Source organism: Aulonocara stuartgranti (assembly GCF_965226115.1).
Source record: "Aulonocara stuartgranti genome assembly, chromosome: 20".
Taxonomy (NCBI): domain Eukaryota; kingdom Metazoa; phylum Chordata; class Actinopteri; order Cichliformes; family Cichlidae; genus Aulonocara; species Aulonocara stuartgranti.
Genome location: NC_138956.1, coordinates 26,140,204 through 26,395,087, shown reverse-complemented (window position 1 = coordinate 26,395,087; position 254,884 = coordinate 26,140,204). Strand labels below are relative to the sequence as shown.

The 254,884-nt window shown below is 41.9% G+C and overlaps 6 protein-coding genes across 16 annotated transcripts; 3 read left to right on the top strand and 3 right to left on the bottom strand.

Moving 5' to 3' along the window:
* Positions 1–12,999: 12,999 nt before the first annotated feature.
* zbtb46 (zinc finger and BTB domain containing 46) lies at positions 13,000–76,385 on the top strand. Of its 4 annotated transcripts, XM_082518888.1 has the most exons (9): positions 13,007–13,541; positions 35,887–36,110; positions 36,228–37,167; positions 60,258–60,539; positions 65,192–65,529; positions 66,981–67,023; positions 67,142–67,267; positions 70,717–70,892; positions 71,942–76,385. In XM_082518888.1, exons 2-9 carry the CDS (start codon positions 35,925–35,927, stop codon positions 72,380–72,382), a joined length of 2,532 nt encoding a protein of 843 aa, XP_082375014.1. In that variant the 5' UTR covers positions 13,007–13,541; positions 35,887–35,924; the 3' UTR covers positions 72,383–76,385. The 4 variants fall into 4 exon arrangements, with proteins under 4 accessions (XP_082375012.1, XP_082375011.1, XP_082375014.1 ...); XM_082518886.1 differs by lacking the exons at positions 70,717–70,892; positions 71,942–76,385 and having other exon boundaries at positions 13,000–13,541; positions 35,890–36,110; positions 67,142–70,710; XM_082518885.1 differs by lacking the exons at positions 70,717–70,892; positions 71,942–76,385 and having other exon boundaries at positions 13,002–13,541; positions 67,142–70,710.
* A 218-nt stretch (positions 76,386–76,603) lies between these two features.
* On the bottom strand, positions 76,604–117,787 carry slc2a4rg (SLC2A4 regulator). Of its 2 annotated transcripts, XM_082518889.1 has the most exons (9): positions 117,285–117,787; positions 115,386–115,621; positions 94,737–94,837; positions 92,425–92,663; positions 89,814–89,914; positions 88,090–88,363; positions 86,890–87,030; positions 84,942–85,069; positions 76,604–83,631 (listed from the first exon to the last, which is right to left on the bottom strand). In XM_082518889.1, exons 1-9 carry the CDS (start codon positions 117,552–117,554, stop codon positions 83,520–83,522), a joined length of 1,602 nt encoding a protein of 533 aa, XP_082375015.1. In that variant the 5' UTR covers positions 117,555–117,787; the 3' UTR covers positions 76,604–83,519. The 2 variants fall into 2 exon arrangements, with proteins under 2 accessions (XP_082375015.1, XP_082375016.1); XM_082518890.1 differs by lacking the exon at positions 86,890–87,030 and having other exon boundaries at positions 117,285–117,786.
* Positions 117,788–118,677: 890 nt separating this feature from the next.
* LOC309697968 (uncharacterized protein) lies at positions 118,678–167,915 on the bottom strand. Of its 5 annotated transcripts, none has more exons than XM_082520234.1 (9): positions 167,718–167,915; positions 130,332–130,533; positions 128,875–128,929; positions 128,622–128,712; positions 128,095–128,498; positions 127,585–127,737; positions 126,824–126,985; positions 125,346–125,486; positions 118,678–122,301 (listed from the first exon to the last, which is right to left on the bottom strand). In XM_082520234.1, exons 2-9 carry the CDS (start codon positions 130,457–130,459, stop codon positions 121,792–121,794), a joined length of 1,644 nt encoding a protein of 547 aa, XP_082376360.1. In that variant the 5' UTR covers positions 130,460–130,533; positions 167,718–167,915; the 3' UTR covers positions 118,678–121,791. The 5 variants fall into 5 exon arrangements, with proteins under 5 accessions (XP_082376360.1, XP_082376361.1, XP_082376357.1 ...); XM_082520235.1 differs by lacking the exon at positions 167,718–167,915 and adding an exon at positions 164,562–164,981 and having other exon boundaries at positions 128,622–128,709; XM_082520231.1 differs by lacking the exon at positions 167,718–167,915 and adding an exon at positions 164,562–164,980.
* A 167-nt stretch (positions 167,916–168,082) lies between these two features.
* On the top strand, positions 168,083–222,160 carry nkain4 (sodium/potassium transporting ATPase interacting 4). Of its 3 annotated transcripts, none has more exons than XM_082520241.1 (8): positions 168,083–168,181; positions 169,291–169,371; positions 187,714–187,851; positions 188,967–189,047; positions 197,055–197,255; positions 209,607–209,667; positions 219,046–219,130; positions 219,845–222,160. In XM_082520241.1, the coding sequence occupies exons 2-8, from the start codon at positions 169,318–169,320 to the stop codon at positions 219,852–219,854; spliced, it is 630 nt and encodes a 209-aa protein (XP_082376367.1). In that variant the 5' UTR covers positions 168,083–168,181; positions 169,291–169,317; the 3' UTR covers positions 219,855–222,160. The 3 variants fall into 3 exon arrangements, with proteins under 3 accessions (XP_082376367.1, XP_082376368.1, XP_082376369.1); XM_082520242.1 differs by lacking the exon at positions 168,083–168,181 and adding an exon at positions 168,203–168,250; XM_082520243.1 differs by lacking the exons at positions 168,083–168,181; positions 219,046–219,130 and having other exon boundaries at positions 168,710–169,371.
* A 99-nt stretch (positions 222,161–222,259) lies between these two features.
* Positions 222,260–226,835, bottom strand: birc7 (baculoviral IAP repeat containing 7). The gene is made up of 7 exons (XM_082520236.1): positions 225,285–226,835; positions 224,701–224,800; positions 224,234–224,315; positions 224,063–224,108; positions 223,115–223,324; positions 222,775–222,840; positions 222,260–222,593 (listed from the first exon to the last, which is right to left on the bottom strand). Exons 1-7 carry the CDS (start codon positions 225,823–225,825, stop codon positions 222,394–222,396), a joined length of 1,245 nt encoding a protein of 414 aa, XP_082376362.1. The 5' UTR covers positions 225,826–226,835; the 3' UTR covers positions 222,260–222,393.
* Positions 226,836–227,074: 239 nt separating this feature from the next.
* Positions 227,075–235,503, top strand: LOC309697966 (YTH domain-containing family protein 1-like). Its single transcript, XM_082520229.1, has 6 exons — positions 227,075–227,457; positions 228,270–228,294; positions 231,090–231,169; positions 231,441–233,087; positions 233,235–233,279; positions 233,453–235,503. Exons 1-6 carry the CDS (start codon positions 227,431–227,433, stop codon positions 233,477–233,479), a joined length of 1,851 nt encoding a protein of 616 aa, XP_082376355.1. The 5' UTR covers positions 227,075–227,430; the 3' UTR covers positions 233,480–235,503.
* The last annotated feature ends 19,381 nt before the right edge of the window (positions 235,504–254,884 follow it).

The following is a 254,884-nucleotide window of genomic DNA, read 5'->3' as shown; positions in this document are numbered from 1 at the left end:
ATCGCTAGATGGTTTCCATATTTTTCTGTGCGTTCATTGTGCTTAATTGTGTGCATCGTGTAGGAGGTAGTCAATCTAGTAACCTGTAGTAGGCTTTGGAAAATGGCTGGCAATACTTTGATGATCATCGGCTCTGCAGCTGCAGAGCCAAATGTCATACATCACCATTGTGATCCTACTTACAGCAATTTTCTCCAGCAACGTGGATGTAAAACACAATTATGAATATAATTATTTATAAAAATGCTGGCTAAGTGTTTTGCCACATTGTAAAAAAAAAAAACCCAAACAACAACCATAGAACGTAGAACGCACAGTCACAACACTGGCATGTAGTTCAACAATCAATCATTATGTATAAAAGTACGCGACCGTGCATCATCTACCAATCTTGCGGGCATCTCTGCGTGTGAGTGTGTGTGAGTGTATGTGTGTTAAAGAGTTTAAAGGTGTGGTGGGAGTTGTAAGCTGAGGTCAGTTAGTTCCGACCTCGAGGAGAGCACGGCCACAACCTTGGAACAGTGTGGGGGTGGTTCACTTCCCCTTTCCCTGCCTCACGGCTTCCTGTGAGTGCTAGAACCGTTAACCACACCCTCCTCCTCTGGCCTACACCCCCACACACCACCATAGCAGGCCCTAGAAAACATCCACAACTCTCCCCTCTTTATCCTTCATTCCCTGGCCAATGAACACACACGCACGCACACTCTCCAACAATAGCCCTCTTCCCTTATACCTCTCCCTGCTCTTGAACTCGACTCTACCCTGGCAACCATCTCTGCGCTTCCCTGGCCTGGGCCGCCTCTGACCCTGGACCAGTTAATTGTCATGAAGATGATTTAGGATGAACGTACGTAGGCACGCTTCTGTTTGAGCCACTGTGGTTCTGCAGGTAGGTCTGCGCTCGTGATCTAACCACACAAACAAGACGCACAACCAGCTCGTTGAAAGGCATTCTAAAGATCCCGTCTGTGCTTAGCAACAGCTGAGTCACCGATGAAAGATGTCGGTGAGCTGATTCTCCAACACTCGCCATTATCAAAAGAGATGAAATGATCTGTTTTATGGGATTTATGACACCAATAAAACAACCACAACAAAGCACAGTCATGTTCTGATCTATTTCACTTTATGCCACCTTATCACACCTACAGCAGCAGCATTCCTACTATGCTCCCATCAGTCATTATGCTGCAGAAGAGGAGAATTGTGAACGAGATCTTCTGTGTCAGTGTGTGTGTATGTGTGTCTGTGTGGGCGTATATAAGCCTGTGGTCTGTGGAGGGACAGTGTGGAAGAGTATGTGTGTGGGGAGAGAGAGGTGTGTGTATATATTATGAACAATGGTAGTGGTGTTGTTTTTTCTTTGGGGGGGGGGGGGGGGGGGGTCTATTCCTCGAAAGGGAGTGCTGTTCCCGTAGGGGGAGAGGAGGAGTGGGGTGGAGCGCATGGTGGACTGAGTGTATGTGGGGGAGTGAGTGTGGGGGCAGTTAGGCCATCTGGACTGTGAGGAGGCTGAAGAAAGGGAGAGAGTGTGTGTGTGTGTGTGCGTGTGTGTTTGTGGGTGTGTGTGCGTGCATGTGTGTGAGAAAGCAAGAAGGAGGCAGTAGGGATGAGAAGAGAGGAGGGAGGGATGGAGAGCCAGAACTGAGGCTGTAGGAGACAGGATGGAGGTACACAAAGAGCAACAGAAGGAGGAATGTTGCTCATGGACATAAACATTTCTACAGCATGGTAGTACTCAGCGTCGGCAATATGTATCGATTTCACTTGATAGAGAGACAATAAATGTAAAAGCTTATGTGAGCATAAAGAAAAGACGTGCATCTCAAAGCCTCCACATTCACTTACTGTGTTTTTTTTTTATATATATGAAAGAACTGTGCTAAAGAAAAAATTCTATATACATAATGATAGGCTGCCAAAGCCATCCCACAGCTATTCTTGTGCTCACTTTGCTTTACTAGCATATATTAAAATGCAATGAAGGGCATGTAGACTCAGATTCACAAGATATGAGTACAATCTAACTGAAATCATCTGAATTCATTATTTACATGCAGTGACAGCAGAGTCTGTAGTGTTCATACGTGCCTGGAGGAGAACTCGCTATTTAGTCATTTTACATAAGTGGTTCCAGAATTTTACTTGATTTTACTGTTTAAGTTACAATAAATATCTTTACAGACAATTTCGAAGCAGTTTGTTCTTCACTCGGAGACCAAAATGAATCTTTCCCGATCCATTGCAATCCACAGCAAGCACTCTGAGGTATTAGAAAGCCTTCTGGAAAAAAAAAAATCAAGATGGCATATTCCATGTTTGACTACTGCTGCGTGCACGTTCAGATCAAGATGCAATTTTCACAAAAAGTTCCAAAATTCAAGGTTCTTTCTGCCACTGCAGACACTTTGATTCTGTCTTTCACAGCTGAACAAACATGGCTGGTGCTCTGCAACCCCTGTCAATTCTGACAACCAAATTTGTTCTAATTTCATCCTATATTTATTTTATAGTTACAGCAGAATAACATGCAACACTGGTCCTAAGCCTATATCAAACGGTTACACAGAATGAAATCTTACGGGGTGGAATGCTTCGATTTGCACACCGAGGTGTGTTTACAGATCTTGGGAGGTTATTTCTGTAGATTGCATGCCTACGTGCAGTGTGGACAAGAAGAAAGAAAACATGCTATGGACAGCCTAAAGTGATGCTCCTTGACTCAGTATCAGTTGTGGCCAGTTGTGGAAAGAGGTGAGCTGGCTCTTCATCTCTACTTGAGGCTAGTGGCTGGAGGCCCAACCAAAGATCACACCCAAATCTCTGAGCAAACTGCCAAGAAATGAGTTGCATAGTAGCTAATGTAGATGCCAAGATTTGACAAGGAAAAAACAGTATGGAATAGAAATATATAGATATTCTAATTCTTAGTCTGCTGCAAGGTTTTTGATCCTGTTTGCAAACCCATACATCATGACTGAACAATATTACAGGAGTGCAGTGCTAAATAAGGTCAAATCATCACGATGCACAACGTTGATGTCTGAAGAGCCACGTATCACAGAAACATTCATTTACTGGTTGCATACATGGACTACCAACCCGACCACGCTGACTGCATTATTATCTTTCAAGAATTTAAATTCAGTGTATGTGCAGCACCAAAAAAAAGAAAGAAAGAAAGAAAAAAGAATTGCTTTGGGTCCATTATTCATTTCCTTTACAACAAATACCACCACTGGGCAACTTCTCTGTCTGCAAAAGCACAAGAGGCCTTTTCAGAGCAGCCGTTTTAACTCATTATAAAGAAAAGTACAGCTGATCCTTGTACAGCAGTGAAACTGAAACAGAAATCCACCATCTTTGATTTGTGTGAAAACATGTGAAAATGCTTCTCATGAGAAAACCTACAGTAGGGGCACTGGGAGACAAACCTGCCTAGCAATCCCTTTTCAGCACAGAATATTTCTCAGTGTCTGTGCAGCAGTAGTAGTAAAGATTTTCATTGTTGAGCCCTGTGTTTCCTCTTTCAAAGGACTAAACTGGATTTTGAACAGGGAATCATCCTCAAGACAGGGTCGCGTGGATTAGCCAATGATCCTAGGGTACAAACAAAATGTGTGCCAGTTATCCTGGCACACATTTGGAGCTTTTAGGAATGTGAAGTTGTTTATTTTGCTACATGTTAGTGATAAGAAAATAAATGTTCCTGTTATCCAGGTAGATGTGTGACATGCGCAAATGTGAGTGCGCTACCAGAACGGCCTATGAAGGAGACACACAGCTGATGTGAGTATTGAGGTGAACTCAATTTCGGAGTTGTGTACAGTATTCGTGAGAGCAAAAAGAGGAATCCCTACTGTTCCTGGATTGCCAGCTGACCCCCATCCCTTTTGACTATCAACCTCATTCCTCCTCCCATCATTTCCCTCCCCTGATGTTTTGGCCACATCAATATCACCTCCTCCTTTTCCAAACCTCCCACAAGACCTCACCTCATCCCCTCCCCTGCCCTGAGCTCTTCAGGTCCTCCAGGCTGAGAGGTCAGTATGGGTCAGGAGCTCGTGACTCCCTCATTCACGGTCTCTCCTCTCTGTCCTGACCCCCAGTGTTGTTCTATCACAGCTCTGTTCCCTTTTTCTGTCCTCCACACAAACACTCACCCTCTCCACTCATTATCTGACCTACTTTTTTCTCTCTCTTCGCTTTCTCCCGCTTTCTGCGCTCCTTCGTTAGCTCAAGCTGTTCTTGGATGCCATATTGATTGGGGTTTCTATTCACCTTCACTCACATCCTCTTCTCTCCCTCTCTCTATTCCTTTTGTTCCCCAGTGTACTGTAATGCTCAAACCTCTTTGATCCGCGTGTTTGTGTCTGTGTACTGCTTTCCTAAATGTCTCCATTTACTGTAAGCTCTACTACCACGCTATGCACAATTTCTCTCTGTCCAGCAAACGCACACATACACACAAACACACATATTACAGATATATACTGACTTTACTTTGATTTCTCTCTAACTTTAACGATAGCAGGTACTTGGTTAACCCTCACCTTAAACTGACCTTATGCTAAACTTAAAATACGGTGAATGTCTTCACTGTACAGTTTAATAATTTACATCATTGGGACTCCCTAACCAAGACATACCCCCATTATGTGTCTGCTTAAACAGATCCACAACATGAGTAACATCTGGACAACCCACACACACAGAAAAAAACATCATACACATAGTCAGGCTCACATTTTATTTATTGGTCTGTTCAGTCTGACTTTTTTCTTCATTTTTGTGTTTGCGTGCACTTTTGGATGTGTGGGTTTTTTGCACATGATATAAACCAACATGTTTCTCCCAGCGTGTTAACCAGGAGTCTTATGTGGAGCGTGTTTTCCCAAAGGCCACCAGTGTTAAATCTTCATTTTGAAGAAGGACCGCACAGCTAAAAACCTCAGGTACTTTAGGGGATTCACTCACAAACCCGCATGGGCACAGTGCGCATACACATTATATTAACAGAGAAAACACAAACACCGCTGAGGGGAGGGGCTGCACTTTACCCCCACATAGACGAAAGGGGAGGAGATGAGGTGCAGAACAAAAATTAGAAACCAAATTAGAGGAACTGGTCAGGCGAGGAGAGGAAGAGAGGAGATGGAGGGGTGGGAGGGAAAAGGGTAGAAGGAAAGGTGGACTAGGACAAACAGAGCCGGTGACCTGAGGAGGGAGTGTCTGAGAACCTTACCAGCATGGATCAACAAGAAGGCTGCTGAGAGGACAGAAATACAAGTTAAAACAGTGAGCGCAACACACTGAGAGAAAAAGAGCACGAGTACAAATGTCAAACATGTTTGTTGGTGTGAGGCGTCTTTGCCCAAACTATCACCTTTTGACCCTTGTGTAGCACCTCTAAAATGATCCCAACAGAAGCCTCTCTTGTGCCCATCACTCTTTGACCTCACGCTAAACCCCCTCCCACCCTCCACCCCCAACACATGTCATCATCACCCCCTCACATCCCAGTGAGATAAACACAGGTTTGAACACAACGAAGCCTCACAGCAAAATAGGATTTTTTAAAAACTCACACGGCACACTGCGACCCCCCTGGCTCCCGCTCGTGATGAAACCATCTCCTGACTGGTGCATCCCACGCCTTCCCATTCAGCCTCTCCTTATCGAAGAGCGTAAAAAAAAAAAAAAAGAAAGACAGAGAGTCAGCAGGGTGGGGCTGGAGAAAAAACACTTATCATATTGTCATTCTGATGACTTTGCCTCTTCCCACTTACAATGCAGCGTTCTAGTCATCACACCTAGATACGTGCAATTTGCACCGGCGTAACGCTTGATGAGTATCCCCCTCACATAAAATAAACCCGTCCTTGATGTGAAGACAGTCTAACTGGGATACTTATACATTACAACCTCCTACAACCGTGACCTCCGCCCCCAACCTCTTCCAATTCTTCCCCATTCTCCCTCTCTCATCCTTTCTGTAGCTTCCTCTCCCTTTCTGTCTCCCTGTCTTCTATTGCCTCATCTCTTTCTCTTGTTGGTGTAAGTAAGCAGCTTAAACACCTACAGGGTGTGACATTGGGGCCCCACGCGCCTCGGAATGCAGTCAGTGCGGGCGGGAGAAGGCAGCGCTGAAAAGGAAAGCGTTTCATCCGTCTATTCTCTCCTCCCCGCTCTGCCTGGCATCGACGGCGCGAGTGTGGTTAAGGCATAGCCAAGGCTGTCCCCTCACATTAGCCGGGGCTGAGCCAGACAAGCCGTCATCCCCCCCCCTGCAAGACTGTCCTCCACTGCTCATCTTAACACCCCCCCCAATCAAAATGTTTTTTCTCTCATCCTCTCATCCTCTCATCCTCTATCCTCCTCTCCTCCACTCAGCTCAGCTCTGCCATGGGCACCAGTCCCCAATCTCCAAGGTGATTATGACAAAAACGAACGACCCCCAAGAGACGGGGCCAGCAGAGATAAGAGAGAAAGAAGAGGATGGTGGAGGGAGAGAATGAGGAGGAGGAGGAAGGGATTGGAGATGGATGATGTAACAGAGAATTTTGGCTGTGCATTATGATTTGGGTTGAAAATTTCAGAACCAGCAGCTCATAGCAGTTCATATCTATCTATATCTGTATCTCTCTATCATACTGAAATTAGTTTTGTGCAGGAAGAAAGAAGCCAGTGGTGGTAGGTTGATAGCTGTGGGGGGAATTAAACAAGTACTCTTGTACTGCAATGCATATGGATACCTTTACTTTATGTATTTCTTCCAGCTTCCAGCTTGCTACTTTCTACTTGTACTTTGCTTCATTTAAGAGGGAAATACTTTTTTGGTTTCGAACAACATATGGTCCATTGGTGTAAATTAAAATAAATTAAACTACCCGGCAGTGCATTAAAATCTGATTCAAACCAATCCAATAATATGATCCAATAACAAAGACTATTAAAGGCCATTATGTATAAGGAATGCTTCTTAATTTGAATGCCTACAAGGGACTGAGGTACCAGATAGATAGATAGATAGATAGATAGATAGATAGATAGATAGATAGATAGATAGATAGATAGATAGATAGATAGATAGATAGATAGATAGATAGATAGATAGATAGATAGTCATTACATGCTGTATATAATTAGCTAGATACAACAAATAAGATCCTATTTCTTCTGCAAGGGTCAAAGATCATTGCTGTGGTGTGGAATGGGGTCATGACCCCACATGGTCAGCAGAGTCAAATCAAGTAGCAGTGCTGAACTCGAGGAGGTCATTAAAGAGGCAGAGTGTCCTGATGGGGACAAGCAGCATGGGGGGAGGCTGTTAACCCCTTCCTTCGCCTTTCCCTGCTGAAACGAGAGAAAGCAACGAGAAAGGAAATGTAGTGGAGGAGAAGAGATGAGAGGTCATATTATTGTAGCATAGCAACCCAGGTTTCAGTGTGGGTTGAGGCGAGCAATAATATATAATATTGCTGAGAGGTTAGACAGCTTAGAAGAACCTTTCAAGATGGATGTGGAAAGAGAGGTGCACTTTCTGCACAGAAGAGGGGGAGGGAAGGTAGGAGAGGGGGTGGGGGTGAGCCGCGTCGGTAGAAAAAAAATAGCCCAATCCTCCCATCTCCATCCACTCCCGACACTCGTCTCTTTCTCACTGTCTCTCACTCTCTAATACTATGTTAGTTTCCCTCTCTCTATCTTACTTTCCCTCCCTCTTCTTCCGCTCTGTGCATCATTAAAACAAGCAGAGTAGTGTTCAGAGCGTGGGGCTGAACTGAGACGGTGACCTCCACAATAAGAAGATGTTCTTGCTTCGGGGAAGAGAAGGTCGTTTTGTACTCCTCTCTGTCTCTCTCTCTTTTTCTTCTACTTACTTCCATTGGAGTAAATGAGATTTGGAGGGGTAGTATAGTGGAGGAAGGGATCAAGAGGGTAGACATGCAGACGGTGAAAGACGAAGAAAGAAAGATGCAGAGGGAGAGAGGGCTGTTTAATGTAGGATTCATAACACAGAGAAGAAGAATATGATAAACAGGAAAGATCGGAATTCCCCTAAAGTAAAGTGGATAGTAGGGTTAGAGCAAGGCAGCCAGGGGCTGATGCCACAGAAATGGGCATGAAAAGCCTGAATATGAGTCTGCCTGCAGTTTCATTTGGGAAGAAGATCCTCCTTGCTCGGAAATGAGTAAAATACATCTTCCTTGTCCACACATGCCGATAGACAGCATGAGGTCAGCCAGGAGCAATTGTTATCAAAGAAAGCCACGATGTTGGATGTGGTGATGCGCAGCTTGTCCAGGGGCATCTTTTCATCTTATACATACAATAGTCACCAAGGCCTGAGGCCTTAGGGAGGACAGAAATTCCTACGGGTGACACAAGGACAGGCAGTGGTGAACAGCTCCACTGCCCCCCCCCCCCCCCAACTCCACGTGGTGCCTTCACGCTGGCACAAAATGTGTGGGCAGCGAGCACAAACACATTCTCTGAATCCTCCAGATGATTATGCATCCCTTAAATCCAATAACCTCAATTCATTCTGCTTTTCCTGGTGTCATTCTACATTGTAATTCATTCATTTACACTTTCTTTGACAAATCAGCTCATTCTCTGGATTCTTCTCCTCCATTATTAATGCTACCCTTCCTTACTTTCCTCTTACCCCTCATTCCTTTCCTTCCTCCCATCCTCTCATCAGTGGACTTGGGTCCCATACTCTTAATTTGGCCTTTCTCTCCGAGGGAGGACTCTCTTTATAAAAGGCTTGTCGTTTCCCAATTCTGATTTGAGTATCACTAAGCTGCACCTTCACACATATTGTTGTCTCACACCTTGTGCCAAATATTCCTTTGTAAAGCCTTCCCCCATCCCCTGCCTGCACCTGGTAGAGATAGTGTTCTTTCAGCCGCAGGCTCTGCCTTCTATACAAGCAGGGCTAGGATAGCACAAGCAGCACACAGCTGTTCCCCTTGGTAAATTGATAGTGAAGGGTAGTGGATGGGGCTTTGAAAGCGCCTTGTGCTATTTTTGTGACAGTTGTAGATTTTTTTTGCTGTTTAATTCAATGTGACCAATTATGCTCCTCAGCAGGGGAGCTTGGAGAGCAAATTAATACTTGACTTCAAAAAGTTTTCCTAAAGTGCGTTTACATTCTTCATCCTGTTTTTTTGTCTTTTGTTTTTTCTCTGATTCAAATACAAGTCATTAGAAAGGGACCTGGTCTCACTTCCTGCGCTGAGATCATGTGTGTTCTTTGTGTCTGGCTTTAAACTTCTTCTCTGCCTCAGCAACAAACTGTTAAAGTCTAAACAACAAGCTTACTTTCATTATTTAATAGCAAAACTTAGGTGGGAAAAGCAGAATACAGAAGAACAGTGACTGCCCCTTTGGGTAAACAGCAGCCCACAACACACCCATCACCTTGTGCTTCAAGGACTCTTTGTAAACATAAGTACCACACACACTCACACGCTAAACCCACTGTAATACCGAAATCCCGCTTTTCCCTCACACCACTCGCTCTCTCCTGGGTGGATTGCCTTGATGAGTGCTCCTAGGAGTGAATACATGTGTAAGTGGCCTAATGACGCCTAAACCCATCTATGAGCAGACAGAGGGGGAGAGAAAAGAGCGGGCGAGAGACAGGAGGAGTGGGGTTGAGGAGGGGATGCCAGGGTCATGCTTGTCGTGAGAGGCGGATTGGAAGGCCACGCTGGCGTGAGGGAGCACAGCTTTGAGTAAAGCAGCTTGTTTCAGAGAGGGATTGTGTTTGCAGACCCTACTCACAGAGAGAGCGTGTGTGTGTGTGTGTGTGTGTGTGTGTGTGTGTGTGTGTGTGTGTGTGTGTGTGTGTGTGTGTGTGTGTGTGTGTGAGAGAGAGCGAGAGGGATCTGTGCCTGGGCATTACAGACCTACAGCCTTAATCCACATGGCCTGACATCCTCTGTTATCCAGCCCTCTGCAGCCAACTACCAGACTGATGGAGATACAGCTCTACCCCCTGCTGCGCCACGCCACACATCACTCTCCACAGACACACACACACGTGCATGCACGCACAGTGCATGTTTTGCTGTACTACTCGCTCTCTTCCCCATATTTTGTCCCCACTTCCTCAAACCTAAAATGATTCCTGGTCATAGCCCATATATTCTATTTCCTAAGAAATAGGCTCATACCCAGTTCCTCATTACTATATACATCCACACACAAAGTTCACTATAATCAGTGACACACACAAACTTTAGTCTGTTGACACTGTAAAAGTTCCGAATAAAGAGACAAGTTCTATATTTAAAATATTAATAATAATTAAAGTTTCCTTATGAGTTAATATGCATTTCCCCTCAGTTTTCTTTGTTTACTTTTATACTTGTACTTATTTTAGGTACATCTATTTTATGCTACTCCTTCATCTGCTGGATTTCTGTACATCAAGGAAGGGACCAGTCATAGCAAATGCTTATACACTCACTGGAAACTTTATACACCTGTTTGACTGTTCATTAATGCAAATGTTTAATCAATCAGTCACATGGCAACTGCTCTGTGCATTTAAGCTTTTATGGTGAAATTCTAAGTGAGCATTAGAATGAGGTAAGTGATTTAAGTGACTCTGGACGTGGCGTAGTAGTTGGGTCAAATGGGCTGCTTTCATAAACTGCTGATCTACTGAGATTTTCCTGCACAACCTTCTCTATGGTTTACAGAGAATGGTCCAAAAAATTTCAAAATATCCAGTGAGCAGCAGTTTTCTGGGGATAAAAATGCCTTGTTGGTGCCAGAGGTCAGAGGCGAATGGGCAGACTGCTTCAAGCTGACAGGGAGGCAATGCTAATTCAAATAACCATCCATCCATCAACCTGGAGTGGGAGGGTGGGGTGGGGATGGAGGTGGCTATTCAAATAACTACAAATATGAAGAAGAGCATCTCTGATTGCACAACACATGGAAGATGGGCTACAGCTACAGAAAACCACACAGGCTGCTCCTGTTAGCTAAGAACAGGAAGCTTAAGCTCCATCGGCTCAATCAATTTGAACAATAGAGGGCTGGCAAAAGGTTGCCTGGTTTGAGTCATGATTTTTTTCTGTGGCATTCAGATGGTAGTTTCAGAATGTAGGTAAGTAATATGGCATAAACAACATGAAAGCGTGGATGGATCCTGCTTGGATCAGGCTGATGGTGGTGTACTGGTGTGGTTGCTATGTTCTTGGTACGCTTTGGAATCCTTACTACCAACTGAGTGTCATTTAAACACAGCAGTCTACCTGAGTGTTATTCACCAGCTGGGCCCACGTCCTCATTTTAGGTTTGACAGCATTTTAATAGATAAAGGTGAATGGCTTGGACATGAATTGAGCTGCGGTTTGGGGAAGGCCTCGAAGGGGACTGGTGGCTGCTCCCGGGCCTGACAGATCCCCATGTACTAAACAGAAGTGCAGAAGTTAAAGAATTGAAAAGGGGAGGTGGGTGGGGCATGTAAACAAGAATGAACAGCTTGTAGAACTGGAGGAACATATATAGATAAGAACCGGAAGGAGTGTGTTTGGAAACATTGGTCCCACTCCTGAAATTCAGACTTTATCTCCAATTGCTGACCATGACGAACCCTATATGACCAAAGTGTAGCCATGTTTTGATGGCTGGTCCCAGAAGGATAGCACGCCGCGTCACAACGTTCAGATTATCTAACTAAACATGACAATGATTTCACTGTACTTGACTGGCCTCCATAATCACCAGATCTCAATCCAACAGAGAACCTTTGGGAGGAGGTGGAACAGGAGATTCACATCATGGATGCACAGATGACAAATCTGCTGCTCTTGGGCTAAAACTCTCTGAGCAACCTTCCCTCCTTGTTCAAGCTACTTAAGACTCAACTAGGTGCTGGAAAGAATTTATGCAGTTCTGATGGTAAAACGGCGTCCAACCCAGTACTTAATAAAGCGATTAGTGAGTCTATAGTAAAATGCGATGTAAACAGTTCTTGTATTTGTTGTAGCTCTACAGCATAGAATACCACATGAAAAGGATGTTTGAATAGTGGAAGATGTTGGGATGAATCTTATAACTGAAGCAGAAATACACAGTGTCAGGTTTCAGAGTTTGTATTGTACCAAATGCTATCTACACACCTATGAATGTGAAAGTCAGTGTAATACATGTCAGCCAGTCGGCCAGCACAAGTTGGACTGCGATGCCCTGCCTGATCTTATGACACCTGCAGTTTATCTCAACACCCTTTGGAAGCATCTGACTCCAGGTCCAGCTGGACTAAACAAGAGTTTTCAGATAAATAAATAAATAGACAAACAAGCCCCACCTCCTAAGAGTATGTTCCTCAGAATAGCAACATCTGTGCTTTTGCATTTTGAATGAATTTGTTTTAGTAGTAACAGAGTATTTTTACATTGTTGTATTGACGTTTTTACGCCAATAACAACAGCAAAAAAAGTCCTTCTTCCGTGTCTGAGAATTTTCATCTGTTCAGTCAGTCCATCTGTTGACTCTAAACCCACCGATACAGACCTGTACTTTAACGGGAAGTACACTACATTCCAATAAATGCACTGTTTGTTTTGGACTAGCACAGAACTTCTCACATATGTCCCCCCTACCTTTTGTGTTAAATGTTTGCCACCTCATAATTTTCCCCAGAACTTAAAGGCATGCAATGAGAAGAAGAAGAAAAAATCCATCATGTGTGAAAAGGAGAGCTCAGGCCGAAAGTGGAATTACCCCTGACTTTTTGCCAAAAAAGAGACACTTGCAGGCCTGAGCATCACATGTCTGTCATAGGTGTTTTCCAGTCAAACTGTGTCAAACTGCAAAAGCCACTCTTGTTTTTGTTTTGTTTTGTTTTTGACTGATCGGTGTTTTCTTGTTGTTGCCACAAGAGGGGGTAAGTTACAATAATCCCCCGGTCACTACTGAGCCCTATGGCAACAGACGCACAAGCTAGAAGACCCACGGGGGCTCATCACAGCCCCACTGCTTACATCATAACGCATATTATTATTACTATTATTACTACTATTATTATTATCATCATTTCGGAATCCGTTTCGGAATCATTTCACATTAAATGGATATAGGCTACACACAGTGCATTCACGCTGTCTCATTTCCTGACTGTCCAGAGAGACAGCGAGAGGAGATACGGGGACACGGAGAGAGAGAGAGAGAGAGAGTGTGTGTGTAGGGTTAGAACTGAGAGAAGGGGAGAGAGAGCGAGAGAGAGGGAGAGAGATAGACATGCACAGAAGAGGAGGAGGAGGGGGAGGCTCCTGATACCAAGACACGGAAAAGCAGGGGAGGGAAAGAGAGAAAGAAAAAGGGGCTGGTGGAGGAAGAGGAGCGGGGAGTTGGAGAAAACGGGGAATAAGACTTACAGAGAGCATACAGAGGAGAGGAAGGAGAGTACCTAGTGCTTTGGACATCCCCTCCTTTCTTCTCTTAGGCTGTCACACCAGATTGGACTCCGAAGGACCGACACCACGTCCACCCCAGACCCCATGGGGTAACAGGTATGTCTGACTTCCTTATATTACTAGTAGCCCTTTAAAAAAAATACAGCGTTCAGCCTCTCTCCCTTTGGTAACAGGTTTAAGATTTCATTGAGACGCGGCGGATATCGCAATATTTCCATGGCTTCAGGCTCTATCTTACCAACAATTAGTTTTCTGCCTCACGGAGCCATCGCGTCTACAGCTGATAGTTGGTGGGCGCACAGGTTGGAGACATGACACAATGCAACTCTTCACAAATCGTGGCGCTATAGTAGTTGGCCATCGGAAAAGCTACTGTATGAAGGCCTGTCTGTCTGTTTTTTATTTCTTTCTGTTTTTTTCTCTCTCTCAGTGCTTTTTAGTCTAGTCCGTCGGCATCATGTTAGCCACGCAGAGTGCATTTTGACAGCGATATACCCGACCGAGTGAGCAGGCAACAGTCTGAAAGTACGCCTACCTGTTCCATACGTGACAGCCAGCTGTCTATTGCGCTTGTTGATATTTGGAGAAGCTGTAATTTGTTGAATGGATACGCATATTAAAGCCATATTCCACACATTAGGCGGCGAATTATTAAACAGATAGACCAAAAAAATCTATTCCTGTCCACTTTGCTGTGTTTTTCCACATGTGTTTGAATATACTACCAAACTGCTTCAAATCCAAATGAATATTACTAGTATAAATGGGTAGTAAAATATACTTTTTTCATTGTTAGCGCGCAGGAAGAAAATGCAGTTTCCAGTTTGCGTAATTTACGACTGGTTTTGAATAAAAACCATGCACCACTTAGTCAAACGTGTCCTTTTGACTTTTCGGAAAAGCCCATCTTTTAGGTTAGGCAGGTGTATGTGACACTTGCCGACACATACGTAATTTTTCTCTTGGGGTTCGTGTCAGCTCCTCGAGTTTGACGAAACCACCGGATCCTGCTGAAATTTTTTACAAAGTTTTGAAAAGCATGACACGATATCGCCACACTGATTGGGGTGTGGGAGGATTGTGAAGCGCACACGCCGTACCAGAAAATACGAGTGATGCTCCGTACAGCCGTCTGGAGGGGATTCAAAATGAAAGCGCTCTGAGTCTGGAAGACAAGGGCTTAAACCCTCCTCCTTCTCCCCTCGATTAACCTCCGTTTGGGGGATTTCTCCAGCTGGAAATTTCTGCTGCGTCAACACCCAACCCTAGAGTACCAGACAAGACAGAGGGGGGATTTTGTTTGCAGATGGTGCTCTTGGGTATTTTTTTTCTTCTTCTTTTCTTTTTTGTAATTGTTGAGGTACAGCTGATCATCATCTGATCCGCGTTGAGAGTTGAAAAGAGAGTGGCGTCAAGTGTTTTCTGTTTATTAAAGCTGAAGCGTCTCTCCCGCTCGGTCTGTCTCCAGCGCTGTGGGTACAGTGTATGTCTGCTGTCTGTGTCTGCCCTCTCAAACCGGTCAGTTCCGTCTTCCTCCATTTTCTACCATGCTTACCATGTGAGAGGGGAACAACCCCACTTCATTCACGCTCTGTAAAGAAAACGGCGGTGGGCCCCTAGCTGTTGTGCATCCCCTGCACAGCCAGGTGAGCGCTCAGCAAAGAGATCTGTGCATTGCTCTAATCACTGTCCATTATCACAGGGGATTTCAAACTTTAATATAACATAGGACAAACTTAGACTGACGCTGGGATTTATTCCTCATGAGATTATTTTAATTGTTTCATCTTGTTATGTATAACCTACATCAGTTAAAGCCTGTTTTTCAGAATAGGCAGAAGCAAAGTTACAAGTTACAAAAGTCAGCGAGAGAAGGCTGAGAAGACATACTTGGGCTTTTTTGTGCTAACACAAATCAAACAAAAACACTGCAGATTTAAATCGTGCCCTTTTGGCTTATAGCTTTGTAATGCCAGTTAGATCTAGGTCTTTTCCTCTGTTTGACATCATCTAACTGGATCTCTGGGATTAAGAGACCATCAAGCCATTTTTCCAAATTGTCTTAGGCCTCTCTCTGGATTTGTCTGGTTACTTTGTCCTTCCTACTACTCAGTTAAGAGTTGGCGCTTAATATGATAAATCCTCCAAAGTCTTTTATTCAGTAATTCAATTACTGTAGGCTTGTCTGTGTGTGTGTTTGTGTGTTTGCATGCATGCCATGCACATTTTGCAAAGTCCTCATGAGGAGTTGAAAGCCTAATTATCTTCTTTTAATGCCTACAATCCTCAGCTGTTCTGGCATTCAAACACATTTCAATATGCCATCCATACTGTCACCTTAGCTTCTTCCACAATCCTGTCTGTGGGTCCTGACATGACATCCCAGTGGGGCTGCTTCCCTAAAGTGGGGTTGTGTAGTATCATTATTGAGAACAGTGAATGTCAGTGTTTCTGTGTGTGTGTGTGTGTGTGTGTGTGTGTGTGTGTGTGTGTGTGTGTGTGTGTGTGTGTGTGTCTGCACCTCCATCTGTGTGTTCCACGGGGAGAATATAATACAGACCAAGACAACAGTTACAAGGATGAGTGGAGGAGGAGTGTAGGCGAGATCGGCCGAAAGATGGAAAAAATATTAGCTGCGCGTGTTCTTGTGGGACTGCAAAGCAGGATTTGAAGCACTTTACACTTGTGCATTCTCTCATGAATGGACCTTTTGAAGTTGATTAAACAAGATTAAGTGCATCAGCATGACTTTTCTGTCTTTTTCTCGGTTGAAACCAAAGTTTCCCATCGTGTTTGCTGGAGGCTGGCAGAGGTTGTTGCACTGAATAATATCCACACGCCGCAGCAGATTTTGGACATCTGTGGGAAACGGTGAGGGTGTGGCTGTGTGTGAATAGAGGGTGAGAAAATGAGAAGGAGGGCTCTTGGTTTGGGTGGTGGTCAGGTATGAAGCTCAAAACTATGGCCTCTTCATTGTGTGTGTGTGTGTGTGTGTATGAATGCAAGCCTGTAGCTGTGTAGGTGGTGCTCAGGTTGTGGGCTGAACTGTGTGGTAGCGAGTTGGTCGACTTCAGCTACGCAGACCCTGGGGATGTAGTGTACTACACCCTCACAACATCAAGCGTGTGTTCATATAAACAGTGTGGCAATACTCTAAACAGTAAGTTTATCTAATTTACAATACATTTTCCCAAAAGATAGAAGGATCAGTGCTCCACAAAGACACATATATCCCTGTTAACAACCTTGTACTTGATTCATCTCCCTGTCTCTATCTCTCCCTGCCAGTTTTCTCAACCCGATTGCCCCTCAGAGCTTACTTGTTAATGGGAACACCTGTTTGGTTAATTCACTGCAAAATGAACCACTTACTCTGGCATGTACATGTCTTACATGACACAACACATCTCTCTGGAGTTTTGTGACAACTCTGTTTCCTACCTGTTACATCGTGGATATTATAATTCTCACATCTATTTCATTTTTAGACAGTTTGGCACATATTAACCCCCCACCTGCCCCTACCCATATCTCTACCAGTTCCATCCCCCCATTTCGTAATAGCTCCCGAGGCCCTTTAGCTTAACTGGTTCTATAGCTCATTGTGCAGGGATGAATACAGGTGTTCCTAATCCCCATAGGGTTACACGGATGCTGTGGGGGATGTGTGTGCGTCCATGTATTTGTGTGTAACAGCTGGCTTCCCTTTCTACTCATTTGACATACTCTATCTGCCCCCAGCAGAGAGAACAGGTGAGTTTAATCCATCCCCACCCCAGACCCGCACACATGTGCAGAATTACTCCCTACCTCTCACATATATCTTAATATTTCATAGCGTTGTTTGCGCTCACAGGACGTCAATGAAAATAACAATCTGTTAAGTTCCTTTCTTTCGTTACTTTGTCCCTGAATTTTAAATTAAAAGGTCGTTTCCAGTTTTTAATCTTTTTTTTTGTCTTTTACACTTCAGAAGAAAGATTGAAGTCCTGAAGGAAAATTTTAATTTGATTGCTGCTAAAAATAAATGCAAGGGAATTTTGAAAATTTTTGCTTGGGAGCTGTTGATATTGCAAAACACCTTTTTGGATCACACATTCCTGAGAAAACAGATGACGGATTTCACTTTGCGTGCTCTCACCAGGGTGTGTTTTTCTTTTATTTAGGAATGTGGAGCAGAACGGCTTTTTTTCCAGGGAGCCATCATCACACAATGCTTATCAGCTTCATGAGCAATTTTCTGGAATTGGCAACATTATCTAACAGCAGTTATGAATTGCATCAATGCGTACATTCGGGCCAGCTTGTGAAAACCGATCAGATCCTCTCCATTATTTCGTCACCGCACTTCTAATTGTTGCTTTAATATTCTGTGCGTTTTCACTTGCTCGGAAGCTGTCAAAACAAAATTGCAACAAGTGAAGTGAAGATGGCAGTTTTGCACGTCAGGTAATGCAGGCCGGTTAGATAACAAACACATATTATCTTCCAGTTAGCATTCTGTCTGTTGGTAATAAACAAACAAGAGACAAAACAGAAATTATATCTGTTTTCTTATCCCTTTAAGCTTGCTTATTTACACTACATATTTCTCCGTCTCAGGCAGTTAGCAACTGTGCCCTTCATGTTTTTTTCCATTAACGCCTTTGGTGTTAAGCTACAGATTACCCCATGTTTTAGGATATTCTGACTCAAACTTTTATATCTCTGTGGGAAGTATGAAAAAAATCAGCTTTTTAGAGTTAATCTGTCTTTTTGCATCCAAGTTATTTAAAAAAAAGGACTGATCACAGTAATTTGCAAAAGAATGACACACAAGAACAACGTCTGCGTTATGAACCTGTGATACTGTTTCACCACTCTCTAGTAATGAGCTGACATGGGACTGATTAGCGTTGTTGTTCGCATGATTTGCTTTTGTTGACAAAAAACATATTTTATCTTACCCAGACTTTCTTACCTCTTTCTAGATGATTAAATGATTTCTGCCTCTTTTGCAAATTGTTTTACTCGTCCTTGAATATTTCCAATTGTCACTGTTTTTGGCTCAGTGTCATATGTATATATGCTGGGTAGGCCGTCCTTAATGCATAATCATTACCTGGCGTGGATGAACTGGTAAACCAGTGAGAAAATACAGTCTGCACGAGCGCGCTCGCTCAGTTGAATTATTTTATCAACAAGATAGTTGGCGTCCTCGTCTCTCCACTTTGCAGAAAGGTCACCATCTCCTTAGTCAAATTTATATAAGCCATTAGAAACTTGAAGGTTTTTGGGCTTAGAAAAACCTCTTTGTTGAGGTCTGGAGTTTGCAGACTGTTGAAAGCTTCATATAAGTACATGGTTGTTAGTTGTTATTTTCCCAGTGAAAGAGTTTGTCTTTTATACACATAGTGTGAGCATTTGATGAGAAATTGAGCGGCTTTGAGCAAATACATCTTTAGAAACAGTCAACTAGCCTCGGGCTCTGGCTGGTGAGAGATTTCCATATCAAAGCTCAGGTGAGAGAACGAGACAGGGGAGGCAGAGCGAGGAAGGAAAAGAGGGAACGTGAAGGAGAGAGAATGGAGAGGGGGGTGACTGTCTTGGAGGAGGGGTGGTGGTGGTGATGAAACAGACATTCATTCCAAAAGCGCTCTAGCCCTTGTTATTCTGTCGCTTTTTTTTTGTGCAGCACAGTTTAGTCTGTGTGTGTCAGTGCTGTCTGTCTCAATCTAAACTCCTGCATAAAAAAACACACACACGCAGAAAGGAAGGTTGGCAGGACTCAAATACAAACCAGCACCTTTCTGTACTCAAATAGCACACAAAAACTGTCTCTACAACCTTATGTTGACTGGCTCTGACCGCAGAAACAGTGTGTGGAGCAGAGAATGGTTTTCTCCCACTAATACTGAATAACATCTGACCTGTAAGCTTCTGCCAATATTTGGATCTCAGTTTAATATTAGTACTGTAGCATAGAGCCATCATTTTCCCTGGAACTATTTCTCTTCTTTAGCTATAAGTATCAGACCTGACCCCATGGAATTGATGGCGACACTCTAATTAATGGATAGAGTTTTCGTTTGACGCTTTCAAAGATGTGTGTGTGCCTCCGTATGTGTGTGCGTGTTTCTGACGAACATTATTCAGCTTTGTAGAGTTTTGTAATCCAGCCATGGACTCAGGCTAGAGTGCTAAAGTGCTGCTAACAAGGCCTGTTTAACATTCTCTCCCCTGCTCAACATACAATTATTCCACTTCGCTGCCATTAACATGTACAGTAGGACTGGGCTTTTAATTGGCCTGATATGACTAATGCCAGATCAACTTGGATTTGCTAATTAGTTTTTGCTTTAAAAGTGCCATCAGGACATGAAATATTCATTGATGTGAGGTGGAGCGAGGACTGTGGGTGGTATTAGTGGGATATTAGTGGTATAGGCAGGCTGCTCGAATGTGCTGGGAGAAGAGATTGAACCTACGTTGGCCTGTTGTGGTCGGTTATTCATACTTTGGGTGAGGTGTTAGTTTTTTCGTCATAATTTCAGACACCCACACACACACACACACAAAGAGAGACACGCACACAGATTCGTTGCGCACACCACCTCCTTTCTCAACATCACAAGGCCACCTCGTCGTCTCCAGCCTCCACCTCTTCTCTCTTTCTCTCCCGCTCTCACTTCCCCCTGTGCCCTTCTCCCCCTTCCCATTATTTCATCTCCTATTTTTTTCTTCTTGCCTTCTCATCTCACATCCTCTTCTCTCCTAACCTTTCTGCGTTCCTTCACTTTGCCCTAGCCCCCCGTCGTCCCCGCGCCCACCTCCCCTTGCTCCGTCCCAGCTGTATCAACCTGACTTTTTTCTCTCCAGGCCTCTTCTTCCTCATCCTCTCCCTCCACTTCCTCCTCCTTCTCCAAATTCTCCTTTTCTTTTTTTCCCCTCCCACTCCTTAATCTTCCACCTCTCCTCCTCCGTCTCTCCTCCACCACCCCCTCCTCTGCTGTAAGTGGGCCAGGTGCCTCATGTGGCCTCCCCTACTCCATTTCTCATTTTTACCCTCCCTCTACTCCTTTTCTCATTTTTACCCTTTCTCTGTTCCCTTTCTCATTTTTATCCTTCCCCTTGACCCTAGCGCATATTTATACATTCTGTTAATATGAAAAGTTGCAGGGTCCAGTTTTCTGCCAAATACACCAACAGACTTAGCTCAGATGCGGTATTACCTGTGAAGATAAGCCGTTCAACTTGCAGTAAGTTTTCTGTTAGGACTGGAGGAAGTTATTTCACTTCAGAAAGGTTTTAACAAAGCTTTTTTTTGTTGTTCCAAAACCACATCCTTTGTGTGTTTACATGTGAAATTCATAAATCAACGAAACAAGTGGACCTTTGTCATAGTGGCCGTACATTTTATGGGCTCTTCGGTGTCAGTGTAGTTCCCTTTATGAACAAAAGAGGTGAAGCCAATCCACATGGGAACAGAAGTGAGTAGGTTCACATCCCTTTTTCGGTGGCAAGGGGCAAATTTCCCCAACGGCCCTGTCACCACTCTTTCCAACACCGCATTTTCAAACATGTACGGGCACACACACTAACTGAAACATGCATATGTAAGCGTCATTGTTGCTGTCTTTTTGTTCTCTTCTAGCACAGTGAGATGGCATTGAGCTTTTCACCTCTCTCTATTTTTTTTCCTCACTCTTCCTCTTTTCACTCATTGCCATTCTGTCTGCCTTTGTCTGTAGCTGGCTCTATCCCCGTGCCCTCATCTTTTTTACTCTATCTTTTTCACCCCCGCATCCCTCCCTCCCTCCTGTCTTGTATCTCACCTCCCCCCTCCTGGTTGTTTTGGTGTGTGTGCTGGTGTGTCATGAAGGGGGTGGCAGTTGATTGGTGGTTGGTGGTTTGGACAGACACCTGATACTGGCACTGGCTCACAATGTGGGAATGTGTGACTTCTTCAAAATTAGGTTTCCGTGGTGGGTGTTGTCCTTAGCGATGGTGAGCACCATGGTGAGAGTTTACACAGTGGTCCTTTTGTCCTTCCCTCGCTCATTGTGTTTCTTATGCCTTCTTCTCTTTATGAATTTACAGTTCTTTCCATTGCTGTCTGGGGGTCGGGGAGGTGGGCGGGCAAGCAGTAGTTCCAAAAGCCTGCAAGCCATGGCAGCAGTCAACAGGTGACAGTCAGCGTCACGTTCAACTTAACGCTGGCTGAGTGAAGAGACAGACAGATAAGGAGGGAGGGGGTGACAGAAAATGAGGTATCAGGACCGAAGTGAGGATTGAAGTGAAGCGTTTGTCTGATCAAGCCTCACTTTTCGTCAGTCACAGTGGACATAATGGCCTTGAGCCACTCTTCCGTCAATGCAAATGTCCTTTAAAATGTCCCTTTTTTATAAAAAACAACAACAACAACAACAAAAAAAAACAATTACATTCCAACAAAAGAAACTTTACTTGAAACTTTACCTTAAATCCACTTCTTTTTTTTGCCAGAAGCTTTCGGAGGTATGCCATTAAAATGGAGCAGTTACTCCATGCACAGCACAGCAGCGAAACAAGGAAGACAACGAGTGTAATTGATTTTGTATCTTTGCTGATTACTCTAAGAATTTAGTCAGAAGAGGAGCTGCAGCCTTTTTGTTGAAGAGGTAGAGCCTCCATATCGATGCTATGCATTGACTAATGCCTGTGGTGATACCCTGTGTCATGTACTAAACTCTTAAGTCTTGTGGACTTAACACTAAGTGTTTAGTTCTCCAGAAGTCCACTAAGCAGTGCAGTAGATGAGAAACCTAATGAGTCTATACTGACGGTTTTCCATACTCCCTCCTTCTTCTTTTGCAGCTTGAAGGCTACTTTTTTCCACCTCCTTCCATTTCTGTTGCTTTTGTATTAGTTCCCTGTCTCTCCTCCTCTCTTTCCGTTCTCTTACATCTCCTGTCTCCCTGCCTCTTTCTTACCCTTCACTGTCTCTTTTCTGACTCCAAAATGCGAGTCTCTCTATATTTAGATACTCTTCTCCTCTCCCCTTGATTTCTCTCCCTTTATCTCACCTCCTTTTTTTTTCTGCCGTTGAAGGACAGATTTGCAAAAGCACTCCAAGATTCATCAGTGTTGTATAGCAGCTGCTTTTTGATCAGCTTGATGAGTGACAACACAGCCCCGGGCTATTATATACAAATGTGTTTTTATAAACGCTTCGCTCACTATATGTAAATCCCAGAGCTGCTCAGTAGTACAGTTAGTTTTGGGAGTGTTAGTCACGAGTGAATATTGTATGTGGAGTGCTAAGCTAATACAGTACAATGATGTGTTTTGTTTTTTTTTAATGTTTAGTTTTATGTGCGCTCCAGAGTGTTTGTGAATAAGATTAGCAGGGAGTAAAGTCTCGTAATATTTGCTCAGGGTGATGCAGGGTATGCCTGTTGAACCTGTGAGTACACACTTAAGCTGTCGTGGGTTTTTTTTTTTTTTTGCTCCCCTCTTTGCGTGAGCTCATTGTAAGCTGTGGCCCAGTGTGGATTTGAGAAAGATGCCTCTGTTTGCTGTCTGACAGAGCGACAGTCTCACCAAGTTACCCTAACACACACAGACACACTTTCTGGACGCCCGCCTCGGCACCAGATAGCGACTGGCCACCAGCAGTGAGTCACCATCATTCAGTCATTCAGCTGTACATCGAAAAACCACACACTCCAACAAACAACAATTAGCTTTCAGCTGTCAGACATTTCAGACATGTAGTCCTTGAGGCCTACTATACAACGTGATTTTTTTTTCTTTTCTTTTTTTTTTTTACGTTGTCTTCCTCCTCTCCTGGTAACCCTTTGTCTCATTTCCTCCTCACTGTTCACTTGCTTTATGTGTGTATATGTGTGTGCTTGTGTCCTAGTGTGTGTTCTTGCCTGAGACCTTTGGAGCTGGTGGCTGCAGTGACTGTTTTAACAGCTCGGGAACAGCCTGCTTGTGTTCTTTGTGGTGCAGTCATGTACAGTCGTGTCTAGCTGAGTCGTGACAGGTTGCTTTTTTGCTGTGACAGGTTTTGTGTTAAGACCTATGAGAGGGTCTGGACAACCACACACACACACACAGCGAGTGGCTCGCTGGCATGGAGAGGAAGAGAGAGAGAGAGATCAGAGTAAGTGTTAAATGTGAGTTCTGAGCCAGTCCGTAGCCTTATATTGTCATCATCGCTCTGGCCACAAAGCCATTTGGTGCTTTTGAAAACAGAACTGAGATTTGCCAAAATAAGAGAAACTAGAGGAGACGAGATGAGGGGATATAAAAACAAGCCCAGGGGAGAAGAGTACAATAAATGAAAATTATGCCTTTTAAACAACTTGAGTCATCAATTTTGTAATTTTATTTCGTTTGGGCTTTATTGTGACAGGGTGGTTTGAGAGTGGACGAGAAAGTTTAAGCGGGGTGAAGATACGCAGCAAATGGCTCGGGGTAGAATCAAATCTTGGCCTCTGCAGCACATATTTTACCTGCTCAACCCAGTGAGCACCCTACTGTAGTTTTGTTTTTTAGTAGCTGCTGTAGTCCAACTCATTAATGGGTAGAAGTCAAACAGCAGAATCTCTTGCTTCTTTTATGTCGAGTTTTGGCCAAGCTTAACCTTTTGTGCAAGGAAACATACAGTGGGGCAAAAAAGTATTTAGTCAGCCACCGATTGTGCAAGTTCCTCCAGCTAAAATGATGACAGAGGTCAGTAATTTGCACCAGAGGTACACTTCAACTGTGAGAGACAGAATGTGAAAAAAAAAATCCATGAATCCACATGGTAGGATTTGTAAAGAATTTATTCGTAAATCAGGGTGGAAAATAAGTATTTGGTCAATAACAAAAATACAACTCAATACTTTGTAACATAACCTTTGTTGGCAATAACAGAGGTCAAACGTTTACTATAGGTCTTTACCAGGTTTGCACACACAGTAGCTGGTATTTTGGCCCATTCCTCCATGCAGATCTTCTCGAGAGCAGTGATGTTTTGGGGCTGTCGCCGAGCAACACGGACTTTCAACTCCCGCCACAGATTTTCTATGGGGTTGAGGTCTGGAGACTGGCTAGGCCACTCCAGGACTTTCAAATGCTTCTTACGGAGCCACTCCTTTGTTGCCCGGGCGGTGTGTTTTGGATCATTGTCATGTTGGAAGACCCAGCCTCGTTTCATCTTCAAAGTTCTCACTGATGGAAGGAGGTTTTGGCTCAAAATCTCACGATACATGGCCCCATTCATTCTGTCCTTAACACGGATCAGTCGTCCTGTCCCCTTGGCAGAAAAACAGCCCCATAGCATGATGTTTCCACCCCCATGCTTCACAGTAGGTATGGTGTTCTTGGGATGCAACTCAGTATTCTTCTTCCTCCAAACACGACGAGTTGAGTTTATACCAAAAAGTTCTACTTTGGTTTCATCTGACCACATGACATTCTCCCAATCCTCTGCTGTATCATCCATGTGCTCTCTGGCAAACTTCAGACGGGCCTGGACATGCACTGGCTTCAGCAGCGGAACACGTCTGGCACTGCGGGATTTGATTCCCTGCCGTTGTAGTGTGTTACTGATGGTGACCTTTGTTACTTTGGTCCCAGCTCTCTGCAGGTCATTCACCAGGTCCCCCCGTGTGGTTCTGGGATCTTTGCTCACCGTTCTCATGATCATTTTGACCCCACGGGATGAGATCTTGTGTGGAGCCCCAGATCGAGGGAGATTATCAGTGGTCTTGTATGTCTTCCATTTTCTGATGATTGCTCCCACAGTTGATTTTTTCACACCAAGCTGCTTGCCTATTGTAGATTCACTCTTCCCAGTCTGGTGCAGGTCTACAATACTTTTCCTGGTGTCCTTCGAAAGCTCTTTGGTCTTGGCCATGGCGGAGTTTGGAGTCTGACTGTTTGAGGCTGTGGACAGGTGTCTTTTATACAGATGTTGAGTTCAAACAGGTGCCATTCATACAGGTAACGAGTGGGGGACAGAAAAGCTTCTTACAGAAGACGTTACAGGTCTGTGAGAGCCAGAGATTTTCCTTGTTTGAGGTGACCAAATACTTATTTTCCACCCTAATTTACGAATAAATTCTTTACAAATCCTACCATGTGGATTCATGGATTTTTTTTTCACATTCTGTCTCTCACAGTTGAAGTGTACCTCTGGTGCAAATTACTGACCTCTGTCATCATTTTAGGTGGGGGAACTTGCACAATCGGTGGCTGACTAAATACTTTTTTGCCCCACTGTATATGGGAACTTGATGCGCAACATATCACTGAAATGAACAAGTCACAAAAGTTAAAGAAAGTCCAATAATAATATCATTCAATAACTCTCTATAGTTGGATTTTTGAAGTTTAAAGTATTTCACCGAGTGCCCTAGAAAGGGTTAACGCTACGGCACCCAGCACCACTTTTGTTATTCTTTTTCTATGTTTGATGTGGAAGTACAGTACTTAACTCCCTGCGCAGAGTCTAGGTTGGATGATATGTTAAATGTTTCCAACTGGGTGGGTGCTGTCAGTTCAAAAACTGGTGACTGCCAATATATTCACAAAGGTGTGAATGTGGTGTGTGTGTGTGTGTGTGTGTGTGTGTGTGTGTGTGTGTGTGTGTGTGTGTGTGTGTGTGTGTGCAGGGAACCCCTACACCCATATGCACTTGCTTGTTGTAATCAAAGCAAAATCTCCTCTCAGATATTTGTTTGGTTTTAAACTGGACAAAACCAGTAAGCTTTGGGGGTCCAAGTGGAAGCTATAAGATGTTAGGAATCTTTGTACACTTTAACTATACAACCTTATATGTTATTCAATGATCAATATCTCCAACCAGTAACGTGCGGCAGTTGTTGCTTCTGTTAGCTCACATGCTTGTCTGACATGAGAACAGAGACTTTCACACCGGTTCTTTGTTCTGCAGTACTTAACATCAACTATACAATGCCAGGTCTCCGCTGCACTAGATTTGCCATTCAGAATCTCGCTTTCAATCTGTCAGCGTCTGTGTACAACTGCAGCTCGACACAACAAAAAGGAGACACTGCGCAGCTATTCAGCAGTTGCATTTTACAAGTTTGGTATGTACCAAGAGGCAGGCGGCTAGATCGGCAGAATAAAGAGACAAAAGCATAAACAACAAATATCAAGTCTCAAAAAAAGCACCCAACACTAACAGAGCCCTAAATTCAAAGTCATAAAGGGTCTTTGGGATGAGCTTAACCTTCAACAGGGAGTGGTAGTGTCGTGATGGTCGCAAATCATTTGTTTGCAGGGAACAAATCTCCAAAAAGAATTATACATTCACTACATTCATCTTACTGCACAAGCAACTCGTTGTTTTTCTTCCACTTCTCTGTCAAACATAAAATCAAATCAGCGTCACTCACCACCTATGGCCAATGACAGCCAATGATGCATGTAAGGGCATGCTGTAAGCTAGCATATGATTGGCTAAGAATTAAACCTGGGACTAAGAGGATAAGCTTACAATGAATAAACAGAGGCTGAGAGCTGGGAAATGCCAGAAGTGTAGGACTGATGGAGTTGGTGAGTTAGTAGGTGAATGAGAGCCTCAGATAGGCTACCTCTTGGTCACGACAGAGTGAGGGACACATGCCGGAAATAACCACTGCAGTATACCGTATACTGACGCAGTGACAGGAGTGAGTTGGTGACTGAACCACAGCAAATATTTAACAATGCCCCCCTCACAAAAAAAGTGAAATTTCTCCCATCACCAGTAACTGACCTTACAAATTCTCTTTTACCAAATGGAAGTAAATCCCTGCAGCTCGTTCCCAAAATCATGTGGAAAGCCATTTCAGTAAAGCGGAGACTGAGGTGTTCACTAAGAACTATTAATGTTACATGTGTTGTGATCTGGCATCCACATATTTATGCAGTTATGCAGTACAGTTGGCCAAAGTTTAACTTGAAAGTCTGTTAGCAAAAGCTGTCTTCAAGTTTTCGTCTGCATAATTTTCTTTTTCTTTTTTTTTTGCTTCAGCTTGTGTTCCTTCCCCTGTATGACACACATGTAGAGATTTTGCAGTGATGGGTGTAAAGTAATTTTTTTCAATAGGACTGAAAATACAGAAATAACCTTGGTGTTTATAAAGAAAGAGGGAGAATTTATCTGTTCCAGCAGTCCAGATAATCTACTACTCTCCCTCATGAGGAAGGTAAAAGACACGATGCATTTGTGATCCATCAGAATGGATCACAAATGGGGCTGTTTTTCTGGAATCTTTTCTTAAATAAAGATTTCAAGAAGCCATGGACTAATCCTGCTATTAGACAATGCCAAACGCTAAAACCTGCACGTCCCATAAATTTCCTCAGACTATCAGGGGTTTGTGAATCAGCAGATGAGTCTCTGAACTATTCCAGTCATGAAACTTGGGTTTCACACCAACAGACCACATAAGGTGATGTGATCATTCTCACAAGTGACCTTCCCCCACCACCCCACCCCCATCTCTAATGCCACACTTACACCACTTGTCTCCACCCACCTAAAAAACCATAAACGAACACTTCCTGTTGGTGATTTCACTTCCACGTACACCGCAAACGTTTTTCACAAACCAGTAGCCTTTTCCCGTCTTTACCTGCACATGCATTGCAGGTGATTGTGGAAGATTCTAGCACTGGCTGTTAGATATTTGAATGAAACCTGCTCATTTGCAGCAATTTATTTATCAGGGTGCTCCCTCTGTCTGGCTAGTCCCGGTCCCCTTTCTGTTGATGACGGCGTGTATGGAAGAAACGACGCACTGTCTGGAGATCTGCTCTCATCCTCTCATGCGCTTCATATCCTCCCTTTCCTTTTTGTCTATCCTTGCTTCCTTTATTTCCAGCTCTCGCTTGTTTCTCCCTGTCCTCTCACCTTTCCTCCCTCCGGTATAGCCCTCTTTCGTTGTATTACAGTCCATGGCTGCTGCCTCCACCCCCCCAACCCCCCAAGCCTTGCGCTTCTCCCTCCCACTCCCCCCCCCCCCCCCCCCCTTTCATTTTGGGTTCTCCGACAGTGGTAATGAGATGTTTCATTATTTGCATTTCACAGCTTTTAATAGAGGGAGAATTTAGGCTAAGCCCCGGGTCGTCAGTCAGGGAGTTACCATGGGAGACATAGCAGGCTTAGGGGCCTAGAGAGAAAGATAGCCCAGAAACTACATTCACTCACACACACACACACACACACACACATCTTGGAGTGTGAAGGAGGAAGACACAGGAAAAAGACAACAGAGAGATGGTCACATGGATCTTCTCACCCTTTTTTTAAAACTCTAAAATAATAAGTAGTGTCACAGGTTGCAAGGCATTTAAGGTGAAGCTGAAACCCAGCCAGGGTATTTAAGGTAAAGGACATCAACACCAGTGTGTTTGAGTCACACCTCTTTCCCAGTCCATCCTTACTATGAGCGGATTTCCATTAGATCACTCTAGGCTTAACACCTGCCTGGCTGAAGGTGAGAATGCATGGTGCCGGAAAACGTCTGGAGCTGCTTAACCGTATAGATCAGTGGGACGGAATGATGGGAGGGTTGTAGAGGCTGATCTTTTTGGATGTGCAAAAAAAAACCCCAAAACAATAAGAAGAAATACAGGTAACTGCATGAAAGTCTTCAGGTGAAAATAAGGGAGGTGCGGGTATTGTTTTTGGTCAGTGTGTGCAAGGTGTGACCAAGGATGGAAAAGCAAGGGATGAAGGGAGTTTTGCTAAGTCTCCCTAAGCCTCCCGGATTCTCTTTGGTCCCTCTCCACATGACATGGCTATCCTTCTTTGAGTCAATCTCTTCCTCCACCTTGGCTCCTTGGATGCCGGCCAGTGAAACAGAGAGTGGGCAGAGAAAGGGAGAGTGAGGTAGAGGTGCAAAATGTGGCATGATTAGAGCTGGTGGGGAAGGTGGAGAAAATAAAGGTGGACAGATGGAGGGCGTGTGATAAAAGAAACAAGGGGAGAAGGGGAGAAAACACAGAAAACCTACAGGGAGATTTAAAGAAGTCAGAAACGGAGATAAAATGACAGACAAGAGATTAGCAATAGTTTTTTTTCAACTGACAATAAAGGAAAAAGCAGCTAAGAACAAGCCAGCTAATAGCTTTGTTGTTTTATTTTTTTTTTTCTAATTGCTTGCATGCCTGCCTGGGCCTGGCTCTGTGTCATATGCATGTGTTTGAGTATGTGTGTGTTATTTTTGTTCGTGCCCGCCTTGTTGATGGACTGCCACCCTGGCTTGTCCCGGAAGGCTGCCAGCTCCGTCGGATTGGGGATTAACCCCGGGATAATGGCCTTGATGCCCAGTTGAGTGGAAGCAAAGCTGTTTAAAAAATATTGGCTGCCTGAGTCACTCTCCCCTCTCTTCCTGTCTCCCCCTCTTTCTATCTTCTCTCTCCATCGTTCTAGCCTTGGCGTTTCTGTGATTCTCTGCTCTAGCTCTTTTTTTTTCTCTGTTTTTCAGTGGTCTTTATCTCTTCCATTCTCATCTCTCCAGCTCTACGTTTTTTTCCCTCTGTCTCCCTTTTGACTCTTCACCTTGCTCCGTTTTCGCGTAACCTCGTCCCGCATTCAACGCGACCTCTTGTAGGACCCTGATTTGTAAAGTGTTCACACATTCAGTTTTACATTGAAAATAATAAACCTTGAAATTCAATAGAACTTTTTTTGTTTTGTTTTTTAAGTAGTGGAAGCAGTAGATTTGAAACTAGAAAGTAACAGCTGCCCTGTGCCACATGTGTATGTAAGAACAGTGCCTCTATTGTTCAGCCGAATATCATTTTAATTCCCTTTATGCATGTTCTAATTTGTTCCAGTACTTTTCTCTCATTACGCAGAAAAAAAGAGTCCACTCACATTCAAATAAACAAATTCTTACTTCCTCTTATTTTTGTCGGTATTAGTGTCAAAAAGCCACGTAATATAAACAACTTAGTTTTATTCTACTTTGTTTGAAAGGTTAACACAGCACATAATCATTCAGTTCAGACCTGCCACCTCGGTTCCTTTTTCCACAGAAACTGCCTGCTCTGATATGATAGGGTGATGGTGCAAGTCAGTACTAGAAAATATGCAAAAAGGAGCGTGTTGCCTTTTTAGCTTAACTGATAAAATTCTGTAGCTCAGGCATGAAGCCGGGGTGGTTGACAGCATAAATGCCAGCTCTTGGCTACCGAGTCCCGCTTTGATATTCCTCTGCCTACCTCCTTATATTCATTCACTTCTTCAATCTCTGGCCAGTTTCTATTGCATCCTCCCCTGCTGATTGTCAAAGACAGCGCCAAGATAATGATAGGGATGTTAAATGGGGGGAATTCAGTGTAATAAGGCCTGCTTTTGTTTATGAATTAAATGAATTGATCTTGTATTAGTAAAGATAAGAGATCTATTGCAGCACTGTGCCCTTTGGCATGTATTCTGTAATCCGTGCTGTGCTATGTTCATTATTTTGAACATAAGTCTAATATTCGATCTCGTTTAGCTGCCGTTGGTCTCCATAGACTCTTGAAAGAAATATCTGAAACAACAATGTAAATGCAAAACACAGAAAAGTGGTGTAAATGAACCAAACGAATTTTATACGCGCAAAAACAAGTTCACGCTGTACTTTAAATGTTTTTAAAATGTTTTCACTCTCATGATTTGATCAGTTTGTGTTTTTTTCTCTTGATTTATTAATGGCTTTATTTATTTATTTATGTGGCCACTCAAAATGGGGGCTGTGTGAACTCTGTGTTCACTCGGTTTGACATGTCGAACTCATTTTATCAAATAATGAGCTGAATTGTTACATTTGTCGAGCAGAAGGCCACAATTTGAATTTGGAGTGATTAGCTGAGGGTGGCGGTTTTGCGAGCAGCACATTGGCCACTTAATGATAATTTGCCCTGACCAACTGGAAATCCTTTAATTCAAAATAAATACAACTGCAAACTGCCCAGATACTGCTAACATGCACATGAAGGAATTTTAAAGCCAGTTAATCTGTGTACCTGCTGACAGGAATGTTAATGACGGCTGAATCAACAAACACCAAAAGTAAAAGTGTGCTTTTGAGCGAGTTGTATTTGCTAAAATATGTCGTGCAATCCCATATTATCACCCTGTGCGAAGATGTTGCACATGTTGTAACTTCTTCATCCAGAGTGATGTGCGAATCCCTCGTGGAATCTCAGCGTTGGCCTGCCGTGAAAGCTCTGTGTTAAACCCTAGTACAAACAAAGTATCGCTCTGCCTTTGATCCACAAGGACCTTGCGCTCCGTCTCCCCTCGGTCCTGTGCGGTCAAGGAGGCAGAGAAGTGGCTCAGAGGGACAGGCTGCATTAAGAGAAACAGAAGAAGGAGGAAGCCCCATTCTCTCACTCCATCACACGTCTCATCTCTTTAGTCGTCTGGCTGGGGCCTAAAGTGACTTTGCCGTGATGTGACCAGGACAAACCGGTGTGATGCCATGACGGCTCTGCTAAGCGTGTGAACGTGGGTGTTTTTAGTTCTTGCATGTGTATTGTGTATTTAGGGGCAGGGACTGAATGTGTGTGCGTGTTTTGAGGGGAACGGTGCTTTTGATTTTGTATGTGCGCGCGCGCGCGTGTGTGTGTGTGAAGAAAGGAGGGGTTAAGGAGGACAGTCACTTTTGATTTGGCCTCAGAAGGGTGACAGGGACTTGGAGCTCCAGTGGCATGCTTTACTGAAACAATCTTCTCTGACCTCAAACAGGCGCACACACAGACTGTCAGCCTGCCTCCTGATGACTTGTTCCTTGCTTCTTTTTCATTATTTATTTTTCACTTTTGCAGTGAAATTTCATAGAAGGATGAAAAGCTTTTTCTTCCTGCTGTGTGACAAACATTAAAGCCTGAAAGCAGGCTTTAGTTTCTGTAGCCTTGGTGAGACTGCTAATGCTTTGGATGAGACGCAAAAGTCTCTGGCTCGCTCTCTGTATGGCTGATTGTTTGACAAGTTCATTTTACCTTGCCTTCCATTCTTGCATCAGATATATACAGTATATTTGAAAAAAGTAATGATTTAATATAACTGCAGGCTGTACTCATATTGTAGAAGGGATGGGTTTTGGTCTTGGTGATTCTGGGGTAAAAAGGCGGAGACCTTTAAGGAAGAGAGAAGCTACTATGAACACGATGTTTATGTGTAGCTCAGGATTGGTTCCTCTGGAAAAGGAGTCTTTGACTGGAGGGATTTGGACATGCTGAAATTAAACAAGCCAATTAGGCAAGCAAAGAGTTTAGAGGTCAAAGCGCTCTCCATTAAAGCTGCTTTTCTCTACCTAACGACTAACTCAGTATGTCTCGAGTCTGTTGAGGCAATAAATCTGATTATACCTCTCCCTTTCTTTCTCTTTTGCTCTCAGTCACTGCTGTTTGGGGTTTTTTCTTGTTTTACACTCCACTGGTTGCTGCTTTTGGTAAATCTAAGGCATCATTTAACATGTTTTGGGGTGCAATTCTAGCTGCGCGCTCACATTACGTTCAACCAAACTCAATGACACCTTTTTTGTACCTGGTCTATTGTATCAGAGCACTACCACAGGGCCATTATCATTAGATCTATGGACACCCATCACAGCAGAATATGAAAAGTCGCAACTATACGCTGATAAGGATTGTAAGCTGTATTTAAAATAAGTCAGATCAAATTACAATCACATTTTTTTCCCCCTCATCTCGTGGTGCGTAGCACTGATGCACGATATCTGTGTCAGACGTTTCTGACTTCTCTCAGTTATAGATGTGCAATGAATTTTGTTACAAACTGATTCCTGCACGGGCTGTAACTAATGGTTGTTTTCATCACCTGCTAATCTGCCGGCTTTTTCAACTTAGACGTTAATCCCTCTCTCTACACACCATTAAATAATAATGAACATTCCTATAGTGCAATTTTAGAAAGTCCAAGGTGATTCTTAAGATGTCCTTTGTCCAACTTTGATTTTAAAACCCAAAGAAATTTTGGTTAGTGTGACAAAGAAACACAATTTTTTTTAATTTCTTTTCCTTTTTTTCATGTTACTCATTCAGTCATCTTTGTAACACAGACGGAAACAGAGAGCTGGCTGATCCTAAATGTGTGAGCGAAGACATTATTGCTCCACCTAATGACTTGCTATAGCTGACTTCCTCTAAACTACCAACAAATCTATGTCTGAAATCGTGCTGACCGCTGCTGAACGGTGTGTGTGTGTGCTGTACAGTGACCCTTTATTTCTCCATCCATGTTGGTTGGGAGAAAAAAACGCCAGGCACAGAAACCACAGGAAGATATCTCAGTGAATAAATGACTCCTTTTGTGTTTTATCTGGCTCTGAGAGCAAGTCTATCTTATAGACTTGTCTATACAATTGGATGTGCCAGTGGCCCTGAGAGAAGAAGAGCAGAGGGATGAGGAGCAGAACAGCTATGTCTTTAAAGCTGCTCGGTTTGTCCTCAGAGGTGAGAGGTGAAGACTCTCAATACCTCTATCAGAGCAATGCAGAAAGGAAAAAATATTTCAAGGTTAAACTGCCAATAGATTTTTTCTGAGAAATGTGTGAGCTGGTGGATAAAAGCATTGCGTCAAAACGTACCTTTTGAGACTTTGAGGGACACTGTTATTCTACCTTCACATCCAACTTTCCTCCTCCTCGCAGTTTTTTTTTCCTCTCTGACGAACACCAATCACAGCGAAAGGTTTTGAGCGTGCTTTGCATTGATTGTTTTTTTTTTCTACTTGTGCAAGGCAGGCTTCACTAGTTGTCACCATCACTCCATCCACTTGTCCACTGCTGTTCATAGGAGGTGTGTTTGTCCAAGTGGACGTGGGAGACACTGTGGATTTATCTGATCTTACAAGCCATCAGGTTGAGCAGAGCTTTGCTAAACATGACCTGAAGTGTGCCGGCCCCCGAGCAAACGCTGCTGTCACCTTGGCCAACCCGAGCTGTCATCTCTTAGAATGGCCCATGAGAGTTGACAGCTGTGGCGTTCCCAAAACAAATCACTGCTGCGTTTGGTAACACTCTGCGTCCCCACGATTTAGCCCTCACCGAGACAAGAGCAGGAGCGGCGGCTGCTAATGCTCTGGCTAATGTACTGCCTGCATGTGTGGGTCTTCTTCTTCCTCTCTCTCCCTCTCTCTCCCTCTCTCTGTGTGCATGTACATGTTTGTATTTGAAAAATCTTAATGTGGTTTCTCTTTGTTTTCCTGCCACCTTATTCCCTGGTTCAACATAACGATGTTCACGTCTCCCTTTGTCTCCTTCTTCACTCCCCTCGCTATGGCCTTTTCCTGCAGCGCTTCTCCAGTGTTTGAGCTCACAGTACATCTTATGTGTCACCTAACCTGTGCACAGCAGGCTATACTGTTTCATCTACATTCAAAGGAAAAAAATGATAAAAAAAAAAAACAAAAAAACAAAAAGACAAATCAGAAATTGTTATTTGTGTGGCTAAAAGTAGAATCTCTCTTATGAGATAAGAGATTGTAAACATTCAAGTCGTGAGCTTTTTTATGGGATTTAATTTGCAAGAATAACAATAAAATATGACAGTCTTCCGGTTGTACCACCATGAAAGTTAGATCTTTGTTCCCTGACAGTCAAGCCACTCCACAATTTGTCATTAAGGGTCCTTTCTTTGTAGTTTAAAAAAAAAAAAAAAAACCCTCAGTGTTCGCAAACCTTGACTGAACCGTGCAAGATCACAAACACTGAGGTGAAGGTTCAAGAGTGGATTTCTGTCTTAACTAGACAGCTGATTGAATATTCATAGTCAAAGGGAAACGAGAAAAAAAATAAAAATAAAACAAATAGGAACCGAGGCTGTGTTTATTGATATATGTAATGGTGAAGTGGTCCGTACTAAATGAGTCTGTTTGCTCCCTCAACAACTGTTTTGTGAAAGTGTTACACTTTTTAACTGACATTTTTAATGAGCTTACACATGCTCTCTCTCTCTCACACACAAACTCACACACACACACACACACACTCACTCACACACACACACACACACACACACACTCGCAGCCACACACACTCCCACACACACATAAATGTACCTGTCAGACACGGTTTAAACACAGAGAATTTTGACTATTTGTTACTGGGCTGTTTTTAGACATCAAACTACGGCATTTGAGATGTGGTTTCCATTGATGTCAGGTTTTTTTGTTTTTTTTATGTCACAGTCATTACTGATATATCCTTACCCTGGCTCATCTATAAAAGAGTGGTTCAGTTAAATTCAATTTTTTTCTCCCCTCGTTACATGAAAATTAAATAAGGTTTGCAAAAGTGGATTAGATTCTATTGCTGCTATATATACATATTTATCTATTTCTCTGCATTGCAGAAACCAGATGTCCGTACTGTACATTTGAAATGGTACACTTAAAATATTTTGATATGTTTTGCAGATTTAGTTGACTGATTGCACGTCGTCTTTAATTTTCCAGCAGATGTTTGGAGGAGAGGCTTTTGTTCAACTACACAGATGAACAACAGGAAGGAGGACATGGAGATCTCGTCTCACTACCGTCAGCTCCTCAGAGAGCTCAATGAGCAGAGGCAGCATGGCATCCTTTGCGATGCCTGTGTCATTGTGGACGGAAAGATCTTCAAAGCTCATAAGAATGTCCTCCTGGGATCGTCACGCTACTTTAAGACTCTTTACTGCCAGGTAAGAGACCTCGTTGGGGCAAAAAAATGATCTTTTACAGATATTTTTCCTTTATAGCATGAGGTAAATATTTTTTTTAAACCACTGCTGTTAATACTCCTTCTTATAACCCTCCAGGTTAAAAAGGGGGCAGAGCCTCACCACCAGACTACTGTCACTCATCTGGATATTGTCACAGCAACAGGCTTCAAAGCCATCCTGGACTTCATGTACTCGGCGCACCTTGCTCTCACCAGTAAGAATGTGATTGAGGTCATGTCAGCTGCCAGCTACCTGCAGATGACAGATATTGTCCAGGCTTGCCACAGCTTCATCAAGGCTGCACTAGACATCAGCATCCGCTCAGAGATGGCTGATGAGCTGGCCGATTTTGAAATGGGCGCTGTGGCTGCTGCTGGCCTAGGTGGAGGCGGGGGCGCTGGAGGTGGTGGAGGAGGAGCTGGTCTACCAGGGGCAGGGGGTGTTGCAGGAGCTGGTTTAGGAGGCGGAGGGGGCATAGTGGGCATGGCGTCTGAAGCCCTTGCTTCCATCATGTCTGGTCGCAGCACCTCTCCTTGGCTGGCTCGCCGGACCAGCCCGGCCAACTCTTCTGGGGACTCAGCCATCGCCAGCTGCCATGAGGGTGGCAGCACGTATGGAAAGGAGGACCAAGAACCACCGAAGAGCCATGAGAGCCAGGAAGAAGCCTGCCATGACTCTCAGCCTGCATGGCCTCACGACTATCGGCCTGGCATCACTGTCAAAGAGGAACAGGTATCCCCTGCCTCCTCCTCTCATCCCCGGGACACTCCCAGGGGGGCAGCCCAAAGCCAGGCGGAGCAAGGGACTGGGGGACCTGGTGGAGGAGGTGGAGAAGGGCCCTGGCAACCTCTGTCAGGATCAGGGCGAAGGAAGAACAGGAAGAACAAGGACACAGTCAGACATATTACCCAGCAGGCTGAGAGGAACTGGGACCGCGAGCGGGACAGAGAGAGAGAAAGAGACAGTAGGCCTGGATCTCCTCTGCCCTCCATGCTGGCTGTAGCTGGATGGAACTACAACGGGCAGGATATCCCAGGTAGGACTGACAAGCTTAGAACACTTTCTCCTATTTGTGGAAAGTTTAAAAGCAGTAATAGTGAAAACAAACCGGGTGTCTTTAGGTCAGAAATGTGGTCTTTAGATTATCAGGTCAACAGAACAGCAGCAGATGGAATTAAATTGGACAGGCTCTCAAAACTGGTAGGATGGAGGGAGGCCAAAGAAAGCCCTTTGTAGTGCTGATTTGATGACTTTGAGGCTTTAGGGTGTCCTGGAGTTGCTAGAGTTTTACAATGCTGGTCCCTACTTAGTTAGTTATCCAGTCATGTAATTAGTGATTACTGGTGAGATAATAAGATCAGGTTATTTAATTGGGTGAGAGTGTCACCTAACACCTAACTGTAGCAAAATCTAATTTATCTTTTAAAAGCCATCTTCTAACCAACAGACCAGTAGATGTGTTGGAGCAATTAAATTGCCTTGTTGACTTTATGTGCATTAGAGTGTGCATGACACTTTACAATACGGTGCATTAGTGCCTAATACTTTCATTCCTGCATGCATATTTCAATGCATGTCAGCTATCCACAGTTTACTAGTATAAAATGACCTCTTTTCCTCCTCCGGGGTTGAGATTAGCGAGCTTATACACTAACGTGTTAGGCCTAAGATGATTATCTCAAATCTTGGAGGTGTGAGGTGAAGCCTGGGTAAATGCAGATGGATAATGAAATCCTCTCCTTACTGCAGTTTATGTAAGCCACACTCCCACATAAACAAGCAAATGCATATGCAAACACACTCATGAACACATATTTATTTTGAGAAAGCCTGTCTTGATCCTCGGCCTTGTGTGTTTAGTGAATTCCTTTAGACTAAAACTTATACATGAAAAACTTACCTGTCTGTGTGTGTGTGTGTGTGTTCGTTCACCTCTGTGTGAGTGTGAGCGTGTGTGTGTGTCTATGTGAAGCCCAAGGCGTCGATAGGTAGATCATTAAAAGTAAGGGAAGCTAATCCTGGGCGCATTAAGGGAGTTGGCTGTGAAATGGGCACACGCGTCGCGCAGCGAAAGAAAACAGGATAATTGAATTGACCTGGGTCACTGCACGGATTACCAGCGCGTCCTCGCCATCCCAAGCTCCTCCCCTCTCTCTGGGGTTTAGGGAAGGACCTTCTGGAAAGGGCGAGAGGAGGGAAAAGGAAGAGAGAGTGGCAGATGAGAGGGGTAATGAGAAGGAAAAACGACAGAGACAAAAAGAAACGCACGTTGGAAAGTGCATCGTACCGGGCTTACGAGAGTTAGGCTGTGCATCTCAAAGTCTTCTAAGCAAGGTTATTGCGGTTACTAAAGCTAAAACCGGGAGTGGATATGAAAAACAAAAAAATGTTTTCACAAACTGAAATGGAAATTAAAAATTATACTTCAGAAAGAAGAAGTTTAAGTTAAAGAAAGATTGAATTTGATCAAAAGCATGAGGAGACAGAATTCTTCTTAATTTCTTGCCCTTGGTAAACAACCGCATGTTATAATAAAAAAAGGCCTTTAAAACTAATTAAACCCACTTTGGAAATCAACAAAAAGTAAACTGATTAAATTAATAAAAATGTCCCAGGTCCCTGATTTTGTGATTGTAGTACGGTGCCAGAACCACATGCACTCACAAGCTGAATGGCTCTATTAAGTCCCTTGGCTATAACCATGGTTCTGAGCTGTGGTGGAAAGAAGAGTTTAAGCCTGCCTGTGGTGAAGCAGCCATTAATAAGAAAGGTGTTGTCTCACCTAAAGGTTAGAGGAAGTCTAGTGTTGCTGCTGGTGTAGACTCGCCTGGTGCTCGCCAAAAGGCAACCATTTATCCTCGCTTTCACCCGGGTTTTGGGACTGGGCTCAGCATGGCGAAGAATGGAAGGATTGGGTCTCCTTCAGTTGGATGCCATTTAGCAGTAAAACATCATGTTACCAGTGGGCTTATTTGAGATTTAACAGCGGCAGTTTATATCAGGATGTGTGACACCATATTGTGTATTGAGTCCGTTTGCAGTGGGTGGTGTCTGTGTGCTCAGTAAAAGTTTAGGGGATTGCTGAACAAGTTTAGTGGCCTGATATTAGTCAGGGAGCCTGTACGGGGAGTGGTGAATTGTTTTGGTTGTGGGAGTGCTCCTCTGCTCGTAATGTGTAATGTCCACAAGTTTGTTTGACAAAGTCAGGGTTAAAAATATACAGGATGTCTGTGAGCTTATGAGAGTTAGTGTTCTTAAGTCCTAAGTCCCCCTTAAGTCCAGGATTTTGTCACCTCCAGGCAAAGATCACAATCAGGAGTGAAGCTGTATGGAAATGCCAAAGAATTAGAAAGTGATGCATGATTCTGTTACAGATTTTTCAAATATAATATTAGAAAGCGTTACAGCGATGGCAAAGAGTTACGTCTGTTTTATGACAGATTCTTTTCTGCTACTTGACAAATAAAGAGCTTATAATAATGGAACACTAAAAGCTCCCGCTGACACATAAATAATATTAATTTAAAGATGAAAACAAACAGACCCAACAAACGTAAAACACGTACATACACAGCCTATTGCTGCGATTGTTATCCCTACAAATAGAAAGCCCACGCTGCATTATTTTGATGATGTGACCATGGCAGGTCTGCTACTGTATTCTTTAGGCAATAAAGTCTGTAATTACTGAGTCATTCATTCTTTACTTCATTAGTTTTACTGACGTGTGGGATCGAACGCAGTTTATCCTACTGCCAATTATATAAATCAGAGCGCATTTAATGTTTGCCTGATAAACGATTTTCAAGTTTTCCAAATAATTGCCTGAGTTCCTGCTGATTGACTTATAGGCTGTTTTTTATTGTTTTTTTGTAGGGATCATTCTGAATGGTCACATCAGTTGAAAAGAAAAAGCATACATGGCAAGTATGCATAATAATGATGATGATTCATTCCATTCACTCTCACAGTAAGCCAAGACACTGCAAGCAGGCGTTAAATCAGTCACGTTGAAATAAAAATGCAGACATAATAAATGTTACTAATACAACAAAGCCTGCTAAATGTGCTTATTGTGAGGTGGTAGGTTAACGGTTTAGAGTTAGTTCGTTAGTGTGGTGAGGGTGTTGTTTCATGAAGTCCAGTTGTTGCTTGTCATAAAGGGTATCCAGGAGAAAGGGCACCTTCAGTCTTAGATTAGCTTAATTGCTTCATTCTTTATTGATGAGAAGTGCCTAGACGCACTCTCTCCCTCACTCCTTCTCTCCCTCTCTCTCTCATTCATTCATCTGTAATCAGTGTCTATGCTTTGCTATTAGAAACGCTTATATGACGCACAACCACGAGGATTTCACTGGATCATTCTCTAATATAAGGATAATGTATAGCTGCGTAAAGGCTCAGTGTATTAGCGTGCATGAAAATGCCATGTGCCCATGTTGACATAAACAGCTGCGGGAATTAGGATTTGTTTTCTTTAGATCCCCTTCCGTTGCAAGCATCTGCTCTGTTCACTTGATGTCATTATTGAGGCCAGTAAGCACTCAGCATCCTTTTCTCTCCCGTGCTAACGCTTGATCTCCGCATTTCTTACGTTCACCTTGTCTGCCGCCACGAATGTTTGAAACATCACACGTGAAGCCAGAAAAGAAACCAGCCGCGCTTACATCTCAGGGAACTGAAACATGTGTATGTTTCTTTTTTACACAACACTATATTAGAGGTGACAATTTTTGAGGAAGAGAGTTTTTAATAGTCTGTACTTCTTTTGCCTGCATACGTCTCAAACCTTTGAATAATTATCCAAGATTATTTTTAGTTTGGCCCCCGCTGCTTCGTCCAGACCTGGATTAGAAAGCTCCAGCAAATCAAAGACATTGTTTTGAATATCAGGAGTCAATTTTTTATTTTTTTTAATCAGTTTAGTATATTCTTCTGTGGGGCCTTGAGTCAGCCTCTCTTTGTGTAATCCACGCAGGGTGTGCAATCAGTTAATCAATTTGATGAATGTGGTAGCTGTGTTTAAAGGAGGTAAAGTTGGTAGTCTGCTAATCTTGGGCCGGTAGCTCAATCCCCGGCTCCTCTAGTCCGCATGTCAAAGTGTCCCTGGGCAAGAAACTCAACCCCAGCCCTGGCTGCCCTCGATGTGTCAGTGTGTTAGTGGATGCGGCTGTGAGTGGTCCACAAGACTGTAGAGCTGCTACTTAAGTGCAGTTCGTTTGATTAAACAATATTAAATATTTTTTTATTAACCATGAAAGTGAACCTCAAATGTGCATATGAGCGATAATATTCTTGGCAACTCATGAAACGTAAGATTGTGCACACTACACACAATCTCATACAGTATTTATAGATATCGCCAGATATCAGGAAGACGGCTAAGTTGTGACTATATGAGTGTCATTTTGAGACATTATGTGCCGTCTGTGCTCATTTTACTTATTTTATTAAAGTAGGAGTCACTTCTTTGGTTGGTGGATATGACATTTTGGAGGCAGACGTCACCCTTTCTTCTGAACCTGCCCCCTCAGACTGAGAAGAAGCCAGAGCTGCTGAAAACACGAGTTAACGATTGATTAAAAAAAAAAATTCTTGCTGCTTTTATACTTGGGGCAAACACAAACTTGATCTTTATCCCACATAATAACGGCACTGGAAATACTTTTTGCGTGTGTTTTTGCTGGTATTAAAACACACACACACACACACACAGTGACCTTTAGTGGCAGCTTGGGGGATTTTGGCAATGGCCGGTGTGATATACACGCTCACATACACACAGCTTAGAGCATCTGATTATGTAGACGTGAACAGTTCAATCACACGTGGGCTGTTCTTTCCATTTCCCTCTAGCTGTTGCACATTGATTACATCGAGAATCTTTTTTGAAATCCAACATCTTTATCTGACTCTCTTCCTCTCTGCTCTGTGGCCTCAGAGTTCCCCTCCTAAACCACTTATTCACATTCGCTCACACATATACCCACAAAGATGCACTAAAAAGAGTGAAATCGTTTTTCCATAGAAACTCATCCTGTTTATTCGCGCGAGCTCTTAAGCGTTGCAGTTGGTGCTGCGTGTTTTGGCGTCCTCGAGTTCACATTTTCATCCTCTCGTGCTCCGGAGCCTCCTGGAGCCACTCGGGGGCCCGCAGACAGGTGCTCTCAAAATTGCCCTCTACTTTGCACTTCCGCATAAACTTTCTCTAATTTTTTTTCCCTCTTCGTCTCCCTGCGCTCCTCTCCCCAAGTCTCGGCAGTCTAAAGGTGAACACTTGAAATAATGAATCGGATCCCCCTTTCGCCCCCTTCCTCTCTGTATTCCAGTTAAGACTCTCCCCATAGTATTTGCACTTCATTAAACTTGAAATAGGTTTAATATTTAAAACACCATGAACAGATTTCAACCCCCACACCCTTCGAACACCTCTCCACTTTTTCCTCTCCCATCTCCTCGCTCATGGTTTAATAATCTACTCTCATATTTCGTCCCTAATTCACTCCTCCTTCATTAAAAACCAAAATAGATTTAATATTTTAGACTGTGTAGACTTAATTTTTAACCCCTTTCTTCATGGCTTAGTGTTTGACACATGACGGGTTAGATAACTACATCATGTTGAGGCCTCTCTTGTCAATCCCCCCGATTCACTTTTTCACTCACTCCAGTTCACTTTTTCTCGTGCCTCCTGGTTCATCTTTCTCATTTTTTCCGCCGTCATTCTATTATCAGTTGTGTCTCTCTGCGCCTTTGTACTGCAGACCTCTCTCTATGCCTCTTTCTGTCTCCTCCACCCTCTGTTTGCTCTGCTGCTTTGTCCTCTCTGACTGCATAGCTGATTTTGGACCTTTCCTCCCATCCTATTGACTTCTACGGCCTGTTCACCCCACCTCCTTCAGTTTCCCCCTTCTCCCCTCCATCCTCTCCTTCCCCTTTTTGTCCTTTGCTACCACACATACACAAACTCATTTGCCCCCGTGTATGGTCTTTTATGTTCTCTGGGGAGTTGTGACAGAACACTGCAATACTCTTTTTTCCCCTTTTGCTCTTTCCATCTCCTTTTCAGTCCCCACTAAATTTAAAAAGAAAAAAAGTTCCATTATCACTGTGGTAACCAATCGTTTCTCACCGCCCACCAGCCCTCTTTGTCATATGACCTCACATCCTGCTGGACATTACGGGCAGTCCACCAGCTAAAAGCCCCTTCTCCTACTCCACCACGGCATCACACCACACACACACACACACACACACACACACACACACACACACACACACACACACACACACACACACACACACACACGCGTTCACACAATTTTTCACACTCTTGCTGTCTGTCTTTTTCTCTCACAGCACTCTCTCTCTCTCTCTCTCTCTGGGTTCTCAATACTGACACCTGCTCTATTTATACTTCTCTGGCTTTAAAAGAACCATTTTGGACAGGAAGCTGCCCCCTCCCCACTCCTGACCGTGGCTTTTTTCCAGAACGTCAGCACCCCCCACCTCTCTACCTCCTGCCCCTGGAACAATCCAGAGAAGGATTGCTGGGTGGAGGAGAAGAAGAAGAAGAAGGGAAGGATATAGTTTGCGTATGTGTGTGTGTGTGTTGTTGGAGATTGGCTGAGGGGGGGTTAAAGATTAGCCATCCCACCTTGAGTGAACTTGGGTCGTGCCAGCGCGTGTGCTTTAGTCAACCACAGCCCACACACAACCTGTAGACTCTCACCCACTAAAGCGCGGGTATGTAAACGCATACACGCAGCAGCTGGAAATGTCTTCTAAAATGTTCTGTAGTATAATCCCAACATCTCACTTCAAAATGTGGCCAAATAGACCCCCCCAACACACACACGCACCACACACAAACATCTTGGCATTGATCACACAGGTCTCAGAATTAAACTACCCAGAATGCATCCTGACAGGATGTCCTGTTGGCACGATGCAGGGGTGGGTGGGTCAAGAGGTTTCTGTGGTTAAACATTCATAGCAGTACCCCCACAGCTAAAACATGGCCCCGGCACATCCACACGCAACTCTTCAAACTTCTTTGGAAGATAAATTTAACGTCTGTGGTTGCGGATCAAAAACACACACCTATGAAGTTAGACATGACGACACATTTGTTATACTCTCAGTTATCAGTTATTTGTTCTAACGCTCAGGTTCATCTTTTAAAAAAGAAGACGATTACTGATTTGTCTTTGCTTTCCTGTTGACTTTTGGAGACGCGTTTTTCCTTTCATATCAATGACCGCATACAGCTTGTTTTACTCTACTTGTTCGGTGCCTAAAAAAATCAATAATACCAAAATCTGTGTCAAACACGATTTTTTAAATAGTATTTGCCTTGCAAGCACACCTCACTATAACCATTCTATTTTTGCTTACCTATCACTTACCTTATCTCATTTTAACTACTCAGACACATTGCTGTGCGCGCCCGTGCGTGTGTGTGTCTGTGAGTGAGTGTGTGCATGTGTGTGTGTCTGAGAGAGAGAGAGACAAAAAATATCAAGATAATGAAAGCACAACATGAAAGAACGTTACTACAACTGGATTTTGACTCTTTGTTATGCTCGATAGAAGGTAGGCAGCACAGAAGGTGGGTATTGTGTAAAGTTAAATGTGGGCTGCATTTATTTACTTATTATTTACTGGGAAATTGATGCAATGTAACGGTTTATTAGCAGTTAGCAGCTACACTTTGAAGTGCACACGTGGATGTCTGTGGTGAAGACACACATAGCCGTGTGGTTTTTAATGCACTTTGGTCCTGTGATTTCTAAGTGGATTTAAAGGCATTTCTTTTTGATGGATTATCAATAATGATGATAGAATGAGTAAGAAGTAAGTTGCCCTGTATCATGCCTGGGTGTGCAGAACATGCCCATCATTCTGCACAGGTTTCAGAATTGCTCAAGGTGTTGCAAGATAACTGACAGGGTCATAGTGTTACAGTTAAAATTAAATTTGGGAACTTCTGATCCTAATTTGCCACAATAGGAACTTATTTACTGTAAATCCATTCTCCTTATACGGTAACATTTTTTCACACATGAAATGCTCCATTTGAATAAGTTCAAGGTGCTGCTGTGCAGAAGGCCAGGCACAGGACAAAACTGCGTAAGAAACATGACAAACTATAATTTCACTTGTAATTAACTTGTTAACTTGCAATTTAATGTTAAAAACAAATTGGTTTTACACATGAGTGATTGCTCCTGCTTCCACTCTTTGATGGAGGATCCATGACAAAGCGCCTGATTTAGACACATGAGATGTGATGTGATGTGCGCTAGGATGCCTCCCTCCTCCAGTGATCTGATATCCAGTAATGGTCCTTGTAGTCAGTGAGCCTGGATAACACTGCTAGCTCATGGTGTGTGACATGGTACCCAAAAATTACCAAGAGTTAGTCAAGCACAAGCAGGGAGGATACTGATACTGAAGTGTGGGGGAGAGCGAAAGAGGGGCAAACACGTACGCCGACATAGTGACGGACATGTAGAAGCAGAAGCTGCAACTTTAGGAAAGAGTTTAACCTTAAAATAAAGTACTTTACAGTAAGTTCATCAAGTCAAATGCATGCGCTCTCTTTCTCTCTCATTTTCAGTCAATGTGAAGTTCCTCTTTCCCAGTCTGTTTATTTTAGAAAGGTGGCTTTGTTCTATTTACTGTACCCACTCCCTCAGCAGCCTCTACCCCTGTCCGACCAGTTAGAAAAGGGGAGCGATGAGGAAGAGGAGGGGGAGGAGGGCATGATGTTTGGACAAACGGACAACCCGAACAGGATATAGAGGTCTACAGCCTGTGGGTGTGTCGGTTTGGCTGTGACACAACTCGCACACAAACACTCAAGCGTGCACACGCACAAACACACACACACACAATCGTGGGAGTGTTCCCGCTGGAGGGCAAAGTCTCCCTTCCTCTTACACATTCATTCTCTCTTTTTCCCTCCTTCCCTTCATTCCCCCTTTCCGCTGTCACACCCCTCTACACCTCCTTCCTTTAGACCTTTCTTTCTCCTTCATCCCTCTTTCCTTCTCTTGTGACACCCCCCACCTCCCACCCCTCTGCCTTTCTTTCAAAAAAAAAAAAAAAAAAAGGAAAAAAGAAAGTGTTAAAGATACAGAAGAGTTGGCCAACAGCAATGAGAAACTAGGAGGGAGAGGCCAAAATCACCACAGGGGACAATTATGGCTTGGGCTGTGTACGTGTGTGTGTTTGTGTGCGGTTCTTTTTGGGTTTGATAGTTACAGTGACGTTGTTGAAAACAGTCCTGGAAGCCACTATCTGTCCTTCACAAATATTCTTCCCCTTCTTCTCTCCTCTATCCCTCCTTCCCTCCGTCTGTTTGGACCTTTTTTAACCATCCTGTCAATTCACGCTGTCACTTCTGTTTTCATTCATCTCGTACACTGGAGCTACAGCCACTTCTTGTGCCGTGCGTTTGTGTGTGTGTGCGCGGCCGTGTGTGTGTGTGTGTGTGTGTGTGTGTGTGTGTGTGTGTGTGTGTGTGTGTGTGTGTGTGTGTGGTTTCAGATTGAGTACATGGGCTTCAAATAAAGGCAGAGCTGTGGGTTAAACTTCCTCCTCATCAGCAGGATCTGTGTCAGTTTGTTTGCTTGTGTAAAACCAGAATTTCCAGGTTAGGTTCCAAAAGTTTAAAAAAGCAAGAAGAAATGCTAGTGCATAGTCACATTTGTAATAATGCAAATAATTCAATGATACCTTTTTGTAATAAAGTTTTTTTTTTATTAAAATCTTGTACTTGCTTGAATTGCTGTAGTGTTTGAAAGGTGCTACAGTGGGGCAAAAAAGTATTTAGTCAGCCACCGATTGTGCAAGTTCCCCCACCTAAAATGATGACAGAGGTCAGTAATTTGCACCAGAGGTACACTTAAACTGTGAGAGACAGAATGTGAAAAAAAAATCCATGAATCCACATGGTAGGATTTGTAAAGAATTTATTCGTAAATCAGGGTGGAAAATAAGTATTTGGTCAATAACAAAAATACAAGTCAATACTTTGTAACATAACCTTTGTTGGCAATAACAGAGGTCAAACGTTTACTATAGGTCTTTACCAGGTTTGCACACACAGTAGCTGGTATTTTGGCCCATTCCTCCATGCAGATCTTCTCGAGAGCAGTGATGTTTTGGGGCTGTCGCCGAGCAACACGGACTTTCAACTCTCGCCACAGATTTTCTATGGGGTTGAGGTCTGGAGACTGGCTAGGCCACTCCAGGACTTTCAAATGCTTCTTACGGAGCCAATCCTTTGTTGCCCGGGCGGTGTGTTTTGGATCATTGTCATGTTGGAAGACCCAGCCTCGTTTCATCTTCAAAGTTCTCACTGATGGAAGGAGGTTTTGGCTCAAAATCTCACGATACATGGCCCCATTCATTCTGTCCTTAACACGGATCAGTTGTCCTGTCCCCTTGGCAGAAAAACAGCCCCATAGCATGATGTTTCCACCCCCATGCTTCACAGTAGGTATGGTGTTCTTGGGATGCAACTCAGTATTCTTCTTCCTCCAAACACGACGAGTTGAGTTTATACCAAAAAGTTCTACTTTGGTTTCATCTGACCACATGACATTCTCCCAATCCTCTGCTGTATCATCCATGTGCTCTCTGGCAAACTTCAGACGGGCCTGGACATGCACTGGCTTCAGCAGCGGAACACGTCTGGCACTGCGGGATTTGATTCCCTGCCGTTGTAGTGTGTTACTGATGGTGACCTTTGTTACTTTGGTCCCAGCTCTCTGCAGGTCATTCACCAGGTCCCCCCGTGTGGTTCTGGGATCTTTGCTCACCGTTCTCATGATCATTTTGACCCCACGGGATGAGATCTTGCGTGGAGCCCCAGATCGAGGGAGATTATCAGTGGTCTTGTATGTCTTCCATTTTCTGATGATTGCTCCCACAGTTGATTTTTTCACACTAAGCTGCTTGCCTATTGTAGATTCACTCTTCCCAGTCTGGTGCAGGTCTACAATACTTTTCCTGGTGTCCTTCGAAAGCTCTTTGGTCTTGGCCATGGCGGAGTTTGGAGTCTGACTGTTTGAGGCTGTGGACAGGTGTCTTTTATACAGATGATGAGTTCAAACAGGTGCCATTCATACAGGTAACGAGTGGGGGGCAGAAAAGCTTCTTACAGAAGACGTTACAGGTCTGTGAGAGCCAGAGATTTTCCTTGTTTGAGGTGACCAAATACTTATTTTCCACCCTAATTTACGAATAAATTCTTTACAAATCCTACCATGTGAATTCATGGATTTTTTTTCACATTCTGTCTCTCACAGTTGAAGTGTACCTCTGGTGCAAATTACTGACCTCTGTCATCATTTTAAGTCGGGGAACTTGCACAATCAGTGGCTGACTAAATACTTTTTTGCCCCACTGCATATAAAAAAAAAACTCCTCTTGCCTTGCCTCACTGCAGTTTGAAAGCAGTTCCTCCTGATTTTACACTCCACTATTCAATACAATTCATATAATCATCCCATGATGATAACACATGTGCTATTACATTTCTAAACACAAATCAGTGCTAGCGCCATAAAAAATACCCAACATGATTCATAATTCATACTAAAATGTTCATTTCTAAATTTTCTCACTCAGTTACAATAAATGCAATATAATATATTGTTATAAAAGAGCAGCAGGACCTATAAATGGCCTGCTTTTAGTTGCTGTGTGACTTCTTTCACATGTAAACACACATCAGGGAAAAGCTGCAGAGAGAAAAAAAACAAGTGATGTCACACTGTTGGTGGTTTGTCAGAGGTTACAAACACAGGCCAGTCTTTCCTTTCCCAAGTGTCTATATTCATTATTTTTGTATTAGCATTGCCTTTCTGTGTAACATCGATGGGTTTTTCTCTGACGAACTTACGGCGACATATTTCTCCTGTTAGAACAGCGGTTAGCCCAGAATTGACGTCAGGACTCCAGGTCTCTGTATCCTCTGTGCCTTGCTGTCCCTTAACATAGTTTGATAAAAGGAGGCCACAGTCTCCTTTTGTTCCCGTTGTCTCCCACTCTTCCCCAACCCCTTTGCCCCAGATCACCTGCCTGCCCACACTCCTCATTGTTTCCACCTTCCTCTGCCTCTCGCCTCGCAACTTTTTCCTCCTCGCTACCCTCATGCTCCAGCAGCAGCATGCAAACAATAACTTCATCTGATCCACTTAATCTCCTCTCTATCTTTTTTTCTGCCCCACCCCCAAAACCTTCTTTCTTATATGTCAGTAAATCTGAATCTGAATTGGGTCACGGGCTTGTTTCAGGTGGGCCCCAGGAACTGTACCCGTATCTTTTTTTTCCCTTCATCAAATCCCCCAGTTGACACTACACCTCGCCTGAGTGACCATAAAAAAAAGGTTAAACCTCTCTGATAAAGTCAGAGTGAATGAGAAATTAGGCAGTGGAACATGGTGGTAAATATGTAAGTGAGCATGTGTTTGAGGAGGGCACAAAGAGATAGAGAAAAGTTTGTATATGGTGGAAATGTAATTGTGACCCTGGCTTTTTTTTTTCTTTTCCCCTCTGTGTGGTTAGACTGTTTGGCCTTCCCGTAGTTTATCTAGCCTCAGAGACATCCAACTTCAAGTTTTAGTTTTGTGTGTCTTTGTAGATGTGTGTGTGTGTGTGTCTGTGTGCTGTACAGGAAAGAAGAAAGCGAGCAACGGGGGTGAGAGGTAGATTTGATAGCGGAGGACACCCAGACCCTTCTTCCCTCTCTCCCCCTTCATACCCCTCTGTTTAGACCTTGATAAGTGGAGCCGAAGTCTGTGGGGGTTAGGGATTCCTGTCTAGCACAAATGCATGCGTACACAAAGACACACACACACATTGGGATCCGCCCGCTCCACATTCCTGTGTCCGACTAAGGAAGCAGCCTAGCCGTCTTCCCCTCCACTCCCAAATTATCCCCTTCTTCTAAAATCACTACATACTTATCACACACACCTCTTTACCTCTCTCTTCCATTCTGACTCATACATACCTCCTCTATCTTTCTCCATCCTTCCACTGAGCCCGGTGCAAACAGCATGTCTAATCATCTCACAGTGAGCGTAAAATGTTTTACTAGAACAAGTGAAAAAGATCTGGTGGTACAGTGACATAATGTCCCTGTTTTGCAATGCAAACACAAGTTCAGATTATGTCTTGCATCACTCTTAGGATTGCTTTAATAGAAGCCGAAAAACACCAAAATCACTATAAAAGCTTACTGTATGGCCAAATATTAAGTCAAATTGACCTCTCACAGATTTTCAGGTATTTCTGCCACTTACCTATCACTCTGTTGCAGTGGGGTTTCTTTGTCTCATCTCTCACTGCTCACCTCTCTTTTTATTCATTCCACTCTTTTGTGTCCTTCTTCTGCTGTCCAACTCTGTTTATATATTTTGCCCCCTTTCTCTCTCCCCCCTCGCTTTATTCCTCCCTCCCTCCCTTTCAAGGGTGGGTTACAGGGGTTAGGAAGAGGTCATGTGGTCTCACGCTGCCCTTTCCTCTAATGGCTTCTTAATGAGAAAGAGAGAGCGAGGGAGAAGCAGGGAGAGAAGCGCTTTTGAGAAGTGGGGTGAGATATCAGCAGTTCTGCTTGGGGTACTGACTCAGTGTGTGCATGTGTGCGCGTGCATGTGTCTCTGTACGAGGCTGTGCGTACAGCTGAACATGTATTTGTGCGCGCACATAGTCTGCGCTACTTGACCGACCCTTGCTCCATTTGAAGGCCTTTCCTTGCTCTCTGTTCCTCTCTGGGGAAAGAGGAAATGACACGTTTGTAGCCTCGAATAAGCTCTGCAGCTCATCACGCGCAGTGTCCACTGGGTCTGGCACGGGGATGGGTGGGAGATGTTTTGGAGGTGAGGGAGGAGGGTAGTGCGGGTGGGGGGCTGGGCTGGGGTGGGGTGGGGGCTCTTTAATTTGCACAGCTTCTGCTGATTTGATCATAAGCAATTAATCTCAATGGCTCAGCTCGGGTGCAGTGGGGGAAGAGAAATGAACACAGTCCTCTTTATGCAGGCGTCCCTTGCTCTGGTTTTCCCCTCCGTCCATGCAGTGTGATTTTTACACTTCTTATCCCTTATATTTGTATCATAGAGGGAACAAGCTGTGGGGATTCTGCTGTTGCGGTCGTTCCCATGTCGTCCCTTGTGATTTCCCCTGCAGAACAACCCCAGCAAATTTTGTCTTTGCAGACAAATATTAGTACTAAATCCCCTTTTTTTTTCCTTTTTTCACAATCTGGTTTGAAAAGCTTTTAATGAGTCTAAGGTTAGCAAACATATGAATCACTTATATGGATTAGCAAAATTTTGAGTCAAGTATAAAAATACAAGTTGATACTTGGAAAGCCAAACTTGGATTTGCACAGTTAGTGTGTAATCAGCTCCACGCTGGTTACAGCACCACAATTCAGAGCTGCATTAGGACAGATAATCGTCGATTTTGGTTTTCAGACTGCTGACAGGCTCGTGGAGTAGTGCGAGGTTCAAGGTCCAGATCTGTCGTGATTGATCTTGAGATCCATCTAGCTTTTATCAGCTCAGGAGTGACACAGATCCCCCCTGATCCACTAGCACCAAGCTTGCAGCTAGCACAGGTGTATATGCTCATATATAGCTCATCTGTTGCGCTTCCTTCTCCTGTTTAACCCTTTGCTCTGTTCCTTCATTTTCATTCGTATGTCTGTATATGAGCCAAACAGTGATTCCCTCACTCTCCCTTTCTCTGCAGTCACCGTGCCAGCTTTCCATCTCCCTCTATCTTCCTCGCCCTTGCTTTTTCCTCTCCATGGCACCATACTCCTCCCATGCTGAGGCCAGAGCTCTCTGCCTCCATTGTTGGAGGCAGGTTGCCAAGGATACAAGCACAGAAGCACAGTCTTAATGTTATGAGATGGGAGAGATGAGCAGAGAGAAGGGAAGAGGGGCAATAGCCTCTCTGGTCACTGGGCAGCTCCACAGCAAGCTAATGCTCTCCAGAGTACATGTAACTCCCTATGCTTCCCACTTTGTGAAGTGTTCCTGTGTGGATGGAGCACAGTGACACTGGTGGGTTGTGGAGTAACTTTTGTTCTGGTCGCCCGCTCCCCGCTCACCTGTTGTGACTGTATTGTATGACTGCAGTGCATGTGTTGTGTTGTGTGTTTGCACATTTGTCAGGCAGTCACTTGGTGGGAGCATTCGAGCTGCCGTTCTTTGGATATAAAACATTAACCAAATGAATTTAAATGCAATTGTCTGCACACAACCGAGTGCTAAATTTGAAGAAATCTAAAAACATTAAATAAGAGTCTCTGTACACTATGTGGTGAGTTTGTGGAAAGGTGAGATATTTTTAAGAAAATATAATATACCATTTTTCCTCACCACTGAACTCTCTTGAATATGTGGACATTAATATGCCATTTATCTCATTTATAGTTCCACAACCTGCTCCAGGATGTCCAGCTGGAAATATTTTTGACATTTGCCAACTTTGTTTGCTTCTTAAACTTGTCTTAAATTTATTTCCACCGAGCAGTAAAAAGATTATACCGGCTGGATAGTTAGACTCGAGCTTTTCTGTTGGTCAGTGTGAGTCAAATATTGTGTTAACCCACACACCAGTAACCCACAGGCTATACCATCCCCACCCTGAGTGTTTGTCATTTTCCTCCTCCACTTTCCATTATCCCTCCTCTCAATATCTCCGTGTCCCAACTCACCCTTCAAAATACAACCCTGACTGGGCTGGACGGGGGCATTGGAGCCGGGTCCTCTCCCATGTATAAATCCAAGACATAACCTCTCACTCTTTCTCAATCTCTCGATCTCGCTCTCTCTTTTTGCTCTTAGCACAAAGCCCTGCGTGTCTGCCTTCCTTCCCCACCCAGCATTCTTTCCCCATGCAGACCTCTCCCCCGCTCTCTTTCGTTCTCTCTCTGTCGACTTCCCTCCTGCCCGCCAACTCACTCAGCCTCACCCTACCTTTCATTAGCCCACTCTTTATCTCACGCACTTACTCGGATCGCTCTCTCTCTTTCCCTATCTCACCAGCTTGTACACTCCCCGCTCTCTCTCTCTCTCTTTTTTGTCTACCCCCTCAGTTGCTTTGGCTTTTTTGTTTCTGATATATCTTCATTTATTTCTCTCTCCCTCTCTTTCCCTGCTGACCCTATTATTTTTATATTCCCTCTCTCTCTCTCTCTCTCTCTCTCTCTGCCATCACTCCCCCTCTCTCCCTCTCTCTACCTCCCTCCCACTCCTCTCAGTCCCTCTAAGCTGCATTAACTCCCCAGATTACCTTGAGCCCTGCAATCCTCCATCCCCCACGCACTCACCCGCTCTTCTTTCCCTCCCTTCCTTCAGTCATTCACTCAGACTACGTCCACAGCTAATTTTGACAGTGTGGATAAACAACTGCTTTGTGGCATTTTGTGAAGATCTCTGTCCACGCTCAAACACTTAAACTGTAGAAAAATAGATCTCTAGTCCACTGGCCTTAACAGAACTGTGCCTCACTGACTTGTGTTAAGGAAAGAGGCATACACAGCCGTCTTTAAGATACAATTTCTTTTTCTAATTTAGATATTTTTCTCTTTCTACTGTCCAAAAATTAGCCAAGTAAAAAAAAGAACAGTGATCACAGACCATCAAAGATGAGTCAGATGTGAATACTTAGTTAGGCCTTCTGTACACACAGAGGTCCTTCAAGCCAGTAGTTTTACAAAAGCAAATTAACGATAAAGGCTCATCAAAATGCTTCAGAATTCAGCCTTTTAGAATTATAAATGAAACGAAACTCCACTATGGTGAGCATTCAAATCAACAGAAAATTGCCTAAACAGCATGGCCTAAATGAGATTTTCTAATTGGATGTGTAGAAGGATATCAGCTGAGCCATAACCCCACGTCAGCTGACAATGATATCCTCCACCAGCTGGGATTGTTTGACTGAACTGACGCTACCTTTTACCTGTATGTCATTAGAAATCTCTGATACTAGTGGTTCACATACTTTCCATTATGCTTTTACTGGTGGATGAAAGTCCTGTGCATACCAGCATTTAAAAGGGCAGGAAAAGGGACATCAGGTCATTACAAAAAAAGTGCTGCTCGTATGCTGTGTTCTGACATTTTTTTTATTGAATCTATTCTGTCAGAATACAGATTGGTCCACAAAAGAGCAGACAGGTGCGAGGCAGAAGTTAAAGGTACAAATATATTTAGTGTGTTTAAAGAAAGTGTATTAAATGACAGACAAGGTCATTTCCATTTTAAAGGGAAGCATGTGACTAAGTAGATATAAAATGCATGCCAGGGTTGTCACTTGTATACGTAGAAAAACGTGGCACCTAAGAAACAGAGCATGGAGCCCTGCCCTATGTGTGTTTGGCATTGCAAAAGTTTGCAATTCAACCATGACATTTTCCTAACACTAACTACATCATTCATCAAGCTCCATTATCAACCTCAAGAAGAAAATCAAACTGCGAGTAAAAGTGACACTTAAGAGGACCTGGCTGAGAGTCATTTGTGTTTGTGCCACTGCCACAACTTACATGGGAGGCTTCAGAAGGTACGAGCTAAACCTCCCATATGGACGCTAACAAGCAACCAATCTGAATATTTAGTCTGAGAACTTCTTGGAACTTAGAGCACTGATCCATTAAGGATCAAGCAAATCCAACTGTTCTCATTTGGACAGCTTATTCTTCTTAAGTCACTCCCTGTTGAATGATGTGATCTACAATGCTCAGCTCAGTGATATTTATATAACACGTAAGCCACAGAAAGGAAACGGTAAGCGAGAATAAGTGCAAAAGAGGCTGGCCGAAGTGTTAGCTGTTAGCTTGACACCTGCGGGTAGGTGGGCCTACGGATGTGTCGATGAATTGTGCTGCACTGCTTTGAAGTGTGACCGCCATTTTAAAAAGGGATAAATCCTACCTAGAAATACACGTATATCCCCCTCGTGAATACAAATGCACTGGAAAAACACTTGAGGAGGTTAACCGTGGCCAGATATTGCACCGTAGCCAGATTACGTGAGATCACATCCTGATTAATTCTGCCCACATGCTTGCATCTTGTGGTTGTTTAGCATTGCCGTCTTCATGTAGACACGGGCAAAAGCACAGAGAAAGGCAAGCGTTTTCAAATTTAGCTGGCTTTCCGTAGCCTACTCTCACACTCGCTCGTTCGCCCCCACCGTCACCACCCAACCCTCCCTCCCGGAGCCTCTGTAACCTCCCCCTCACCTCTCCTCGCTTCCCCTTCACTCACCCACCCACCCACGCTCCATCACCCCACCGTCCACCTCTCACCCCACCACTCTTGCAATCGTTGTGCTCCTCTTCTCTTTTCTCCTCTCCTCCCCTCCACCCACACTCTCTCTTTTTCCTCCGAGCCCCCAGCAGTACCACCATCACTACCAGCACCATCATCTCACTCTCTCTCTCTCTTTCTCTCTCCTGTCCTTTACCACTTTCTTCCCTCTGTCCCTCCCTCCTCTAAAGCCTTCAGGCACTGCTTGATTTATGCTTGCCCTCCCTATCCACCTCCCCACCACCACCCACCCACCCACCCACCCATCCTTCCCTATCTCTCCTGGAGGTTGTGGCCCGGCTAGTCCCTAAAAACAACAGAGAAAGAAAGCAACAGCGAGAGAGAGAGAGAGAGGATAACAACCTCTTTTACTTTCCATCCTCCCTCCTTTTTAACCCAGCATTTTTTTCATTCTCCTCTCCCACACTGCTTTTTAAATTGCCTCTGAATTCTTGAGCTGTTTTAGTGCCTCACTCCCCCTTCTTAGCTGAAATTACTTTTTTACCCTCTCAAACTCTGGCATGCTGAGGAAGCAAGTTCCACCTTCCCTCCCCTCTTTGTCCACTCGAGGACAAACAGGCACTAATCACAGGTTCAGCGTACGAAACTGTTTGTAATAAAAGGTGAAGGAGAGACTTTCATTTTCTCATTTGGAAGCTTGACGCTGTGACGGCGGCGCGCGTGTTGCTCACAGTCTTGTGAGCAACACGGCTCTTGTAATGCCTTGTCCTTTTCAACCTCAGGCTGGTCAAGCCATTAACCGGGCCGACTTGGGGCAAGGCTTCTTTCTGTATCCTCCGCTGTCTCTCACGCACACATGCGCACATATATGCATGGAGAGATACACATTGAGAGAGTCTTTCTCCTTTGTTTGCGCTCTCTCATACTCAAACATGCACACAAGCCCTACTTTCTTCTCTGACAGCTCTCTTGTGGTCGTCAAGCCTCAGTAACTCGTTGCTTAACCACCCTGGACTTTTTCTCTCCATTGTGTTTGGTTACTGTCTCTGTTGATTTGAAGGCGGGGTGAGTTATGTGAGTGTGTGTTTGTGACTCGAGGTGTTGAAGGAGCGTGTCCATCATTAGCCAGGTCATGTGCGCTTGAGTGCGAAACCTGTAGAAATCTTTTTGGGGGGAGTTTTGTGCCTTTTTTTCTTTCTTTCTTTTTTTTTTTTTTTAAATCTATTAGAATCTTTATATTTGGAAAATGGAAACTCCCTCCCAAAACAGTGTCAGGCTTCATTTAGAGAAGAGGGAGGCATTTGTAGCGCGAAACACACACAAACACCCGCCCGCACACACACAATCAGAACAGAAGATCAGAGGTCAAACTGGGTCACCCGACCCTTCCCTCCCTTTTCAGGCCTTCTCTCTCCTCCTTTTTACTGCGTCAAAGCGTGCTCTCTAGTAACACAACTCCCCTTGTGAAACACACACACACATATCACTTAGATACAGTGCAGCCTCCAACCACAGCGCATAAAACTCTATCTTCTATCCATTAGCCGTAACTCGCTCAATGGATGATAAATTCAGGATTCCTCATAACACATTTGAAGTATAGTTCAGCGCACACCTATTTTATTTCCAAGGCAAGTCTTATTCCTCCTTTGCTTTTTCCCACTCAAGCCCCTGCATAGCTTGCAGCATCGCTCATGCGCGCGCACACGCACCCAAAACACACACATGAACAAAGAGAACCCACCATTTCCACATATTTGTCTCTCTTTTTAAAAGGGGGTTTTATTTAGCATAAATGTTGAAGCCAAGGGTGCCCGGCTACCATGGCAACCAAATTAAACGGAAGATCTCTTCAGAGAGCAGAAATCTAAATTATTCGGACTCTTTTATGAAGGGGAAAATGAAAATTCCCTTCACTGTATAGAGACCGCTGCACTGTAAAGGCAGAAGAAAAGAGGAGGGGGAAAAAAAGACGAGGAAAATGCTATTGTTTTTTTTTGTATCTGACCACGCAGTTCAAAGCCATATTCCACGCCATTGAAATTCATAGGTTGCCTCATGACAACCGGTACGTTAACACTCAGCATATGTGCACAAAGGAATGATGTAACCACAGTGTCTCTAAAACTCGGGATAAACCTATTGCCTTTGAAAGATACCACAATATGTGTATCTACAAATCCTCAACCAAACCCGGCACATGTATGATGAAATCCATAAGCTGCGCGCATGGGATTAGGTGCGACTGGTTCTGGTGTGGTAAATGATTTTATCTGTAAGAACAGGATGAGGTTTAAGTAAGACAGCATCTATGCAGGCCCGATAAAGCTTACATAAGTAAGGGCGGATTATACCGTATATTGCGATTATTTAGCGAGGAAGCCTGTTTGCGATCAGCTGAATACTAATTTCTAATATCTCCCGCTTAGTCCCGGATATGTGGGTATATCCTCAGAAAAACAGGATATGGCACTGCATGTTGCAGGCAAGGGAAAGTGGCTCACTAATGCATCAAATACAAAAATTCATTTCACACATTTTTCTGTGCAAGACAGAAGTTAGACCGGCATCTGCAAGGAGACCATGAAGCAATCACTCTTCCATAACCCTTCCATTCAATCTACAATGTGTGACTGAAGGATTGTTACTGTATGACTGTGAGGAGTGCGGATATGTTCCATCTGTAGATGCACGTGTCTAAGGGGATGCTGGGAAACCGTTCTGGGGTCATTCACTCACCCAATGAACAGATGAGTGGAAGGAGATAGGGGTCAGAGATGACCCTCTTTTCCCTCTCTCCTTCCATTTGTCTGCCTCTTCTTTCTCCATATATGTGTGTATTTGTGCAAGTGTGTGTGTGTGTGTGCTGTTGTTGGCCAACAGCAGATCTATGTTATTGATTGACTCCTGTGGCTGCTGGGCTGCCCACTGAAGGAGGGGGCAGAGCTCTAATGAATTCCTGCACCTCATGCCCTGTGCGCCAACCCCTACACCCCCTCCTTAATTAACTTTGTGTGTGTGTGCGGGTGGGACGGGGGTGTGCGTGGATGCACGCATGTGTGTCTTGTGTGTATCATCTGTGCTTCCTCCACAGCTCAACACCCCCGCTTTTACACTCCCTTGCCTTTTTTATTCCTTTATCTCTTTCTACGCTGCCCATGCCTCCTCTTTTTTTCCCTCTTTACTCCCCCTACCCTTATTTTTTTTAATATCTTGTGATACGTTAGCTAGCCGTTTGATGACTACTGATTACTTCGTATGTATATCACTCTCATCTGAGGCGGCCCATCCTCAATATCTCACTCATATCTCTCTACACCTTTCAGATCTATATGTGCAGCCATGCATACAGAACGTGTATCCATCCATCTGATCTGGGATCATTTATCTATCCCGAGCATGAAAAATGACTGACAGTTTCCCTGTGTCTGTGTGTGAGAGAGGGAGAGAGAGAGGGTGGTCAGCATTGACCTAGTAAGCTGAGAAAAAGCTGTATACCCATCGGTATTCCAGACGTGGAGCCAAACTACTGTCTTTGTCACCTTGACTCCCCTGCAGCAGACGGCCACCAGGCTGCACAGGAAACACTTAACACTGCCCAACTGTAGTTAAAATGAACAATAGGGCTATTTTGTTTTCTTGCTTCCATTAAATTTTTTCATGTTTTCTTTCCTCTTTTGCTTCCCCACCCGTTTCTGTTCTCAGTGCCCCCGCATCACCCTAGTTACTGTCCTCACTCTGTTTATTCCCCATTAGCTCTGAGTGTGATTTCAGCTGTCGCTGCATGGGCGCTGTGCAACGGTAAACTTATATATTAGGATGTCAGAAGGTTTCTGTCCAGAACAGTCACACATAATTATGTACACACACCCCTCTCCTTAAGGCAAGACTCAAGTCTGCATTAGCTCTCAGAAGTCTCTGTGTTTGTTTTAGATGTAGACAAGCCATTCTTTCAAAGACTCTAAGCCAGTGATGTGCCTGGTGTGTATTTTTGTCTACTTCTTTGTTGGAGAAAGCAACCTGTCATCAGCTAAATGTCAATTAGGAGGTAATAAAAGTGTGTTTGTGTCTGTATTTGTGTGTGTTTTTGTTTGCGTGTGTGTGTGTGCTGAGCAGAGCTGTCGTCAGCAGTGTGGTCTGACAGTCTTGTAGATCTACAGTGGAACCTCCAGCGACATGTCTACTGCTGACAGCTTCTCTCTGCTTTCAACGAGTCTGATGGCTAAATGCACACACGCGCACACACACACACACACACTCAAGCACACACGCTCACAGGCATAGCGCATAAACACACGCGCACACATGGATCACGTCTGTGTCTGCCATTCGGTCTCACACTGTCTCTTTATGATCTCTCTGTATTTTTGTTGACTGGCGATGATGAGGTATGTTAGGGAGTCGAGGAGAGCGAGGGATGAATCAGAGTGGTGACGTGTTGGTAGTCGCTACCAAAAACACTGGGTGTAAACGATGACTTGGCTGAGAGGGTTGAAAGGATTGGTTTAATATGGTGTTTTTTTGTGCTTTCACTCAGGCTGTTATCACTGTCAGGTGAAACCTAAAAGTGTCAACTTTTTTTCTTGTTTTTTGTAGTTTGGCCATCGCTGTTTATCCCCTTTGGAGATGCTTCACAGTGTCAAAAGTGATGGAATTTTCATCCTATAGAGAAACATATAATCCCTCAAATATATTAAAACAGTGCTTCAGTGATTTAAAACACCAGCTTGAGCTTGAATAGCATTTTAATGTCACTCATTTTTAGTTGTATAAGGACACAAGAACCTCACCCGTCTTCTGTTACTTCATCTCTATTCAGGGGCAGACGTGACTGAACCCAACAGCTCAGACAGCCGTGGCGAACGCCTCGACTTCTTCCTCAAACAGGAAGAGCCTCTTGCCACAGAGCCCAGCTTCCTGGGCACCAACGAATTGGAGGAGGCCGGGGGAGGAGCCGGGGGTGGAACAATCTCATCTGTAGCCAATCTGAAGGCAGCGCTGATGAGTAAGAACAGCCTGCTGTCACTGCGGGCTGAGATGATGGGAGATGATAACCCCTTGTTGTATGAGTACCTGCCCAAAGGAGGACACTCCCTGTCTTGTAAGTCACTATTTACTAACACTGCACTCACCCTGATTGTTATACACATACACACACACACCTCAATATAACTTAGACATACACAAATTTTCTACTACTTTATCTTTGACTACCTGCTTACGTAGTCACCTGCGATACATAAAACATATAGGCGTGACTGCTTCTGGCATGCGCCTCCTCTGTTGTAGTACTTTCCCTCATCAGCCACTGTTATCTGGATAACTCTGAATCCCTGTGTGTGCAATTGTGTGTGCATATTGGTGCACGCGTGTGTGTGTGTGTGTGCGTGTGTGCGTGTGTGGTGCCACTTGAGTGTGTAACCAGTTTGTGTGGTAATGCCAGTGATGACTAGTCAGCAGTGACTCAGTGAGAGAACATTTTGCTGGGATCGCTCGTGCTGTCTCGAGAAAATTTGTTTGGTTTTATGTGACAGTTTCTTTGTGGGTATCAGTGGGTCTACGGCTGTATTTCACCGCAGCAAAATAACACAACAGTGCAGCAGCAACTGTTCAGATATTTACTTACCGAATTGCTCCAACTACAATATATAAATCTCTGCAAGCTGTTAGAAGGTCTTTCAAAATGAACAAATACATCCAAACTCACCAAATGTCATAAACAAAGAACACAATTACAGCAAGCAATAAAAAGGTGATCTTCACCTATTTGTTCGCTACAAATCTTTGCTTCTTGTTATATATCTGTGCACGACCGAGCAACCAATAATTATTCTTCTCTTTAAAATCTGATATGCTCAGCTAAAATTAGTAAAATAAGCTCTTAAATCACAGAATTTTTCCTGTTACACTGTAATAAATCATTTCCTAATCATATCAATAATAGATCAATAAGCGGCCGCATTGGTGCTTAATTTGTCTGTGTTAACAAGAGATTTTTTTTTCTTTGTTCTGTCAGTTTTTTCTGCCTTCAATGAGGGTGTTAAACTGTGTGTGTGTGTGTGTGTGTGTGTGTGTGTGTGTGTGTGTGTGTGTGTGTGTGTGTGTGTCCCAGTGTGAGCATGCATTTGCTTGAGTCCACGTCCGCGTGGGCACATTTGTGTGCGCGCGCATGTGTGTATTCAACTCGTGTGTTTGTTTCTTTAGCTTTTACAGTCTAGTAATTGGATCTTTTGTCCCGAGTTCTGCCTGTTTTTGTGAGCGGAAGAAAAGCAAAGGAAGGGTACAACTCTGAGCCTAGTCATGTCTTTTCAGTTGAGCCCCACTCACCTACAAAATAAAAGACAGGGCCAAGACTTAATAGACCAAAACACACATTCGCAGTTGCACGCGCTCGCACATGCACGCCACATCACATCGTTCCTTTTGTGTCAGTGTTAAGTGTGTGGGATTGAGATGTTTCTGTTGGCTTAAAGAGGAGAATCGGATGCTGTCACAGCACAGATAGACAGCCTCACAAGCCTCAGAAAAGAGAAGAAGAGGCTTTCTGATACACACTCAGACTTTACAGATACACTCAGCCTTGACTATATGAATAGGGGATTTGGAGAATTCAGAGAATGTTAATCATTTGCTCTGTGCATGGAAAAAAAAACACATTGAATGAGCACTATATCTGTATTTTAGTTGTCACCAAAGAAACCTCAGGGAGGGTTTTGGTTAGCCAAACCCTATTTTCTATTCCCTACACAATAGGGGTTGGGGAAATGGGCCTGTCGAGATGGCCAACATCCTCCCCTCCCTCCCCAGGTCTGTCCCTGTGTCTAAATGAGGACAGAAAATAAACAAACACTGTACCTCAGATTACTGGGCGGAGGATAAGTCTGCCTGGTTTGACAGATCACTGCTCCCTGCCTCCCTCCTTCCATTCAGCCCTTTCCCCTCCCCTCCTCTTGTTCTCCTCCCGCTTCTCCTTCAACCCATCTTAACATCCTTCCTGTCCTTTTTCCCTCCTGTACTCCCCCTCACGCTATCCGTCCCTCCTTTCCTCCATCTATTTCTCCTTCACCCCTCCTTAACACTCATCCCTCACACTCTCCCTCACTCCCTCCCCTTTTGGCCAGCTCTTGCAGTTCCTCCATATTTGTCTCACTCTTGTCTCTTCCCCCCCTCTTTTACTTCAGCTGTGGAGCATCAAAGCATGTTGGTCTAAAATAGTGGGAAAGTATTGATCTAGGCGCGGAGGAGGCAGAGCAAGGTCACCTGTCCCAATTCCAGAGAGGCTTGCATATAAGCAAAAGGCCTTGACATAGAGCTACCACCTCCCACACCCTTTCATCTTGTTCCTCTTTCTCTCATTCTTTTTTTTCCCCCGACATAACTGACGATTTAATAAACCGGGTTTCTGCTAAACATCCACGCATCCAAAAATAAGATCATACTGGAAATATCTCTCTCTGTATGTAGCAAGTCAAACTGATTCGACCCCCATCTTGTTGACAGGACATGGAATTAAAATGCACAGCTTCTCTTTTTGCTATCCTTTGCATGGGTCACGGACCACATGCCAAAATACAGTGGAATCAGTGTGTATGTCAATCAACCTCCAAAATCCAATTAAGATCAATGGGATTTGGCCCCACTACCCCTCTGTGCGTCAGAGAGTCAATTCCAGACAATGGATTTTGCAAAACCATCCCTGCACACCTGCCCACACTGCCACCATGTACAGGATGTTAGGAACATCCAATTAACTATAGAGATTATACTGACATTATTGAACTTTTCCCTCCATTGCCAGCTCTCATCAATTCACATCTACTTTTAAAAATTGACTCACCTCTGTGAGCTACCGTTCATTCCACAGCTACTGCCAAGAGATTTTCAAAATTTATTTATGATTGTGACACAAATTTTGTTCCAAATTGAACAAATGGATCCTATATAGCTTGTCTTCTGGCTCTCTCTCTCTTTTTTTTGGTACTGCAACTGTAAAGGAAGAACAGTGAGGGTTAATTCAAAAAGCAGATGGAAATGAATCTAATCCAGATTTGGATTTTCAAATTGAGTCTACTTTATATATCAACTTTTTTGGATTCAACAGTTCTTACCTGCAAGTGGAGGGATCTAATACGCGGATGTGCACAAAGCTGCCATGAACCCGAACCTGCACGGTCTTTTGTTCATATAGTTTTTCAAATAATAAAAAGTAAACAACACTGTCCAAAGGTTATGACTAGCCATGTGTCATTAAGCATTTTTCCGTGAGGTTACAGAGAGGTAAAATCCAATCCAATCTTGCTATTTTCGCCTAACAAACTTACAGAGCTTTTTAGTTAATTAGTAACCTTGGTCAGTCACCTTCCAGTAATTGCTTCCCTAAAGCCTAAACAGATGTAATAAGTACAGACTCCATTGGGATGGCAGGTGAAAGAAAGGGATGACGATTGTATGTTAGTTCCTATTGAGCCATGTTTAAGTAATGCAATTATTTTACTTTTTTCTTGTCTTTCTTTTTTCTTGCCGCTGTGCAGGCAGTCAGCTGACTGCTATTTGCATACTTTAAAGCTTGCCAGACACAACTGAAATATTAAACTCAGTGATACGACACTGTAATATATTCAGTTACATGTTGCATTTCTGCAAGAGGCTTGAACCAAAACTGATTAACTATTCCATGAAAGCCCTTTCCTGAGAACCGTCTACTGCCAGAACACCATTTGTTAATGAGCTACTCCCTTTCACCTGTATCTCATCCGTTTACTCTCGGTCTCTACTTCCTCTTCGCTGTTAATGCTGTTTCCCCTGTCACTGATGGGGTGGGGAAGAAGAGATGGGGAGTTAAGCATTTGTGTGTGTTCTCAGTGAGTGGGAGTGGGGAGTGTCGGGTGCGGTAGTTTAACATTCCAGGAATCCATCCACGGCCGAGCCTCATGGTTGTGTGATTCTGTCCGTTGTGCAGAGGAGGGCAATGAATGGCTAACCCACTGCATAACTCTGGAGACATTCCCCAAAATGCTGCCCACATTTGCACACGCTTGCATGCGTACACGCACTGTCTAGAGAATCTTGCGATACATTATGCTTTGATTAATACACACTATTAATCAAAGCGAAGAAAGAGAGAAAAAAAGAAATGCGCTCTCAGTACCAGCTAATGGTGATATTAATGTAGCAGAAAAAAGGCTCTGTGTGAATAGTTGTGGAAAGCTAAAGGTTCTGTGAAAAAAATTGAAATTTTATCCAGCGTGTCTTAACTTGTTGCTGGTAAACATCTTACATGGTCGATGTAGTCGTCCTTTACCCTGCGTGCACAAAAAAAAAAATCTTCACTTGAGCTGCAAGATGGCTCCTCTCCAAAACAATCTCCTTCCACGCTACAGAGGATCCTCAAGCCCTCTCCTTATATGCATTTTACTCACACAACATGGCACATACACACTCACAAAACACACACCCGCTGCCATCCTCTGCGCACGCATGTGGGTGGAAGGAGAAGGAGAGCAGAGGAGCGAAAGAAAAAAAAAGAGAGAGAAAGAGAGAAGAGAAGCCCTAACCCTTTCCCCTTGGCTGGTGGAAAGTGAAACTTCAGAGTTTTTCTTCCTCCCCCTCTGCATAGTGTTTGATAGTGTAGCACTGGCAGCCTCTGTGTGCCCCCCTGCCCACTCTCTCCCGTTGTGTTCTGGTGGCCAGCTGCTTGCAGAGTTGCAGTTGTACGTGAGTGGGTGGGTGAGACTCGTTTCCTGTGCTCCTCAGGGCTCTACTCCAACAACTACTGCAGCACGCTTCAGCCAGGGGCCACGGGGGCCACTATTCATAACAAACAGGGGGCTGGCTCCTCTCCTCCTCCTCTTCCTCTTCTTCCTCCTCATCTTCCACCATCATCATCACCACTACCGCCATCATCATCATCATCAACAACATCAACATCAGCATACTGCCCACCCACTCCACCCACACCACTGCACCCCTCTGAGCTTCGGCCCCTGGAGGCCCCCGGTCTGAGGGCTGGGGCACCCCTGCTGCACTCAGAGAGATTGGACATGGAAGTTGAAGAGGCCCCTGAGGGCCCAGAGCCCTCCACCTTGCCTGAGGTAAGTGTACCAGAGCCTGGCTCAGCTCCAGGGCACAGGCTGCTCTCTGGGCACTGCTACTCCACTCAGATAAAAGTTCTAACAGTGGAGATAAGTATCCAGGGGGCAGCATCACCCTGTTTCTATACACGCACACACCGAAGGGGTTTGAGAGGTGATGGAGGGTAGGAAGTGGCAAGTGATGTGGTGGGAGCAAGCTAGGAGTTTTTGCAAGAAGGAATTGGGGGTTAATGGGGATATTACCCTTATTTCAGAGAGAGTTCTTTTTAAAATGTTAGCACATCATTGCTCAATTCCTTTCTGTATCTCATTCTCTTTGTGGAATTTGGCATATTTCCTGCTTCGCTGGAGAAGAAATGCTATTTTTTTCCTTTGTTTGCTCTTTCTTTTCTGTATGCTTTGTTTGCTTTTCTCTTCCTTTCAGATTGCCAGTTCTTCGCTCATGTCTCCCTTCTCAAATAATCTTTTAATATAGTTAGACTTGAATTCACCTTCAAGCCAGAAATGTCTTTGCTCAACATTAGTGGTAATGTAGTCCGTAGTAGTTACATTAGTGATGACACGTCTAGTCACAATGGCAGCGTGTGCTTAGAGATGGCAGATAACAGGCAAGGTAGTGTGATGAGAGTGAGTAGAATCAATACAAGTAGACAATGAGAGGTTTGCTCTCGCAGCCCAGGAGATTGTTTGTTCTTCTCAGTGTGTGAGTGAGAGAGTGTGTGTGTGTGTGTGTGTGTGTGTAAGAGAGAGCATGGCAATATGAGCATGTGTAGCAGTGAGTTTTGTGCCAGTCTATGTGTGTGCGCTGTGTGTGCGGGTGAGCATTTAGGAGCAGCATTTGATTTCAGTGGACCTGCCTCCCAACAAGCCTCCCTATCTCTACGGACAAGCCATCTGTTTGCCCAGTGCATGGTGTTCTGTTCTTAGAGAGGAGGAAGGAGGAGGAGGAGGAGGAGGAGTGTAGGGGCTGAGCAAATGGGCGGGGGTGAAGGAATGGCAGGAGCATGGAGTAGAAGAAGAAGAGTGGAGTTTAGTTTAGTTGCCGAAGGAAAGAAAGTGTGGGGACGGGTGTTTAGGTGCACCTTGCTTACACCCAAGAGAGTTTTGAGTTTATGAGTATCTCTCCTGTAATTCATTTATTAACACTGTAGCTCAGCATAACTGTTCATTCTGTGCCCATGAGACAGCTGTAGCATCCAGAAATGATTTACTATTTTTTTCTCTGTTTGCTTTCCAGTTTCAAAGTCGTTGAATAATCATGACCTTGTTTTGCTTTACTTTTTAATTTTCTGCTTCCATGTCTTTGTTTCTCCATTTCTTACAATTATTTTTTAAATAAGCTTGCCTTCACAGCTTGTACCATCTTCCTTCCTCTTGCATGTCCAGACAACATTCCATACAGGCTGTATAAATATGCCTGTGTGACATAACGATATGTTTTGCGCTTACAGGAGGGCACGAAAGACAAAGAAGACACGAAAGAATACAACACAGGTATGGAGTATGCTATAAAAGTTGTCACAATTTAATAGTCGTGATAACTTAAGCTTGTGCTTATTGTACTTCATTATTTCTCTGACTTTCACTCTCACCATCCTTCTCACTATTTCAGCCTTGGAAGGTGACCAGTCTCCTGTCGAGAGGGATCAGATGGGCGAGGGGAGTTGTGCGGGTGGCTTGACTGTGCCTGCGTCAGTGCCCGTGGTTGGCAGAGGGACTAAAGGGCTGCTTGGGCTGGGTGAAGAGGCTGGATTAGGGGAAAGGGTTGTGCCAGAGCACGGTGCCTGGCCCTCACAGGGGTTCGCCTGCTCCCTGTGCAAACGGCTGTTCCGCAGCCTGGAGCATCTCAGGGAGCACGAGTACCGCCACACCCTATCTCTGATGGCCTTGTCCCTTGACTGGCCAAGCATCCAAGGTCCGCACCACCAACCAACCCAGCCCCATCAACATCCGCAAAATCATCCTTTTCCCTTTCAGTCTTTATACCGGCCTGCGGTAGCTGAGCCTGCACCGGCGCGGTACCTGTGCTCGCAGTGCCCCGCCAGCTTCACTCTCAAATCTAATGCGGACCGACACGAGAAGACCATCCACTTCAAGAAGAAGTTGATGCAGTGTGTGTACTGTCTGAAACACTTTAGAGACCGCACAGACCTACACAGGCACCTGTCATCCGTTCACTCCAAAGAGAGAGGGCACACCTGCCCTGCCTGTGCCAAGGCTTTTAGCACCCAGAAAAACCTGGCCACACATGTAAAGGTGTGCTGCCAGGTGGGGTCAGTGCCAGGAGCTATACTGGGAGGCAACATTGGAATGGAAATGTCTCAGGGTGGGACTATAGACCCACTGTGGCGAGTAACGCAACAGATGAAGGTTGACAATCACAATCACAGTATCAATGTGGAAAACTGAGAGTGGAATTACAGGCAGCACGCTACACAATTTCCTACCCATCAGTTAGTCGTGTATCCTCAAATGTGTTTTACGTTCATGCCAAAAAATACTCTGTGGTGTCATCGCAGTAACAAAGTAAGAGTTCCTTTTAAAATCATATGTCTGTTGATTATGGATATAAATATCTAGGGACTTTTTCTATTGCTTGCAAAGTTTTATGTCACTATTTTTTTTTTAATGGTGACTCAAACTGACGACTAATGTGTCAAAACTGCACAACTGCTATGCAAAAAAAAAAGAGAGATACGTTTAAAACAAACCTTTGACTGAAAATATATGTGGTCTTTTTAGACTGAGCGAATAGTTTTAGTGAGCACTGAGTGTACCCATGAACAGGTGAATTACTTTCCACTGCAGTGCCGGGTTGAGAGATTTGGGGGGGGATGGGGGTTTCCACCTCCCCGACCTTAACCACTTGTCTCACTCTCTGTCGCCAGCCACCAGTCTGACTAAACTCTTCTCTCCTTTTTAGGCAGAGAGATCTTTATCTTTCTGTCCACCCCTGCATTAGGGGCACAAAGACATTCAAAGATATCTGCCAGGCATTACTCTGAGTCACAGCCCACACAACCACACCACCTGCAGGAATTTTGTAGCATTGCATCATAAGGACAGAATAAAAACCCAGGCGAGAATATGACTGATGCCAGGGGCAGTACGCCTCAGCTGATAGAAGGAACTGTCATAAAAGAACTGAAACACAGAACAAAAACATTCGATTTGAGAATTTGACCCCAAAATCCACCGCTATTGAGCACAGTATCTTGAACTCAGTGCGACATGACAGCTTTCAGTCAAAGACTGTCATATCGGTACAGATGAGGGGATGTGCTGAACGAGACAAAGCCAGCTAAAACAATAGATCAGTAGCAGCTAGGAAGGGGGGGTTGGGTGGTGTCATTTTCTCTTTCTCTGTCCATCTCTTCTCTCCCAGATCTGTAATTCTTGCAACGGCTGAGTGTGGTTGGAGCTGGACAGTAATTGGTCCTTCACGGCTCCGGCCCCTCTTAACCTCTGACCCCTCATCTGAAGAGGAAGTGGGCAATGAAGGGCAGATTCTGGATGATCTTAGTGATGTCACGGCTGCAGATAGATAATGGTGTGGTTGTGAGCACGGGGTAGAAAATGAGAGATCAAGAGAGACAAGTAGGCAAATGCAGGAGAATAATAAGAGAGGTGGTGGAGGATGTCGATGGGCAGAAGCAGGATTATTGGAATCAGCTTGAACACTGGCTTGAAACCCATTGCTAATGTAAATTTACACCAATTTCTGCCAAAATTTTCGCTCTTTCGTTTACAGCAGGCCTTTAACATGCAACAAGATACTGTCTTGATAAAACCCAATTACAGTAAATAGGTTTATTGTGTATACGCATACTGTGATTACTATGCCCAAAGAGAAGCTATTCACCTGTGTTTACTTCTAATTATCACTTGAGCACACTGAGCTGCAACTTCTTTGTGCTTAGAATAGCAGAACTGGTGTCAATTGGGAATCTGTCCGCTTCCTGTTGTGTGCATATCCTGTGGGGAATTCCTAAATGCCAAATCCTTTCTACCACAGAATCCCACATTTTCAGGTAGCACGCCCTGTCCTAGCCAGCAGCCGGGACAGAGCAGCAGGCTCGCAGAAGTCAGGAAATAGTCAGAGCCAGTCACTGAGTAGAAATGAAAAATACTGAAAGGCTGTTTTTGAGTGCTGTTGCAAAATGTGAAAATACTGAAAGATATTTTGTTCTACATTCTAGATTTTCTCATTGACATCCCTGTGTTGTACAAAAGCTGTACTTTTCAAACAAGATTCTACTTGTAGATTTTATGCTGTAATTAAACTATGATGGAAATTTTTAAACGTTGCTGCCGTTTTTATTCTTCAATGAAGCTATCCGTGTTATGTACACATGTGCACACATACACACACTGCAATATTTCTCTCATTACTTTTGCACTTTAACCAAAAAAACAAAACAAAACTGTTGTGCAGTTCATGTGTATTTGCATGCTTTTTTTGTGATGTGCTTCTTGAATATTTAATCAGAGCAGAAGTCGATTTGCAGATGGAGGTAAATATATTGTAAAAGCTTGTAACCCCTACCGTATGTTTGACTCCCAACTATACGTGATTAGTGTTTGTTGTGTTTTTGTATTCGTAAATCCAATTCCAGTCTCCCCGAGTCATATGCTTTGTGTCAGTGGCTAGAAACAGACAAACACAGAGAAACAGTTTACTTCGATGTCTTTTACCTAAGCTACCACTTAAATCTAGACTTTAAATAAAAGATTCACCAGACCCCGACACAACACTAAGACATGGTATTAATATTTGTTGTATTTTGCCTCCCCTTGTGTGACTCAATATTCCTTCTTTGTGTGGGTGATTTTATTTTCTTGTCATTGTCTGTGTTTGTCTTTCTGTCTGTGTTTTTCGCTGTCCATAGAAGAGACCCTCTAGTGCAACTAAGGCAGACTGGCTGTTGTGTTATGTGTTTATAGTATCTCTTTGCCTTTATTACTTTAGTATAGAGGAAGAGCTGTTGCCAGGGCAACCGTAGCTTTGACGGGGATTGGGGTGACCATGGGAATTGATGGTACATTTCTAGACCATGCCGCTAATTAAATGCAGTAACTAAAAAGTGACATGTTGGTTTATTTAAACAAGCTTCACTCAACCTTCAATTCTTTTTTTCTCTCCCCCTTTTTTCTCTCTATCCTCCCTCCCTTTCTCTCTCCTTTCAGTGAATGACTTCACGGTGATCCGCAAAAAGTTCAAGTGCCCCTACTGCAGTTTCTCTGCTATGCACCAGTGCATCCTAAAGAGGCACATGCGCTCCCATACTGGTGAGAGGCCCTACCCCTGTGAAATCTGTGGCAAGAAGTTCACCAGAAGGGAGCACATGAAGAGGCACACACTGGTGAGTGCAGGCCTTCATTTACATGTAGGAGGTAGCAAATTACACCTTACTCAAAGTGAAGATTTAAAGATGTTATATATAAGAGACAGACAAAACATTATATATACATTACCGACTCGTTTGTTAATTCCTGTGTAGAAGCTTTGATTTAACATCAATGCTATTACCATAAGTGATTTGGACAAAAGGCCAGCTTATTTAGATGCTATAGTGCATTCACAGACACCAGCTACTTAGTTCAAAGCAATCTTAGACAGTATAAAAGATGGACATAGCTACCACTGGGTTCTGAAGTGCCCCTTTTGAAGCCTTGGGATTAACGTTTCTACCATCGCCATCTTGTTGCAAAATACTGGATGTGATGTGAGGTTTACCGCAGACTTTAAAACCACTCTCTTGTTCTTAGCAATTTATTGTGTGTCTTCAGATCACAGAAAATACTCAATTTCGAAACACAGTATGAGCAAGATTTACAAAATAAGCAGAATTTTTTATTCAGTGTGACCCAAAACGAGTGACACAGTGAGTGTATAAACTCTGTGGGAAAGTGTTTACAGAGGTCAAATTAGGAGGCCCTAGATCTCTCTTGAGGTTTTACAGACATTTGACCATCCATCATATGATGTTAGCTTGTCTGCCGGAAATGTTACAATCATGGTCACAACCTAGCTCACAATTTAAGTAAACAAGGCCCCAGTCACAGAGACCTAAAGAGTGGTCCAAAACCATCTCATAATCACCGATCGTGAGTGAAAATATTTGTATTTCCTGACTTGTTATTAGTGGTTGCTGGAGGTTGATGGCAAATGAAAATTGCTAAAGCCCCATGCACACAGGTCTGCAGACTGGTCAATGACCCCCCTGGCAGTCACCTGTTGCCAGCAAATAAATTGTATTCCTCTTCCTCTTTATTTATTCTGTCACTAGCATATTGCTGCAATTGTAATTTGAATGGATTCACATTCAGTTTCAGCTGTGAAGTTGCAGGCTTTTGCTCTTCCACTTGGAATTTAAAAATTTTGCAAAAATGTTGTGTTTCCATCCCACAGGTCCACAGCAAAGACAAGAAGTACGTCTGTAAAGTCTGCAGCCGAGTCTTCATGTCAGCAGCCAGTGTTGGAATCAAGCATGGCTCCCGCCGCCACGGCGTCTGCGCTGATTGCTCTGGCAGAGGCATGGCCGCACTCCTGGACCACAATGGTGAGGTGGGTGGCGATATCTCTCCGGAGGAGGAGTTGTATCCTGGCGACCGTTTCCACGATGACCAAGCAGAGTGTGATGGAGATGGAGAAGGGGAGGAGGAGATGATGGTCGAAGGGGACGGAGAGATGCTGGGAGAAGGGGAGGAAGACAGAGGGAAGTGGAAGGACTCAGGGATGACCGCTGAGACGCACGGAACGCTGGACAATGAGAAAGAGGAGAGTGACTCCTCGGCACAGGAGGGGGAACAGCAGAATGGGAGCGAGAAGGACTTTGCCTGGATCTCATAGAGTCTGTCCGGCTCCTGTTAGTGACCCATCGACCGATCTCTGAAGATCTTTTGTGATCTCTCAGGCAGAATCCTCTGCTCTCTTTACCCATTCGTCCCACTTGGGGCAGGCCTTCCTTTGAGTGGAAATGCTGTAGGGTGATGCGCGACAATGATCTAATACCATTACGAGTAACACTCAAATGCACACATACCGACATGCACACACTTTTACCACACACACACGCACACACACACGCACGCACGCTCTTCTCAACCTTGACTGCCATAGTAGAGGAAGAGATGGCTCAGTGCAAGGCTTTTTCTGCTTACCTCCTTTAATTCTGATGCAGTGTTTTTGTGTTATTTTTCTCGAGGGTTCAGGCCAGAGTCCAGTAGTTTTCTACTCTGTCAAAACAGGAATCAATGGCGGCGCTGCCAAGGACATGGCCAACGCCAGACTGCTATGTATGTTTGCCATCACAATCATCATGGAAATCAAGGATCACTGACAGTGTAGGGAAATAGCCAGGAGGAAGGCTGTCTTGGTCTTATAACTATGACTATAATGCTTCTGGGAAAAGTGTCTCCCTATGAGTGAAGGGGGGGTCTAAATCTATTGCAAAGCTACGTGTGTCAGAGGACCGGGCAGCCCAATGGCACATTGTTGAGTCCTACTGCCACAGACTTGCACTTTAATGACAACTGACTCCTATCAATACCCTGAACCCGTGGTTTACATTTTTGATCTGATCTTTACTTACCTAAACAACTCGGTGACCGCACCTACCTTTAAGGATATACTTTATGTCCTCTTGACTGTTATCACGAAATAGAAATCACTGAATCTTTGTGCAGATTGCTGTTTATATAGCCTATGCCTTTCAGTGGGGTCCTTAATCTTTTCTTCACTTAAGTTTACCGCCTGGTTTCTATTGATCCATTCCAAGAAATACTGGAGTTTTGAGAAATGTACATAAAGTTTTGTTTTGGTTTTGGGGTTGTTTTTTTGGGGGTGGGTGGAAATTTAAAAGGGGCTGTAGGCTGTGCGAGACAGAGAGAGACAGAGAGACCGAAAGATGCTTTTTAGCGTTTCAGCCGTCTTCACCCACAGAGTGGACATCAGTTTCTGCTTCCTGTTTTTAAAATCAATTCAAGCACACAGTGGATGCTCTACACTAATAACTCTTTCCTTCTCTCTCGCTTTCTCTGGTCCAGATTCTCTCACACTGGAGGTTGTGACGATAGGACCTGAGAGCTAAGTCTCTCACACTTAAGGAGGAGCTGCCTTTGTGTAAATTTTTTTTTTGGTTTGTTCGTTTGCCGTGTGCGCGTTTTAAGTGAGTCATGTAATTCCACTTGCTGGAATCAGAATATGCAGACTCTTTCCACGATTCTTTTGCTGATATGCTTTCTCTGGCTTTGCAAGGTTAAAAAAACAAGAAGAATTGCAGAATTGTGCTTGAAATTCAGAGTTTGCTCTTTGCAGAGAGTGTAATTTGACTTTGTTTTGTTTGACAGCTATTTATTGAGAAACCTGTTTGTTTATTTGTGGATTCCTAATTTTCAGAAGTCCTTCCCTTGCTCTCGCCCTCTCTGTACGTGTTGAGTGGAACAGGATGGCTGCTTGTATGCAAGGATGAGTGTCCAGTGGCCAAAAGATATTCTATATTCAGTTCTTAAGATTATTTCCATGTTTTGTTTTGTTTTTTGGTTTGTTTGTTTTCGGCAAAGTTGACAATTCAAGTGAGTCAGATGACATGTCTTATTATTATGAATATCAGAACTATGATTACTTGTCGTTGATGTTACTATTATTAATTATTATTAAGTGCTGGATGCTAAGCTTTATGGTGTGTTCTTTTTTTTTGGATATTTTATATCTTGTATAAGAAAAAAAAAGCTTTTATACTTTGCCTTGTTGTGGACAGCAAGCCATGGGGCTTTTATCAATCTTTTATTGTGCCAGTTTATGCTTTCTCTGTCGTATTTGCTTTTATTTTTATTTCTTCTTTTTTTTTTTTTTACCAGGGGGGAAAACACATTCACTGTCAAACATCTCTGTTAGATATTGATTGAAACATGTATTCAGCACATGCTTTTGCATCACTAATGTACACTAATTGATTAATATCGAACCAAAAACAATCTAGTAATTTGTATACATAAAGTGCTTTTGTTTCACGGTCTGTGTGTGCAGGTGCTTCTGGATTTATTGTTGTGGTAAACAGTTTTGTTGTTGGGTTGTTTTTATTTTTTTGAACCTGTCATTATTCGTCACAGTTTGGAAAAACAAAAAACAAAAAAGTGCACGTTATGGTATTATTGTGAATATGAAGGGCTGTGTGAAAGGACCAGCTAGCTTTTGAAGACCGCATCCTAAAACCAGGCTGATTCTTTTTCCTTTCTTTTTTCTGGCTACTGCTGTGTCTCACGCCTTTGATGACACGCAATCAAGTAGAAATGCAATGTGCAGACGAAACACGTCTATCGGACAGTAGAGCGTTGAGTCCACATGCTGTATTCCTATATGTCAGTGCTTTCCTGGCTTGACCCCAGTTCATTTACATAAAGGGAAAGAGTGCTGCAGTAGTAACTCTGGGAAACATTTTGTTGCCAGTGCTGGTCGCACACATTTGGCCTCTTCTGTAGGTGCCATGGACTGCACTTCCCATCAGCCCCTGCTGAGAGACTCTCAGTACAGTGAGATTTGTGATGCTTTCTTTATGTCTGACAGATATCTTTATTTTATTTGCATTATTTATTGTGCTTTTGTTTGACCCACTTATCAAACAGTTGTACTTTTCTGGGGTGAAAAAAAAAGAAGAAAGACAATGGGGTAGAATATGTTTATGAATGTCAATGGTGGGTGTGGAAGGAGCCCATAATCGGTGGCAAATCTCTGTCCTGTGGTGCTGTTTTGGCCCCTGAGAGGCATCTGGATGTATGTGTGACTCCCCCGGCCCCCGCGCTCTTCTCACGATCTGTACTGTACGTCTTCTTCCTCATTCTGGGTTGTACTTCAGGAAAACGTCTGCCATCAACCCCTCAATATGTGCCTCAATGACATTTCACCTGTGTGCTTGCAAGAGTGTTTGTTTCCAAGAGACGACTGAATATTTGTAACTCAATGGATAGAGATTATCGAGATGCGACCGATCAGATTAGAGGGCCGAAACGTTCGAGGATTTTGAAAACTTCAAAGAGACAAATCATGATGGGCGACCAGATTCTCCTTCCCACTGTGTGTTGATGACCTTTTGTGCCCTGATTCTGTGGTCTTAACTGCATGCCTATGTTCATTTTGTCATACCAAAGCGGCATCTTCGGCATCTGCACACAACTGTCTCATTCCACACGATGCAAAACTGGAATTTTTTGCTCTATTGCAGATGAATATGGGTATTCTTAGACATGTACAAATTGCAATCCTCATTTAGCCTGTATAGCTTGATTCACACGTGCAAATCATGAAGCCATAGATATGGGTATATCTATATTATACTATATTTCAAAATTGGCGCTTTTTACTTTAGATTTTGTTCTTCTACTAAGAGTGATGTGTGTATACCTTCATATATATAAATTTATATTACTATTATATATTATTTATTTTCTCCCTCAAGTTTCAGAGGGTCTCTGATTTGTAAAAGGTCGCACTTGAAGCTTGAGGTTTGTTTATTTTCATTGGGAATATTGTTCAATATGATGCTGACTTTATATTATCATAATCCTGTGTTTGTAACAAAATGTGCTAAATAATCAAAAAAAAAACCTGTCCTGTTTTTACACCTGTTTTGTTTTGGGCAGATTTTAAGTGCTCTTGTGCTGATATTTTTTTGGTTGATAGTACTGATCACAAAACATTTTTACAGTCAACCATGAGCCTCCTGTTTTGATGTTGGGACAGGCCCGCCAGCCGTCCAAGCCTCTTTCTAATTCATGTTTAGTGGAAGAATTAGCTTGACTATTATTTGCAAAAACCAATCAGTCTCAATAAATTTTGAAATTGCTGCTGTAAAGAAGTGACCAGTGTGTGCTGTGCCTTTTGTTTTCATGAACACAGCTAATAGCAATGGTGCTGTCACACCACCTGTTGTCCACAAGGGGGAGGAATACACAAGTCAAAAGACAGCCGAGGTAGCAAAAGCAGAAGGAATGAATCCACTGTTGCCTTTGAAGCTTACACTTCGATAGTCATAGTCATCTTCATATAAACAAATGAACCCGATGACAAGGCTGCTTCCATTTAGGTTTTATTTTCCTTTCTGTCACATTACATCACAGAGATCACATTATCGACATCATACATGTTTCATCCATCTTTCCAAGCTCTCGTCATGAGCTTGACATTCACACAAATACTCCTTGAGTGCACCACTCCTCAGAAAGTGCTTCCTCCATGTGCGTGGGACTGCTGATGAGGACCAGAGGCCAAGCCCACACACAGGAGAAATCTTGCCCTCCAGTGAAGACCCAAGACTGACGTCAAGTTTCCCACAAAATGCTCTTAGCACTGTGTGTTTGTGTGTGTTATGGGTTGCAATGAGCATTTTTACATCTGGTGAAAAACAGACTACATCAGCCTTGGGTTATTGGATACTTGGAGGGGAAATCTAACACATAAAACCCTTCAGTGTTGTATCTCCTAACGAAAAAGAAAAAAAGGGGGGGAAATGAGCGATACTAGACATGCAAAATAACCTCAAACTCAACCAGACAATCAATCAATCAATCGAGAAATAAAAAGCAAAGGTTGGTTTTTATGCCAGCCAGCGTAAGGCTCAGTAAAAACACGAGATGGTACGGGGAAAAAATAGGTCATCGGATGAGAGAAGTGACAGACGGAGTAAACTCCCAGACAAACAACACAGCAAAGTAGTAGAAGAAGCAGAGAACTGTGTAGAGCTGCCATTGCAATGCATTACATTTGATTTGGAAGGAGATCTATTGGCTTTGCTGCTGCTGGTTTACAGACGACATTCACAAAAGCACCACATCAATTTTGACGTAATTGAAAAAAACAAAAAAAAGAACAAAACAACAGCAAAACAAAGGCTTTCTGATGCACATTTCAAGGGTTTAGTTTAGCTTAATATACTGGGTAAAGGCTTGGGTGTGACCACAATAAAGCTGGACAGGACAAGAACAGGAAGTGGAAAAGGTGATCGGGAAAATCGCTGTAGTAAAAAGGAAGTGGAAAGGATATGTTTTTTTGTTTTTTGTTTGTTTTTATGTGAGAAGTTGGAAGACACTAAAAGCATGCCATCTATTGGAATGTGCAAGGCAGGATCAAAAATTTCCATGGTGCCCCATGATGAAGGTTATCCTGCCTAACAAAAAACTTAACATCAAATCCACAAACAACACCTCTGACAATGATAACCAAACAGAAAAACAAAAAAAAATGCCAGGGTAAAAGAACAGCAACAGTGTGAACGTCACCAAAAAGCAAGTTAGTTCTTGTTCCATTGTAAAGCGTTTCATTGCACAAAGTAGGATAGTAAAGCAATACTGCAAGGTCGTGCCATTTTATATGATTTAGCACTGCGGCAACAGCTGTCTGTGGGTGTTAAAGATTTGGATACCAAAAATCAGGACATGTTAAAGGTTCACTACAGGCCAATACCAACTAGCCAGCAACTATTACAACAACAAGAACAAAACAAAAAAAAAAGACTTTATACTTTTTTTTTTTTTATAGGTTTTACATTCAACATGTTTTGTTTTTCTCCCCTTTGCCTCTAAGCTACAATATACATTGAATCTGTTCACTATAACTTCTCAAACAACTTTAAAAATGAAAGAAAAACATTCGGTACTGTAAAAAAAAAAATTCCTTTTCATATGACAGTTACAACAAACAAAAGAAAAGCGATATATGAAAAAAAACCCACAACAACCTCATGGTTCTCTTTATGTTGCATATGTACAAAAAAGCCCTGAAAATGCACAAAACCATCTATATCGTCACTGCTTTCCATCTACTGCTAATGTGCACACCCACAAACAGTCAACTTCTATCTCCATCTCTCATTATGTAGCTGAAAAGGGGTAATGGCTGATCTTGTCACCACAAATGTTCTCTTGTCTAACACAAGAGCAATTTTGTTCCCATGTTTTTACCCAAGATTCACTCAAAGAACAAAACTCCTAATAAAACAAGTCTAGGGACTTACCCTCACACGCCAGTTTAGTGCAACTTAAGAAAAAACAAAAAACCTGCCTCTGTGGCAGGCAGAGGGTCATACTAGCTTAACAGGTGCTAAAAGTCCCATTCTCTGCCTGCTAAAGCGCTGGCCTGTAACCACCGTTGGTGGAATCTGAAAGTGCTTGCACTGCGGATGGGGAGGAGAGAGAGAGAGAAAGAGCTAAAATGGGGTGCATTTGACACTAACCCAAAGCTCAGCGAAGGATACAAAATAAAAAAGTGGTATCCAGCACTAATAACATATGTACATGTTACTTTTTTCAGCAAAATGTAAAGAAGCAGGAACTTGTTTTTAAGTAAAGGAAGCACAAGGCTGAGCTTTGTGGATAAAAATTGTACTGTGAAAAGAAACTCCAGGCAATAAAACACTGTAAAGCATTTGTTATCAAGCTGATAATGTGTAGCTACTGGCTAAAACTGGTGTTTTCCCATCACTGAGACAAGGCTGGTGCTGCGTTCATCCCTTGGCACTCTTCCAAGGAAAGGCAAAGTGACTACCGAGTACCTCACTGTACTTCCAGTACCACGCTCCTAAAGCTGGCAGCACTGCCGTGTTTAGTACAACAACTCTGACACAGAGTGCAAGACACTGACTCTCAGGATCACGTGCTAATAATGGGGAACCGCAGAGGTTCGCAACCCCTGCCCCTGACACCCCATTTATTCCATCAGGCAGTGACGATACGCCTCCCACCCACGACCCCGCCCAAAACAAAATACCCCTTTCACTTAAAAAGTTTCGTATATAAAATTTTCAGTTATAAAAACGCGTCTTTGCACAGTGCAACCTAGTGCAACTTGATTAGTTCAGTATATCTTTTCCTTTTTGTGTTCTCTTCATTGGCACTTGGTGAAATGGTTAATTTTCTGACGTTAGAGGCCTGCTGACCTAGCTTATGTGAGATGCCACTGGAATAATGCTTTTCTTTTAAAAGGTGGGGAAATTAATGTTCAATAACAACAATAAGTGCTCGTGTGTGTTTAATGCTAGAAGGGGGAAGTGCTACCATACACAGTGGGGGAAATTATTATTTCATCCCTTGCTGTATTTACAAGTTTGCTCACTTACAAAGAAATAAACAGTGGCTAATTTTTAAGGGAGAATACCAACCAACCAAAAAACAAAAAAACAAAACAAAAAATCCCCCCCCCCCAAAAACACCAACATTACATAAACATCATAAATTTATTTGCAATCAGTGAGTGAAATAAGCATCTACTACAACCCAGCCAGAGTTCAGGCTCCAACAGATTGGCTATGTGCCCATGTGGCATACAGATTACAGCCAATCAGTTAGAGATAGTCCTTTATCTCCACTGATTGGCTGCACTAGACCTGCACTAGGCTGGAATGAGCTACAAGACCATCAGTAGGAAGGTTGGTGAGAAAGTGACAACTGCTGGTGTGATTTTTGGGAAATGGAAGAAATATAAAATGACTCAATCGCCCTCAGTCTGGAGCTCCTTGCAGGATCCTGCCTCACAGTGTGAGGATGATCATGAAAAAGGTGGTGGATTAGCCCAAAACTACACGTGAAGAGTTTGTTAATGATCTGAAGACAGTTGGGATCACAGTCACCAAAAATACCATTGGTAACACACTAGTACGCTGTAATAGACTGAAATGTTGCAGCACCTACAAGGTCCCCCTGCTCACGTAGACCCATCTTAAGTTTGCCAGTGAACATCTAAGTGATTCACAGCAGGCTTTGGAGAAAGTGCTGCAGTGAGGCATCAACGCAACCTGTCATGTTTGGAGGAACAGAAATGCTGAGTATCACTCAAAGAAAACCATCCCTACAGTCAGAGGTGGAAACATTATGCTTTGGTGCTGTCTTTCTGCTAAGAGCACAGGGCAACTTCACCGCATTAAAGGGGCCAATGGACAAGGATGTGTACTGTAAAATCTTGGAAGAGAGCCTCCATCAGTCAGCCAGAACACTGAAGATGGCTCGTGGATGAGTCTTGCAGCATGACAATGACCCAAAATATACCGGCAAGGCAACAAATGAATGGAGTGGCCTAGCTAGTCTCCAGACCTCAGTCCTAGAGAAAATCTGTGGAGGGAACTGAAGCTGAAATTGAGCTTTAAAGTGCCAAACAGAGGCCAAGAAAACTGAGTGGATTTAGAGTTTCTGTAAAGAGGAGTGAGCCAAAATCTCTCCTGAGATGTGTGCAAACCTGGTGACCAACTACAAGTAACGTCTTACCGCTGTGCTTGTCAGCAAGGGTTTGTCCATCGAGTACTAAGTCATGTTTTACATGCAAACTTTTATGTAATGTGGGTTTTTTGTTGGGTTTTTTTGGTTGATATTCTGTCTGTCTCCATTAAAATGTAACTACCATAAAAATCTGTTCATTTCTTTGTAAGTGAGTGAACTCAGGAGATAAAGTAATTGTTTCTCTCACTCTAATGTGGCATCAACCAACAACAGACAGCACATGCGACTCTGCGATGACAAAGGACAGCACAGGTGTTTCTATGGCGACAAATGTCTGAAGTCATCCTGTACCTCAGTCAAGGAGACAGTTCAAAGATTGCATTCTCATACGGAGGACAGGCACTCTGTTTGTCATACATTTCTACTGAGATCAGGTAAAGGCAGTGTCGCTTAGAGAGTCGAGGGCATGCTGCCGAGCTGCATATAAAATCTGCTAACAATAAACACAGAGTTGAATCTCAAAAAAAAAAAAAAAGAGAAAAGGAAAAATATATATCTGTTTTATGTCTCTGAGAGAAAAAAAAGTTACCAGTTAAAAGTTTTTTCTTCTTAATGGAGTTGGGTTGTATCAGAATTAGCAGTCCAAAGAACAGGAGATATTACAAACTACACAGAAGATCCAGCAACACTTTCAACAGTCACATCCTGACACATGGGTCAACTACAAGAGCTCATGACGCCTTACTCACTTTCAGACTTCACCTTCTTTTCTGTGAAAGTAGGTGAAGTTTTGCCAGAAACCTTTATTTTGTCACTAAGAATGTCGGCACTTTTATTTGGCTCAATGGTTAATGGGAAGTATCTTTAGAAGATTATCTTTCATCTCAGTCATCTAAATCTAAAAAAATACCTCAGCCAGCTCTGAGAAACCTGATGAGAGATGTACACTATGAACGGGGAAGGGGAATATGCATAAATAATAATGCACTCTTAACAATTGTTCCTGATTTTTTTTTTTTAATTAATATCAAAAACAGATCACTACATAGATTACTCATGTCATTTATTTGTCAATTATAAGTGCTTTTTGCCATTGAAGCTCACAATTTAAAGCTAGTTAACCTTTAAACAGGGACAACCTAAAAAATATCTTGTTTTTATTTTGCTCTCTGTTGCTTATTTCAGATAAATGGGATTTTAAGACGTAACCATTTACTTTAAATTTCCAGTAGTGATGTAAAACGTCCTTAAAGGGGCTATGTTGAGCGGGAAAAAAGAACAATAAAGAATTTAACCTTCTAAAAATCTCCCACTTATATTTTATCTAAAGCATGGAAATCTTGGCCTCTCCTTTACTCTTATAGGCCTAATCTGAAAAGTAAGACTTCATTTTGGTAAAATATTGCTACATTAATTGTTTACATAAATCAGTCAATCTACAAAAACCCTGCCCTGCACTGACTTGACTTAATCCTGCTTATTTATTTCCAAATGTTACACCAGAGCAAAAGATAATTTCAGACCTATGAAATTAACTGTGGTGTGCAATGCTGGTTAATGCTAACTATTCCAAATATGGCAGAGTGAGTAACCTGTCCTCTTAAAACTGTAAGAATATGAATTAGAGCGCCTGATTGTCATCATCAGGTGGCAATCAAGTCAGATAATAAATCAGACTGTAAGTTAAAGTTTCAAAGGGCAGTTCTCATTCACGTATCGTCGTGGTAAACAATCTCTTTAAGATCATCAGCTGTTAGAAGAAAAAACTATCAGCCTTTCAGCCTCAACTCAACCACAAAGCAAGACAGATGATAATCAATCCTGCAACTCTGCCAATTGCACAGTGAATCTACTTGTTGCGTCAGCAACTCATTGCTGAAAATAAACTACACAGTATAAGAAACAGATGTCCACTTTTTTTTGTTACCATGACACTTTAAAAGAAGGTGCATATTTCTAAAAGTAGAGAGAAGAACAGAGGGAAATACATATCTTGAAAACATTTTGGTGCATCACAGGAAATATTTTTGTACCACTTAGTGTGAAGGGTTTTTGTGCAGCTTTGCAAAACAAATATAGCTGTTTGGCTACTCTGAATCTGTGTAACAAACTAGTTGTTTGATACTGGACAAAACGCATTTCGACATGCAGTCAGCCAGACTGCTGAAGACAGAGATGGTAGAGCTTACGCCAAATCTGCTGGCTGTAAGTGAACAGGCTTTTTGCACCTGGTAGGTTTGGAGTCCCTTAAACAGTGACACTGAGAAACAGATATGCTACAGAGGTCTTACAAAGCACATCAGGTGTTAACCCATGATCCGACTCAAAAACAGTAGCTTGCATGATGCTCTTCTGATAAACAACAGAGCATGCCCAAAAGCTTATTTGTAGTCTTTAAACAATGCCTTGAGTTGAAGCAATTTGAAAACAAAAACTCAAATCAAAAGGCTTATAATCGAATTTAAATGTTTCTTTTTTTTTCCTTAACTCAACAGAGTGAAAATGTTTCAGTCTTAGAACAAAGTATCCAAACCTGCATAAAGATTTTTTTTCTCTCTCTCTCGAGAAGTTTTTTTAAAATGTTTGTTTTGAAGCATCAGTTTTGTTTTGTCTTTGTGTTTGGAAACGGAAAAGAGTGAAGGCGAAACCCACTGCTGGGCTGGAGGAAGCAGTGCTGAGAACTCCATTGTGAAGAGACTCCCCTTATTTCCTCAGTGGAAGTGTCCACCTCGCTGTCGCTCCTAGAGGGGAAGAGCTCATATCGCAGACCGAGGAAGGGGACTTTATTAGTCGGTGAATCTCTGACAGGCCTTTTTCCAACGACAGGCTGTGCACCACATGTCTCTCTTCTCCATGCCGTACACCTTTCGGCACTTCTTCGCCTCCCCACGGGGTTTCCTTGGTAACAGCAGATGTGACAGCATAAGGACATGCACATAGACATCCAGACACACACATGGGCAAACGGCAAACATGTACGTACAATGTGCTTAAAGGTGAGTAGGTACAGTATCTCTCTTTTAAATAATTCAGTGATTCAGTACAAGAACACCATTTTTGAAGAGGCCGATATTATTATACCTATACACATGTAATATCTGACATGGTTCAGCACCTTGAAGAGTAACACAGGCTTTTGGCAGTGCACAATTATAATTACACATATGATCCAAACGCCATTATAAGAATTTAAAACAGTCAAACTACTTATCAGCAGAATTAAATACCCAGCCCAATAACATCACACAGGTACGAATGTAATCACATTCACGTTTCAGAAAGTATATTAGTGCAAGCAGCAGTTTTATTCATTTAACCTACTGTGACCCACTGAAATGATAATAGCTTTGTAGCTACAATAGCCAAAATTTTTCATTTTAGTTCCCAGCCTGAGGAGTTTGCATGGACTTCCTGCAGACTCCTCTAAGGGAACTAATGGGAAGTGTGTTGAAAGCATAGACAATTAAAAAAAGGTGGACGCAGGTATCATGACGTCACCAACTGGTTTCTGAAGTCCAGTTTTACACCCTCGAAATGAGCGTTTCTTGCCATCTGACAAGGAGGGGCACGTCTGACTGTGAAACCATGTGCTTTGTCGGCTATTGACTTGTGTTTTACAAGTTGTTAGCCAATGACTACGCGGTTTCATACCATTGATAATGCTCCATTTTTTACAGTATGGCCAAGATTTTCAAAATCTTATTTTTTTACTTCAGTATGAGCTAAAACAGGTGAGTGAGCCCATAAACTCACCAGGAAAGTATTTACAAAGGTCAAAACAGAGAGTCATTTCCCCATAGATTTCTATAGAACCATAAGTCTTTTAGCAACCACAGCTTTCGCCATCTGGTGGCCTTTAGATAGAATGCAGGTTTAATTTTTATAACCCAGATGCTACGTAGATGCTTTTTACTGTATATATTTGTAAGCAAAAGTAAGAAAAAAATGCAAAAGAAAGAAAAGATTTCACATTTGATATCAAATGCTGAATCTGCAAACAGAGAGAAAGAGCCAGTCATTCACACTCCCATCCACACCTATAACCAATTTATAACACCTTTAGAACACACATGCACACTTCACACAGAAAAGCACCAGCTGACCAACAGTTTAAAATCCCAAACATTCTTCCTATGAAGCAAAAGTACTTTTAGCACTTTGACTCAAGCAGACTTAATCAGCACTCTAAGTAAATTGTGGATGCATACCTGGCTCCTTGTGTTGATTTAGGCGATGGCATAATCAGTGGGTGGTTCTTGTTAACAATGGCGTGTGAGCTAGGTGCTGGCTGCCGCTTTTCTCCAATGCTAACTGTACGAACATGAGTTGTTGCCCCCTGTAAAAGAGTCATTAAGTCAATACTCAAAATCATACTGACAGAGAGCAGACCAGCTTCATCAAGAGAAATGATCAGATATCAAATACTGATTGAACAGACACATGATGTTTATGCAGTTACAACCACACAATGATGACAGCTGAAAAACAGAAAGACACAACCTGGATTTTTCTGCCCCTGTCTTAATGAACTACAGTACCTTAGTGTAGCACAAGACCACATCGTGTCACTCCTGTTAGTTAATAATAGGACAAAAAAAGAACAATTGGATAACACAAGATTTGAACAATGTCAGCTGGTCTGATGATTGCCAATTTCTGCTGCCTGCAGATCGTAGAGTGTGATTTCAGCTTAAACAGCATGAAAGCATGCCGCCTTCTATCACTGGACTCCTGAGAAACTTTTTAAAATTCATCACTTCAACAAAGCCTTCAACCTCTAGACTTTTTGATTATTTATACTCTTTTGTAAAGTGTCCTTGGGTTTCTTGAAAGGTGCTATACAAATCTAAATTATTAATATTAAATCAACAGTTCAGGCTGCTACTGATGGTGTAATGGTGTGTTGCTATACTTGGGTTCCATAGTATCAAACTAATCATACTAATCATAACTAAAACAGCATGACATGAGTATTGCTGAGTATTGTTTCTGATCACGTCAATCTCTTCAGGATTCTGGTGAACCAATTCTATCATGACTGCTTCCAGTAAGATAATGCAGCATGTCACAAAGGTCAAATCATCTCAAACTGGTTTCTTAAACAGGACAGTGAGTTCTTTGTATTCAAAGGGCCTCCACAGTCATCAGATCTCAATCCAATAGAGGTAGTGGGATATAGTGGAGATTCACATCATGGATGTGCAGCCAACAAATCTGCAGCACCCGTAGGATGCCATCATGCCAATATGCACTAAAATGTCAGAGGGATGTTTCCATCACCTCATTGAATCTATGCCATAAAAAATTAGGCACTTCTACAGACAAAAGAGAGCAACGCAGTACTAGCAAGGCGTACCTAATGAAGTGGCAGGTGAACATACTGTTCAGTGGTCTGAGCACCCTTTGGCAAATTACATATATTTCTGAAGTGAAAAGTAAAAATAGCAGTCTTTTCTTTGCATTTTAATGCAGAATTAATGTTCATTTGATATACCCAAAGAAATTAAAAATACAACAACAAAATACCAATCTAAAAAGTCATTTTTTTATGTCTATGTTTTTCACTGTTTTTGATTACTAAGAGAAACAAGATCACTTTGTGGAGCAGTGTACTGTGCAACACCTATAAAACACACACACACAGGTTTATCACAAATATACAAATGACATTTAAATTTTGCATTTGTTTGGTTCAGACACTGGCACGAGCATGACTTAAAAGTTCTCTGCAACACAACCGTAACAAAACAGGGGAAACTGCCTTTCCATAATTACTCTGCTCCTTCTTCCAGCTCCAATTTTTCCTACCAGTGGGAAAACTACCACCATCTACAGTGGAAGACAAAAGAACTCTGCTTTTCTTTTGCTGGTTGTGCAATCGAGCCTTCATTCAAAGTGGTGGTAAACTCTGTTGGTATCATGTTATAGCCATTGCACTGAGCAAACAAATTGTATTAGATAATGATCATTTGAAACCAACAGAGTCGTCAACTGCTTTAGGTACAGAAACAAAGACTGACACGTCTCTGTATAAAAAGAACATAGCGTAAAGAAGCAAGGACAGGAAAAACTAAAAAGTGAAAAAAGCTTCCATGAAAAGAGCAGTGGAGAAGTTAAGATGAAGTTAAAAGGGTTGTGAGATAAAGCCTCACTCACCGGGATGCCTTTAAAAATGACAGGAGGGGACTGCCACGACACACTGATGCCATTGCCAGTCCCAGTTCCAGGCCCGATCCCATTACCACTGCCTATCCCAGCCAGCTCAGGACCCACTGGGATACTCACTGGAGCGGTGGCCTGGAACATGGACAGCCACCCCACATAGCCAGGAGAAGACACAACAGAAACGAGAAGGGATGGGAAATGAGCAAAGAGAAACAGAAAATAAGAGATCACAGAGGGAATAGGTTGTATAAATTAGAAAGGAAGGCATATCTTCAGCTTTTAATCTGAAAGGTGCCTTAAACTAAATACTGATCACAAATGTACAACAAAACTGCTAATATTTTTAAATTCACACAAATAAAAAGATTTGAGTGAAAACTTTAGTTAACCAAAACTGGCAGGCACTTGCAAAATGTTGCACAAACGGCAGTATAAGGAATAGCAGGAAGAATATGAAGTTAGGATAAATAAAAGAGTACGCATACAGTACAATACAGAGAAAATGAAGTAGTCCTATTCAGTTTCTTTGCATAAAAGAAACATTGCTGTTTCTTTAATATGTGTATTCAGTTGTCATGGCAACTAAAAGTGTGATCCTGCCTGAAGCCAATGAAAAGGACTGAATTCTGTGAATTCCTAAAGTATTTAAACTTTAACCAAACTTCCAGCTGACACCATGTAATTTTACCTTCAAGGACGGGTCAATAGAAACGGCGCATAGACAGGCAAGGAAGGCCAATGAGAAGAGGTTTAAGAAGGCATAGACACCTAAAACAGGACTACACAGGACTTTAACCATGATCTGAAAATCTAATAACTAAAACTTTTCTGATATCAAAATGAGCAAAAACTGGATTCGGACTTCATTCGTCATGTGAACTTCTGTCAATATTTGCCAGAAAGTTTTGCTTCTCTCCTTGTTACATACTCCCACACTGGCGTAGGAGCTAAGTAACTCACCCTGGCCTCTTTATTTATTCATTTATTTATTTGTTTGTGTTTGTTTGTTTGTTTTCACTGATTTGAAAAACTGCCTCTGCACATTCCACATATTAGAATACTGAATCCTGGATTTATCTTTGCTGTACTTGCCAAATGTTTAATGTTTTGTCTTGGTTTATTTATTTATTATTTTTTTAAATGCAGCTTCAGCTATTCTGTGTGTCTTGTCTCGCGCTGAATGTGAATTACCTGGTAGGCATGGTCAGTGCGGATGTGGCAGAGTGTGGAGGGAGCTGACTGACTGAGCAGTGAAGGGGCGTGGCACTGCGAACCATTCATGTTGATGTGCTTGGAGTGAGGGACATCGGTGAGCGGTGGAGGGAAGATGGGCGGCGGACCGGCTGTGGTTGGGGAAGTGGGTGTGAGGTTGGACAAGCCCTCCGTGAGGCTGTCCATGTTGACCTCAATCTCTGAGTAGTAGAAGTCCTCTTCTCCATCACTGTAGTCAGAGTCGCTGCTTCGCCTACAGGGGAAGGTTATATATTCCCGATTTAAAATAAACATTTAAATTGTTTTTTAAGAAAAACTGTAAACATACAAGTGATAATGATAAGAAACCACAAACAGGCTCTCAATACATTACGACGGAATCAAGATAGACACCTATAAATACGGATAGACAAGTTGTTGATTATAACAAAAAAAAAGTGTACTCTCTCCAACAGAAGGGGGCAGTATAACCCAGTGTGCTGCAAAGGTCCTTAAACATACAAGCTGGGAATTAAACTAACAAAAACAAAAACTAAGTACAACGCCCACAAGAGAAAATAATCCTTCGAGTAACAGTGTCTCTTTCTCTTAACTTAGAATTGCATAAAGGTATGAAATCGCTTTCAAGCCTTCTGTTAGTGATTTCTGATTACCCAAGGCGTACCTGCTGCACAGCAAAAACAGCCACAGCATGACTCATCAATGCCAGTTGACCATATATAATATAATGTGATGTCTTGCAAAAGAAACAACATCTCCATGCACTGTAATAAATTATGGGTTAAGCTGAGAAAAATTGGTCTTAACTGGGCAATGCACAGTTGCAGTCATAATTATTCACCTCCATAAACTTGTGATGTGAATACAATGTGAATACATTTTTCCTTTTGTAATATTCACCTAACCTTTTATGTGCCCTTTGCTTAAGAATGTAGAATCTTCCTTCAAGCACTGCCTTTTTTGGTGTAATCAATTTAGTCTTTCTATCTTTTGAGACAGATCATTTATCTTTGCTGTACTTGCTTCTTGGCTTAAACACCTGTATTTTCAGGATTTATATCTGCACAGCAGGTCTAAATCCCCTAAAAAAAAAATCTTATTTTTGAGCAGTTAGAAATTCATGCCAGAAAATGAAAATGTTTTACTTGTAAACCTTTGCATACGTTCCATGGCTGAATGGTTTTTGATAGCAAATGTGCCTGTGAGCACCTGTGCAGAGGCACAGTAATTCAATAGCCCAGTTGGACACCATCCAAACTGTGGCAATGTGTGTCACTTTTCTTGTCTTACCACACTATTTTAAAATCACAAGGTATGGGAGTATTATCTGGAGCTGCAGAAAAGAGATTACTAACACAAACAGAAAACACAGCTTTAAACAATGACAGCTTCACAAAAAAGAATATCCGTGTGATCTCTTGAGATTATAAAACACATGACGGTGGCATGGGTATGTTTAGGTATTTAGCTAAGAAAAGCATGGTGCTAAGTGCATGATACACACAATATAAAAAAAAAAAAAAAAAACTATCTTTGAGAGCCTACAATTTTCTAATCATTTAATCGTTTTTTTAAACATCTGACAGCACAACATGAATATGCAGCTGTAATCTGGTCATATTTTACACAAATACAGTCTGCTGAGCCCCGAAGGCAGTAACTCAACACTGTGTGGGTTTACTTTGTGATGACTACCAACTAACCCCAGGTGGATGGTGCGGATGTGTCGCTGGATCCCTGAGGAGGTGCTGAGGACCTTTTCACAGTTCTTCCACAAGCACTTGAACATGACCTTCATTGAGTTCTGCAAGAGACGTTTACCAAAAACAAAACTAAAGTTAGCTGGCTGTTGCAAAATCTTAGCAGTTGTGCTCTGGTTTCTGAGTGAGAATCAAGCTGCAATTAAAACAATAAATAAATGAACACATTTTCTGCATAACTCAGTTATGCATGGGATGGCCTGTGTGGCCTCCTCAATAAGAACTGCTCTGTTGAGAAAGAGTAAGAGTACAGTGGGAACTCTTTGGGATGGAATGGGGATATATAGCACAGGAAATAATTCGGTGATTACATAAAAGGCTGGTCACACTGTTTAACAAAACATTCAAGACCTCTCACAAAACTAGACGTGTAATTTGGAAATTTTTCTCATAGCTGATCCTCTTGTTTTTTTTGTGATTTTACCAAAAGAAAGAACAACAAAAGAACAAAACATAAGACCTTAGTTCATTTAAATGGGAAGCTGTTAGTTGACGAGAGATAGATTGCCACTTTTTATTTTGACTTATTTTCTTTTTCCACATATCAGGCCCTGGCAGCTGTCCCTTTAGCAGGCAGGGACTTGCATTGCTGCTAATGAAAGACAGTGGGTGAAAGACAGTGGGTGTGTGCTTTTATTACCTTCCAATAGCCTCTGGAGAAAAAAGGGCAAGAAGAAGAGAACTGAGGGAGGGAGCACGAGAGACAGAGGAAGCAGGGCAAGAGAAACGAGTTTAAAGCAGGTTTTTAACAATAGTTACATTAACTTTCTCCTGCACCGCTATTCCTCTGAACTACTTCTCACTGACTTCTACAGCATACACTTACCCCTAAACCCTTCAAAAACACAAGAGGCCAAACTCCTAAACTCTTTGACTGCTGCTAGCTTTATGCACGTACCCCATGAAGCTGTTTGCAACAAAAAGTACACAGCAAAGCTAATCTGTAATCCTACAAACAATCACAAATCACTTAATTCTCAAAGTGTTTTTCTTGCCTCTTACCACAGTAACATTAAGACTAGTGAATGTCATGTTAAATAATCCTCTTAATTCAATGCCCGCACAAAAATCAGACAGCCTAAAATCCAGTGGGGGTAGTTGCTGTTAAGAGTTTGTGACAGCTATGTCACAACACAAAGCTAACCAGCAAATTAGCCAACCTTTAAGCCCACTTCCACACAACTTGTTTTTCTATACTTGCCCCAGCATCATCCTACTTAATTTCCTGTCTGCTTATCTATAGAATGGCATGTCCTTGGAGTCTCTATGGTTTTCATATATTCACTGCTGCCTCACTCCAGGGAGGCTCAATTGCAAACTCCCACATATACAGTATATGAGCTCTCCTTTGTCACCGTATGGCCGGAGGAAATATTGAGATTGATTTCTCCTTCTGCTGCTACCCTGTGCATCAGTTCTCCTTTCCGTCTTTATACCCTCCAACTGCCCTCATTTTTATGCATCCCTTGCATGCTTACTTCCTGCTGTTCATTCCTACACAGTCTGCCGATTTTCTTTCATTGTTATAAAACCCTACCACCTCTTTCCCTGAAAGGACTGAAAAGGCAATTGGAAGCTACTTGACAGCAAAAACATTTTGCTGTTCTGGACTGCTTCTGTAGTACAAAACGGAGGAGGTGAAGTAAAAGCAAGAATATAATCAATCGTCCACACAACCAGAGAGTGGCAGGCCATATGTAAGAGGTTATTTAACCTGCCTAGTGCTTATGTTTGACTGTTTGTGTTGTGGATTTTCTATCTCCTACCTAGTACTTAAAAATTAGAAAGGTACAGAGCTGTTTGTATACAAGCTCAGCTTGATTTACTATCTTCAGGATGTACTCTATATATTTAGCCTAGACATGTGTTAAATGCTCTTACCCTATAACAGCTGGGATAGCCTCCTGGCCCCTGGGACCCTAAGTTGGACAAGTGGTTAAGAAAATAGATGGACAGATGGGTGGATGAACCACTGATTATTTCCTATTCAAAACTAAAATTGAATCTGCTTTTTCCTCTTTTAAACTTCTCTATGAAACTTTATCAAGTTGACAACAGTCACTTCAAGGGGCTTTATATTGTGAGGTAGAGACCCTACAATAATACAGCAAACACTCAGACGACCCACTAAGAGCAAGCGCTTGGCAACAGCAGGAAGGAAAAACTCCCTTTTAATGGGAAGAAACCTCTGGCAGAACCAACCTCAGTGCAGCCATCTGCTGCAATCAGCTGGGGGTGAGAGGAGTGAGACAGGACAAAATACATGCTGTGGAAACACAGTGTGGTGTATAAACACAGAGTGAAAAAAAGGTCAAGAAGAAGAAATGCTCAGTGCACTATTGGAAGCCCCCAGCAGCCTACACCAAATCTAAACACAAACTGTAATCATCAGGTGTACTAAGGTGTAGTGAGGTGAAAAAAAAAAACTGTTGAGACCAAAACAAAGTCCAAGCTGCAGAGGTGTGACACCACTGCCTCAAGCCTCAAGCCGCTTGGATGCCACAAAACTGCCCAAGTTAAGAAAGAAAGTCAGGACGTAAGCGTTTATCTTTACCTTTCGCTTCCGAGGTATGGGGTCTTCAAACATGAAGTGCGGGCTCTCTGTGACATCCTCACTGCCATCATCACCCTGGGACGAGAGCGGGAAGCTCTTGTTTGTATCGTTTAAAAGTGGTGGGGACGGAGTGGAGGGGACTGAATGGTCACTGGCATCCCAGCTCCAGTTGCCGCTGGTCGAACTGCTGTAGCTAGCTGACAGCACCTCTTTCCAAGCTCTGCCGGCCGGCTCGGGGGCTGTAGTTTATACAACACAACAACTTATTGTTATTGGCAAGACGTGACTGAAATGAGGATGTTTTATGTTTGAAGACATACAAATTTGACCATGAACTAAGAGCCAAATGTGAACCAGTGAGGTATGAGAAAAAAATAGAAGTTCTGAGAACAGGTCCATAAAAACAGCAAACTTAGCTCATTTAAATCTGGCCATCTCATGGATGAGAAGACAGCTTTGAGCTTCCAACACAGCTGGTATTTTCAAATCACTTCCCGTCATCTTCTGACCATGCTGCATACCAGAGTGCCAGCTCAGAGCACTTTGAGTTTTTTTGGCCAGACAACATAACAATTTTCATTCACCATATGGGCCCCTCATTAGATTTGCCTCCTGCAACTTTCTCCATTCCCCAAAAATAACAATGAAATTGAAGGGCAGCAGTTTTGGCACACTGGACCAGATTCAGTGGCCATCGCAGACACAAATTAAGTGGACAGCTGCCCTACAAAAAAACAAAAACAACCAACAGTCCAGGGGGTGCACAAGAAGATGGCCTTGAACAGGACAACCAATTTTAACTTGATCTGTTATAAGAACTCTTTGATAATACCTCTCAATTTTAAATTTGTATTACTGGAAACATAATATTGGGGCTCTCTTGCAAAACAATCCCAATTCTAATGTCACAAAATAATTAAAACATATGTCTTAATCTGTAAACCTTAGAAGCTTATTTCCACAAATTATATAATATCTAAAACAATGGATTCTTTACTACACCACATATTTTTTAGCTACTGTATACTGAAACTTCAACCATTGAGTCCAAACTTTCTTTACTTCCTAGAACAAACACTATACGATTTCCAGTGTGTAGGCCCAGAAACCCTTTCAATACATTTGTTAATTTGTTGATTAATTATATAGTGCTTTAAGACTTGATTATCACAATGGCTTTATCTGACTTTTAATCAGGCAAATTATAGTGAAAAACACAGAGCAAGGACTAATATCATACATTTTGGAGAGACCTTCTACAATTCAATAACTGTTTCCCATATAAATATAAAGAGATAAGGGTTATCAAACTATTTTTCAGAATTATCAAGGGGCTTCAGTGGACTGTGTGTTTTCACACAAAAAATATAAAAATAAAAATAGGATATCCAATCCTGTCTCAACTCATAAAAACAAAAACCTGCCACTTTTTTAAACAACCAAATGCACCAGGAGCTAAACAAATAAATAAATAAACAATTTAATTTTTAAGTTATAAAAATATAAGGAAAGGTTTTGGAGGTTGCATTAAATAAAAAAAAAACTATCCAATCTCAACAGGGATCCATACAGCCATGGATACTTTTTATAAAAGCACCACTGTGATTTACCACAGAGTAATCAAGCAACACCCCCTTTCTGAAATATTTTGTCAAATAAGCATTTCATCAAGCATTGCAATCATAAACTCACAGCATCCTCTGATCTGATCTAATGACTGCATCACAGATCATTTCTAAAATGAAAGCTTACAGTTCTTGGTTTATTTCTATTATGTCCGAAATGGTGCAGCAGTGTCAACAGGGTGCTTCTAGCCTTTAGAGATAAAAACTATAGAAGCTCTTCCTGAGAGCAAAAAACCAGCAGCCCGGGTTTAGCGCTGAGCTAAAAAGCTGTCAGGACTTTGACCGTCTGGTGGTTGGCATGGTAATAGCAACCACAGCAACACTGGAAACAGCAAAAGGAGCTGTGGTGAAATGGTCAAGGCTAAACAGTTGGCAGTAAGTGCTGGGCTTGGGTAAACATACATGCATGGAAAGATGATGGAATAAAGTGCTAATAACACTGCGTGACCCTTCTCTGGGATAAATACATGTTAACACATCAACGAGTCAGCAGCTCAGCCTGTGTCAGGGTAAACTAACATCAAGTGATTTGTGATGAGCACCGTCCCCAGCGAGCAACACAAAGTGAATGTCCTTGATTTTGTTAAACACAGTGGATGAGTCAGTGTGTGACAAAGCAGCTTGCACTCAAGGAGCAGTAGGTGCATGGGTGCATGAATGCAACTGATGCCGAGCCAATGGTGTTACCTGTGGGTGCAGACGAAGGGTAATGCACCAAAGGTGATGTGGACAGTGAGGTCAGGACGGTGGCAGCCATCACCTCCTTATCAGCGTGACCTGACGGCTTCCTGAAAAATAAAAATGCACACTGAGCACAAGAAACATATCTGGTGTAGTTTTAAGGGGTACTCTTGTCTAACCAACCCCATGCTCTATTAAACAGAGGTTTGTCTGTTTTTCAGAGTATTGGAAAATATTTAAGGAAAAAAAAAGTTTAACCTTGTCCCCAGAGAAACATACAATTCTCTATATAGCCACAAAATACAAACTGTGATGTTAGAAGAAATTTACATTAGGAGGTAAACAAGTCCAACAAGCAGCCAGAAGACAGAGCGATATGTAATTTCATGTACAGTAAATCTTAGACAACTTACTATTGTGTGTGTTCAAATATGTGCTTGTGTGCATATATACAAACACGGGGACAAAGCCTCTAGAGTGAAAGTGTTTTGTGGTGTGTTTCTGCACAGCTTGTGCAACCTCGCTTAGAGGGGAGAACCATGCTTTTTGCTCAGTTCCTTCTCAGAACGCCCCATGCAAAGCAATCCAACCTCATCTTAAATCTTATTCATACTACCCACTTGAACTGACACCAGAAAACATTCACAAACACAGGCACAGACAGCCTAAACAGTGTGCTTTGGCATAAGGCATTCTTGTTAAAAAAAAAAAAGAAAAGAAAAAAGATCCTGCAAAGACAAATAAGCTTATCTGCTTCAGACACACACTTATTATTCCTGTTGGTTCTATTTAAGACTTCTACTGTCCTTGAAAGCAAAATGTGGGGAAAACTATTTGAGGCCAGGCCAAGCGTTCATCCCCACACAGTTGTTCACATTTGCACACACATAAACAGATTTCAATTCTCATGTAACATCCTGAAAAAGATATACCAGTGTCCGTACCATATGTATGTAAATAAATATAAATCCAAATTTACCGATCTGTGCTATACACAGTAGACACATACTCATATTCTCATAGAGAATAGAGTCTGCAGCTTTAAGAGCTCTAGTCCCGCCCCAGACCTCTTCACTACACAACCAGAGTAAACTGGTTTGAGGCATTTTCTCAGCCAAGCCCTAAGCCCTGGCAGAGATCCACTCTTGAATTTTCGGTGCGCGTACACACACACACACACACACACACACACACACACACACACACACACAAAACACAAACTTCATGCTGGAATCAACAAACAAGAGAAGTACGTTTCAAAATCAGCAAGTCTACGTGTATCTGCGCACATTCACACACATTTTCAAATGAGAAGTCTCTAAAACATTTTACACACGCAGAAAAAAAGTTTAAAAAGTGCCTAAGCTCCCACGCTGATGAGAATGCGTCGGATAGGAAGCAAACAGATCAAAATGGAATGTACCCGATACGGAGGAATCTTTCAGCCAGTCTGAGCACAAATGTGCTCCCACAAAAGTTGTTGGTTTTACTCTCCAGCATCCCAAAACTTGTGTGTTTGTGAATTCAACGCAGACATTTGGAAAAATGGTAGGATATACTCTATAATATTCAAATACTGCCAAGATAGAAGCCATGGTCACACACACACACACACACACACACACACACACACACACACACACACACACACACACAGGACAAGAGATAAAGAGATAACAAGATTAGCTGTGTCCTATTGCAGTCATTAGCCTTGTTTTCAGCAATAACTCGGGCCAACCAGGGACATACTTCTGATTTTCCTCCATCTCTCGTTTAATAAAATCCATCTATAAAATTTGTGTTAGGGCTCTTGGTTACCTTCCATTTGGCCTTCATATAGTGCAGTACTCTGATAGCATACCACTGACAGTCATGCATGTCTGTTTTCTGGTGTGTGGCCTTAGCAAGAGAGATTAGGAAAAACAAACACAAACTGGGAGGACAAAAATCCCTGTAGTTGATGTATGGCCTCATTCAAACTTTGATATTCCCCTCTCGTACACATTGATATAGACACACCCATTCCAGCACACCCCAGCACTCATTAATACCCATCCCTACAACCCACCCTGATTTCCTGACATTGAGTGTTTTCCTTCCTCCTTACCAGAAAAAGCAATGATAACTACACCACAGATTCATTGCATCTGGTTCAAGTTTTTAATGTGTGTGAGTGTGCATTGATTAAACAAAAACAAAACAGTAAAGGCCTCCTTCAGAAACCTTTTTTAAAAAGGGCACTTGTTGATTGACTTCTATTCTTGCTGACAGCAGCAGAGCTAATCTGATATCACACAGACTTTGATATCAATGTTTACATCAACTTAGAAGCAGACAGCTGTCACATTTTACATTTTATAAAAACCAGATTAGAGAGATAACCATCCCTGTCTGTCGCTCACTCTAAAGCAGATATTGCACACTAAATGACACGGCCTGCTACTCTTGTTTTCACTTCTCATCTGCCTGTGAACTAACTAAGGAGCCTTTAAACATGGTGAGAGTGGATGACAGCTGAAAGAGCAACAGCATTGATGTGCCGTAAATCTGTCTGCATCTTCTTATGAGAGGCTTTATTTTGGAGCAAGTTAAACTGGGGATGTCTTTATTTAGTGCCCAGAGTGAGGCAAAGAGAGAACAGCGATTGCTGTCAACAAAGTTGGTCTGTGTGTGGTATATATGGGGTTTTGGTTTCCAGGATGTTTACACGAACCATTGAGGCTATCCGTGGTGCATTTATGGCATGCAGTAAATTTAATAGTGACATGATAAACATAGCAGCCCTCCACCCTCCCACATATGCAGATGAACATGTGTAGGCACATACTATGTGGTAACTCTGGTATTTGTTGAACTATAATGACATAATTTGCAATTGAAGCTCTTAAATTTACAAGCAGTGCCATTGACAACTCTCTTTTATGAGACAGGTAATACATCAGTTGGGAAGTTCTAACTCTATTTTACAGTACTTGCATGTGTGTGTGTTTTGCATCTAGTTTGGTTGAAGCGTTTGGCACACTTAAGTACATGCAGAAACAACACCATTCACTCAATCTCGCTCACACACAACCTCTTACCTTCCTTCCTCCTCAACTTATATTGGCCTTGGCTGGGCCAAAAACACTCCCCTCTGGCAGTAGCACAACACAACCAGCTAAAAATCAACAAGCCAGGCCCAGGCACATACAGGGAGAGGGAGAGAAAGAGACTGCCACTTAAAGCCCAGCCAAGAAGCAGGCAGCAACAACAAGGTGTGATTATGGAAAGGGCGGGGGGGGGGGGGGGGGGGGGGGGGGGGAGAGTTCAAGGATGTGTATATTTGTATATTGTGTGCCAAAAACAGTTACGTTTTAAAGATGACCATTTCACCTAATGTGCACTGCAATAAGCCAGGCAAGAGCGGGCTGTTTCCGTGGGATGATTTTCCAGCTGACTTTTTATTACTTGGATGTGGAAAACATGGGGTTTTTCCAAGTTTCCTAAGGGGACACTTGAGGACTCTGATACTGCCGAGTTACGATTTGGCACCACCAGCCGGTACTATAGTGGGCTCTGTGCTGTTGTTGGGGAGACGACAGGGCCTCCCCACTATATTTAACACATCACCTCTGCTCTAGTTACCATTCCAGTCAAAATCCCTAGGATCTGCCTGGTTTATAGAACGATAGCCCACTTAAGATCCAGGTCAACAGCTACAAAACACATGACTGAAAAAGCGATACACTGTGTATATGGCTGAAGATTTGTCATACTTTATTGGCTTTTCTAAAGTACACCTTTCATCTGAGTTTTTCCCAACCTAATCTGATAATTGCATGTGTATCCAAGGTGCTTCTAGAAGTGTCTCACTACTTGGTAATGCCTTTGGGCAGTTATTTTGAAGCCTCTGTCAAATAATTGGAACAAGGCCAATTATTATATTAGGTTCTCACTTTGACATAAAAACTACGTGTCCCATTAGAGTACTGTACAAATCTATACAAATTCCTGTTGTGGATCAGTAAATATAAATTCATGTCTAAGATAACAACTAGATATGGCTGCTATTACACAGTTAAAACTGCTGTGAACCTCTACTGTCCCTATCTATGATTGGCTCATGTATTTCCCACTTCAACTGTTGATTTGCTCTTTAGAGGGGTAAAACAGATTTCTATTTAGGATTCTCTATCTGCTATTTCTTCTTCATGTAATGCCACTGATGTATCTCACCTGTCTGCCAAAGAATATACTCATTTTATAAAAACTGACTACCAACAATCCCCCTCTTATCTAGGGCTTCTCCTGCATGTCAATGAGACTACATTGATGTATCTATCTTGTTTACCAAGAAAGAAACTGTGCCTCACTTGACTCCAGTTTTAGAAGTTCAAAAAAAAAAAAAAGAGGAAGGCAGTGTAGGGCTGTGCGATATGACCAAAATCTCATATCCCGATATAAGAATTCTATCGTCCGATAACGATATAAATCACAAAAATGTAACATTTTCTGTAAATTCTGTGAATCTCGGGCAGCTCGACTTGCGGGAAGTGTTTCCAGCTGCGCGTCATGTAGCTGGAGTCGAGTGTTTTAACAGATGCATGAAACTATACATTTCTAGACATAAGTTGTAGCGGCCGCCGCTTTCTTTGTGAGTATTTATTACACGGCGTGCTGCGGAGAAAAGCCTGTTTTAACGTTTGAGTCTAAGGTTTATTTTTTAGCACCTGGCGGCTCTTTTTTACTTCTCATCCGTAAATAATCTGCTCTTTCACGTGATTCAGTTTATTTTGAAAAGTCTCAACAGGATCTTGAGCTTTATTGTGAAAGGTTTATGTGGAACATAAACAAGCGGACACGCGGTGGTGTTATCGTCGTTGTTGCTAACCAAAACGCATAAAAACAGGCGCTTGTCCGTCTGTAGTGTGGTTATATTAAATATAAGAGAAAGAGAGAACTTTAAGAAATTAACATAGCCACTACAGTGACCATCAAAACGATGAAAAAAATATTGCCCTAAACAGTTTATTTTGCGACACCACGAAACAAACGATAGCGTAAAATGAAACGTTAGACGTTTTTATATCGTCATCCGATATATATCGTTATATCGAACAGCCCTAAGGCAGAGGGACAGGGACTTGGCAGTATTTGTAATATTTATCGTTTGTTGTATCACTTCAGTATGACAGGTCCAGTTTTTACTGGATCAACACACTGCCAACAATAATCTCTGATCTTCCCCTAAGCCCCGGTGGTGGAGGTTTTAAATAGCACTTATCTGTCCAATGTGATCATGTGTTCAACATGATCCCCAAAACAGGCATCAGATAGCTTTTTTGTGCCTGTATGTGCTGTATGTGTGCTGACTTCCTCATATTCAAAGCAGGTGCACGTTCCTTAAATTGGCAGAGGCTTGCGTGTGATTGGCAGTTAGAAAGACAGCAAACACGGCATCACAATCACACGAGTAAAATAAACTTTGAAGCACCTCTCTGTTTGAGTCATCATGGAACCTAACCCTACACATTCAGCATATGCTGACTGGTGTTTTTCCTGTTTTCTTATGAGGTATCGTTACTGAACACAAACAAATCCAAATGCACATGGGGTAGAGAGATATGCACACCAAAAATAAAGGTAATATCTCCGCCTGCATTAGTCATCCTCATGCACACACTCTGTGAAGGAGGCTGACAGGTAAATAGATGGCAGCCACAAAGTGTGTTGCTAACATATTTTTTTCCTCCCTTGCTGTAATAGGTGTTTTCTTTCTTTTTGATTTCAGTCTATTTCAGACTAAGAGGGTTGTAAATGCTGCCCTCAGAAAATGAGGACTGTTGTCTAAAAATGAAGAACATTCAGCAAAATGTCATCTAACTGGGATATTCTGTCCAATGAGGTAACGTTAAGACAATAGAGGCTATTAGAAAAGACCAGGCTTTTGTTGATGTTCCTCTTGCCTGGGGTGCAGCTCGGACAGCTGCCCCTTCCACACCCACACCCACTACTCTCAATCCCACACTCTCGCTGCCCCTCATCATCTTGCCTTGACTCCACAGTATTACGTAATGCCCTCTGTTCATCTTTTTCTGTCTCACTATTTTTGCTGCAGGCAGATGGTAATGATTAGCACACTCTATCCCTGACCCAACACAAGCTGGTGTTAGTGTCCACTCTGCCTCTTTCTAGGCTTCCTGCTTTACACTTCTATGTAAAGGTACTATGCACTGTATGAACTGAATGAATACAATGTAAAAATATGTGAAGTATATAAATATAGAAGTGTGGGTAGGCATTAAGTATGATTATCATTGTGCATGTAACCACACATGTGTGTGTATATTCCTAAGTCCGCCATTATTGTCCATTCAATACACATGTTGCCGCTTACGTAAGTCTCCGAGCTTTGAACCCCCGGAGAGAGAGAGGCTGTCAGACAGGAGCCGTGTCTCTTTAAAGTGGGTTGTGAGTGTGATGGTTATTCAGTGGTGGGACAAAAAGCCCTCTCTTTCTCTCTCTTGATCCTAGAATGCAATCTGTGCCCTTAGGGAGAAGCACAAACAACAGATAGCTTTATTCTGGCAAAATAATACCGGCTAGATGTTGAGAAAAAGGCATGATTCCCTATGTGGCGGTGGCGATTCACTCAAGATGTCATAAACTACACAACACAGAGGATGATATCTACAAATTTCAGCTGAACTACAAGCTCGCATTGATTCAAACCTCAGTGAATAATGGTTATTTCGTGTCGAGTAACCGCACATCCCATTTCAGGATCACACAGGTGCTTGTGACGAACATGCCTCAGTGAGAAAATGTTGACTCAGCAACAGCACTTAAAAGGATGATGACAAAGTAGATCATGACACACTGCCTGACTTGCATACCATGCTCATAAACTGTGCATGGGGTAATCGTAGGTGATCAGATTTACAGTGCGAGCTTGACACAGTCCAGTGCAACCAGACGCCGAGTGAAGAAGGGTTGAATTTAAACCTCACCTCACCTCGTCAATGAATACAAAAAAAAAAAAAAATCCACAGTCACTTTTCCATAGCCACACTTTAGGGTACTACCACCTCACGTAAGACATTAAATCTGTATTATAGCTGTATATTGCTTATACATGTAATATTATTACAAAGTAATAAATACTACAATTAGTCAGTAGTTTTATTTTTAGACATCTTTATAATAGTGTTAATGTCTCTCATAACTAACTTAGTTCCCTCCAATAACAATGCTGTTGCTAGGGGGAATGTGGGGTATTCACTTCTGGCCTGTGCCCTTATTTTCCTCTAGGAAGTAAACAAGAAAAGACCTTTCTGCCTGAAAACCTCTACTCCTTATCAAAACAAATATGAATCTATATTTGATGTAGTAAGAAGTCATCAGTGCATATCACATGTATGGGTCAAACTAATTTAAACCACCCAGTCACTCAATGTACTCACATTAACTGGCAAAATACTAAGTAAATACTAGAAATGCTACTTAGTGGAAATGGTGAAAAGGCTTTGAATAACGGTCAAGTTCTCTTCCTGAAGAAGTCATGCTTTTATTTTGTTTTAAATTCTTCACTTCTCACTCCTACACTTGCCTACTCCTGAGATTTGTTCGTCTGCCATCACAAGCCAGAGCAGGCCTTTGCCTGGTTTCCTGTGTTTTGCAAAGGCAAACCAAAGCTGTTGCAAAGCCACACTGCTCTACTTACTCCTATAAAGCCAAATATCTGCAGGGCACCGTCAGACAGACAAAGACTCCAGCCAGTAAAATAAACTGACCCCTAAAAAAGATAGGGGTTGTACGAAGCACATCAGTAGAAGCACTCTCGCAAAAAATTTGAAAAAAAAAAATAAAAAAATAACTAAACAAAAATGAATGTGAAGCAAGACGTTAAAAGCAAAAGTATTACCTGGCTTCTAAGTTGAATGTTTGTCTACAGCCTGTTTGCTTACTGTGCAGTAAAAGCAAAGATGTGTTAGGAGTTATGTTTGTCATCTAAGGACGACCTTTGACACAGTTTCGTGGTGGACTGATAAGCATGCACAAAAAAACTAATAATTGTGGATTTAATGTACAACAAAATCCACAATTTCGTGGTAAATGTACAATCACAATAAATGGCTATTCTATTCTATTCTATTCTATTCTATAATGATCATCCTAATTTTTGCGCGACATGTATTTGAACCATTAGCAGAAATACATTTAAAAACTTGCACAGGGATTGGATAACTATCTATAGATTAAATTATAAAAATGGCATGAAAACAGACTCTCATTTTGTTATATATTATTTTGTATTATATGTAACAAAAAATTTTATTTTTTTACTCAACCCAGATCTTCACTGAATATCATCCTACTCTCAGCTCCTCGCTAATCCTGCCAAACTGTACCGGGTAGTGACTAATATAGAGGAAAATGCCATAAACCATATCTTTTGGTAATTTAAGCCTCCCTGTGGAGCTTCTGGCCTTATGACAGTATTGGGAATAAGGTAAGGAAAATGGTCCCTTTATCACTCTGCCACGTCAGGAATGGAATAGTTAATAAGATAAATGGTAGCAATAAGAGCACATCATGGAAACACTAGAGAGATGGTAGTGATGATGATAAAACTGTCACAGATTATTGAAATAATATTAAACCTCACTGCTGGTCCAGCCTCCTAGCTTTTTCTGTTTTGTTTTGTTTTTTAAAACATTTAGCAGCTCACTGAAAAATGAATGTTGGATGTAATATGATGAGGAGTATGACTAGCTGAATGCAAATGCTGGTTCCCCTCTGAGAGTTATGCATTTTCCAATAAGGATAGGCCGAGTGGTTGGTCAGACTAGGACAGACTCGTTCTCTCACACAGACAAACAAACAGATGGGAGAACTTGCCCCGATGGAGCTCTGGCCCAGTGAAAGTCATGCTTTGTGCAAGCAAGATGTCTTTCTGTCAGACATTCAGATCTTTTTCATCCAAGTCTCTGGGGTCTCAGACTCGGACACACATGCACACACATAATTTCTAGAACTACATATGGGAATTGTGCATTAATGACAAACATTAGCAGGCTTCAAGGCATAAAAATTTTAACATCTACAATTCCATGACAACTTTAACTTTTGGCTTTTATTTTTACCTTATAAATGTGTAAAAATCTTTACTTTAATCTTTACTCCTACACATTACAACTTCCTGCACATAGTGCTTTTATTTTTTATTTTTATATTTCCATGCATATTATTTATTTTTTCTTTTTGGTAATTTTACTATACAATTACTTTAGTATCTTCTTGAGGATGTCACTTCCTTGACAGCAAGCAAAAAGCATAAAACACAAATGTTCAGGTTCTATAGAAACCTTGGTGTAAATTTTATATAAAAACTAAGCATATGGTTTCCTCTCTTTTCTCTCTCTCTTGTTTACTCATGGGCCAACTGTGGTGAAAAAATATAGTGTGAAACATATTGATCATTGTTTTGAATCTTGGCCCAAGCCAGGTCACGGCAATTCGGACAGAGCAAAAGGTGTTAGACAAGAGACTTGTGATCAGCCCAGTCTTGTCCTCTAAAGAGGTTGCAAGCAAGATAGATTTGATGAAAAATGCTGAGCTTGGAGAGACTTCACCATTGGATCTATCATATATGAACCAAAAAATAAGAAAAAAAAAAAAGAGTTCAGTTTCAGATAAAAGCCAGAGTTGAAAATCCAGCAAATCTGAAAAGAAAGACTAACAGGAATATGAAAATCTCTCAGTATTTCTGTGCTTCGGAACAGCTATGAAAGTTCTACAGGTTAGTCAGGAAGTGATCGGTGCTGTACTTTACACCTCACTGAACAGCTTCACACACTCACTGCTTTGTGCAGTGGCATGTTGGTGCTGGAAGCCACTAAGATTAAGAGGGGTTACTTTCTGCATCTCCACAGGCCGGAAATCTCCACATTATCTTGGCAGCAGTCAGGAGTCCAGTCACTGTGTTCCTGAGAGTACTCAGCTAAAAAGTAAATAAATAAATAAATGCTTATAACCATCTTCATGTGTTATTAATAGCAACTAAAATTAAATTCAAGTAAAGCAAAATACTATTGTAGTTATAAAACAAACAAACAAAACTTGGAAATATGGGCTGTGTGAAGTGCTTTCTCTTCAATAGGACTGATAAGATTTAGCTAGCACAAAGACAAAAAAAAAGGGTGTGTGGAAAAAAAAATCAATCCAGTCAAGTGGAGAGCACAGATCCCAAGTTAGCAGGTGAAAAAGCAAACAATATGCACATAAAGCACCACTTCTTTTCCCTTCTATTTCTCTGTTACACACAACCCACACACATACATTTATCAAACATTAATATGGAAACATCTGTGTATCATGTGGCTAAATCATGGAGTCATCTATAATTTGACTTTGTGCATATAACTGACTTGTGTGTAAATACTGCTGAATAGCTTAGCAGGGGAGAGCAAACAGTGTGACGCATGAAGCAATAACCAGGAGGTGAGAGGACAACAGCCTTACTGGCAGATCAGTGCTAAATGAAACCTGACTACCTCACTGTGGCTACAGAATGAAAACGATTGTGTGTGTGTGTGTGTGTGTGTGTGTGTGTGTGTGTGTGTGTGTGTGTGTGTGTGTGTGTGTGTGTGTGTGTGTGTGTGTGTGTACATCTGTGCATGAGATAAAGAGAAAAATAGGGGGGTGAAAAAGGAAAACACACATCTGTTCACATGTTGCTTGACTGCTCATCTTGTCCACCAGCATGAGGATAAGTGATTATCAAAGCCTGTATACTGTAGTTCTTTTGTTCAGGATGCACATGTCTACACACACTTAAGGATACACACAAAGCGTAGGGGGTTTCTAGAAGCTTGTGAGGATTTGGGCCCACTGGTTTTTTGGAGTCTGGGCGTGGTAGCTTTTATAATCTGTTTATCTAAGCCCTAATCTTTGAAAATTATTTTGAAGAGAAGACTTACAGTCTATGTAGTGCTTCCAGGTATTTTCTTCCCATTTTGATGTATTGAATTGCAGTTCCTGGCACTTTGCGAAGTCAGTGCCAACACAAAAACGACTGAAATGCCAGTAGCCCAGTACAACTGAATTTTTGACTAAACCAAAAGACGGGGCTGTCAAAGTCGTTTACTACAAGTGAGATCACGTTCACCTGACATTTTTCAGGACACTACCCGAAATAAGCTTTTTCCATGTCCTGCATACTACCAAACTGAGATGCAGATAGCCAGTGTAACAAAGAAGAGACAGGAAAAAAGAAGAGGAAAATTTTCTGACATTATGTGTAGAAATTTCTGCTCTAAGTTCAGTAATGGCCAAAAGCTATCAAGAAAAACCATCATAAGGACACACCATTTTAGTTAAACAGATAAAGAAATGTTAAATAAGCATCCTGCCAAGGAAAAAGGGGGGTGCTAATACAAAAGTACCACAAAGAATATCAGCCAACATATGGATTTTTTACAAATATTTTTATTTCCTAAAAACTGTTATCAGCAGTGACATCACCAAACCCAAAAACCATTATCAGTAATTTAAACAAATATAAGACCCCCCCCCCCTCCCCCCCTCTGCACAGGGCAAAGTACGCAGTAAGAGTCCATCAAACTTTTAAGTTTGCAGTACTGTCTGAATTTCACTCCTTGTTGTCAGCAGAACGAGATGACTTCGATAGAGTTGTGTGTGTATTTATAAGTGTTGTGATTTGAAACAAGGGAAAGGAAAACCCATGAATGTGGCTTGCTGTCAGCCATCCTGGAGCTGGTTTTGGATGCCATTTGCAAATGCACCGAAGCATTACGCAGCATACTCAGAACATTTTCATTTTCCTGCTGTGTTGTGCCAATCTATCTTTCACAGGAAGGAGTAGTAAAATTGGCATATTTAGCTTTGCCATTGGATTTTTACAATTTAAATGTATAATACTGTCAGACTATATGCTTTGGAGGAAAAAAACAAAAAAACTTTTAACCTTGCACACCAGTAAACACATTTTCTACTCAAAATCACTCCTTGGCTTTTGAGTCTGCAAATCTGCAACTGCAATGCCAACAAAAACAATGTGAAAATTCCAGTGATGAGTGTGCCATCGTTTCCACACCTTATGGTTGGTGGTTTGATCCCTGGTCTGCATGCCAAATATCCTTGGGAAAGTTGCTCTCAGACGCATCCATCAGAGAATAAATGTGTGTGAACGTTAGATAGAAACCACTTAAATGGAAAAAGCACCGAAAAAAGTGCTTGTATGAATGGGTAAATGAGGCAGGTTGTGTAAAGAGCTTTGGTAGTGTAGCTCAGGTAGAGTAGAAAACTGCTAAATAAGAACCAGTCCATTTACCAATTACGTTATTAAGGGTGTTTTCACACTTATAGATCATTTCCTCTGGGGGAGAATCAGCTCAGGAGTTGGTAAACTCTTCTTTTCACAGAGAGAAAACTCCAAGCGATCCAAAATGTGGCACTACAAACCATGTGAGAATGTCTGGTACGCTTACTGGCCGGATATGTGAGGGGAGGGAGCAACCAAAGTAAATACGAGAGGAAGGTGCTGTGGTCTGAACAAGTGGATAACATGAAGAATTTACTCTTAACATTCGTATTTACCTGGTAATATTGTGCAGGTTTTGTACTATACACAATCAATAGTGCTCTGCTAGCTCAAAAAACTTGCAGCATATACTGAGTCAGATTGAGGTCGGATCATAAACAAACCTCTCTGGAGCCTGTTTGAAAGCAGGCTGAGACCACCTTGTCCAAAGAATTTTAGTAAAACTGTTTTGGTCCATATCCGACTGTGTATTCACATCTACAAAAGCAAACTGCACAAAGAGAGAAAACAAATGAGCGTTTGACTTGATTTGATCTCTCTGACTGTCTGTGTTTGTTTCTTTATCTGTTAATTCCTCCTACGCCATCAGGAGTTGCGAGACCAAGTGCATCTTAAATCTCTGGGGGTTGTTATCTATGTCAGATATTACGTAATCATCATGTTGCCTAGAAATGGTAAATGGCCTGTATTTGTATAGCGCTTTTCTAGTCCCTAAGGATCCCAAAGTGCTTCACACTACATTCAGTCATTCACCCATTCACACACACACATTTACACACTGGCGATGGCAAGCTACATTGTAGTCACAGCTGCCCTGGGGCGCACTGACAGAGGCGAGGCTGCCGGACACTGGCGCCACCGGGCCCTCTGACCACCACCAGTAGGCAAACATGGGGTTAGTATCTTGCCCAAGGATATTTGGCATGCCGCCAGGAGGCAGCCTGGGATCGAACCACCGACCTTCAAATTAGTGGCTGACCTGCTCTGCCACCTGAGCTACAGCCACCCTATAACATGATAGCAACATGATAAAAAAAACTTTATCAATCTACAGCACATTACAAAAGGATCCAATTGTCCATATAAGCTGATGGATACATTATAATCCCATGATGCTGCCGAATAACAACAAAACAATGGGCTAAAATCATATTTCATTTTATTTTTTTACATTTAGACACTAATAACAACTTAGAAAAGCACTCTTACCATTTTCTTTCACAGCCAACAGCAAATGTAGACCAAACAGTGCTGCAGTATGGTATGCACATACCAGTAATTGTAATCTGGTGCAATTACGGGGGAAACAAGTAAATAAATTAGTTACAAATAAAAATATTGGGTTGCATCCAAATACATTATGTCCCATGCAACGCTTCTGTAAGAATACAGAAGTTATTCTTTTTTTGTTGCATTTTCTATTGGCCCTTTTGCAAATCACGCGGGTGAGCAAAGGCCTGGGACAAACATCAGTGCAAGAAAGCATTCAAGAACCTGTCTCTACATTGATGCAGTGTCCACTTATTCCACAATGGTGATATATCTTTTTGCATTTTGTTTCTGATTCCGCCCGCATGTCAAAATGCATTACTTGAACCAACCCGAGTCTGTCATGCGAGTAACCAGCTGACCATGTCAAGGCAGGTGGCCATGTCTTGGGACAAGAATGTCTTTCAGAGCTTCAAATTCCAACCAAAATAAGGAAAGGCCTCTGACATTACTGTACAGAGTAAAGCGTTTTTTGTTTCTTCCAGCAGAAACTACCTCTCTCCAGCCTGCAGATGATTTGTTTTTGCTTTACACTCCTCTCTGTTGATTTGAACTGGTGGGAGTCTATGTGCAAGTAGTGTGGGCCACATAGACATTAGGATGCAGAGATCTAAATGATCGAAAGTATGGCTGCACCTGACTAAGAGTTGATAGGAACAATAACAGTTGTGACAAACCTTATGCTTGTATGGCAAAAAATTGAAGATGTCTTAATAAAGCTGGAATAAACACTAACATAAAAGGGATTTATTTCTGAAAAAAAAAAATAACAGAATGATAAATAATCTGTAAAACTTCAAAAGTAACCTTCCCAACACTGAAACAGAGAATGTTAATGACTCAAGAGGGAAGGATATCGAGGGAATGATAACAGTTGTTTAGATAAAGCAAAGTTAAGGGAAGGATATAATGACACACAGGAAAGAGAAAGGTGGCAGTTGTTGGTGGGTAGGAGGGGATTGCACAGCTGGTGGTTGGTATAAAGAATTGGGCAGAAGGACAGAGAGACTGACTGAGGAGAAGGAGAGATAGTTGACTTTGGAATCTTTAAACGCTGCTGAGGCAGAACAGGAGGCGTTATGTAAGCATCTATTAGTGTGTGTGAGCAAGCGATAAAGCATTTTTCTGCAGCCTTGCCAGAGCTGCGCAATGAGAGTTTCCTTCCCTCGTGATAAGCATTTCTTTCCCTGTCCTTAAGGCATCTTGCCCGAGGACACTATAAAAACTGACATATACACTAGCGAACACGAAAAAGCAATCCAGGCCTTTTAACTGAACATGTATCCAACACATAATATAGAGAGCAGTGTTTTTACAACAGAGCGCTGTTTGCAGAAAACATTCCTGCATGCCTCCTACGCTCCTCCTCACTTATGAAACTGAAATGAAATTTTGCCTCTCTTCTTCACCGCATATCAGGAGATGATTAATGTCTCATTAGAGCTCTGTACACATACACACACAGTGCAGATTCCCCCCATTAGTCTGCGCTTCTTCCAGAGACCTTTATTAGTATTAAAGAAGGAGTGATTCAGAGACAGCCACAAAGGTGCACCCTGAAAACTTTTTACTTTGATAGTAGATCCTCATTCCTCCGTGCCCCTCCAAATCAGTAGACAGTAAAGCTGCATAGTTAGATGATAAGCTGTCTGCTACAATCCTCTGGGGTTATAAATCACCTATGTAGCTCATAACCCAGATCCTGAGGCTGACCTAGCAGACATTCCAGATGCCTGCTTGCGTCCTGATCTGACCCTCCCCACTTGCATGACTCCATTCATTGAAGATGACCTTTAACCCCTGCCTATCAGTGCAAGAGGTTTAACCTCTTGTACTCTGGAGGGAAGAAAGGAGGCTACAAGCAAGGATGAAAATGTACCTTCTAATTCAGAAGGGATTTTTCAGACATTGATTTTATGAAAAAACAAACATTTTTAACATACAATTACCATTTAAAGTCCTAATTATAAATGAAATCATGTTTGATTGCCATATTTTGAAAAAATAACAACAGTACTATTCACCATTAACCAAATTTAGCAACAGATGCAGCTGAACCAGCACAGCGAGTTTGTTTGGCCCAAAGACAGGGCAGATATCTTTTTTAGCTTTTTAATAGTAGGACTGACTTTTAAGTGTGGTCGTATTTCGTTTTTCAGCATAGTGCTGAGAAAGATGTGATTAAAAATTGTCACCCTGTCTGCAAAAGACAGGAAGGAAATCCCTTCACAAGTACTTCCCACTATTTAAAAAGAATCAAAAATGGGAAATATGACAGTTTGCCAGTCTGACTTGTTAGCACATTGCCAGCGATATAAACTGAAGCCATCTTTGTAACCAACACTACATGTTGTCCTGTTGCTGCATGTGTAATGTGTGTTTTTTATGTGTTTTAACAGCACTGCAATAATACTGATAACGGTCGTCACTTTCCTCACTTTAACACTGACATTACGGTAATTTTTTTTTATCTCAAATCTGGAAACCCTAAAGTGTCATTTCAAGGCAACTATGCAACTATATCTCCCTCAATCAGGACGAAATGTCAGCACCCTGAATGTGGGTTAGACACCTCCACACTACAGTGGGGGTGGGTTAGATGTTCCTCTGACCTTCAACAATCACCAGTAATGTCTCCTTTGGGAGAAGTGTATTGGTAATGAGGTGGATGAAGGGGGATTGAGAGGTGATGAACTACATTCTGCCTGCTCGCCAGACCTAAAACCTGCTGGTGATTCTTATACAGACTGAGTCAGAGGCCGGTCAGTAATTATGTTAAAAACAGACCTGTTTTTCCCTCCTGGTGTCTTGTTTATGCTGATTCTATGTTTTCCATTCATGTTACCCTACTGTGGTAACGGTGTACCTGACCAAGGACCGATAAGAGAAAAGCTTTTCATATCGCAACAAAACAGCCCCGCCCCCTTCACTTCTTAGAGCTCTTTTAATGTTCATTCAAACTGGTCTTTGTTCTGTTATCAGGGTACTAGATCTCACACTGATGACTACTGACAGGTTGACGTGGTATACTTAGGATGTGGGTGAAAGGGAGACTTTGCAGAGCGAACATAAAAAAGAGAGTTAAAAGGAGACACACACACTAAGACCGCAGCTGACAAGACAGGTGGGAATGTTTAAAAATGTGCTGCAGTTTGACTATGTTTAGATGACCATAACCATTTGTGCCCAAGTAAATGTGCTGATTCTTCCTCTTCCTTCCTGCAAGATCTTTGTCCAGGCTTGTCTAAGGAATAGTGACCTACTTTGCGGCATTTGCAAAATAACAAGACAAGGTGTAAAAGTATCAAGTCGTATTGAAGAAACAATATGCAACTGACAAAGCAGTTAATATAAAACACACAGAGGACTGAGTGACATCTTTAAAGTAAGTTCTTTTTAAACACAGTTAATCCTGTCCCACACTGACGGTATTACCCAAGTCGGTGGAGAACCAATGAAAATAAATGGCTTTGTTGACATAATCTAACGCAAGGCAAAGAGTGCTACAAATGCACTGGGGGTTACACCTAGGGCTGAACGATATATCGCATTTGCGATAATATCGCGACATGATCAAGTGCAATTTTCTAACCGCAAAGGCTGCGATTATACTGCGATTATAAGGCTGTCCAAATTACTACCATATCCCAGAATTCATAGCGCGGCCCAGCCAAACTCCAGTTTCCAGCAATGGCGGCCGCTACTAAGTTTTAAAATTACTCATACTAATCTTTCTGGGTCACAAAATAAACTTTTAACATATTTTCAGGCGAGAAAGTAGTTGTGTAAACATCAAATATCTGCTCGGTTTATCAAGATATCCCATATTTGCAAAAGTGCTTCGACGTTTTCAGAGGCGTCTGCTACCCACCAGCTCGACAGCTAGCCGGGAGCTCGAGGATTACTGATGCGGCCGAGAACGGCACAACTCCCGGCACATCATTTTCAGATCACCGCGGAGTTTCGCTGCTCGGGTTAAACGTAATATATAAGTCACTTAGACAACCTAAAAATGTTATTGTTGGGCTTTTTTCAGTGTTTTGTTTGTTCGTGAGTAAATCGGTTTGGCTGAGATTAAAGTTATTAGATTAGATAAAATAAAACTTTATTAATCCCCCGGGTGGGTTCCTCCTTGGTTTTCACACAGCTGACTAAACGTCAAACAGAAAACTTATTAAACAGAAGTATGAGACAGTCGAGAATTTACGCCAGTGTCTGGTTATATTTTAGATAGCAAGAAGCAGACGGCCGAGTTTATTAAACTCCACCGAGACAGCGGTGACGCTAATCAGAACTAGACCGTCCAATTTCACGCCTTTAAACTTTAAAGGCGTGTTTGTGTGTGTGTTTATACAATTGCTATTATGTTTGCACTTTATGTGTAATGTTACTGACTGCAGAGATCAGTAAGATGTGTGTATTTTTTATTTATTAGTTTTATTTATTTAATATTATTTTTTAATTGAATGACTGTCTAGTAGTTCACAGATGTCGAAAAACTGAGTGTGGTAAAGCCATTGATTTTGTTTATGTATATTTCTGCAATCTGCACATTGTACTGACTTTCATTTTAATGTTTACACCAGGGTTCCTTGTCAGCACTTTATGCTCAGATGTTTGTAAGCTAAAAATAAACTATTGTGTATGTTCAAATATACTGTTGTGATTGAAGAAGTTAAATAAAAATGTCAGTCATCAATTCATGCATCACCTCATGTCATCATAACAGAGGTCTGTCTTCCAGGAAAGAACAGTTTAAAATTAATGTAATATAGTATTGGCCATACTATATGATGTATTGCTTGTCTTTGTTTAATAATACAGAAGACAAAGACCTTAAAAAATAATCGCATATCGCATCGCAATCGCAATATTGGGGCAAAAAATCGCAATTAGATTATTTTCCATAATCGTTCAGCCCTAGTTACACCCACATAGACAACTACCACTTTCCAACTGTGGCCAACACTAGCAGAAAAAACAGGTACCTTACACTGCAGCGCAGTGCTGTTACTTTGTGAAGGTCAAAGCCAGATTTGTCAAAACCAAATTACTGTGAGTGGGTTTGTGTGGCAATAAGAGTTCCCTTTTAAAGTGCTCTTATAATTTGTGATGAATACCACATGCATGCACATCTGGGTAACAGAGAGAGCTGAGATGAGCCAAGAAAATCAAACAAGCATTATGAGCTCTCCTACTAGAATCAGTACAAAATTCATTTTACGTAGAGATATATGTATTAGCTACCAAACAATAAAATATTGATAATTTCATATTACCAATATTATCTTGAGAGCTGGAAGTTCAAGTTTCAATACTTTCTTATGTTTTATAGAGCAAACAACTAATGAATCAATCACAGACCTAGTTTAAATCCAAATATGAATAATGACTAGGTAAACAATTTCATGGAGAGAGAGAGAAAGGAGATTCTATCACCAGCAAAACCAGTTGGAGCAGAGTAGAGACTAGAAGTTACTCCGAAAGGTCAATGGAGCAACAAAGAGGCCTCGCTAATATCACTGCGCAGTTATATAATGTTATGCAACCTCTTTTAGCCACTGCATAGTGTCAACCCAGACTATGTTCTTGTGCCTTGTGGAGATAAAAAGAAACATAAATGTTTCTAAACTGAACAGATCAGTAAAAAAAAAAAAAAAAAAAAAAAAAAAAGAAGAAGAAGAAAAGAAAAAAAGAGCCATTTTGTCTTTGTTTAACACTATCACCCTGGTTTTTAACGCACGCTCAGTCTTGCATGTTCCCAGGAGACACTCCCTCACATCATACATGACCAGCAGCACGTGAAATTCATGTGATGATGAGAGAAGGACGGAAAACAGTAAACGTGCGCTGTGCAAACCCCCAGACCCATACAAAAACGATGCCTGCTTACTATTTGTACCGATGAATGTTATTACATTTGCAGAAATTATCATACAGAACCTCTTAAAGAATTGTGACATTTGCATATAAACATATTCAACAAGAAGGTGCTCAGTTTTTATACAGCTAACAGGTATTTCAGCGTGAAAGTGCAGTCTGACAGGCAAACAGTTTTTGGACACGGACAATAACCCCAGCAGTTGTATAAAAAGAAGGAAAATGCTCTTAGGCACCACCTACAGCCTCTCCCAGTCCGCTTTAACTGTTACATAATCACTTTAGTGCAGTAGGCTTGTCTCAGGGTGCACGTTCTGCATGTATGTTTAACGAAGACCAATCACAGAAGGCTCTGGGCAGGAATACTCATGTGTCTCTGTGTGAAAATAGTGTGAAACAACTGGAGGAAAAGCAAACTGCAATGCACATGAAACATCTAATAAAATACACTCACTCGCACACACAGCAAAGGTGCATTTTACTGCCTGACATACAGTGAACACATCACGCTGATATATCCACTAGCCCGTCAAGAGAGGGTCAACAAAGATGGCATTGAGCTTAGGTGCAATCAATACATTTAGACATGCGAGTAGTAAAAAAAAAAACTTTCCGAAATCTAGATAGTGGAGTTATCAGCGAAATGCACTGTCACTATTTCATGCAGTCTCCTTTTCACTTGGTCAAGCGCTTGAGCAATCCTGGCCCTCATAAAGCTTTGGCTCTTTTAAGACGAGTTTCGAAACCATTCTGGATGAAATACCAAACATGCAGTCAGTTAACCAGCACGCCCCCACACCATTCATGCCCAAACCACTGTACAGTTTTAGCCAGATGTCGAAGCATTGGCAAGGAACAGAAGTCCAGAGCTGTGCATGAAAACTGCCTGCAACACTTTTATCACCACATATTCAGTGCCAAACTAGTAGTGGGATGGGGGCTTAATAGAGATAAGAGCACAAAATCTGGTTTGATTGTTTACAATGTGCTGCATAAATCTATAGCTACAATCTATTCACATATGCCCAAGCTTGTGAATGAATGCAAAGATAAAAGTAGGAAACACATCAGATAACTATATTTCTTGAAGTTCTCTTTCATGCAACAAGGAACACTAGAGAAAAGAAAACCAAAGATTCACCAAGTGTCCATGACTATAGATGACATCAGCCTCTCCATACCTGTTTCTGGGGACAGGGATGTGGGATGATGAGAGGGAATATCTCTCTGTCTGTGGTAGGATCTGCCCTTGCGCTACTCTGAAGTTGTTGGTCGGGTCTGGCTGCTTCCCAGGGTTTCTGATGTCCAAATGCATAAAGCCACCTGGCAACTGCCCGTTTACACCCAGGCAGTGAGTGGGGCTTGCCCTTTTCAGGATCCCCGTGGAACCTGTGTCTTTTTGGTCCAACAGGCCATTCTAGAAAATGCAGCAAGAAAAAATTACAGTGAGTTTATCTCTGTTACAATCAGGCCTCGATTAAAAACATTAAGTCTAGCAATACCATTAAGTTCTTATTTAACTGAGCATAAGATTACTGTTTTTCTCTAATTATATATATATATATATATATATATATATATATATATATATATATATATACAAGCCAGGGTATGGTGTTTTTTAGTGTAACCGTTTGCCTTAAATAGCATCTTCTTTAATTTTTCCTTCCTCTCACTTAATAAACCCAAGGTTATTGTCCTCTCCACTGGACATGAACGCTGCTGAACCAACCAGAACAGAAGCAATCCTGGGTTAGAATATGGTTATCATTTCTGTTCCTGCCACCTAAATTACAAAACAACACAAATCTAGAAAAGTAGCTGTGTAAATCTGCTAAATACACATAACTGCCAGGTCCAGTGTCCAGTTTTGTGTATTCTGCGATGCAAATGGAAACTCTATTGAATATTACATGATAATATATGAAAATAACTAGCACGTACAGTGTAAAAGTAACTATATGCCTCATTGTGTTATCTATATAACTGATTAACCACTAACTTTATAAAATGTTACAAATATACTTTGGCAGTCCAGAACTGCTTTCCACATGCTTTTTTCAGATTTAAAAAAGTTTTTAAATCTGAGGTGACAGAAATAAGGGCATGGCCACGCACACCAGACCTCTGGGATTGTCCTATAGTGTCTGCCACTGGGATGCAGAGTATCCATTGGGTTTTGTGGGTTGTGGGGTGGGGCTCCTGTGGCTCTGGCTTGTTCTGCTGGGACAATCAGATTGCGATCTTGGGAATTTGGTAGCAGGGTGCACTATCCTGCTAAAGAGAGGCTGCTGCAACCGGGGAGGGCCCATACTGTTACGGGGTGTGCTTGGTCTGCAAAAATGCTCCAGCCGGCAACAAGTGTCAGAGCCGCATTCATATGAATGGCAGGACCCAGTATTTCCCAGCAGTGTTACATTGTGAGGAGATTATTTTGATAAGTTGATGTCGTGGTTTTAATATCGTGAGTAACTGGCATATTTATTATGAGATTTATTTGCTGTCTGCATAAAGGCTCACAAATTAAATACAGGCACACACAATGCAAGTACAAGGCCGACGCAAACAACAACAACAACAACAACAACAATATATCACGTGTCTTTACTGTTAAGTCCGTGGCGTATGTGTAGTTATAGTCGGGCCTTCCCATGTCGCCAGGAAGCCCAAACTGTAGCTTCACCCTTAAGTTATGGGGGAGGGGGGTTGGGCTTGTAGTTTGACGTCCCTGCCCCCTTTTCTGTAAACTTTGCAAAGAGTGAGCCGCCATTAAAAGCGGTTACAGTACGATGGAGTTAATAATGATAGGAACGGGCAGGAATTGAAATAACGGGCGCTTAAAAGTTATTTAAAAATAACGACACAGTAGTGACGTATAAGCCTCACAGTCGCAACCGTTAAAACGTAATAACAGCACATGAAAATGGCGTAAAATGTCAAAACTTTGAAGTCACACAGCTTGCAGACACGCTAACATTACGTGGGCGATATTATCTTGAGCGGTAACTCGGGTATATGAAGGGACTTTACCGGCTAATGGAGTCGTGCGCACACGCGTAAAACATCTCAACTGCACTTACTTTTTCCACGTCGTGCAACAGCCGACCACCCAGAGACAGCCCGTTCCCTTTTAGAGGGGTCCTCTCGCTTTTAATCTCCGCCGCCAAGCCGCCGTCCATTACGTTTTTGTACGGCACGGCCCCGTTTGTGTACGCCGACATGGAACCGGTTTTTTCCACCGAAGGGACCCGGGTGTCGCGGAGCACCGAGCGGCCGGTCCGACAGTTAAAGTCCGCACCGCCAGCTCCTGTCCCAACCGACGACTTCTCCACAATATATTTGGACTCCATATTCAGACAAGGCGAGCAGGAGAAAGAAAACCAGCTTTCTAGAAATTTTAGTGCAAATTGCTGGAGTCAGATACATTTATTAGGATTGTCGCAAGTTGATGGGAACTGTCTGTGTCTTTACTTATATCCTAGCCTACATGTAAAGTTTTCTACCACTGCCGCCGCCGCTGCCCCAAAAAGCCGCCCGGTCAGGAGGATAAAAGATTGTTTTGCCTCTTTCCTCCAAACGGCTGCCACGCCCCCTCTGCTCCACTCCTATTGGTGCTCTGCATATATAAACATTACATTCTGGCACGCGTCCACCGCAAAGCTGCAGGTGATTGGCTAGTTTCACTCTGTCAATAACATTTTTTTCGAAGCTAAGTACTGTGGGTGGAAGAGAGAGAGGGGCGTGTTCTCAGTTTACCGGCCGGTGTCTGTCGACGCTGAGCCGGTCTGCGAGGGAGGCGAGGTCGAGAGAGTACAGGAAAAACAGCGTGCAGGCCTCAGCGGCTAACTGCGCATTTATAATTTTGCAATTCAAATAGCACTTTAGCGAGTTGCAAACTATTACACCTGAACTTCTCATTGTAGGCGAGTTATTATAGAAAAAATGCATACACTGCTTTCTCCTTATAAGTGACTTGGCCTGCATTAATGGGGAAATGTATGCTAATTCAAAAGTTAGCATTTTGGAAAACTAACACCGTCCGGACACAGTAGCATGAAACACTGCAACTCACTGCAGTAAATAAGGTCATTTGCAGAAGCAAGGTACAGATTTATGGTGATTAATTCAAATCTGCGTAAGCTTGACTTGCACTGCATTGCACGAGAGGTTTCAGGTCATATTCCTCTATTTTTATATGTCGTCCATGTGTCTGCTTCCTTTTTATAAAATGCCTTTTGAGTGTGGTCGGAAAGAAAAAAAAAGATTTCAGCAACCTTTCTTCATTCAGCATAGCTCCTGTTATTGAACGACACAGTACACCTCCCAGCTGTTCCTGCTGTATTGCTTAATTTCTCACACAAAAAAGCATTTTCTTGTAAGCTGCACTTTCAAATGAGAGGCCGCTGCAGAGCAGGAACCAGGTGTAGTTTGAAAGCTGTCACAAAGCAATGAAACTACAGGCAAAACAAACACTTTCTGATGTGCCACTTTATTAGAAAAGTAAAAACTCACTTTAATGTTTTATGAAGGTTAATATAAAACATTACAATCTTCTGCATACAGTATCTGCACTGTCACACTATATTTTAATATATGAATTATTTTGAAACTAAAACCTGTGCTTTAGGAACATACAACATTGGCTACAGCTGTCACAGCAGTATTGGCCCATATTTATATAAGCAGACAATTAAGAAACAGGGTCTGTATCTGCATGGAAAGCATGAAAGATTTTGCATCCACAAAGTACAATGTGTCTGTGACAACCATCTCTTTTTTTTCAACAAATGTATACTGTATGTTACATTGCAACAACATCAGAACAGCAACAGTGTATTTTACACATTTACATCATCATACTGTATTTGTGCAATGAACATCTGTCTCGATGTGTGTATAACAACCAAACATATCCATCAGTGCTTTTTTTTTCCTCTCGGGATAAAGGAAATGTGACACATTAGGTGACAGCCAAAGAAAAAGGATTAAGTGCGATAGCGGCTTCCAGCCGGCATTGTTTAAGGGAAGCTTCAGCGGAGCTTGTTAAGCGTCTCAGCTGTTGGCCATTTCTCACATTAGATAATAGTTGAGCCGAGGGTGCATTGTTGATATCGGACTGGGGTTGGCGTGACCCACAGCCTCTGCCCTCTTCCTCAACTTCCATTTCGCTCCCAGTCCCTCAGAATAGCACATCAAACACCTCACCTGCACAGCGAGGGAGGAAGGTGAAGCTAAGGAAAAAGAGGTCTGTATTATAGAATGAACACAGCTGGAAAAGGGAGCATTATGCAAGAGCTGACCAAATGTAAGCAAAATGTGCTTCCTCCCCTAAACTGGAGAAGCACATGGTTGAATGTTGCTCTCTGTGCACACACTAGAGGAGAAAGAGGAGGAGTGTCCTGTGGGTCTGTGTCCATTTGCAGTGAGCCTCATCCAGCTTTATACTGCGTGTGCACCCTCACCCCCCACCCCCTCAACATGACACTTTCTTGCTCCCCCAGAGCAGAGAATAAACACAGCTCTACCCTAAACTCCCAGTGGCTCCTCCCTGTTAGCTCTCTTGCTCTGCTCCTCCAAGTTGTTGCTTTGGAAAAACTGCTTTGAGTCACATGGCAAAAAAGAAAAACAAAAGTACAACAGAAAAGATTAACAAACAAGATCAGTTATGTACCACAATATTTTTCATCTCGATATATTAAAGCATGCACTTTTTTTTGACCAAGCAGGAAATATTGCACCAACAACATAAACATACTGTTTTTATGGCAGTGGTATGAGCTATTCAACCAATAGAATTGTCAGTAGGTAAGAAAAAATAAACAGTGCATTAAAATACAGAGTGCATTTGTTTTTACATACTTTCTGACATTATTAATTTAATTTACTAACCTTACTAAACCTGTCTTCTCTCTGCATTTGGTCTCACAGTGAGATCAAATACATCTTATTACTCTCAGCCAGCGAGCAAGTTTGTATCCCTCTTCACTTCATATCTTTATGCCCATTTATTAAGCCTCAAATATTTTGTTTTTTTCCCCTCTGTTCCTTTTTTTTCTTCAATGTTTCCCCACAGCTACATGGGAAAGACATTGTTTATAATGGAAGCAAACTCAGGACAGAGGCTGGAGACATGGGTGGGGAGAGGGGCAAACTTCCAAAAGACACTCGCTGGTCATTTTTATGCCCAGCTCTTTATTTTCCTTGGAATCCAAGACTTCTGTTGCTATTTCAACCACAAGACTTAAATCTGGTAAGCTACCGGGAGCTCTGGGTTTAACTTAAGTCCAGAAAACGAATCAGAGCTGTGCTTTTTACGGCACAATAATGCACAAATAAGCCCAGCAGTCCTGCAGCTGTCCAGCGCTAAATTACAATGGTCATAAAATCAGATGTTTACAGTGCCCAAAAGATATGACATTAACTGCGCATGATGAAGCATCCTGTATTATTTTGGACACTCTTTCACTTCCTTTTTTTTTTTGAAAATATTTTTCTCTCTGTATTCACAATAATACTGTAAAAGTCTTGCATTGTGAAATCTATCATCCATATCACTCTTGGGAGATTCTTGCACAAGCCATTCAATACCCCTGACCTGATCACTTTTCCCTGCATCACTGCCAAATATGTGTGCATGTGTGTGTGTGTGTGTGTGTTGGGGTGTGTCAACATGCCTCTAGCTACAGATGTCAAATTTAGGTGGATTTTTAGCTAATCTCTTCATTCAAGTGGAGGTTACACTATCGAGCCAAACATATGCGTCGTGATTATTAAGTGGGCTATTACCAAAAACTGCTAAAAAGCTTGGGTTGGATCATTTCTGAGGACAACATCCTTCACATTTAAACAGGTCTACAAATCATAAGCCAGTATTTGGACACAACACCTCAATCGCGTCTTCCAGGCAGCAGGTCGGCGCACAATGAAAACCTGTTTCGAGTGTTTATTTTAGGGAGAGATAGCACCGCAAATCTCTGTGACATCCATGTGCTTAAGAGGAGGCGTGTACATGTGTGTTTGTGTGTGTATACTGTGGACAATACGTTACAGTGTGCCTCACATTCCTTGTACAATATAGCCAGTTTCACTGCTACTGTTTTTAGTTGCACAATGCATGCACATTTCTTTATATTATATTTTATCATACTCAGGACAGAGTATAATATATATATATAAGTGTGTTCTTCTGAGGTTGTGAGTTACACCACATATGCTTTAAAGAGTTTTCATATAAAAATAAAGATATTATGGAAAATGTTGCACAAACAGGTGACTATGGTGAGTGACACAGCAGATTGAAGATCTCTATCCCAGTTTTATTTGTTTGTTTGTTTGTTTTTTTCAAATGATTTTAGTCCATATTTGGGCTGGACTAGGCTTAGGCTGGTTCTTAAGTACAGACCAATCAAAGGAAGTCTGAACCTGGATAAAGACCCTGTTTGTACCTGATTTCAACACAAAATGGATCCTCATGTTGTTTTACTATAGAGGGCCTTGTGTCTATGTACAGCAACCTGTTGTTCTGTAAACAGGAAAATCTCCAGACTCTATACCAGTGGGTTCTGGGCCCTTTTGCCTGTCAGTCAGCTACAGGCCTGTGACATACATCTCCATGCCATCATTGAAAGTAAAGATGGTGGTAGTGCTGTTGCCCCCTTGTTTCACATCACTGATGGTCTCATAGAAGTTTTCCCCACCAGGCAGGCCTCTAGTAGGAAGGGTGCTTGGTCCTGAGGCCTGAGGTGCTGCTGGTGTTGCCTGCTGCTGCTGCTGCTGCTGCTTCTTTCTCTTCAGAGTGGCACTACCCCCAGCTGTGCTGTTATTGGTTCCCCCTTGCTCACGTTTCCGGTGTGGGTCGATAGTCGCGTATGCAGGGTCTGACTCAGCCACTGGGGAAGACCAGGACCTGTCTCCTACAGGCTCGTAGCAGGGTTCCTCCTGCGAACGTGCTTGGCTCTGGACTCCCCTACCTCGGCCCCGAGAACCCATGTTTCCTCTATCTCCACCAAAGGATCGTGGGAGGGTCTTGGCTCCATTGTGTTCCATAGGAGGTTTCTTTTTCTGGGTTTTACATACGATAGAGTAGGTGTCTGCAATCTGAGAACACACACAGTAGGAGAAGGAAGATGTTGTTAGTTAATAACGCTGCACTACAACTCTATCCTGTAGTCCACTGATGACAGCTCCTTAAATAGAAGCTATGTGTTGGTGAAAGTCCGTAACCACACTTGCACTGGCATTTAAATAGTCACCTCTTTCCCAGTTCCTGAGTTATCTATATGTAGCTCCAATATTTTTGTAATTACCCGTTTTTGTCCACTTCTGTATGCATTCCAGATATAAAGGTATAATTTGTGAATAAGTCGTTTTGTATATACTACAGGCTCAGACAAATAATAATTGTCCGAGCCTGGACTGTGTACATATGCAACAGTTTGTGTATGTGTTGACAGAGCTCTGTGCTGTGACCTGACCTATTTTTTTTCTTTTTTTTTTTACAGGGCAGGATAAGAAAGAGTAAACTATGTTATCAGTCCGTTAAGTTCTAGGCCGAGAGGCAGCATTAACTGTGCAGTGGACGAACCTGTTAAAGTTTCACCACGACTGCTTTGGCAACAGAAGTATAGTGTGAAAGAGCTGGATCACAGCCAACTTGCAAAAAAAAAATGTAAAAAAAATAAAAAAGCTTTGTGCTCATTAATGGACTTTGTTCTCGTCTTATTTGCTTATGTGCATTTTTTTTTTCGTGCTCTGCATGTGCGTGCATATGCAGTATGAGTGAGCTCATACTGCATATGCAGATGTCCGAATGAGAAAATCGGACATCTAGAATTTGCCACTTAAGGCCATGTGTGAGGTCTTATGCAATTTTGACACAGAAATACCAGAGGTCACGACACTGGTTTATCAGAATTCCCCACAATAGAAGCATAAGAGCAGAGGATTGTGGGACATGGTCTTGTTTACCTTCCATGTTCACACCCAGGCCAGCAGCTCTGATCTACTGGCCCTGAGAAACACTGGCTATGCAAACTCTTGTGTCCACCCCCACACACAAACACACACACAAAGACATGTACACGCTTACACGCGGAGCAAGATTAGTCTTGTTTTTGTGCACTCCCAAACAACTGAAACCTGAGAACACAGAGACAGTGCTCTTTGTGCGTGTGCTCACCTTGCATTTATATGTCTTACATATTTACCGTCCCTTTGAAATACACTTTAAGTGTAAATCACTTTCACTGTCTGTAAATCTTTCTCTCTCTCCTCTGTTTGTTGGTTCTATCTCTGAGAGATTTCAAGCGATGCACACTCCCTCCCCCCACAAATCTCTCTTTTGTGACCTTTTTGGATAAACAAAGACCCTAGCGTATGGTGTAAGTGTGTGCAGCCAATGTGGTGTGTGTGTGTGTGTGTGCCTGTGTGTGTGTATGTGCAAGCGTATGCACACGTGTGCACACAGAATTTGCAGCTCTGCTGCAGAGGAAGGAAGTCACAAGATGATGGGGATTTCAAAACTGGGCTTCGTATCTGCAGCTGTTGAGGAAGCCTGCACATTGTATGTTTTCTTTTCTCCTTCCTCACCCAGTACTCCTTTTTGTTATGTTTCTGGCATTGCTTGAACACTCTGCTTAGACCGAGGCTTCGCTAAGTCACAAATTTATTTTCTGCATTTGCTGATTTGCAGTGGAAACAGCCATATGCATGATGCATCTGTGTGTGATCAACTTTATGAATAGCAGATATGGCGCAAGTTTCCAAACAGTCTTCTAGCAGTTGATATTCATCTGGTAAGACATGTTTCATGCAATGCGATTGGTTGGGGAAGGCAGCGCCTCCTAATAGCCACAAATGGAGTGGAGCAGAAGAAGAGAGCGCCAGAAAAGAGGAGGAGATTTAGTCGGGAGTGGAAATCCAACACCTTTCGACGATTGTAACTGACAAACTCTAGAGGATACAAAGTATATCGGCATGTTAGGGCAACTGAAAACAGAAAAACAGCCGCTAAAAAGAGAGAAAAGTCTGTAAAAGACAAAAAAAAGAAAAAGAGATAGCAGGATGCATTCAAGGCCAGCTGCTCTGTGTATCAGTCTGATTTGCAAAAAGAGGAGTTAAAGTGAAGCCAAACAGTTGAGACGTAACCTCTTCGTCTCCACATACAGCATTCAACAGCATTGTGTGGCTCAACACAGGCGTAGACAAGAAACTTAGCAGTAGCTTTAAACTTGTCAGGACTGCTGCTCTACTGTTCTGAACATGCCTACAGATAGACAATATGGATACAACCATACTTTATTTTAGTTCATCCTTTTTTCCTCATCCTTAATGCAAGAAAGTTTTATTTTGTTGTCAAAATTAAGAAACTATTACTGCACAGAAACTATCCCTGGCCTGTTGAAGATGATAGAAAAGATTGGTGAATGGAATGGAAAAAGAGAAGTTGTGTTAAACACAGACTAATTATAGACAGGGGTCTGTCCATCTAGCTGGACTGACTCCCCCAGCCCCTCGGGCATAACAGAATTTCCTACACAACTTGCAATTCTCTCACTTCATTCTGTATCCAGCAGAGAGAAAAGATGAGACAGGGGACCGAGAGTGGAAAAGTGGGGGTGGCGTTGCTCTGCAGAAACGCATGCGGTGGAGTATCTGACATGACTGGCAAAGCGCAGGTTTCCTCCTTCCCCCACCAGACATATGCTGACCCAGTCGAGGTCATGGTCTTGGATTGATGAAGCGAAAAAAACCCAACCAAAATCTAGCATATAACAAGCATCTCCATGAATGTGAAGAGATTATTAATTATTTCAGGGCAAGCAATACTCATGTCTGATCTGTCTGCTCATACTTTCAAGGCAGATAGATGAGTGGGGGGAGGGGCTGGAGATTAGGGTCAGGGTTCACGCAAGCAGGGTGTTGGATCCATGTCACGCAACCTTTGCCTGTAAGCAGAAACCTTGTATGACAGGCAGGTCACAGGGCAGCAGTACTATGACGGCATGCCATATGAGATGGGCGCCCCCTTCGGTAAACACAGCAGTAATCAGAAACCTGTCTATCTATCCATCTTCTTGTAGCCCTTACTTTTTAGTAGTCCCTCCCTCAGCTCCCACCACATACACAGACACAGATACTACCTCCTTTGCAGTTGGAGGCGATGGGTGTCCCTGTTCATTCTCCCCAGGTGGGTGATGTGGAGGTGGGTGCAAGGTGATGATGTCGTTGTCCTCTGGAGGCTTCCAGATGTACTGTTCCCCATTGCCCATGAACACTGCTTCCTGTTAGGAAAATCAAAGTAAGAGCTCAGGCAAATATTGCATTTACAATCTTTAAGCGCTGCAAAAAGTACATATCACAACATGTAACAAATAGCAGGCTTTTGAAAAACAATTCTATTTCAAAATAAGCTGTATAGTTATTTTTGAAAAATGCTTTAGAGGTGTAAACTAGTGCCAAGCAATGGATTCTATCTGGAGTGAGTTAATCAGTTTCTCCTTGTTGTGTGGCCAACTCTTCCACAAGCTTTTATGCAAATCCCTTCAGTCAAAGACATCCTGCTGACAGACAGGCAGACCCACTGACACACAGACAATGCCTCCGAAAACACAACCTCCATTTAACTCTGCCTGTAAGAGTTAAATGGAGGAGGAGGCAATTTTAGCAAGAGTTTAGGGAAAACAGCTAAGAAAAATCTCTGTTTTACAAAATTACAGGACCTTCTTAAACTTCAATTCCTACAACTGAATTCACAGTTGCATAGATTCGATCAAATTATGTGAACAATGCCATTCTATTTGTTTCCATGCTAAGAAACAGAAGACGCGTGGGAAACTAACACTAAAATGGACGCAGTAACTACTGGTGATGAAAAACCAATTAGAAATCATGTAGTGGTGTGTACACATGTGATCAAGGATGATTAAACTTTTATATGTTCCTCCTGTTCCTCAGTCAGAGTGAGTAATAGAGGCCTGGGCAGAGTAAATGGCTTCAATATGTGAACAATATTTATTCCCACTCTGGCTGCTGGCTACCTGTTAGCCGTTTCTAGACAGACTTGCTGATAGATTCAACAGGACATATATATATATTAAATATATATACATACACACACACATACACACAAAGCTGGGTAGCCTGCCAAACTCTTACATAATCTATCTTTCCACCCTTTACTCAATATTACTGCGCTGCACAGCAAAGTGCAAAGGAGGGAAAGAGTCACACATGCACATGCATTTTTTAAACACCCTTAAATAAATCTCCTTAAAAACACAGTAATAGCCATCCCCATGCTCATAGGTGTTTATGAATACATCCCAACTGGCACATGCAACAATTTTAATAAAACAAATACAATTAAGATAGGATACAAAACAATAAAAACAGAACTTATTGAGGTCAGTGATGTGGTGAACGTGACCACTTCTGCTGTTGTTTCAAAATTTTTTAGCAATCCAAGAATACTAATCTTCAATCTGATTTTAGAAAGCTGTTTGTTTGTGGACAGTGCCCCCTGGTGGTAATCAGACAGCCTTACAGTTTGGAAAAGTGGGTGGATAGTTGGGCGTTATGATGGGTCGCATAGAGCATTCTGATTCAATAATTTCTCTACCTTTGGGAAGGAGTGAAGGTGAAATGGCTCCAGTTGTTTCCGTGGAAACTCTTGACTGCGATGTAGTGGAGGAGGACCAGCAGAGGGTGAATCACTCACGCTCGATTGGCTGTCTGACTGGCTGTCGGCGCCGTTGTTTTCCTTCCTGTTCATCTTGTCAGCCTTGAGGTTTTGAATCATCATTGAAAACATTATATGCAGTTTTAATAAAAGTTTTTAATATAATAGACGATTTTAAAAAGCAGTGTAAAAGATTGAAAGCGAACGTCTTTATTCAATGAATTACACCAATTTTTAGTTAGTGTGTTTTCTTACTTGCACAACCTCCACTACTTAACATTACTACGGTGCGATACTTTAACCACCACTGATCATATCACTAACAATCTGCTACCCTTTTTCCTGACTGATTAGTGTCACGCAAACACATACTTCTGTAGAGACAACATCATGTGACATGACAAAAACATCACCTATCATCTAGTACCCACCGTAAATACATAAAAAAAAAAAGTTTCCATTAGTCACAGTAGGTAACAAGATACATGAATGTACAGCTGAATCTGTGTCCTTTTATTACCTCAGGTTGGGCTTGCTGGAAGTTTTAAAGTGAATGCAGGTAAATGATTAAAGATTTACTCCTTATACTAAACTGACTTAGAATAGTTCCCTACTCATAGCTTTAATGAGGGAAACGCCACCTCTTTAATTTTAAAAGATACCAGCTTAAAACACTGATAAAAACAAATCAATGTAATTACCTTTCTAAACTTTCGTATAGATGCATACTCGGCTAAAGATGGATCTTGAACAGCCAGGGAATTCACAGAAGAGAGAGGTGACCTACTGACCCCACTTGCTCCATTACCTCGTCCCGTCATTGGTCCATTAATAGTGTCATTCCCTCTGCCACCCTGGGAGTAAAAAATATAAAATGGGAACAGAGAAAACATGTAAGCATTGCCTAAAATTATTAGCGTCAACCATCCAAAAACACACACAGACACACAAAAATTACATGCAAAGCACCCTAAGCTAATGTTGCATGAACAAGGCAATGATGCAAGCCATCTATATGCAAACAAACAGCGATTTTAGTTGTAATACTGGTTCTTGTGCGGCACATTTTATTTCACGTGACTAATAGCTGCTGTTAAACTGCTTAGTGCATGTACCTCCCCAGATGTTTTTCGGAGAAATGTACATGAATGCATGATTGCTCGTGAGCAAGTTGCTTTATATTTACAGCTATTTAAAATGCATGTACGTACGTTTGCGTGCCCGTTTCCACTCCGAGCTCCGCTGGCATGAGTAGAGGGGCTTTGAGGAGCCCTGGCTATAGCTGGAGCGTTGGCTGATGTGGTTGGTGGGGCAGAGGGTACTTTTGGGCCTTCCCGGACACCTACGCTTTCATATAGGCCATCATCCAGGTAGTGGGTAGGGGTGGGGTTATTGCGTAGGCCCACCTCAGTGTAGGTGTGATCTCTTGCTTCGCCTCCTCCTCCTCCGCCTCCCCCTTCCCCTCCCGTTTCCCCTTCTCCCCCCTGGCCAGATCTCTGTGGACTGGTGGGGATCTGGGGGAGCTGTCGGCCGTGGGAGGGCCTCAGATCCGTCTGGGAGCGGCGACTGTGGAGAAGCAGGAGGTCCATACTAGCTGGACGGCTCTTACTAACAGCTGCGCAAAAGAGAAAGATGAGGGAGAAGCGTAAGGAGATGGTTGTGTCATGGCTGAAACAGTGTAACGGCTTATTGTAGTATATCATTTATTGTCACTTAAGAGCTGTTAGCCACCACTTACAGTTTCCATTGCAGGGAAAGCGATTGATCTCATGGAGCCTGGTGTCAGATTTACTCATGGAGTTGAGTTTTGGGTGGCGAAGGGTACCCTGCTGTCGTGCACACATGGACTTGTTAATACAGACGTAAAACATGCAAACGTATGCATGTGCATCTGTACTTAGCTTGGAGGAAAAAGAGCAGTGGCAGATAGAGAAGTGGAGAGAGGAAACGAAGAAGGGAGGAAAAGATAGAATAATGAAAAGATGTCTCACCATATTTACAGATGTCCCTTTCTCACCGGCCGGAGGGTGCTTGCTTTTGCTTTTCCTGACACAAAATCAAAGTGAAGAAGGTCAACAGAAGCCAGTGGACAGAAAGAGAATATACACACACTCAGAGCAGATAGATACTATCAGCATCCAACTCTGGTTAGGGCATAAAAGTCCTCGGTTGATAACAAGAGCCCAGTAAAACATTGAACGAGCGTGACTCAGGCTTTTTTGCCAAAGTGGAGAATGACCTTCACTGCAATTTGTTTTTCAAGATAAGAGCAGGCAAGCTCACAATTATTAATATGTTGTTTGCTTTGTGCCGATTCTCTTTGCAATTTCATGTTACTTTCCTCTAGCATTAACCTCGTGAAGCAAATGTATGGAGTGCACTGTGGATCCCCGGAGGCTGTATCTATAGGAAACAGTTGATATGGCTGAGAGTGTGACGAGAAGACAAGAGCTCCTAGGTGCAGGTGCAAATGTGACAACAGTTCTACCCCCACCTCTGAGATCTGAGCTCTTACTGCTGTGCTGCAAAACAGAGCGCTGCAAACAGGTGCAGAAACCATACACTGCACCTTCTTATTATGCAAGTCGCTTAAAATAAATCTGAATATAAAAGGTGCCACGGGAAGTTGTGGCAGATCCATGTCACTGGAGCTAGATATTATCTCCTCTAGTAAGCTGGAAATCTTTTGTTCAAACATATGGCCATCATTGCCCAAGGAAACCACGAGAAGAGAGCTCCCCTTGGAGCTTTTCATAATAACATGGCACAGCAGAAGGGTTTAAGGTAAAAATGACGTGAAGGCATAAAGTCAGATCCACTGCAATCTTTGGAATTTAAAAGAACCTTACATCTTAAAAATCAGAAGCTTACATCTTCTTTACAATTTAACACTACTGCAGTTATGTTTTCATAAAACAAACGAGGTTCTCTCCACATGCTTGTCTTTGTATACCATAGCAACAAAACTGCAGTGCCTCTGATTGGTCTCTGAGGGCTCGGCAAAAAAGTCATAGGCTGTTCCATTGCTCCTGCCTGGCTCAGAGTCTAATCCTTTGTAAACCGTGGGGTGTCCCATTGCTTTTGCCTGCTGAGTAGTTTGCTGGAGAGGGATGACGTGATCCTGCTCTGACTCTGGCCTGTCTCGTCAGTGTCCTGTAAACATCATTTCATCTGATCCGACACTCGCAGCCATTAACATTCATTAGCGCCACTCTGCTCAAAGCAGGGGATAAATGAGATGGAGAGGAAGGATGTAGAAGTGAAAAGAAAGGAAGGAGGAGAAGAGTTCAGAAGAAGCGGAGACACATAAAAGAAAGAGGGGATAGTGAGAGTAATTTGGGAAGGCACTAAAGCAAGAAGCTGCAAAGATCATAAAACTGGCCGTTCATCATTTTATTCCACGGCCTACTTATACCACATTTCAATGTCACGTGACCACAAATCATACCTTTGGCAGCCGACGCAGACAAGGACGATCAGGATGGTGACCACGAAAGCAGACGCTGCTGCAATGGCTCCCAGTAGAAGCAGGTTTTGGTAGGTAAGGTTGTCTTGAGAGCCCCCTTGTCTTTCCATGACACCCACTCCGTTTTGCTCACTTCCTTACTCAAGCTTAAACTCTTCCGCTCACACCGTCTGCTAAGGAAAACCTGCAAAGATAGAGGAGAAGGATAAAGCACGCGATACAACATATGAGTGACATGAGAGATAAGAAAGCAAAATGCTGCCTAGAACAAGGTGAAAAAATGTGCGTGTGTGTTTGTGTGTGTGCTCCTGATTTGCCTCTGGCTCTTTGTCACTGTCTCATTCTGACATATCAGTTTCTATTTTTGACTCAGTCGAATAATGCACAGAAAATAGAACACCTTACAAAGCAGCGGCTACGAGCACGCCAAAATTTGTTTCATCACATTCTTTCTTTTTGCTGTTAAAAAAAGATCAAATGATACCGTAACATTCATTTGACTAACCAGAGAGATTCTTGCAGTTAGTTTAACAGGAAAAACCAACTGAGCTCCCAAGAGTGTGGCCTCACTGACGGAAGGACCAGGCTCGCTGCTGCTACACTCCATTTGCCTGCAGAATTCTTTTTCTCATATCACAAGTGGCTCAAACACTGACGAGCAAAATGTTTCAGTTTTAATAATGAAGTGTACGACATACAAGGTAGGATTTTCACTTCAGGTCTTTTTATATAATTTACTTCACAAACACACTCAATTTGATTTACATAAGCCTTAAATGAGATTCGTTTTCCAAAATGTGCTGCCTACTATCAGGTTAAAATGTGTTAATATCAGCATATTATTAAGTATAGTACATCAACAAGGTTGCAGTAATGACCAATTTTTATAATAAATTGAGTATTTTACAAACTAGGCTGAATTTATTTTATACCTGTGCATTTGTGGGAGTATGGTACTTCTATTTGAAAGTGGTATGGAGTACAGTATGTAGTAAAGGAAAAGTTAATTCTTCCTCCAATTGCATTTCTGTGAATATATTTTTATAGATGGACTGCATTCATAAACTTTACTGAACAGTACAGAGAGAGGTGTCGGGGAGACACAAACATCACGGTGAGATGAGTCAGATATTTCAGTGCTTTTACCCTGTCTGTTTCCTAGTGCGGTATATTTAGGTTCAGCCAAAGTGACAATCGAGGAAAATGATCAGTGAAATTGCAGCAAGCTGATATAACCTACTTTCTGTATGCTCTATTAAGGATACTGATATTTAATTAGCTAACTATTTAATTACGCTAATGATCTTTAGCTTTTAGTGCACTAAGCTGCAGTATTGGTTTTATTCCAAGCAGAATATTTTAGTGTTTTGCCCAGTTAAGTTATTTTTAATATAAATGAACCTTACATTTCAGTTACTACAGGACAGCCTAGCTTTCAAAAAGAGACTCACACTTTTGACGAATGTCTTACTTAATGAAAAATGCTAGATGCTTTTTAATGATATTTAGTGCCAACACTAACTTTACCAGTACCATATGATCAGTACAGTTAACATACACATACCAGTATAATGTTTTTATGTTGATATTATTATTATTGCTTTTTGCATTTTTTTTTTTACTAGAGGCTGACTATTAGTAGCTCTTTGCCAATATACTGGTACTGCAAAGAAGACAAAATGAGACAAACACATTTCAACCATGTTATGAGTGTTGTGGTTGCATAGTGTGTCCACAAAGGCAACAGCCAACTGATCCGAGCAGAGCTAGATGGACCAAAGTAAGATTATTTCTATACTACATACACATATACACACATACACACATACATACATCAGCCAATATATGAGATCCAAGTCCAAATATCTGCACTGGTATCAGTTTCAAAACTCGTATATCGATTGGGCTTTATTTTTAAGTATATTGTGTCTTCACTTGAACAGAGTATTTATACCTTGTGTTAATTTACGTCTTTCAGCTTTAACGGGCCACATTGTTGCAAGCTAACCCTAGACGTCAGCTATGGTTATCTAGTTAGTCTGCAGTGTTAAGTTATCAGTGTCAATATTTAACACGAACTAATGTCTACTCATATCTTAAGTTCGTTAAGTGAACATCTAAGCTTAATTTTGCAAAAGGCTGCTTCATCTATCTCTAAAACCTGAACTGAATATAGTCCAAATATACTCGGAATTACTAACTTATCAGCCCAAGTTATTAGGAATAAGGCACACGAACACACTATATGCTTTGCATTCTTCTAGAAACACAGACAATGGCATCCATGCGGTTAAGGATTGCATCCAAGTGACAAAGCGTACAGTGCACAGAAAGAGGTCATGGCAGGCTGTATACAGCTGTACATAATGTGTGTGAGAGAGTGATTCTGGAACATACCACCACAGGATCTGGCTCTGGCTTCCTGTTTCTTGGAGATAAAACTACATCTTTTCCATGTCCTCTTTTTTCTCATCTGTCTCTCTCTCTCTCTCTAGATCTGCTTTCCTCTCTCTCTTTCTCTATCTGTCTGTCTGCATAACCCTGCAGATATGTGAGGCGATGCACAGCGAATGAATTAGCAGAGCAGAGGCCTCAGACAGCCCTTTATGGAATAGACAGACAGGGAGGCAGAGTACATCACAGTGGAGAGGGGGGGGGGGGGGGAATGAGGCAGAAAATGAATGAAGGCAAATGGTAAGAGAGAGGTGGTCAGACACGGGAGCAAATGAGTGGAGATGAAAGGGGAGAATGGTGGAAGATATGCAAGAAAATGGGGGGAAGACTGGGAAAGAGGGGAGCGCACTTCAAACGCGAAGGAGGAACGAGGAGGGAAGGGTGCAATAAACAGTGGGGGAGGGAAGAGAGAAAAGAGAGTGATGAGACTAGGAGGATGAGGACAGCAGAGAAATGCCGTTGCCGTGGAAGCCTTAGAGAATGTGCGATCTACGCGGGAGTATGGAGGGGGGCGCAGAGAGGGAGAAAAAGGAGTCGATGAGAAGGAGGTCATCAGCGGTCTGTTTCTGCCTGCATTTTGTCAGCCCCCTTCTGAAATATTCAGAGGAGAAACACATACGACGGGTGTGTTTCTGAACTGCCAGCGAACACAATGCAAGACGGGAGCACATGTCTAGCAGCATACTTAACAGTACGCGAAGCTCACAAGTGGTGAACAAGCCTCAGAAGGAGGAGGAGAGGCAGTTCCTGCACGACGCGCAACGCCCCTGCAGCATGCTCAACAGTGACACACAGTTAGGGTGCAAGAATGTTTATTCCAGCATCTGTCTTCATTTCAGAAGATTACGTGTAAAATGATGACAGTGATAATAACAGCATATTGAGAAAGATGACAATGGTGGTGATAGCCCTATTGAGGCCCGCTGCTGGTGATTATAATATAGATGTCAGCAATGATGATGAAAGGTGCAGTAGCTAATACTGATGGTAATGGTACTGATGATAATGAGTAAAGAGGTCAAAGGGATTGTTACAAAGACACACTGAGGTGCGGATGCAAGCAGCAGAACTGAGAGAGCAGCAAGCAGGATGCAGCGGTGCAGCACAACCACAGGGTGGAAGGTTTCCTCTGTGTGTCTCTGAGACTCACATACACACACAAACACACACACAGAGAACATAAAACAATTTCTGTGTTACAAATGCCAGTATTTGGATTGCACAATCACTTTGCAAATAAAAAGTCAAATCGTCACACTATTTAACCCTCTAACGTGCAAATGGGGTCTGGCAAGCTTGTGCAGCCTTGTGATTTTGCAATCTCTGCTTAACTAAAGCTAATTATAGATTCCACTTTTAGTTGCTTAAAATAGACTGATGAAAAAAAAAACATCAGCAAGTTTTTCAGGTGCGTGGAAATCTGTTTTAGAGACCAGCAGAGGAAATTTATCAGACTCGTTTCTGCAAATGAATAACTACAAGCATTTTTAGTCATTATCCCTTTAATTAGATATTTAAAAAAATCATTATCAACAAGCTACTTTATGAGCAATGTTTTTTTTACTATGAACCGACCTCTCTTAGATTGCAGCACTACATCAAAAGTGGGCTTTTTTGTAAAGTTTCAAAATAAACATAACCTGGCTCACTTGCATCTCTAAGATGACATTTATATTTCTCTTTAAATTGTGGATTGCATCATGGGTTGTTATACAATTTTAATAACTTTCAGTAGTCAAGATTTGTTGGGTCAGCTTCCTGTGAAGGCTAGCTTTAACCCCTCATTAGGCAGGGAACCATGTATGCTAACATCAAAATTAGCCTCCCCATGCTTCTCTGTGAGGTTGTAGAACCACATGGCTTTCTCCCAGTTAAAAAGCAAAGATCTGAACAAACATGAGCCCGGAGTATTTTAAACTCAAAATGTGTTTTTATTTATTTTTTTTGCCTTTTATTATTCTTACACCCAGTTCATTTTTAGACATACACCAGATGCATTCAGTAAGCCATAACACATAACTCTGGACAGTAGTGCTTAATAGTACACTGGATGTTGCCAAAGGTTGGTATAACAATATACAGTGATACAGTAAGAAGTTTACTTCACCCATAGACATTTTCAAACAGTCAAATATGTGTGCGTTCTTAAGTTTTATGACCTTATAGCAGTTTTTATTATACGTACTTATATTGCATATACTAGTGTATATTTATGCTGTGAGACTTGGTGCAGCTAAAATTGATTTAGTAATCCAATATTGGGATTTATATAGTTTTGATGAAATTTTGTGTAGGAAAAAAATTAAGTGGTACCACTTAATGTTATATATTTACGATTTATATGTCAACGTATTTTGTTTTCAGTGGATCTGCACTTTACTGTTACAGTTTCACTTCAAAGTGGGATATCAATACTGATTTAAAAAAAAATCTTCTTTTGCAACTGTGATCTTCCCTTTTATGGAAAAAAGAGGATGTTGCTGTGCCAGACTATCAACTACCATGCCAGAGAATAGTTCAAGCTGTATTTGGATTTATACACATGCTTAATTCGATGTTTATGAAAGAGCTTAAAGAGCTGCCACATTACAGCAGTTTCACCAAGTGCTATGAAACAGTTCCCTATGACTGGACAGGACTGCACTGTGTGCTATATTTCTGACAAGTGCGAGTATCAGTAAAGATAAATATTCCTAAATAATAATTATTTTGCCTTAAATGTGTGAGAAATCATATAATTGACCTTGATTTGCAGCATAAAAATATTAAAAAAGGGGGGCTGTGCCATATCATATTGTCTGCGATAACATCATGTACATTTTTATGTGATATAAAAGTGTCACATCGCGATATTACATGCCACTAGCTGTGCTCACTAGTTGCAGTCCATATGATATGATTACATGGTGGAAAAGCATAACTGTAGCCAGCTGGTTAAACAGCTCAGCGTAAGTAAGATGGAACATCCAAGGTAGAAAATATATCTCAACTGTATTATCTGACAATCTTCTGCAGCTTCTGAAGTGTTACAAGGTTAAGTTAGTGTTAAACTAATGTGTCGAGCAGCAATTTACAAAGAAAACATGACCTAGGCTACTTTTCTGTTTAAGTTGATTTGTGCTTTATCACTGAATACAATGCTGTGTCACTGTAATACTGCTGCAGACATCTCGTACGTTCACTCTTTGAATTACATAGTGTGTCATCATTGGTGGTAGCACACTTGCTTACACTTGCTGTAGTCTGTAAGCTGCAAGCATTAATAAAATGTTGTTCAGTAATTATTTTTCTATATCGTCAGAAATATTAAAGCAAATTTCATTTAAATATTGTGATTCAATTTTAAGGCTGTATCGCCCAGCTTACAAAAGTAAGAAAAAATAAATAAATAAAAACAATTTTAACTCACATCATATCCTCCAATAACACACGAGGGTCGAAATTTTACATTTCCAAGTATTTCAATGAGTGCCCTATGAAGGGTTCACTGAAAGAGCAGAAGAGCTGAATAGAAATGACTTCAATACCAACAGCGCCAAATGTTGCACAAAGCACAAGCTGGACGGCTTTGGGGAGTCTGAGTATATATTAAGTATATTAAGGTTCGCCTCAGCATTTCAACAGTGATTCCCTGCAGTCATCCAAAATTAAAGAAATCTGTGCAGCTGCTCTTCTTCTTCTTGTATCCTAGAATGGCTCTCTTATAACGACTTACATAAGGTTACTTACATTACTTAGTTTCTGATTTGGCAAGCTTTGCGAAAGAGACATTTTTGGAGCATCACGTGCGTAAACACAATGCAGAACATGGAAGTAAAAATATTATGTAAAAATAAATCTATTTTGTATTTTACTGATTAAATTATTTTGACAATGCAGCACCAACTTCTCTGCCATTGGTCTCCATTAAGCATAAAAAACATACTGTATAATGAAGATGTTAATTAACGCTCACCGTAACACACATTGTCATGTTTATGCATTATCAAACTGGACAGATTACACATCACAACCACAGTATTTCACCAAGGAGAGAAATTAACCTTTTTGTTTCCATCAATCACATCACTATCTTTGATTTGATGCCCGCCACTAACTAAAGTTGATGAATCTATTTGCTAAATGTGGGGAAAAACAGAACACTACAAAACAAAGAGGAAAATCACTCTCTGCCTACATCCCCACTGCATAAACTATTATTCTAAAACTTAAGCATAATAATATCCAATATCACATCAGTACTAAGAATGAGTGTGTAAATGAGAAAAGACATTAATGTTACCATAAATAACCTCATAAATTAAAATACTGTAATATCATAAACATATTCTTTATTTCAGTAAATTATCCAAAAATAGACTATAAGTTAAAAAGGACACTCTTACCATTAGTGGGGTAGAATGAACTATTAATATGGCAATACATTATAATGATTCCTCTTCAGGTACAATTATTGACAGAGTAGTAACAAATATCAGTACTTCAGAAAAACATGCAGTCACTGAACTGCACACCCAACAGTTTCACCAGAGTTATTATTTTATGAGTTCTCATGCAGCTTACTTAATGAAAGTGAGCAAAAGCTGCAGCGAAGAAGAAGAAACTCACTTTGGGTAAACAATATTGAAATTAAATAACACAATCCTGACATTAAAGAACAAACTAACACCACAGTGTAGTGAATGAAGACACAATTTCAGCTTCTTCGGGTGTATTTTCATCTTCGGTTACATAGATATTAAGATTCATTTTAAACTATTGCTGTATTTTCAATTCAATTTTATTGATAGCGTTAAATCACGGCAACAGTCGCCTCAAAGCGCTTTATATTAGATAGATACAGATACAGACTGTACAATGAATGTTATTTTGATGCCATAGCCACTGTGGGCAACACTTTGTGATAGAATGATAGTAATAATTTAGTAATAGCTCAAATAAGAAATAAACAATAATAAAACAACAAAAAACTAAGATATCACTAACAAGACTGCTTGGTTAAATTTACTTATGTAACTATATAGTTACAATCAGGAATAGTATCAGAGTTTTAGCAGGTAATTCGACATTAAAAACTTATCAGTAAAGCTGTAACATCTGGAAAATCTGTCAACATCCCACAAACTATTTTTACACACACACACGTAACAGTAAAAGCCAAACGTAACAACACGTGACAGTATGCAGTGTTTTATTCATAGATGACAATCATTTCCACCTTTTTTCGCTATTTATAGTTTGGCTGGTGTTTTAAAAAAAACATTGTGTTACCTCAACAAAGTTTTTTATCTCATCGTTTTTCTCTTAAAATAAGTTTCAGATTTGGCCATTTTGTTTCCAAAAACTACGCAAAGAGACTTTTTTTGGTTGGCATGACTGTCAACTTCAGTTGAAAATAGTCACGATGAAAACTGACGACGACTCGCTGATTGACAGCTTGCTGTTGAACGCTTTTGTATTTTGGTAACTTTGAGCAGCACCAATAACCTTTTCAGAGATGGATATCTCAAAACCTCAGTATGTAAAACCGAAACTGTCTACAATGCTAGACAGGTGAGTTAAATTTTCTTTTCCCTCCAATTCCCACGTTGGCCACTGTCTCTTCTGTCCCCAAGCTTATTGAATTTATCACATAAAGACTCCCCCAAACCCCACTGTTCCCTCTTCACACTTGATTAATAAAGCCAGCATTCATGCAATTTTTGTAAATGCAGCCAGACAAGGCTGATATGCCCCTTGTATGATCCTGAGCACAGCTTTCAACCTCTGTCATCACATTAGGACAAATTCAACTAAGTGATTATTAATCAACGGCAACAATGGAGTTCTGAGATATGAGGGTTGCTGCGTAAGTGTGTGGGTCTTTGTGAATGAGCGAGTGTGCAGCACTGCTCTTTCCCAATAAATCAACACATCAGTTACAGGCCACCAATGCCCATCGAGTGATATGACATATTTTCACTTAAATCACCTCCACAGCACCGACTTGTAACTAAACAGTCTGTCCTCTTTACTTCCCACCTCCAAATCAATCAATAATGCCATTTGAAGATCAGTCATTGAAGCACGCATTATCTGTGTTTGACAGAAATAGATGGCAATCAGAGAAAGAAAGAGGAGAGTGTAGAGGACAACATGCCTTATGAGGCAAGTTCATCAGAGGCCTGTAGTGCAGCATATTACAGCTAAAAGGAGACGCGGAATCACATCATGTCCGTGGCAATCTCAGGCCCCGCGGGACACCGCTACGCTGCGCATAACAACATGGACTGATGGGGAGATAGCAGTAAAAAGGGAAAGAGACGCACAGGAAGGCAGGTGGGGTGGAGGGATGGGGGTGCGCAGCTTAACCCTCTGACATTTTTGCCATCAGCTAAGCCTCACTAACACACACGGACACACACACACAGGCACAGGACTAAGACCTTGTACAGGAACTTGAAAATTCAGTTTGCAATTTAATGCCTATCCCGAAGTGACCTGTTACAAACGGTCGCATAAAAGATCAAGTGAATTTAACCTGCTGAGCTTTTGTCCTGGACTAACGTTCTAATCTCATAACCAAGAACAAATATGATTTGGACTCTGCTAAAAGCTTACTAAGCATACTTTCCTTAATGAGCAAAAGCATTAAGTGGCAAGTGTAGGGTCAGTTTTTTTGGTTTTGTTTCAGAATAGCCTGTTTATTTATGAGATATAAATAAATATGTTATATATACAGGGCGATTGTGGCTCAAGAGTTGGGAGTTCGCCTTGTAATCGGAAGGTTGCCGGTTCGAGCCCCGGCTTGGACAGTCTCGGTCGTTGTGTCCTTGGGCAAGACACTTCACCCGTTGCCTACTGGTGGTGGTCAGAGGGCCCGGTGGCGCCAGTGTCCGGCAGCCTCGCCTCTGTCAGTGCGCCCCAGGGTGGCTGTGGCTACAATGTAGCTTGCCATCACCAGTGTGTGAATGTGTGTGTGAATGGATATGTAAAGCGCTTTGGGGTCCTTAGGGACTAGTAAAGCGCTATATAAATACAGGCCATTTACCATATATATTAATTTTGGAGGGAAAATTCTACATTTTTTTGACATTTTAAAAATTAAGTAAAAAAAAAAATTAAAGTTTTATCAAAAAAAAATTAAAAAAAATTTTTTTTCCTCAGTTAGGTTCTAACTTCATGAACATCAGTATCCGGCTCTGCAGCTCTGGCACTGCTGCTGACAGTTATCCTTTGCTGAGCTGCTGAATGTGTCTTTCTTGCACAGAATGTATGACTTTTCTCTGTTGACCACAAGATCATCAACTGCCATTTCACCTAAGCCTTACGTTACTTGTGATTTAATATGTTCACTTATTAAACATTCAAATAATTCCAAAATCATGCCACATATTCAAAACCCCTTTGCTGTACACATTTAAAAATTTACAGCCAGGCACGCACTTTGCTGATGCGGTGATCTGTCTATGAGATGAATGGTCTGCTTTGTCTTTCCCTAAATTCAACCACGGGTGTCGTCTTATTTTCAAGGCCCTCTCTCTCTCAGCTATCCATTTTTTATTTACAGACCTACATCCGTCATAAAACTACTGGTAGTCACTGCCTTCGCTCCCAGGCGTTGTTCCTTTTATGTATCTACAAAGCATTTACTGAATTAGGAAAGAGCATATTCAAATTTGCTTGGAATCAGGTGCAAAAATCAACCGATTTAGTATTATGTTAACACTTCACCTGTGCACCTGTGACGACTGTGTGACAATTCAGTTGTGTTTCTGTAGCTTTAAAGTTTATAATATTGTATGTTTTTACATGTCACTGTCCATCTTTTGCATACATACAGTCTTTTTTATGTTTTGCTGTGTGCGCATTATTGTGTAATCCATGGTAACTAAACAGACTGCTGCCCATCCCTGAGCCTGGTTCTGCTAGAGGTTTCTTACAGTTAAAAGGGACTTTTTCCTTCCTGCTCTTGCCAAGTGCTTGCTCAAAGGGGGTCATTTGATTGTGGGGGTTTTCTCTTTATTGTTGTAGGGTGACTACCTTTTAATATAAAGTCCTTGACTTGAAACTGCTGCTGCTGCAATTTGCCACTATATAAATCAAATAACATTGAAGTGAAATTAATTGAGCTGCTTTCCATCTTGGACAAGACATGCTAATTTGAGATTTTTGATCTGTATAATTACTATTACCCTTATTAAATGAAGGTTAAATAACATCCATCCATCCATCCATTGGCTTCCGCTTATCCTTTTCAGGGTCGCGGGGGGCGCTGGAGCCTATCCCAGCTGTCATAGGGCGAGAGGCGGGGTACACCCTGGACAGGTCGCCAGTCTGTCGCAGGGCTAACACACAGGGACAGACAACCAGTCACACTCACATTCACTCACACATTCACACTTAGTGGCAATTTGGATTATCCAATTAACCTATTCCCAGAAGCTGCATGTCTTTGGACGGTGGGAGGAAGCCGGAGTACCCGGAGGGAACCCACGCAAACACGGGGTTAAATAACATAAATAAATGAATAAAAATAAAAGATTTTCATATTTTTCACATTACATTATATTTACATTTTGTCTACTACATCTACTGATACTCTGCATTTATGTTTTTTAACCAATTACATGGATCAAAACCCATCACATTACTAACAGACTTACTAACACCATCCAAGAACTAAACTCGCATATTTGTCCATGCCACAGCCCTGCATACTTGTCCAAAATCAACAGTGTAGTTTATTTTCTCAGCTTGACAAACGTGCCAATTAATGCTGTTTGTGTAGCGTTTGATAAAACCTGCAGAACTAACATTACTCAGAACATGATAGGAAATAGCTAATCTAGAACTGCCTTTTAAAAGATTCGTCAGAAGAGGGACGGACTAATGTTTTGTTAGATTTAGTCTTCTTATAGGATTTGCTTTGAGTACAGAAACTACAGAATAATGTCAGGCTTATCCTTTAGCCTTAAGGCTGTGATGGGACTAACTATGATTTTATTGCATCACACAGCATTTGTATTACATCGTCACAAAGCGTATTATGTAATTCAAATGTAAATAAATGATATTTTGCACATTATGGTGCATTTTGGATACGCTGTGCTGATTAAAGGCCCTTGTTGTTTGTCTGCCATTATAAATCTTAAGGGCACTTGGTTTAAAATGTTAAACAGGTAAACATTTCTAAAATCCGCTCTCTGCTATTCTCACCAGAGGACAGTTGGCAGCTCTACCCCGGTTGCTGTTGGGTATAAAGAACTGTTTGTTTTATCTGTTCCACACCCGATCGAGCGCCTATGATGTCCTCGAACGGCAGCCCTTGTGTTGTTTTATTTTTAGAGTTACACAGGGTTTTGACATTTCACTTGTTTGCCTCATCCTTTGTCGCATGGCGAAATCTTTCCACCATAACACAACAAAGAAAATCCCAGAGGTTGCTCAACAGATTTCTTTGTTTCTCTGAGTTTCGGAGGGGGTGGGATACGTGTTTATTTTAACTGCAGAATGCAGGATGTGCAGAGCAAATAACATTTACCATGAATTGGTGGGAGTTGAATAATAAAGTGTGAGAAATGAAACCATTAGCGTATCTACTGCCTGAAAGCTAATGCTGAATGGGAGCATTTTCTCTTGATGTATATGTAAATTTCAGAGCTGACAGGAAGTGTGTGTGAAATCTTCTGAGTATAAAGAGGCTGTGCAGGTCAAGCTAATAAAAATAGGAGGAATAGACTCAATACAATTTGTTCCGTTCCTGCTTTGTGAGTGCACAGAGGACAGTTCCAGTGAGAGACTACATAAGCTGCAAATACAGTATAGTGCTGATCCTACAGACTCAGGGAAGGCAAGACCCCATTTTCCTCTCACTTGACTCGACTTAATTAACCAGAATGAGTCAGAAGCAACACTCAGGATTTAAGATTTGTCCTTATGGGATTGGGGATCTCTCTCGCTTTCTCTCCCTCACTCCCTGTTTTCCCCTCTCCCTCTCTAACTCTCTGTTTATGGTTGACTTCAGTGCTAACTTCCTGCTCATTACTTTAATGATGGTTCTACTGTGAGCTTATGCTCACGAGTGCAGTTTGCTTTTTAACACTGCAGTTTGGGAATAGCAAGAAACGCACACACACACACATGCAGAGAAACTCATGCATACAGTGACAGAGAATCAAATGAAATCAAACTACTATGTATGCATTATGTATGTGCGTTGTTACTAAAAAGAAAAGCTCCAAAATTCAAGAATCTTTCACACTATGTATCACCATCCGACTTGCATGTTATCCGCAGTGTTCTGCGACCATACATGCTCACGTTTCCCGAGAATAAAAGAGTTAATAACAGACGGGAAAGTAAATGGGAAGAAGGGTAGAGTGCGTCAAACGTCTCTTTTTCTCTTCTGAAGTATCAGCAGAACTCCGTACATAACTGTAATACAGAGAAAGAGTCTGACAGACAGATATATCCAACACCAGCTCTCTGCTTTTGCTTTAGATGCATTATTCATCTGTGTGCCAATTTGGAGGAACCCTCCCAATTCCCCAGCTGGCAGCAAAAAGACGAGAAGCGCGAGAGAGAGAAAGAGAGAGAAAGAGAGACAGGCAGACTAGAGAAAAAGAAGTCGCCGCAAGAATGTCAGAAAAAAAGAAAGACAGAGAAAGAGAGAGAAGAGGGAGAGGAAAACACCAGAACAAAGAATGGGTGAGACAGATGCAGTAAAGCGGGATTGGGAATGGCTCAATCTCTCAGCTGCAATGTAGTGAAACATCCAAACAGGATTTCGAATGATCCAGGGAGACTTCTCCCTACATGTTTTAATATTCCCAGCTCTGTTTGACTCGTCTGCACAGAGCAGATTAATGACGATTTCCACACTAAAGACTCTTAACCCCTTAGAAAACACATAGGAAGCAAAGAGCAGGGGCATGAGGCTCACTTCTTTTTGCCTGAAACCAAACTGCACACTATCGCTAAATCCCAGTTTCACACACGCAGCAGTGTAAATGTCAGTGCAAGCGTGCTGTCAAACATATGCAAACACTTGCTTAACGGCATGATGACACCAGAAACTCACCATTTTTTTCACAGCATGCTCCATCATCATCTCTTACTACCTTGAGTGTCTTGATAATGTCATCCCTGCACTCCCTCCCAGTAAACCCCATCACGCTGACAGCTGTGGAAGCTATCCATCCTGGGACAGCCTGCCCCAGATTTAACCCTATCTCACCCTCGCCCTCTTTTCAGGTTTGTTACCTATTATGGCAAAACACTGCCACATGAACAGAACAGATTACAGCCCAGCAGAAGATAAAATGGTCACTCACAGTAGCACCTCCTCGCCGTGATGAATGTGGGCGTGTATGAGGGGGAGGGGGAGTGGCGGGCTAACTGTGTGGGGCTGGATCAGCGGGATTGCTGTTTAATCTGCTGCTGTCTCCCCATAACGGAACATCGGGTGTTTAGACCCAACAGCTGGTTGAGTCCACCCCCAAGCCTGTGTTACTGCAGCACTAACACTTACTCTTCAAAGGTTTCCTCCTTATTATATAACCTCACTTTTATACTGTACAGCACACAGTACAGTATATGTACCATATCTGATTGGTGATCTGCCACATACGTGATCATTTCCACCGTAGTGTTATGAAACAGCATTAACCAATCGCGCTCCCGTGGAGGGCGTTGGCTTGTGCTTCTCCGCTGAAGGATCTGTCAAAATGTGGAGCTGCTCAGAGGATTCGCCTGTCAGATTTGGCCTTATTTGTCACTTTGCTGTGATTCTGCTCCCTCAGCTTTGTCATGTCACCGTTTCGACTGCTTCAGAGGGCTCCTGGGAGGTGCTCGCTGGGAGAATATATGCCAGGCGTTGTAGCTGATTTACATCAGGTCAGTCCTCTCTGAGACAGATGGAATGCTTAAGCTCCGCACAAAACACTAGTTATGATTATTTAAACAACTACGATAATCTCCAGAGCTGCTGTTACCACAATCAAACTACAGAAACAGGTCGTGTCCTATATTTAGCAACGACAGTTTATGGAAAAATATGTCATGTTGCAGTACTATTGGAAAACTGTAATATATATATATATATATATATATATATATATATATATATATAATAACTGAATACAAAGGATCATTAGTAGTATCGATTTTGATCTGAGCATCTTATTGGTAACGGCTTAATTTTTCAGCGTGATTATGATCCCATACCATAACTGGATTTTTTTTTTTTTTTAAAGGTAAATAAACTGGTTCCTTTATAGCGCTTTTCTACTTTACTTGATCACTCAAAATACATTATACAACAGGCCTCGTTTGCCCATTCTCACCCATTATTCACACAAGTGCTTTTTTCTATGTTTAAGGTATTTCTATCTAATGTTCACACAAATTCACACTCCGATGCATCAGAGAGCATCTTGGGGTTAGTATGCTGCCCAAGGATATTCGGTATGGAGACTGGAGCAGCAAAGGATCAAACCACCTGAACCACCACCACCTGAGCAACAGCCATGCCAGTGGATCATTCATGTGCCGGTCTCCCAGACATCAACATTACTGAAGCAGTGTGAGATCATTTCGACAATACAAAGAAGAGTTTCGGATGTCCTTCAAGAAACCTGGACAACTATTCCTGAAATCTACTTAAAGAAATAGCAAGAAAGCTTGAAAGAGAGTTAGGCTGTATTGAAGAATAAAAGTGGTTACTTGACTTTAAAGCTTGTTAGAAGTGTACAAAGCCTGTTTTTTTGGTTATATATTCCATTTCCATTTATGTTTGTGCATCTCTTTAAATTTTTCTAGCAAAATATTATATTTTTAAGGTTTGAGCTACATGGGCAGGGTGTGTGATCAAAATGCTGCTCTTACGACTGGAGATGGACTCAAAAAGATTCCACATTTTAGTTCTTCTTCAAATCACACAGGCCTGAGTGATCGGAGCATCACGCTGAAGGAGGCATGCTCTCATTTCAACGTCACAATATTTGATACGTTTTCATTTTGTAGCTCAGATACGCAAACGTCACCACCTCAGCATGTAATGAAAGGCATGTTGAGACCGTGACTCCCTCTCTAAAATATTCACAGATTAAAACACAAAAAATGACAAAGGTCCCACATAAGCTAATACAGTCAGAAGCCCACACGCATACACGTGTAGACCCACATGGCAGCACCAGTTCCCAGGTTTCCGGTGGCAAGTGATGTTTTCACACTTATGTGGGGAGATTGCTATTTCTGCGCAGAGCCAGATAACTCAATTATTCATCACGGATGCTGGTGCACTCACTTTACCTCAGTTAGGATGGAGGCGGGTGTGTCTTCCTTTGAGTGTGTGTTCCACTCGCGCTTGTCTATGCTCGATTCGGAGCGTGCGCGCGTGTGTGCGAAGACCTCCAACAGAAGATGAACTGCTGACATGCCACACCACACAGCAGGAGAGGAAAGAGGCAAGAGGAGAAAAGGAAAAGGAGCTGTCATAAACATGGCAATCAAAGAGATATGAAGCGGGAGGTGAGGATCAAAGAGCAGAAAGAGAAGAGGCAAGGAATTAGTTCCCTTATCTTCTCTCTAAGCCAACCGCGCACCTTCCAATCCTCTACAGCTCAATCAACAGTTACAAAGAAAAAAAGATTTTTTGAATTACCAGCAAAACTGAAACTCAGCTACCGTGGCGCTCAACCTTTTCAGCACAAGAGGCTTTTTTTTTTCTTTTTTTTTTATCCACCTCGCGTACTCTTGCTCAGCAGCTGTACTCATGAAATAAAGCATAACATTTCAGCCTTTTATTAACAGTGCACCTAATCTTTTCCAGTTTAAACTTAATGGGACAATTACTCTGTCGCTTAGCATCTGATGTGCTTAGCCGTGGTCTAGAGTGGCTCCAGCTAATCTCGAACCCAGAGGAGTTAAAAGCGCAGCTGCATGCCAAACTAGACCTGATTGCTCTGTCAAAACAAGCACAGGTTCAGCTGAACCAAAGCTAAACTGGAGCTAAAAAGGGGGTGTCTGTTCCGCCCAACGCAGTGAAACCTCAGTATCATGCAGAAAACCGAAGGACGGCTTCTCTGATGACTTATGACTATGCCAAGGGGCGATTAATTGCGTTGTTGCACTGTTTGGTATTGGTATAATTGTGATATGCACTGTATTCTGTTATGTTGGCACTGCTGCTCATGTTTCCATATTAACATGCAATTAATCATTACAAGCATGGGTGTAACATTACATGTATCCGGTCTGAACTGTTCGTTACCGACGTCTGAGACTTCTGTTTGGTACGTCATCTTATCTAAACAGTTACTGTCAGAATACTATAATTATGTCCACAATCCAGTCTTGGCAGTCGGGGATGAGTTCCTGCCCCAAGTGGAGGAGTTCAAGTATCTCGGGGTCTTGTTCGCGAGTGATGGGAGAAGGGAGCCGGAGATCGACAGACGGATTGGGGCTGCAGCTGCAGTAATGCGGACGCTGCACCGGTCCGTCGTGGTGAAGAGAGAGCTGAGTGTAAAAGCGAAGCTCTCAATTTACCGGTCGATCTACGTCCCTACCCTCACCTATGGCCACGAGCTGTGGGTAGTGACCGAAAGAACGAGATCGCGGATACAAGCGGCAGAAATGAGCTTCCTCCGAAGGGTGGCTGGCCTCTCCCTTAGAGATAGGGTGAGAAGTTCGGCCATCCGGGAGGGGCTCAGAGTAGAGCAGCTGCTGCTCCACATCGAAAGGAGCCAGCTGAGGTGGTTCGGGCATCTGACAAGGATGCCCCCTGGGCGCCTCCTGGGTGAGGTGTTCCAGGCATGTCCCACCGGGAGGAGGCCCCGGGGCAGACCCAGGACACGCTGGAGAGATTATATCTCTCGGCTGGCCTGGGAACGCCTTGGTATTCCCCCGGATAAGCTGGAGGAGGTGGCTGGGGAGAGGGAGGTCTGGGCCTCTTTGCTTAGGCTGCTGCCCCCGCGACCCGGCCCCGGACAAAGCGGATGAAAATGGATGGATGGATGGATGGATGTCCACAATCCTGCAACAGCAGAGTAGAAATTCCTGACTGCAAATCCCAGAAATGTTTGGCAGTGCACCAGGTATCATCTATGCTGATAGAGTTAGCCTGGAAACCCAGGCAGACCCTATACAATTATTGATCTCACACAATGTGTTCACGTCACGTTTTAAGCGACCTTTCTGAAAGGTCACAACCTACAAGTTATGTGCACACACGCTGTACAAGTCAACCGATCCTTAAATAGGAAAGAATGATTTTGTCACGACTGAATGTTTTTATGTCATTGAGTTATTTGATGACTGATTCATGGCACTTTAGTTCTTTTTCCACCAATGAACCACATTAAGTGAGAAAACATTTCCTACCTGAAAGTATCTGACCTTGTATTGACAGTATATTTGACAGAGTTGACTCCTTAAATTTTGAAGTCATATCATTTCCTTTGGGATTAATAAAGTATTCTGAATCTGATTTCATCACAAAGTTTCCAGTTAGTTTCCTTTAGGCTGATCAACACTTAACACACTGACCAGTATCGATAATCTATTAAATAACAGCACTTACTAACAGTAAAGCTATAAATGGGATTTGGTCTGATGATGCACACTGTATAGGATTAATTATAGGGCATGCAACATGGCTACAAAAACCCCGGATGACAAAAACAGCGGACGACAGTGCAGCATCTTCAGCTGTGTCGTTAGAAAGGGTGTAATATGCAAATGAGGTGGTCTGGGTGGGTTCAAATCCAGAGCACTCTATACTTTATAATGAGCAGAGAGCCACTTAACCACACGCCCTTACACACTGGAGGGTAAAGGTCATGGTTCAGGGTGACTCTGCAAACAGCTGCCGATTGTTCCCCCTAGAGTCCATTTATTGCCCCTAACGCCATATGGACCTCTTGGAAGACCTGACTAAACCCACTGTACACACGTAGCCTTTGGACACAGACAGTACGTCTACATATGCTCAGACATATTGTTCATGTAAACAAAGACATTTCCAGGCTCATAGATAAAACTTCTATGGGTCTAGCTAGATATGAGATGCATGAACATGCACGCATACAAAATGTAAATGACTGCATCCTGTATCTGCACATTCTGCACATTTGTTGCATCTCCAGGCATCAGTCTTAATGCACAAGAAAAACCTGCAAATATGGGAAAGACACATAACTCTGTATCAGTGGCAGGCTATCTCGCTTGTGCCGGTGCCCTTATTTCCCCGAGGACAACTCCGGCAAGCCAATTGGAGCAGTTACACATGCCAACACTCTCATGCAGCCATTTAGCACACCCACCCAGTGGCTCTTTTCATCACCTTTACAGTCAGTAACTCTCACGAAGACGCAGACTACATGCACATGGCGTAAATTCACAGAAACAAAAGAGACACAAATGCAGACAAACTGTCTTATTTCGAATGATCACACAGAGACACAAACACACTCTTCCCCCACTTTAATCTTCAGGGCAGGCAGAATCTATGAGTGATTTATTTTAAACCTTTCCCTGGGGGTTTTACAGGATTGAGCCAGCACTGAACCTGATCACAGCACTCACTTTCTATGTCAGCAATTTGTGAATCCACCCCCTTAGTCTGAATTTGTCTGGATGCGCATGTGTGTTTGCAAGCAAGCTAATGAGTGATAGAGAGAGGTGGGAAGCAAAGACATGGCGAGTGAGGGAGAGAGAGAGAGAGAGGGGGAGACGCAGGAAGAACGAACTGGCACTGTGATGAGTGTGTACTGTAACTTAGCATACTGTCTGTACCACACACCCCCATGGTTTTGGGTGGTGAGTCACCCTCTGCACTTGCAAGCTTGCATCCAATCGTACATGCCTTTGATATGAAACACAATTTCTTTTTGCGTGTTTTTGGGTGTGTTTATCGAACCTCAAAGACATGAAACGTGAACCTCGAATGTTCTGCACAAACTAAGCTCTGGGACAACAAAGTCAAAGCGTGACACACCCTCAACAGTCGCCCTACCATCTCCCATTCACAGCCCCATAGCTACTCAGTACCATCCAGATAACTGTGTCTAATTTCACTGGATACTACATTTCCATTTGAAAGGTGGTTAGTGCCTATTGAGCAGTGTTATCGTTGCTGTGCAGACAGAGACAGGTTCCCTCGCTCCTCCCAGCCTCGGACGGAGAAGCCATCGATTTGATTCAGTCTTAAAAGCCAGGTCAGCCTCAACAATGGCAGCTTATGGAAAAACCATTACCCCAGGTGAATTCTGAAACGTTAACCTACATGCATGTTTCCCATCACTCTCCTGCTTTCCCTGACTGTCCTACGAAACACCACAGATGGAGAAGAGACAGGAGAGGGAGCTCTGTGGGTTGCTCGTCAATGGAGTATTGCATGCTCCTCACTAGGTGAGTCATCCTGCCTTTCTTTACACTCCTTGTCCAAGGCCACCTACCTTACACCTCCACTGTAGCACAGCTGCTGCCAAGTTACTACGCCTGCTCATCCATTACACTACTCACAGCCTCTGACACTGAAGAAAAGCCACAGATGACTAATTTTACCAGCACAAATCGTGCTGCTACATCTAAAATGATATGTGGGGTTTGAAGCAGAGACCCATACCAGTTAGCTAGAATATCATTATCTTCTGCCTTTCGCCTGTGTGAATAATGTTAAGAACAGCATTTTGACTGTGCTTGGAGTTCCTTTCTATTGAGTCTAATATCTGTTCACTTTGGCTTACAAACAGAGCTGCCAACCAAGGGGAAGATGGGGTTTATGTGTCATTTCAGTTTGGTTAATTTTCCATACATTCATTATCCCAGGTGTTACAGGGCAAATGATAGCGTACACACTTTAGAGGCTCCCATTCAACTACAGCACTTAGTTGAATGCACTTAGTACATATAGTCACCAAACACTTTACTAGGTACCCCTTACTACAGGGAGTGCAGAATTATTAGGCAAATGAGTATTTTGTCCACATCATCCTCTTCATGCATGTTGTCTTACTCCAAGCTGTATAGGCTCGAAAGCCTACTACCAATTAAGCATATTAGGTGATGTGCATCTCTGTAATGAGAAGGGGTGTGGTCTAATGACATCAACACCCTATATCAGGTGTGCATAATTATTAGGCAACTTCCTTTCCTTTGGCAAAATGGGTCAAAAGAAGGACTTGACAGGCTCAGAAACGTCAAAAATAGTGAGATATCTTGCAGAGGGATGCAGCAGTCTCAAAATTGCAAAGCTTCTGAAGCGTGATCATCGAACAATCAAGCGTTTCATTCAAAATAGTCAACAGGGTCGCAAGAAGCGTGTGGAAAAACCAAGGTGCAAAATAACTGCCCATTAACTGAGAAAAGTCAAGCGTGCAGCTGCCAAGATGCCACTTGCCACCAGTTTGGCCATATTTCAGAGCTGCAACATCACTGGAGTGCCCAAAAGCACAAGGTGTGCAATACTCAGAGACATGGCCAAGGTAAGAAAGGCTGAAAGACGACCACCACTGAACAAGACACACAAGCTGTAACGTCAAGACTGGGCCAAGAAATATCTCAAGACTGGTTTTTCTAAGGTTTTATGGACTGATGAAATGAGAGTGAGTCTTGATGGGCCAGATGGATGGGCCCGTGGCTGGATTGGTAAAGGGCAGAGAGCTCCAGTCCGACGCAGACGCCAGCAAGGTGGAGGTGGAGTACTGGTTTGGGCTGGTATCATCAAAGATGAGCTTGTGGGGCCTTTTCGGGTTGAGGATGGAGTCAAGCTCAACTCCCAGTCCTACTGCCAGTTTCTGGAAGACACCTTCTTCAAGCGGTGGTACAGGAAGAAGTCTGCATCCTTCAAGTAAAACATGATTTTCATGCAGGACAATGCTCCATCACACGCGTCCAAGTACTCCACAGCGTGGCTGGCAAGAAAGGGTATAAAAGAAGAAAAACTAATGACATGGCCTCCTTGTTCACCTGATCTGAACCCCATTGAGAACCTGTGGTCCATCATCAAATGTGAGATTTACAAGGAGGGAAAACAGTACACCTCTCTGAACAGTGTCTGGGAGGCTGTGGTTGCTGCTGCACGCAATGTTGATGGTGAACAGATCAAAACACTGACAGAATCCATGGATGGCAGGCTTTTGAGTGTCCTTGCAAAGAAAGGTGGCTATATTGGTCGCTGATTTGTTTTTGTTTTGTTTTTGAATGTCAGAAATGTATATTTGTGAATGTGGAGATGTTATATTGGTTTCACTGGTAAAAATAAATAATTGAAATGGGTATATATTTGTTTTTTGTTAAGTTGCCTAATAATTATGCACAGTAATAGTCACCTGCACACACAGATATCCCCCTAAAATAGCTAAAACTAAAAACAAACTAAAAACTACTTCCAAAAACATTCAGCTTTGATATTAATGAGTTTTTTGGGTTCATTGAGAACATGGTTGTTGTTCAATAATAAAATTATTCCTCAAAAATACAACTTGCCTAATAATTCTGCACTCCCTGTAGTACTAGGTTGGACCCCCTTTTGCCCCCAAACCCTGGAGGCCATTTGAGTACAGTGAACTTCTTGCCATGTTTCCAACCAACCATCAGAAGATGTGCACACTATAGTCATAAAGGAAGTGAAATGGTTATTAACAATGTTTAACACAATGTGTATTTAGAGATACAGTAACATTCTACATCCCTTGGCTGTAATGAACGGTTATTCAGTTCAGCTCCATTTAACAAAAACTGTTTCCACAAGGTGCTGTTGCCTACAATAATACACAGAAAACAGAGAAAACCCCAACAGTTAGATGCCCCCTATGAGCAAGTGCTTTAGTGACATGTGGGAAGGAAAAACTCCCTTTTAACAGGAAGAAACCTCTGGTAGAACCAGGCTCAGGGACTGCTGCGACAAGTTAGGGTGAGGGGAGGATGACAGGCCAGAGATTAATAATAACTAATGAATAAATGCAGAGTGGTGTATCAACCATCATCAAAAAGAAAAGTTTTAAGCCTAATCTTAAAAGTAGAGAGGGTGTCTGTCTCCGGAAGGTTGCGCCACAGAAGAGGGGCCTGAAACATCTGCCTCCCACTCTAGTTTTAAATAGCCTAGAAACCACAGGTAAGCCAGTAGTCTGAGAGCGAAGAGCTCTATTGGGGTGATGTGGTTCTACGAGGTCTTTAAGATAAGATGGGGCCTGACTATTCAAGACCTTGTATGTGATCAGAAGGATTTTGAGTTAGAGTCTAGGAGCCAGTGAAGAGAAGCCAATAGTTTCTGTTGCCTTCCTATCAGCTCGAAACAGTCTGCCTGTTGTCCTCTGGCCTCTGGCATCAACAAGGCATTTTCTCCCAGAGAACTGACACTCACTGGATATTTTCTCTTATTCAGAGCATACTCTGTAAATCCTAGAGATGGTTGTGTGTGAAAATCCCAGTAGATCAGCAGTTTCTGAAATACTCAGACCAACCAGACTGGTACCAACAGCCATCACATAAATTCACCTAAATCTTTCTTCTCCGCTCTGAAACCTCAGCAAATCATCTTGACCATGTCTACATTCCTAAGTGCATTGAGTTGCTGCCGCTGATTAGACATTAGGGTTAACAAGTGGATGAGCAGGTGTACCTAATGAAGTGGCCAGCAAGAGTATTTTAATCATTTTAATTATTAATTAAACTAAACATAGTACAAAAACAAGCGAAATGAGAGCCAAACAGATGAACTTCTGTAGCATAAATATACAGTATAATGTATTAAACCTGCTAATGGCAATGTTTTATAATGTTCAAACACAGCACGATGAGAGCTAAAAAACGTCATAACAGTTGTTTTTTCATATATGTTGTTATAACTCTTTGTTTTATTGGCACAAATAATAGCAGATAAATAAATAATGAAAAGTGAAATAAACAGAATATGCTTATATAAGCATCTAACAGTAGGAGACAATGATGGCTGACATCATATGTATAGCTCCACTTGCAGTGAATTTTTGAGCATGATGAAAAGCATTAGCTGAGAAAAGTTCAATAAAAATACGCATTTTTAACATAAGCACGGGATAAACAAACATCATCATAATGAACCAGCCGTTTTTGCTGTGGAATCATCGACTTACTAATGGTTGCCAGCAGAAAAACAAAACACAAAAACAACAAGAAAAAAACACATAACTGGAGACGTCACAATGCTTCTGTATATAGAAAAAACAGTATAGGTATTGATAACATTCATGAACAGAAATGACTTTGGAAAAGTACCAAACATCCTATTCAAGTCCTATTTCCTGAATTATCCAATACTTAATTTATTTGAATAAAAAAACAAACAACAACAACAACAAAGGAACAGACATTACAGGCCATTAATATTTTACAACCATTAATGCTCGCTATGGAAGAACCAAAGGGTATGAGTAGTGATAAGGACATTAGGTCTAAACCTGTTATATGAAATGTTCTATGCACTTGACTTCATTTCGCTGAATGTCTGACCAGCTGCATGGCCTTGCATGCTTCATGTCAGGGAGATGTATGTGTACCGATGTAAATAGGGTTAATATAGTGCAGGGGCACTGCTAATTGGGTTAGCAAAGATTCCATTACAGCTACCACACTGACAGAGCCAGCCTGCTATCGATCAAATGGGTGAATGAAGGGGACAAACAGCAGGTGCTTTAATTAAACAAGTCCAAGCACATGAAAAAACCCACCAGACTGTATCAGCACACAAATGTGTCTCTTTACACTGAAATGAACTGCACCAGCTTGGTTGCAAAAGGGCAGACGTATGTGGATATGTGTATATACACACACACACACACACACACACACACATATATATATATATAAAAAAGGGTGATGGTAGTTGCACAAATGGTAGCAAATAACTAAATAAATATGGATTTGTGCATGTGTTTGCATGAAAAAGTGTGCATGAGCGAGAAAAAGACAAACCGCATGGGACCTAAGCGCTCTTTCATGTGGAGGTGAATACATAAATAATAAAATTAAATCATCAAAAACAGCCCAAAATAGTCCCAGCCCTTCTTTCAATAATATACGCACCATATTACATGTTCTACATTCACTGGAGTCACATTAGTCTGTATCAGTCCTGACATTAAATTATCTATAAATTGAATTGTCAAAATGATGATTACTATTTTTTTTGTTAGCACTTGCTCAAAAATTAAAATGACCTAAAGATAGCAATAAGAGGCTTTCTGATTAGAAATGTCATTTTGCAATAAAATGTAAAAGAACTATTGTCAGTAATGCGTTGTTTATCTTCCGGCTTTGATGTGCTGCTTGCTTCCATAGCTACTCATTATCTGATGGTAGCTAGGTGCAATCTGCAAGGTGTCGGGGGAGCAGAGTACTAAATAAAGATATTTTCAAGGTTTTCAGACACCAAGAAATCTCAACCCCAGTTGTGTCACTTTACTTCCTCGCTTAGCACAATGTGCTGCCTCCTTAAATAGCTCAGAGTTTCTCTGAAGCCAGGCACTTGACTTAACACCAAGATAGGCAGATAGGGGAGCGTGCAGCAAAAAAGGAAAAAAGAAAAAGAGACGTCAGTGCACAAAAAACCACACCATCCCCGCTGTGACAGGCGCACAAACCCAACGCAAGATCTCAAGTTTCGTTTTGTGTGATCCTGCTATGTACTATGTGATAGGTAGATACATAAATTCTACCTTTTAGGTTTTGAATCGGATGTATGGACGCGCTTGTGACAGGGTACTCATCTGGCCATGTGTCAAAAGTTTTTTTGGGCCATTATATTGCATGTTTGAAAACCTGAACTGACCTCAGGGAGAAAGTGCAAGTAAACGACTCTGATGTGAGCTCTTGTGTAACGAGATACCTCTGAATCCTGAAAGTTGTGGAGTGCCGAAAACCATTATTTAAACGGATTAGCCCCCCTCTTGTTTATGTTTTGATTTTGCTGTGAACTATTCTTTAAAGCCAGAGGCAGCCTCTGGAGTGGAGTTCAGATGATGTGATCTCTCTTTCCACAAGCCACTCTTATTAAGCAGCCCCACTAAAAGCCTGAGGATTCTCTTACTAAACCAATCAATAAAGGATCTGTCTTGCCATGGTCCCCGGAGCCCTCGACTCCACCCTTCATTCTTCCTCTGGCTTTCACTGTCCCCCACAGGCTCACTCATTCATGGTAAGCACAGGGTGAAGCTGACGCTACTGTGCATGCGTGTGCATGTGTGACAGATGTGGTGCCTGATGTGCCACTATCTAAAACCTCAGGAGGTGAAACGGGTGAAAATAGTCCTCTGAGGCGGAGCTGAGGAGCAAACCGCCTGTTAATGAATAAATAAACAGGGAAGTCAGCATGAATGCCCCACTGTCACCGTGTTCTCTGAGTGCAGAGGCTGATCTTCCATCGCTAACACCTGTGTGACTGTCAGAGGAATCAATAAACAGCTACTGTTGCAAAGGTGAACTCACCCACCAGTGCACACTGTGCTCCCACTGTCTGCGTCTCTAACAGAAAGAGACTTACGGCGGAGGAACACCTCACATTCAAATTAACGCATGAGTGTGAGTCGCCAGTGAGAACAAACATATAACAAACATGCATACGACATAAGTGGAAGTACAGAGACAGATGGCTGGTATAATAGCATCAAATCTAATACATTCAATGGGAAGATATAGCTGCACTCAAAAGACAAAGAACTTTTAGCTCGTTTCCTCTTGTAAATTTTTTTGCTGACGTCCACTCACAAACAGATATTCATTGCAATCAATAAACACTTAAAAATGTCTCCAATAACTAACTCCATGTATGTTTGCTAGATGGTGGTAGCAAATGTGATTTATTTGCAGCCAAAGCCAATCTAGAGGTCTCTCGCACAGATGCCGGTATTAAGCTTAAGTAAAACACCTGATGCAACACCTCTGTAACTATATAGACGATGGCTTTAGCTCAGCCTAAATCTGATCATGGAAAATGCATATGTAACACTCTTTTCTTGAACCAAGAGTAGGAAGTATTTCTTTTGTTATTTACAGCAGTACAAAACAAGAGGCAAGCTAAAGAAGAGCATCCCATCCTCGCTAATGAGATCAAGAAGATATGCTCTGTTTGTGCAGATTAAACTTACAGTATAAACACTTCTCCACCCACAAGAAGTCAGAAACTCTAACTTTAAGAATGAAAAACTCTCCTCCCTCTTTTATCAGCATGGAAACAGGGTACTTGTTGTACTGTAGCTGTAAGGCTTTTTCAGTGTGGCCCTGAACATTCAGAGGAGCAACACTGCAGACAGCAGAACGCTGTCGGGAGTGCTGGAAAAGGTCGAGCCAAGTCAAATTTCCTTAGGCAAATGAAACTAAAAAGATTCACTTTTTATTTAAAAATAGGAACTTTGCACACTTCGCACTTTGTGACTACACAAATGTCGCAAATGGTAAATCGGTTCACGCACAAAAAGGGGACATTTGTGCAAGACATCACATGCAGCTATTTATTTTATTTTTATTTGTTTACTGACATTCTATGGTTACTCACAATTTTGGCCACAACAACTGAAGAGATTTTTCTGCAACCCCTGGACATGCTTAGACACACCACATTTTCTAAATTATAAGAAAGAAAAGAAAAAAGTCTGAAAATACAGACAGAGTTTATCAGAAATCCCCTCTACTTAGGTAATTTTAGAAGTCTCAAAGACTCATTTAGAGATCTGACTAATCATCTAGAAAAAAATCCACCTTCTCAAGTTGCACCTGTAATGCATCACACAGTTATGAATTCTGTGGATTCACATTGTGCAAACTGAGCAACTGGTTTACGATGCATTCATTTTTTCCCCCCTTTTTCTAAAGAAATAAAAAGGCTCAGTCACTCGTGACTCAAGTACAAAGTAGGGCAAAAATGGCACCTACACACGTCTGGCACTCTGAAGAGAAAGGACTTTGGTGATGATTAGGATTGGGACAAACTATGTAACCCGATATAGCACTTCTTTCCATGTGATACAGTGGTCTGGTCTACACCAGTGCCAAATATTTTAATAACTATTTTTTAAACCATTAAGAGGTCCTGAGTGGATTCCCAAATTTAATTTTCTGGAATTACTACTTCATGAGTTCTTGTGGTGGAGCTTACTGAATGAAAGATGACGAAGAAACTCACAGGGGACATTTCACAGACAGCTGGACAAAGTGACTCAGAGAGCTAATTAATTAAACAATATTACACAATACAATAAATCAAACAAAATTACCAGTTTTTACCTTTATGGTTATTTTATTCTCCCTCATTTCCACAGATAGATTCGATCTACTGTAAATAACTGTCCTGCTACGTGACACGTATCAAAGAACTGTACGGTTGCATTATCACATTATCGTTATTGTGGGTGATTTATCGTGTTTGCATTGAAACATGAACTAGGTTATGAGTTAACTTGTGGTTCCCACAACGGGGAAAAAACCAACACACAAGCGCATTTTGTTCGCCTTCATGCAACCCTACCAAAGAAATAATGGATCACATGCAGTGGCAATGCTGAGTATCAAATCAAATCAAATCACTTTTTATTGTCACATCACATGTGCAGGCACACTGGCACAGCACATGCGAGTGAAATTCTTGTGTGCGAGCCCCACAAGCAACAGAGATGTGCAAACACAACAACACAAACGAGCAAAATACAAGAATTATGAGTATGAGCTAAAGATGGAAGGAATATTTCCTCAAAGCATAATTTGACAACTATGCCTGCAGTTGAGACTTAAAGGGTTTCAGACTTTCTAAAACCGGCTAATAGGAAGTTTAATGCGAGAAGATTCATGTGTCTACTACAGTTTCCTCTGCCTAAATAACCTGACATGTAAAAACTGCAGCATTTTATTACAGTAGGGTCATTTTCTTCAGCTTTTCATCAAATTACTGGATGAGGTTGCTTACTTCAAGAAGTAATGCTGAATAAAATAAAGCCCAAAAGCTGGCTCCCCCCAGGGCTGTGTGCTCTCCCCCCTGCTCTTCATCCTCTACACTGATGACTGCAGATCCACACAGCCCAACTGTCACCTGGTTAAATATGCTGACGACACAGTTCTCCTGTCACTGCTGTCAGGCCCCTCACAACACCACGGGCCTGCTCTTCAGGAGTTTGTAGAGTGGTGTGACAGCTCCAAACTTGAACTGAACGTGAGCAAAACAAAGAGATGGTGGTGACCTTCTCCAGTAGGCAGAGGGATCTGGCCGCTTCAGTCACCACCACCATCCACGGGAAACCAGTAGAGGTAGTTGAGGAGTGCAAATACCTGGGAACCATCTTTGACAACCTCCTTAAATTCTCTGCCAACACAGAGGAGATTCTCAGGAGGTGCCACCAACGGCTATACCTCCTTAGGAAACTCAACTCCTTTGGAGTCAGCACACCCATCATGATGACGTTTTACTATGCCTTCCTGGAAAGCATCATGGTCTTCTCCATCACCTGCTGGTTCCACTCCCCCAGCCTTCAGAACAGGAACAGACTGCAGCACACTCCATCAGTGTGCTCTAAAATCATTGGCCTGCCTGTCAGAACTCTGGCACAGGTTTTCAGCCAACAGGCCCTTAGACAGGCAGCCAAAATCATCTACGACCCATCTCACATTCTTCACCCTGCATTCTAATGGCTCCCCTCTGGGCGACGCTGCATTTCCTGCAAGACTGAGAGGAGGAGAGCCACCTTTGTCCCCAAAGCCACTCTGCTTTTTAACTCCAGCCGATAAGGCCATTTCCCACACCCATAAACATAAACTACACTCTTCTTATACTACCGACACTTTATTCACTTTTAGTCACTTACAGTTATTTATTCACCTTTCAGTCACTTTAATTTTAAAACTGTATATACTGTATATTCATTATTTCACTCTTATTGCCTGTTCTTATTGTGCTTATCTTCAACGTCATGCTGCTCTGTTGTTTGTTAATTGCCCCTTGGGGATAAATAAAGTCTTCTGATTCTGATTCAAGGTTCAAAAGAGGAGAATAACTTCTCTCAGGTCACGTTCAGCAGAAGAGGCTGTAGTACATTACTTACATGTAATAGTAAAGCTAAAATGTTCTAAGTACATTATTTTATGTCGTTTGGATTATAAGTGCATTACAAATAGACATAATGGGGAGTTAAAAGCATAACTATGTAAATCACTGCCTTTTCTTTACTTTATTTATTGTTCGCGTTTGTTTTCAGGGACATTATGCTGTAGTGCCGCTGAGACATGAATCAATACTTACTGTATGAATTACCGTGCTCAGACTCTAATGGCAAGCTTTTGCCACGCTAAGCCTGAAATATATTTAGTGCACAGCGAGACAATGGACACTAAACATTCCATGCACTCGACAATTAGTCGGGAGGATCCTGCATAATTGTTAGTTAATTGCGTCAAGTGATGACTCAGGGGATGAGCCGTGGTAACCACTTCCGAGGCTTTTTTCATGGAAAATATGGTGAAAATGATGAAGGCCCAACGAACCTGTTTTTGTTTTGTTTTTTTAATTAGGCTAAGCGAATAGTAAGAGAAGTGCTGTGCAGTCACTGTATTGATCTGTGGTATGGTAATTTTATCTGATATAAATTTGTTAGAATGCACATTATATGTATCTATTGAATATGTTATCCTTGAATGGCCACTGCAATGCCATTTACTGCCTTATACAACAGAATTAATAATTTAGAGCATTTTATGCTGAGAGTAACTTTTGGTGCCCTTTGGTAACAGATCCGTGGCACTAATGCTGGGTGGCAGGCCCGTTTGAAGCCCTGCACTACAAGTCAAGGCTAGGGCACATCTGTCTGGCTGACTGGCCAATCTACAGCCCCTCGATCCCTGAGCTATTAGGCACACAGCTGACATGCTTGCATGTGTATGCACATGCACACTTTGAGGATTCATGGACCATTAACGCTGTGATCTGTAAAGTTACCATCACGCTTAACAAGCAAACCAAAAGCCACTGACAATGGCTTACATTTTCAAAGCTCTCAACAACTACGTGCTGCCGAGGGTCTCTGCCAGAGAGATTATAACAGAAAGACAAAAAAGGAAAATAAATAATAATAAAGAATCCTGATGGGAAAACTCTGTAGCGGCAACATGTAACCCAAAAAGTAATCTGCTTTGTAAAGTCAGTTGTGTTGTTCCATTGCTACAAGCACAGTTTGCAACTGCAAAGTGTTGGTTTCACAAATCACTTCAGAGCGTGCAATGTATTTTGAATCTGGATGAGTCAGTATTGCTGCAGTTTGAAGAACAGAGTTGACATAGATCTAACATTAGTTAGCTAATCAAGTTAGCCGTTGTTGGATTTGGGATCAGTGTAATCAGCGTTCTTAGCGTCAGTCTCACATTTTGTCAGATTATGAGTCAACCCATTTCATGGATGTGCAACATGCACACAATGGTCACCGGCACACTCACAGCCATACACCAACATGTCGCCATGGTGTGGCTGTTAGCAAGTTCTTCACTGTGAGTGAGGAGGGCACAAACTTCACTTAAATTGCAGAGGAACACCACCTAACAACTAACCTAATGAGACACTTAAATCACCTTCACCTTTGTTTCTTATGAAAAAAAGTGCACAAAAATGAAAAGTTGATTTTTGATTCTGTACGCTGTCAGTTGTAGTTCTTTTAAAGAAAATCAAAACTGACAAAAGTTAGCATTGGCAAATCACACTTAGAGAAAAAACAAACAAACCACAAAAGAGAGAAGTTGAAATTGGACACAAAAATTGCACTTGGTTCAAACATATTTTAAAAAGGAAGATTTGTGTGGCTTTTCTTCTAAACATTATCATTCTTACTTAAAGTCGGGGCAACATATCCCTCTTTTTATCATGTATGCATAACTGAATGGTAGTTTGCATGATTTAAAAAAAATCTTTTTAAAAGAGAGCATGATACTGTGAGTGGGATCAGAAGGATATCTGCTAAAAGCTAGCATGTAGGCACACATCAGTGTGTGGGGAAGATTATAAATGAAAGACTATAACTGTTGTATAATTGTTTGCATGAATATTATGAGTCAGTACGATTGTACCAGAAGAAGAAAAATGACAGTGAATAGGCACTTTACATCTGTGTCAGTGTGCAGAGCATTTATTTGAAACAGGGGGTAGTTTCTCTGAACAGAGAAGCTGTTGAGATTCTCAGTTTCTGATTGGCTCGCAGCCTTTTTGGAAAGAAATCGTATCTTCTGGCTATCTTTACGTTTCAGAGAAGATTTCAAACCAACCGCAGAAGAACTTAAAAATTCACTAAGTTCAAGTTGTTCACCAAGAATAGCAACATTTTATACAAAGATGATTTTTCTCTTCCAGTACAGCCTTGCAGTATCTCTTTTCTAAGCATGCTAATTTACCCAGCTGGCAAGCAGTTACGTGAGCATTTAGTGAGTTTAAGGTCATGCTTGTGCAACAAATCAGACTGATCTCACAGTGTGACAAAACAGCCTGACTTTATGAGCAAATGTATACGTGTAAGTGACTAATACTACCTTTATGACACACTGACTGCATGTATATGACAAAGCGCTGCAGTTTAATTCTTCTATAACATTTTAAGTTTGTAGTACTGAGAGGCTGTTGACAGATCGCAGATAAAGATGCGGTGCATGATTGTGAGAAGTGTTTGTACTTTTTTAAACACCTCTGAACATAATACAGTCCTTTACATAATCATCTTTATGACATAAATTCTACTCAAACACAGTTTAACACTCATAAAAATGAGACTTTATAAGAGAACAAATGCATTTGACTGCAAATAAATCAATAAATGTGTGTGTTGTAGAGAACAGCAGGGTATGTAATTATGACAAAATGCTAAAAAACGTGATTGTAGGTATTACATGTGAAGTAGAGCTGTGCTGTGTGTGAGAACAGGTCTGATTTACGACCTAAGCAGCCACTCATAAATATTAGTCCTGAGGCACACGTCTGCATGTGTGTTTATAAAGGAGGGTGTAAATGTTTCATATGTCGAAGCGCAAGGAAAACGGAAAGAGAAGAGACGCCGTGGTGCAGGTGTGCAAGAGAACCAGTGAGACTCTTTTTTCCCCCCCTTTTTCATTTTTTTTTTCCATTTCTCTGAGATGAAGGTGGGAAGGGATGATGGGATGTAGGTTGGATGAAAGAAAAGGGAGGAGGAAAGAGCGCTCCAGTCCTGTCGCCTTGGGTGCATCAGCAGCAGGAATTGTTCTCTGCCCTGTGGGGGCCATCTGACTGTTCTGTCACCCTCAACAGAAGGCTAACTCTGCCTTAAAGTGCTCGGCCCCGCGCTCGCAGTTCGACAAGCTTGATGTTTAATACATACACAGGGAGAATATTGAAAATGCCTCAGGAGAAATGCAGCACACGGGCTGGAAGGGAGAGAGGGTTTTTTTTTGGTCAGTTTGTAGAACAACCAGGAATAGTGGGGCTCCTGTACAAAGCATGCGTGGGCAGGCTGCAAAATATAATTGCTGAAGACTCGGACCAAAGCCGGAGCTCCGTAGCAAATTGGAAATCTATTACGTGCAAGAGTTAAGCACCTCTCAAAAACAAAGCACTTGTTTTGAGGGGGGTACTTCTTCATTGTGGTGATTGTGTAATGCACTGGCATATCTGCGGCAGGAAATATACGTCACACTCATGCATGATGCTTCAGTCGAAATAACAGGCCGTGAATTTAACACGTAAGCTGAAAAGCCTCTCCCTCGTCTGTAATCAGGGCGAGCATGGTGAAATTCAGGGCATCACTCCTCAATAAGGCAGGAGAACGGGCCTCAGGGGTGACTCTCCTGCTTAAGTCAACACAATGGGTGTAATGAGGTGAAATACACACACACACACACACACACACACACACACACACACACACACACACAGAGGAGATGGGAACCCTTATTGCATAGTTAAGTGCAATTCACTCATCTACATGCACTGAGCCTGCTGCAGAAGTTCTGCTCACACCCACACATTTAGCAGCACAGCAAGGATTTCACTCTTATTTCAGGTTACTGAGTGAATCAGATGTTATGAAATGATGTCATTTCTAACTGGCGAGCTTATATTTAACACACCACGTGTCTTAACGGCCCGAACCTGTATTTTGAGTAAAAAGAAGAAGAAAAAAAGAGCCCAAATGCCACGACTGAATTGTGACAATCCAACTTTAAGCTGATCTGAAAAGCCACTGGTTCTTTTTGACAAGCCCGCATCTCCTCGGCACTTAATAGTCAGCGAGTTCATCAGTTCTGAGTCCATAATTAATCAGCCCGAGCGTGTGAGCGGGACTGGTGCCTTTCTCTTAACATCACGTACAGCAACCCACGCCCTCCGAGCCATCAGTGGATTAATGATAAGTGCCTTTGATAGGAGAGCCCCTCACAAAGGCTTTATTAATTAGCCTAACACCGACGCTGTGGCCGCAGTGTGCAACACGTCCCCGCTAATCAAAACTTTAAAGGGGCACGATCGACCTCCCAATCACCCGCACGACATCAAACCCCTGACGCCTGCGTGCATTAAGTTGCCGCTGAAAGTGCACCATTTGCAAATGAGGGGCAACTTTCACACGTCGGTGAAGACACGGTTATGCGCGCTTTACAAAGACGCCCGTGAATCATTGATCAGACAGGTGGGATCGAGTAGTGGCTACGGCATAAATCAGAGGTAAGGAGGGACACTATCCAAAACTGCCCAGATGTCGCCAAAGTGGAAGCAAAAATGAAAACGACGGAGACCAGATGCGTCGTACTCACTCGTCCCCGGTGCCTTAGAGGAGCATCCCGGTCTCTCACGGCCAGCTTTTCAGATGAGTTCTCCTGGGACAGCGCGCCTTGATCCTCACTATCATTCTTTGCAAGGCTTCAGCCTCCTCACAGCCTCCCTTTACTCTTCTTCTTTGGCATTACAAAAGAAAAAAAATACAACGAAGAAAATCAAACCCGTTGCATGCCAAATAAAATTCTCCTTCAGGTGTTGTTTCGGGGTTGCTCTCGTCCGTCTCTCGGTGTGCAGGGCAGAAGTGACAGAAGCGGATTCCTATTTGAGGGGATGCTGACGCGCAACCGGAGGGGTTCGCCTCCTGTCTTTTTCATCTGGCTCCATCAGCAGCCCTCGGTTGGACAGCACCATGTGACTGAAAATAGCGTCAAACACACGCGATGGCACGCTTACTTCCTGTTACCGTACTTCAAAATAAAACACTATATCTAAAGTTTTGGGGAAAGGAAACTGAAGAAGAATCCCATTAATAGTAAAGTAGAAATCACCAAAGAGATAGTAGATTAAATTTGATTTCATCTTGCAAAATGAATAAATAAATAAAATTAGACAGGTTTATTTCGAATATTTAAAAGAATAAAGTATAGTTGACATTTATGAACATTGATCAAAGCTAATCTCCGACATATTAATTCAAATAAAAAGCAAAGTAAACAATGCTTTTATTTGCATATAAAATATTATTTATATCCATTCCCAGCTACGTGTTAAGTTTGCAACAGCGAATACCAAAAACATGAATCCCACGTTTGAACTGGCAATAAAATATAGTAAAAAGAAGAAAAAAAAAATTAGAAAAAAAATAGTGATGGAAAGTATGCCTCTAGCGCTGTTGTCCTTTTAAAATGCCACAAACACTGTCTTTCTCATATCAGATCATTAATAAATATTAACGTAGAATTAAAGCCTGTACTAAGGAAAAGTTATTTTTAATACCACACAACAGAGAGGCCTGTATAGGTTTAAAATTAAGGACAAGATTTGACATGGTCATCTGGGGATTTTGCATGTTTTTCTCTTTATGTCTTTTTAGTTCCTTCTTCATCTTTTCTTGTCTTAAATTGGTCTGAATCGATTGTGGGGCTGATATCTCTCTCTAGCAGTATCTGCTGTTGATTTAGCATAAACTCAAGCTGATTTCTTCTCTGGTTAGGAAAACTTTGTGATTTCCCCTGAAGTCTAACCAGCACGAAATATATTACTTTTATTTTGAAGGGGTTCCTCTTCACCTCTTTTCCGGCTTCAATCTCTATTGACGCACCTGTGAAGGCACCCATTCAATTAAGACTGACCTCACAGAGAGTGCCTCCAAGCGACCGCAGTTAGAGTAACACCGACTTCTCAAAAAATTATCCTGAGGAGAAATATTTCCTTTCCGAAGTATTGTCAGTTATTGACGTGTTCCTTATAGCAGCCTCTGTATTCCTTGTTTATCGAGTTCTGAACTCTTTAATAGCAAACAAAGAAAAGGAAAAAAATCAGATGGGACTGCGCCCCCATCGCCACATGCACTGTATATCGTTAAACTTTTATGAGCATAGCCTAAATAAAGAAAACATTCATATGCGTGTTGGAAAGCCGGCGGTGGCTGTAATTTGAAGCTGTGTAAGCTAGTTCGTGTTAACAAATCTCCCACAGAGCTGAAGGGAGCAGCTCATTTCGCGTTTGATTTAAAGTTAGGTTGTAATGTATTTCAGTTGCACCACTGCAAAAATATCCGGTGTTGTTTTTGTTAACCCCCCCTAGCTGACATACTCATTTCTGCCTGAATAATAACATCATTTGCGAACCTTTGGTGTGAGCAAACTACTGTTGCAAGAACAATAATTTGGGGGAAATCAAGTCTTTCAGGCTGCTGTAATTATATGGATTCAATTTCTTTTGCTCTCATGTCTCAGAAATGATGAATTGGCCCTTTGATAAAAGTGAAAAAGACTTCTGTTGAGTGCTGCAGGACAAAATCCTCACTGGTGTGTTTGAGCGCCAAAAACGTGTGAGAAGAGAATCAGTGAGGAAAAAAGAAGGAGAGAAGGAGAAGAAAGAGAAGTAAAAGCGACAGGCTAAGACGCTTTTTCAAAGACAGACAGGCCTTGTCCTTTTGAGATCTTTTCCTATTGTTGTCCACTGTGGGCCAGACTCTTGGGTCTCCTCCACAATGCAGGTCCCCTCAGAGCAGTGCACCACTGGCTCTCCTGTCACTTCACATTAGTGTCTTCATGGAGAACAGCAGCCCCGGAGGGCCACACTTGTCATGAAAGAAGTACTCTGGATACACACCCACCCACTCACACACACACGCATACACACACATTATGCAGACTGTGAAGATAGGAGGTGTCAGGCAAAATGAGAACACAAGGAGAACCTCCATCAAGGCTTCCAACAGAACTTTTAACAGTGACCTTATTTCAGCCTTGTGCTTGCCTCTCTGTCTCACTCTCTCCCACCCAACCAGCAACCCAAATACACACAAGCACAGATTTATGGCACACGTTCAGAAGCCGTGTTCTCATGAGAAATGCGGCCTAGGAATAAATAAGCTTCACTTATGTCTTGCACTTACAGGCTTGATGTGTAACAGTGAAACATGCCATCTGCTACAGGCAAACAGAGCAATCACTCACACGGAACCAAGCAAACACCTTTATTCAATGAAATATGACAAGATAAATACTATTTAGAATTTGGAATAAAAATGTGAAAGTAACCACCCCTAGCCCCCAAAAACAAAAACAACCCAAAACAAAACAGTATCACTTGAATGTTAAGCTTGAACAGTATTTCCTGGCTATAACTAACTCAGGTCCCCGTAACCTTTTGAGCATTAACTGCAATTACTGTCATTCTTCTATTATAATGTATTTGATTGTCTTTAAATAACTTCTAGCTGTTAGTTTACAGGAACCAGGTGGATCTTGAGTACATAAGCGAGCACACCATGACAGCTGATGAAGGTGGTGTGATTTGGCGAAAAAATATAAGGCTGACAGTCTGACGCCTGGAAGAATACATTGGCAAAAAATATTTTCATATTTTAGTGATTTGATTTTTAATTATTTATTGCCATCGTCACAAATTTTGAATAAAAAGTAATTCATAGTCCAGCTGTACAACATGTAGTAAATGCTCACCTGCTGAGATTATGTAACACGATGCGCCATTGCTTATCTCTCTGAAATAAAAGTACCGGAGCATACGCAAACTGTAAGTCATCACTCTATTGGGAAACAGGGGCAGGTGGATTGCCAGAACGTTTACTCGGGTTTCAGCTTTTCAGTTTTTCTTTTCTTTTCTTTTTTCTTTTTTCCATGCCTGATTCGTGCCTGCTCGTCGGCTTCCTCAAATACCCTGAGGTTATTTTTGGCGATGGGAGGGAGGAGCTCCTCCTGGGCCGGCTGGACGCAAGAGGGCAGGGCGGCGCACGGAGGAGGAGAGAGGAGAGGAACAGTACTTTAAAGGGAAAGAGCGCGGGAGTGTGTGATGAAATGAGATGTGAAGTGTTCCCTCACTCAGAGCCTGCAGACACGTAAAAGATTTAAGACGCTAGTGAGGGGAGAGGTGGGACCTGCCTTCGTGCGCTCCTGCAGAGGGAGAGGTAGACTGAGAGACTTGCTGCTAAGATCCTCTCTCTTTTAAATTATACCGACCACTGGTTGCCTAAAAGGCAAGTGGAGATTCACACAAAAGGTCTGGGGAAGCAGGGCAAGAGGGTTTTGTTTTTTTTTTTGGGGGGGGGAGACAAAAGATGCACGTAAAGTGAAAACAGACTGGAAGTTGTGCGTAAATAAACTAAGCTAATTACATCACGGAATTAAAAACATCTTTAAACGGAACCCCTTAAGATTTAAGGAACACACAGGAGCTTAAATAGTTTTAATTATTAGTGAAGAAGCTGTCAAGAGCACCAGTACGATGGTTTATTAAATATGAAAAGAGACGCCTTGACGCAAATAGTAGAAAATTATGTTTTGTGTGATGTAGGTCTTTGTTGAAACTTGCCAGGGTGTGTGTCGACATACAGCCACGAGATGGAGCCAGTTCTCCATCAACTGCAACCTCACAGATAGCAGCGGTGTAACCTGGTATCCGTCCTGACGCTCTAATATACGTCCGAGTTTCTCTAGCGTCATTAATTCACAAATAATACGAAATTCTAAAAACACAAGTGCACTTCTTGACAATTTCCACTGCCCAAATGAGATTAATCTCCATTTCTGCAAATCTAATTGGCTCATTTCTTTTTAATTAGTCCAACAGGGACCGAGTTTTATTCGCCACGATAATAAACTAACCTGTGTTAAAATATTTCGACTTATAAAGCGCGAAATTTATCGACTGCCACAGTCAGAAACCAGTTGACGCCCTCAGTCAGCCCTGTCTCAGCCTCGGTTTTACTACCCCACCACCGCGACCACCTCCCACCCCCTCCTCCCTTTTTTTCTTTTCTTTTCTTTTTTTTTTTTTTTTTACACACCGGCTTGCAACCACCCTCCCAGTCAGTCACCTCAAGTGCGGCCGAGCGGCTGGAGCGGAGGCAAACAAACACATCCAGAGCATCCGGAGCGACTCTCGTCTATCGTGTTTTGGGCTCAAGTAAAAGAGACCGGGGTGGAAGAGAAGAATGGGACGCCGGTGCTTGGATCAACACTGAGTCCTGCCGGCACACCGAGAGCTCCTCTGACTTTTTCTTTTTCCCCCTCCCAGAGTCACCGTGTTTTCACCGCTGACACAATGGGCTGCTGCAGCGGACGATGCACTCTCATCTTTATTTGCACTTTACAGCTGGTGAGTTGTTCCACACTTCTGCACTTTTTAGCTGTTAGAAGTTGTATTCTACGAGGAAGCCACTGCGTGTTTGACAAAGGAATTAGTTTCCAATACAGTGTCTGTTTTTACATGGGCAGGAGCTCGGCTTCTGTTGGAGGATGCTGAAAACTGATGAGGACATGTTAAATAATTTATTTATTTTTAACTTTAAGTAGGATCCTACTTAAAACAAATCTTCATTCGTCATGTCTACTGAATCCAGTTTATTTAAACATAGTAGTTCTGGGAATAATCGTGGATTTCTAACTTTTGTGTTTTAGTGAAGAAGTGTTGTGTTGACATGAGTTGTTGGTCCAAAGAACTCAACTTCTCTGAGCACCAGAAGCCTTAAGCAGCTGTACAGAGATATGACAGAGCAAATTTATACTAATCACAATATTATAATTGAGTCCCATCTTCCACCTGCACTAACCATCATTCTAACTAACCATCATCTTTGTATTGGTGTTACTTAAGTGTTCATATAGCCACTTAATGTATTTCACATTTGTGTAGTATAGTTCTCATGTAAAACATTGGCTAATATGTCAGTTTGTGAATTTTGAAATTAATTTCTACGAAATGTGTTTCTTGGAAATTCTAACCAGCTGTAATTTGCGAATTTTTAATAACAAGAGGAGGAAAAAGGTTGTTGAGAGATTTTAGTTTCTGATCAGTGGTGTGTGGGCTGTGACATTTTACTGATGATATGTCTCGGATGATGCTTCCTATTGACTCAGAGGCTAGCTTCCCTTTGCCATTATCCCGAGTGAAGTTTACCTGACAGGCTGTGACAGTGTTATTTATGATGGCATTAAAACTCAGCTTGCTCACACCATAAGCTCCCACGTAAATGCCACTTTCAGAAACAAACACAGCTATAAAATCGTCTCAAGACAAAGAGTGTAATGGGAAAGTTGTGATATATTGCACCACACGGAAGGGAATTCAAAATGGAGCATTAAAAACAAAAAGGAAGCAAGTATCAGCTGGTGTCAAACTTTAAAAATCCGGATTTAATAACAAAGCCCACAACTTCTAATTTGTAAAGTCTTTTGGCCCTAAAACCAACATTTTACACCAGTTTTTAGGTTTCTGGCTGCTGGGTTGTCTCGCGGTCATACCTTTTAAATACTGCAAGGCTGCTAAGAGCTCAATCGCTCTTTCAGCTCCTAAATATTTGTTTAAGCTCCTGCTATCTTCCTGCTGCTCAGTGTCTTGCTGTTCTTTTGTGTCTCGGACCTGTTCATCACAGTGTGAAGAACAGGGAACTCAGACTTTTTCTTGATAGTTTGCTTATTAGGCCACAGGGGTCTTTGTGTTGCCTCTTGATTAAAATGTGACTTGCTTCACTGGTGACACAAACAATCGTCTCACACTCGCACGAATACAGTAGGCTATCAGCCCACTTTGAACCACACACCTGTTTTTCCTTCACAGTCCTCGGACCTTCTTGCCTCATTAGAGAGAAGGAGGCTGACCATTTGTTACGAGGTTTATAAAGCTGTCAACTAGCTGCCTAAAAAGTCCCCAAAGACTTCTGGAAACAGCTTTATTTTCCCCTGGCAGTATTTCTGGATGACCTGACACTTCCTGTCTGGAGGAACACACACATACACACATACACACACCTGCACATTGACACGTTTAAACTGCAGCGAGGGGTTGTATTAAACCCTGCCTGACCTTTGAAAAGGTCGTCAGGCAGTGTGTGTGTGTCTACGTATGTGTTCACATGAATATGCATGTGTATGTAGAGCAGCAAGAGGGACCCTCAATCTCCCCTGGCTGAAACCTATGCATTTAAAATGAGCCAGGTTATTCCCAGTCCATTAAAGGGTAAAACTACCATTAACAAAACAACATACTCTGCTCCTCAGATGTAAAAAAAAAAAAAAAAAAGCCCTTGTGAACCGCTGTGTGCTAATTAGCCTGGCAGAGTGCTTTGATCAAACCTCTTTTGGCATCTCGGCCATCCCCTAATTGAATTGTGGTGCGCTTTCCTCATCAACAGGCCGAGTGCTGGGACTGATCTCTCTGGGACAGAAGGCAACAGATAATGAGCCCGTATTGATCGAAAACGCCTCTGTTCCCTCTTCTCTTTGCAGCCTAACTGTTCCAGACAGTAGTGCTGGATGGTTGTCAGAACCCCGATCAGCTCCAGAGAATAGCGAGCGTTGGCAGGAAGCCCCGTCTGTGTAACGATTTGTTTGTACTCAGAGACACCAGGGAGCTCATTTTGTTATCAACCGGTTGGGTTTTTGAGGTGTTGACCTTAACTTGACCTGGAAGTAAAGCACTTCCATTGGTCAGATACAGGACCCAGTCTAGACATATGAATGTCAGCGACTTGCAATGACGAGGAGGTTGTCCTTAATAGAGCTGATGGTTATTGTGGCTCAGCGGAGCTTGATGATAGATGAAGGAGGCCTTTTCAGTGGTCATGGTGGTTTTTCAGGAGAGGGCAGACAGGCCAGCACACAAACGCACACACACACAATCACAGTGGGCAAAGGCAATGAACTTAGAAGTGAACATTGACCCTGACATAACTAGTCTGGCTACACTGACAGATGCGTCTCGCAGACACACCCACACAGTCACAGCTGCACATTCTTAACTTTGAGTTATAGGTTATTAGGTCTAGTGGTGGGTAAAGATTAGAGCCTTCGTACGAGTGCAGCTGTGTTTGACCTCTGACGAGACGAGGCAAGCAAAGGAAGAAAATTGAAGCTTTTTAAAAAAATTAATTAATTAATTTTTTAAATTTGATCACATGCAAGGAGAATAAACAATGTCCTTGTTGTCACAGTAGCTGCATAATTTGTGTCTAGGAAGGAAAAAGTCACCCACGGTACAGCGGCACAGGAGAACTGCAAGTTTTACCTCATGTTCACCCTTTAAAGGAGACTACCCACAAGCACCGTGTGAGTGTTTGTGTGTTACATCTTGCATCACACTGCCCACTTTTCCTCTAGTCTTTTGATGACAAAGCTGGAGAATATACTCGGTAGAGAAAGCTTCAGAGAAGAAAAGCGAGTTCAACCAAAGTACTTCCAAGAAAGTTTTTTAGCAGAAAAACAGAGCGCCTCGTCCTGAAGAGTGTTATCTCTAAAGGCGCAACATCATCCCTTGGCAAGCTTCACGTCATCTTCTACATATTACAAAGGATTTAGGTTGTGTTTCTCCCCAGTTTCCTCTGCTAACTCATCTGCTTTATGGAGGCACGAACATTCAAATTTCCTGCTGAATATTCATGATCTCAGACATGCTGGATGCCTCTAACATACTGTCTCTCTCTCCTCACTAATCTGTGTGTGCTAGCGGGCACACAACACATGGAAGGTCTTGGCCTGTAGCTTTGATATTGATGTGTCGCACAGCTATAATTAAGAATAATTACTGCAGCTGGAGCAAATTGTGTGGCAATAAAACACTATATGCTGTCAGACCAGCAAACCAGGGTGTGAGGGTTACTGCTGCTGTGTAATCCTTCCGTGCCTTGCAAATTTACTGGTGGCGTGATGTTTTGAAAGCTGTTTACTACAGAAATATGAGCGCAAGTGCTAGAATATTTTAATTTTCCCAGTTACAGATGCCTCGGACATCTGCTCAGTGGGTTTTGCTAAGTGCATTTGTGTGTAACTTCTTTACAGAGTGCCTGAGTGAACCTGGAGTCGTAGCTGTCTGATCAGTGATAATAAACTGCATTTCTTTGACATTGCCAGGTTGATGGAGGAGATAGGCCGGCAGGAATAAAATGAATGGTCGTAGCTCTTTATCGCTCCACTCCGTTCTCATTGTCTTCACCTCTCTGGTGCTCCTATTATGTTTTATAAAACTTCTCTGGACTGTGATTTATATCACTGTGGGCACAAGCACATTTTTTACTATTTGTTTTGGCTTGCACAGATGGTGGAGGACTAAGGCAGCACCTGTACTTGAATTATCCATGCAAAAACAAAATGTGTTGTCAGTGTATGTTAGACTCCTCGCAAACTCTGTGTATTCACTGAATACCAATAGCAAAATGACTTCTTGGGTCGGTCTGTGTACACTCTCAGTCAGTCATAGTAATCTCATAGTAATCTAAGGAGCTTGGACAGAAAAGTGACTGGACTTTAAGTTTCTCAAAGACGTTGCACCTCTCATGCGATAAGCTTCTTCAGAACTGAAGTCATTGTCATTTTTTCAAGTACTTTACTACAGTATATAGCAAATTTACATCTGCTGTCCCCTGGCAGTTAGATGTTGAAAACAATATAAGTGATCATGCTCTGCCTTAAGCTTAACAGGGAAATGCATCCCTGCCCCCAGTCCACTTCTTGCAAATCTGGTAATGAGCTTGTATAAACTGTTTAAATCTTTAGGGGGTAAATCTTTTTGCCCCTGAGTTTTTCCACTTCTTTGTAAATTCTCTCACATCCACTCCAATGGTTTCAGCAATGTCCCTCCATGAATTTGCTGTCATTTGTGAGTCCTTTTGGTTGATGCAGCATTAATTTTTTTCTTACATTGAGATGATAATTGTTACTCTCTCACTGATAAATTTACAAAATTCAACAAAAAAAGTTTCTAGAAATGCATAAGAGTAATTGACAGTACTGTATAGGCCAGTTTCAACAGTTGCAGGCTTCGTCAGCCCTACATGTAGTTACATTTCTGGGGAGGTGCACATCAGGTTATGCTGTAGGTAATCCAGCAAAGAGCTGACACAGAATCTGAAAGATGCAACTGGATTTTCAGTAGATCAAGTGATTATTCTTATGGAAGGGAATTGGGTAGAAGATGCTAAGGTATGCCAAATACTACTTTGTTTTTGTTCCACCATGCAATACCATCTGGAAGGCATCTGTTTGGCAACTACTTCCATTTTTCAGTATGGCAATGATACCAAACACACCGCTAATGCAGAAAAACACACAATTGAACTCTATCTGTCATGGATTAGCCTCACCAGAGCCAGGAGCTCAGCATTATTGAAGCAGTGTGCAATCATCTTGTTAGGAAGAGAACATCCAACATCCAAAGAACAGCTATGAATGTCCTTCTACAAGATTTCAGAATTGTTCCTGAAGTCTACTTACATAAATTCTATATATTGTCATAGTGTATTTCCATATATGTTTGCATGTGTCCACAAATTGCTGCAATTATTTCCCAGCAAAACATAAAGAAATGAGGAATTGCTAAAGACATTTGTCCAGTACTGTAGCTTTGGATCTGTCCCGATATGTGCTTTGGTCTTAGAAGAATTGCTACTTGTATCATACAGTTTATACAAGCTGATTAACAGATTTGCAAGAAGTGGACTAGGTGGGGGAGGGTTACAATTTCCTGTTAAATCCTAGAGCAGCACCTATCAGCTAACGGACCAGGGACAACCGATGTAGAATTGTTCTATACTGTAGTTAAGTGTTCTTCCTGTTTTATAAACTAATAAATCAAACTAATCTGGAGTCAGTTGAACACACTATGAGGCCTTAATAATACATTTATTACATTATTATTTTTAAATGTATTTAAAAATAATAATGTAACAGCCTGCCCAACCTATTATAATTGATTAATTCTTTCTGCATTACAAATTGCTCTTCAAACTGCATTAGCTAAATAGAAAAAAGCATTTTTCTAAAAGAAAGTTCACATGCAGAAGCCTATTTCCTTTCAAAAATTGCTGTGTGTGAAACGGGGAGCTCAAAGGTCTGACAGTAAATGACTATAGCTCACAGAGCTCCATTAGTTCAGATAATCTCAGAAATGAAGGTCTTAACCTCATCTTATATTGTCTATGGGCCCATATTCTTTTCGTTTTGAAGGTCATGCGGTTCACCGTAATTAGGTACCGTAGGTGTATGTGTGTAAGTGCTGTGCTTGTGCTGTCAAATAGACCCCCAGTGTTCAATGCTGATTGTGGTCTTGACCCAGGTGCTCTGTTGATTGCTATTCCTGAACAACCCTCATCCACAGAAGAGCAGTTTCTGACAGGTCATGCCTGACCTGAGCTGGAAAGTTGATTAAACAACAGCTTACAATGAGACACCAAGACAAGGTGACTCCGTAATAAATTCACAGTCACATCGCTGACTTCTGGAGCTCCAATGTGTCATCATCTCACCTTAGAGCTTAATGTAACCTGGGTACTCGGGGATGGGAAGCACTGCTTGAATCTGTAATGAATGTCTTTAGCATGTATCCTTTGTGGAAAGACAATAAGGCTCTGCGCGATCTTCTTTCCCTCTTTTTGTATCCTCCACCCCTCTACCCACCCTGTTTTCTTTTCTCCCCCTGCTGGGATCGCGGGCAGGTTGGAATATGTTTGCATTATTGATTACCATCTAATTTATCAGTGGGGCAACAGTCACTGGAGATTTGGAAGACATACAGATAGAAAGAGGGAGAGAAGCAGGGAGTCAAAAGAGGGGCGGTTGTGGTAGTTCAACCTCTCACCCTAGACCAATTATGAGCATGACCCTCGAGACCTGAGATCTCTACATTTCACTTTCCCCTTCCCCTCTCTTTCATTTTCTTTCATTCTCCGGCCCTCTTTCTGGTGCGCTGTTACCAGGGAAACCTTTACTTATACAATAAGATGCTGAGGAGCCTGCAGGTAATGAAAGCCAGCTTGTCAAAAGGAAGCTTGGTAATGTATGATGCAAATCTGAGTTAGCATGCTGAGAAGGGAGATGAGTGTTAGTAGACAACCTCTGGGCGTTAGACTGCAACGATGATGGCTCACATCCTTTTGTCAGGGCAGCTGTCACTCTAAAGATAACCTTACTTACATGCAGTATGTATCCTCTAACCGTGCCGCAAAAATGTCTGAAATCCAACATTCGAATCAGTATGACCCACCTGGTTTGTTCACAAACTTTATCTGAGAGCAAGAATCAGCTGATCTCAAGCCAACCGTCAGCCGATGGCTTGTCTGATAGCCTTCAACCGACAAAGCCTAACATATTACAGGGAATATTACTTTAAATTGCCTACCGCTGCTTCTGCAAGCCGCTTTGCAGTCCACCTCAATCTCCTCTTCATGCTGTTGTGTCACCAGTTACTGATGCTTTCTCAGTTTTTTTTTTTTTAATGGGTCAGTGTTGCGTGTCCCCACATGTGAAGATGAGGAGGTCCCAGTACATACCCATGCTACCAGTGCAGATGGCAATAACAGCCTTCTTTTGAATATAGTAGCCCTGACTGGAGCGGGCATGGTTATGCATTGGTTAGCACTGTTGCCTCATAAGAAGGTCCTGGGTCAAGACCAGACTGAGGCTTTTCTGTGTCTGCAGTGGTTCTCTCTGGGTACTCCGGCTTCCTCATAGTTCCAAAACACCCATGCATGATTCTGAATTGACTGTAGGTGTGAGTTTCTGTGACCCTAACCCTCCAGGGTGTACCTCTCACCCTGTGACAGCTGTCTTAGTCCTCCACCCGCAACCCTGATTCGGACTAAAAAAAAAAGAATGGTCCTGACTGGAATGTGTTTATAATATACCTCTGTCCGTGATGAGATGTTTAACAGATTAAAGCAGCTAGGTGATGACCTTCACCGTCACGATATTGCTCATGGATGTGAGTTTATAATAATATGAGTGTTTGTCAAAAAACCCATCTCCTTTGTCCCTTGTTGCCCTTTTTACAACTATTTGCAATTTTAATGTCTTCAATTTACTAGACCATTAATTATGTTCTTAGAGAGAAAGCCGTGGACTGGGAAAATGTGACCGTGCACATATGCCCATCCATGCAGAGGCTTGTGCCAGTGTGCCTGTGTGTGTGTGTGTGTGTTCCTTCCACATCAATGATATTGCAATATTAAGCTATAATGGAGATAGAACTAGAACTATTTGCAAGCCCATTTCTCTCTTTCCATTCCAGTGGTTCCAGTGGTGTCATTTGTTATAGTGTGGCATCGAATAAATTGCTTGGGGAGCACCACAGCTGGGATGACTATCTTGACAGATCATACTCAATTGAATGGCTGCAATGCATATTCATCCCACTCAAATTCCCCCCCACAGTTTTTGGCAGCCTGTCCTTGTTTTACAAGCAGCTGATGACTTCACGGATGTTTTTGCTCTAATTGTGTTTTGTGATCAAATGGTCGGACAGCACGGATGCACGCAGCGTAACTTCCTCTACGGTGGATGAAAGATTACGAGTGATGGTATTATGATGAAAAGAGCAACATTACTGACTCAATTATGGAAAGCAGAGCTGGAGGGTGCAAACTGCTGACAGCTGTTTGCTGTTCTTGACTGCATATTTTTGATGAGAATTTCCTCTGTCGCTGCTAAATTGCCTACTTGTTAACTGGGGCGAAACCTAAACAGCTCTTTGTTAAATCTGGGACATGATGAAGCAGAAGAGCGGAGACGATTGGCTGGTTTAAGCTGCTCCCATTCTTAACTTTTTCTACCATCCCATCTATGGTTGATGTGTTTGGGTTTTAATCACCACTTTATTCTTGTAGTGCTTTTCTTCTATCATCTCCCTAGAAGATGTTGTTACTTTATATTTTTTGCACATGAACCTTTTTTTTAACGTGACCTGATATAATTTATTTCTTTTGGAGATGAAGTAAGATTCAGTCTGCTGTCATTTTTTTCAAGAAAAGCACACATACCCACTAAACTTACATTAAACCTCTGGTCTGAGGCTAAACTCATAAGAGCTGCTACATTTACCTGAAAGATGATGCAGTAAAGTCTCGTTTAACCTTCAATAACGTGAGCATTACTGTCCCTGATTAGCTTAAAAATGTTATCTGAAGGAGGAGAAAGAGGAAGAGATATTGAGCAAGACAGCCATTTACCAGAAACGAGAAGGCTTTCTGGTGTCACAGTGTACACATTTGGGTTATTTCTCAGTGTTAATCACCGAGTCAGCTTCATGACGAACATGTGCTAATTCCTCTCAGTGCTGGCCAATTTTTTCCAGGTGTATTATTCCATTCTCTAAGACTGCATGCATTAAAGGTTAACTATAAAAATATTACCTTACTTGTAACTAAAGATTTGCCAAGAACCTTTGGATGGGCTCAGTACATTTCCACCACGGGGACCAAGGTCTTAGTTAAGTTCTGAGGAAATTATTTTTAGGAATGTCCTGAATACTGTTTCTTTAGGCTCTGGGGCTTCAGTAGTAATCACCATGAAATTTCCAAAGATTAGGTAGGTGATTTTAACATTGCAGCTTCACATTCCTGCCCACTTCAAAACCAGAGAAGCCAAGAGAAATAAAGGTATGCAGAAAACTGATCTTCCATCCCTATTGATGATAGTCTCTCACAGTTGTTGCTTTTTCGTTGAGACAGTATGTCTTGTATGTCTGCTGCGCAAACACTGATTTAAATACATTATAGATTGACTGCTGTCTCATCAAAATCATGTTTAACGTCCATCTAAAAGATTTCTGAGAGTGGATGTAATAATTTTTAAGCAAAGTACAGCAAACTCAAAATAAAAGAAGTACAGGGTGAAGAAACTTCGTAGCAGATGGAGAAATGGAAGTGGGACAACTTTTACCCGTAATGAGGTCAGTGGACAGACAGGCTAAGAACTCTGAGTCTCAGCGTGAACGTATGCTATGAAGTAAGCTTGATTCACTTGAACTGATTAAGCTCAATTACCTGAGCTGGTTGTTGCCTCCAGTCCAGAAGATGTTTAAAACCTGATCCTAAAGCAAACACATGAGAGAGCGAGCACAACAACACAGGGCAGAATCCAAAAAGTTTAAAGTGGTTTGTCACAGTTCAGAGAGAGAGTTAGTTCAAAGCGCTGGCTTTTGTCACGTTTCTTTCAGGAGGGGCAGATTTACGTGCTCCCAGTAGCACTGACAGATTAGCATGTTATTAGTAGTAGGAACACTTACGGTTTTACATATTTCATCTTAAATAAGGTTGATTATTTTTTATATACTTGAAATAGCTTCTTCTTCTTCAAAAAAGAGATGCCCCGAGCACCTCTCTTCCCCTCTCTTTAGCACTGCCACTTAAGCAATTGATATTTAAAGGCACTAGCTTCTCTGTGTTTCATTGTGCAGGCCATATTTCAAACAGTGAAGAAGAAAGTGGCTTATGAAGGCACCCTACCTCTTAATCCCTGTCTCAGCTCTGCTAGACTAGGCACGACCAAGGGCTATCTATCTGTCCAACTCTCCATGTGCCCAATCAAAGCCACACACGCATACACACCACCACCACCACACACATACTGAGATTGGCACCATTAGTTACACTGCTACACAAGGACCAGGCAGCCACCAGAGTATAATAACTTTACCCAGGCAAGAGGTGAAAAATTGGATTGTAGAAAGTTTTTGAGAAGTACTTTAGTGCCTGCTGGGAGTCACAGAATAAAAGACAAGTCAGAGCAAAAAAAGAAAAGATATGACAGCCAGCCTCTGATTCATGGTTTGTCCCTGTTACTGTCCTGCTCCTTATTTAGTCTCAGAGTAAAGCATTTTAGTAGTTACCTCTAGTAACAGCAGTTTGGTCGCACTTCATTTAAGCACGGTGTCTTCTTGGAATCACTGAGGTTCATTTGCATATTGACACACAGACCCAAGATGATGTTCGTTTGACTCTAAACCTGGTCTGTTTCGTTTGTTATTCAGGACTGAGTGAACCTGTGAAAAACGTGTTTAAGGATTGTCCTAATCCACATGGAAAGGGTGATTTCCTGTTTCTCTGATCCACCTGTCTCTCAGTTCTTCCAGAAATTCACAAGAAAAAAAAAAAATACATGAAAATGACATTTCGGATAAAATGTGCAGCAGAAAAGTTTTCTAATTTGCTGTCTCGTCCAGACCCCTTAGACTAGTATCCCCTCAGGGGTATTTCAATACCCAAATTGGCAACCCCTTTAACGGGGCCATGCAGGAACTCATATTTCAGTTATTAGGTGTGGAAAAGTCAAAAAATTAGAAGAGACAAGCATGAATCTGGACTAGATTTTTTTAATAGTCTGCCATGCTTTGCGCTGACTTTGTCTCTATTCCCAGTAACTTCCAGCAGGCAGGATAGTGCCAGTTAGAGGGCAAGACACACGTGAAACATTAGTGCCTGTTTGAATATTACATACAAATTGGCCCTGTGAGTCTCATTTTATCTGGCTTGCTCTCACTGAGTCGTGTGTTTTTATGCAAGTAAAATCAACCATTAAAGCCAATGAGATAAGAAAACGGGAGATGGCCGAATAAGTAGGAGTTGTCTTTAATTTACCCCTCATATCTCCTGGCTCGCCTCAGTGTTGTCCTTCAGCCTGACAGTGTGAGTCAGAGTTATACGCTTGAACACAGAGGAGTCTGACTCATGCAGCCTAAAGTCATAAAGAATGGACACACGTACACGCACACACACACACCTATCCTGATGACACATCTAGTAACATGTTATTAGAGGACATTTCACTGAGGACAAAAAGAAAGAGAAACACTGATGTGATCTCTGGTATCTGCAGGCTAAGGTGGGAAGCTGTGGAAATGAGAGGGTCAGCAGTCACCTCTATCTTCTAGCTCGGGGTGGAAATCACACCTAACACCTCACCAGAAATCTGCCCTACTTTCTGGATATCTCGAACTCACGGCAACACGGTTTGAGTTAATAATCATAAACAACTGCCAAGACGGCGCGACACATGTTTCGGTCTCTGTCTGAAACCCCGGTTGGATGCGCAGTCAAAGCACGCTGCCTATCATTCATTTCAGCCACTTATCTTGAGCACACATACGCGTCTTAATTAGCTCTCAAACGATGCAGATCAAACGTTTTTTTTCTCCCTCAGACAGGTTCACTCTGATCCCCCACATCACTCTTATGTGTGGCTTGCTTCCTTCTTTCCTTCTGTTGTGGCACATTTAAAAGGTGGCGGTGATTGAAATGTCTTTTGGATTTGATATTCACTAGTTTCATATTGGAGAAAATGGGGTCTATAATGTCGGGCTGTGTTCTTTATTGCTCTGTTTGTGTTTGCTCATGTATGCAGACCTCTAGAGACTGAGTATATTTACCAGCTAAGTGAGAGAAGCAGCAGCACTGAGGTCTGTGTTCCTAATTTGGTATTGCATGGCCATGTAATTGACAGCTTTAAATAGATATTAAAAAGCAGAGAAGAGAGAGAACTCAGAATGGACAGTAGTAGAAGTGTGAGGAGTGCTTGTTGCATCCTGCTGCCGTACCCATCCCATAATTGGCAGTTATTTATAGTGGGAGGAGTGGTATGTGTGGCCAACATGCTTCTCCACATATACACACCCAAAACCAAAATGCACACTAAGAGTTTCCGTCACCCAAGAGGGAGTCATTTGTGCTTGCGAGAGGTCAGTGGGAGGCTTTTACGGGCCGTTATGTAGCCGGCTCAATATTCCTGGAAGAGCATTGGTATCTTTTGATCAAATTCCACCCCACTCTCCAGTAACCCACTCCCTTTGAATTGTGGGCTAATTGTGCTATATAGCTTTTGTGTAAGTGTGTGTGTGTTTGGGGGTGGGCAAAGGCCTTTCTATCCTTGATTGATTGTTGTCATCTTGGTGTATTATTGAGTTAGCAGCTTGCGTGATAGGGCAACTGCAGCTTCTCAGAGGAGAGGACACATACCAACGCGCACACACCCACACATGCCTCATGCCTATATGATCTTTAATTCAATGACTGGTGGAAATAATTCAGGGAAAAGGTCTATGGCTGTGTGTAATAAATACATCATGGGATCTGAATTATGTTTGTTGGATGGATGGTTTTTATGCTTATTAACTAGACTTCTGTCCCAAGCCGCGACAGCAGTCCATGTCAGATAACATATGTGCTGAGGACAGTGTGTGTGTGTGTGTGTGTGTGTGTGTGTGTATTTTTACATTAGTAAGCAATATTAAAAAAAAAAAATCAGTGTCAGGATAAGAATTATTAGGAAACAGTTTAGCATTTTGGCTGGCGCCACATTGCAAAATGGATGTCACGGACAACAGATGGCCATGCGGTAAAGCACACTCTGCTTTCTTGTCTATTTCACTCTAAATGAAACTGTATTTTACATCATGAACATCACATTACGCTAAATAAGGCAAGAGACTGAAAGCTTTAATGCGTGTTTACTGAGGTTATAAATTACATCAGCAGTGAGGTATTTTTTCCATGGACTTCTATATAATCAGACTTCCTTCTGAATCCAAAGGAGTTGACCTCTGTTACTCATTAGAAAAAAATGCAGCGTTAAGGCAATTTCTGTTTGGTGCTGCTTCTGAAACCCAAATGTAACATCCATCTTCTATACGTAAAAGATAAGTACACCAGTTCAGTTCTAAGGTTTTAGTATTAGGACACAATAAAAAAAAAATCAACCGGTCTTAAAATCAGGTAAATACAGCGTCAGATGAACAATAAAACCTGACAAACAATTTAACAAAACCTAAACCACAACGCAGAAGCAGTGGGTGAAAAACTTCTCGCTGATTCCTGAGGAATTAAGAGGGTAAGTAGCAGCCAGATGCTGCTATTTAAATGCACTTGATTCAGTGATCATCAGCAAGCCCGAGCGTCTCTATAGAAGCAGAAGTTTTGAGATTTTGCTTGTTTGGAGCATTCGACTGTCTGTTAACATGATACCAAGGAGAAAAGACATCAGTAATGATCTTAGAGATGCAATTGCTGCTGCCCGTCAATCTAGGAAGCGTTAACAGGCCATTTCCAGACAATTTCAAGTCCATCATTTTACAGAGAGAAAGGAGTGTGTATGTCAGCAAATTCACCCAAAGATCAGAGTGTGCAACACTGCACGCTGTGCGACCCAACAGCAACAATTCTGACTCTACAGACCTCAGTTAGCATGTGAAATGTTGACGGTTATGACAGTATAATTAGAAAAATACTGACCAAATATGCTTTGTTTAGAAGGAGAAAGCCTCTTGTCTCTAAAGAGAATATGGCTTAGGTTTACAAAGTTTAATGTGAACAAACAACAAAACATTTGAAACAATGTCCTTTGGATAGTCAAAACCAAAGTGGAGATGTTTGCCATAATACGCATCACCACATCTGGAAAAGCAAACAGCACATCAGGATTCAGGCTTGTTTGGCAGCCACAGTCATTGAGTTGATCATGAACTCTTCTGTTTACCATTTGTTTGACAGCTAAAGCAGCAGGATAATTATGCAAACCAAAGGGTTTGCAAATCTACAACAGACTGGCTGTAAAAGAAAAGATTTAAGGTGTTGCAATGGCCACATTCAAAGTCCAGACCTCAACTTGACTGAAGTGCTGTAGGAGCTTAAGAGAGCTGTGCAGAAATAAATGCCTGCAAACCTGAACTGAAGCCACGTTTTAAAGAATTGTGGGCCAATATTCATCCACAGCGACGTGAGAGACTGATAAAGTCATACAGGAACAGCAGCTTATTGCTACTAAAGGTGGTTCGCCAAGCTGCTGAATCATAGGGTGTACTTTTTCCTCACTGCTTCTGCATTTTGCGTAGCTTAAAAAATGACACACAGCCATTTATCATGTGTTGTTGTTCATCTTATGTCTAATTTAAACCTGGTTTTGTTGTGTTTTTATTTTACGTTGTTATGCATAAAACCTTAGAACTGAAAGATGGTAGACTTGACTGCAGTCTGTGTTCTCTAAACCGACAGACACGCTAAGTTTTAATGAAGAAAATATCTAAAATTACCTCGTGACTTTTCCTCATTCTTTTAGCCTTTTCAGAAATTGTGCCAAGCACACGCAGATAAGACCCCGGGGCTATTTTCACTTATCTAGCCAAAGAGAATAAAAGCTGGTTAATAGAATTTGATCTCTTTTTTTTTCTTCCACCAGGATTAGCGCACAACATTTTGGGGGAGCTGTATCATCTGTTCTTCCCGTTATTTCTTTTCTTCTCCACCCCACCCACATTTCACTCCCCCACTTAGATAATTATTTTGAGATCAAGGGTGCTCGGGGAGTTCGGAGTAACATATAACTAGATGAAAAATATGAGAAGTCAATTTGTTCTTATTTCAGATTTTCTTGCAACAGTAATAAAGCTCAGTTTTAACCTCAGGGAGAATCCTGGCAAAAAAAATATAGCGCAAGTAACCGAGAGCAAAACAAATATAAAGTGAATACTGGATAAACAGACCAAAGCAAAAAGTTTTGCAATCTTAACTTCCTCTCAACTGAAAGGACAAGAGAAATGGGAGAAAAAAGAAAAAAAAAAAGTATAACAAAATGTCAGGCTTTCCCTGTGGAGCTGAGGAAGGCTGACAGGGAGATGGGATATACCTCACACCACCATACAATGGGCTAATATACAGGGTATCATTAGGCAGGAAAGGAGTGCAAGATACTTCAAAGTGCAGCTCCTTCAATACTCCTGCATGTGATTGGCTGCAGGACTTTGTGTTCATCGGCCTGGAGCACAAGCCTGGATAACTAGAGCTGATATCCATCCTGCCACATGAGAAGTACAGCGCATTAATTCATTTAACCATTACACAATCAATTATGGATTTAAAAAAGCTGCTTTTTAGAAAGTCATCTGTATCAACTTCAAGAGCCTGTTTTAAAAAGCTCCTTTAAAACCACAAACAGTACATGTTTGCTTGTCTTCCATTAAGTTTATTATTAAAATTTAAAATTTATTATTGATCGGCCTGAGGTATCGCATTAAAATCATTGATCAGGCTTAAAACTGGGTCTCTTTCATGTTTGATTGTAGCCAGTGTGATGCAGGAGTAGCACTTGATTCTTATTAACCTTCTCTTATGTCTTCACAAAATAGGGAGGGATTAATTCAGATATTTATCCAGACGTGCATATAAAAGTCATAGCTGAATTATAACTCCAATAATGGGGTCTGGGTCAAGCCGGCAAACACTTCAAACAAATTAACTGCAGCCTATAGCTGCATCTAATTTTTGCTGAAGTCCTCATGCATCAGTTTTATTTAGCTCTCTAACCGTGACCCAGAGCTGGCCAGAAGATCTATGACTCCTGATTTTATTCATTCCCTCCAGGCTTTCTCAATTCTGGGGATAGACAGAAGTTATCAGGAGAGTTGGGGGGGCTCAGTCGTCTTGCATTAGCATATGTTGTTTGTGATTTTTTTTCCCCCTTTATCCTTTCCCATCTCTCTGAGTTTATACCATGTATTTCAAATTCAAATTCAAATTTTATTTGTCACACACACACAACCATAAGCAGTATGACATGGGGGTGAAATGCTTGTAGCTGTACAATGCCCGACCATTAAATGACAGAAAAAAAGTTTTACAATATTTACAATTTACAGTTTACTACAGAATTTACAAATTAACTTAGGAATTTACAGTAAAGAATGTGCAAATAGCAGAAGAGATTATAAAGATTATAAAGATTATAAATTATAGGAATTATAGGATTATAGGAAATGTGTGGTGGTGCGTGTGTGAGAGTCCAGTCTTATAGTGACGTGTGTGGGAGAGTCCAGTCCTACACCTGGTTCAGGGCCCGAATAGCCTGGGGGAAGAAGCTCCTCCTCATTCTCTCTGTTTTGGCCTTAAGGGAGCGGAAGCGCTTCCCAGACCTCAACAGTGAGAAGAGTCCATTGTTGGGATGGGAGAGGTCCATCATAATCTTCCTAGCTTTGGACTTACACCGCTTGGTGTAGATGGACAGCAGGTCAGGGAGCTCTGATTGAATAATGCGTTCGGCTGAGCGCACCACTCTTTGCAGATCTCGTCTGTCTTGCTTGGTGCTGTTCCCAAACCAGGTGCAGATGTTTGCCGTCAGGACGCTCTCGATGGTGCAGGAGTAGAAGTTCTTGAGCACCTTCAGTGGCAGATGGAAGTCTCTAAGTCTTCTGAGGAAGAAGACTTAGAGACTTAGACCCCAGCATTTGCCCGATCTGTCTCAGTTTTCCAGCCATCTTTTCTTGTCTGTTGTCTTATTTTCATGTGCATGAAAAGTGCAGTTCGTGGGGATGTTCGTTGACTTTGGCATGGTAAGGCTTGATGCAGTTCACTCACCTCTCCCTTTTGTCACTTCACACCCTGCCTGTGGACTTATTCCCCTCGTTCATTTTTAATTATCACTCAGTGTTTGATCTTCTCCCTCCCCTCCCTGTCACAATGTCTCATTGAGTTTCTAGTAACATTTCCATTACATCAAGGAGCGCAGCCACCGTGGTGTATGGAGTGTGGTGTGTGTGTGTGCTTGATGGGTTCTTCCTATCTTTGAGGCAGCAACAAGATTTCTCCCTCTCTCATCCATCTTCAAGCGCTTGGCTGTAAATGACATGTCAGCACCCAACGAAACACATCATTGGTTGAGACACACACACACACACACACACACACACACACACACACACACACACACACACACACATTGGGAATGGAGTGGAATTGGATTGGCAATGGAATTTTAATTAAGCGGTTTGCACCCTCTCCCTGTATTTTCCAGCAAATGGCATGCTAATTGCGTTGATGCAAATAGGGCCTGCTACTCTTGAAAGTTCAGCTTGCTTTGTTTTGTGTTTTTTTTTTTTTTTCATGTCACAAAATACTGCACAGAAAGATTGGAGCTACAAAGAAAGGTGAAAGAGACTGATGTCCTCTTCAAACAAAAAAGAAGAAATAAAGCAAAAACCAAAGACATCATACTAGAACAAATCTTTATTTAAACGTAACTAGCCTTAAAACATTATTGATGCAGGACTAAGAATGATTACTGTACTGGGAAAACTGTGGAATTTCTCTTCTTTTTTTAAAAATTGTAGATGGTTTTACTTTTCTTGTGCATGTGAATATTCGTTGTTGTTTGTAAGCACGTAAGCTCACTGCAGTGGTATTATTAAGGAAGGCCCACACCTCCCATAAAGATCCCAGAGCATTCTCTTTCCTGGCAGGCATTGGCAGAAAGGTTGGAAATAGTGATCTAGTCCATGGCTCAGCAGGGGCTGAATCAATAAATCTGTCATTGTTTATTTTATAAAACTTCTGCCCCCCCACCACCACCACCACCCCACCCTGGGTGCTTCCATCGTTTGAGGCTAAACTCTCAAGCTGTTCATGTCAAGTGGCTCAGTGTCTCCTTTGAGGGAGACACATGTTGTCTTCAATAAACCAAGAGCAGCACAGGCTTGTAGTGTTTATCTTGATTCTTTATTATTATTAATTATTGCCCGTTGGTGTTTTCCAGATTTAAGTAATCAGGTTTCATTTCTTGCAGTTCCCTGCAGCCTCGAGAAAGACAGTTTTCTTCCATTGCATGTTAACCTGACTTTCTTCTTCTTCTTCTTCTTCTTCTTCTTCTTCTTCTTCTTCTTCTTCTTCTTCTTCTTCTTCTTCTCCTCACCCTTTAGGTGTTGGCTTTAGAAAGACAGATCTTTGACTTCCTTGGTTACCAGTGGGCCCCCATCCTCGCCAACTTCTTCCACATCATCATCGTTATCCTCGGCCTCTTTGGCACTATCCAGTACCGGCCACGCTACATTGTAGTGGTGAGTGCACATAAATAAATCACATTTGTCTTGCAGTTCAGTTGAAACTCTGTACAGTCTCTCACATAATCCTATTTTTTGTGGGGGTTTTGCATCACTTTGCGTCTGCTCTCTGTCTGTGCATGTACCATACCTCGGACATGTTGTTGCTTTTCAGTTGTGCTGCACTCTTTTGTGCATTGTGCGACACCCTTAAATCACTCTAATCCCTTGGTAATTAGGCCTAATTAAAGGGGGTGGGATCTTGAGGGGGTGGTGGGCCACTAAGGAGCTCATCAGATTTATACACGGCTTCAAGTTTGGGGACAGAGAAGGTCGTTCTTTAAAGCGCAGTGGAATGCATATGCAGCTTGTTCATTACTTTGCCAGAAAGCACCACTACAAGGCTTTATAAATGCACTTTTACGCACGTCGGTTTTTATTTGACAACGTAACGTTCATCTAAGGCATTAAAAGCCTGTTCTGAGCAGCATTAGTGGAAGCACAGATGGCGATGTTAATGACAGGAAAAGACTGGAGGAGTGTGCAACAGATACAGAGAACAGAATAAATAAAGAGAGGCAGGGGAGGATAGATTGAAGCCACGCAGGATAAAATGAAGACACAGAGGAAGCAGGAATTGAAGGGAGGGGAGGAAGGAGGAAAAGTTTCAGCCATTGTCTATTGTCAGATGGAAAATGGAAGAGTGCAAGCTAAGGGGTTCCAAGATCTAACACGAACATTTTTACAGGGGCGCTGATTTGCCCTTTACTCTTTCGCTGACATTTTAAATACACAGTTCATCATGAGTCAGAGGATTTGACAATCTTCACTGTGATGAGTCTGTCAGTGAATACCGCTCAGTAGCACTCTATAGCTGTCAACAGTTGGCTGTCTAAGCGTACAATTTTAGAAGTGGTTTAGTTTTGAGCTTCACTCAGCTCTTAAAAACCTGCAGCCCCCTTAGGGCTTAGATAGACTTGCTGAACTTACTGGCATCATGAAGAAAAAAAAGAGGTCTTCCATATATATTTGTGTGTGTATAGTGTCTGCATGTGTATAGAGCTATGTAGGTTTGAAAGCCCAGTGGCCACAACCTTTTCTTTGTTTACTAACAGTTTTTTATTCCCCTCCAGTACACGGTATGGGCCGCGATCTGGGTAGCCTGGAACGTCTTCATCATCTGTTTTTACCTGGAAGTAGGAGGCCTGTCCAAGGTGAGAATGTCAAAATTCCAGCCTAGCTGTTTTCTCAGGATCTTCCTTCATGTGTCTTCGTCCCATTGAAGCGTTACTGTTTGTGCCTGAGATAAATGTTTGTTATGTATGTGCACATGCAGGTGGATGGAAACATTCCCACTTTTTTTAATTAATTATTAAAAAATGTGACTTGTAAGATGTACCCCTAATACTTTCTGAGTACTAAATAAAAGAGTAACATAGTAGCCAAACCTGGTCAGTGAGCCAGCTAGCAACGAAATTATGAGAGAGAAAGGGCCAGGAATATACATTCAAAATGCGAGTGATGGTGTTGTTTGAAATCCATTGTAGCACTGATGATAAACCAAAAATAAAAATCACAAGTTAACTTGCCAGATATATTTATATAACTGACCCATAGAATATGGGTAAAACGCCCATGCGCAGTGCCTTTGTTTTCATATGCACATGGCGGAAAAAAAGCATGGCGGCGACAGAGAATGTGAAGGGCAAAAGCGGATCGTTGAATGAAACAGATGAACCACAATTGGTTTGTAAAAATGGTGCCAACTTCAGTAGTGTGGATCTGGTTTCGTTTTCATCCGTCAGATACCCACCAAAGCACAGTTTTTGGTAGAACATGCAAGCGGGCCGAAAAACCTGGGGCTGCACAGCGTCAACGCATTAGCACCGTCCAGTAGGGCTGTTCGATATAACGATATATATCGGATGACGATATAAAAACGTCTATCGTTTCATTTTACGCTATCGTTTGTTTCGTGGTGTCGCAAAATAAACTGTTTACGGCAATATTTTTTCATCGTTTTGATGGCCACTGTAGTGGCTATGTTAATTTCTTAAAGTTCTCTCTTTCTCTTATATTTAATATAACCACACTACAGACGGACAAGCGCCTGTTTTTATGTGTTGTCGTTAGCAACAACAACGGTAACACCATTGCGTGTCCGCTTGTTTATGTTCCACATAAACCTTTCACAATAAAGCTCAAGATCCTGTTGAGACTTTTCAAAATAAACTAAATCACATGAAAGAGCAGATTATTTACGGATGAGAAGTAAAAAAGAGCCGCCAGGTGCTAAAAAATAAACCTTAGACTCAAACGTTAAAACAGGCTTTTCCCCGCAGCACGCTGTGTAATAAATACTCACAAAGAAAACGGCGGCCGCTACAACTTAAGTCTAGAAATGTATAGTTTCATGCATCTGTTAAAACACTCGACTCCAGCTACATGACGCGCAGCTGGAAACACTTCTCGCAAGTCGAGCTGCCCGAGATTCACAGAATTTACAGAAAATGTTACAATTTTGTGATTTATATCGTTATCGGACGATAGAATTCTTATATCGGGATATGAGATTTTGGTCATATCGCACAGCCCTACCATCCAGCCCCACGCACGGGCCGATCCGCGTTAACTGGCTAACGGAGATTTGCTGCATTAACGCGCTTATGGCATTAACGTCATTTTAATGAGATTAACGCTGACAGAACTAGTTTTAATACGACTTTGGCAAGCTATGAAGCTGCAACTCTTGATGGATTGTTGGAGCATTACGGCTACCGTAGTCAGGAGCCTGGTGGATTAATACGTACTGTGCTTCAACATAATATTACCGTATTGTGTGTGTTTAACCTCCGTTAAGTTTTGTGGATATTATACATGGTTATGCAGAGGGTATGTCGGCCAATTTCCACTGGAAATGCCTTTTGGTTAAACTGTCAGCAAGGAATTTGCTTTTGCACTGTTAAATTTTTATATAGCTTTAATGCACATAAAAAACAGCTGCTTGTTTAAGTGAAAATACAAGAGTTTCTGCACAATGAGCTATAATGTGTACATATGCCTCACTTTAGTTATGTTACCAGATGCAGACCTGGACGTCTTGAATCCTTGCTTTCTTTCCTTTGCTTTTGTTTAAGGCCATTAAAATTTTTTGCATTTCTTTTTTGTTGACGCTTTTGTTCTGCAGGTGTTCAGTTTGAGTTGTTCAGTCTGGTACAATCTGATGAGCAGAGAGTGGGTTAAATCCTGTAAGGGTAACTGTCAGGTTCTGGTAGGTGTGTTCTCTAACCATGTTGGAAGGCATTTGTTTTCAAAAACCACACTTAGATAAGGTTTAAAATCTTATTTTTGTTATTCCACTCGAGGACAGAGGGTGAAATCTCTGTGAAAGGCTAGCTAATTAAATTTTTAGTGTTTTCAAATTTGAGGTTTGATTACAAATTCCAAAAGAGAAAGGGTGCAGTTGTCCTGAGAGCCAGGACAGATGAAGGCAAAGATGGTTCTCTGGAAAAGAAGCCACAAAAAAAGCCTCAAGTAATAGTTTTCCTGAAAATGATTCAGCTTCCTTTTGACCTTGTGCCAGTGCTGTTGCTTTATTGCACCATGCAGGCTGCACCTATAAGAATTGTTGCCATGTAATATAAAAGCATAATTAAGGCTTCTTGAGCTTTATCGGCACTGAACACATATTTCAGCTTTAATTAGATATGATGCATTGCCGCCAGGTCTTTTCTGCCTGAACAAGCCCGAAGGCCTTGGTGAGAATAACAGTGAAGGCAGAGTAAACACAATTACTTGCAGTGTATAATGAATGTGTGACACAGCCATCTATGAATCCACTCTCTGAACAAATCACTCCCTTGAGGATTCTGTACAATATTCACCCACAACAGCAACACCCCCAGCATGTGTGTGTGCATGTATGTGTGTGTTTTCTTATATTTGGCTGGTGCGTTTCTGTCGACCTGTGGGTTACCCTGCTGTGTTTCAAGTGGAAGCTTAAATGTAATAGGTCAATAATCAGGAACAATCCCTCCCAAAGCAGTGTGAAACCCACACACATGCATACTTTTGAGTTCTCTGTGGCTGGATCCCCTGTGGTTCCTCAGCACAGATCAAATTGGTATTCAACCAGACAAAGGCAAGTGTTTGGGTTGTCACCTTCACTCTACCCCCCTCCTCTTTCCCTCTTTCTCCAAGTGTTTTCACTTTGTTCATTGTGCCTTTGAGAGATATATATAGATATCTATATATAGATATACATACATACATACATACATACATACATACATACATACATACATACATACATACATACATACATACATACATACATACATACATACACATATATATATAAAAAATATTTTTTTATTTATTCTAAACTTATAAAGCCTAGAAAATGCAGCTCCTCTCCACTCCACTTCACTTCACTAATGGGTAGCTTGTCCAGTTGCAGGCTTGACCGTTGAGAATAATGAATTCTTGTTGGCAGTGTTCATCTGACACCTGCTCAGACAGCCAAAATGAGTTTCAGAAACACCTTCCCAGGCAGGCTCTGGCGACTTTGTCATTGTGTGATAGTCCTTGGCTCCATCAATTGTGTCTGTCTCTCACTGCGAATGTCTTTGTGCGTCCGCTGGGTGTGCGTGTGGCGGTTGTGATTTTTTTGCATGGTTCCTGCTAGAATAATGAGGCTTGTAGGGGACAGCTGCTCGGGGCTGAGGCTGGGCATTAACCCGACAGATGGAGCCGGCCTGGGCTCCAAGCTCTGCATATGGTGGCCAGGAGAAAGGCTGGCTAATGGAGCACACACACGCACACAACCATATCCCATGCACACATGCATGGCCAAACTTGACACACAGGACCCTAACACATTTTATCATAAAACAGCGTCAGCTAATTTTATCTGGCTTGCTCTGAGTGATGTTGACAGAACTTTACTGGAGGGTGTGCATGTGTTTGTGTGAGTGGTGTGTGCTAGCCAGACCCTCAAAGTGAGGGGGCAGGTTGTCAGAGTCATATGCCACATGCTCTGTCACCTCCTATTGATCCCTTATCCCCTCCCCCATGGTACAGCACAGACTGACAGACAGACCCCTGCTACTCTGCACGCACCTCTGTTTTAAAGAGTCCCTGGTCATTCACAGTCTTAATTCTCTCTCATGCTTTGCACACGAGACACTGGTTCACAGAAAATTGACATTTTACCCTTTTTTTCTGAATTTTTTTCAGAGGGGTTGTACATAAAAATGGCAGTGTCCAAATTAGTTGGACCACACATTAAAAAGACTTCAGCCAGCCAGATGTCTAGTACAAAATCTGTGTAATGTTCAATGTAACTCATAAAGGAAACATTTTGTCCTGACTCATTCCTGGCAGCTTCTCGCCTAAATCAAACCTGTAGATTTAACGCAGCTCAGATAGTGTCCAAACCTGCAGACACTGTCGGAAATTGAGATGTGACTAATATTGCCTAATACTTACAGTAAATACTTTCCTAATCTTAGTTTTATCTGGTCGGAAAGTGAAAGGACAATTATTTATTCTTCCTGTAAGAATAAAAGTGCTGCACAGTAGAGAAATCTGAAAACTCTACTTTTGTGTTTATCATAAATATGCCTACCTCTGTGATCGCTTAATTTATTTTGACGAAAGCAGCTGATCACAAATTACAGTTTTTGAGCTTTTGTGATGTTCAGTCTGTTGTCCGTTCTTCTGCAATTCACAAAAATCCCTGCTCCTCCTACAGCATTGGACAGATGTTAGTCAAATGGGATTAAGTTCTCCTTTATGTGACTGTGTGTGAGCTCCCTCGACTTCCCATTAGTTTTGGTTTTTTTAAATCAATTTTTAGTGTTTTTTTTCTCCTCTATTTTCTTATCTTAAAACAATAACTCGGACAAATTTTCATACCGATCCACCTTAGTGTGAACGGAGCGTGAAACCCTCTGCCTCTCTCTGTCACTCATCCCCAGCACACACTGTGTCTGCTGACTGTGTTTTAGAGATGATAGAAGACCACCGCGAGCACTTTCTTTCCAGCTCATGAATCAATATGCGGCTCACGGTGTGTGCTCACGGTTGTGAAATTTAAGTAAATTCGAGACTAATCAGAACTAGAAGAATCTAAAGCATCTAAGCAGGTTTATTTCCCCAATGCGATCACTCAAGCATAGTTTCTAATCTTTTTATTTCACAAACGACAAATTAAATAAGAGCCTAATCATTTTGACGTTTAGCCTCATAGACTGCCTCGTGTTCCTAGTATTCCTCTAACAGAGCTGTCTCTAAATCTCTATTGACTTTTGTTAGAGAAAATAGTTTGAGTAACATCAGTAGACTAATCTTAAATCTATGATATGGGGGGATTGATTTCTGCTTTGGGGTGCTGGAAGCATAACAATAACACTCCTGACAGTAAGTTGCCCAAAGCCTCTTCAGTATCGACTGCTGACGTAATGCAGTTGTGAGCATGGCTACAGCTGGGATAGGGATGGTTCCCTTCGCTTGCAGGATCCATCAGTGGCATCTGTCAAGTCATTAGTCCTCACAATCCTATCTATTGACCTTCAGCTGTCCTTGTTTTTGTGACTGTTGAGAAAATGACAGAATGATGGCAAAATAAAATAAGAAACTGAGGGGGATGATAGGTAATCTACAAGAAGAAAGAGTGATAATATCAGCATCATGATTAATATTTTTCTGACTCCTTGAAGACTTTGCTACTGACTGCACAGATGGATTGGTGTTTATGTGGCACTTTTCTGGTGTTATTGACCACTCAACGTGCTCTAACACTGCGAGCCACATTCACACACTTTTTTTTTTTGTGCTTTCTTCTATGCACGCAAATGCCTGTCTTAGGTGCACATTTAGATTTGATATCTTGGCATGTGGACTACAGCTTCTGGGGACTGGAACCCCTAAACATCTGAATCCTGAGCCGGAAGATCGGTGTTCCTGAGCCAGTTCTGCCCCTGCTCTTATAATCTGGTTATATTATGATGTATGTGTTGTTGATGTGTCCATGTATGTGCCAGTGGGGGTTGATAGGAATCAGATGTTTCCTGACAGCACTTGGCAACGTTAATAATGCATGTCTTGTCACTGAGGGGCAGATGCAAGGTTAGATTGCTGTATCGGGGTATTGATTTGTGTGTGTGTTTGGTTGTGTGTGTGTCCATGAGCTCATATGGTTGTGTAAAAATTGAGCAACACCGTGCAGACTTCTATGCATAAAAAAGTTTTCTCCAAAAGCTGCAGTATTGCTGTAGTATGGCTTAAGAATTTATAAACCTCACATAAACAGCAGATCTCCTGGCTGAGACTTATGCACATATTAATAATATTTAGTTCAGCCAAATTCTGAAATATTATTTGTCTAGTCCGGCAGTTGTTTTTGATTTTACTCGATTAAATGTAGGATATAAGCCTCTGAAGATTTCTCTGTTCAACCCAAGACAATTGAGGTCCAGAGAGAGGAGTGCATTTTTAAGATGTCAACAGAAAGATGGCATTAATATTATCATTTATGCTGTTTTTTTTTTCTTTTTCAGAAAGTAGTTCCATAAAAAGGGACTGAGATGTTTCCAAGTTATCCTGAGAAACAAGCAGCTTCTGGAAAGGCACATAGATGATTTGAAATTATGACATTTTTAATGTTTTTAAACTATAAATGCTATTTTATTTACGTCAAATATAGTGATGGAAGCAGACATTTGAAAAAATAATGCAAACAATAACTGTTTACATGGAGAGATCGCACTTTTTCTAAGTGGTAGAATGTGTTTTTTGGTATGACAAGTTCAGTCCACTCAGTATATAATGCCATGAAAATGTGCTCATACTAAATACCTGACAATACACTTATTGTATTAGATGAATGTGTTCATCTGTGTGCAGACATGGTCACGACAACCTCCTGAAGTTCAAATCCAAGTATGAAAGAAAGGTGATTTAAGTGACATGTGACACACAGTGACACGGTTGTTGGTGCCAGACGAGCTGATGTGAGTATTTCAGAAACTGCTGATGTACTGGGAAGAGAAATTATCTAGTGAATGGTAGTTCTTTGGGAGGTTGTTCTTAGTTAAGGACAGAGATTAGAGGAGAATGACTAGACTGCTTGTTTTCACAATTTGACATAAAAAAAAATGAAATCCATTCTGGATTGTATCAAAGTTTAAGAGTAGTGGTGATGTAATGATGTGGGGGATATTTTTTGGCACACTTAGACCCCTTAGTACTAACTGAACATCATGTAAATGCAACAGCCTATCTGAGTCTTGTTGCTGGCCATGTCCATTCCATTTAAGACAACAATATACCCATCTTCTTATGGCTACTTCCAGCAGGATAACACGCCATGTCACAAACTCAAAACACACACACTGGTCCAATGTACTCAAATGGCCTCCACAGTTACAAGATCTCAATCCAATAGCTTTGGGGTGTGGTGGGATGGGAGATTTGCATCAGATCTGCAGCAACTGTGTAATGCATCAATATAAACCAAAATCTTTGAGGAATGTTTCCAGCACCTTGTTGAATCTATGCTACAAAGACTTAAAGCAGATCTGAAAGCATCAGTTGGTCTAAACTGGTACTAGCAGGGTGTACCTAATAAAGTGGTTGATGAGTGTACCTTCGCAATCCCTTCAATGCTACAGCGAGGTCAAAATTTAAGAATTTTTGCACTAAAACGTTAGTGTTGAGTTATTTGGTGGATTGCCTTCAAATGAACCAGATGCTCTGCAGCTGGATGAAGTGTAATAATTGTCACCACTATGTTTGCCTGAAGGGTTTTTTAAACCACATTTTCCTGGTTGTGATTTTCTATTAGTCAAAGCTGCACTGGCATAACGTTGACATGCTAGCACACTAAGGAAAGACGGTGAACATGTTGTTATATTGTGTTTTGAGAACCAGCTCAATGCAGCGCTAACATAAGTAAGGCTTTGGAGAGTCATTAGCAGTCTAAAGATGCTTGTCTGTAATTTTATGAACCAACCCTTTCAGCAAAGGATTACAATCATAAAAAGTCTTCCAACAGCTTCTGTAAGTTTCCAAAGTTAAGCTCCCTGCCTTTTGAGCATCGGTGCTTTGGTTGCTTTGAAAGCCAGCCTTGGTTTCCTTATAAAAAATACATGAATGTGCTTAATAACTAAAGAATACAGTCCTAGCAAAGAAGTTAATGTTTTTCCTTCTCCTTCCAGGACAGTGACCTGCTAACATTTAACATCTCAGCTCATCATTCCTGGTGGAGTGAACATGGCCCCGGCTGTGTGCGGAGAGAGATGCCACAGGCTCCTGGGGTCCATACCACGGAGAGCCACTCCTACATCACTGTCATGGGCTGCTTCGTGGACTATCAGTACATTGAGGTCATGCACAGTGGGGCACAGATTCTTGTTGCTGTGAGTACAAGTTAACAATACCCGCTGACATTATGCACATTAAAATACCGTTCATACGCTGAGTCTAGATGGCCAGGACTTCATTGTATCACAGTAAGTTGGATATCTGTGAGTTAAATGTGAACAGAATAGAAAGGAAGGTGATGTTTTTGTCTTACTTTAAGCTTAAGTTATTTTGTCCGGGACAGCTTCCTCTGCCCTGGTCTCCAAATGAAAAATTGCTCAGTTGTTTTGTCTGCTGAGGCTCAGACTTGCCAGATGCTAACAGGTTACTCAAACACTGGAAGGACTGTTATTGTTCTCTTTATAAGCTCTGTATCAATTCGCCAAAAACTCCCATCCTGCCAGCATGGACATTCTCACACACACACACACACACACACACACACACACACACACACACACACACACACACACACACACACACACATATGACCGACTGCCCCAATCCTGGATGGGTGCCAGGGCACTCTTGGTGACCAGCTCTGCAGGAAGTTTTGGGTTCAAGACACGCACAATGGCACAGATTTACTCACACTAACAGTCACTTACCCTCTGACTCCACCGTGACACACCCACACCTATTTTTCACAGTTATTGTCACTTTAATACATGTGGAGTAGTTAATGTTGGCAGTAGGTGACAGACAGAAAGAGAGAGTGAACACACAGTGATGTTGTCAGCCTTGAACTACGATGTACCAGTGTGTTTCAGAGTCCTGTTGATTTTATCTAATGCTGGAATTATTTACAACACTTATTTACAAAGTGTCGTGAATGCAGTTTGATAGATTGGAAACAAGCAAAGGGACCCAGCCATGAGAAGCACTGGATTTTACCATTCATCCCATGGCCCCCACGGAGAAGGATAATAAAATGGCTGGCCTCACTTTACAGCCCCGGCACTCTCGCTGAACCTCATTACTACTTGCATTATGCACAGTGAATTGGTTTATCCTTCGCCTTCGTTGGATTTCTACTCCACATGAGATGGCAACACCCTTTTGCCTGCAATTTACATGAAATTGTTCAACCAAGCATTCAACTGCAACTCCACGGGACTCGTTCCCTAGAGGAGCAGGGAAATTGGTACTGAAATCTTAGCGTCACGAGTGACATCGTTTTCCCTGTATCCCCACTTCCTCTCCGGGTAAATGCAGGGCTCTGCTTAGGAAAATTGAATCCTTTTGAGATGTCCACTGTTGTTTTGGTTAGTCCCCTTTTCCTCTCTCGCTGGAAAACGGGGCCAGACGGGGAAAAAGAAAGAGCTGAAGGGATGGTTGAAAAGAAAAGGAAGAAAGTGGGGTGTCCCTTTGTCTTTGTTAGAAGGGTTTCAAGGTCGCAGTGAGAGACCATTAAATATTTAGTTTGGGCTCCAAGGAGCATGTTTCATTAAGTTGAAAAATGTGGATCCATCGGCCAATAATGGAGGCATCGCTGTCATCTATCAGCTCAGATTTGTCATAAGCTGGATGGAAGGGCTTCAGAAGTAAAGCTTTGGGTTAGGGGGAGTCTGCCTTGTTTTGTTGCTACTGCTGCTGCAGGCAACATTCAGCCAAAAAAGGAACTTCAAGATTTGAAGGATGAGCTTGAAGTGGAGGCAACCTTTTCGAACTGGGTTAATGTATTATTCATTTATCACTGCGAGGGATATTTTCCTTCATCTCTGTCCTTCTATTCTTTGTTGTCTTCACTAAATCGATATTATAGTACACATCGCTGTTTACTGGGTTTGGTTATCATAGTACCGTTATAAGAATGAGTCATTAAAAGATCAATGCAGTCAGCAGAAAACCCACAGTTGTTTTTGTCGTCTCTCTGTATCGTCCCGTCTTCCGTCTTTCTTCTTTCACTCCTGTGAACTTGCTTTACTGGTAAATAAAACAGTTGTGTCTGAGAAAACATTTCCAGTGTGGTAGGTAGAGTGTGGGTAGGAAGACGGCCAAAAAAGGAAAAGAAAAATGGTGCAGGATGTGAAATTGAGTTTACATCTGTAGACATAACTCTTACGAGCTTAAAGGGAACAGTGAAAGCTGTCTGAGATGCTGTGCTACTCATAAAACAGCCGGAGAAAGTGCTTTCGTGTACACACATACACACGCAGATATCATATCATTTAGCGTAGGTTATTGCTGCCACAGGCAATGCTTTCTTCTGTTGCATCTCTATTCCCTAGAAACCCGCAATGGGTGGAAGATGATAACGGGAGAATCGGCAGTGTGCGTCATTCTCTCGTTCCATTGCTCATTTCCTCTGTTTTCATGTTTTTCCCACATCACATTCTCACAGCTCAGCCCGTCTTCCTGTCTTTTTCCTGAACAGATCTCGCACTGTTTGACCTTCACGTCATTCAAATTCACAAGAACCTAAACAACAAACGATGACAATGCATTTCTTGCTCACTCAGTGTCACTTGTGCTCCTTTTTCTCTTGCGCTTTGACAGCTCTGTGATGTCGGTCTACTCTCTGTTTTAAAGGCGCAGTTTGCTTTAGCACCAGGGGGCAGGGTAATATGGTGGATGAAGCAGCCGCAGTTGATTAGATGGGTATTTTCAGCAGGGTTGGCATGAGTAGACCGCTGTGATCACTACTCTGGGGTCTGTTTGTCTACAGGGTCTGTGTGTGTTCTTTGGCTGTTGAGAATCTCTCAGCTCACCAGCGTTAAAACATCACGGGCACCCAGGCTGCCCCCTGATACATCGGAGAGGTCAGAGTGCTCTCTCTGGCAAGTCCTTTAGTCCATGCTCTTTATTCCAGCTCTCGTGCTGAGCAGCACTACTGGGAATGCATTTTTTTTTCTGTTTTTGTGTAAGATGCACTGGGAGCCATGTGGAGGATTTCTCCAAAAACATTAAATAGCTGTGCATCGTCCAGTATAACAATGGCACAAAGCACCTCTCTGATATGTCAGCATTGACACTGCGTTTTAGCTGCACTGTAAGTTTTACAGCTTCTGCCTCAAAGGATTATAAAGATTCTGGGATTAAAAGATTTATAATGCAGTAGTGAGCAGTTATTAGGGCTGTGCACAATACCATCGTTCCCTCGAAGCTGGACAGGAAACTGCAGGATCTAGGACTGAGCAGCTCCCTCTGCAGCTGGATCCTTAGCTTCCTGTCTGACAGACGCCAAGTGGTCAGACTGGGCAGCATCACCTCATCCCCCATCACACTGAACACTGGTGCTCCACAGGGGTGTGTACTGAGCCCTCTCCTGTACTCACTCTACACCTACGACTGCACAGCCACTAACAGCTCCAACATCATTGTGAAGTTTGCGGACGACACTACAGTGGTGGGTCTTATCACCAACGGTGATGAGACGGCTTACAGGGAGGAGGTCAGCACCCTGACCCACTGGTGTCAAGACAACCATCTCACCCTCAACGTCGCAAAGACAAAGGAGTTGATAGTGGACTTCCGGAGGTGCAGAGAAGTACACACCCCCATCACCATCAACGGCGCTGCTGTGGAGAGAGTGAGCAGCTTCCGGTTCCTTGGCGTACACCTGGCTGAGGATCTTACGTGGTCAGTACACATAAACAAAACAGTGAAGAAGGCGCAGCAGCACCTCTTCTTTCTCAGGAGACTGAAAAGATTCGGCATGAGCCCCCGCATCCTCAGGACCTTCTATCGCTGTGCCATTGAGAGCATCCTCACTGGATGCATCACCACCTGGTATGGCAACAGCACCGCCTACAACTGCAAAGCTCTCCAGCGAGTAGTGCGGTGCTTTGAACGGATAATTGGAGGTGTGCTTCCCTCCCTCCAAGACATCTACAGGAAGCGGTGCCTGAGGAAAGCGGGGAGGATCATCAAGGACTCCAGTCACCCCAGCCATAAACTGTTCAGACTACTTCCATCAGGAAGGAGGTTCTGCAGCATCCGGTCCCGTACCAGCAGACTGAGAGACAGCTTTTTCCATCAGGCCATCAGACTGCTGAACACGTCATAGACACCTCAGCTTCACTACTGGAACTTCAACATTATGCACTCCACACTGTATATAAATGCCACTTGTTTTGCACATATTCAACTCTGTATATTTTATATATTTTATTATTATTATTATTATTATTATTATTTTATTTTATTTTTTTACTATTTAATTTGTAAAAATGTGTATACACACACACACACACACACACACACACACACACACACACACACACACACACGTAGGAAAATATTTAGTATACACATCCAGAAATGCATACACTATTATATATTGTACATATATTTATTAGTTTCAGGTTGGCCATTCTTGTATTTTGCTCGTTTGTGTTGTTGTGTTTGCACATCTCTGTTGCTTGTGGGGCTCGCACACAAGAATTTCACTCGCATGTGCTGTGCCAGTGTGCCTGCACATGTGATGTGACAATAAAAAGTGATTTGATTTGATTTGATTTGATTTGGTTGCAGCCAAAAGCGAAGCGGAGAAGAGAACGACCTCAAGACCAGAGGAGAAGAAGGGGAGAAAAAAAAAAGCAACTGGTCGCTGTTATACTTCAAAGGCTGTCTCGGCCAAGAGCTTTAATTGTTAATCTGGTTTGCAGGGTGAAGGATAAAGATTATCTTATTATAGTATTTGGTCTTTTTAAACTTAAGAGAGAGCGCAAAAAGAAGAGTCAACAGAGGAGAACGTGGAAGTGAAACACAAGCAAGTTTAAATGAGTTAACTTCATCTCCAGTGCGATGCTCGCTTACCTGTTTGCTCATTGAGCGCCTACTTGTTTTGTTATTTACCTTCTTGTTTCGGCTTCAGTCCATTCGTTTCTTATCCCACAGAGCCCCATTTTTCCTTCCTTCACTCAGACTTCATCTAAAATCTATTGTGTGGGGCAGCGTGTGAAGAACAGCCTGTGTTTGCTTTCTTTATGCAGCTTTTATTTCTGCTTGGGTAAGCCTGTTGTGTTTGTGTGACATTAGCACGCTGTTAAGTGCAGTTACTTGATGTGGAAGATGCAAATAAGCACCGCAGACACTTCCCAATGCCTTGTGGTTGTATGTCAGCTGTACAGACCCGTGTTCTTGCGTATGTGGGAGAAAACATTGATAAATGTGGACTGTGCACTCCCTTATAATGGTTTGTCATTAAACATGCAGCTGTCTACACACGAACACACACATCTAATTTTCTGCAGATGAGTTGGCACCTTATTGTCAGGCAGAGTCCTGTGCAATTAACCTACAGGACATCTGTACCACCTCTCTATCTGTTTTGCGCCTCTCTGCATCCCCTCCCCCTTTCTCCCATGTGGTATGTTTTACCTGCAAATTCCTTTAATTGTAGTGCACTCAGTGAGTTTTCTCCTGACACTGAGCCACAGTCAATACTGTGTTAATTAGCTGTTAGATCGACCCAGATATCCGTCGTTACGAGCACATGCATTAACCAGGCAGCAAAGAACTGACGACGTCTTGAGATAAACTGAATTTAAGTGTGGCATGGTGGAAAGAGCAGTATATGGGGCTAAAACTGTTAACTAAGGCTGAAGTTGTGCAAGGCAAAACAGTGGCTGGAGACAACTTGAGATCTTGTTGCCTTTGAAATGGTTGCTTTGAAGGGGAGGGGGTCAGGCCTGTGACCATTTGCAGTCAGTTGCTGTCTTCAAAGTGATGGATGGTGATAAAACAGCAATAAGACAGTCAGTCTTCTATCAGTTTGTGGCTGAATGGGAACAAGTTGGCAATTAAATGCAATCTGTTTGTGATAATATGGTGATTAACTTTGATAAATCTGGAAAAATTACGACTCGTTTGTAGTCTATGTTCATCGGAAATGCAGAGTCCAGCCAGAGCCTCAGATTTGAAACTGAAATTCCTCCACAAAAAGTGATGCAATTGCTGCAAAACAGCTATTTAACAGCAAAATACCAGGCAACCCTCGAATATGACCTGCTGGCAACTAATTGAGTTGGAAAAATGAATTGCAGGGCTGATGTCCTCAGCACAGATTGACTCCAGTTGCTTGCAACATGCTGGCAGCACGTCTACATACATAGTTTTGACAAACTGCACTGTGTCAGGCAGTGACTGCAGTCACTCCAAGGCAGACTGCAATTGTTTGGTGACAAGTTGCTTCCCAACAACCACAACTTTTTTTTTTTTTTTTTTTTTTTGTAGTATCGCAATAGTGCAAATTTGCGTATGTATTTTGCGATGGACGTTATACAGAGAGGTTTTGAAACATTATAAGTGTGCTTCCATAAAGTCCTTCAAAATCCCAATTGCACGTTGCTGGACACAGATGATGCTGTATATGCTGTGGATGCTGATTGGTTGACAAATGAACCAGAGCAGGGAAGAAACCAACAGCAGAAATCACCAGGAAAGGAAGAAGTTTAAAAAGAATCAAAGACTAAAAAGGTATCAACAGGGGCTGCTGTGGACACTTTGCATTGTTTTTAACACTCGGTTTCACTTTAGTTCTTTGTGTGTTATACCCAGCCGCCTGGAAAAAGCAACAACGAGATGAGTAGTAGCACACAGACCAGTTTTACCACATATTTTATGCACTCTATCCATCCACAGATGTTTTCTCCTCTCATATCCATGGACTCCCAACATGCTACCACTAGTGAACCACAATTTCAGCATTAGTTGCAAAGAGGCTACCTTTTACCTACTCTAATGTGACCGAAAAAAGCTAATGATCAGTATTTTCATAAACTGTCAAATATTTTTTTTGTGGAGTCTTAATTATCTTTCACAAAATCCTTTGTTGATATTTGTCATTTATATGAATATCAAATTACTTATTTGAAATAGTAAAGCAGCATTTCTTCCAGTTAGAAAAGCTGTAACTAACGAATGCCTTCCTAAGTCATTATCACACATGAACTGCAGCCTTTAACTTTACCTGGCTGAGCTGCATGCGAGAGCACAACTGTCTGACTCAGATTAGACATGAAGTGGTTTTTATCCTACCAGCTCCAATCAGGCATGACTAAAATATCTCAACGACAAATGTACTTTTTTTTACTGGAAAACCACAGGCAGGTCCGATTTTATAGTTAACATCCACATTCATAATCTCCAAGTGATGAACTCGATGTTTTATGATTTCGATCAAAATTAAATAACATTAGTGATTTCCTGACATTCGTTTCCTGAAAAACTGACACCAGAGCATCGTGAGCTGCACTTTGCATTCATTTTACAGCGGTTGACCAAAGTAGCTGCATGCCCAGTGGATTGATGTTTATGAGTGAAAGTCTATTTTCAAAGGTGGCTTTGTGTCTTTCTGGACAGACACATTCATTGTAAACTTGACCTTCATTAGCCTATGCAAATAAAAGTAACCTTTCTCTAGCTCTGTGCCTGATCTTCTCACTCACACACACATTAATGTCAGAGCCTTTAACTTCTCTTCGGCCTCATTATCTGAGAGAAGAAATGCAAATGGCACTGAAATACTATTAATACCTGCTTAGTTCACTCGGCTTAATGAAGACCCACTGGAGGACATCTTTACTTGTTTTCCTGAACTGAAGTTATAGTATCCAATTGTCCGCCTGCTTGCTTCTTTCTCTGTGTTATTAATTCTGGAGATCACTGTTCACTGCTCAGCAGCCCCGGAGACAAAGGAGAGAAAACAAAGAAGAGAGTGGTATTTAGTGTTAGAAGAGCCGAAAATCGGGAATCACCGAGGGCTGGAGAGAAAGAGAGTAGAGGAGGTTTGCAGATCGCAGAGTGACAGGAACATATAGACCTGTGTTTAGAAAAGTGACTACTATAAAGACACATAAAGTGCACAGCGCAAAGGAGAAGGAAAAATGATTGGCAGCCAAATTAGTTGGCTTTAGTGTGGCACGTCTTCACAGAAAGACTGAGGTCAAGTCACCGAGGACATGCGGGGGCTTTATGTGCTTAATTAATATGACATTCATTTCTACACATAGGTGCCGAAAACTGAGTGTGTTGGTGTGTGTGTGTGTAAGTTTGAGTGTGAGACACAGAGAGACAGGCATTTTATTAGCTTCATTTAAGGACGCTTAATATGCAATGATACATAAGTGGAGCTCTGTCACTTGTTATTGAGGACACCGACCTATATTGGCTGCTGCCTCCAGCAAAAAGCCGCCCAGCGTTCGCGTCTCTGATTTTTTTTAAATCGCATTTCCTGTCGCACTAAATGCATGGAAGCAATATAAAAAAGGACTTGAAGACAGATCGGTTTAAGATTAGCTCTAACATGCAGTGTCCGACTTTCCTGCAGCCAGTTGTTATGAGCGAATGAGTAAGAGAGATGTAATTTGTTAGCTGTTAATTGTTAACAGGAGAACTGCTGGAATTTTTTGGCCTCTTGACACATGAAGTTTTCCCATTTGTGAGCTACGCGTCAGTACTTGCAAACTGCTTTTGTGAAAATGGTCTGCTGTCAGTGGGAGTTTCAGAGCTCTATCAGACACCAAAATTCGGCTTTTTACACATAAAATCAAAGCTGCAGTCCTGACTTTTCTAGACATCACCTGACAGAGTTGGTTCAGGCTTATGACATTAAGTCTTCTACCTGCCAGCTCCTTTGTGCAAAGTCTGTGTGGTGTTGGGATTGAACCAGTGCATGAATAGCGCAGCTAATAAAACTGTGCATTTACTGTTTGTGAATTGGAATCATGTGTGTTCCCGCCTGCAGGCAGCAGTCTCGCTTTAACCGCACCGAGTAGTTGAAGAAGCGCAAACGCATCTGAAGCAGACTATTTCCTGCTGTGTGCTAAATCTGAGAAAGCACAACAGGGAAAAATATCCTGACCTGATTCTTCCTAAATTGTCCAAATTTAGTGGAAACCATATAAAAGAGGAATGGAAGATAAAAATCAGCTGTAACATGCAGTGTTTGATCTGTCTTGCTGTCAGCATTTATTTCCCATGCCTGACCGTTCGATGGGCACACTTTGAGTGTTTGGCTTCGGTTGATAGTCAGTAAAATTGTTATATCAGACACCAAAACATCTCAGCATTTTATGATACTATGAATCACAATTTTGCATCTCTCGATTGTTAAGAGACAGGAAATATTTTTCATCTGTCAAAAGGTACACACTAGAATTACCCTGTTCACATTACAGTGTAATCTGCCAGACATCTGTACCACCAGCAACCTGCTTCTACATGTATTAGGCAAAAGCAGTGTTGGGTAATTGCACTGCAGTGCACATAGCTTTGCTTTAAAATTACTGCCCATATTTTCTTTGCTATCGCTGAATTGACCATGAACTATTAGATTGTTCTTCACTGCCATAATCATAACAGCAAAGGTATTCAATCAAAATGGCAAAATATTTATTCGTGAAAGAATGTCCAGACACCGACAAAATCAATGAAGCAGCACATGAAAGCTTTTCTGGCAGCTCAGTTATCCAACAAACCTTACGTAGACAGTTTATGTCGACGCGCACTTTAATTCGACTCACTTGTGTATGCTACACAGGCATCTGCTTCCTGCTCTGGCCTTCTACGCTGATGCTTTGCCTATCCTGTGTTTGGGTCAACCCCAGACTGGAGAAATCAGGGCCCTTTTTATGAAGTTTAAATCAACATGCACTCATGCATATATTAACTCATAAGAGCACACACTTTTACAGGCAAAACACACATGGGCACACACACCGAGACACAATAAAATTGAAAAACGGGGTGTGCCCCCTGCTGTTAACACCATCTTGTGTTTGACACTGGCTTTATACATATGCTAATTCACCTCCATTTCACTGCCAGTGTAATGGATGGGGTGAGACCAGCAATTAGATATTAGAAAGAAAAAATATAGTGACAGCGAAGCAGAAAGAAGAGTATCTTATCTAGCCCACACAGAGACAGAGACCTTCCCTTTTATACTAAATGTGACACCTGCTTTTCACTCATAAATAAAACATTTAATCTACATCTGGAACTTCAGTGAAGGTCCAACAGATTTTGTGCGTGCGTAAAATGGAGCAAAAACGCAAACGACAGAGACGAACAGCACATTATCTTTGTTTCATCTATAATTACATCAGCCAAGCTGAGTTATATGTTGAATGAATCTTACATAAATAGATATCATCGCGCACAGTCATTACCCCCTCGGGTTTTGTGTTTGTGAACCCAGTGTGCGAGCAGGGCAGCGTGCCCGACGCTGTTTTAATTGGCATGGCAGAGTGCCAAGTGATGGATGGGTGGCTGGGTGCAGAGACTCGCTGTGTATATTTCTGAGTTGACAGCCATCTGCCAGTGCCACGGGCCATTCCCAGTGCTGTGTTTCCCCACATGTGTGTTCCTCCTATAGTCAGCTGTGTGCTGGCTCTGCTGCTTTCTGCTGTGTTTGTGGACACGGGCAAACACTCTATGCACACTCCATAACCTACGGCCAAAGTAAAGCAAATTACAGTTAGAGCGAACACACACACACTTATTCATATACAGCCAGTATAGAGAAATGCTATCATAATAATGGCTTTGTATTTTTATTTTCTGGGAGGGAACTTTTCTTTCTATCAGCCAAGGTTGAATCCTGGACAGGGTTGAGCATAGGGACATTTTTCTGGTGACAAAAGTTGCAGCTGTTGGGTTATTTAATGTATTTTATAAGTGTCTAAAAGCTCAAAGAGTTGCAGTGTTAGTAAAAATAAAATGGAAAACAAAGAAATGGGGAAGTGTTATGACTAAACACACTTTTCCCTTCAGTTATTGTTTAATGTGTACTCAGGGAAACCGTGACTTGGTGTTTTTCTCCTGCTGTATCCTACGTTTCTTGGTAGAAAGGGGGAATAAACTCCCCTGTGTTTGACTCTTTCTCTTCACCAGAAGCAGCTGGTGAATAGAACTGTGCTAATAGAGTGCAACATTAAATCTCCCACTGTGGGGCCAAATCCAGCCACTGGGCTTAACAACGTTTCTGGCAGAAACCCTCGACTGCAGTATCTTTTACTGACTAAATGTTCCTTTGTGTATTCCAGCCAGACACTAACTTTGCCTTTCTATGCCGGGCAGGTATTGTGGCAAAGAGTTTTTAGAGGTTATTGTTGCTGCCTGGTTCCCAAGAAAAACATTTAGTATCAGCAGTAAGAATGGTCCAAAACAGTAAAGCTCCAGCCACACTGCTGAGAGGCGCTATGAAGCTCTGTAGAGCAGAGGGAAACTGTAGAGTCAGATGGCAGTTCTCTGAGGATTCCTCACCACAGGGATATCACATTATCAAAAGAGAATTTCTAAGTGCTTTGGCAGGTATTTACAGTGCTTAAGACACCTCTCATGTCTTTATACTTTACTTCCAAGGAGCAGGACTTGTTTGTCTTTATTAAAGTGCTCTTGAGGAATAGTTATATAAAGCAAGACGCTTTATGGAGGTCTTCCAAAGTTTTTCTTTGGACACTGGCTGCTTATTTAGTCATTTTCAGTCTAGGCGTTGTACCTGATCATTTTCCGAGGAATGTTGTTTTTGGGTTTTTTTGTTAAGCCACTTAATACTGACCTGTGAATCATTCAAGCATTTAAAAAAAGGGATCTAACTCAAGTTATGAATCAGTGTTGTGTCTGCACATAAACAGACAGCTTAGCAAAGAACCAGTTTTAGGCACTTTGTTACAAGCAGTCTGTTGCAAAAACACATCATTTGATCTAATTTCTTTAGTTGAACCTACAATTAAACTAATGATAGCACAAATTGCCAGGCATAAAAGATTATTTTGCAAATATTTGTGATTCCCTTAGAGCTGTTACCATAAAACCTTTTCATATCTCGGCATTACGTGCAATGTGTCACGGTTTGGGGCTACAGTTATCTCAATTATGAACTCAGAAAAGTTCTTTCAGATTTTGAGCCACACTGGAACGCCATCTGGAAAGGGTCTGATTGGCAAGGGCTTCATTTTTCAGCACGCCATACTGGCACTGCAGTAGAGCCATGCGTGGATACACAATGGAACACTATCAGAGTGCAGACCTCAACATTATTAAAGCAGTGTGGGATCATCTTGACAAATGAACGAGAGTTCAGGCTGTGTAGAAGAAGAAAGGTGTTCATACCAAATATTTACTTCCAAGCTCATTAGAATTGTACAAAATTGCAAAAAGAAGAAGAAGTAAAGCACAAATTTGTAAGGTGTCTTTTTAAAATGTTTTTGCTCAATAAATGTCTTTAATGATTACTCGATATTCTTGTTCACAGAAAGATTTAATTAATGAACAAGTTATTCTGGCTTTGACCCTGCTCTTTGAGCAGTGTTGCATCACCAGTTAAGGATGCGGAGAACAAACCCATTTTCCTCCTTTATTGTCTCTTTGTCTATCGAGGAAAGCACTCAGCAGCTTAACTTCAGCCTTGCAGGTCTGTGGTGTCTAACCTCCTATGTTTGCTTGTGTGTTCGCAGCTCCTTGGCTTCGTGTACGCCTGCTATGTTGTCAGCGCTATCACTGAGGAGGAGGACAGCTGTGAGTGACTTAACACACACACACACACACACACAAACACACATACACACACTCATTCTTGCAAAGGAGCCTCACAACAATGAGTGAATCACACCCAGAGCCACTCGCACAAGGGAGACGAAAACGCCTGAGTTGAGGGGAATAAAGCTGCATCTTTCTTCTCCCTCTTTTCCTGTCCAACCCTATACCTCTCCTATCTGTACCTCCTTCCTCCCCCACACCAGCTGGGCCCTCTTGTTTTTCTTTCCCTCCAGAACCAAAGGAGCCCTGTGTTACTCTCCACACCTCCTTCAGCCCATTCTTTCCTCTCCTTTCGCTTTCACGTGTACGCTGGGCGCCTTGTCTCTCGCACCCTGTCATCCTTGCTGTTGTTGGAAACCTGTTATTTCCCTCCTTTAATGTACTGTGGCCTTTTGTTTTCTCACTTTCTTCTTTCTGTGTGCCCCACGTTTTAACACTCCAGCCGTCTCATACCTGGTAGAGGTGAGATGGGGCTCTTGTTAACAAACACAAACCTTCTGCCTTCCCCCCCCCCCCCCCCCCCCCCCCCCCCCCCCCAGGCCTGTTTCTTTTGGAGCAACTGAAACATCTAGATTTCTTCTCTGAAGCGGCTCCTCGCAATGTGCTATCTCAGGGCTCTTTTTCTTCTGGTGTATGCTGATCTGTGTTAGTTCCTTAAGTTAAAGTTAGTTGAGGGTGAGAGGCTCATTCTTTTCCTGTCAAGCATAAACAAGCACAGAGCTGGTGAAGAGTGTGGGAAAAGACAGCAGGGAACCATGAAATAAATAAGAGAAGATGGGGGGGAAGCAGAGACGGACACTTTTGACAGCAGCTGCTGTGACCTCATAGGCAGCAGGTCGGAGGTCCTGCAAGAGGTTAGCCAATCACAGGCCAGGAAAAATTTGATCTAAGGGTCAATGGTAGTCATAAATTTCTGATTTGTTCTGCAGTAGCTCTCATAGCTACACAAGTCTGTCCACAAGCTTGAGAATTTGTCCTCACAAATATATCATTTAGTAGTTAAATGGACCACTGGCATAGTTATGTACACGATTTTTAGAATACTAATTTCTAGAGCCTGGCTGTGTTCGTGTCTCTTTTGTTGCTTTTAATGTGATTTGAAAACAGAGTAATGAACAAAACACTACATGCACTAATTGAATTAAAACTGCAGGCTCTTGTAATTTGGTGGAATTGAGATGTGGTGTGTGTGTGTGTGTGTGTGTGTGTGTGTGTGTGTGTGTGTGTGTGTGTGTGTGTGTTCCTACACACCAGTGTTACAAAGGTCTAAGCAGTTCTTAGGTGGTCACATACCAAAGGCTGTGAGGGGTTTGCATCACCACATCTTAGCTCTAGCTGGTACAACTTAATCAGCAGTCAACCATAAGTACTGCTTTGAAGGCAAAACCAGTTCTATCAAGTAGGGCTTTTAAAAAAAAAAAAAAGTAGGGTTTTTTCCCTCAGCAACTCCTTCTTTTTTGAATTCTGTTCATTCCCAGTGAGAACATCCATTAAAACTGAAGTGGATAGTTATCCTCTCTCAAAAATAAGAGATAAAAAAAACCCAAACGAACAGCGAAAGGATGGCAAAAGAAAAAAGCTTGGGGTGAAAAAAGATTGTGGTGTGATTTTTATTGGTTTTAATTATCTGGCCCAGGCTGTGTTGAAGTGAAACGCTGCTACATCGCTTCCAAGTGCTAGCTCTTTGTTATTGTAATCAGCCCTTTGCCTGTACGCACCCACCAATATGCACATGTTTGTTCGAGCAGACACAGGTGCGCACATACACACACACACACCAGCTAAGCCACTTTCTGTGCTCATTTTCGCCTCCTATTTGATGTGTAGATTAAAGCCAGTTTCTCCACTGAGCTCCCTGGCTGTCTCAGCATTTCTCCTCCTACTCAGAAGTATATCTTCCATATTCCTCTCTCTCATTTGCTTCATTTCAATTCCCAGTTTCTTCACAGGTTTAGGGAATGATAATATATCATAGCCCAGGTTTATTGTGTTTAAGAAATCCTCTCTTTCCCCCGCTCTTTTACCATATCTGGCTTTTGAACTTTAATGAGGTGTGCTTGTAAAAAGTTAAAGGTCTCTGGTCACTCGTTGTATCAGCCTCATTAAGCGCCTTGCTGGTCAATAACTTCCACGGCTGATTGCGCCTTACTGAGAGAAGAAAGGTAGAGACAATCCTCTGGAGGGATGGAGAGAAAAGGAAGCAAGCGAGCGAGAGAGAGAGAGAACGAGAAAGAGTGGGCATACATTAGGGGAGCAGAGGGAGGTGTTTATCGGGAGCAAGTTGGGAGGAGAAAAAGGACCCAGTATGCAAACAACAAGAGACATGATGAGCTTTTCATGAATAAGGAGATAAGAGAGGAATTCCTTTCACGCAAAGCACTCTTTCACTCTCCAGGGACAGGACTGAGTTGGATTTGAGTGCTCAGACTTGCGTAAAGACTAGCAAAATGAACACACACACACACGTGTATACAGGCACATACACACTTGCAAAAAGCCAAGAAGACACAATGGGGAGAATAACAAGCATCATATACCATCAGCTCAGGGTTTGACATGGCTTTCAGGCTTTATTACTGATAGAGTGTGTATGCGTGTGCATGAGTGAGCTCCCTTTTGATGTGAGTCTCTCTCCCTCTGTCACTCACAAGTGCATCTATACGTGGTCGCGCACTCGTTCGTACCTGGATGCGTTTGTGTGCGCGTTTAGCTGACTGTGTGTGACTGACTGACTGAGTGTAGGTGATTGTCTATATTTGTGTGCATGAATTTGTTACACAGAGTTATCTGCGGTGAGCAGACACACCAGCAGAGTGAGTGGTGGGGAAAATCCTCTTTGTAAAGTAGGTCATGGAGTTAGCCGCCTAGCACTGGGATAAGCTTGCTTTAGCTTGTCTGCTAATTATGCTGCCGCCCTCTGTGCTGAGTCACATCTGCAGAAAATGCTCTAAAAACAGACAGAGGAGCTATACGGCAGGATGCACAGGGGGCAGTATCATCAAGTTGTGTGAGAAGGTCAAAATAACAAAAGTTCTAGTATCTTCAAAAACATGGATGCACGTGTTCAGGACCTTTTTAATACTTTAACCTAACCTTAGTAGTGCAGTCAGTCATTTTTGAGGTCATTTTATACATAAAAAATAATATTGTACATATAAAAAAAAATACATTAATTAGTGTGCAACAAACTGATGTGTTCTCATGAACTTTGAATGAATCCATTAAAAATACACAGGAGCAGGCATTGGAAAACCTGTTCACAAAGAACACACAGAATATGAAGTCGACATCAAGTGATGATGAGCTGGTCCTGATGTTTCTAAACAAGCAAAGGAAGAAACTGAAATTCTTGGTTCATCCAATTCTAATGAGAAGGCAGCAGCAGGGAGAATTTCATGGTTTAATCCGGGAGTACATATTTCAGGATGTCAGTGGAGCAGGTTAAGCTCTTGTTGGCAGAGTTAGGACCACACCTGAGGACGCAGAAAAACGATTTCCCAGTGCAGACTGACTCGAGCAGCGTCTAGCTGTGTGTCTGAGGTAAAATAGTATTATTTTACTATTTGTATATTTTGTACCACTGCATTTTTGAGCTACGAGTCCACTTGTTCCCAAAGGCAGTGATCAGATTGATCCGTTATCTTTATTCGTATCCGAAAAGTCTGGAAAATCAAGCTGGGTTTAAGAAAAATGCCACAAATTGGTCCAGCAAAACTATGTGGTCGGCATGAATGAATAGGTTAGTCTGAAAAATATTTTTAAGCTTCAAAATATTCACATGAATTTTACACGCCTGGTGAGTAAAGGCCTTCAGACTTCAGATATGAAGGTTCATATTTTTATCGTCTAAGAAAGGGTCCCCCCCCTCCCCCCCACTAAAGAAGTAAAAATCTTCCTCTTCTTGAAATCAGGACTTTAACACGTGAAAGTTTGTATAAGCGTGCTGATTTATTCCTGATAATAACAAAGTTACTGTCAGCAGATGAGAAACTCAACAATGAGCCCACTAAACAACAACAGCTAGTTTTAAGTTAACGTTATGACAGTTAATGTTACGCTTGAGTGTCCTAAAAATCACACGTTCCCTCTGATAAACAGTTTGATTACGTTCTCACATCATATGAGAGTTTATTCACTAAGCGTCAGAGTCCAACAATGATAGGTCGACTTCAAAGAAAATTTCACGTACCGAGAGAAAAGTTCAGGATATCCTCAATGACTCATTTCAGTGTTGTTGTCATAGACACAAGTGAACTTCACTGACTCATTGACTTGTATCAGAATTTCTTCACAGTTTTACAGCCTGCTTCAGAGTAAATACATGTAGACACCAGCTGAGGTGAACAGCAGACTTATAGCCTACAGTCAGTACAGATGAACAGTGGCCACCATAACTACCATTATACCCTTGAAGTAGGCAAAAAAAAACAGAACTCGGTTAACTGCAGTCTGCAATCTACTGACAACTAGCAATGATATTTTACACACTGTAACGTTAAGATAATTTCCATTGACATTTAACAGTATCCCAATCACAATTTTACAAATGAAATTTAACTTACTCATATTGCAAATCTGAGGTACCTGTACTTCATTGTCCATCTTATTTTTTATGCCATGAAAATAAAGCAACTGACCAAAAGAATAAAACATGCTAATTTTAAAACAGTAGCAAAGTGTTAAGTAGAGGAGATCGAACATATTTTGTGGATTCATGATGGGTTGAGAAACAAAGCCAGTCATAGCTTGGTAGTGTGAGGTGAGGCAGAGACACATGATCATCAAAAGTATCCTGATATAAACAGTAGGGACAAGCCCAGATCTTTGCTTAGGGATAAGAATTTTTAATTTTCTTTTTTATTTGCTTGTTTGCTTGTTTGTTTGTTTGCTTGTTCGTTCGTTTGTTTGTTTGTTTGTTTGTTTGTTTGTTTGTTTGTTTTTTAAGGGAACATGTTTAATATTAACATTAGCATTGTATCAGAGTTAGCTTAGAGCTAATTTGCATCTGCAGTCCCTTGGTGGGTTACAAGTAAAATATCACAGCAATAAAATATATAAAAACTGAACTGAATTATAAAATGCATTGTTTTTAAAGCTGACACTAGAGTTGGAGGTTTTAATGATACTGTGGCATTCCACCAAGTTGGAAATCAATACTGTCAGAGACTTTGTGCTAATTAAACTACAGTCCCTTTTCACCAAAGCTGTTTTCATTTGCTGTAGTTCAAACTAAATAATGGCTGATATTAATCTGATGTTTATGTTGTACCTATGAACATCTCATCAGTGTGACACTGGGTCAGAATGTTCAACATCAGATCCCCGAAACTGGAGGATCAAACATCGCTCCACTGATGCATTGACCTAATAGCTGATGTTTATGCAAATAAACTTAAGTTAGTCAACCAAGATGACAAATCAGTTTCTAATATAAAGGTCTTGTTTTACCCAACTAAGAGTCAAATACCCAGACATATGAAAACAAAAAGAAACAATGGAAAGGCTGGAACCAGAGAATGCATTAAATATTGCAAATTTTACAGTAGACAAGTGTGCTCTCCAGGGTCTTTTGCAGAAACACAATGAAATGGGGGTGATCTGCCAAAACAAACAAAAAGCCAACAAGCAAGTGTTTCGGGGTGATTAGCCAGCCCCATAATATATGCTAATCAAGGATCCAGGCAGCAAAGATGCATGAATTTCTGTCTATAAGCTGCCCAATAAGCAATTGAAGCAAAAATAATAATAAAACAAATATTATTATGTTGGTCAGCAAATTTCTAAATCAATACATGCTTAATGGATCAGCAGTCACATTAAAGTAAAATTACGGTGGCAACCTCTTTGCGACTAGTAAAAGTTAGTGGTTGACCAGTGATTGCAGTTGTTCTCAGACAGGTTTGCACATTACTGTATAAGTACAGACAAATTGCCAACACATTGAAATCAGTCTGAATTGTTCTTTTCATTTCCCGTTTATCATCACAGATCTGGTCCCTGCCTTTGAAAATGGCAACAAAGTCGCAAGTTCATTGAACAAAGTTGCAATAATTTTGGTCATACTATGATAACATAAGCTAGACGGTTAATGGAATTGTTTATGATATACTATCTTCAAAGACTTTATAATAATAGCTCATAATAAGCGCAAGCAATTCCAAATTCCAGTGAAAACCAGTGAAGACGGTGCTGGATGTTGGAGTTTAGAAACATCATTAATGCAGACAAAGTTTCTACAGACTCCATCTCTCCCTTGAACATCTTACTCTCACTCATCTTTGCATGGATCATAAAATTTAAATGCACTTTCAATCAAACACACCCAACATTTTTATGTGCAGAATAACAATGCATAAAACAGCAAAGATGGCTGCGTGTGTGAGGCGAGAGATGCAGACATGCAGAGCCAGCTAGGAGTGTGTGTGTGAAAGGGACCACAACTGTCTTTTAATTGACCTCTTCCATCATTACAGATTCTCTCTACAGAAGTCTTGAATGAGCTGTCCAGTCTTTTATCACTCTCTCTGTCTTTGTCTCTGCCATTTCTCACCCTTGTTTTTCATGATTTTCCTTACACTATACTCTGTCTGTTTTAGTCTAATTTTTCAAGCGAAGCCCCGCTGTCCCCACCCACCACACACACACACATGCACACACACACCACTGTCTGCTGACTGTCTGTATCTCTGCTTTACATTACATTACTCCCTGCTTGTTTGGGGGCACTACTTAGATGCCTTAACTACTGACCTACATACCTTTCATATCTTGCATGTGTCTGCAGAAGGGGGAAAAAACCCAGCTTGCTCAATCTGCTGGGAAGAAAGTGATCTTGCTTCTGTCAGTGTTGGTGTCAAAAAACCGCCAGTATCTGTTTTAATAATCTCTCCTGTTAAAGGTTTTCTGTTTGCACTGGTGTTACTAGATTTAATGTTGAAAACACAGTCATATGGATTTTTTTTTCCAGTAATTTCTCAACCATCAAGAATCAGTGAGCTGCACAGAAGACCAGCCTCAGAGCAGGATCAGACTGATGCATGCTGTAATTAATAGGGAAATGATTCAACATGGAACAAGCAATTAACTGGCTGAAAAACAATATAGTCTGTAGGAGGAATAGAGGTCGGGGTTATAAATTAAGCATTTAATAGAGAGCAAAGTAATGTTTTGACACACTGAATGTCTTCATTAGAGTGAAAAGAGGCAGCTTTAGAGGCAACCTATTATGCCCAAGCCAGGATTTCTTTCTTTCGTTCTTGAAATCTTAATAAAGCAGATTTAAATGATTCACACAAAATAATCCTTATTTGGGTCCTGGCAGACACAGCCCCTCAGTTCATCATCTATATGCAACAATCTCTTTCACAACCCTTCCCCCTCCCTTTAAGCCAGCTTTCTTATGATTGGCTGTCCCTGGTAAACAAAAGGTTTGAACAGCAGGTGGGTGGGGCTTCTGTACTGTAAAAGCCTTAGTTTTTAGTTCATAGGTCCTTTTCTAAGCAGCAATTTTAAGCATTGTAGCTCAGGTTGATTAAACAGAAGCGGCCCCATTCTATTTAGTGTTTCACAGCTGTTTCCTGTCTTAAAAAACAGAGCCATAATTAATCTTACTGGTTAATTAGTAATACCTGTGTTTACTTAGCAATTATATGCGAAAAGACTACTGTGAAAAGAGCTTATGTGGATTGCTTGCACATGCCCGAGCTTATTATTTTTAGCTCTGGCTTTGCTAAATAAGAGAGACTAGCATCCTAACAGTGTATATACATGACAGAAAATAAGGATATAATACAAAATAGTACATCATACACACCGGGCCCAGTTTAAGTTTAGGTTGGTCAGTGCATATGTCACAAGATTCTTTACAGAAATCTGACTTTCAAATACTTTCCAAGTGGAGAAGTTGACCTATTTGTAGTTTTACATGAAAGGCACACATATCGCCAAAGTCATTGGGATTTCTGCTCCGGAGTCCTCGAATATCTGTGTCAAATTTTGTGGCAATCCATCCAGTAGTCAAGCTGATATTTCACTCTGAGCCAGAGTATTAGATTCACAGACTGGTGGAGGGATCCACCGAGCGATATTGCTTTGCTATCCCACGAGCTGTAGCGTGTCTAAAAATGGCAACCATGATTATCATCCAGCTGTATTCCTCAGCACGGTTTATCATGGCAGGAGATGGATCCCCACCTGCTTATAATGAGAAAATCACTCGTACAGAAAAGAGCAGGGGAGAGGGCTTTGTGTGTGTGTGAGTGTGTGCATCTTTGTATCTTTTGGTGGGTGGGTGGCATGTGTGTGTGTTTGTGGTGTGCAGATGAAACAGTGAATGCCTGGAAACCGGGACAGGGTCAGAGGAAAGGGGTGACACAGCACAACCCCTCTGGCTGGTGTGCGCATCCTGTCTACCTATCAGCATTTAGCAGACCACCCCTGCCTCCTCTTATCTGGATGGAACTGATTGGGCCTTCCACTAGTCTCTATGGCTGGCTTGTATGTGTGTTTTTCCACCACAGGTGCTGGGTTCCAAAAAAGAAACAGATGTGCTCATTTTGTTATTCACTCAGCTAGGGTCCTTTATATATTTGGTGTCTTTTCCCACTGAATAGGGTGCAGCTTCTACTTTTCTTCCACTCGCTGTGTTTAGAGGAGACTCGCAGCTCCTGGACACGCTGGCCTTTTTCACACGGACTCCCTAATCTCCTTGGCTCCCTGTCAGTCAGACCGACAAGCGTGACGCACCCCGTCCTCTCCTCCTTTTTCCTCCCCTCTCTGTCTGTCTCCCTCTCTGCCGTTTATGTCCCCTCAAAAGCCCCAAGCCTTTTCCATCCATCTCAAAAATCCCTCTCTCCGCATGTGTGAAAAACACACTGCACTTTGGTACCAGCATGTCCTTCTGTTTCTCGCATGACATAACACTCGCTCGCTCATCTGCACCTCGCCTAGAGTCTGAACTCTTAACTGAGAAATTAAACAGAAAGGTTTGAGGATCAATTTGGTGGCTGAAGGTCACCTCTGTTTCTGAGCGATAAAAAGGCTTAAGCTATTTTGACAGCTGGCAAGCTTTCACCTGTTCCCAAGCTTTCCCTTAGGCTTGAGGCAGATGCACAGATGAAAAACAGTTTTTTCTCTCTCTTCTACTTTTGTAGATTTTGTCAAACTAAAAGAGACTCAAAGTTTGCACTGTTGTTCACAAGCTACCTTACAACATCTGTGCACTCCATTTGTTCCCATTGTGTCTTTTTGTTTCCATTTCATTCTTCATTCAGTTTCTTTTTTTAATCGTGCATGTATTTTTAGTTGTCTGTCTTTTGATTTACTCCGGGATTTATGTGTTCAATACTTTGTTTTCAGTTGATTTTATTGGAGGATTTGACCCATTCCCACTCTACCATGTCAATGAGAAATCATCTCATCTCCTCTTAAAGCCCATGTACCCGTAAGTACGAGTGCGCTCTCATCCCATTACATGTGTATTTGTCTCTGTGCGTTGGAAGCATATTTATGTGACCTTTCACATTGTTGTTGGTGCAAGTTGTGATCGTGAAACTTTTACATGCGTTGGAAAGTGCAAGAAAATAATCTCCACTTTCATGTCCGTGCCAGAGTTTAGTGTCAGCATCTCTAGGTTGCAACACAGCGTTTACTGACAGAGATTACACAGAGTTGCTTACTCAGTATCTGGAGAAATGACTCATGTCTGGGGAGTAAACTAGTGTCTGAAACATGGTACATCCTGTCAGTGTGCTTTGGGGAATATGGAGACCTTTCATAGCACTGTGTGCGTGTGCGTAAGTGTGTGTGTGTCCACAGGCAGCTACTGGTAGAAAAACACATAAAAATATGTCTACAATTGGATTAATCACTTAAGTCGTGCAGAGGAATTAATAAAAATAAGCCTGGGAAGTAATGTAATAATTCTCTGCCAACATGAAATGAATATTTTATTAGCTTCTTGACAGTTTAATCAACTCTGTCTCTAATAGGAGGAAGTTTTCATCTCCCCTCTTAACCTACTGAGAGTTACCTGTATATCCTGGAGAAATTCTTCTAAGTGTGTGTGTGTTTGTGTGAATAGAAATATCTTTTTCCTTTGGTTGTTCAACAAGTCTTAAAGCTATGCCCTTTCTGTCTATCTTTTTGTCCCTTCCAGGTCTACGTAAATAGGAGAACATCCAGCGGGGAGGTGATGCAGCAAATTCCTACAGAGACAAAATGGTTGCTTTGACACAAACGTCCCAGTGCGCTTCGGTGCACGAGACGTTCCTCCCTCTTTTGATTTCAGTCCTTTAAACGTGTAATTTGCTGATGTACTGCCCAGAAAAGCCAACATTTCTCTGTAAGGGTCCATCGTGACGGGTTTAGGGAGCTGGGGAATTGCAGTAAAACAAAGCATGTATTTAGGGGTATTTGTGTATTTGGGCAAGTATCAATCATTTTGTTCGTGTTGATTTCTCTGCTGTGCTCCCACTGCTGCAACCTGCCCACAATGGGCAAATACCCCCCTCCCAGACTGTGACTGTATAGAACATGTACAGCTATTAAATACATTGTGGATGTAATCAGGGGCTGCCCATCATTGCCAGTCTGTGGTGCTGTGTCTTAGAGGACTCACTGATTTAGCATATTATTGCTGGTTTGGCTCAAATCTTAGCCGGAGGGCTGAATTACAGTGGAGCCTGTGGAATGAGCTATTGTGTGCTGTCTGTTTACTTTAGGCCAGGATGTGTGTGCATAAATACAGAAGCAGAGCAGGAAGAGACAGGGGAGTGTAGAGGTAGAGGGTGGGGAGGGAACAAAAGCACCAAACCTACAGGGGCATCTGTCAAAAATAGAAAATGTAAATAATGAAAGTGGGAGGGTTAAAATTAGCTTTTGATTTAGAGTTTGAAAATGTGAGCTATCGAGAATGCAAAATAGCGTGAGCCTGCAAGAGGCATTCAAACACAAAGGATGGCATGCGAGTCTTAGTTTTATTTCGGGAGTCTTATTATTGTGACTATTTTCACCAACAACAAAGTCGGTGTTTCTGAAGTGTCAGGTGTTTGTGCTCGATGATACGCTGAAAGCTTTGTTTTCACGTCAGTCCCCCTCTAACTACTGACAGATCTGCCAAGGGTGATCATTACACACACTCAAACAAAGGTTACATAGCATATTTTTAACTTGAAGAAAACAATAGAAGTTGTTTCGTTGTTCATATTTAAGCACAACAGTGCTGAGATGTCTGGGTATGGTCTTCAGTGTAGAAGTAGCGTGGCATATACATGAATAGATCAGAGAGTTTTCTCCTGTCACTTCAGCAGTTTAAATTAAATTGTCAGTGTTAATAGTCGCAGCTGTGATTGTTTGAGAGCATGTTGGGGTGTTTTTTTGTTTTGTAATTTTATGCATATTAAGTAATAAGTAAAAAGCAAAACTGGTGTCTTTAAATTGCTTTATATAAACTGGCAACTTAAATTTCTTGTATTCTGACCCAGAAAAACGACAATTATTCAAATGAAATGAAATGAAAAAGTTCATATCTCCCATACTGATTGGTAGCACTTCTTTTGTTCCTGTTAGTGTCATCAAGAAGTCAGATTCGCTCACGCCTTACTGGTTGTGTGAATCACTACTGCCCTCTGGTGTTCATAGTATTCATGTGCAAATTTCAAGGCTACTGAGTTTCTGCTGCATGCTTAACCTTCCATAAAACTCCCTTTTTTTTTAGCACTTTCCCTGGCCAGGATTTGTTTCTTATTTTTGTGTTGTCATAGTTGTATTTGCCTTCAGTTGTATGCTACATCATATAGACTGAGATTTGGTCCATTTGAAAGTAATTGCATTGTGTTAATTGATTGGAATAGTTGGCCACTTGGCTTGTTTTCTGTGGAAGTTTTTTCATTTCTGTTTTCAGCAACTTCAGCTATCAAGTGCGTGTCAGAGTCCTCTGTGATCTTAAATGTGCTTTACTGCCAGACAAACAGTTTTTCAACTGTTAGGATTCTTAAAATGATCTGAATACTGTTTCCATTCGATTGATCACCTCGCTGTCTGAGAGATGCAATAATTTTTGTGTCATTGTTTCTTTATAATTTAAAGTTTACACACTCCTGGGAAGCCAGCTAGCGTGTGAGTAAAAACACAAAGCACCTCATATTGTAACATAATCAGTATTAACAGGAAAATGCTTCTAAAATCCTAATGTAAAACAGGTCTTCCTCTCAGTGCAATACAGCCTTTTCCTAACCTGGTGACTAGTATTAGTTGAAACATGTTATATTTGTTAAATTTCCACTGAAAAGAGTCTATCTCTGTGTAGATACTTTTTGTTTTTATAGAAAGTGGAAATGGTTCTTTTTCTCTTCAATTTTGCGTCCTGTGTTCCTCCAACCCGATGTGACCTGAATTTGTATTCCTATTTATCCAGAACTGTGCTTTGTGCTCATGTAAATATGTGTTTGTTAATAAAAGAATGTGCTCTTTTGATGGTCCCATGTGTCATTTAGTAGGTAATTCTGTTTTTGTAAAAAAATAAAATCCAGAAGCTATAAATATGATGGCAGCTTGAACTGTTTATTGTAGAAAATGATCTGGTAACCCTGACAAAATAAGCAATCAGCACTCTTTATTCTTTCCAGTACAACAGAAACTGGGGCCTGTGGAAAACTCAAGGCCACTCATGCAACACCTGTATAGGGGTGGCTTTTCACTACAGCCTTAGGACATGAAAGCACGGACGCTGCCTCTGATGACAGCTCTGCAGATGGGGCAGTGACGTAGGCTGGCAGCACAATCACCACAAACCACCAGATGACCACAGGGGATGAAGACAATGGACACAAGCTTGTCCATGCACACTTTACAGGTCCTCTCCTCCTGCAGCTGCCTCAGCAGCTCCTCTGGACTGTTTTCCTTAACTGTTGGGAGAAACCGATGAAGACAAACACACAAACTATTTGTTCAAGCACAATGTTGTAAGTCAAGCCTATAGTAATTATACACATTTACTGTTTAATTGGTTGATTTCAAATAAATAAAACTACTACAAGCACAAAATTTTGATCTTTTTTGAAAATCTTTGAGATATTGACTGCTGACCTTTCTCTCTGACAGGTGTCTGTGTTCTTACATTTCCAGCACTGGAGCCTTGCCTCATCTCTGGGTCTGATGTATGCGAACATTAAGAGTCAGTCAGATATATTCGGAACTTAAGGATCCATTAAAATGGTGAATTTTCCTTAATAAAAACAAAACCATTTGAATTCTAATTGAAATACAATGGCTGTTGAACAAATACAGTGAAAGGAAAAGTAGAAACCCCCACCCCCCCCCCCCCCACCCCCCCCCCCCCCACCCTTTCTATTGTGAAGTGGAAATATATACAGTAGCAGAAAATGTATGTAAATAAACTTAGTTGCTTTCTAACAATGACAGCTACCTCTGCTTCGAGGCCTGCTCTGTCTGTCTTCCTCCTCCGCCTGCAGTACATCAGTAACCAGGTCAGATACAGACGTGTAATGCTGGCCTGTCAGAAGGTACTTGGTTTGGACCAGACTCTCCACCAGGCTGGCTTCAAAGCCCATCTGGAGCACAGACTGTACCACAGGAGAAAGCATGGCCGATGAAGCTCCCAGACCTCCGACCAGATCTGGGATCAGAGGAAGGGAGATGCCAGGATGATTAGAGAAGCAGCAGCCTTCACTGGACACTATGTGAATTTTATACTAGTCTAAGCACCCCACACACTCTACCCTCTATAAGATAATGTGTAAATAATTGCCAAATTGTGCAAGCTTACCTCCGTCTGCCAATATATAAACATTTCAAAGCACAGACCCCTTCTGCATTTTAGCTGCTATGGATTATAATTGTGCTTCCTTCATTGTATGGAATAATTGCCCTGTCATGCCTGCCCTGCAACCATGAGCAATAGTCAAATGGCTTCCATAGCTCTCCCTAATTACTTCAATTTTAGAGCAAACATGATCGCCCATTAATTTCATTTTCAGCTGCCCCCAAAGCAATGAGAATAGAAAGAAATGGACCTGCTACTCAGTGGCTAATTTAAGGTATTAAATCGAGTTTGTGAAAGGTATGCCTTTATCCATCAGATCTGTATTTCAACAAAAGTGGTTGACTTAGGAATAAATCAATCAAGTGGCCGCAGACCTCTTTTCTCTCTTTGTGTGACTTGCAGTGCAAACAGAAATGTTTGATCCCCCTTTTTCTCTCTTGTGTGAACAAGCAAGACTGAGTGTTGATGGTTTAAATCTTTGCTATATATAGAGTACACATATATAATTAGAGACATGAAAGCAGAAGGCTGCTATGTTGTTAATCATATCTCCTCAGCAAAAGTTAGATTTTTGTTTTTTATAGGACTTACCGCCTCTGGAGCTGATATCTCTACCCGAGGAGGTCTGTGATCCTCCCTGGAGAAGTAATATACTTTTTTTTTTTTTACAGATTTAAATGCAGCAGTGACAAACTACAGCTCATTAATGTGCAGCTATAATATCTCCAATGTTCCAAATAGATAAGAAGCAAAAGGTCTCACCATAGTGTCATCCAGGTGGAAATGAGTGTCCTGTATGTTGCTGATGTATTCCTGCCCCCTCGTTTGGATTAAGAACTCACATCTGAAAACAAAAGCTGCTTTATAATCTACAATATACAGACACACATTTATGCATATGGTGTATATGTGTATGTCAGAGATTTGGCCAAGAGCATCTTTTCAAATATAATACCACCTAATTATTTTTTCAGTTCATTTCTCAAATCAAACATGAAAGATCTTGATAACTCTGGCTGTAGGTTTGTGGTAATTAGGTCATGCTGCAGAACGAATTTGGGACTGATCACGTGCATCTCTGATGATATTATGTGATGCGAATTTTGACATCCAGAGTGACTAAAACCTTTGCACATTTCTCGTTATAAAAAGAAATATTGCCATGGCATGACACAAAAAAAGCATTCAGCTGATGTTTCAATATCTGCCTGGAAATGTCCTGTTGTTACCGTGGAAACCATTTGGCATGTTCCTGCCAGGGGTCGTCGCCTGGCTCCCAGTTCCTCAGCCCTCCGTCGCAGTAGAAGCATTTGACATTGTCACCGTGACCTGCGATAATATAAGACGGCTGTGAAAAGGGAGCAATGACACACGCCCACTTAATCTTCGCAGCTTTAGAACGAACTCAGAAAATCTCTCACGCACCAAAGGAATAAAATACATGCAAAAACTATAACCTGAACAAATTGTAATGAAGGTTAATCAAGCCTTCCCTGATACTGTCTTGACAAAACTACTTGGAATGCTGTTCATGATATTGTGTCCACACCCTGTGTACTGCCTGAAGCTGTACACATCCTACCTCTTTAGCAGCTCCAGCTTTGTCTAGGTTGTTCTGTCCACAACATCATGAGTCAGCAGGACAATTGTACCATGAACTCTCACACAGTGGGGTTGGTCACTCTAGCAGTGACAAGATCTGTGCTGGATATTTTACTTACAAATACGAGTAAATACTATAGTTTTGCTCATCGTTTGTTAAAAACAAGAGGTGATCAGCATTATTAGGCTTTAGAGTCAGACATTTGAGTACCTGTGTAGAAAAAGCCTGCTCTGGCAAGAACATCGGGTTGGATTGAGGCTTCGGTGGGCCAGTTGTGGAAAGTGGTGAGCCGCGAATCCTCTGCTTCCATCTCTGGGTAGACTGCTTGCCCAGCTGTTCCCTGGTCATCCATAGTCATCCTCTGGAGCTGACTCAAAAGCTGTCCATCCACAGAATCTGAGGAGTCAGCTTGAAGTGGGATATTTCCTACAGCTCGACCCAGAATGAAGCTGCAAGCAGGGAAATGTCTTTTATGCTCAGTGGCTGGGCTATCCCCTTGTACCCAGCATCTTAAAATCCCTCCACAGCAGAAACACTGTACTTTATCCCCAGGGCCTAGAAAGAAAAACCCTGCCTTGGCCAGATCTCCAGATGTGACAGGTGCATCTGCTGGCCAGTTGTGAAAAGTTCGAAGTCTCTCTCCTTCTCTTCGCATCTGAGGCTCCTCAAGGATGTGAAGCATAGCTTGCCTGTCATCCATCATTGTGTAGCATATAGGTTTCCCTTTCCCTTTTTGTTCTGTGCCAGTCATCCCTTTTGCGGTCCATAGTGGAGTGCACACTGAAGGTCAGCGCAGCACATCCAGTTGAAAATAATGTGATCAGCTGCAGGGGGCCTGCACAGTGACCTACAGGAGACTGCTTTCCAGAAAATCCCCCAAATGCCAGAATATTTGCTCTTTGATCCTTGAATGAATGACAGCCTGAACATGCCATGTTGCTCCGCCTCTTAGGAAAACACTGCAAAACATTTCAGCGGCATGCCTTTCCCTAATAACTAATAATTTTTAAAAGGATGCTTTTCTTTAAACAAAATAGCAGAAAACAACTTAATGTATAGATCATGAGAATACAGGTAAATAAAAATGAGAGCTTGCACAATAAAATGTGAAAACAAATTGCTTAAATACACAAAATGATAAGATGTGTCATCTTCTTTCTTGGAAGGAAAAAAGTGTACATTTAAATCTAATTAAAAGACCTTCTATCTAAATAGTCTATAATATATGGGATGTTGAATATCTAGATGATGAGCCACGAGGCAAGCCAAGTCGAAACATAACCTACACAAGATGGGGAAAATAAAACAGCTCTTATAGCGACTTTGATTTGATTATAGATAATCAAACATTTCACCATCTATTTACACTATACACAGTAAATAAATTTGACCTTTGACTGAGTTTAGGGGATTGCGTATGTCTCGTTGCTTCCTCCTAGTGGTTAAAGGGTGTAACATTTACTGCACAATTGCATTTCTAATCTATGTAAAATTAGCTATACTAAAATAATCATGACAACTCAACTGTTTTCCTCACTGTGTTTCAGGCTGATTATATACCAAATTCATAACAATGGGAAACCAGTGGCGCTGTGCACACAGTCTCACATGAGCGCTGTGTCTGACTGAACTGTCAGTTCTAGGGGGCCTGCAGAAAACCACCAGCAGTCTGCTGACACCTCCTGGCGCTATTTACACCCACAGGGGATGCAGAAAATAGCACTCGTGATACTGGAATAGTACTTATAGAACTAGAATTATGTTTTTGTGTTTTTTGTTTTATTTTGTTTTTTGTTAAACGACTTGGATTTATTCGTTGCTACCATTAAATCACAGCCATGGATGCACTTTGCCGATGGTAAGGATGCCTCAAACTTTTGCCACCCCGTGGGGAACGACGTGAACTACAGCGGCGGCTCAAAGCCCGGATGGAGCAGCCATTGGGGAAGTGTACAGGGCTTTAACGTAACTGAGGAGGTCTCTCTCTCTCTCTCTCTCTCTCTCCCTCTGTGGAATTAAAAAAAAGACAAAGTAAGAGGCGACCGAAAATATTCACGGTCGGAAAGGCCCGTTCGGCGACACGTACCATCAACTTGAATACCTTTACCGGGGACTTGACTGCTTTCGGACGCAGTATCCGAAGCGACTGACTTGAACTGTGGAAGTTGGGATACGTCCACACAGTGGAAAATATACAGCTGAGCCTGCGCTACAACTGCTAGCCACACGCTAAGCGGCGCAGCTAGCCACAAAGCTAACTGTAACTGAGCTGTGAACTTGCTTTTCAAATCACGGGGGTTGCAATTCAGTCACAAGCTCAGGCTCTGTGAGAATCCAGGGATTTGCTTAATGAATTATGTCTGCCACAAGCATTGACCCTCAGGTAGGAAGGACGACTTACTTCGTCTGTAGAGAGCTTCTAGGCTACCTCACCCGCTAACGTTAACGATTTATTGGGCTATGGCTATTGCTCGGAAGTGCTAGCAAGCCACTAGCATTTGGCCGGTGCTTGTAGCTAGCGAGTTAGCCACTTTCCGTGAAATTGCTAAATGTTTTATTGGACGAGTAAGAAAGATGACACTTTTGCGAAAATATTCAGGCTGTTGTCAGATGTATCTTTAACAGAATCGATATGTTTTGTTGCCTATTGGGGACGGGGAAAAAAGTAGCAGCCAATACCTGAATACGTGAAACCCAAAGCTAGTTAACGTCAACAGATTTACATAAAGGCTCAGGCTAACTTATTCTTTAAATAGTAACTTTTATAATGGAATATTTTCTCGTGTCTGGGCTGTGAAAAATATTTGAATCTGCTAAGAAACACTAAGCTGAAAGCTGCATTAAGTCTGATGGCTTTTGTAGAGCCATTTTAAGGGAGCTATGGTAGTTAGCAAAGTTGTATGTGGATTAGAGCTATCATAAACTGGTTATTTAAATAAACAGTTAATCATAGACCATTACATTGTACAATATGTCAAATAAAAGTGTAATTACTATACACCTTTTAATATAGAATAGCGTAAGGCAAGTGTTTCAGATGGCTCTCTTCGGGAAGTAGTCTCATGTTCAGTTTCTAGGCAATGGATAGGTAACATTATGGGTTGTACTCACAAGCTACGTGTGATATCTCAGGCCGACTCAAAATAACTTTTTGGTCTTCTTTTCCCCCCTTTCCTATGATTTACTTGGACACAGAGATCAAAGGGACAAGCATCTAAAGGTGAGTTGTGGATGACTGTATCAAGATAATTACTTTTTACATCTAAAGACCAGGACAAATTAAAGGAAAACTTTAAATGCTTGGCCTGGAGATATCCAGTGGATCTGTTTTGCTGTTGTGGTTTGAGTCCACTTATCACCTTAGAGGGAAGAGTATCTGAATTACTACAATATTGTTCTTGAAGATCACCTTTGTTCTATGACGAATAAGTTTAATTAGATGTCAGTGGCCTTTTTTGGATGATAGTACCCTCATCCCTCAAATATAAATTATATGCTACCAGAGCCATGTCACAAGTAGCATATGATTGATTTTTGAACCAATGTCTTGGACAGTGCACCATCACCATTATCATAACACTAAATATCTTTTAGTACAATGTTTTTACAGTCCCCCACCCCCCAGACACAGACACTTTTTAGAATAAATGCCAACTTTCATAGATGAACTCTTTAGAATTTGGCAGATTAAGATTGGGTCAGTGTCCAAAATTGTCCTTTTCCACATGTAGCAATTAAAGGAGATAGTTTCCCAGGTTGGTACTACTTAAAACACTGTAACAACATGTAACAACATCTGTGTTACAACAGACCGAAGAACCATAGTCTGGTTTTACTTAAACCAGTGAGATTGGCATCCTTGTCCTCTCTGTGGTGTGCAATACCATATTTCTGAGTAATTAGTACACTATGCTGGAGATTGATACAGTGTAATGAAAATTTATAGTTAAAATTATCTAATTGGATTGTCAAACTACATTGTTTATTGTGTTTGACACTGGTAGATGAATATCTACATTTAAAGGTGATATCCTTTCCGCTAGCGATTTTTAAAAAAATTTATGCTCTTATTCTTCATAAGTCAAGTGTTAACATGTAATACAAATAATATTAAAGCCAAATGGCAAAATATTGTACTATTTCACATTCAGAGGGACATACTAGATTAGAATACCTTTGCTATTAAAAATAAAAATTTCAGAAACCTCTAAATTGGTAGATTGGGGGTGTCAAACACAAGGCCCGTGGGTCAGAATTAGTCTGGCAAAGACCCCGTTCCGGCCCGGGGGATGGACATTTAATTGGCAGTTGGCTGGCAGAATGTTTTTATTTGTACAGACGGATCTCTTACATTTGTGGCCTTACATTTGTGTATATGGCCTATGATGTAAAATTTGACATCCTCCCTTTCCTGTGGATTCAGTAACATTTTTTGAAGAATGTGGCATTTGGGCGAACGTGTTTTATTTTTATGTTTACATACGAGATTGATATTTATGAAATGCAATGATTTATGTCTCTTATGGTTTGGCATTTATTTAGTTCATGATTTTATAGTAAGGGCACAAATCCATCTCTGCAGTATGACACACACACACACACGCACACACACACACACACACACACACACACACACACACACCCATAGCCTAGAAAATTGCCTGCAAATTTTTGCAATATAATAAAGGGTGGGGGGATAAAGGTTCCAATCACTGGAGATACACTATATTCCAGTTTACATTTCCTAAATCCCATGTTGATAAAATTTCACATCCTTCACACACTTTCCATCCACATTAACAGTCTTTTTCCAGTGAATACTCCCATTTGGAAAATATATATATAAATCTTATAAAGTTTGTATCTGTCTTGTGTGAAACTTGTATGAACACACAAGAGTGAAAACAGATATAAAATCCCTTGAAAAATTATATAAATGAAACCTGTATGTTTTGGATACTTCCTAAAACAATATATGAAAGTAATGAGAAAGTGGCCACTTTCATGAGTAAATCATATAAGCCTTATATGATTCACTATATGAAGCAAGCCAAATCTGATGCAAGTCTTTTATAATTTTTTTCTATTTCTTTTCCATATGGGCCAACATAATCTGAAACCCTTGTAATCAGAGTGAATTGTATCATACCACCAAATTGTTAAAAATTGCAATGAAAAAGCTATTTTGAAAAGAACCTGCTTAATATTGTTTTGAAGGCACAATAAGAACTTCCTGTTGCTTCAAAATTGCTCTCATCTCACAGGTGAGGGGCACACTTGTGTCTCCAGAAACTTGGTATTTTCAGTGTAAAACACAAAAGTCCTGAGTACTCAGAGCCTTAAATATCAAAATGTAGTTTTTGACGATAAATCACATTTTTATTACATTATTACTCCACCTGTGCCTCAAAATTCTTATTACTGCAGCTGTCCAAAACAATGACTCCTTTGTACTGTAATGTTGTAGCTGATTTGTGTAAATGAACATTTTTTTTTTTTTTATCCCAACCAATTATTACACAGAAAGATTTACTTGCAATTTATTATTGTTGGTTCTTCATGAACACTGATATTGGTATATTTGATCTGCTGCAGCTTTTGGACAGACAGGTCTTAAATTGTGCTCATCTCAGGTCTGGCTGGCAGCAGGCCACAAGCTCATCCACATCTGGTTGTCTGGCATGGTTTGGCAGTTTTGGTGTAATGTTTGGGTTTTTTTTTTTTTTTGGGGGGGGGGGGGGGGTGCTTTTGGAAAAGCAGAGACATTAAAAACTGATTAAACTAACATTTATAGAACTAATATGTTTGAGAAATCGAAGACAGCATCAGTGTGATTTGATTTTTGATTTTGTAAAAATATATTAAGAGTTTCATACAATCATAAGGTTATCCCTGAACACACTACATCTTGAAAGCTAAAAAAGCTGTTGCTATATAGACCTCAAAACATAACTGCATCCTCAGTACAAAATAAGTTTAAACGATCCATTAATGTTTTGTTTTGTTTTTTTGCAGTGCAAAATGGTTCACTGCATCAGAAGGACACTGTCCATGACAATGACTTTGAGCCATACCTCACTAGTCAATCAACTCAGGTAAAGTCTGCTCTTCAGCTTCTCTCACATGAGTTGTAAGAATGTTATTCATTATCGAATGCCACAGCATGGCAAATGTATGCACAGTCACTTTTTATAAAAAAGTGAACCTTGTAACCTACGCAATGAAATGGGATTTGTTAAGAAGCCTTTAGCTATTTACCTATCAAAAATCCACAACTAGCAGAGTTGTATTTAATTTGTTGTGGGGTATTTTTAAGTTTAACTCAGTTATTTGCTAATGTTGTGATTCTGACTTCTATTCATTCAGAACAACAGTTACCAGTCCATCACCGACCCTTACTTGCCAAGCTACTACGCTCCTTCCATTGGATTTCCATACCCCCTAAGTGAGGCTCCCTGGTCCACAGGTGGTGACCCCCCTATTCCATACCTCACCCCATATGGACCCTTGAGTAATGGAGACCATCACTTCATGCCGGACACAGTGTTTGGCCAGCCAGGGGGCCTGGGAAGCAGTATCTATCCCCACAGGTTTAACTTTTTCCCTGAAAACCCTGCCTTCTCTGCTTGGGGGACGAGTGGCTCCCAGGGCCAGCAGACTCAAAGTTCAGCCTATGGTGGCAGCTATAGCTATCCTCCCAGCTCCCTGGGGGGCACTCTGGTGCCTGATGGTCAGACAGGGTTTCACAGTGACACCCTGAACAAAGCCCCTGGTATGAACAGCCTGGAGCAGGGTATGGTTGGCTTGAAGATCGGTGGGGATGTCACTGGTCAGGGGTCAGCAGTAAAGGCTGTAGGATCTGTGATTGGTGGACCTGCAGTGGCAGCCACAGGAAACGGAGCAACGCCGATTGGAATGCCCCCACCTAAACCCACCTCTTGGGCGGCCATTGCCAGCAAGCCTGCCAAACCACAGCAGCTAAAAGCTAAGGTGAAGCCAGGGATGCCCAACCCAGGGGGAGCTCTTCCCCCACCACCCATCAAACACAACATGAACATTGGGACCTGGGAAAAGGGCCCAGTGACTAAAGTAGCCACAGCTCCACTGCAGCAACAGCAGCAGCCTCTTGGCCTGCCTCATGCCATGCCACCTCAACCCCCCATGCAGCAAGGACCCATGCAGCCCCCTCCTCCTCAGTCTTTGGTGCAACCCCAGATGCCACCTATGGCCTTACAGCCCCAGCCCCCCCATCACCACCAGCCACCACCCCAGCCCTACCAAAACCACACACAGCCCCCACAACCCCAGACCCGCTGGATTGCTCCACGCAACCGTAACCAAGGTTATGGCCAGGGTGGACCTGGCCATGATGGTAGTGGTGTGATGGGTGTGGTTGGTAGTGGGAACAATGGTCCCCAAGCATCTTCCAGCCAAGGACCTTGTGGAGAGTCGCACCCAGTGCTGGAGAAGCTGCGGGCCTCCCATAGCTACAACCCCAAGGACTTTGATTGGAACCTGAAGAATGGCCGTGTTTTCATCATTAAGAGCTACTCTGAGGATGATATTCATCGCTCCATCAAGTACTCCATCTGGTGCAGCACTGAGCATGGCAACAAGCGGCTGGACTCAGCCTTCCGGGCCATGAATGGTAAAGGTCCTGTATACCTCCTGTTCAGTGTCAATGGCAGTGGTCATTTCTGTGGTGTGGCAGAGATGCGTTCACCAGTGGACTATGGGACCAGTGCTGGTGTTTGGGCACAGGACAAGTGGAAAGGCAAGTTTGATGTGGACTGGTTGTTTGTTAAGGATGTGCCTAATAGCCAGCTGCGCCACATCCGCTTGGAGAACAACGACAACAAGCCAGTGACCAACTCCCGTGATACCCAGGAGGTACCCCTGGAAAAGGCCAAGCAGGTGCTCAAAATCATTGCCACCTACAAACACACAACCTCCATCTTTGATGACTTCTCCCATTATGAGAAGAGACAGGAAGAAGAGGAAGAGGTGCGCAAGGTGGGTACAGTCATCTCTCTGTTATCTTAAAAATAGGATTTTGTACCTTTTTAGTGGAAAACTGGTGAAAGTTTCTTTAGATAATTTGACTCTTGATTTGTTCCTGATCTTGTTTTTGTCTGTCTCCTCTTTGCTCTTTTTTGACAGACTTTTGAACCTGCTCAGATACAGAACCGCTCCTGGTTGGATCAGGTAAAAAGCTGACTTTTTTTTTTTTTTGCTGTTTGATCAGCACTTTAAATACATGCAGACATCTGTTCACCAAGAAATGCTGCACTTAGTTTGTTGTTGTCTAATGATCATATGAGTAATGTTTGAGTAATTTTTTGTTTGTTTGTTGCTTTTGTTCTTTTTTTTCTGAACAGGAGCGCCAGAACAGGAATAAACAATAGAAGACATCTATCCTTGGCTTGATCAACAGTTACACTAGGACTTGATTTAAAAAAGACAGAAGATTATGAAAATGCAAGCAAACCCTTCTTTTTTTTATTTTTATTAATTTAATCCTGGTGAATCTGCCATCATTGACACTTGTGCTTTTTTTTTTTTTTTTTTGCCCCATGTACCACCACGTTTTGTGCAGGGATAACAAGCTGATTTAATGTATTACCTAGCCACCACCACCACCACTCTTTTTATTTCAGTTTTTTATAAACATTTTTCTTCCCATTCCATGACGTACTCTTCTCTCAACAGACTGGTTTTCTCTCTCTTGCCCACCCACTCCCCCCTCTTTACAATTGAATCAGGGTTTGACTGCACCATGGAGGAAAAAATAAATCTGCCACTTTATATTTCAGTACAATCAGGAACGGATGTGTCCTGCCCCTATTTGTCCATTTGGGGGCAACATTGCCATGCTTCAGAGGTTTAACTGTGCCAACAGGGTTGGAGGATCACAAAGGCAATGTTGGACTTGGAACTGTGCGATAATAAAACTTCTTCAAGGTTTTATCTATTTTTCATTCAGATCGACAAAATCTCTATTTTTTGGCTTACTACTGACAATTTTCATTTCAGAAACCTGTTTTCTGGAGCCTTAACATTTTTTTTCTAATTATTGGTGACTTCTCAAAAGAACTGCTCAAACAGTGACACTGCTGGAGAAATCAGGGATAGTGTGAAGTCACACGGGACTCGAGACATTTCAGAGGAGGAATTGCAAAGGCCTCTGGGAAAGAAATAATGGATGTGTCCTCCACAACCAGAACTCTCACCATTTAAATCAAAAATTGTACTATTGACATCCTTCACACCCCTCTGCTTTGCTTTCTTTTGATGTTTGTCGTGAAGGGGTCCTTTGTATGTTTCATCAGGAGATTCTGCTTGTGTACACAACCCAGTCTGAGAGAATTGTCGCATCCACCACCTTAAATTACTTTATCAGATTTATGTAATGATGTAAGTGCTGCATTGAATCAATTGTTGCTATCATATTTTTGTTCCACAAAAAGGGGGAAGGTTCCGATATTTGTCTAGTCACCGTCATTCTGTCTTAATCCTTTCTTTGTTTTTTCCTTTAATTTGGTTTCGCTAAGTCTATCATGTTGGTCATAATGCTAAGCTTTAACGTAGGAGCCTATATATTCATGGAGAAAGCCTAAAAATGTATAACCTAAAAATTAATGTAACTGATTTAATATCAAGTAAGAAAAAAATACGAAGAATGAGATGTGGTTTCTGTGTGTTTTTTGGATGTTGCGATTATAGTTTGTTCTAGACTGAAGCCATTGATTATGATACTGTAAACTACATTGAGGTATGTTTAAAAAAGAAAAAAAAGATTGGATATTAAAAAATAAAAAATATTAATAGATGTGTGTGCCCATGCATGGCAAGCTGCATAATGGAAGTCTGTTGGGGATGGCTGAAGTATTATTTACTCTGCAGCTTGTTTTTTCGGGTGATGACGGGTGTTCAGACGCCCGTTTTGGAGCATTCACAGCAAGATTATTTGTGAGATCAGTTGGTTCGCGCCTCGTGATTAGTTTGAGATTGTCATTTAATCTTGGACTGAAAGATTACAAAGATGAAGAGAGGAATTCATGACTGCCTTTTTGCCTTTTAAGGGATTTTTATTTTTGTTTCTCTCGTCTGTGTAATTCTTATTTTTAATCTGTTGTGATTTTACAGTGAGCTAATTCAATTTTCAGATTCCACTTCACAGTTCTCTGAAGTCGTGTCACCTTAACAGTAATGTCAGGTAAACATGTCCTGGAAATAAGCTGTTTGTATTCTCAGATTATGTTAGATTATGTGAGTGTTGTGCGATCTGTCTTGACTGTTAACACCGTTAAAACATTGAAATGGCACAAGTGCTGCACTGTGCTGAGGTACTTCAAATCATTTGAACTGTCTGCTTCACAGCAGTATTTTCCAGGTGTGTGTTTGCACCTGACCAGTGTAACCCCCCCCCCCCCCCCCCCCCAAAAAAAAAAAAAATCATTGAGAGAACTGCCATCTAACAGTAGCCTTTGTTCTTTGTCTCCTCATTTTTTTATTTTTTATTTTAAATCTGCACTAATCAATAGCTAGGTGGATATAAGCAATACGGTGAACATGTTTAACTTCACCAACACCGCTCTCACCAAGTAGCGTAAAGGCAGGGAAAAGCTTAAGGATGCCGCCGCCAACCCATCGCAGCCACAGCCGTCTTTCTCTCGGGAAGCGACTGGTTGTGATTGTAGGACAGGGCCTAAATGCATGTTAATGTAAACTGTCAGGAAATGTTTGCTGCAAGAGGGATGTCAGGTTAGCCATGAAATTATATTTATTAAAGGATCAATGAAATACAAAGTACTAAATAAACCTTATCTTGTAGGCCACAGCTGTAGTGACGATACCTTGTTCAAAAGATCTATCTTGGTTTTCTATCTTAAAAAAAAAAATCAAGCCTTAATAAACTGTCCATTCAGAAATTACTTCGTCTTGATCTCATGAATTCTTTGTGAGTAACTAAACAAACATGTGGCCTTATATAATGAGTGAAATCTCTGTAGTGCAGCCTGCAGAGCTTAAATGTCACTGAAAGGTTTTCTTTGCTGCAATTTGTTTTTCTTTGTGTTTTTCACCATGATGCTGACAACAGTGTGAATACTTTATTGTAGTATAAGGCAAATGTGTCCACAGTTTCAAGTAGTCTAGAGAAGAATTTGAGTGCACAAATGGAGTTACTGCACCCTGGAATAAAAATAAAAACAGATTTGACATTTATTGAAATTGATTTAGCCATTTTACGCTTCTAAAATAATACAAGATAGAGGCTTTAGGTTTGAATTAGGAAAAGGGTGGGGGTAATCTAGTTGTTTAGTCTGAGATGTCTTTTTCGCTTGCTGTAAATGTAAGTTGTTTTGAAACTCCGTTAATGATATAATTGATCCACAATAGATTTTCTTTTCTTCCCTTGACAGGAGCTCTCCGTGGTGCTGAATTCTTGATTTGAAGGACCTGCTGGTAGGATGTTCCAGTCACAATCTGGCGTGAAAACACTCTGAAATGGAGAATTTCTTCTACCTTAGATATACATTAATGTGATCATTTTAAAGGATGTGTGGACAAATGAGTGAATCCTTTCCAGATCATCAGGGAAGATCTGTGGAACAAAACCTAAATCACAAGACTGCTAATGTGTAACTCTTAGTTCTACATTTATAAAATATGCTTATGCAAACAGTCCATGGATTCAAAACTGGGATGAGGGCATACAATCGGTAATAAAATAATTACAAGAACAGATAGAAAACTCAGTGCAGCTTATTCTTTATTTGTTTTGCATCATTACAAAATATAATTTCAGCTATAACAACAGGCAAACAATATTTTCAGACTATACAGATTAAGCAGCAAAAGGTGCTATATAACTGCTAATAGAATGAGATGAGTTCTTTTTGCTGGAAATCTTTCTGAGTGAATTAAAGAAAAAAAAAGATTTTATTAGGTGGCACAAGCTCCAAACCTGAGGCTTCAAGTTACATGACAGCAGCAAATACTGAACTAAAAGTGTTGGAAAATGACAGAAAACACGACCTTTGGCTCTTTGTGGTAATGTTGGACCATTCATTTATTCATATCTAATGAAGCTTTTATTTATTAATATGTTTTGAAGACCTTCAGATGATCATTAGAAGCATACCCATCTGAGCTAAATTTGATCGAGGTATCAACCAAAAGCATCCAGTGGAGACAAGGACTATCACAGGCACTATTCTTCTGTAGTGCTGGTTGTAAATCAATGGCCTGTTTAACAGCAGAGTGAAATCCGAGCTGGTCTAAAAGGAGCACTCAATTATTTTGTGGGACTTTATCTTATTTAGTATTCATTGCTATGCCCCCTGAGTGATAAACAGCTTCCGCGATGCGTTGTCTGAGGGACGCCTGTAGGTGGCATTGAATTGCCTATATTTCTATATGCTGACTCCGTGCGAATAAACCCTGTCGCTATGGTCAGTTTGTATCCCTTCGAGGCTCTTCAGCCTGTGCTGTGGGCCCGAGGATTCAGCCACACCGTGAGGTGTGTCGGAGTGGAACTGCTGTCCTACTTTTCCTCTAGAAATAATATATCAGACGCCAACCCCAGCTGAAGCTAGTAAAGTCCACAACACCTCGTTGGTGGCCTCTGTTACATTTGGTAAAATACCTTTAAAAAATTGCCACACAAGGACAGCACAGAATCCCACCGATATGGATTTAGCATTCATGCGCTCACAGCTGTTTCCGCTGTCAGACATACAGTTTGGCGATTTCTTGGCAAGCTTCGGAGCTGGTGCACCAAAACAATTTGCTGCTTAACGGTCTCGCTTAATTTTAAAAGTACAACAAATATAAAAACATTTTATTTTATTTTTTTATTTAATTGGTCCCAAATCTCCCGCTTGGGTTTAGAAATGTCATGTGTTTGTTTGTTGTTGTGTTTTTGTTTTAGGATTGGCGCACTTAAAAATGAAAGCCTTTCACTGAGTACTAAATTTAAAAGAAGAAGAAGGCTGAAGAAGACCATATTTTAAAATAATTCCCGAGAGTGTTTTATAAAACCAAGAGGTGGACTTCTGACTTGGCAACTACGTTGTGCGTATCCAGATTTCAGATACACTTTGCATTTAAAGGACATCCCGGACTAATCAGGGATTTCAAAGCAATACGTTTCTCACCAATGACTTGAAATAAACGCTAGATTGGACTATCCCAATTCTATACCAAAATGGCCTATTAAAGTACGCATTGCGTCCATACAGTCAAAGCAACACACACACACACACACACACACACACACACACACACACACACACACACACACACACACATCCGAGCTTCCGCGTGCGCACGCACACACGCGCCGTTGAGTGACAGTACAGCAGTCAGCTTTATCCTGCTGCTATGGTCGGCAGTCAGGGCCTGTCCCCCTCCCCTCCTAGCATTCGGGGTCAAAGGAGCGCACTCTAAGCCGACAACCTGATGAAATAACGAAGGAATAAAATGTGAAGCATGATGCTGTGTAGATTCCTCTCTTGGCATTCACCGCGTGCCTTAATTGTATGGACATTAAATCAAGGTCCGCTGTGAACACGCAGAGTGACAACCCTTTAAGAAGTCGCCTTCTCACCCCGCCGACGGGTGCAGAATGAAGACGAGCAAGCAGCTTCTAAGAAAGCCTGACCTCCACACGCTCAAACCCCCAGCATCTTCTGCCAAGGAGGATGCAAGACTGCCTGACTGCGATTTAAGTACTGCTCCCGTTTCCGTGCGCGCGCTCGGGTGTACACACACACACACACACACACACACACACACACACACACACACACACACACACACACACACACACAGGTACGCATCTTCTCTATCTTTCTCTTACACGCACAAACATACAGGCAAAAGTAAAGCCGATTTGCAACACAATCACGCGCGCGCACAAGCATTTCGGACACTCAGATCTAAAAGCCGATTTGTAGCCTACACCAGCAATAATGCGCACCGCCACATTCTTTCCCCCGCGCCTCTTTAGATTGCACGCAAAGAAATATTGATATCACTGCGCCACAACTCGGAGCCCTCCTCCCTCCTCCCCCTCTCCCCATCATATCAGAATACGATCCATAAAGATGAGAAACAAACCTTAGCGTGACGTTTTTGCAAACACTTGCACTGTCTAATTCGGCGGGTTGCGAGTCTTTACGCATCTCTTGGCACGATACTTCGCGCAGATTGACACCTCAAAGCTACACAGCCTCTCGCTTTGTCCTTCCTCATAAAAAAAGAAAAAGAAAACCCACTCATTTTACATTAGCCTGACCAAAAACACAAAGAGGTAAATGTAAAAGAAAGCAACCACGATGGCAGTGCTATTTGAAGTCATACATCCCAGTGCGAAGAGTACTGTATGTTCCATTTCATTTTGGCTTGAGTGCAGTTCCTCGACTTGTCCACGATCAACGCCCTCGGACAAAACGCGCGATGTCTCCTCTGCTGCTGACAAACTACAGAAGGCTAGTTTTACAATAGGCTACTGAATATCTTGAGACCCCAGGTCGCTTCTTCTACAGCACTCTAGCATATCCCTAAAGCTCGTTGAGTCGGCAGGCTGCTTTTCTCGTGCTTGAGGTGAGGGGGAAATGGCTTCTTCATCTTCAGAAATGTCCTCCTCTACCAAGAGTCAGTCGGTTCCTTTCGTTTCGTGTCTTTTTAATCTGACCCATTTCAGGCACAATCCAGCCCTGGATGCATGCCCCCTCTCTCGCTCCCCCCTTCTCTCTCTCTCTCTCTCTCTCTCTTTCGGGCTGTGTGATCCACTGTCTCCCGGATTAGAGCGCCCCTCTCTTCCCATCCTAGACAATCGCGAGTCTCTGCTGATTGGGCTTCAGCGCAAGAGGATTACATGGGCGCACAATGACGTCATGGCCCTGGGCCCAAACCACCACCCGCCCCCCTTCTCTCCTCACCTCCCCCCATTAAAACCAAATCCTCATCAGCCCCAAATGTCCTTGAAACCACCGACCTGACTTTCTGCAACGCGTCATGCATGCATGCATCGGTGCATTTTACTGTGTATGCTTACAGATAATAGAGTAGCTGTAGTCCATAGCCAGAATTTACTAACAAATCCAAGTTAGCCTGGTTACCGAAGAAGCCAAATATACGTGGGATGTCCAGCGTCGCTTGTGTGCACCTGAACCCCTTGAAGGTTTTCCTTCCAGATGCAGGCGCAGCGGCCAATTCCTGCTTCATGTGATGTTTCAGGCTTGTGGTAAAAATAAATAAATAAATAATTAAATTTGAGCATGCTCAAACGTGACCAGCACTTTGTTGTCATTATGAGTTCAGCATAATTTCCTAAAGCAACAAAATGAAGTTTTCGCTTGTTTCAGGGACCCAAAATACAGCTCGTTGGCGTCTAATCTTAAATTATGACTAGATTAGGAGATGTTAACGAGATGTTAACCGTGGCAAACGGTGAAGGGGTTTCTGCTTTGCAAACTAACCACTGGTTTTGGAGTTAGCATGTTGCAAATGTAACAGTCACACAGCATGTAAAGCTTTCTGTGTTAAACGTTTTATCCAGAAAATCGGTGCTTGCCAGTTTGCAAAACTGTGATTGTAGTCACGGTTATTGCCTCTAAGGTCTGCGGTCTGTGATCCTGGATGGTCAGGGCCATCATCACATGCTGCCGCAGTGTATAATGTTCCACGACATCATGCACACTGTAAATGGTGTACAAGACACTAGGAAGTGGTTATTATTTTATTCTTTAGCCTGACTGATAGTATTGTAGCAGTCTCGTTAAACATTTTTTATGTTTTAGTTTTAGAGGCGTTGACTTGTTAGGTTGTCTGCCTTTTAGGTGTATATTTGTCAGTGACCCTAAAGGTAGGTTTGATTATTTATTTATTTTTGGTTTGCTTGTTTTGGAGGAGATATTTTTGCCTGTTGCTTCCTCCTTCACTTTCCATCTTGCAGTTCCTATTTGTAAAATACTTTTAAATATTCTTAATATCATTCGGGCCAAATTAAATGTTCCCTGCTTTTTTGTATTCCATTGGATCTATTTTATTATTTTAGATGCCGTTTCCATACCAGCATCGAACAGTGTTATTAAATCTATATGATTGTTTTCATCGCAATTTTGCGTAAACACACAAGTCCCCTAAATAGTGCCGCATACTAACACGTATGCATATTATACATTTAAACGCCATTCCCATGAAATCCTTCACTATTTTGATTTTTGTCCCGGAAGAAAATGTCATTGGATTTTCAAATGTTTCTCCCCTCTTCCGTAGCGTGGCTCTACCTCCCACTGTTGGCTGAACAAAGACAGGGAGAGGAAGAACCGTCAGCCTTGTTTAGGAAGAATCCGCTGCGTTGCTCTCGATAACTGAGCCCATAGAATCGCAAATGTGGTCTTTTTCGAGCACATGTAATTATTAACTATTTTACCAGGCGCTTTCTATTGACTCATCCCAGCCCCCGCTGCAATCTGCATCGCTAAACAAGCTTCCAGCATTTACTTTAATTCAAGTCAATTCCCCAAGTCACCTAATTCGTTAGGCCTATAAGCCTGCTGGTTCCTGATGCCAAAATGCAATAACCCATATAGCACAGCGGCCACCTGCTACAGGAGATGCGTCCTCTATCCAAATATAGCCTATACTGATAAATCCACGTCGGCTTGGACTCGAAATCCTTTGTTCAGTGTCTTACTCTCGTCGTTCCTGGCATCCTCCAGCTATGCACCACAGTGTGGCTCCATCATATCTTCTCTCCACTTTGTGCAGCGCAGGTTTTCTTCACGGTTTAAAAAACGCTCTAACAAAATAAATAAATAAAAGAAAAATACATACAAGAGCGGGAATTACGCCTAAACGTGAACGAAATGCCCTCCGTGTCTCTCCACATGGACGAAGAAGCAAAGACAGCTAGATTGTGAATTGAATTGCAGTTGCTTTTTCCCTCCTCGTCTCTCCCTCTGCCGAGCTAAGCGGCCTCCACATCTTAAGTTGAATGAAGGGGGAGTTGTCCCTGTGCATTACAATGACATTCAGGCCCCATTCATTCAGCCACTGTCTAACGGTCTTTGGACAGCAAATGCACCCCCATCGGGGGGTCGCAGCCCCCTCATTACACCCCCAATCCCAACATGGAGCCCCCCACAATAGCCCCAACAAAAGAGAGAGGAGAGTCGGCCCCAGTTGTGCGAGCTGCGGCCCCTGGACTTTTGAGGTATGCTGGGAAAATATTCCTGTGCATGTGAATTACATTAAGAAACGTGCCGCGGTGGAGTTTAACGTGAACACGCCATTAAAACGTTTCAAAAATAAACGGTTTGTATGCTGCGTGCTGTTTATAATTTCTCAATGCCTATCCCTTTTTAACATATTGACCTTTTCTGCAGCAGGTGCAGCAAGCTTTCCTATAAACGTTCAAAGCAGTTATGAGGTAAAACACAAAACGCTCTCTTATTTAACTGCCTATTAATGTTAATGTTAACTTATGTTAAGTTGGCGCAAACAGGTAAAAAAAAATGCTGAGAGAATGCGCAAAGAGAGGTGAGCTATAGATCAGTTTCAAACACAGTTTTGCATATTCATGCACATGCTGCGTGAAGTTTAGTTTTCTCTCTCTCGCTCTCTGCGCGAAATTGCAAATCAGAATGCAAATCAATTAAAAATGAATGCATTTGCAAACATTGCGGAAAAATGTAATTTTAAAATGAAACATGTTTTTATGCTAATAGTAACATTTAAAAATTAGCAGCTTTTGTGCTGTAACAAAAATTTAATTTAAAAACAAACAAACAACAACAACAACAACAACAACAAAAAAAAAACATCTGGAAGTCCTGCAGTAATGACCAGTGCAAGAAAACAAACATCCACAGTCATCATAAAATCTGACACAGCAGCAGCAGCGGCAGCAGCAGCAGCAGCAACAACCACAACAACAACAATAACAATAAGAATAATGATAATAATAAAAAAAATACTAATAATAAGCGAAAACAGTTCGATTGTGGAGAAATAGTCCGGATGAAGACAACTTTCCCAGGGAAATCATACCGATTTCCGAAATGCTGTTGAAGGCCCGAATAGGCACAGCTGGGCATCTGCTTATGGGCCTATTCATCAAGAGGAGGGAGAGGTCAGCACTGCTGCTCCGTGGGCAGCTCTGCACTATAAGCACGTTATGCAGATGCACAGCTTATAGTTTATAACTTTAATAAGGGAAAAGGGTGTTTTCAAAAAATTACCTTCACCAGGCGACAAGAAAAACCCCGTAATGACACTTATATAATTTTGCGTCTTGTATTAGTTGTGTTTTTAGTTGCATTTTCATTTCTTCCTATCTTGTTTATAATATTCATATTTTTTTAGCATTTGCATTTTCATTCTTTTCTTGTTTTATATAGTTTTTAATCACGAGCAAACACATTACACTTCAGCTAAAGACGCAGGGGTTTTCCCCCAAAAAAAAGAAAAAAAAAAGAAAGGAAAAGAAAAGGATAAAACACACAAAAAACTGTTTCAAATAGATCTTTAAATGCTGGAAATTTCCTTTAAAACGCTGCATGAGGTTTATCAAAGAGGGGGAAAAACAAAGCAAAAAGCAAAAAACAAAAAAACAAGTGTCCGGTGCATTTTCCTCTAAACCTCCCACACTTTTATACTGGCACTGCTACTTGTTTTGAGAGGCATATAAAAAGGTGTAATTTTGCAAACATTTCTTAAGTGCACAGAGCCAGAAGGACCCTCTAGTATTGTCCAGGGAGAGAAAGAGAAACACGTTGACAAAGGAATCCATTGTTCCTGGTGAACAATTCAAGGGTCCTAGTAAGCTGTCCTCTACGATCAGGCAGCCAGCCGCTGATTTGAATGCAAGGGGCCCCTCCAAGGAGAAATGGTAATATATGGCAAGATACTCCAAACAGTATCCTATATTAAACCGTGCTATTACCAAGTTCTGTACAAATGCAAGCACAAACACAGTTGACAGAAAGATAAGGTGGAAGCTGGAAGTTTGAAGAACACTTTACTGTACTTTGGATGCAATGGGCTGCACCTGCGCTCAGAGTAAACCTCACTCCCCCCCCTTCAAACTTCAGTTATGAAGCTGTGGTACACATGGTTACAGGTAAGCTTCCATTAATGCTGAATTATTTCCTGACAAGTTATGTTATTTTTAACTTGACCATATAACTCTCTAGTGCTCTAGACAATTAAATTTAAACAGATATCCATAATTGCCTTCGTCTGTTACTGTAATTGTCTTAAGGGTCATATAATAATATAAAATACCATATGATACATGAAGCTGTATAATAATATGATGTTAGCTAATAGGAATAAAGGCCTACCCTTGCACTATAAAGGTACTCTTATTCCAGACATTTTTCGGATCAATTAAATTGCAATTAGTTATTTCTTGCCAACTTTTTTGTTTGATTGGATATTTAATTTTTTGCAGTGTTTTGGAATCTCTTTGCAACCTGCTGTATTTAAGTATTAAAAATATTATATACATATATATATATAATTGCACCCACACAGTTTTAGATAACTTGCAAATTAAATTAGAAAATATAAGAGCAAAGAAAGGTTTATGCATTTCCCATTAAAGTTGTCCTAAAAGTGATCTTGGTACAGTGAAAAGGAAACTTTATCAGCTCTTACCCACCAAATAAAAAGCATCTACGATGTCACTGTTCATCATTTCACAATGAGAAAAATTGCACTGTGCATTTGCTGAGAGATGGACTGTCACTTTGTGTGGCTTAGAACAATGACTTGAACACACACACTCACACGCGCATGATGCTGTGTGCATGTTGTAAACACAACTCCTCAAATTATCATTTTCCCAACACCAGTCTGTGGCAATTCCTCATTGGATGTTTTACAGATGAATTACATTTGTCCTTTGCTTTGTGGACTCCATATCAATAATCCTGGGCCACTTGACAAGTGAGGTGCGCATCAACGCTAATGTGGAGGTCCTTGACTCTATCTGATAAATGTCACGAGCTGTTTGCATTGATCTGTTTGTCACACAGCCAGTAGAAAAGGGTCATTATCCTGTCTGTTTCGATACATTTATTGCATGTTTAAAAGTCTGCTGAATCTCAGCTCTCCCTTGAAGGTGTGTGTGTGTGTTTGTGTGCGCAGGAGCATTCATCTCTAGAACCCAAATGTGTGTGTTTGTAATCACTGGAAAGATAGAGAAGGCTGTAATCGATATTGCCCACAATTAGTGTTTGTGTGATGATTTCGATCACAAATAACACCTTATGTTACTTCATGTAAATGGCGCTTAAGTGGTGCAAAATTGTATTTGACTGCATGTCTCATATGTCTATACAAGACTCTCATACATTCATGTATGCTGCAATTAGCCTGCACACTACTAAAGCTGCTCCTGGGTCATGTACTCCAGCCTGAGCAGTCAGGAGTCTGGAGAGGAAATAGACTCCTGAAAAGGACACACTGAACAACGAGGAACATTAACTGCCTCTGCAGATATTCATTAGTGGCAGTTGTAAAACAAGTCAAATTTCAATGAATGTAACACTGTGGCAGTAAAGACGGGGTTTTTTTGTGTTACACTGAGATAGAGAGCAGAGGTGACGCCAGTGCTGAGGTGAGTTTTACACAAATCTTGCATGTCAACCGTTCACATGAAAACAAAGGCACACGTTTAACCTCCCTTCAAAGCATTGCTCTTACTGATGCTCATTCGTGCCCAGCGGATGACACACACACCTCGCTTTCGTCTCATATTCGCAACACACTGCTCCTCTACGCTGTCGGTTAACCCCGCAATTAACCCTCAGCTCAGCCAAACATCATTAGGGAGAGAGAGAAGGGGAGAGACAGAAACTGAGAAAGATGAGGGGCAAATAAATGCACAGAGTGAGAAACAGTGACACGCAAGTATGGGAAGTTTAGCCTGTGTAAAGCTGCACGTCATCTAAGCGAGATTTTGTTGTTTGTTTGTAAAGTATAAACAACTTTGCCAGATTGATCCTGTTCTTGCAGGGTTTTTTTTTTTTTGATGTGTCCCTTTCCTGGACATTTTCTGGTGGGTTTGCACATATATATATCTTTTCAGTTATAGACTCAGATTGCTTAAGATCCATCCACAAGCTATATAGCATAACCCTCCTGACCTCTCCCCTCGGCCCCCACCATTTTTTTTTTTTTTTTGCATATTGGGTAGGCCCCAGTAAAGAGGTTTGGGCGTTGGAGCATCAGAGAGGTTTTGCATACAGCTGTATTCAAGACCGGAGCAACTCTACTGACATGCTGGAGGCGTGTTTTTAAAAATTGAGGCAAAAAAAAAAAAAAGAAGAAGCCTACATACAATTTCATATTTTACATGATTAAAACAGGTGTATTTGTGTTTAAAGTAAAGAAAACCTTAGGATAAAATAGATAAAGCTAAATGCAAAAAGGATGACGGTTTCAGCTTTAATCTTGTATCTTGTGTGTTCAAGGTGCTGCTTTCAAACAAACAGACCAACGTCCAGTAGATAAAGAGGTTTCTTCATTTCATGCATTCATTGTTTTATATCAGGGATGAGAATGTAAAAAATGCAGCCTAGTTGACGATTTATCCCAAACACCCTTGTTCTTTAACTGAGAATGTACCAAAGGTTAATAGGTGGTCTATTGTAGGCTTGTTTAGTACCAAATACTAAAGAAAAATTTACAATGATTTATGAGTTGAAAGGCCCTGCTGATTTGCAGATATCAGATTTTCAAAACTGTACATGAAAAGCTGAAATACGCAGGCCCTTTTTTTTTTTACTTTTTCAAAAAGGAAAAAAACCCAGCTATACTGCCCTTAAAATTTACATAATTTCATATCCAAAATAACTCACATGACAGTAATGTAGCTGCAGATGAGGTTGATGAGGTCGTAAACTGAGGTTATGGTTCAGCCATTGTTTTCATCCCCGCTGTTGCAGTCCTTCCAACTGGTACAGTGCGGTGCACATTGTGTCTAGTGGGCATTGTGGAGTATCTGGGGGAACTGTTTAGACCCCCATAAGAAGATTAGAGATGATTGGTTTTATTGACTGGCCTGTGCTGTGGTTATCAGGGCGACTCTCAGAGCATGGAGCCACGCTTTTGTCTGGCCCTCATTGTTCTTCCCAGCCCAAGACCCCGCGCTGATATGAATTTGATATGACAGTAAAGTGCCAATTATGTACATACATGCAAGGCCCCGCTCCTTTTCAGCTCTTCGCGGAGAGAATAGGCAGCGAGGTGAAGAAGAGGAGACTGAATAGATAAAGTGAAGGAAAATGTCGAAGTGTTAGCAGGCGGACTATGAGGATAATTTCCTGCAACAATATACTGTGTGTTGTTTCCTGATCCTTATATTGTCAATGAAACACTGACACTGGAGCACCGATAAAGAGGATGTTTCTGTGCAGCGCTGTCATAGCCGCATTTCTGATGGCCTGATTATTGCGATCAGGTTACGAAATAACAGGAAATATGAATATTAAAGTGCTGTAATTTCTTTGCAGCGCAAACTAAACAAATTGCTGAATTTTATTTGATTAACTTGCTAGATTTTAGGTTTGTTAATGTACTCCCAGTATTGCAACAATATACTGCAAAAGCGTTATTTGATAATGGTACACGAACATTTCAGATGTGTCTGATCATCAGTTTAAATTAGGTAAATTTAACTTGGCATGCATCATAATAATTGACATCATAAAATAGACAGCTGCTTGACATGTGCGCTTGCTCGGGAGTGTGTGTGTGTGTGTGTGTGTGTGTGTGTGTGTGTGCGTGCGTGCACGTACATCTGCATTTGTGCGATTCAGTCTGCTATTTGAAATCAAAGTTGGAAACGTTGTTCAAGTCCGTTTCTAACTCCCTTTTATCTGTCTCTTCCTTTTTTCCTCTTTTATGTACTCGTCTTGGAAAAAAGGTGTTAAATCATCTAAATCATTCCCTGGCTATTATATCCAATTAATGCCTCCTCATGGTGTTTTATTGTGTTATAAACTGCTATTGCTTGTGGTTCAGTAGACAAACACAATGTGTGTCTGTGCCGCCTGCCACTGGGGCTGGCTGTGGTTGTGCTGGGGAGGGACAGAGGGGGACTTGGCCACTGCCCATGGGGGCCCTGGCCACTCTAAATCAGTTAGTTTTGGAGGAGATCCTAGTCGGCTTTTTAAGAGGGTCCATTATAGGCTTGTTAATGCCTCAGCCGAGGGGGAAACACTACTAACTGCACTCAATTCCCTACGCACTCAGTCTCCTTCTCACTCACTCACACAGACGCATACACCTACGAATGCACACACCCGTTTTCTTCTCCCCCTTCGCTGTGTGTTTCTCATGAGATGTGAATGACTGTGTGTTGTCTCCTCTCTGTATCTAGTGTGTTTTTCGATCACGTGACACACCCATCTCTGCCTCTGTCTCCTGTTCGTGAATTTCATGGGTTTGGCCTTCACTGAAAGCAACACAATATCACAAAGTGTACTCTCCTCTTCCATTGATCCGAGCGCTGTGAGTCTGAACGTGTTATTTTGTGCGCACGTGTGCGGCTATGACCAGTGAGTGTGTGAGTGCAGTGTGTAAAATGTGTTAAACAGCTTGAGGGTTTCTTTGAAGATGTATTTTGGAACCTAGAGGGGGATTCTGGAGTGTGTTATTGCATATTTAGGACAGTGTGCGAGGGTCTTTTGAGAGAGTATGTGTGTGTGAAATTTTAATTCACACTATAAGTGTGAAGCGACTTAGTTCATTTATCACTGAGAGGAGATACCCAGGGAGCTGTTTCAACTCCCAGTAGGTCCTCTGTCACACCAAGCTCTGCAGGCTCCTAACTAGCCGCAAAACTAAAAACTACAAAGTTCATCGAGAAACGATTGCTCTTTGGTAATCCCAGTTACTGTGGGTTTTTTCTTTGCATTTTCTAAGTTCTTTGCGTTGAATTCTGTGTTTTTCTGTGGTCACGCTTGCTTTGTTCCTCTTGAGCTATAGGCACTGATATTGCCACACCTGAGGTGCAAGCCAATGTCCTCCATCTCTGCATTCTGAACTGTTGTCAAGGAAAGGTGCCTCTCGGTCGCCCTGGAAACCATGCCTCCCAGCATGCTTTGTGTGAGTGACAGGAGGAAGGTGTGACAGAGTGAGGGCTTTGTGTGAACGGACATTCAAAGCCCTTTCTGTTTGTTAGCAGAACCCAAATGCACCACTCTATTCTTCACGTGATTTAAGGTTCTGAAAGTAATATTATTAGCAATCACAGTTCATGTTGCCATTTCAACAACCACTCCATCCAACATGTGTGGAAAGACTTAAAATTATGCTGTTGTTCTTTTATTCTTATTCTTATTTTCAGGGATAAGAAGTGCATATTTTCTATGACAATAGATGCAACATAATTTTGCAGTGGAGGGGAACGAGCAGGATAAGTGGCTGCCATGATTGGTTACAGCAGTGGCAGCCTGTGTTCATCTCACTCCCCTCTGTGCTCGCTCATGCGAGACGCTCTAAGAGCGTGTCCTCCTTGGAGAAGACATGCGTGTCCCTGTGTCCAGAGCACGCAAGTCTGCTTTCACCTCTGAAGCGAGTGCAACACTGATGGTAGTTTTGAATCGTATTGTTTCTCTGTGTTCCTATCTGTGTGTGTTTGAGCTGTAGTTTACAGTCTGCAATAAACACATGCCTGCACGCCAGTGTGTCTGTGTGCAGGAAAAGAATCAGCTCCTACAATTCTGATCTTTTTTGTGTGCATGTGCGCGTGTCTGCACAGTGTTCAGTCTTAGAAGCCTGATAAAGTGTGAAACCAATAACTGATAAAGTGTCAGACAGCGGGGAGTACTGTCCGGTGGTGAACCTGGAAATGGACCGTTTCCTGAACACTGACCAGATAAGCAAAATCAGAAATAACTGACACCAGGGAGCATCTGTCAGGTCTTACTGATATGTAGTCTAACTCTCTGCGCAGTTTCAGCTTGTGTGGCTTTTTGCACATCCTTGTTTTCGGTTTCTTGCTATAAAAAAAGCTGCACCATCAAATATGCTGCATGATAAAAGCGCCTCAATGTGCGGTAGCTTCTTGCCACATAAGTGATGTAGACAACAGCGGCATTGCCGATAATGTAATCATTCTGCAAGTCTCTCTTGACTACATCAATACAGTTTCACCTGTATTTCTCCATCCTCCCTGTCACCAGTCACCCCAACATGCCTCGCCAATCTCTCAGAGCTGCTGCTGATTGCACTTATCTGAAAACTTTATTGGCAAACAGGCTTCAATTTCTCAGCCTCCCCAAACCGCAGTCAAGATATTTTGAAAAATACTCCATTAATCACAAATCCCCCAATCCCCACATCCATCCACACATTGTCCCACCCCATTATCATTATCACCATCTTATCACCACTTTGTCATTAGCTGTGTCTAACTGTGATGGCGCCAGTGTTGTTTTTCTTGTACTCGAGTGTGTGTGTGTGTGTGAGTGTGCCTTCAGATATTTTCTCTCAGAAGATGGTGCTTTATTTGGTGTGATGGCGTGTCTCAGACACATATAGCACACACATTAGGAAATACATTTGATGTTGTTTGCTGTCGGTACCATGGGAAGTGTAATCTTTGAGTGAAGAGATCTGCATGAATCTATGGGGGAAAAATATCCCTGAACAGAACCTATTTTGGTCTTCCTCTGATCTTCATATATTCTCCTCCTTTAGTTAAAGTCTACTCATCTGACCAACCAGGATTTTTATTCTGTCCTGTCATTCTGACCTCCTACTTTTTTTTTTTTTTACCTCATACTTCCATTTTTAGTGTTATCTCACCATTAGCCTACTTTAGCTCCTCTCCTCTCCTCTCCTCTCCTCTCCTCTCCTCTCCTCTCCTCTCCTCTCCTCTCCTCTCCTCTCCTCTCCTCTCCTCTCCTCTCCTCTCCTCTCCTCTCCTCTCCTCTCCTGCATGCCTTAGCAGCCTCTCCTTCCTGTCTGTCTGTGTTGGCATGAGCCTCCCTGGCTCTGCCCCCGCCTGCCCGCACTTTATGCTGATTGGACCAGCTGTTCCACTTAAATTCACCATGGCAACCACAACCTGTCGCCTAGCAACCCTGCTCTTCCCCCTGATTCCTGCCAGTGTTCTCCACAGGCGGACAGGGAGAGAAAAGGAGAAGAAGAGATTGAAAATTCCCTCAGATTTTATCTGGTGTGCGTGTGCATATGTGTAGGTGCGTGTTTGTGGGTGTGTGTTTGTTGTGTGTGTATTATACATGGGTATGTTTGGCCCTTGTACTGATGAGATGGTTAGATGCAGCATGTAGGCCAGAGGGACCTTCACTTAACTCAGAGGAGTAGGCATAGATGTATGAGCCAAATTAAGATTTGTATGTGTGTGTGTGCACTTGTGAGTGCAGTTTTGTGTGTGTGTGTGTGTGTCTGTGTGTCTCCTGTTGACTGGACTTGTCCTCTCAGGCGTGATGAGAGCAAGGGTACACACGGCCTCATGCTAAAGAATTCATGGTGCTACTGCTCTCAGAGGCCCCACTGTTAGAGTGGCCTCATGGCCCGAGCATACTAATCAGAAAGATACTAGATAGATGGACACACACACACCCATCAACACCAAAATGGCCTGAGTAGGCACTCTGTTCTGACATGCTGTTATCCACCCATTTTAACTGTGGAAGATTACACTGTTACTAATAGACTTTTCCTGTTTTCCGGGAACCAATTCATGGTCAGGTAATCCCACAGCTCATCCCCAGCAGATGAACTCCTTTCCTGGGGGTAGTACCTGGAAGAGCACAAAGCTCCCCTCCGCCTCTCATAATTGGATCTCATACAATTCCAAAGTCGTTGTCTGGTTTGCTCTCACGTCGCTTCTGTGTCAAAGAAACACTAGAGACCTCTACCAAGCCAGCGGTGAGCTGCTTCTGTGTAAGACGTGCAACAAGTGCTGTGCGCTGTCTGCGCAGCCCCGATGTGTATTTTTGGTGAGGACATACATATAATTAATTATGAGTTTATTTTAATGTGTGTTCAGCTGCCTCCATCATCTCTGTAGAGAATTTAGCCTGGCTTGCTAATTAATCCAAGCAACTGAAACATGAGCAAACATGGATCTCACTAATCTCTATTTTTCCCCAGTCATATAACGTGCTGTACAAAATTACTGCAGACTTTTAAGACTTCGGGGCCCTTTGCAGTATGTAGGTTTCATTTGTGTAAGACAAACTTTGACAACCATGAAAGAAATGCTGCAAAATATTCATTGGTCCTAGAGGAGGCATGTTCCCACATTCACGTCGATAATTTGACTGACTGAATTTGTGGCAAATAAAATGGGAAACAAAAACAAACTAACAAAGCAAAAGTGGAAGGAAAGCAAAGCTGTACACCTGTATTTTCAGAACCTAAGAGCATCTCACACGATAGCTGATAACATCCCTCTGGTCTCATGTACATCCTTTAGATATGCTGTAGATTACATTCACAAGAAATGTGTTGCAAAATCTGGTCTCAAACTGATTTTCACATACTTGGACCAAGATTTTATGGGAGACAACTCATAGAGGCTCATATGTAGAAACAAATGTAACACAGACCAAAGGCATCTTTAAGTGGACTTCATGTGCCTGAGGTGCTGAGCCAGTGCAAACCCAGATCCTATTATCTATCATCTAAAAACATTTTTTACAATCATGCTCTCGGTGTCTTTCCTCTTTATCCAGGTTTTGCCAGGTGAACTCAAGATATCTGCACAGACTATAAAAGGACAAAAGTACTGGGTCACCTACACATTACATCTACAGTAGCTGCTCAGCCACCGTGCCACACAGCTCCTTGTGCACACTTTATGTGCTGATGTTAATGCCAGAGGTTTGGAATGCTGCAGTTGCTGATTCAGCAGAGTGTTGGCAACTTTTATACAGTCCACAACCTCACTCTGTAACTTCACATGGTCTGACACTTTGTGGTTGACTTGCTCTTATCTAGAAGGGAACAGACTTGTTGCAGCAGTGCATTCTATTACAGTATCACAGTAATGAGCTATTTACAATGCTGCATTCTTTTACAAATGTGTGTAAAGGCAGACTGCATAGCTAGATGCTTTATTTGATACACCTGCGACAATGGGACTGAATGCACCTGAATTTCAAGAATAAGAACTGTGGCTAATCCCTTTGTCCGTACAGTCTAACTAAAAGTGAATACAGAGTTGCTGTTGTTTTCATTTGATTGCTAAAATATTTGCTGCTTAATAGATAAACATTTTGAGCGCCCAGTAATATTAAAGAGAACTCGATATCATATGGTTTTACAGTTTGAATCTCATTTTAAGTCATGTTAAGGAACAGTCAGAGTTTTTCCATATATTTTATTTTATTTTTTACCAGTTTATTGACATAAAGATTTATACCACGCAAGGGCAGAATTTCCCTGCCATGAATTTGTTGATTTATTAAAATGAATGGCTTACTGTATAACCTTTCATCTAGCACCATCAGCAGGTCAAATTAGGTTTTCTTTGTGTTTGCAGCCCCTTTTGAACATAAAACACTAATTTGTAATAAACATATCTGCTTTTCAGCAGCATGTTACAATACTGGTTTTGTGGGTGATTCGCACAGGGCTGCTGAGAGTCTTTACCAGAACAGATACATCGCTAATGGTATTAGGGTATTAGGTACACCTGTACTTTTACTATGTGCTTTTACAGCTCTGATAAAATCATCTGGCCTTTTGTGCCATTTTGTTCAAGGCTGTTGAATGTTTTTTTCTTTTTTTCATTTATTGCCATCTCTCTACTAAAAAACTATTTGAAAATGACCTGTTCTTTTAAAGGTCATCATGGATTGTTAACACGTTTTACATTTAAACAACTCTAAAGTTTATGCCAAGAAACAAGATATTGCAAAGCAATGAAAGACAGGACTGAGGCTCAAATTGGATGCTGATTGCATCCCGTACTAAAACGCTGAACTTCTATGTGTCTTTCCTCTTTTCATTGACTTTGTGGCATTCATTCTCCTTCTAGCTCTTCTTGTCTCTCTTGCTTCTCCTCTCCAGGTCTCTCCCCCCTGCTTGCCTGTGAAGAAAACACTGATATGACTTGTGTCTGATCTCCAGCTTCTAATGCATGTTTTGGTTGACTGGTTTATAGATATCGCCCCGCGTTCACAGAATGTCAACACAGGCTGCCTCAGCAATTATGTATTTTTGAACTCTTTGTTTTCATTGACTTTCCCAAAAACGCTGCTGCCACGGGGTCAGAAATGTGTCAGGGTAATAGCTGACATCTTTTATAGCTAATCGCACACCAAGACACACCGGTGCATCCACAGACACACAGAGACAGACCCAGTCACATACCAAGAAAACTTTCAGAATATCAGCACCACTAAAAAAAAAGAAAAAGACCTTGCTATAAGTGATTTGCATAAGATGTTACATGCGTCGTCCATTAAAGAATGGGACGAATGGAAACAAGCCAAGGCTCTTATGGTAATTGAAACAGGTTTCCTCAGAGGCTGCCAGTGGGCCCACCAGGATTTGAAGCAACACTTGGCTCTTCATGTCAAAAGGGGCCCCAACAGCAATCTGTCTGATTGGAAACCCCAACTTCAAAACATGAACCACCCTTGCACACACAGAGCTGAGATCTGAAGGGTTATACCTTGGCCTCTACAGCGGGCTGGTTCCCTTCAGCTCTACCAAATCCTTCCCTGCATGCACTGTTGGCTCGCTGTGCATTCACAATAGCAAATTTTAAAGCTCCAGAAGCCCCAAACCTCCTGCCCCCCTTT

Excerpts from the sequence above, each read along its gene's own strand:
- LOC309697966 (XM_082520229.1), top strand. The coding sequence starts at position 227,431 with ATGTCTGCCACAAGCATTGACCCTCAG. Across the intron at positions 231,170-231,440 it reads TCACTAGTCAATCAACTCAG|AACAACAGTTACCAGTCCAT; the intron begins GTAAAGTCTGCT and ends CTATTCATTCAG. Across the intron at positions 233,088-233,234 it reads AAGAGGAAGAGGTGCGCAAG|ACTTTTGAACCTGCTCAGAT; the intron begins GTGGGTACAGTC and ends CTTTTTTGACAG.
- nkain4 (XM_082520241.1), top strand. The coding sequence starts at position 169,318 with ATGGGCTGCTGCAGCGGACGATGCACTCTCATCTTTATTTGCACTTTA. Across the intron at positions 187,852-188,966 it reads GGCCACGCTACATTGTAGTG|TACACGGTATGGGCCGCGAT; the intron begins GTGAGTGCACAT and ends ATTCCCCTCCAG. Across the intron at positions 189,048-197,054 it reads AAGTAGGAGGCCTGTCCAAG|GACAGTGACCTGCTAACATT; the intron begins GTGAGAATGTCA and ends TTCTCCTTCCAG.
- slc2a4rg (XM_082518889.1), bottom strand. The coding sequence starts at position 117,554 with ATGGAGTCCAAATATATTGTGGAGAAGTCGTCGGTTGGGACAGGAGCT. Across the intron at positions 87,031-88,089 it reads GCACTGACCATGCCTACCAG|GCCACCGCTCCAGTGAGTAT; the intron begins GTAATTCACATT and ends TCCATGTTCCAG. Across the intron at positions 83,632-84,941 it reads AAATCAACACAAGGAGCCAG|GAAACCCCGTGGGGAGGCGA; the intron begins GTATGCATCCAC and ends GCTGTTACCAAG.
- zbtb46 (XM_082518886.1), top strand. The coding sequence starts at position 35,925 with ATGAACAACAGGAAGGAGGACATGGAGATCTCGTCTCACTACCGTCAG. Across the intron at positions 36,111-36,227 it reads TTAAGACTCTTTACTGCCAG|GTTAAAAAGGGGGCAGAGCC; the intron begins GTAAGAGACCTC and ends ATAACCCTCCAG. Across the intron at positions 60,540-65,191 it reads AGGAGGACACTCCCTGTCTT|GGCTCTACTCCAACAACTAC; the intron begins GTAAGTCACTAT and ends TGTGCTCCTCAG.
- birc7 (XM_082520236.1), bottom strand. The coding sequence starts at position 225,825 with ATGACTGGCACAGAACAAAAAGGGAAAGGGAAACCTATATGCTACACA. Across the intron at positions 224,801-225,284 it reads AGCAGGCTTTTTCTACACAG|GTCACGGTGACAATGTCAAA; the intron begins GTACTCAAATGT and ends ATATTATCGCAG. Across the intron at positions 222,594-222,774 it reads GACACCTGTCAGAGAGAAAG|TTAAGGAAAACAGTCCAGAG; the intron begins GTCAGCAGTCAA and ends TTCTCCCAACAG.
- LOC309697968 (XM_082520234.1), bottom strand. The coding sequence starts at position 130,459 with ATGGAAAGACAAGGGGGCTCTCAAGACAACCTTACCTACCAAAACCTG. Across the intron at positions 126,986-127,584 it reads CTATACGAAAGTTTAGAAAG|GCTGACAAGATGAACAGGAA; the intron begins GTAATTACATTG and ends CAAAACCTCAAG. Across the intron at positions 125,487-126,823 it reads ACCTTCACTCCTTCCCAAAG|GAAGCAGTGTTCATGGGCAA; the intron begins GTAGAGAAATTA and ends TTTTCCTAACAG.